The sequence below is a fragment of the Manacus vitellinus genome, unplaced genomic scaffold (assembly GCF_001715985.3).
Source record: "Manacus vitellinus isolate BGI_N305 unplaced genomic scaffold, ASM171598v3 scaffold_0_pilon, whole genome shotgun sequence".
Classification (NCBI taxonomy): domain Eukaryota; kingdom Metazoa; phylum Chordata; class Aves; order Passeriformes; family Pipridae; genus Manacus; species Manacus vitellinus.
The window spans coordinates 45,382,797-45,671,154 of record NW_021938789.1 but is presented as its reverse complement, the minus strand read 5'-3'; the positions used below and the strand labels follow the sequence as shown (position 1 = coordinate 45,671,154).

At 37.2% G+C, this 288,358-nt stretch overlaps 2 protein-coding genes and 1 long non-coding RNA gene across 8 annotated transcripts; 1 reads left to right on the top strand and 2 right to left on the bottom strand.

Annotated features, from left to right (window-relative positions):
- Window positions 1–149,970: 149,970 nt before the first annotated feature.
- On the top strand, window positions 149,971–207,534 carry RAP1GDS1 (Rap1 GTPase-GDP dissociation stimulator 1). 6 transcript variants are annotated; one of them, XM_018072858.1, is made up of 13 exons: window positions 149,971–150,081; window positions 163,235–163,357; window positions 168,370–168,495; window positions 190,048–190,176; window positions 192,572–192,697; window positions 195,417–195,560; window positions 195,830–195,961; window positions 196,364–196,498; window positions 198,081–198,206; window positions 199,152–199,291; window positions 201,740–201,866; window positions 203,292–203,420; window positions 206,867–207,534. In XM_018072858.1, exons 2-13 carry the CDS (start codon window positions 163,237–163,239, stop codon window positions 206,992–206,994), a joined length of 1,563 nt encoding a protein of 520 aa, XP_017928347.1. In that variant the 5' UTR covers window positions 149,971–150,081; window positions 163,235–163,236; the 3' UTR covers window positions 206,995–207,534. The 6 variants fall into 6 exon arrangements, with proteins under 6 accessions (XP_017928347.1, XP_017928306.1, XP_017928315.1 ...); XM_018072817.1 differs by lacking the exon at window positions 149,971–150,081 and adding an exon at window positions 182,108–182,254 and having other exon boundaries at window positions 163,308–163,418; XM_018072826.1 differs by lacking the exon at window positions 149,971–150,081 and adding an exon at window positions 182,108–182,254 and having other exon boundaries at window positions 163,335–163,414.
- On the bottom strand, window positions 159,696–175,862 carry LOC115307539. The gene is made up of 3 exons (XR_003915855.1): window positions 175,843–175,862; window positions 171,104–171,202; window positions 159,696–159,749 (listed from the first exon to the last, which is right to left on the bottom strand). It is a non-coding gene; the product is annotated as an uncharacterized LOC115307539 (long non-coding RNA).
- Window positions 207,535–210,251: 2,717 nt separating the features above from the next.
- TSPAN5 (tetraspanin 5) lies at window positions 210,252–279,487 on the bottom strand. The gene is made up of 9 exons (XM_018073423.1): window positions 279,452–279,487; window positions 277,590–277,649; window positions 234,020–234,070; window positions 223,474–223,620; window positions 221,474–221,644; window positions 219,416–219,541; window positions 216,343–216,390; window positions 216,094–216,210; window positions 210,252–215,526 (listed from the first exon to the last, which is right to left on the bottom strand). Exons 1-9 carry the CDS (start codon window positions 279,485–279,487, stop codon window positions 215,461–215,463), a joined length of 822 nt encoding a protein of 273 aa, XP_017928912.1. The 3' UTR covers window positions 210,252–215,460.
- Window positions 279,488–288,358: the final 8,871 nt, after the last annotated feature.

Here is a 288,358-nt window from a genome sequence, read left to right as displayed (position 1 = left end):
GATGGTTTTTCCCCAGGTCTAAAATGAGAAAGAATTAAAGAATTATCACCATTCATGCTTTGATTTTCCCACGAATTTCAGAACATAGAATTAGGACTTTTCATAAGCCTGAAAGTATCCTAAAAGAGATGGAAAGAAACTGCAGGCACTGTCAAAACACATGGAGGTAATGAGTCCAGCAAAGCTCATCATCAAAGTCACAGTAATTCAAGCACTGAGAGAGTAAGCATAACAGTTTTCCAAAAGAACATACGGAGTCAATCATTGTTTCAAAGTCATATAGAAAAATATTTTAACACAGTACAGTACGGAGGTAATACAAGTACACTAATAACTAGAGAAAAGTTTTACAAGGAAAACTAATTTCTTACTTGGTAGAAGAAAACTTGTTCCACTATATATTAAAATAAAGGGAAATTAAATTTTAATTCAGCAGTAACATAAAAACCTATAAAAATAATTTGCAATGTTGTATCAGAATTTCTCACAAGACTGTGGAAAAAGATATTTTCATCATATATGAAGACAGCAATCCAAGAAAAGGATGTTTTAATAGAATGTAAAGAAGGGCCCTACTAACTTGAGGAAACTATAAGGTAATCTCAGAATAGAAAAGGTTGCAAGTAGTCTGCTGTGGTGAAGTAATACCAGAAAGAAAAAGAAACAAAGTCTATGCATAAAAGGCAGGACCAGTAAGTGTTTTTCAACTTCTATTTTACCCTGGAAACATCTTAATTCAGTCCTGGGACATGTTTTAGGATGATACACCATGACCCACTTCACTGGTTTTCAAAACCTCAGACACTTGCAGACAGAAGTAGACCAAGACACTCTGGAAAGATTTGTTTCCCTGTGAAACATTCATGAAGTTTCATCATAGTTCAAATAGTACATGGAACTAAGAAAATAAACATATATTCATTAATTATTAATAATCATTAATAATATATGGTTAATTATTAACAATATCTTGATACATAAATGAAATAGGACGAACTAACAGACGAACTATCTTCTGAACTGGAGGACGTCAGTGCTGTAAACAACAGGTTCAGTTCTTCTAAAATCCCTTAAAGACAAAGCTTTGTGAAAGCACATCTATGGCTGAGTTCACACAGCTAGTTTTCTGCCTTTAAGAAGTACACCCAGCCACAGCACTCACGACTGGAAGTTTTCACATTTAGCATTCTCTCAGACCTTAGCATCAATGTATGCCTGTTCTCCTAAAAGTGAAACTTCCACAGAAAGAGGAACTCAACCACGAACCACAAAATAATCTCTGGTTTACATAAGTGGTTTGAAAGTTTCACACTCAGGTGGTGTTTTAAAATAACTACACTTTTAGCATAACAGATTTCAGTAAACTGTCTAAAGGATCTTCATTAAGATAATAAAGGAATGCACATAAAGAGAGGTTTTTATGTGGGCTGTTAAATCCTTAGCAGTTAATAATGTTGTGTACAGGTACATCCACAAGGATATAAGCATATGCTACAAAAAGAAATAACAGCTCTCCAGCTATTGAAGCTGACATATATGCTTCACTGCATCTAGCTAAATTAGTTTCTCTCATCATCAGAGACACCACACAGCTAGATAATAATAGAAGTATGAAAATAATCAAAATTATATTTACAATCTCCTTTTAAGGTGTTCCCAGTATCTTCCTACAATAAGGGAAGAAAAGAAGGAAGAATACCCACATCAGTTACAGACCGAGGTTCCACTTCTCATCAATGAGAACTATTTTCTTCATTCACCAAATACCAGATGTTACTGATTAGGAATCTGGATCAAATTTTAAATGCCGGTTAAGTACCATTTTAGAAACTTGTATTCACTTAGAAATGCATCAGAATCAACAGAAGTAGTTCACCACTTAAATGGGACTCCCAGGAGCTAAACACAGTGCTCCTTACAATATACATGGTTTGTTGGGTTTTTTCCCCCTGGTATTTGTTACATGTCTTTGGTCTTTTTACAGTTGAAAGTATCTAACAACACATATTAAAACAATAGAAGGATGTTCCTTTGAAATAGTGCAGTTCACACCATTTTTTTCAGGTATTTTATTATTTTGTACCTATTTTCTCCTAAATTTTAGGAAAGATGAAAAGGTGGGGCATTTCATTTTGCTATTACCTAGTCTGATCATTTTTCAGCTCATTTAAAGCTTCATTTTGCATAAATTGTATCAAGATATTTCTATCAGCTTTTATTCTGAAGTAATACAAAATATAGCAAGAAGTAGCGATACACAGAATATTCAGTTTATGTTGCCCTTTACTAGTGTAAACCCTTGAACAACATCTTTGAAGATTAGCAATTAGTTGGCCTTCCTATGGCCAAGCTGATTGCAATATGAGCTTCAGAACTGATCTCATATCTGTTCAATAATTATAAGACCAGGAAAAAGCATTACATTTTTTCCTACCAGTTTTATTGGCTTTTGTTTCCTTGAGCAGATTATTTAACATTTGCTTTCATGAATGGTGAACAGCATTACATGAAAAAGGTTATGAAAAGTATCTGAGTTATTATATAAGATCAAATCTGTTGATCATCAATGCTGTCAATGTTGCATAGAGCAAACCTTTACATAGTGATGTTTTCTTGCAATTTCAAGGTTACTAAAGAAGTGAAATTTCTAGGGCTTAAAAACCAGTTTGGAATACACTAACTTTCAGTAATGCTTATTATACTTATAATATCTACACTAACCGGCCTTTGAATGCAAATTAGGAGGAATTAGGATAAAAATTTAATCTTTGCAGTACAAACAATTGCAAAGTGCTTTCTAACAATGGAAATGCTTGTTAAAGAAGCAAAAAAATAACTAACATGTTTTCACTGTAAAATAATGGTAAAAATACATAATTACATTTTACTAACAGATAGATGTGAATGATTATCCTAATCACTTTATTTCTATATTCTGATTCCTTGATCTGTCCTCCCAATGTTTATATTTTTAGATTGCACTGTCTATAAATTGAGATGGTACATTCAAAAACTCTGGCTCATTTATTGAAAAGTATTCATTCCTATTCAGATGTTGGTCAAATAGCTTCATTTGCAGAATTGACTCTTTCTCTTATAGAACTACAGATGCTGCCGTCCACCAAGATTACAGATTTATACTTTAAAATTCATTGGGGTTCAGAAATCATTGAAATTAGAAAGGTTCTGGATGAAAGTCAGAACAGCAGCATCGTATTTTTAAAAAATGGATACGGAATACTTGTGAAGTTTATGCTCCAAATCAACCAATTTTTCTCAGTTCGCTTCTACAGTATTTTAATTATTTTTTTCTTAATACCCAACATTAAGGAAAAAAATAGAAGTTAAGCCAATCCACTTTTTATAAGATGGCTCTAATACAGGTGCCAGAAAACATACTTGGAAATGTTTGAGTAACTATTAGTAAGACATAAACTTAAGAAAACCCTTCACCATAACCATCTACAATTGCATCGAGAGGTAAGACTTCTATGGTCTTTTAGCATGAATGTATCCTGCTTAGCTTAACTGCAAAACACTGTGAAAACACTGATTGGCAAACTGTTAGTAATGCACATTTTGAATTTTCTTCTTTCATAAAGAACGTGCTGGAATAGAAAAGCAAATTAAAATTAAGCATATGCATATGTCCATTACTAATACATGAACCTGCATACCTATATTTCACATCGCCTTGTAATATGTTGGAGAAAAACTAATTTTTTAAGCCACTGGAGCTGGATAATGTCTTTTAATAGTTGTTTTGCCTCATTACTTTTAATTTGAATAAAAAAAAGAAATAGCAATCTTTTGTTAGAATTGTATCAGAAATAAAACACAGTGCAAATAAATAGCTAATATTCAATGTACTAACTAATACTTGTAAAATGTAGGAAAAGCATTAGATGGTGTCACTGGCTGCTGATCAGGGAAGGAGGTAAGAGCAAGATCATTACCTGCAACTCCATTTTTTTCTGAAAATACAGAAAAACTTACTGGTTTTTCTCACTTGTTTTAAATCCTTTCTTCGGAAAAACTTAGAAAATAACACATGAAGTAACAAAGGTCTATATAAAAAATAAACTGAGCTGGTGTGTTTAATTCTCCTGCCTGGCATGCCACTAGGCTGTGATCAGCCTGAAGAGCCAGGCTGTGGATACACAAGCTCTTCTACACACACCTTCCCTCTCAGTGCAGCAAGTAGCTCAAACTGGGAAAACGTGAGTACTGTTTTCTGGAATAAAAGTATTTACATCCCTAGATCTACTGGTATAGCTTACAATCACAATATACAATACTCAGTATAGTTAGTTTCATAGACAGACAATAAGTCCCCTTTTAGAACACTAAATAAAAGTGCTGTAATTCAGAATGCATATTAATGAATGAGATTATTCCTTCCAATACAGCCATGAGGAGAAAGGAAATACACATGATAAAATGCCTCCAGAACTTTAACAACACTTGTGACTTTCTCCTTAGCTTTTGTTTCTTTGTAACACGTTTATAAAACATCAATAAACAACAGTTGATCAACATTGGTTTTATTGTTTAGGTCTCCACATACCATTTGTAGAGAATTTACCATATTGAGAGGTGTATAAAAAATTTGGTAGGAAGTATCATACAGAATAGGCTCTTCACTGTTCATTTTCTGTTTAATTCGAATGTGGCATCTATTGCAAGTTAGAATTTTTCAATCTGGAATGTTATTTAAAATTTCTTAATGCACTTGAAGTGTCTGGAAAACTTCCAAGTTGGTGGAAAACAATGGTTGGCCTCATATTAATCCAGGGTAGCCATTCACCAAACTTCAAAAAAATTATTGATATCAGAATAAACCCAAGGAACATCCTACGAAAGTATAAATGTTTATGCCACTTGAAAATAGGAACATTTTTAGTTTGGACAACTATTATGAAAACAGTAACGCTGTCCAGATATTTTAGTATGAAGGCCTTTGTGCTAAGAGTTACCACTGAAAGAAACTGTGATTTTGTCCGTGATTTCAACAATGTTAATATTTTAGTATCAGCTCCTGACTTCTCAGGAGCTGAATTCTTCATGAGGCAGCTCTTGAATTGAATTCATCCCCATCCCGCCAGAAGTGAAACAAGAGTATTTTTGGCAAAGAAAGTGTTGAAAGGAAAATATCTGAGGAAATGGAGGATAGGGGAAAACCTGAGCTGTAAATTTTAGCAGATTATTCCACAACTAATCTCAGTCCTTCATATGTGGCAAAAAACAAGAGCAATACTATTTGTCTATTTTAGAAATTTATGTTTCTAATTTGGATTAGGCACATCTAATCTACATTTCGGCAGTGGCACTCTGGGAACTCTGTTAGAACTATTTTAATATCTTACCAAAGTCAGGATAAGCCATGGAAATCTTTTCCATTTTCTACCTTTTAAAAATTAAATTAAATCAAAGTACACCACTCAAATATTGATCTTTACCATATACAAGAAATGAACACTTCTGCTCAGTTCCACCTGCTGAATATGAGGTGGGCCATAAATACTGCAGCTACTAATTGCAGGTAAACATCAGTATTTTAATGCCAGGCACAGTAACTTGGAACGATTTCCTCTTGTTTAACCCTCATTATTAATACATTAACATATATTTTTATGTTCTTAAAAATGACTGCCCTATTACTTTAGGAATATTTGAGAAGGTATTAAAATTATACCTACTAATGAATAATACTCTGAAGACTCCTTTTGGGAAAACATTCGTACTATGCTAGTGTTCCATGGTCTGTCCCATTCTGATACTATTTTTTAAAATATTTTCAACAATTTTAAAACCATCCCATGATCATTTTAAGTTGATTGAATCAAATTAATTGAGCCCCCCAAACCTGCTCTTTAATATCTATTATTTGGCTTCCGTTCTGTGAAATGGAAGATCTTCATTTCCTTTCCTGGACTCCTTAATTATCTCCTTCTCTGTTCCTTTTAATTTAAAAAATAAATTGTTTCCACTGACATGTTCAAAGCCTTAAGGAAAACGTTTCCAACTTCAGTATAGCATAAAAGCTATTACAGATGAAATCTAATCTTTAGGCTTTATGGTGTCTTTTTAATACACTTAATGACAACTGTTATGATCATTGTTATCCAACCATATAAAAAAACCCTAAACAAGAATACTTCCCAAGTATTACTACTTCAGTTCCTATATTTCAGACAAATGTGGGTTTTTTTAATTTCCTTTCATATGAATTACTTTTGATAGGAGCTACTTTTGAAAGAAATACAGAAGTACGGAAAGAGCTTGGAGATTTAACACAGAAATTAATCACATGATTTTACATTATATGAATACAACTTTTGTTACTTATTTGGGTCTCTGTTGTTGACTACATTTCAAATTTATATTTTCACAATTATGACTACCATTACAACTGGAAAACAATCTTTACATTCCAGATGGAATTCTCACAAATACCACAGTTGCTAACTGAAATCTCTGAAAATAGAATAATTAGTAACCCCCCATCAGTGAGATTTTTCATAGGCAATGGGCCCACCTTCTTTTTAGTGGTACTCAGCTCAGAATGACTCTGGTCTAGATTTTAGAAACTCAAAGGATTTGTCCTATCTATTCCCATTATAGCATTACACACTCAAAAAGTGAAATTAGTCCTTCACTTAAGCTAGACCCACATACTTAATGCCATGAATTATCTTCCTCTGGGAAACACAGAGGGAAATCATTGCCAACAGATGTGCCCAGTTATCATTACTGGTGGTAGCAGAGTTCAACAGTACTTTGGCAGAGGTCACAGCAGCAACTGTACATACCACTAGTTGCCCTGGGACAAGGTATTTCCTTACTCCCTGGATCTCCTATTGCATATCCTTAACTCCTCCCCTTCATGCTTACCAAAACTGAAACTTAGGTTCGCTTCTCCTTGCAGAGTGTCATTTTTCAAAGGTACCTGCCTCTGGGAAAGCTTTTAGCTCAGTCATGGATTATCAGTAATTTACAAATCAACCAAAGATATCCTCTGAGCAATCACTGTGAATCCTATCACGAAGAAATGGTTCCTGCATCATTATACACAGCACTCCATGTCAATATTTAAATTGCCAATGGAAAAAATTTTGCTGTAAACATAAAGGTAAACATTGTCTTGCTAGTGCAATTTCTTGACTACAACATTTGAAAAATGGAAATTATGTCATTAACAGGTATAGGTATTTTTATCATAAAAACAATTCACTTGAAGCACTACCCAAAGCTTTTCTCTTTTCCCCAGCCCCATCCAAAGAAAAACAATTTTTATACTTACATTGCCTTATTGATTTCAGATGTTAAAAAACATATTAAATTCAAGTGAGAAATTAAAATAAATCTCAAAACAAACAGGTTTTTTCACCTTAACAGTTATTCACACTATGTAGGCTGAGAACAACATACTCTATGATCCTTGTGGGTCCCTCCCAAATGAGAATATTCTGTCATTCTGGGATACTCCAACTAAACAAGCTACATACTACATTTAATAGTTAATTTGGTGGGGTCAGTTTTATTTTATTTTTATCTTTGTGGTTTGTCTTTAAAAACCCCTATTAAATCCTTCAACAAAATAAAAAGTAATTCTTTGAACTGACGGATGAGGTTAGCAAAAGACTGTAATGTGCAAGTTCCAAAGCAAAGTTTGCAATTTACTTTGCTTAATAACACCTCCATGTAGAAAATTAACATTATCAACATAAAATAAAAATACCCACTTAAAATTGATATGACTAAAATTAGTATCTAGATGTCAATAGAGCTGCAGATCAACATCAGTCTTAAAGCTGTTCAGACATGCTGAGACTGTCTTCTATCACATTCTGGAGTATTACATTTCCCATTCCAATTTCTCCCTAGAGTCCTTTCTCCTATAAGCATATCCTGTTTACTGAGCAGTATTTATAAATAATGGAACAGTTCTTACTGAGACTTTGGTCTTCATGTGAGATATAAAGTATTTGCTTAAATGTAAGTTTTGTTCAATAAATATACATACTTTATCCCTAATAAAATGAAGACTACCTACAAGAAATAAAAAAATACACCACTTAGGAGAAAACATTAGCTTTCTAGCCTCTTAAACAAGCAACTGCTTGATGGGCTTCAGATATAAGCAGAGAGTGTCTGCTGTTTGCAGTATTAAAAACAACTGTTTAGAGGGCATAAGGGTCCTTACAGAAGTGGCCATGCAGTGGGTTCTGTTCCCTAATGAATGCAGATCCCACCCAGCAGACCCAAGTGTGATCCAACTCAGAAATGGCAGAGGCAACTAGACCTTTGCTTGCTGGTGGCTGCAGCAGCAAAGACAGCAAGAGCAGCAACACCAAGCACCAGCTTTAAAAAAAAAAAAACCACCCCAGGTACAAAAGAATCACCCTCAGTTAGTAGAAGCAGCAGTCGTCTTTTGATACATTGCTCTTTTCCATTTCTTTGTCTTTCAAATAAAGTCAGAGTAGACATTAAAAAAAACAAACAGCTGTGGCATTTGACATATAGGGGTGATAGAGTACAGTGCTAATAATGTCAAGATTACTGGTTTGATCCCTGTAGGGATCATTCACTTCAGAGTTGGACTTGATGATCCTTGTGGGTCCCTTCCCATTCAGAATATTCTATAAACTCTGTGATAAACTCAAGACCAGCCTAAAAGAAAAATAATAAGTCATACTTATCCAGCATAAGATCACTGCAGAGTATGCAAAAGGCAAAAACAAACAAACAAACAAAAAAGGATTCAAATATAAAGAAAGAAAAGGAAGGGGGAAAAAAAAAGAAAAAACCCACATAATAACCACACTGAGGAAATTTTCAGTGCCTTATGTAAGAGGGGCAAGAACAGGGGACACCAAAATATTGTTGTGCTGAGTGTGTGTTAACTTTTTCCTGCTATGAACAATCTTTGAATTTGTGATGCTACTCTTTTCATTTCTCATATCGCAGATTTAGGTAGGATTAGCAGATCATGCACCAGATTTAAAATTTAAAACTTCCAGCAATTAAATACAGATTTACCATCTCTGTTATTTCTGCAGAACACATGGAAAAGCAAATGGCACACAATGCATCTTTCTTAGATGACTTTTAAAGTCATATCACCTGTATGATTCACGGCATGTGTATGAATTGCTAAAACATGGACTCACTCTAGCAGTGGATTTGGCAAGGTGGCTAGAAGATAAAGTACTTTTTGTCAAGAGTGCACTCTTACAGCAATGAAGGTTAACTGTACATTCAGCTGCACCAGGAAAAGGACCGATTTTCAGAATCCAACGCAGTCCTGTGCAATTCAATCCAACTGCGAAGGCAACTATGGTTTGGAGTCAGAGGGGGATTAGATGACTCTTAGAAGGTCCCTTCCACCTTAATTTTTCCATGATATTATCATTTTCAAAATCATAAAAATGGCAGGCTTTGTTGTTTCCACAGGCTTTTGTGGTAGATCTTCAGTCATTCTTTGCATATTTGCTCATACATGCCTTCTCAGAACTACTATGATGCATAAGGAACAAGATGGCAGCAAGGTCTTTAGAGCAGTGTGAGTGAAGCTTTGCTCCATTACATTTCCACCAGCACCAACGGTCAAGAACAACCCTTTCTAAGCACTGCTTAGTTTCACAAAAAAGGGACAGTCAGCTACATTTTTAGGTCCTTCAAGCTGATAACCAGTGAAAGGAGTTGAAGAAAAATCCAAGAATCCGGAAAAATGTATTTTCTAAAACTCAAGACAACAGCTTGTAAGACTCAATATAACAGCTTACGATCTGAAAATTGTGATTTCTGTAATACCATAGAGACAAAAGCAATGCTTTCACAACCTCAAATGTGTTCAGTATGCATCATAAGTAAATAACACTGCCTTGCCACTTCCATAATATTGGAAAAATTCAAGATTTTTAAGTGGATTGTTGACATTGCAGTTATTTTAGAAGTTCTAATGCACTTTGAAGAGCTTAAGTGAGCACTGAATTATCTTCATAAATATTAGACAGTTGACTACAATAATAATCTTGTTATGAATCTTCAGCTTTATTCGTCCTGTTGGATTGGTTCATTCTATAATACATTGCTGGCACTTTGCTCTAACAGCCAGAGATTCATAGAATTCCTGATTATATGATTACACTCAAAAGCCTCATTATTTCAAAATGTTTTAGCATCAACTGATTGCTTTTATATTGCTTTAGGGACAACTCCATAAGCATGTTCTTCCAAGATTAGTATCACTCTCCTTAACCATGTTTTGTTTACTTAACTCTGTAGACGCCTAAAAACTCAAAATTTGGGACAGGTAGATAAAAGCTTCCTCATTCGAAAAAAACGGGTAAGTTGTTTATATTCATTCATCTGACAAAGTATTTTCCCAAATGTAAAGATTTATTTTCCATCTCATTCTTAATTTACCACTTAACTGAGGTTTAAACAATGTACAAACAAAGAATAGAATACACTACAGCTGTATCACTCCATGCTGTGTTCCAATTAGACTTCATCAAGTAAATAGAAAAGGACTGAGTCAATATTTGAATTAAGGGTATCCGATAAACAAGACCATCTGAAGTGACAGTTCTGTCATGTTTTACATGCAAATCTGCCTTCTCAGCCACTGTCAATAACCTAGTGTTAACAGTGCAAGAATATTTCTATACTCTTTGGTTATTGATAATTCAGGAGCTTATATCTTCTTAGTCATCAGCTGAGAGACAGAGCATTGGGCTGAGTTTACAACTGCCTTTTTCTTCACTGCAGTTTGTTGCAGCAGTGGAATTGCATGTGTAGATCCTAAAATGCAGCTGTGGCCTGGGACTCAGCAGAGAAAACAGTATTTGTCCCTGGCTCATGCAGCACAGTTGATGAGTTGAGAATTAGATCCTCCTTCAATTGTACTGGTATTCCACTGTTTCTTTCTCATCCCTACCTTCTCACAGCTTAAGGAGCCCAACAATTTGCTGACACAGACCCTCAATCTTCTACAGCCCCATTCCTCTTCAGGTAACTTCACAGCAATTCACTGCCTTTCCTATAGCCCACACCCAGGCTGTCCTTGACCCACTCAGACTACATCCTCAGCTCCAGAAAACCAGCCACCAACACCTTCTCTACACAGCCAAGGCTCTGTGTATCAGCCTGGATCAACACAGGAAGGTCATGGCTTCCTGGAGTATCCTTTAGTCAAGGAACTTTCATAGTCATTTATCTGTGTTGAGTTCAAATGACTTTTACCAAGCAGACTCCTACAGTCATGAGTAAAAAGCCATTGCTCTTGTTAAAAGCAGCAAAACTTGGAACCTGTCCACGTGTTCACAGAGAAAGCCCATCACATTTTTCCAAGTTGTAGAAGCACTAATTCCTCTGACCACTCATTTCTCTCTCTACCTTCAATGCCCTGCTGGGAAAAACATCAAATCAACTTTCCTCTATCATCTATTGGACCATGAAACAACGTAAAATTACCTTCTACTGTTTTTTACAGCCTCAGAAAAAATAGCTCTGTAACTTTTCTTATACAAACACCCAATGACAGCGAAAATGACAGACCTATCTAGATGCTTACTTAGGAATGCAGAAACCTTTCAGACACCTTTGTAATAGGAAAAAAAAAATTGCTGAAGCGCCACAAACAAGGACCTTCTTTTTAAGACTTGTCACAATTATAATTACTTTCTAATCCAGGACTGTGAACAGATTGTTCTTTTGTTACCTGGAGAATACTTGCAAATTTAGGGTTTCCTTCAGAAAGTATGCAAGGTATTCAAAGACTCTGATCATACACTATGCTCTGAACCAAAGTGAAGAAACTAGGGATGATCAGCAGACTTACCTCAAAATTTTGTGCTTTTGAAGTATTCCAAACTACAGTGCAACAGCAAGTATTCAGGATATTCAGCAGATGTAATGGGAGTAGATTATCATTATATAGCAACATGAAACGTTGGGAATACTTTAATATACAAAAATTGGAATGCAATATTTATGACCTCTTGCTCTTGGAGAACAGGCCCATAACCTGAGATCCATTTTCATTACAATATTTTTATACTGAAAGTTAGGAATAAGTAATAATTCAAAAACAAATAAAACTTTTTGAAAGTAAACATAATTTTTACATATATGTTCCATTTGCACATGATTTTGAATAATTTTCCTTCTCTTCAGTTTTTCCTTCTTCTAATTTATATTCTTCAATTTCATATTTTAGTACTTCATGGACAAATTATTTCAATACATTACAAAGATAAATTGTTCCATAAGCAACAGAATTAATGATACTCTGTTTTCTATCGCTTCATGTTTCATGGTTGACTTATTTGATGTCTAATAAGTGAACACTCCAATTGAAGTTATTTCTGTAGCTAGGAATTCATTAAACCTCTCTGCTGTGTTGATTTTTCTCTAGTAAGGAGAGAATTTGCACTGTATTCTTTACTACAGTGAGGGACTAGAAGCCTTTGACTCTATCTGACTACCAACATTCATGATCATAATAGAAATGTATGTTGAGACACTTGTGCTTAAATTGAACATATGGAGAAAGTAGACAGAGCATGTTGACACAGAACAAACACAAACTTAGTCAAAGACCTTAAACTCTGTTAAAGGAAAAATATTTTACCAGAAAGGGTGTTACTATTTCTAGCAATTTTTTCTACAGTATTTTAGAGTAAGTGCAAATTATAGATGTAAAGTTTTTCTGTTAACACCTGCAGTCTTTTGCAATTGACAGTACAGATTTTTCCAGAGTTTCATTTCATGTAAAAAATATCACAATCTGAATGATAAAATAATTTTTCTCTCTGACTTCTTTTTGTATGATTGATTCAGAATAAATAAGTGCAATAAATCTTGAGCTAATTGTTAAAAAGTAATTTTTAAAATATTAAAATTTTTTAAAATATTTAGATGCAGCTTACTTTTACATTGGTTTCTCTCTCTCTTAGCATGGACCCTACAAAAATATAACAGCAACAGACATTACAAGTGGGTTTTTAGTTACAGGGAACCTAACAGTTCTTATATATAGAAATATCCTAAGGATATAAACATATTATAAGCAAGAATGCTTTAATTCGTGGGCAAAAAATAAGATGGCAGATCAAGGTCTTTCTTCTGCTAGTTCTACTAATGCATGAAAAATGGAAGAACCAAACCTAAAAAGGAATCAAGGTAATTTTGGGCTATTGTACTATAACATCAAAGTCTGTGAGTATATTACATTAATCTTTATTTTAATACTGAAAGTAGTTTTGAAGGTGTTTTAGACACACTGAGTCAAATTGAACTGATGTCCTGGTTTCAGCTGGGACAGAGATAATTTTCCTCTTAATAGCTGGTGGCTTGACATGGTTTTTGAAGTGAGAATTATGAGAATAATGTTGAAAACACACTGATGTTTAGGCTTCTGATAAGTAGGGTTTACCTAAGTCAAGGACTTTTCAGTATCTTCTGCTCTGCTAGCAAGAAGCTGCACAAAAAGCCAGAAGAGAGAATGCCCAGGACAGGTGACCCAAACTGGCCAAAGGGACATTCCATACCACAGAAGGTCAAGATCAGCATATAAAGAGGGGGGAAGAAGCAATGGGGCACATTCAGAGAAATGGCTTTTGTCTTCCCAAATAACCATCACAGACAATGGAGCCCTGCTTTCCTGGGGATGGCTGAACAACTGCCTGCTCATGAGAAGTGGTGAATGAATTCCTTGGTTTGCTTTGCTTGTGCATGTAGCTTTTGCTTTACCTATCAAACTAGCTTTATCTCAACCCATAAGTTTTTCCACTTTACTTTTCCAATTCACTCCCACTGCAGGGGAGCAAGAGAGTGGCTACATGGTACTTGCTGGCTGGGGTTAAACCACCCCAACTGATTTTATTTTTTTTTCCAGTACTGTAAATACAGAATACCAGAAGGGGGGAACCAATATGATTTAAAATAAGACTACACTTTAGTACAAAAGAAATTTTCCCTAACAAAAAGCCAATTCTAATTAGCTTACCATAAAGACTAGTAAAAACTTCTGGATGCACACAATAAAATAATCAAAGAACAGAACTGTTTAAAAAACTTTTCAGTGTTTCTAGATGCACACTATTACAATCCAACAAGTAAAAAGGAAAAATAATTAGTTTTCACAGAATACTGACTTTTATATCAAAGCTACTCCTTGTAGTCATTGAAAACAGTGAAAAAAATACCTCTGTGTGATATGTTCAATTAATTTTAAACATAAATTCTATTTGTTACCTACACTAATTTATTATAGGACTGTCTCTAGAAATATATTTTGCTGAAGATTCAATATATTTTTCTCTGTAACAAAGAGAGACTTTGTTGTAGCACAGTACTTCTTTTTGTCCGTCCCACTCAGTATCTGCCACACATTCTGTGCTGTACAAGACACACATAGAACAAAAGATGAAGTAATTATCAGAATATATTGCTAATGAAATGATTTTCAAGTCAATAATGTAAAATCATTTGTGAAGCTATGAAGGAAAATTCACTAGACTTACTTGATATCACTTTTCATGATGAAACATGCTAATTGCACACTCTCATTTTCCTAAACAATTACCAGAACAAGCATAACAAGGAAGACCTTCCCAGAGAAGGAGACAAACACGAAACGCACATTATCCTGGACTAAACTTGGCCTAATTAGGATCAATAAACTGACAGTAGAAGACCTGTCATCAAAGAATAAGAAGTTCCTATTTTTTGTGGTACCAGGAAAGGTGAGATCAAAACTAACACTCTGGATCTATATTTGGTTCTTACCATCTATTTCCTAGCTGTAAATCCTATGAACTAAATCAACATTTGGTTCATTTAAGCTTGTCAAAACATTTTTCAAATATTAACTGGCAAGATAAGAGGAAGAGCATGAAGGACCATTTTCAAGGATGACTCTAGAGAGCCACTGACTTCCATTTAAGGGAGGGTCTCAGGGAATTGATATGACCGAATAACAGAGAAAAGCCAGTAGCTTTTTATAGGCAGCTCTCTAGTCTCAGTTATTTTATTTTAGTTGTGTGGTCAAACAGACTGCAACACTAAGAGATGAGGCAATTTGGTAAATTTCTCCCTTGGGGCAGAGTTCAAAGTAATTATTACAGGCAAAGGGAAATCCCTAGGAACAGAATAGAACAGAACTGTGCATCTTCAACTATGGTGAAGGACAAGCCCTTGACAGAAAATATATTTTGCAGTGGCCTAGAAGAAAATAAGGTTTGACAAATGAGACAAAGATCATAGGTCTGACCAGTAAGTATCTCTCTTTTCCCCTTAGGCCCAATAAAGTACCTAACAAAGTACCTAACCTGGGACCCAGAATGAGTTAACATTGTTAGATCTGCACATATAGACTAGTACCAAAACAAAGTTTATGCCTTGATATACACCGCTGAAATAAAGAAAGCAGGAAAACAAGTTTGATCATCCTTACTTTTCTAAGTCTGATGTTTTTAAAAGCTGTAAAATATATACACAATAAGGAAGTAAATATACTTTCTCTATTGATTTCATAGCATTTAACTGAACAGTTCATTTCATTCTTGTTTGGGAGTTGTATTTATTTTAAAGGATGAACCCACTTAATTCAGATTCAATAATTTCAGTGAAGCAAAAGCACTTACTCTTTCATCATTTTAAATTCTTAGTGCTGTGCTTCTCTATTAATAATTTAATCAACATAAAAGCAACATAAGTATGAATAATTATGACAATAAATCTAGACCGATGTTTGAAGTTTTATACACCAAAATCTAACAGTTTAAAATTCCTGTGGACAATAAAATTTGCATTTAACTGCAACTTTTTTTACTTCACATTTTTGTTTCCTTTTATTGTACTTGTATAATGAAATTTTTATTTTTACAGATTTTTCTAAGGAAATCTTCCCCTTTAATTTTATATTGGCCCATACTCTACACAAAGGCTTAATTCCATGTTTCTGACATTACAGCTTCCACAGTAACCACTGCTATGACCCAGAAGATTACACTTTCGAGCAACAAACAAAGGGAAGGAACAAACCCATTAAACAAATATCATCTGGACTCTTCAGCTTCAGAACCTCTTTACAGTTTTAAGGAAGAAAAACTATCTTTCTCTGTACGCCACAGGTGCTTTGACACAGTTATCAACTACAACTTAATGTGCATTCACGTGTATTTTTACTAAATCTACAGGAATAAGTTAGAAATTTATGTTGCATGTACAATAATTCTCTGTCTATATATATGCTTTCTGAGAGCAGATGTTCTCTGAAATGACACAATCTTTCTCTGACTAGATGACAGTTGTCTCACAGTTCAGATATTTCAGCATCTGAGCACTTAATGACAGAGATCAATCAGAGAAATAATAAAAGAATTCAAAATCTAAAGGGCACACCAATAACACAACTCCTCAACAAACCTCCAAGGCAAAATAAATTCCCATTAGTATTTTCACATGAAACATGTATAATGTTCATATCAGTAAATGGATTCTAGTGAGGCACTTGCCAAATGTCTTTGCACACCTGTGAACTGGCAGGCTTCCTTTTTTTACATTAAGGCAGTAAGTAGTGCTTTCACATCTATGAATACATTGGCCATCAAAGATTGAAAATTGGCTGGACTGCCAGGCTCAAAAGGTTGTGATGAGCATCCCAAAGTCCAGCGGGAGGACAGTCTCTTATGGGGTTCCCCAGTAGCAATACAGGACCAACAGTGTTTAACATCTTCCATTAAGAACATGGAAGATGGGACAGAGTGCACCTTCAGCAAGCCTGCAGGTAACACATAATCAGGAGGAGAGGTTGATACACCCTGACAGCCATGCTGCCATTCAGAAGGACCTGGACAGGATGGGGAAAAGTGCTGACAGGAACCAACTGAACTTCAACAAAGAGAATGCAAAGTCCTGCACATGGGGAGGAGCAACCTCATGCACCAGTACAGACTGGGGACTAAATGTCTGAAAAGCAGTTTGACAGAAAGAAGTGTTGCCATAAAGATGATTAAGGGAGTGGGGCACCTGTCATATAAGAAGAGGCTGAGAGCTGGGGTTGTTCAGCCAGGAGAATAAAAGACTCAAGGGGATCTTAATCACAGTATATAAATATGTGATATGGGGAAGTAAAAAAGATAGTGCCAGACTCTTCCCAGTGGTATAAAGTGACAAAAAGAAGCAACAGGCATATATTAAAATACAGGAAATTTCATTTAAATATAAGAAATGGCAGGGAGGATACTTTGGTTTATGGTTTTTTGGGGGGAAGTGATTGATTGTTGGAGGTTTTTTTGACTTTGGGCTGTTTTTGTCTTATTGTGAGAGTAGCCAAACACAGGCTGCCCAAAGTAGTTGCAAAGTCTCCATCCTCAGATATATTCAACTCACAAATGTATATGTCTCTGCACAACCTGATGTAGTTGACCCAGGTTTGCACAGAAGGGGACTGGGCTGGATAATCTCCAGAGGTGTCTTCTATCCTCAGTGTTTCTGCAAAAAATAATTAGCAGCTGCATAAAGCATTCTTTCATGAGAACAGTAGCAGTAATCACATTCTAGACTGAACAATTTCTTGAGCATTACCAGTGGTGGAGGTTGTCTACATCACTGGTAAGTAAAGCTACTCTTTCTTCCACATTACTCCCTGATGGTATTTGTTTCTATCTCTTCCCTTCACTAGTGTTTGCAATCATGCAGCCATAGAGAGTCTAATATATGGGAAATGAAACAGGTAGAAACAAAATCATGAAATAAACTGAATTTCAGCTAATGAAGCCAACTACATAACACACTGTCTCTAGTAGAAGTAAAATACCATTGCCACTGTAAACCCTCTCAGACCAACTTACAAAGTACACTCTCAAAAGCAGGACGAAGTACAAGAGCCAAATCAAAAAGACTAGTAGAGAAAAATCAAGTGTTGGTAGAACAGAAGAAATAAAGAGAACTCTCAGCTAAAAAGAAGACAGCAACAAAAGGAAATATTCTCTTTTTCAGATTAAAAAAATTATATGGGAAGAAAAGCCTCTAAGGAGACCAAAGAACACTCAGAAGTAAGGAAAACTACATATTAAAAAATGCTCACATTTTTAACATCCAGATTCATATTGTTTAAAGCAAAACATAATGTGTATATATATATATGTGTATATATATATGTGTGTGTGTGTGTGTGTGTGCGTGTGTGTGTTCTAAGCTGCAACTATTGCTTGTTTCTAGAGAGATAAATGGCAATTTCCTATATCACTTTAGAGGAAAGGTAATTTACTGCCTGGTCTGACACACTTGGTACCAGGACTCTTAGCAGGTGACATTAAGAGTGCCTCTTAATGGTACTCCTAACTCCAATGTGTTAACTGCTCAACACAATTTCACTCTCCACAAAGTATGACCTCTTTTCCTTTGAAGAAGTGCAATATGCACCAAGCAGTGGAGGATAGTAAACAGATTCCCAGTTGGATGCCATATAATATAACTCCTGACCTAGAGTCAGTTTAGTCACATCTGGACACAATATAATGAAAAATTGTAATAATCAAGACTCTTGGAACCAGAGCCAGACTCTCTGAATAGTATTGACCTTTTCTGTGCAGTTTGCCTAGAGCTGAAGACATCTAATACCACACTGCATTACGCCAGGAATGCCTGAGCCACATTTAATATAAGCCAGAGGTGCATACATTAACCAAGGCCTTCAACACAGAACACAGATGTTTAGCAAAGCAATAGGCATAGAACCCCTGCTTTAGGAAATACTATTTCCCTATAAAATAAACACCTATTGCAGCATGGTAATGAAATGAGGGAGATCATTATTTATATACTAAATATTCTGTAAATGGATAGACAAAAATATTTTCACCTTATGAGCATCTTCTCTAAAATTCCATGAAAAATGTTAAGCTCCATGCATGAGCATTTAAAATTTCTTAGTTCAGAATACACTGGTCAGCAACATAACATAAAATTACTTGCTGTACTTCAGTGTGATTTTTCACCATTATTATTTCAGATGAAACTGAGGAGTTTTTTCTAATTTTTTGGTTTTTTGCTACCATTTACATTTCTCAAAATGCTATAACCTCAAGACAGTTTAAAAAATATTAATCAATATTGTCATTAACCAGCATATGATTTTTGGATTAGAATAAGGTGTTTTTCTTCTATTACAAGCTAGAATTTTAGTATTTGAAAGAATCCGTTTTGCACCTGTGATTTTTTTCCTGCTTAGGAATTTTTCTAGTAGAGGGTATGAGTATTGTCAAGGCTAAAAAAAAAAACCAAACCAGAAATACCAAAAGGAAAGTTTGGAAACTCTCTTATCTTGAAGTTTTATTTTTTTTTACCATTGTTATTCTAGACTGTATATTGTTTGAAGGAAGTAAAGTGAGGGAAATACATCTTGGCTAACTACAGGTATACATGAGAGCAGAAATTGCCTGAATAATACTTCCTTCTTAACAAACTTAGCTAACAATGCGACAAAAGCAATCACTTGATTGAAAGGCATTAATGATCTCAACTGCAACTGATTTACTGTAGCTTTTCTTCAACAACTCTCCCTGGCTTACAGGAGATATGAACTGAAAATTCCTTCTCTACAGAGAACTATAATGAAAGGATTTTGTTAGGCCAGGCATTTCACTTAAACAGCCAGTCAGTTAGCTAACAATCACTTGGAATCTCATGGAGACATTCAGATCCAACTACAAAGCACAATACATAAATGCCTACTATATAAAGCATGTAACAGTTTAATAATTTTTTAGGTCTTTAAAATTCTGTTTATGAGCTAATTACAGAGGTGCATAACAAAAGGTGCATAACAGAAATAGCAAAAAGGCCAGCCTTTTTTATTTCAAGTAAAAGTACTTCTGCCTGTTCAAAGTAATGACACATAATGCTTTGTATTAGAAGATCTACTGGGCTTCAGTAGAATGGATTTTTATCTCCTCAAACAAGTATAAATGCTTCTGTCCCAGAAAAAAAGACCTCAAATATTACCAGATAAAAGAATATCTGTGAATGTGCCATCTGGATGTTCTGTTAATATAAAAGCTCCTGACTTAGAATGAACAGAGCTAGAAGCACTTAGATCTTCTCTTCCTGTGTGATGTTGCCAATGTAATTATAGTCACTTTGAGTTTATACTACCTATGCTCTCTCCACAAGCTGTGGAAGAAAATGGTGGCCTGAAAAAATCCTCAGGGGCAAAAGAAAGGCAACTGGTGCAAACTGGGGATCCATTCTTCAGTAGAATTTCAGACATTCATTCAAGTTTTCTTCAGGGAAACAAGTAAAAGAAAAAAAACCTCCCCAATGTCGTGACAAGCATCTAATAATCCATAGAGAACACTTAGAAACCACCCTCTCCACTAATTTCAATTTAAGAATTGGGGTTTGTGTTTTTCTATCAAGTACAAATCAATCTTGGACTCAAATATAGTACTCGGGAAGACATTCCTGTGTTCCAAAAGAAGTAATAGAGCAATTCCTTCTCTTCTGAATTCATATACAGAGAGTTTGGTAGAGTCTGTACCAGAGTAAAGCTTCTAGGAAAGTGTTTTATCCTATTTCATCTGTTATGTTTTGTCTTCAAAAAGTTTTACCGAAAGATTAGGAAACAAAGAGGTAGACTCATGCAACCATCACTGTCTACCTCCTTTCCTTTTTACTCAACATTCTGTGCTTAGGACTGCATTTTCTTGCAAGAAATAAGCTATAAACTATTCTGGTAAGAAGCTGATCTCAGTTGCATCTCTTAACGCCATTCCAGTGTTCCAAATATAGTTTTTAGTAACTACTGAGATATAAGGCACAGTTGATTTAGTTTTTATCCAAAAATCCCAATCCCAATCCCTACCTACCCGTGCACCTAACACAGTCTTCTTACTTGAGTCCCAAGTAATCTGTTGACCAAACGGTCCTTTGGAATTTGAGGGTTTTTTAAGGCAAATGGTGTCTTCCAGCTTCAACTCAGACAAATTCCACTGTTGGTCTCAAACATTGCCTTTTTATAGCTTTAGAGAGGCAATGCTCTCTGTTGGGACTTTCTGGGCCATAGACTTCTGCTTTTCATAACTACACAGCTTGCCTTCAGTCTCTTGCACTCATTCTTCCTAACTGATGAAGAAGAACTGCAAAGTTTATCTCAGTTCATCTTAATGGATCCACATTAAGCCTGGCAGTTACAGCACTGACTTTGGAGACAGGGACACATAGGCTCCAATCCCCACTCCACTGAATACGCTTGTTCGCTTTCCATAAAAATCAAAGCTATTCCTTGGGAAAAGAGTTGATGGTTGTAAATTTTTGAAACAGCATACTGAATTTGACATCAAAGCCAATATAAAATAATAATATTGACACTATAAATAAATAAATGGTTATAAATAAATACAAGTGAAACGTGACCGCATATAAAGCAGTTGATTTCTTTCACTGTAGTGGAACTGGGACTAAGATTACATAAACTAAAACAGTTTTAATGCTTTAACACCTGAAAGTTTCAGAGGTGCACCTTTACAATTACTGTACATGGTCAAACCATACTTTGTAAAATGAGGCTAACCATTGCTGATTTGTATTTCAAGTTCTAAGACTTCATTTCAGAAATACACTTTCCACAGAGTCTGTCATTTTTGAAACCTTCAAAATCCTTAGATAAAGATTATGCACTAACAAAATACTTCCCATTTCTCCAGGACTTGACAAGCAAGATAACAGTAACAATTTTTGACAATAGAAATGGAATGCTCCTCACTGAGGACTTGCTACATATCCCATACAGATGATTTGACAAGCTTTTAAGTGACTACATTACAATAAAAAATGAAGTATCTTTAGTCCCTATGCCATGCCTTTTGGTGTACTGGTTTTGAAACATCTGTAAACACACCACATGCCAGGAGGACCAAGACAAGAAAGCATCAAAGCACATAAGTTAAATGGCTTTTTTATCTTAGACTCATATGTTTCTGTATTTTATTCTCATTTTTTATCTCAATACACAGCAGAGCTGGAAGCTGACAAATCCTTATTCATCTGAACACCAAGCATCTCGCATTTCATTATTTGTATAACCAAAAAGAGATTTTTTTGTTCATATTGTAGGTTGCTGATGGTTCCTAGTTACTTTCCATATTTTGATTTTGCTGTCTATTTCCACTGGGCAACAGACATAATAGATTGACTGGAATATTCACGATGGGTAATAATTATTAAGGAACAGAAATTCTTCAGTGAAATATCCTTTAAAAATATAATTATATTCCCATGTAGTTTTCAAATCAATTTCAAATATCTAAATGCATAAGAACTGTCATATAATTGTAATTCAATTTGATTCAGAAGATAATGCAATTTTACTAATCTCTATATAAGACATAAAAAGATGAGGCACCTTATACAGGACCATATCATTCATTAATATTATCGAGGAACTGTCATACTAAAAAGTTACTTATGAATTTCACCACGTCTTTTGAAGGATTAAACTAAATTGTCTTTTGCATTATTTATTGCATAATTTTTAATGTCTCTATCACAGTCATTTTGAATCTATAGCTTAATACATCAAAAAGAAACAGAAAAAAATTGGGTATAACATTTAGAACATGTAAGTAAAAAGCACAAATACTGTCAATTCCATCAACCATTCAGATTCATCAAACAATGGTTAGTTAATTTCAAAATCTATATAAGTAATATTTTATTATTTGGAAGGCGCAAGAAAATGTTATATGTCAGTGGCTCAATTCCTATCTAAGTTACAAAACCATAACATGGTTTAATAGAACTCTGAATGTCATTATTCAGATTAAAGTACTGATGCACGTGGGTAGGCAGCTGATATATGCACTTCTATAAAATGTGAAAGTTCTCAGTACTGTTTGGTTCTTTAGTTTAATAACTATCATATGCTAGTCTTGGAAAAGTCTTTATGTAAGTCATATATCATCAAAATACACATGTACTCTAATTCTTCTTATAGGTACTCTGTTTACTATTGTCAAATATCATATCGTGATTAATTTACAGTTTGCTATTTATGTTGTAATGTTTTAAGAACATTTCTTAAAGGAAAGAAATATTTTCTTTAGATGGATAAAACGTTATTCCCTGCTTTGTCATTACTTTAGGTCATTAGATACACACCAGGTATCTCTATTTTCAGAAGGAGTCAGCACCAATATCTGGGCATGGGGACATGAACAGGGAGATGTTCTTCAATTATCACAGAGTCTTTGTAAATTTTACTCTTCAAAATGCATTGAATTGAGACAAAGAAATAAAAATTTAATTAACTACATTTTTCACCGTAAAAAATGCAAACCATGAAAAGTAGTTGTGAAAAATATACTCAAAAGGAAGCTACTTTAGAATATTTTGTTTGATTCATAGCATATACTGTGAAAATGCAAAGGCCAAAAGTAAACATATTAAAAAGACTCAATCTTTTTCATGTAAGTAAATAACTATAAGCTTATTATATAACAGGAAGTTGTTATTTGCCTTTGAATGGTCCTATAAAAGCAATTTTATGGTATTTTTACAGTGCAGCATGCCCTTTTATTCAAATGTTATGACTTTTATTCAAATGTTATGTATTGAAAAACTGACATTACTGATTCAAATACATAATCTTATTTCAAAGACAATTATCTCAAAAAAAAAAATCTTTTTTAATACCTACTTTATCCTTTTTTTTTTAGTTACCTAAGTGCAAAGATTTGCTTTGTATTTATCTTGTATTGATAGTACATAGTGTTAACCCTTTCAGTTATTCTTTTCTTTTGCAGCAAACCAAACCACAGAAGTGAAACAATTTCTCACGTGCAATGAGAACTATTAAAGTGAAGCATACATCATAGTATTATACTCTTTTCCTGCTGTTCCTTAGACAAGAAATATTACAAAGTGGATTGGTAATCAGTCAAAAATCAGGATTTAGATGCAGGCTCATGCAAGTGGAAATCCAGCTGGTTTATACATGTATAATAATATATAAATGTACAGATACAGATATCAGAAGGTTTAAGATACTTAAAAACCTCGGTTTCTAAATTCAATTTGCAAGTAAAAACATCAATTTCTGTAAAAATGTAATAGACTATAATGGTGGTGGAGATTGTTATTATTATTGTTGTTATGTTATTATCAATCACAAATAAGTAGTCATAATTAATAAACTACTAACTGTACAATTATGTTTGTCAAACAACCAAAAATCTTTTACAAATATATATTAATTACTTAGAGAATCATAGCAAATATTTTTTTCCAAAAAAGAAGTCATGAAAGTTTCTTATGCAACATCAAGGAAACATCTCAGACTCTGACATAAATCTGATTTGAATCAATGCCATGATTTCCACGGATTTTAAAAGGTTTTAAAACACACTTTTAAGCCAAATGAGATCAGAACTATTCACAATCCAGCATTTTGACATTTAAAAAATGTTAAAGCTAAGTATACAGTTAGCATTAGCTAAGTATACAGTTAGCATTAACTAGTTTGCAGGTTTTTCAGACACTATAAAGACGACTATAGAAGAATTGATAATACAGTATTTTAAGATCTGACTATTTTATGAGCTACTAGCCATCTTAAGTTTAAAGACAACAGAACAAAGCTCTCCACAGGTAAGGATTACTTTCAGTGATAACTTCCTGCAGAGGGTTGACTTTGGCCAGCTGCCAGACACCCATCTAGCTGCTCTCGCACTTCCCCTCCTCAACAGGACAGGGGGAGAAAATAACATGGAAAAAACAAAACAAAAACAAAAAAACCAATAACAACAACAAAAACCCAAACAAACAAAAAAACCAAAACACACTATGAGAAAAAATCATTAAGTCAGGGAGAGATCATTTGCCAATTACTGCCACAAGCAAAGTAGACTTGACCTGTGGAAAACTAATTTAATTTGATGCTAATTACAATAGACCTTAGTGGTGAGAAACAAAGACCAAATTAAAACAATGCTTTCTCTCAGTCCCCAGTTTTTCCTAGGCTCAATCTTACCCCATTCCCATCTTCTCTACTGCCTCCCATCCCAAATGGTGTAGGGTGATGGGGACTGACGGCTGCAGTCAGTCCACAGCAGCTTCCCTCTGCAGCTCACCTGTGGTGGGTCCCTAGCAGAGACAGCTAGAACCAGTTGTGCCTGGTATGGGACAGCCCCTGCTCAGTCCTCACAGAGGACACCCCTGCAGCCCTCCTGCTGCAAAAAATTGAACATGGGCACTCAAGATATCTTAGACGGGAAGAAAAGGTTTTAGTATCACCATTGCTTCGTCAAGAAATAATCAAAACACAGAACATCTGAATCTAATGTGCTCATGCCTGACCAAGTCACACATCTACATCTTGATAGTTGCTAAGTATCTAACAAAACAGAATATTTAAATTGTTACTCACTTAAAGAGAAATTAATTATGAAGTGTTCTTTGAATTTGTGTTATATAAATATCAACTTCAGAGTAAATCTGCAATGTTTCAAAGATATCTATGTTATGAAATAAATGTACTTTTCCCAGGGATGTAGAAACAGGACCAAAGCTGTTCTTTGAAGTCATACAGCCTGGCCTGCATTATCATCTGATAAGAAATGGGGGGCAAGGAGGTAGGAGGGAAACAACACAGAGAGAAATGTACAGAAGACATGTCTTGATTAAAGCTAATTTCAAATTATTTGTGATGCAAAATATTCAAGTTTCAAGTTGCAAAAATCTTTGCAATGCACAACAACAGTCTCTCTAGATTCAGATGATTCGTTCATAGTTGCTCAAGTTCTGAAGCTTTAATGACATCTGTCCCAGTTGATTTATGTTCCCCTGCATCTGGTGTGAAACAAAGATTCCTTCTGATGACAACCAACATTCAGTAAATCAGACCAAGAAATCAGTGTATCAAATCCATCAATATCAAAAACCAGCTTCAAAATCAATTGCTTACTAATGGTGAAGATGCAATATATATTGCACCCAAGAGATATACCACTAGGCCAGTACTCTAGGGTTGCAATGATCTGCCTTCTTTTAAACAAAAATAATAATAAATGAAACAGACAGTATATACCTAGCATGCACTGGAAAATTAGGTCTAAAAAAAAAAATCCCTGATATTTCTTTATTTCAATGAGTATATGAAGTAAAACCAGAAAGGATTCTGAAATCTTTGTACTACAAAAAGAGTAAAAAATAGCTTCTATTGATTTGGTCACTGGATGCCCTTCAGACCTTCCATTTCCAACCATTTTCACTGCTTGCTTAAAAATTAAAGAAATTAGAAGTCAGCTGTGCAGTTAGTGAATGTTCAGTTGGACTTGCCTTGCTACCATTCAAATTTGTGGTTACATGAAGATTGAGCAGTTATAGTCTGACATACACCTGGGCAAATTATTTTTTGGGGCAGAACACTTAATTGCTATCCTTATAAAACCTTTTCATTTCCAAACCACTCATAAACCTTGAAGTCTGGGTTTGATTTCACACTTACTGCCACTACTAAGAAAAGACTTAAAACTACTATGAGGAATGTTCTTCAAATAACATGGCAATACACATCCTACTTCCCAAAGAGGCTTTATTTTAACATAAAATAAATCAGTACTATTTTTCCCTGCATCTTTCTGAAACTACCATCCAACAGCACAACCACACTTACATTCTATGCTGCTGGTACTCCACATACAGTTAAGCTTTCATTTCTTCCACAGTACAACCCTCAGCAAGGTTCATAGTCTTATTTCTCTTGACTCTCTCTGTGAGTAGCAAGACAGTCCCTATTTTATCAGATTAGAAAGAAGTGTAAAATCTTCAGAAAGGTTCATAATATTTTAATTGTTTTTTTAACAAAACCCACGGCCTACTGAAGCCAATGGAAGTTTCAGCATTACCCTCATGCAAAAGATAATTGACAATTACAGCTGCCAATAAAATTTCTGTCATTAGCATCACCATCTTTGCCTTTTTGTTTTGTTCAGTTTTAGGTTGGTAACCATTAAATCACATTAGTTGTGACAAAGGCTGCCAAACTCATTCTTACTTGAACTAAAAACTACATCTGGTTTCAGCAGTGGATATGCAAACTCTAAGTTCAGGAAAAAAAGAGAAGACAAGATTGTATTTGAAAGCAAACCATCCGCATCTTCTGAAAAAGCAAAGACACCTATGGTGTGCTGCATTTCTTTTCAAGTGGCTTTTAAAAGTCTTTATAATCCCCCAAACCTCTTTCTTATCCTCTATAATTTTTCAGGTGGGGGGGGAGAGGGGGCAGAAGCTGGTTTATTTTGTTTGCAAGAACAAATATTCTTCATAAAATATTCTATACTTTACAGTTTTGTGCCTAGTTTAATACAATTTCATATTCATTTCACAAGAATTACTCAATACAGTATTTCTCAAATATGCAACCAGCATAAATGAACAGGAAATTTCATAAGTATTAATCATTTTCTCTAGTCTTTAAGGGACAAAATAATTAAAGGCAATTTTCTCATGAACAAAGCTTCTATGTTGAGTGTGTATTAGTGAAAAATCATAGAGAAGCAGTACCCTTTAATGGATTGTTACTTCAGTAGATGTCTTCACACATGCTGCACTATAGCACCCACTTAGAGGAATTTATTTCACTGAATTCACAATTTTTTAAAAACATATATCTTTTGCAGAGCAGCATCAGACTCCAAAAATCTGTGTTTTATCAAAGTACCTGGAATTAACAAGCAGATTAAAAACAAAAAAAATTCAAAAATGTCCAGTCTTTCCCACAGCCCCTCATTCTTGCAACAATTAATGAAAACTACACCACAGATGAGAAAGTCAGAGGTCTGTGCTGGGGCTGGGGAGAATACAATGGAACTGGAGGTTGATATCATGTAGAAAACTGAAGGAAATATCATTGATTAATGTTATTTTATGTACATGTTGTGGTAAGAAAAACCTTCAGATGGATTAATTTTACATCCAAAGATTCTGTAAAGACCCATTGGTTGCAAGAGACTACCACAAAACATCTGTTCCAGTTCAGCCCCACAAACTCAGCAAAATTAACAGACCAGTTAATGCCAAGGCCTGTAGGACTTGAGACCATTTTGGAGACCTGGCTGAAAGCGCAGAAGAGGATTTTGGAGAAATCAGTCTCAGTGTGGAAATCCAGAGGATCAGGAAAGCTTTGAGACTATACCTTCAGGAACACATGACCATACTATTGCTGAAAAGGAATCATGAACTGAAATGCAAAATAAATCAAGAAATAAGACTTCCTGTACTTAGGAAGTAAACAGTACAGAATTATTTTTAAAATTGCCTGTATTGCTGTTGGAAAGCAGCAAGTCCATGGACCTCCCAGACATCTCTCTTGGTCAAGCCTGAGGCATATAAGTTTCGGGTTAGTTTATAATTTTATTATTTGCTAGAGAAGGAGCATCTAATTTAAAAATATATTGTCTATATATTTTATATCCAGATAGTTTAAATATCCAACTAAAACACCTTCCACCATAGCTAACTTTTTCTTTTTTATGTTTAAACAGCAACAGGACTTCTCAAACTTAAAAAAGCTGAGAACATTAGAGCACTCTATAGACACTGAGTCTTGAATCCAAGAAGAATTGAAATCTCTCCTGCTGGTCCAGCAGTAGGATTGTGAAGCATTTTCTTGCTTCACAAGAAAACACAAACACTATTTTTAAAATAGTTCCTAAAAAAATGCAGTTGCCATTCTTTGTGCCTTGTTATACTATACTCTGCAAACTAACTGGAAACCACAAAGTGTATAAATAATTAAATTTTTAGAAAGTTCCCAGCAACTGAACCCTGTATTGAACTCCCTCAAATCTTCCTCAAGCATTGTAATAAACACACAATTTGATTCTTGATCATAAACGCAAAAGAAAAATACAAGAGAAAAAATACTTTTACGTGATTCATATTTGGATAAGAATGTTTTCTAAGCTTACAGTATTGCTCTGCCTTATATCTATGGAAGCCAATAGATAACAGCATTCATACAGGCATCTGTTCATAGAGTAGAATTTCAGAAAGGTCCATTCAGATTAATAAATTTTCACAGTAGGCTGCATATCAAATCATTACTTCCTGCTCAGAATGCCTCAGAGTAGCTCTACTCTGTCAACCATAATGAATAGGGAATAAAGCCACAAAATTGCTATTTAGGAATTTTTAGTTTCTAGGCATGGTAACAATGAACTGAAAAACAGGGGCACCCTCCAGAGGAGGAGGAATTGTATGCAATTGGGCCTCAGATAAGAAACGTAGAACTGCTAATGTAGTTTATTAGATGCTATTTTAATCTCTCACACCATGAAACACAAGAAGATGGTAAAAGAATCCAATAGTAACTGCCACAACATCATGCTGATTTTCATTAAATTTGTTGAAAGGGGGCTCAGCATGGAATTATTAAACTGCTTTCAAAGGCAAATGACTAAAATGGCTCGTCTATTTATAGCCATCATTCTCAATCACTATTTTTTTTATAGTGACACCTGCTAGCTCCTACCATAGTTAAGGTTCCATCAGCCTTTCCCCAAAACCATGATTTTTTCAGTCTTCTGCCTTGGTCATAAAATAAACCAGTCTTCTTTTATTGGTGGTAAAGCTACTTAGGAATGTTTAAAAAAAAAAAAAAAAGAAATATACAGAAACCTAGTAATACTTGTCATCTGATTATATCGAGAGATCTAAAAATATCATTGGCCCTTATAAGTTTCAAAATTATTTTTGCATTTTAATGACCCAGACACAAACCTGGTTTTTCAATGTATAGAACAGTAGCTTATATATAAACTAGATACATCCTTTGTATACACACACACAAATACATATAACAGAAATGTACTTATATGCACCTTGAAATAGAACTATGTCCTTCTTAAATATATTTGTAAAAAAATGTTTATTTTTCAGTGAACTTAATGGTGAAAAAAAATCTAGATGTCATCATTTTTATTACAAAAATCTCAGCACACATGCATTTAAGTGATAGGGAAGATGTCTGTGATAAGGGCACTAACTGGAAAAAGGATTAAGTGTTGCTGTAACAAGTAAAATCATCACAGCACTATATACACCTGTAATGGTCTACTGTCATAGCATCTGTATTGTAAAAATAGTTTTGAAGATACCCAAAGTTTGTTAAGTACTTTCTATATTAATATAGCAAATTTCATCCCTATTCACAATCTTTTTCAGCATGATGCTCCAAAGGACCAGGGCAGACCTCAATGATCAGGACAGTATCTACATCCAATACAGTACTGATGGAAGCCTATTCAACCTGAGGCGACTGAAGGCCCACACTAAGACCTTAAACCATCTTGTCCGGGAGCTGCTTTGTGCTGATGACGCCGCCCTTGTCACCCACACAGAAGCAGCTCTGCAACATTTAACATCCTGCTTTGCAGACGCTGCTGAGCTCTTTGGGATGGAAGTCAGCTTAAAGAAGACAGAAGTTCTCTATCAACTGGCACCTCAGGAAGACTTCCAACATCCCCGTATCACCATTGGCAAATCAGAGCTCAAATCAGTCCAACAGTTTAATTACCTTGGTAGCCTCATCTCCTCGGGTGGTAAGATTGACAGAGAGATAGACAACAGGTTAGCAAAGGCATACAGTGCTTTTGGAAAACTACACAAAAGAGTTTGGCAAAATAAACACTTGAAGAAAAGTACAAAGATCAGTGTTTACAGAGCCATTGTGCTGTCTACTCTCTTATATGGATCGGAATCATGGGTCATCTACCACCTGCGACTCCTAGAATGCTTCCATCAACGTACAATCCTAAACATCCACTGGTCAGATTATGTGACTAATAGGTCTGTCCTAGAACAAGCAGCAGTCACAAGTATTGAGGCCATGTTGCTGAGAACACAGTTGTGCTGGGCAGGGCACGTCTCCAGGATGAAGGACCACCACCTCCCTGAGATCTTGCTTTATGGTGAACTTGCCACTGGCTGCTGCAAGAGAGGAGCCCCAAAGAGAAAATACAAGGATTCTCTGAAAAAACATCTCAGCCTTGGCCATATTGATCAACATAACTGTTCTACTCTGGCCTCCAATCAGGAGGTCTGGAGACATACTATCTATAACTCTGCTGCTTCCTTTAAGAATGCACACAGGATCACTCTCGAAGAGAAATGACAATGCAGAAAGAATCGTGTCTTGAAGAATTTATCATATAAGGAGTCCTTCTGCTGTGCCTTTTGCAGTCGGACGTGTCTATCTCATATTGGCCTCTTTAGCCACCAGTGTGCTTGTAATAAATGTGGGTAGAGCCCTTCCTAAATCTTCGTTCGTGAAGCCCAGCCATGATGAATATAGTAAATTTCATCTTCTTATTGCAACATACAGTTGCAATTTACTTCATTCAAGGCATTATTGACATACTTTAGAACAAGAGGTTACTTTTATATAGCCTTTAAGCTACAAAGAAGTCAACTACAAAGAAGAAGCTAAATCATCAGCATTTTATTCCCTTTTCTTTCATCACCCACACATTCAAAATGTGTCCTCACCTTATTAAAAAATTTCCTACTTGAAATGGTTAAAATTTCATTCATGCTTATAAAGAAAATTTGACTTATCTCTTTGCCCTACAGAATCATCTGAGCTACTTCAGATCTTGAGATACATCACACTATAAAGAAAAGGAAAACGATTCAGGAGACCCCTGCTCTTTATGAGACGGGTGTTTAAGGTCCAAGATCTCCAAGATCATTAAAAAACTGGCAGAGGATGGAAGCATATAGAGAACAGACAGCTACAAATCACTTTCAGAGCATGAAAGTATCCAAAGAATGACTTTATTCCAAAACAAATTCTTTCATAATTTCACAGTAGAAACATATTTGAATACTCAGCATTGTTCATCTAATCTGCTGAAATGCATTTTAGTAATTAAAAAAAAAAACACTACAATTTTGTGTGATGAACCTTTCATTAGATTTTAATTTTAACTAGACAAGAGCAGCCATTTTGACCTTCTAACATCCTGCTCAGGACACTGAACCTTGCCTGAGTAAAGCTGTGCACATGTAGTATCTAGACAATTTTGTCACTGCTCATCATCCCTCCTTTTAGCTTAATTCAACTTCTTAAAGCCATTTGAGCATGAATATAGTTTCATTCATTTGAGAAACTGTTGTCTTTTGATGTTTGGACATCACGCTGGTGTTTCTGAGATTTCAGGTTAAAAACAAAATACCAAAATTTGATTAAAAAAAAATAAAAAAAATGGCAGCTATAAAAAAAAAAAAAAGATTAAATTGAAGCCCTTGCTGCAAAGTAGTTGCTAAATAGAAACTTTGCAAATTCAAACAATAACAAAACAGTTTTATGGTAAGTTTTAGGAGATGCATTGTTTAGAAGTTTTTTGAAAATAATGGAAATAAGGCCTACTTGCATAATTCATCACAGCATATCGTAACAAGGGAGAATTAAGTAACATATTTCTCTCAAGATGTAACTTGAAAACAACAAACAAAATTACAGGAGGCTTGTGGAGATACTAGTTAGATTTGCATCTACAGAAGACAATGGAAATACATCAGTTTACCCTCACTGTGGACCCAGTTCACCTAAAATTAAATGAATAAGAATAAATTGATTAAATTGGAAAGTTATATGCAACCACCTGGAACATAATTGTAACTAAGTTCTTGGATACGTTGTTTTGAATTAACAGAGAATGTTAGCTCAGAAAAACCTGGTATACAAGTTTTCCCATTATTCACTGTCTATTCCTTTACCATGCCCATTCTTCTGCTCAGATATTTTCCTGCCACTACATTTTAATGTATAATTTCTAGTTTCTTACATATCAAAATGAGTTCATACGCAGCACACAAAGTAATTAGTACTATAAATTCAAAACTAGAACTCTACTGAATCGCCTCCCGCAACCTACTTGCCATACTTTGGTTTGATGCAGACCAGAATACTTTTGGCTTTCTGGGCTTTGAGATCACATTGCCTGGTCATGTCCAGCTTTTCATCCACAGTACACCCTCAAATCCTTCTCAGCAGGGCTGCTCTCAATCCCTTCATCTCCCATATTGTATTAACACCCAGGGTTGCCCCACCCAAGTGAAGCAACCTTGCACTTGGCTTTGTTGAACCTCAGAAGATTTACACAGAACTATTCCTTCAGCTTCAGCACGACACTGAACTAAACGGACTCACCCAGATGTTCACATGTTCACATGCAGGCTAAGCAGAAAGGAATTAGGCTTTTAAACCATACAAACAAAAGGCAGAAAGCATTCCACATGGATTTACATCTTTTACATTAAGGAATATTTTACCAAGGATTTGCTTTTGAAGATTTTACCTCCTTTTTCCTTCAAACCTATTTAGATGCTAAAAACAAAACCATGGAAGTTGTGGTTGAAGATATGACACAAGGCTTTAAGGAAGAGGTAACATCTTACCTCTTGCCAGACCACCTGATACAATCAAGAGAAAAGATAGTCAAGAGACAAAAGCATTTCTTTGAGGAAAAGTTTGGTTAGGTCTCAAACAAAAACAATCTGAAAAATTCAACTTACTCCTAATGATGTAACTGCAGCGTACCTGCTGATACCATCCATTTGGTCTGAATCCTAGCTCTATACCTATCTGCTGTTGAGTGACAATAGATGTCACTGTATAAATGCCTGACTGATTATAGACTCCTGGTGTTTGGTTTTTTTATGAAATTAATTAAATTTCTTTGATCAAATTAAAAAGCTTGAGTTCATCTGAAATTGCACTTTTCACTATAATTTTTCAGAGGATAAGGTACCAACTTTTCTCAGACTGTCTCTCTGAAAAGACCTTATGCTTACACTACAATGCTTTTACCTTGGCAACATCTCATTACTATTGGTTAACTGTCTGCATGGAATCACCAAAATCTGTCCAGACACTGCTGCAGGCATCATCAAGCAGTTTCTGAAATCAATCACTGGTTCGATAACTGATAAAACTGCTTCATTTTGAATTTGAATTATTTGAATTATTCAAATTATTCATGTTTCTACCTTCTATTTTGTTATAAAAGAGGAACATATTGTGCATTTAAAATCTAAACATAAGAAGAAATTAATTGCAGTTCACACAGTTTTTGTTTGGATCCAGTATCCTGATGCCTTTTGAAACCTTCTGAAGCAAATTTCGCTGGCCTTGTTTACAGTGTAGTTCTGGACAAACCAAGGAAAGTCAGACTTTATGATCTGAACACTACATAAATTTGACATTTAAGTCTTAATAGTAATAGATACAATACATATACATGTATAGACACACATACACACACACATATATATATAAAGTTCATAATAGGTAATATTTTACCTTGATAATGGGCAATTAGAGAGTTGGGGTAAGTTGCTTTCCATTTATCATGTTTTCTGAAATTCTTTCTTTGTGCTAACAAAATGCACAAATTTCCCATAAACTAATTCCAGAATAAGTGTTAACTACAAAGTATATGAGGACGTCACAGTGACATTTCCAAATATGAGATTATATAGGTAGGAACTGTACGGGCTTTCTGTGAACAATGGTAGCACAAAGCAAGAACTCAGAGAGCCAGAGAATCTATCATTATTATCAAATAAGGTTATCAAAGGATAAACATAAATCAAAACACATTGAAGACCATGTTTTGGTCAAATTACCTCATTTTAATACAATTTATTGCTCTATACTCCGTATTAAATATACACACTATCTGCAAATCCAGAAATATCTTCCTGGTCAGCTTTCAAAGACACAATAATGAGCCTGTGTTGAGGGGAAAGCTTTAAAGAATTGTAAGATGCCTACCTGGGCAGGAATGCAAATTCTTATTGCCACATACAGAGTTCAAAACTTTTTTCCATATTAAAAATATCTTTAACATTTTATGAATCGGAGCTATCATGAGCTTTGCATCTAAATGTGTCTAAATGGCAATTAATAGCAGGCAACTGCTGAGTTTAAATTGATTACTATGTCTCATTTTGCGATAGTCTCAAATTTATCTGTATAAGAACATAAGTTCTGTAAAAAATAAATTGACTTCTCAAACAGCAAGATGCAAGGAACTTAAGCAGCTGGATGCTACAGGCACATGCCAAATTCTCAAGGCTACAATGTTGCAGATTTTTTCAGAAAGACTGGCATGTGCTTAAGTACAGAAAAAGACCATTATTTTTCACTTTCTTTTCATGTATTGATGTTCAGAACACAGAGTTCTTTATAAAGATATAGAAAGCAAAATCAGATCTCAGAGCAAGTACTGTCCAAAAATAAAAATATGATGCTGAAACATTTTAAAAACACTGGAAAAAGGGGTTATATAGTTGATTACTAATTTTTCCATCATACTCCATTTTTAAAGAATTACCCCAATTTTCACAGCTATCACTTTTAGAGTCACATGTTTATTCTCTCTCTGCTTACCTCATTAGTGATGAAAGTCGCAAAGAACAGCTCAACTAGACTAAAATAAGCAGTACCTTTTATTGCACCTTTTATTTTATTCTCTCATAACTAATTCGTATGTCTCAAAATGATTAGTACTTACCAGAAAAACCATCTTTAGATAAGCAGCAGAGAAAAGTTTCATACAGAAAAAAGTTTGTTTCTTGTTCCATGACAAGTTCGTTCAGATGTCTTGCAACTACTGGAAACTAGGAATGTGAATCTCTTACTGTTTTGATCAAGATCCAGCACATAAGAGCAGTAGTCAGTAAGGAACATTTCTTCCATATAGCTCTTCGTGAGTCCATATTGCCAGGGCTTGGTTTTTCAGCTTGATATGAAAAAAAGATGGTTTAGAGTTAACAGTTGACACACTCACATTGACTGAAATGAGCATAAAACACATTGTGGATTTTTTTTAGTGTTATTATTTCAATAATGATAATTGCTTTTTTATTTTCTCATGTATCTAATTAGATTGCAACCACCTAAATATAAATTTAGATTCTGCTTATGATGCTCTGATCCCTTTGAAGGCTTAAATTGGATTAAACATATCCATTTTTCCTTCCCCGATTTTTGATGCATACAGCTTGCTTAAGTTTTTCATACATAGTTATACTACATTCCATAATAAAATGTCACAAATTAAATCCAAAACTGCTACTGTCAATGGTTTCTAATTATAACTTGCTTGGTAAGAATAGGATGACATAAAAAAAAAGGAGAAGCGCTAAGCGAAGAGTAGTTTCTATTTTTTTTTTAAATTTTTTTAAATGACAAATAGGTGGTTGGAAGAGACTGGTGAAATTTTATTTTTAATACACTTCTCTTCCTTTTTAAAAATACTCATATATAAACAATTTATTTTTCACAGAATATTAAATTCAGAATATTTAAATATTTAAAACAAGACAATACATTGCAAAGAAAAACTACATAAAGAATGAATATTTCTCTGCTCGCATAACACGATGCTATCTCAGTTTTCATCAAAATGAAGCATAAAAATAGGTACTGGAACAAAAATGTAAACATCATTAGCATTGCAACTGACCAAGATAAGCAATGATAATTATCAAGATGCCTCACAAACTTTTCAGCTAAAACAAAAACTGGGAAGTCAAGTATTTGGCAACACTGAAAGAAACTATCATATTATTACATTGCTTTAAAAGAAAGATTATTGTTCTTCTTTAGTTGTGGCCAATGGCAGTAGTTACAGAGTTCTGTGTTCTATTAAAATGACTATGAATTAAACATTCCTGCTTCTGTAATGTAACTTTATGTGTCAAAACAAACATAACCAAGAATACATGTATCGTTGCTACTGCTTTATGAATAAATAGTTTTCATAATCCACTGGAACAGAAGACTATACCTAAACTTGCTTTTACTTCATTTTTTACTAAACTAGGAAATTTTTCTTCCCTCGACACTTTCTCACTTTGCTCAGGTAAGCAGTAATTCAGACATGTCACAAAACCTGTTTATTCACAGTTTCCCAAGCATACAGATTGTATCAATGTCATGGTAAGGCAAAGATCTATTCTTACAGAAGATGTAACAGTATTAAATCAATCTGTAGTTAAAAGCCTAGAAGTTCTTTATTTCTACATGACTTGTGCTTCTGATGAAGAATTAGCTCTTAGCATGCTCATTTTATCAGAAAATCTATCCAATCTGTTTGTACATACAAGATGGTCAGTAGAAAGCTGTGGTATTACATTATTTCTTAAGAATTTATTGTCAAGCAGTACAGAAGGTATGGAATTTCTGACTTCAGTGTAGTGACTTAATCAGTTGCTATCTTTAATTAATCAGCATGACACGAAATGTTTTATGTTACTAAACTTAACCTTTACACAGCAGGTATGTATGAGAGTCATAAAGTTGGCATTCACGGTTGGCCATCAACACAGCAGGTTAATTTTTTGGGGTTTGCACTGCAAAGACAGCAAGGGGCTTTTGGGACACTGTTGATGCAATGTGTCAGTTACAATAAACTATATTTGTTACTAACATAATATAGAAGCTACCAAAAAAAAAGAATTTTAAAAAGTCATATTTAAATAAGAATTATCCCTTTGGGGACAAAAAAAATCTCATTCCAAATCTGACAAGTTAACTTCTACAACTCATAAGTCAACTTTAGAAAACCAAATTCATCCCAAATACAAATTTAAACTAAAAAGGACTTTGGACGTGAATTAACAGTTCATAGAAACACTCAAATCCAGAACTGGCCTTTTTTTAATCCTCAGCGCATATAAAAACTGCATTCTTGCAGAAGACCATCACCAAAGATGCTACTGTAAGAAGGAAGACAAAAAATAAAATGCACTTTTTTCTCTTTTCTATCATAAAGCTCACATATATTAAAAAAATGAAATCATCAATAGCCCTGACCTAGGACATTCCTTGTTCAACAAAAACCACTGACTGTCTGGAAGAACAGACACTATTTTTGCATAACAGGGTTAAAACACAAAATTGCCCAAACACAAACTGAGACAGATTTTTTAAAAACTCATTTGGAAAGTAATGACGGTATCTAAATATGATCATAGTAGCTCTATAAAAGGTGGTACTTCCCAGAAATACAATTTACTACAAAATGACAGAAATAAATGTAAGGCAGTTAGAGGCTTACAGATTTCCACTGCCATATGGTATCACAGCATTAGATGAGCATAAAATAATAGCAACCTATTGTAAAATTAATGGAGTAATTTATCTCATAAAATGAATTTTAAAATCCCACATGAAATAATGCAAAAATTTCCAGGAGCTAAATACCTTAGTAAGCAGAAAGCCTCCATTGTACTTGATTTTACTGTTGGCTTAGTTTTTATACACCATGGGTTTTCAAAGCACTGTAGTCTCAAGAAATTACTGGTATCATAAATGCCAGACAATGGAAATTTTTATTAACCCTACCTAACAAAATTTTAAGTCCCAAACAGCCAGTTTAAATGTCATGTTAGTGGGACTGCTCATCTTGAATGGGGCAGGAATATAGCTTTAATACAAAATACCAGAGGTAAAATAGATAATGAAGTTGAACCATGCACTCCTATGACTGAAAAGTGAGGCAGTGAATCTACGACACTCCCCAAGGCAAAACACACCAGCCTGATGGTAAACATGGAGTACTTGCTCTCAAGTGAAAAGTAATAGTTAAGAACAGTGGAAGAAAATAAAAAAAAAAAATTAACCTACATGCATAATTCAGCCTGGAACATAGATGTTTGTTTCCTGGAAACATGTCTTTTTCCACAGAAGCACAGGGAATGGAAACTGAGGAAAATACCTCAAAGGAATGGCCTGTCTTTCACTTGACAAAGATGCTGCTTTTCAGTCCCTGCTGCATGTTTTGTAGTAAACACACCAGTTTTAGCACATCTCATGATGTAGTTGTTTTAGTTCTGTATTTACACTGAACACACCCACTGTTACAGCCCTAGAGTACTAATACTTCAGTTAGGAAGTTTCTTTTCCATTCTAGCTCTACCTGCACCTGCTTCAACAGCAGACATTTGTATTAAACTGTTCTGAATGAATTGACACCTCCAAGGAAATTTTCTCATCTGTTGACCCCAAGTTGCTGTCCAACTTCAACTTTGTTGTCATTAAGTAACAGGTATTTCATTCAGCATCTCTAGTTTCTCTTCACCTGTGATCTTTGGAGGAAACCAGATGACTGCTCTTTCTTATCAGGTCCTTCTTTGATTTCCCTAATTTACTACACAACAAATTTCCTACAGATGTCTCTGTACCAGGGAGAAAAGTCACTCCACTTTCGTATATTCCAGAAACAAGACTAACATCAGCATACCATGCCATATATAGGGTATGATACCTGAACTATTCCTTATGCTAAGTCCATTTTAGCTACAAATAAGCTAGTTGCCTGAAAATAATTTTTCTTAGCTACTCTGCCTACTTTTCTCCTAATAATCACCCTTCATATATTAAATCCTTACTAATAAATTGATAGCAAGTATGCACACAGTAAATAAAAGATTTATTCTGCATATTGATTTTGAAACACACACCATAATTGCTGCTTTTCAAACCAGTACTTTAATAATCATAAATTCATTGACTTTATTTTCTTATGTATTAGGTCAAAGTGTTGTGTTGTGTCTTTTTCAATTAAAAAATTGTTGTACAAAAACAGGAAACAGTCTAAACATTCAATATACACTAAGAAAATGCTTAAAGAGATGCAAAAGTTGGGAAACTTGTCACTACCAATGTAACAAACTTTTCACTGTTCATAGTATAACTGTCTAGTACTTTAAGTAATTAAAACATCCATAACCTATTTGGAGACAGAGAATTCATACAAAAGACTGAGTTGGATCTCTGTATTGTATATCCACAATCTAAATTAACAATTTTGGTCAGCAATCCAGAATTACACAAAATAACTCGGCAAGTCTTAGCTCTGCAATTAACTGGGGCACATGGTGTGCACTGGTTTTAATATGGCTCCAATCTATTAGTGATTCAGTATGAAGACCATAATTCTGACAATCTACTAAAAATGTTTTAGCCTTTATATAGAAGCCATTTACCTGCATATGCAAGATATGTTTAGAGAGAGAGAACAGAGCTAGAAGCAATATAGTTACTAATCACTCAAAACACTGTATATATTCTATTCTCTTTGGGTACCATATTTAACTTTTCAAACATATTAACAACTTAATAATGAGATAATTTTCAAGTTACAAGACAGTTATTTTTAATAACACAAGAATTTTACTAATATGAAAAAGAAAAATAGTAGCAACACTAAAAACCTCAGTGTTTTCAGAACTGTATCTAATCTCATTTTGTACATTTCACAATCAGAATGGTTATAATCTCCCCTTATTTGTGTAAGAAAATAAATAAATAAAAAACACGCAGTGTTCGGCATTCTATTTCTCCATCAGTAAAAATGCTGAAATTCCAAATGACAAAAAATCCAACAATCTTTTAGATTCTACCTAATGACAGAGAATACCACAATTAGTACCATTCCTACACTTGTCCTCTTTCACATTCATGATTTAATGTAAAACTGCTACTAAATCACATAAGTTTTTGTTTGTTTTTTCATCACTCTCTTTTTTACTGTTTTTCAGTAAATCAAATCCAATTTTTTCCTGGCTTCTTTTTGTGTATTTTTCTCCAATCTTTGTTTCTTCCCCTCTGTCCCTCTAAGACAGTCTCGTACTAAACTAGTCTACAAGTCTAGAATATTTTCTCACAAGACAATCCTCTCTTTATCCTTTAAAACATTTATAAGCCTTTGCTTCCTTTGTGATAATTTCTTTTTTTTTTAATCCCTTATTTATTTGTAAAAGGTTAGAGTGCTTGATTAAATCAAGAAGCATGCTAAAATCAGAGTTCTGCAAAACTAAGAGGTTCTGTATTTTCATGGACTTTAACTTCACTAGTAATTCAGACCACATTCTTTAGAGCACTTCTGTTCCTACTATTACTTAATTAAATCTGTTTGCTAGCTCCATGAAGTGGTATCTAGAAAGCTGTTTTTCCACTACTTTAAAAACAAAAAGTGTTGACAAGATTTTCAAATATTGATTAAAGTTTTTGTTACATCGCTCACTGTGATAACTAAAGTTATCTTGTTGGGTTTTCTAACTAAAGTAATTCTAAGATAAAGTTGCCATAAATCTTACAAGAGGATTGCTCAGAAAGAAAAAACAAAGCTTCAAGACATTTCTGAGCAGCTGGGAGTCCAATTTCAAATTATCTGGATTTATAGTTGGCTCTCTCTGGAGAAGATCTTAGCATTAAAAAAAGGGTTTTTTAGGATTGATGTACGTCCTTAATCATGATCAGTCCTGCCATACCCCTTAGCGTTAGATAATTCATAAGTTTATTTCAGGGTCTGGAGGCAGACATCCAGCACTAAGAGATGCAACACTTGAATACAATAAGATAAAGTTTTCAGTTGTGATGAAAATATAAAAATGTGTAATCCAAACAAGAACACCATAAAAGACATTTATACATACATACATAGAGCAGAATTTATCATTCAGGGCCTTCTAAAAGTAAAGAAATAAGAAAATAGTTTTTAATTAGGTATAACACCTTGTAAATGCTTTTAATGTTTACTATCTAAAGCTTATATGGAAAGTCACTACTGAGTTCTTTCAATTTATTTCCCTTTCCTGTAAGTTCCAGACTATCAAGGATAGAGGAGGAGGAGGATTTAAGCTGGAATCTTTTGTTGGTTTTTTTTTCTATTTCACAGAAAAGGAATCATGGAGAATATTATAAAAGACAAGCGAGAGGCATATTCTCTACCTCCTAGAAATATGAATATCTCCTAAGTACTTATAAAACACAAAAAATGTAAATACAGACCTTCAAACTACAAATACTGTGTTATGTAGACTTGACAGACATTTAGACATCTAAACAATAAAACATATCCATGTCATTGGAACAAAAATAACTCTATGGATTTAAATCTTTAAACATTTTCTAAAGAATTTATTTTACTTTTTTTTTCTTCAATCCAAGCAATTTTTGTTAATCAACCTCCATACATTTCAGATTCATGGAAATTTAAAGATCAGGTAAAGGGCAGAATCAGTAGTACACTATACTTGTGTATTAGTGGTCATAAAAGACTATATCTAATTAAGTCCTCTTCAGGAGTACTGCATACTATCAGTAGCCTAATGGCAGTCTAGCAGCAGTTTACATGATTACAGCTTCATAGGGGATTAAACCTGCCAACTTCGTTTTATAGTTCATACTTAACAGAGACTTTATTCTTATCCATGGTAGATTTCAATAACTGGATTAATTTTTAGTTTGCTGAAAGCATTGCAAAGGGAACTGTCCTTTCTAAATAGCTCGAAAATAGAAAAAAAAGGAATAAGCAGGCATGTTGCCATAGACACAGGTGTTATGCATTAAACAGTCACAAAACTATTCTCTTTCTACAGGTTACCTCCAGTCATAAGCTAGACTATAATTATCTAACTTGCTCTGTCAGCCAGTGGATGCAAGTATGCCCATGACATAACCAGGAAGGACACGATTCGGTTTCACAAGGCAACATGATTAACCAAAAAAAATTGCAACTGATGAAGGTTAGAAGTAGAGTACTGACAAAGACTAACATGCAGATTCTGAAGTCCTATCCAAAAGAGGCCTTCCATGTGTTTCACTTTATGAGTAATCCCATTCATTTCAGTGGCCTATGCACTCAACTGGCTTAGCATTTCTGTTGAGGTACAAAATTCACACACAGTACTCCTCTTACTAGAGTAGTTCTTCTAAACTGGAAAACTGAGCTGAGTTTAAAGGTACAAAATCCCCTTATGTGACCATCCTGCAGAAATATTTCTTTAAACATCACCTGAAGAAGGGCTCAAGCTCTCAAAATCATTTGTTCCCTCTCTCACACACATACATATGCTATATCCATCGTTCTAACAAAAATAATTTTCCTCTTCCAACAAACACAGTCCCATGTATAAATTTAGACAAGCATAACTACTCTAATGCAGATACTATTTACTGAGCAAAGGCCCTGCAGCACAAATCCTAAATCTTTAAGACTCATCCCTTCAATTTGCAATATTTGGCTGAAAACAAGAAATAACATCCATGTGTCATCCTCAAAGGCTATCAGCATATGCAGGGTTAAATATTTTCATAACTTATAAGAATATGTAATCTAGGAGATAGCTTGTGTTTTTTCTTTTAGCATAACACAAAATTTGTTCAAATGAGCTAAGATGTACAAAAAATTGGCTGAACCCACTCTTTTTCATTCACTAATTTAAAACCAATAAATTAACGTGGGAAGTTTTCTTACCATGGCAACTGCTCTTCTTTCTGCTGTTGACAAGACAAATAGTGGGTTTTGTAGCTTTTCAGTGTTTTCTTTGACCTGAAAATTGTAGAGAACAAAGAAGTGTTAGTCTTTTTAAAAATACCTCCTTTAAAATTGTCTTCTGGAGTTTTAATTCATATGAACCCTGTTAACATGAAAACTAATGATCTGAAGTGAATTCATTCATATCAGACAAGTTTTACATTATTCTAAAACAAAGAGTACAAGTTATATTAATAAATCATTAAATATTAAAACTTGGAGAATAAAAAAACATGGTTATTGCAAAAGCAGCAGCTTTGCATTATTTCTCAACTTATATATTTATAATTATATAATCATAATGGTATAATTATATTATATAAGTAATATTATATAGTAGTAGTATTATATAATTATAACATTCTAATGCTTATATTATTACATTTGTGTAATAGATGCAAAAGGAAACACCAACTACAAGAATCAGAAAACCCTCCAAGTTTCATTTTGACATTTGTAGCTTCACTCTTAAAATTATTTAATGCTATACTAACAATACAAGAACAATTTATTTGAATTTCCCTGAAAGAATACACTTCATGCAGGTTATAATATGCATCCATCATACTTTGTAGCAATGCACAATACAAGCATTTTAAATCATGCACCCAGACAGTAATATCCTCTGAGTCTAACATCAAAATTATTTTATTCCAGTTTCCTTCATCCAATTCAATCAAACACATAAGAACATGTACAAGTCTCAGTGACTTAAACTGTATTTGTGTTATTATAATGTGAGCTCCAATTCCAAAAAGAAAAAGTTACCAGAGATCCATGCACTGAGATGCCAGCACATCATCATTATTCAGGAAAAGAAGCAGACAGATAGAGTTGAACTCAAGTTGAACTGGATGAATTCCTGAATGAGGCACCTTTAAATGTCTACTTCTAGATCTACATGACAACAGCAATACTGCAGGGCTTCCAATATCCAGTGCCACATACACAGGGTTTGTCACAAGAATTGGGTATGGCATAAAAGGTTACTCCTAAAAACAAACTAAACAAAAATATCAAAGAATAAAAACCCATGACAAAAAGAAGCCCTATGATCAGGAGAGACAAGTCTAAGCAATTGGTTAGAGACCTGAGTCTAAAAACTCAGAAGTTCTTTTCAAAAAAATTAGAATCCATGGTGTTAGCAGAGAAAAGAAGTACTACTGTGAGTGGTGAACCGACCACAGATATACAACAGCTGGAGGGAAGGGTAGAATTGATTTAGAAGTATCTTTTTGTATTTATATTCTTCTACTACTCACAATTTTCATGCAACTTTTTTTTCCTTACAAGAAGTTTGTACACAATGTCTTATGAAGAAAGAAAAAAAGACAATAATCCTGAGATTACTCTATTTTCTTGCAAAAAATGCTTCAAAATTTTGAAATATTTTTATAATATTGAATAACATTTCTCAATATTGACATTTTAAAATTCAGACATTTTGGTAATTTTAATTCTTTAGGCATATTTTTGGCTTAAAGATGTTTTCTCACTAAGGTTTGGAACTTCTTCGCAGTCTACTTAAATCAATCAGTAGAATATGATATCTATGTGTATGCACACGTTATGTAAATGTGCCTGCTTTATTGTCCAAAAAGGCTGAGTAAAAACATTTCAAAATGAGGACAGGAATCACCAATTTTTGCTAGGAACTGGTTTTATTATACAGACCTGAAAACATGAATTATCTTCAGTCTTCTATCTACTCTTTATTAAAGAAGTGTCATGTCTAAATATATCTGCAATTAACTGCCATGACAATACAAAGAATAACTCATTTAAAAATTGTTTACACTGTGGGGTATGTGTGTTCCTACACTCTGAGGTGAAAGCACATTGCTTACCTGCACAGTGATTCCTCATCCAGATGTGACTGGGCACTAACCATCATCCCAGTTTCTGGAGATGGAAAAACTAGGTATGAAAGAGAGTGATGATCATATTTTCAATAATCAGAGCATGAGAATCCCTTCAAACATGAGCAATGTAGCCCAAATTTAGCCTCTAAACAGTATAACATTTACTGACTAAGTGTGGCAAATGGAAAGGAACAAAACACACTCCAATCTACAGATTAATCTTTGTAGGAAACAGATCCTTATATTGAATATTTACAAACATTTATGCTAGTTTTAAGGGTCTTCTTACTGCTAAAGAGGATACAGGGGCTATTGTAAATACATATGATGCCCTAGCTTTTTTAAAATTGTTAATTATCCAATTACTGTGATCTTTATCTTACTTTCCCAACTTACTTTCTAATCACATTTCTTACATTCTGGCCTGTTAAACTATGTCTTGCCACTCTGGATTTGTATCAAATTAGATTTAAATGTTAAAATAGCAAAAATGATGAATGAGCATGATTCTCTTAGGAGATAGGGCAGAAGAGCTAAAAATTTAGGTTTATATATCTAAAAAACTATAGGCTATCCATCTCTGAACATAGACAGATGATAATTTGCTTTCAGCAACATAAACATGGAACTCTGGCAATGAAACATTACAATGCTTAGAATTAATCATGTTCTTAAACACTTCCCTTCAGTAGGTAATGGTTTAGACAGAATCAGGTTGCAATATGTTATAAAACTCTATGACACATTAAGCAAGTAGGGAAAAACATATTTTAAAAGTATTATTATTTTGAAGTAGAGACAGGGAAGTTGTGACAAAGAACAGAAAGAGTATGCGACAAAAATATAAAACTAGGAAAGCTGAAGAGCCTAAGAACATGTTATTCAAAAAAGAGCAAGTAACATGTCTCATTCATCACCACCTTTTTTTTTGTTATTTCTTCTAACATTGCATAACTTCTTAATTATAAGTTGTCCTTTTAACTGCACAGAAAAGCCTAGATTTCATACCACTGTGAGTAAAATATGTTCTGCTTTACATGTCAAGAAGTGTCAAAACTGATTGGTTTTGCCTTTAAACTCATTATTTTTACAAAAGAGCAAAAATATACATTCAGGAACAAAAGCGCAGAAAGGAACAAAATGTAATCAGCACCTAGTTCTCCTTTCATTGACTAGTTCTCTTTTTTCACTGAGTACCAATAATTCTTAAAAATATGCTATTCATTCGGGAAAAAAAACACCTTCTAAAATTCACAGACATTTTGTGTCTTTACCTTCTTTTTAAAGACATATTTTTTAAAGTTACTTGATAATCAGCAGGGTCAAAGTACAAAAGTACAAAAATCTTGCTTTTCCAAAAAGAAGATAAACATTGAGGAGCTGAAGATACAAATACTGCTATCCTTACATATGCCAAACACTTCTTTTAAATTTCCATTTTCAATACTGTGGGGACTTGACCATTACAATAATGTCACAAGTAAATGATTGGGCTGAGTAAACAATTACTGTCAAAGGTAATGATAAAAAAGCAGGTTTTAATATGAATTAGTGAAAATTTATATTAAAGCATAAGTCTTACAGGTGTACTTTAAAGGCTTGCTAGTAAGGAGTTGACAGGTGAGCTGAAAAGCTATTTCAAATTAACATGTGTCAACAGCATAGGAGAGAGGAGTCAAAACTATATTCCCCAGCAGCATTGAGAATGAGTAGAATATAGAAAGAATGAGTATCACCTCCTGAGTAAAGCCTATAACATTATTCAGAAGAGTCAGATAAGGCTTTATGTCAAAATGTTAAATACATGGCAATGTGGTATCTTGAATCTCTGTAATTACTATCAGCACACACTCCCCCCAAGGTGACTCAGAACATTCACCTCGAACTATGATGATGTATGAAAAATAATCTCCTGACCATTCTCTTCAGTTAATGGCTACAGGTTGTTCATGCAGCCCAGCACAGAAATCATAAAAGTTGCTGAGGGCAGTTAACTCTGATTCTAACTGATCAGGGTCTGAGATCAGACATTTATTACTTTGTGATGTCATTGAGAAGGTATTTCTGAATATTTCCCTTTCCAGTGCAGGGTCTAAATGGCAGATAAAATAATGGTAGAGTGACGCAGAGTGAAAAGTGAGCTTCAAGAGAACCACTGAGTTGTAGATGACTTGCGTGACATATGAGCACTCAACTACAAAACAAAGAGAAGCAAATGAAAAAAAAGTACAGAGGGTACCAAGACTGTTAAAGAAAGTCACTGGTCAAAAGAGAAGACCAAAAAGAATTAGTACACAACCAAGTACCAGTGACTTTACATAATCAGGCACCAAACAACAAGAGAGCAAGCTGTGTGGATGTGTCTTTTAGAGAGACATTCTCCTACTTGCCCTCCCAGCCACATACCATTATTAAGCTGATGCAAGATGCAAACTTGCCAGTGGAGTGAAAGCATAATTCATTGTTCATGTATTTACTTACGTAAAATCATGCTTTTCCATATTACGATTACATCTTTGGTATTTCGTTGATAATTAGCTAAAGAACTTGTATTTTAGAGAAACAGCCTTATTTACCAATAGCCCTAAATAGGGGAAAAGAAGAAATCATTCACTTGAAGAAATCATTCACTGATGCTATTTATAGTGCTTCTTCATTAGTTAGCAATCCTATAAATTACTTAAAATAAACATACTATTATAAATCAGTTTGCATAAATAAATAATGCCAAATTAGAAACCATACTCACATTCCTTTGACCAACAACTGTATGTATATTACAGTATTTAAACTTCAAATTAATTTCATATTTACTGTATTTTGAATTACAAGATTAATTACTAATGTCCTAGAATATTGGTCTTACCAATATTAGGTTATATACTCTGAATACCAGCAGATCGCAAACACACATATTTGGTCCACAAATACTTTTATGTCTGAGTTCTATATTCATATAGATCTCATAAACATCAACAGTTAACTAAAAAATGCAAAACTACACAGAAACAATTAATTTAGCAGTCACAGACCACTACAATTATTATTTCTTGACAGTTACCTTACTGTTGTATTATTCACATTATTACAATACCTATCCTGAAGGAAGAAAAACACATATGGTTTACTTTACACTGCTCTTTTGAAACAGAATTCTCATTTCATATTGCCCAAATCTCAGAAAACCCTGAAAAAACATAACTCATGCCACAGCTGTCTGTGGTACGAAAGTAAACAGACAGCTGTCTGTACTTACACACGAAAGTAAACCAGCAATTGCTTAATGTACGCATAAGTTTTGTGTGAAGTTAAAAGTGAACACTTAGATACATTTCAAGGCAAATACAGATCAACTACTAACCAGTCAATGGGAGGATGTGTGGGCATATGAAGTCTTGAGATCTCTTCAGTTTCTTATAAAAGAGCATTCTGTGACTATGTAATTCTCTAAAGGAGTTTAATACCTTTGCCACAGGCAATAACTACCTTCACAACACACTAAAACTTTTAAGTATGTTACCAAATAATCAACTTTTCCACATTTTCTCCATAGTTTGAAGCACTCTAATGAAGACATTGCTGTTATCATCACTGTTTTTTTCAGTTTACTCAGTGAGACCATAAGCACATTTCCACCCCAGAAGCGTTTCCTCTCATACAAAAAGTACAATCAATTTTATTTAAGTACAATTTTAGGAAAATGTTCGTTATTTAAAGATTTTCTGGTATGAATCTTATACCAACTCAGCATTTTCCTAAATTACTAGAGTAATATATGTTTAATAACAAGAGAGATTGCTATTAGAATACAACACTCTGGGTTTTTGTGAACTGTAACTGGTGATTGAGTGCCTAATTCATAGTATGTTCTTTTCAACTTACACAACTGCAGGGATTTTACATCTACAGAACTTTTTCATGCAATTGCAACATAAATTACATTAATCTGAGTTATCATGACTTCTGTTTTTCAGAAAAGAAATCTGTCCCACATGATCAAAACAAGGCATTTTTTAAAAATCAGACAGGTTTAGATCAAGTAAGCCTAGTACAAACAGATCACGTGGTTAAAGAAGATAGAAAAACAACTTTGGAATTGATCTGGGATAGTGAAATGAAAGATGCTGTCCTTAAAATTATGTACCTGGAATAAAAACTTTAAATAAAACCCTACATAATAGTTGTGATTTAGTTCTGCTCTGAAAATTGCAGTGGCACATGACAATTTTTTTTTTTAAATCTAAGAAAAGATAACATTCAAGCAAATGTTTATGCACACAGCTGTGTTAATGTGTCTCCTCCTTAGACTGAATGGATTGCAACAGTTCTGAATTTGAATAGCAGCAAAAGAATAATGAGTTCTGTACATGTATACCTGGCAGCCTGGCAGCCTAACCAAGCTACTCCCCTCCATTATAAATGTCAGCACTTACATCTGGCATTCAAAGCCACTTCCAGCAACTCAGGAGAAAATATATTTTGAAAATGCCAGAATAATAACAGTTCAACTGAGACTATTTCACTTACAGTCCTAACACATCCATTACTTAAAATACTTCACACAGGGGAGAGCTGAAATATTTTAACTGGTTAAGTTATACAGACTTTGGTGAGTAATACATAGGCAGCTTTTCTACTCCATCTACAAACTCTAGGATGCATCAGGTTCCCAACCAAATGTGAAAATCTATGAGAAAGCATCCCAGAAATTGTAACATTTATTGTATAATGATTTGCCTTTCCTTTAATTGAGAAAAAAATTACTATTATTTGTAGTGAATGTTAAAAAGACCTATTGACTCCTTCTGATGAAGCAGCATTCTTACAGTGATCTCTCCCACACTGCAACCCAGACATGGGATATGAAATTATGCCCAGTCTCAAAGACAGAAAGTTAACTTATAAGGTTAAAGTAAAAAAATGGATACGTTTTTCTTCATTTTATAATTTGACAAGTTCACTAACTTTACAGACAGCAAAGCCTTCATAAGTATGTAAAACGAAGTGTTATATTCGACACTTAATGGGATCTCAATCTTCTCAGAAAAAAATATAATTATTTCGATCAATAATAGACACAATGTTGTAAATTAATTTAGATATATTGCTTACAATAAAATTTAGTAATATTAGCTATATTTTCCTAAATTTTAAAGATCAGCATGTTCTATTTTACTAAGTTTTTACCCAACCTATTAAGATCTATTTATATTACAAAAAAAAAGCTTTTTTATACAGCAAAACTGCTGTATGCAAGTTAACCACTACACTAGGAAAGATTTTTGTTCTGAGCAACTCTGCTATAAAAAGCTACTAGAATTAATTTTTATTATTAAAATCACTAATTCCCATGTTTACCCTTTCATCAAACTGATATTACAGGACAAGTTGTCCTATTGAATGATTTATGATAAAACAGAATATTTATACTAGCATCAGAGTATTTTGTAGTCTAGACCGAGTGGGAACACAAATCAAACAAGCAAATTTAAGACTATTTAAGCACACAATTACACTTGCAATCAGCTACAGACTTTAAGAGTTCAGAATCTGTTTTTATTCTATTCTGTAGGACAAGCAAAACGTGACAGAAACTACAAATTTTGCTTGTGATTCACAGATACCTATGAATATAATTACAATCAGTGGTGGAAACAAGTCAAAATCATACTAGTGCTTTCAACTGAAAGATTTTGTTTTTCCCTTACGAAAAGTGCCATTGTATATTTTGGAAGTATAGGAACACTAAACCACTTCAATCATGAATTAAGATACATTTATTTTGTATAGCAGAAAACTCTATTGGATATTTATGCTATCTTGAATCTAAAATTTTTGAATGCTGCACATGGATTATTGAAATAAATTCTTAATAAATTCACTTATACTTGAAAGCATCTTCATCCCTACTTTACTGAGGAAACAGGAACCCTAACACAGATTTTAGTCCTAAATTTAAGCAAAATCGGTCACCAAAACTGATTTAGAAGTTATCCACAAAATCTGTATTTCCTCACCAAGTAGATAAAGAAATACCTCAACAAAACACCAGTCCAATATATTGAAGGCAAATATATACATAAATCCTTACAGTCTGTTTGACCTAAATAGTCCAGTGACTAACCCAGAGCCTCCAGGACTCCCATCTCCTCCAAGTCTGGTGGGGACAGAGGAAGCCTTTGTGCATATCTCTCCTAGAAGATCCGACCAAGCTGGGATCATCTGTGATAACTTACTTTCAGTCTTGTGAGGAAGTCCCTAGTCCTCAGCATGGCCTCACCTTGCCTGGGAGGCTAAGGAGGGAACAAGAGTTCTGCTGACAGCCTGCAAGCTCCAAGCCCACAGCTCAGGGAAGCTACCATCAGATCCGGCAAGCAACAAAGCCACCAACTGCTGTGTAGGGTCAGGAATGACAGACAAAGGACACATATGATATAGCTACATCCCAAGAAGGACAATGTATTGACCATTTTTATCTTATTTTACTTACAATATCCTGAACTTCAGTCTATTTGTCAGTAACAATGTACAGAGAACACAGGAAAAGTTCCACTGAGGATCACATGGAAAAACAACTACTGGGCAGGAAATAGAAAGCACAGAATTAATTATGCTTTCCATAAAATCAATTTTCTGGTTCAGCATTCCCTACACAGATAATTTTAAACTAAACCAAGAAAACTACTAATTTTCACATGCCAAACCTCTACTTTTGTTTAAAGGGACAGGAGGAAAAAACAGAAAGAGAAACCTTGTAGATCAAGATAAAACAAGGGAGATTACTTAGCAATTACCATTATGGTCAAACTAGACTCAGCTTAGGGAAAGTTGACTTCCCTTTATTGCCAGTTAAAATAGATTCAGAGAGCAAGAAACAAAAAGACAAACATTAAAACAACACCTTTCCTCCCCACATTTCCCAGGCTCAACTTCACCCCTTCATTCCAGACTCCTCTAACGATCCCAAGGTGGCATTAGGGGATGGGAGTTGCAGACAGTACATACTGATTTCTCTCCTCCACTGCTTCCTTCTCACAGTTCAACTCCACTCCAGCATGGATTCCCAACTGGCTGCAGTCCTTCAGAAAATTTTCCGCAGCATGGGCTCTCAAGAGATCACAGTTCCTGTCAAGAAAAATCTGCTCCAGCATGGACTCTCTACAGGCTGCAGGGCAAAATGTGCTCTGATGCCTGGAGCACCTTCGCTTCCGTCTCTCTATTTCCCACTCTTTTTGTTCCCTCTTCCTTTGCCTGTTTGATATTTTCTGCATTTCCTTGAAAATGTTTTTTCTGAGGCACCAAGTTGGCTGATGGGCTCAGGTATTCTGTGTGTGGGGTCCGTTGCAGAGCTGTCTGGAAATGGCTCTGTCAGGCAGGAGACATTTCCTATCCTCTTCCCACAGAGGACACACCTGCAGTCTCCCCATCCTGGTACTAAAACCTTGCCTCACATATTCAATTCCATATCAATTAATGGAACTACAAGGACGTAAAAAAGTCTCCCTCAGGAGTTTACCTACTGGATAAAAATCAACTGACAACCTGAGTAAGACAGAAGAATATACTTAAAAATACTGGATGGGCTAAATAAGGGGGACTAAAAATATATGTACTTTTGTATAGTTATACTTCATAATAGTTATACTGACCTAAATTTAACTTGCAGTCAGACTCTAGTTCTGGGAAAAAAATTGAATTCTGAAAAGACATTTATTCTTGTCAACTTGTAACAATTTCCTTTATTTAAAGTGTGTTTAAATCCCACTGTACCATTGTCCTTGGCATTGTCTGTTTGTAGTCGGTATATATGATTATCTGAAATCTATTTTTCTCATTAATTTCATATATTATCTATCTTATAAGAAAAAAACAAACCAACATTTACATATAACAGACTTTATTTTGAAGAATGCCAGCTATATTAGATACTTCTACGTTGTTCAGGCATTGCTCTTCTGCTTTAGCAGGTTATACCTTGATAAATCTTTTCCTTGTTAAATATATGTTAACTAAGTACCCTGCATGAGAAAGCAAAGCATAGTCAGTTAATATTAATGAAAAGGAAATAAGATCTTCAAGTTGTGTTACTCATTTGTACCCTTTTTTGACAGAGCATCTGATATGCAAGACAGATGCACAGAATTCCCCAGCCAGAGCTGTCAGTGAAGGCTTTCAACACAAGATTGCAAGCCAACCATTTCTTGTGAAAGTATCTACAGTGCTCCTTCACCTCTTTTTTCCTCATATTCAGACTTTTAGAGTGCACTAGATGATATCAGTTATACAAAATTTGATAGAGTACAGGTATGAGCTGGGAGTCTACAATCATTTATAGCATTTCTTAGTGAAACTAGTTATCTCAATGAAATCTTTTCCATTGTCACATAGTTTAGAAAATTGCTGCCAATAAACTTATTCCTGACTAACAATCTTGGACTTAGCAATGCTTAAAAACCCACCCTCTGGGCCAGGAAAGATGTTGATGGATCCCTCAGATGTAAATATTTACCAGTGGAGATAATTAAACATGCAGTGCTCCCATGCATAAAGTGGTAGGTCCCCTGAGCTCCTCAGTAAAAAGTTTAGTAAAGAAGATGTAATCCTATGTCTTATCTCCTGTGCTCATAAATCACTCATTCATTTTAGACAGTTTCTGGTTAAAAAAAAAAAATCACCAACAATTAGAATATTGGACTAGAGTTAGTCAAGCAATTAACAAGAGTTACATCTATTTAACCAGCTCATTTTAAAGAGAAAACATTCATCTATTTTTAAAGTTATGAGTATGTCAAAAAGTATCTTATAATTTCTTTAAAACAAATAATCAGCAATGTACTTCACTTTGACACAAAAAAAGCCAAAATACCAAACAACCAAATAAAAGAACAGCAAAAAAAAAAAAAATCACGAAAAACCAAAACCAACCACACAACACACCATGACAGTTTTTTTCACATTCCTCAAAAACATTATTTCAGCTGCGGGCAGAAATTAAGAATGGAAAAATTCAGCCAAGTGATAAGTTATTATGAAATAAAAAAAAAAATATTTCCAAGTATATAAAAACTGCAGCCTCACAATTCCAAAAGCTAACCTGCAAGATATTGAAATTGAAATAATCAAATCATTTTATAATGCTAGTGGATCAGATCAGATATAAATGAAAATTTTCAAGATAGTAATTCACTTTATCAATATAAACATTTACTGTTTATAGCTCAAGCAGTCCATATAATATTACAGCAGGAAGTTGTATAGTTAACTGGATGGTATTTCCTGAAGTGCTTGTTACAGGGAACATGGAACAACAGTTTTTTAAGAACTAGATGGAAAAAAAAGTGTTACAGGTAAAGATGGAATGATGAGATTGGATGTGGCACTTAGTGCCATGGTCTAGTAACCACGGCAGTGTTGGATCAAGGGTTGGACTTGATGATCTCAGAGGCCCCTTCTGACCCAGCTGATTCTATGATTCTATGACTTTCAAAGCTATAAAAGCACATATTGAGGTTTCTGGGGGAAAAAAAAAATCTCACCAGCCATTGAGATTTCAATATGTTATTTTTGTTTCTAAGACATGGAAGTCTTTATTGTGGCAATTAAAGCACCTATTTTTCACATCTGCATGCTTAACAAGAGGCCATCATTTAAACAAGCACATCTCTCAGTAAGTATTACAAATTTCACTCTATTTTGCGAACATTACTTTTCCCTAATGTGTAAATACCACCCACTATAAAAATCCTGTTCCACACTATGATGATGTTAATTTCTATATTTTTTGTACATCTGTACCATTTTGTTGCCCTGTAACTCATAAGTTTTCTCTTCGAAGTGATAGTTCCCAAAATGCATTACATACAGACAGAACTAGAAATTGAAATTCTGTTTCTTTTTGCTGTAAGACCTGCCAGATGTCAGTTTTGGTATTAATGGCTTTTACAGTACTCCCTGAGCCATTAATAGTTTCTAAACTAAGAAATGTAAATCAGCTCAAGACAATGTCACTGCCACATACAGCTGAAGTGTAGCTGAAAAGGGTATAAATGCAAACATAGACAAACTACGTTAAGCTTACTTCAAAAAGTCTGTTGGAGCTCTGCTGACTGAAGAAGTGTTTTTAAAGGTCTAAAGTACTATCAAATTAATTGTCCTTAAGTATTAGGAAATACACTAAAACAAAATCCTGATCCAAAAATCACTTAGGCTTTGTGAACTACTATATATACACAACACATCCGTTTGTACTGGCTAAAATAAGACTCACTGTGCACAGTGAGTTGTGAGCATACAACTATCTTACACATAGATTGTAAGCCTATATCACAGTCTACTTTTTTTTTCCATTTACTGCCTGGTACATCGAAGCACAGAACCTGAAAGTGGTAGCATTATTATATTTAAAAGTCTGTCACTTTCTCGCTCCTGGATACTTCACACAACGCAGACAAGCAACAGGCTTTTCGCAGATCCTTTTCCCCTTACATTTATTTTATGCATTGAATAAAGAACAGCTCAAGTTCAAACTGTCTGCATTCAACGCATTTTCAAAACCTGAAAACAGGGGATTCTCCCATAGCTTTCTCTCATTCAACCCATATTTCTCTTTGAACAAGGCAGATTATTTCTAATTTTTTTTCAGGTATACTAATTTCTATAGACCATATGCTTACAAATGCATTTTGCAAATCTTATGCTATTAGAGTAGTCAAATGATTTGTTCTATTTGCAGTAAAGACACACGTTATTATCAGATAAAGACAAAGTAGTCCAAATTCCATTCAGTAAGGAAACTTTTCCTACTGATTCAATAAGGATTGGATAAAGTATTTAGATTGCCTAAATGAAGTCCAAGACATCATGAAACATCCAGACAGCTTCTCAGGACCTTAACCCAAGTTAAACTGTCAAACCTTATTCTCTTGAGAACTTCCCATGCTTCTGCCATATTAATGTAAGCACAATCATTGTAACTGTAAATTACTACTAAAAGTGACTCCAGCAGCTGCCAAGTGTTAAGATATAATACTTAAAGACAAATTGGTCAAAACCTCCATACCTCTCAAATCAGGATAAAAGTTTAGAAGTGACAAAAATTTGCTATATTAGCATTACGTATCATGGATTTTTCTTGACCTCTGATATTTCAGTTTTTTGAGAAGCATTGACACAAATTACTACATAGCTACAGATATCAAAAGCTAATTCTATTAAGATTTCCTTATACAATAAACAATTTCTTCTTGAGAAATAACATAAAATAATATTACAGCAGTATTACCCTGTATCAATACTGCCTCCATCAAATTAATTTAATCTCCAGAAAGCTCAACTAACTTGCATATTCTAATTAATATCATGCTGAAAATAGTTAATGATGCTAAATTGCAGCAATCTTTTTTAAAGGGTCAAATTTGTTGATCTGCATTTAAGCTATAAACATCAGGCATGAAAATGAATTGGTTTTGAAGTAACACTAATTCTGAAAGGTCCCACTTAAGAAAATTATTTCCTTCCATAATTTTTTAATGTTTAATCAAGCCACCCAGTAAAGGATTATAACTGATAGAGAATTGCACTCTTCTATCTCTCTTCCTATTGCTCTGAGCAGAACTCCCTATTTTCTTCCCTGAAGTTTTCAGAGAAGATCCTGCATCAGGTAGTCTTCACCAGGATGTATGCAGGTACATAATAGAGTGCAGCTTTAACACTATGTTAACATAAGATTGCTTCCTTGCTGTTAAGAGATATTTTTGTTGATGTGTCATTTTATGCCACGAGATTTATATTCCCACAATAACTTCACACTATACAGATCGGCAACAGTAATTGGCAAGCACTAATTCTCATAAATTCTAGAGTATGTTAGTTCATTAGGAGTGCTAGTTCATATGCCCCCACTTGTAATGAATAAATAGCTGTCTTAAAAAGTCACTCCAGCACCTGTTGATATTCAAAGAGATAACCCACTGAAGAAAAGATCAAGTAGCTATAATGAATGATCTGCAAAGTAGCATTATTTTATCAGCAAAAATCACACTTTTGCTGATGGTCTTCAGTTCACACTTATAAGGTCATATTTTAAATGGAGAAAAAGTGTGTTGACAGCTACATTAATACTTGTATTGTATCTTTCACATTTTATCTGGGCACAAAATTAACAAAATGTTCCTGTGAAGAAAACATAGTTATATTTGTTTGGTCGTAAACCTGATGGATTATCTACTCTGCTTGCTGTCACACACAATACATGGCAGAGGTTTCTACACAAAAAAAGGTCAAAGTTTTTTTATTTTGCATGGTGGTTTCTTTAAGATACTACTGTCAAAATGTCACACTTCAAAAAAAAAAAAAAATTCTAACACACGCTGCTACACTCATATGAAGTTCATTTCCCTTGACAGTATTTGTTCAGCACATGGGTTTTTCAATCTGAAAGAGTATCTGTGAAAACTGGCAGAAGATAATTTAAAAACTGGGTTGTGAATAAGGAAGTCAAATATATTAAAAGACAAAGCAGTTTGTAACAAGACAAGGTTACAGGCCAGAACATGAATTCCACAAGAGGGTCTCATTAGAACAGCACAAACAATAGGTAGCCTTGATAGGGGACGGTAGGGGGTTCCACAGTGGGATGACTGAACGAGACCAGCCAGTTCAATCATCAGCAGGCGATTTAATCTAAACTACCAAATATCTTCAGAATAGCACATCACAAATCTAATACACATGGAACCTGAACGGAAACAGAATCGTCCCTCTGCAGATTCATTTTTTGTCAGGAGTATTTAAATACAAAAAATAAAAATTCTTACATCTGCAGAAAACTTTTTCAGGAAGCTGGAACATCATTTTTCCTCATTTAAAGAAAAAAAAGAATAAAAAAGAATAAAGAAAAAAAAGAATAAGATCAAAACACAACATAAAATGGTAAAAATAGGTGGAGCGCAACTCATAACAACGATACAAGCGTTTCAAGAATAGGAACATCTAGAGCATATTTCTTGAACAAAAAAGTAACATGCAATAAAAAAAATTGCATAAACAAGAATATATGATATCCAGATACACCACAGATTAAACATATAACTGTGACAGTGGTAGTTCATCTGAACATGCAAGTGCCGGTATCTAACACAGGATGTCACCCTATCAAACCTGAATGAGAACCTGATTAAACAATGATAGAAGTAATTAAATCACAGCAAATAGTATTCACATGACAATACCTTTTCCAGGAGGCCTTAAGAGCACGTACTTAAATGAACTGACAAATATCAGTGTATAAGATAACTAAAAGTCATCAGACATCTCACTTTCAGATAATCACCATCTGAAAATTACTAGGGTCTACTATTTACAAGGCAATAGAAAGTTCATTAATACATAATTATTAGTTTTAGTAACTAAATTCATTACAGTTTTACTGTTAATACTGAGGCATTTCAAGTCCTATCAAGGGTCATTACAAAGCCTTTAGTTGGTTTCCACATTCCCATACCTATTTTTCAAATAGTCATTAGATAAAAAGGCAAAATGTAGAATTAAAAAAAAAAAATTTAAATTACTGTTTGTAATTTTACAGTCTGTAAAAAAATGTTCTGGAGATATAAACAATGATTAACAGAACTACAGCAAACCAGTTATTTAAAACTAATGTATGTCTGTCAAAAACAGATAGCTATACAACTATCTGTGATTCTTCAATTTCTTAAACACTGAAAGTTAACTCTGCATTTCTATGTGCCATTATGAAGCCACTGAAAAGTATTTATCATTCCACTACCCTTAACTACGAATTATCATGGTAAATGTAAGTATGTTGTCAACAAAGTAGTAAAACACTGCCATTCTTTCTATTGATATTAACACATCATAACACAGACAGAATCAGTGGTTTTAATAAATGTAGAGAAGTTCAAAAGAATATATCCCTTTTCACATATCTAAAGAGCAGAATGAAAATGACTTGTAATTTTCACCTGCATCAGGAAAGCTGACTGTTGTAAGGGTGAAAAAAAAAAAAAGAGTGTTTAATGAGGAAACAGAGAATCAGAGATGTACAAAGAATGGGTTTAAGAATGAAAGGTCTAATGCTAGTTACCAAAAAAAGAGCAGAGGACTGCAGCAGTGAAAATTAACATGACTAGGAGTCACAGAAAGATGGTACATTTTATGCTTGTAGAAAGGTTAAAAAACCTCTACAACAAGCAGCAGAGGAACACTAGAAAGGAAATTAATCACCTGCATTTCAGAACATGGTAAAGAGGATGTGCCACATATAGCATAGAGTTCATGCAGAACAGGAAGATAAAAAAGAAATAAAGAAAAAGCACTTCGCTCAGTGAACACTATCTATTCTGTATACCCTAAGGCAAGATTCTCTGGAAAACATAGTGTCATCATATAATTAAAGATCGTATCATAAACTACAGATACAACACGGTTGTATTGAGGTTACCTGCACCATCTTAAATCAGAGCCTCTCAGATCATTTTAATGGCTTTTGCAAACAATGTAAATACATGCAAATATTCCAGATGGACCCTGAATGTCATCTTTACTGCTAGGTAATCAGAGATTGTAAATACATAGAACATGCTAACACAGAATGCTATTTCTCAAAAACTGAAAAGATGAATAAATTTCAGTATTTTTCTTAAGATACAGCAACGAGCTTTTGCCAACTCTTTATCATGCACAACAAACACATGAAAAAAAATCAGTAGAACACAGCTACAGCAGCAAGATACTGCACTTCTCACAAGAAATTATTAATGCTCCTTTCCATGCACCAAGCAGAATTAATCACTTCTACTGCAAGTAGAAAGTATGTTTTTTGTTTGCTGTCCAATTCATCTGTTACAAATAAAACTCCAAACGTTACAGTTTTTTCATTCAAGTGAATGAAAAACTTCAGTAATGGTATTTTTCACTAAATATGTAACATCTATTTTAATTTAAAATTTATTAAACAAAAGTTGTTCCTAATTTTTAACTAAAGAAGATGACCGTATTATTTTAAATTTTTTATACATAAACAATGCAGGCAATTCTTATTCTTACATGAGATGTAACTATGGAACAAGATCATACCTTCCTAAAGAGAATGTGCTTGTTGTTGTAACAGAGACCAAAGTCCAGAAATACTTTTGCCTTTAAAATCTACTTTGAGTGCCACCAAAAAAAAGCATATAGTCACACTCACCTACACAGAATAGAAAAAGAACTGGACAAAATTAGTATCTATTCTAAACTACGAAGAGAGAAACAGTATACTTATTTAAAAACATCAAACAACTTCCCAGTGAGTAGTAGCTTACTACAAAAAGCTAAAGAAAAAAAATCTTTTGATAATAATTGAAGTCCTCCTATAGAAAATATGCCTAAGTCGAGGGTAAGGTTGGTCCAGTAAAGGAGAGAACACATCGGGTGGGGATTTTTTAATGCAGCAACACTTTCTTAAAGTGTTAATGGGAGCCTTTTTTCACTGGTAAAGGTAGTTCTTGTTTCGTTTTGGAGAGCATTCCAGGGAAGAAGCTGTTGGCATAATCAGGCTTTCTGGCTGTAATCAGTTTGCCTCACATTTAAGAGTGCTATTCTTAAACACAGTGATGAAAGGAATTTTCTCAAAAAAACACTAAAGTGGAATATCAATTATAATGCTGCTAACACTGAAAATACATGTTTAACTGCTCCAAAATTTTGAAAAAAGGCAACCCATAGTGAATAAGTGACAGATAGGGTGGGTTTTTATTCAAAAATGTTTTTAACCATGGTGGTAGAATAGGATTTAAATTCATGCAGTGTAAAGAGCATGAAGAAATAAGGAAACCAGGCTTTTACTTTCCTCTCCTGACAACAGGATTATGAATGCATTTTACCTTCAGCCTTACCTCATAGAAGTCTTTCAAAAAAAAAAAAAATCTTAATTTTTACAGAAAATATCTCAGTTCTAGAAAAAGAAAATGAGATGCTGAAATTGGCACCTAAAGCTCAAATGAAAATACTAACAGTTCAGCATTGCTATATGCTATATTCCATAATATTTTTTTTAAGAAATAGTCACACATAATTCAAGTCTGTTTTAGCCATACTTTCATGTCCTCAAAGCTGGCATCAGACAAAACAAATAATAATAAAAATAAAATTCCTAAGTATAAGCTAGCCAGTCTGATGAAAAAACCTGATGTTATTAGACTTATCCTAAATATGTTGTCCCATTTCTATGAAGCAAATACACATCTGGGTCCTGCACCGGACGACTTTGCCCGTCCTCCAGGTATGCCCAGAGGGCAGTGTAGGCTATAATGACCCATCTGTTCACTACTGGCAAGTAGCAAACTTCTAATGAAGACAGATGTGGGTCACCCCGTACAAGAAGGCTGCAGGGTGCTAATGAATCCACCTAATGGTCACTACCTGCCACTGCTGACTGATGGATGAGCAAAAGGGTTAAGCTTCAAAAGCACAGACAAGTATTTCAGGTAATCATTAGTCTTACTAGGATATCTCACACACACACACTTACTTTAATGTTGTCTTCTCACACTTAAAAAAAAAAAAAATCAAAAAAAAAAACCCCAGAACTGCTAGCTTCTCTTTTACTTTAGCCATGAGATAACCTGAAAGGCTGAAACAAAGATCTCATGAAAGACTCACTACTGTTATTACCCCAAAAAACATATTCATTGTAATTTACAAAAACACATGACCTCTGACACTAACAGTAAAACCAAAAATCTTAAAGGAAATAGCTACTAGTTGCAAAACCCTACAGGTATTCACACTTCCTAAATGCTACAATCTGACAGCAGTATATGAAAGAACTTTAAAGAGTGAACTCCATTCACACAGACCTCAAGTTAATGGATTTTTTTTGTAATAATGGTTACCGCAAAAGCCAGTGAGGATTTGACTCATTCTGTCAGTTCCTACATGAATGTGATGGCACCACAAAAGCCAGCTACTTGTGACAAAATATTGATTAAAATCCAACCATTCATCAATTCAAGTAGAGAGCAAATGTCAGGAAGAGTTACAATGGGGAAACTCCAGAGTGAAGTTCTCTAAGGGGAAAAAAAAAAACAAACAACAAAACAAAACCAACAAAAACAAACACACAAACAAAAAACACACACCACACCAAAACCATCCTATAGTGAGAAATGTTATGACTTTGAGCTGGTGTGGGGTGAAACCTGCAGAGAATATTACCATCTGCCAGGGTTCACCAGGATTTTTTAATAAACAGCTGCAACAAAGCAAAGTCACAGCACTATCCAAAAGTACAGAGAAGTAAGAAAATTATTCATTATGTTAAAACCAGAAAGAAGTATTTTTATGTAACAGCTTTTGAGAACTGGCTCTCTTGCTTTTAGAATCAACTAATATCTTTTCAAAACACCATACAAGAATCTACCAACTTCATTTCTGATGTAACTCTAACAGTAGATAGGAAACCCAAATATACCAAGCGCTACAAAAGATTCTTTACCAAATATATCATATAATACAATAAATATACAATAAAAAACAATCCTGTAGTAATATTAAACCAATACTATGGTGTATCAATGGCTGATCTTATAAAAATGCAAAAGACATCCTTACTAGAAGTCAACATTTTATTCCTTGTCATGCTCATCTGTTGAATAATCCTTAATACACCCTGTAACCTCGTTAGGCCCCTATATTCTTAACTGTAAATTGAACATCGGGATCTCAGCACATTCATTTTGCAAGGCTCAGTACATTCATACAGGGGAGGATGACAGGGTGGGGAGGCCCTGGCATTTTACAGTAAGATGTATTTTAGAAGTAAAGAATATTATAACATCCTTATCCTAAGCTAAAAAATAAAAGGGAAGTTTTGCTTGATAGAAGTCATGTAATTTTTATCTAAGCCATAACCTAGTAAAAATTCTCAAAGTTTTGATAAACAAAGGCTAACACTGAACAGCTTTTAACTCTCAGTATTATAAGATGAAAACTAGCCCTTTCAACTTCTGCCACAATACAGTTTTTTTAACAGAATTTGGCATAGTTGTAAATCTCATCTCTGTGTTGAACCTGCTTTTTCATTCATATAAAACTAATGAGTTGGTGACACTTGGAAGCTTACCTTGCAGATAAGCAATGATTTCTAGTAAATATAAGGAAATTTATGCCTACTCTTTGAGGGTATAAATTGCAGTTTTGCCTAATATATGCCAAGAGAGACTCCAGTGTAAGTTACCTTTTCAAACAGATTTAAATTCACAGATGATTTACTGTTGTTCCCAGAAGAGAAATGATTAAGCAGCCTCAGAATTTTGCCTGAGGCAACAGAAGCTCTTCAAGATCCAGTTACTCCATCGTATATGAATCTGAGAATTTCCTTTTGCAAGAAGCTACTAACATTACATACAAGATGAAACTAACTACATATAGTCAATTCACTTATTCATTTACAGGTGATTTCACTGATTTATCCTATGAGAGAAGACTAAAAGCAGCAGGGGGAAAAAAAACAAAACAAAAGAAACCTTTGGGAGTGAGAGGCATCAAATACAGGTGAAGTGTTGCAAAAATACGGTAATTGTGCATTCCTGGGATTAGTCACAATTTCACTGGCGAACAAAAGCTACCATAGTCTAGGAATAGGTCCTTTAATATTTAAAAAGAAACTCAAGTGTTAATATCATCATAATAGCATGTGTGCAGAACATTTTGTAGGGGACTGCTTTGTTTTCCATTTAACTCACTTGCCATTTGAGGACCTGCAATTTATCAATGAGAAAAACACAATTCCAGTCAAATCTGGTTGTTAGACACACATAGACCTGTGTTCTGTTTTTATGCATAATATCCCACTTTCCTTTAAATATATAATTACAAGTGAGAAAGTATAGGATAGTTTAAAAAATTTATAGTCCATATAGAGAAGACGTTCCTACCTTCTTGAGATAAAAATGACAGTAACACAGAAATCTAATAGTATCTACCAATTAAGTCCTCCCATCATCACACTTTTTTTTTAAAGTCCTCTGGCCAGAATCTCATTTTCCTATACATGCATCCTTCACCCATGAAGAAAAGAGACTCCCAAGTAAGAAAAAAAATGCTGCTGTATACTTAAATAGTGCAGCACAGCCATTAAACAAGCACTGATGGTTACGAGCGCTTAGGGAAAACTGATGTTAGTATTCACAGGTTCACTTGCAAACTGATTTACATATATAATTCTAAGGTAAAACAAGTAAATATCATAGAAAGGAAGACTGATAAAAGAGTACCATAAACAAAAACTTCTGAAACATGTGGTCACACATCATCTGAAAACAAGTGATGGTTCAAAGGACACAGCTACTGATCAGCTAATTACACATATGATGGGGGAGGAGAAAATGTTCTTTCCAAATCTTACTTCATTTCCTTACATTCCATCTTCGACTCATATAGAGAAAGCTGTTACACATTTCCTGCCATCCTTTCACAAAGATGCCTATCTTTGCAGATCCAGAGGAATATAGCAGATTATTAACTCCTGTCACAAATAGTAACATCGTAGTACACAAGGTACTACTTTTTTTCCAACTATTTCAATTTGAGAAAATGAATCAGATATTTACCAGACTGGCAAAGGATATGTCTCCAACACAGAGTCAGTTGTGTTTGAAGAAAAGTTGAGTTGGAAAAGAGTGTTGTTTTACTCAGTATGGTGAGTATATTTTTAACCTCAGGATCTCCTGAATTTCATAGGATTATATATATGTTGCAAGTTCAATACATACATATGCATAAACCCAGTAATGAAATGAGAACTAAACTGACAAGCTTCAAGTTTTTGAATCATTTTCCATTAAGGCACTAGAGCTAATCAAATGCAAAATCAGAATTTGCTTTTGTTTTTGCTAGCGACAAAGTATAACCCTCCTCATCTGAAATGTCTTTGTTCTCAAAAAATAAAGGAATCTATACTACTGAAACCTTTCAGAAACCTCAGTCTCAAAAAATCCAGACAAAATCTGCATAGAGAATGCAAGTTGATCAAATTTACAAGCCTCTGGTAAGAACTCTTTTGAAAGAAGCACAAATCTGTGTTAGGCCAAAGCTTTTCTTTTCTCATCTTGATTGTAGGTGGATTTAGAAATCCCATTATTTTTTGTCTCTATTCAGCAAGCTTTTGCATATTTGAAGATTACTACATTAAGTCCTCCTTTATTCTTTACTCATTCATTTTTTCTGTCTAGGAACATTCTCTAAATGTCTCATTACTTCTGTTATTTTACTCTAAACTGGCTCTGATTGGCCTCCACATTTTATACTTGAAATATGGTAGAAATGACACCATACTGCAGATAAAGTTTGCTCTCTGTAGCACAGTTCACAAGAATTATTTCACATTCATTGCAAGTAAAACTTCTATGTACACGTCCTAACAGAGCATCTGGCCATATTCCCTTTTTCACAACAATGCCACAATGTTGACACATATACAGCTTAGAGATTGCTGTTCCTTGGCATTCTTCAAGGTATTTAGAACAAAGTTACCTAAATGTCATCAATATTAAGGAAGAAATGAGAAACTGCCAGCACCGCTGCACTGCTGTACACATTTTTCTTTATACTGTATAAGTAGCACTACCAACTGAAAGCTGGGTCTCCAGTCCTTTTTCTGAAATTATTCAAGAAAACATTATTTTGCACTTGCTTAGTGAAAGTTATTACAAGAAGTGTCTTTAAAAGCCTGATTTCCTTAAGATAAAGTGTCATAGTGATAATATAAATGAAAAAATGGTTTTATGGACTTTTCAATAAAGAATGGGAAGGTAGTAAGTTTTAAAAAGCATCCAGGTGAATGCTTCACATCTTTTAATCAACTCCTCCTTTTTTTCTGAGATGGTATGAACACCTTGCTTCATTTCCTACTTCCTGGTAGAGGAACAGCCTACACATGCTTTTTAATTTATAAGCTATTTCATTAATTCAAAGGTCATAGCACTTTATATAAGACATATTTAATGAAACAAAAAATTGGCTATAAATACATTAGGATCAACAAACTATTTACAAACTGATTTAAGTAATCACAACAAACAGGTACATACCTTTCTTCCTGCATAACGATTACTTTCTTGTAATGCAAAGAAATAAATTATACCTCATAAAATTCCAAAATTAGTTGTCTATCAAATTTTGATTTACATTTATATATGTACATATATATATATTTATTAAAAAAAAAAATATATTAACATTTATTTTGCCAAACTCTACATGGAAGTTCTCTGGCATAGCCAGTTTGGGTGTCTCTGCTCTCAACCCTGCACATGGTTTTAGTGACCAAAGCCTGCAACAACCACTTATTTCTCCAACTAGGGCACTAACTCTGTTTATGGGTAAGGGCTCTGTGGAACCAGAGTGTCTTCAGAGAAATACTGAAGCGAACAAGTGGAGTGTTCAAAAATTTCTGCAGCAGCCTACTGACAAACCCTAACCTTGTATTTTAAAACACCACTTCTCAAATGTTTTTAATTCAGACACATCAGAATTTGCTTTTGTTTTTGCTAAAGTCAAAGTATATCCCTCCCTTTGCTGACACAACACATTCTCTACCAAGCTCAGCTCTAGGCTTTGAAACATGGTAGTGCCTTAAAAGAAAAATTATTTAACAAAAGTAAACTACATCTATCTTACTTAACTCTTCAGAAATACTCAGCCTATTTTTACTGAAGCTTAAACAAAGTCAAGGCAATACATTTGCAACCATTTCACCTTAAGGTACTGAAGTCAGATGTTGCTGCCCGTGAGCAATCTAAGATGCTACCAATTCCATCATACACTGTGATGGAATGGAGCCTTTTTTCACTTAAATTTCAATTGTTTTTTCTATACTATGTCATAAGATCCTGTTTTGTAGTATTATGCATGTTTAATCATGAAATCATGATGCACAACTGCAATTAACTTTTGAGTAAGTACCATAATTACAAATCTGCAGAAACATAGCAGAGAAATATTTTGCATGCAAGAGTTGTACATATTCTTAGAACTGCAAAATACATTAAAGTACATTCATAAAACGTTTTAAAAAAATTTAAATCCTATTTAGTTTTTTTAAGAAAATCTTTTCTTGTATAGTGGATATATTAAAGAAAATATCTGTTGTCTGCTTTTTTTAAAATACATCTCCTCTTCAGAACCTTATTAGGAACACAGAGAGTCAGTCAAAATAAGAAGATGAATGGATAGAAGATACTGTAAAGTGTTCTATAGTTTGCATTTACGTGTTTTTGTTATCCTTTCACTTAAAATATAAGCAAAATGAACTTTACAAGTCCCTCCATACTTTGAGAAACTTTTTCCCAGTACTTTCAGCAAGGCCATTACAACTTTACCTGTTGATAAATTTCTCACCCCAGTAGTCCTGTTTTATTTTTAATCTGCTTTAGCTAAAAGATCCAATTCCTTATAAAATTTGATCATTTTTTTTCCCTTAAGAAAGCTGAGGGGGAGAGAAGCAGTTCATCATGAAACAAGGTTATCATACATAAGTTAGCAGCAATCACATTCCAAAATCAGAGACCAATCCCAAAAACCTCACTGCCTCCTTTTATTTATTATGCATTAAGATATCTATATGAATTTATTCATCAAAAAAAAAAGGAGGTTAGGGAAATAATTATTGACCTTCAAAAAAAAAAAAAATTACAATGCATCACACAGGCATTACACCAAAACCAAGCATTTTAACCTCTGGAAATCCTAATCAAAGTGTAGCTTAAGAAAAAAAATAATGCAAATTTTTTAAGACATCAAAACTCTCAGTAAGGTAATTTAGGAAATCATTGTCTTTTTCAGAAGGGACATTATGTTAGCTAGATAGTTACCACTGCACATTTTAACATTTGTGAATCTAAATTAGAATGAACTGATGATTTCAATTTGCAGCCTGGTCTTTAGAGGAAAAAACGGACATGCTTTTAGGTATAAAAGTCAAGTCATCCTTTCTGGGTAATTTTGAACCTATTAGTCAGCCTTAACCAAATTTGATTAAGAACTTGCAGACTCTTTGACATAAAATTCTCACCAACTTTGAGAAAAACGAGGAATCTGTGGAAACAGATTGCTCTGATTAATAAAGTGCACTGTAAACTCAAGTTTTATCAGAAATCCGTGAGTCCACAGGAAAGTAATTACTATGAATGTCTTTACAGAAAAAACCATAAATTAGCATGTAATCTTTCCTTGACACCAGCAAATCCAACCCCAAAGCTCAGGGTTAAGTTTGGTTCCAAAAGTAAGGTTTCTGGTTACTGCATTCAGTCCCAAAGCACGGGGCTGAGTTCAGGTAAGTGTTCACGTGACTACTTCCCACACGCCTGCTCTAACTACATGTATCATCCTAGCTAAGGACAAAAGCTGGTTTTTACACATCTTTTTTACCCAGCTGTGTTTCCCAAACCACGAAGAATTGAGATCTCTTTAAGGTAATTACAACACGCTGTCCATCAGCTTCAAATTCTGGGATATACTCTCAGTTTTAATTCTCACTTAACATATCTTTTCTCTGATAATTATTTATTTTTTTCACAATAAATTTGCATACATTAGCACTTAACAGAAACCTGAAAAAGAATAGTGCCATCAGACATTTCATGTAATTCAAAAATAGGCACCATTCATTCATCAATTCTTTTCTGAAATTTATAACCAGATAGGGACAAAAAACCAAAACAAAACCAAAAGCAACACATTCTCTGTCTCTACCAACATGCAAAAAAAAAAAAAAAAAAAAAAAAAAGAAAAACCAAACCTCCTTTTTTTATCACTTCCTGCCTAGAAACACCAGGTCACCAGGTTCCCCCTTCCTCCTGAATCTTTGTACATTGCTTCTTCCTTAGTAAAAGGAGTGCTAGGTCATCTCAACTCCTCTTTTTTATCTTCCTTCTTGTGTATCCCATTGCTTCTGTTTTCCTCTTATGTCAAATGTAGCTTTACACACCCAAGGAAGACTAAACTAGTTTATTAGGAGTTAAAAAACGAAGCATAAAGGAGCATAGCTTGGATCACTCAGCATAGCATGTTTGATCATATGCCGAGAAAAAAGCTGCCTCCCACTAATGCAGTTTCCCCCATTCATGTCACTGTTCAGTCCTTCGGTCTTTAAATGAGATAAGGTAGTAACTTCCTCATTTATTTCACCTGAAAGTATTCTAAATAAGAAACCTAGGTTCACAGTGTATATTTGAAAAGACATCCTTAATATTTCAAAAAATCTCAGCAGACAGCTTTTGCAAGTTTATGCCATCCTAATACAAGTAGTTTCGGGATACTCTGTATGGTGGTACAACAGTCCCGGTTAGAATAGCTTTCAGTTGCAAGGCTGTGTGCCAAAAATAGCGATTTTTCTCAGTTTTGCACCTACATACAAAAGTTTTCAAAATTCACAAGTCCCATAGCTATACTTAAGTTCCTTGAATTTTAAGAAAACTTTTCACATGCACAGAATTAATTATTTGCAGTTTTTTCTCAATAGTATAAATGTTTCCGTCCTTAGAACCAGCAATATCAGTTACTTGTTTAATGAAACTCTATTAGTTACTTCTAGTGCTCAAATTTCAAAAATGATGCTTGGTGTTCTATCATTTAAGCTGGTAGTACCTATCCAATTTACCTTACAATTCTTTATAGTGACACTGAATGAAAGTAGAAAAACTAAGTTTTTCTACTAAGAAAACTAAGAAGTTTTATACCTAAAACACATTTTGCTGGAGACATGGAAAAATCAGTAAAAAGAGAAAATACAGTTGGATTTGGTGAAGTATTGATTTTTTTTTCAGGTTTTTAACTGCAATCTCTAAAAATATAAATATATCAAGCAAACTTTAAAATAAAGCATTTTTACATAGGACAAAAAACATGAAGCTAAAGCAGTTGTCTGTAGCTGAAGACATCTCTCCCCACACATGCCTAAAGGCTCCAAAATTCTGCCATGTTACCTAAATGGTCTGAAATATTTCATTCATTGAGTTTAAAACATAAACCAAAAAAACAGCACTGTTCATTTACAATAAATATATTTTTATGTATATTTATTGAATCTTGACAAATTCTGAGAGGAGTTACTAGTCATTTGATTACAATTTTGACATATCATTCCAAAAGTTGTGAAAATACAGAATTACAGAATGGGTCAGGTTGGAAGGGACCACAGTGGGTCATCTAGTCCAACCTCCCTGCTCAAGCTAGTCCATTCCAGAGCATATTGCACAGGATTGTGTCCAGACAGTTCTTGAATATCTTGGAGATTCCACCACCTCTCTGGGCAATCTGTTCCAGCTTCACAATTTCTACAAAGTGTAAAGAGCTTATGCTCTTAAATTATTTCACAGGATTTACACTGAAGTAGAAGAGGAAAAATAAAAAAGTTCATGAATTTTCATTCTTAACTAGTGGGGTTTTTTTTATTTTCAATATAAATTGCAGTCTTTTTTTCACTCTATTATGAAAGTCTTACACCTGAAGTCTGGGTATAAATTAGTTTTCAAATAGGAGGAAAAAGTTGAAGTGCCATTACCTCCTTTTCTTCTGTAATTCTATTACTGTGGGAAGAGGTCATATTTTTTCTTGCCTCATTTTTTTTTCTTGCTGTTGACTTTTTCATAATGCAGTGCAGTTTCCCTTTAGAAAGTTAAAGGAAAGATTTATGAGTCTTCACTTTTAAATGCTTATCTAAACACATTTAGTGAAAGTCTATTCTATTACAAACAGCTGCTACTTGCAATAACTAATGAAAGCCAAAATTACTTACAAATAGGAAGGGTCCCACAATATCATACAATTATGCAGTAAACCCAAAGAAGCAACACAAGGCTTATTTCACAAATGGCAAAATCATATATTTATTATCACAGGATAACTACAACAACCATTCAATGGAGAAAAAAATAAAAAGCTTAGAGAAAAGACAGTGTACAATTTTAGAGATGATACCCCATGTCAAACAAAGCTTCAAGTGAGTTATGATTCTCTAATTCTAATTATGAGACTTAACACTGTAATTCACCAAAACAGGTCTAGCTATATCATAAATTTTTAAAACTCTCTTGGTGAAGCAACTCTCTAGAGAGCCCTTTCATTACTAATTTTAGGGGAAAAAAAACTTCAAAGGAAATCACTAAAAATACTCATGTAGCTTTCATGACCACTTCAAATGTCATTCCAATAAGTCTGACCAAGACACTGGAAAGGATTTAAACCACAGCAAACTGCTCACACAGTAAATTAAGACCAACCAAATAGCATGCTGAAGTTTATTTTAAAAATTTCTTTTTCCAACTTCTAATGAATTTACAGCTGCAGACTGAAAAATTAGGCCAAATCAGTTGCTTGGTTAAGTATACAGATAGAATTCATCCATATTTTTAATTTTATCCAAAAGTTCTATGGGTCTAAGCTTCTGCAATACATGTAGGAACTGCTCAGGCACAAAACATCAACACTTAATTAACATTACACTTAAAAAAGTACTTACAAGGCTTAAGACCCTATAACTGGAATAGGCAATTTAAGCATCAAAGGTGGGAATGACAAAGATGCAAACTGGCAAAGCTCTGTAGTCATAGGCTTGGAATTTATGCTTAAGTGCCATTTATAACAAACACAGAGCACTACTTACCTACAAACATAAGCAACCAACATGAGGTAGCATATTGATCATTTTGCTGCTTAAACCAATCAGCAGAGTCACTGAATGAGATTTTAGAATCTTGTTTTTCCCAAACTTTTCATACTAACTTCCTTTTTCACTTTTAGCTTGATAGTAGGATGCACAATCTGAAACTGGAAGCCTTTTTTTGTTGTTATTTTTAAAAGAAATTTGAGCTGGTCATTTATACTTGTAAGTCACACAGAGGAGGAAACAATGGTCATACACATGTTTCCTAGTATCTTAATGACCACTCATACAGCAGTAGAAATATATAGTCTAGAGTATCTTAATGAGCACATCCGCAGGAAGTTACAGACATAAATGAGCTGCCTTCCTCTTTACACAAGGCTACAAGCTCAACAGGAGAAATACTTCCTTACATCCTTTTTAACAATGAACCATTTGGAAGCCAAGAGAAGGGGCTAAATTAAGGATTAGTGAAATAAGGATTAATTTTACTATTTGCCTTACATGCTTTTCTCGGGATCTTAAATTCTACCATCACTTTGACCTTCAGAGCCCTAAGGAATTCATCCTTTTTCATCAGTAACAAGCCCAGCAGGACACCTATCCTAGCTCTGACTCACTCGGGGATCTGTTTGACTATCCCATAGGGCTGAATGGCCAAGGGGCTCAGGAGAGCTGAGCTGATTGATATTCAAGAACATTCTTTTCAAAACACATTCTAATGTGCAAAAAAGCTATCAAGTGTGGCAGAAGACCAGCCTGGATGAATCAAAAGCTCAACTATTTTACTGAAAGTAGATCATAATTTTTACAAGCCATCAAGTATAAAGTAAATTGGCTTTCAGTGAAGGAAACCTTTAAAAACGTGTTCACTGCTCTGAAACCACAGCAAAATTAATAAGTGTAAGGATTACGTTTCCAGTGAAACAAGCAGAAATGTCTGTGCATATGAAAGGAAAGATTCCATGAAGTATAAGAGTTCAGGAACAGCAAATGAGCCTGACTGCTGCAAACCAAATGGCTAAAAACATAAGACAATCAATATATATTAACACAATGGAAATAAAAACAAAAAATATAACAAATCAATTCTAAATAATAAATACAGCAATTTTTTAATAAACAGATAAAAAAATTAAATATCCTGGTATATTGTTATTTACTGAGTTATATCATATTGCCCAGTCCTGCACCCTCTTAAAATCACAGCTTTTTCCATTTAAATCAGTAAAAGGTATTCCTTTATATTTCAAGGCAGAATAAGTAATGGAAAAAAACAAAAGAGAAAAAATAAATTTAAGTCAAAGAATTCTGTAATTTCTTAACCACAGTTTTACCCTATCTACAAAGTACAGTTAAAATATAAAATAATTAATTACCAGCCAAAATCATTGTATAAAAATCACTTTGATGCTTGTAGTGAATCTTATCCATAGAGATGTTTGTTTTGGGGGTTTTTTACTAGTTACACCATAATTACAATATGAACCACACAGCAGTTTAATTCTATTACACTGCGAAGGCCTTCAAGCAGGTTTTCTCCTTCCTATTTCACTCACATATCTCCACCCCCAACCCCTTCAGTGTCACTGTTCTCTGCAAACAAATAGCGCTTGTGAAACTAATACTATCAGTTTGTTTCTCTAACAATATTGTGAGGGGTAATGCTGAACTACAGAAAACAGTAACTTCACGTATCAGCTAAGGGAGCTTTGAGGATTCACAAGTAAAGAGCTGTCTAGCAGGGAAGCAGCTTGTGATTCTAGACAGCTTATTTCACTGTAGAAACAAAACCTTTTTTAAAATTTTTTTTTTCAGTTACTCAAGTTAAATTTTTCTTTATAATCCTTATCCAGAGCTGCTTCCTAAGTCATACACAACACAGCACAGATGTCTCTCCCAGAGATGCAGTGATGATTGTCATAGAAAAGAAAGTACTGGTTAACGATTTAGCTTCAGACTGCATAGATCAGAATGCATAAAAACAACAAATATAGTAAAAATCAAGTTATCATTGTCCACATCTAGCAGTTAGACCTCGATGTACCCCTCATCTTTCCAATTACACTTTCCACACACATCTTCATAGTCATCTTTTGAGCTGTCAAACACACATCTAGCTATGGTCTATTCAATAGATGTTATGGAAGTTGAGAAGCAGAAACAGTTTCATTTAATGTGAGGTATATAAAAAGATTTACAAATTTTATGTTCATGTTCTGTCATTTAGTTCTCCTATGCCCTTATGTCACCTTTCCCCCCTCCCAAAATTGGGGCCTAAAGTGCTGGTCCAACATGAATACATTTATATAAAGCCATGAGTTGTAAATGGCTGAATTAAATGTACTAAACTGGATAGAACACATCTACCTTGACTCATAAAGGTCTGTACAAATATGTCCTTTCCCTTCATTACTAACTTTTCAGCTCCATGTTCAACTCTACATATATAGATGAAATTCAGTGGCCTGTAGACAGAATGTCTTTAAACATCAGAAAATAACTAGTTCAGCAAATACATTATATATCTAAAGTTTCACTCACTGATTCTAAATCCATCAAAATTATTCACAGCAAGTTTTACATGATTTCTAACAAACCTGATACATGGACCGCTGAGAGAACATTCTCAGAGTCACATACTGGGAATAAGACTGGCTATCAAAGAGTATCATCTTTGTAGTACTTTGAAGAAAGGAAAAAAAAATCCCAAACCAAAAGAACCCACGTTTTGCTATCAGTAATACAATGTACATCCAGGATCAGCATGCACATTTCTATGATTCAATAATTTTAACATTGAAGTCAGTCACATCTCAGAAAAACTACTCAGTCATCTTCATTATGCAGAAATAACCAGGATCCTGGAAATATCAGCTAGCGTCTTCCTCAGATTAGATTCCTTTTTTACAGATATGTATATTCTCTATATCCAGTATATGCCTTCTCACAAGCTCACATTAAAAAAAAAAAAAATCACAGGCTTACATATTTCTTTCTTAAAGTGTTGTACCTTTCCCTAGTAACAAATAATAAAAAAATAAATAATATCCTTGCTTATACAATTTCTCCTCCTTCACTATTTAAAGAAGTTTAGGATGATCATTTTTATAAAGGAAGCATGAGAGCTAAACTGAATTGTCAGAGTAAAAGGGTGATAGCACCATCAAGTGGTTCTGTAAGGCACTATTTACTACTGGTTTACTACACATTAGAAAAATATTATTGTTCAGATATGTACTGAATGGACTTCTTAAAAGTAGTTTTGATTTTGACAGATTATGATCCTGCAGAAATCTAATTTATTTTGAAGTCTATAATAAGGATTAATCATATTGAATTTTTATATGGGTAATTTTGTGGAATTACTTACATATGATTACAACACTAATAAAGGAAGAGCACGATGATATTAATATTATTATTAATGGAACAGAACCTTATCATGACAGGAAAAGTCCTGTACATTCTAACCACGCTGGCGGAGGTCTTCAAGAGTTGAATGGCCTTGTTCTCTAACACGTCCTCTACGATCTAGGAAAATGTTGAGCTGACAGGAGACTCACATCAGTTAAACTTAATTTCTCTGGCAGCTAAAAATGTGAAATGAACACCAAAATGAATCCCACCCAGAGGGCATCAGCTCTAAAAAAAGAGAAGGGACTTATGCATGTAGAGAAATTATGTTAAATTACTAACAATAAACTGCAAAAATATAAAGCCCTGCTATGAAGAATAAAATGTGCAGACTGTCATCTTATTTTATATATATATATAAAAAAATAAATATAAATAATCTCATAGTATCTGTACTTTTTTGCTTCTTTTCTGGGGGCAACACTTGATAAGTAAATGAACTTTACTCAGAACAAGACTATTACATTTAGAAACATATCTTAAACAAATGAAACATTTTCAATACCATTAGTTTCTGTAATAATGAAAAATATATATTTCACAAGGTATAAAGTGTTCCATGTTTTGCAAATCTAAATAAAAAAACAAAACCAAAGTCAAGCGCAGTCATTCTCTCATTTTATGCAGATGTTGCTTTTTTGCATATATACCCTATTACAGAGCAGTAAGCCTTCCATGACTGAAAAAAAACATTTTGAAATTACGAGCAATTTCAAATATCACAGTTGACTGCACAGAAGAAAACGGATTTTCTGACATAAAAACTGAAATACTGGACAAAACATTAGAAGTCATCTCTGCTTTTAAAACACAAGTCATGCTCTATAGTCTTAAGGAAAATCATTTATTTTAATCCCTTCCTAATTCAAATGAGCATATGTTTCCAAATAAAAATAATATGAACGAAAACTTTGCTATGTAAATATGTCATCCAATCAGATGAGAGGCAATTCTAGCCATATTCTAACACCTACAGAAGAATGCTCAGCACATTGTTACTCTGCACTCACTCTACTTATTTAAAATAATTTTTCAATTATAATAAGTCATTTTTAACAGAAAGAGATAATAATAATTTCTATCCTTAAATTTATGGATGTGATTGAGTAACTCGACCTGAAACGTGTGCTTGTTAAACCCTAGCAAGCTATGTACATACACGCTATTAATGAACATTTCAATATTCAAAAGATCCTAGGCACCTCACAATCTCTAGATTGAACAGCCCAAAGCCTGTATAGTATTTTATTAGGCGTGATACAGAGACTGAGAAGAGAGATTTAGAGTGAGGAAATAAACAGGTTACAGTAATTAGATCATAAGATTTCTTAGTTGCAGTTTTGCACATAGTGATGACTCCATTAAAGTAAAATTTCATGGCACAGTAACTCAATTCTTGAAGATAAAACAAAAGAAGTATATTCTTAAAAGATCTGCTCAAATTGGTAGTTTGATCACTTTTTTTTTAAATGGCACTCAGTAAGTCATATTTTTAGTATATGGAACTATACTCTTAACAAGTAAAATGTAATACAATTTAAGTGCATCAAATCAGAACATGAAATTTATCACAGAGTATTTTTCAAATCTACTTCCTTTTAAACTCACTAAGGTTCATTTTTTTATCTCTTGAAGACAGGTATGATGTTATATAAAAACATGAAGAAAAAGGAACTAACGATAGTTCCCAGCAAATAATGTGCGTGAATTGGTAGTGTGATTATGTATGCATCTGGATTAACAGAACATGCAACATCAGCTTCCAAAAAGACAAAGATGATAAAAAACCAACAAACTGAGAAGTTCAGGGATACTTCTAGTGACAAAAGAGATTTCATTACTGCACTCATTTGTATTAAATACGGTGTTGGATCTAAAATGTTCAAACTAGTCCACTGTAAGTTATATCTAAAAGCACAGGTGTTTCATGTTATTATGAAATTGTAACTATGAGGCTCTAAACATTTCTAAACTATATAAGTGTAATTTTATTATTCACCTTCATTTTAAATTACCAAGAAGCATTAATATCTTATTCTATTCAATGATACTAGCAGTGAAATAGTAGTGAATGATACAGTACAAGTGATGTTAGTACTACTACAATGATGCTACAGTGAAGTAAATTTAACCACAATAAAGTGTAACTTCTGAAAAAGTGAAATTCATTATCGTAAATATTTATAAATTTATTTATATAAGTGACTTACAGGCAGCAGCAATGTTACAGTAGTAAATTGCATTTCTAGTTATTAAAGCTACTCAATTGTAAAGATGATCCATTATTCCAGCACATTTTTGCAAACTCAAAAACAGTGAAAGTGTTGTCTTATATATAAATCTTTAAACTCTGCAGAAAAAATAATATAAATTGACTGTTACTTAACTTACTAACCTCTACGTTATTCAGGTAAAGTATCCCATCTGTAATGGAATTAAAAATCTTTTTAAAAATACTGACAAAGACTGAAGAATATATGGATGCACTCTTAATAACTCTAAATCATCTAGCTCTTTATGTCAAGAAGTGTTGACAATACCAACTTCAAGGTCATTGTCAACTTGGTAAGTCATTAGCAAATAAAATATGGCTTAATTGGAGCAAACTCAGCAAGGAGCTGCATTATTTTAAGTGAACACTGCAATATAACTTGAAGAAGAATTACTAATCGCCACTCCCGTTGACAATGAAATGGATGAAGAAGGTGCTTTGTAACTTTTTTCTATGACTTTCCCGTAATTAAATATGGAAATAGATTCCGTGAAGAATTAAAAGTCCCTGAGTGCATTAATTCAAGCACTAATGGACTGCCTTCCAGTGTTACAGCACACAGGTAGTTCCCAGCATGTTACCAACATTAGCTAATGTATCAGCGTCAGACTCCAGCAGTACCCTTTAGTTTGAATACCCAGCCTTGTAAAGTAGATTTAGGCTGATTACACACGCTGTTTCAAAAGGATGTATTTTTCATGTTATGAAATACTACCTGAAACTTTAAGTTAATTGATGCAACACATTGAGTAAGACCTGATATACAATTTGCCTGAAGATGTATGCACCTGTATTACCTACATACAGGGATTATGTAGCTTTTATAGTCACCTCACTAAGCTCTAGCATAACAATTGTCACAGGTTTGGGTTTTAATACTTTTTTTTTAATATAACACTCTTCAAAAATAACCTTATTTGCATATTCTTCATCTTTCCCAGCATGAACTCACACAGTCATACCATCAAGGGTTATAATATTTAAACTAAGGCAGTGCCTCTCAGCAGAGACCTTTTAATACTGCTGCTTTTTTCACACACTATTTTTTCACATTATGTCACAGAATTATTTGCTTTCTCCAGCTCTCCTTCCAACCCATATTTTATGGGCAAGCAGACCAAAATTTGCAGAGCTCCCTGAGTCCCCGCCTGATACACCAGTCCTTACACATTTTTAAAGCAACTGCCAATCTTATCAAAGCATGGTAATAACTCCCATAAGAGCAAGAGAAAATGATCAGCTGGGGTTTTTTTAAATTAATTCTGTGATATTTATAGAATACATATGTTATAACGCAAATATTTTAGCTATTTAAAAATAGGATTTGAATTTTTTTTTTTAATTGAGGACTTTGCAGATCTATCTCTGTACCAGAGGATCAAACTCAGTAACATCATGCAAATTTGTTTCTCTTCCTTGGCATTGCATGTGGGCACTAATCCACTAAAGCACTTCCATATGTCCGTAGCTTAAAATATGTAAGCAGTCCTACTCCAGTCAAATGCAACAGCTAACTATGTATTTAACTATTAACATCTAAGTGCTTTGCTGGACTGAGGCCTACATTTGTTTCACAGTGAAAGTGTGCTTTGGGAATTCATGACTTATCCAATATATGTACCCACAGTAAGAAAAAAGCAGAAACTTGGGGAATCTTAGATGAGTGGCTTAAGCTTTAAAGGAGCTCTGACCTAAAAATAGTGGTCGTCTAAAATAAAATAAGGGCTTCAATCCAACAACTTGTACACATACTGTCACTTCTCTAGAGAAAGAATAAGGCCAAAACAGCTGCAACAAGTGCTAAATGAACACTCAAAATAGTTCACTGTCCACTTAAGGGCTTATTTATTGCATCTGCTTTTCATGTAGTTTCTTGTTGTGCTATTATAACCGTGAAAACTCACTAAATTATTAAAGTTTATGCACTGCTTTTATTTAAGCAAATTTATATTAAATAAAAATATATAATAAGGTACGTTTTGCTAACAAGAAAGCACTTCAAAACCCTCCAAAGACAAAATTGTTTTCAGAAGGCTCTTTCTCTCCTGAGAAACGCTTTAGTTGTGTGTTGTTGGTGCGTGCTTCTGACACCCTTGATGGCTATTATTACAAATTACTTTATATTTTCATACAAAGTATTAACTGATGCCATTGATTCTGTAATAAGTATTAAGAGAAACATGCATCTGCAGAAGGTTTTCTGTGAAGTATAACCTTGCAAACAAGTCCTTAGAAATAATAAAAAATTGGCCATTTCTAAGAGAAAAGATTCAGCCATGATTATCTTTGCCCACAGTAGAATTAGAAACATATCAAGAAAAATAAAACATTTTATTAAATCCAACACATAAGTACAGAACAAGTTCAGCAGACTCCAATGAATCACTTAAATGTTTTCCATTCTAACCCTAAGTTATTAGTACTTTAAAACTAAGATCTTAAACTAGACCATGATTTCTACACTGTATCCAGCTCTGAAGGCTGATTAAAATGGGGCAATGAAACTGAAGTGTCAAAGAAAATTATGAAATCTACAAAGAGAAACCAAGAGGAACTAGACAAGAAACGCGGGCAAATAAAAAATACACAGGGCCATGCTACAACATTTCTATAACCTATTGATAAGAAAAAACAGTAGTTAAAGAAAGGGCAATGACTGCTAAGATAATCTACAGTAAGGACCTGTCTTAGAAATGTACTGACCCACTTAAACACTTTGGTCTGGTTATAGGTCAGCTCCATTAATAGAAAGTAATAATTAGACACTTGAAAGATGCCCACCTTTTCCCATGAAGGTGTTCATTATTTCCCCTAAGAGACAGAGACAAAAATCCTCTTTGTACTCGAGTCTTACAAAAAAAAAAAAAATTCAATATATAAATATTGTAGGTAAATTAAAATTAAAATACTTAGCTTTACTTTTTTTATTTTTATTTTTTTTATCCTTTTATGTAGGATAACTACTTCAGAAGTAGCCAAAATTCCTTAAACACCACCATTCTAGAAAATAAATCTAAAGAAAGCTGTCATGGTAAAAGATAGAGATACCTTACAGTCTCTAGGACCCCAGATCCAACAGAAGTTTTCTGCTCTTCTTACACAGTTTTTTTAAGTTCCATTGTGCCAGTATTGGGCAACATCTCTTCTATAACAACATTAATGGTAACAAAGGAATTTTGCATCAAAGAGTTATGTAATTCTTGTACACTCAAATACACCAGAATACAGAACAAAATACTCCAGTTCTTAGATTTTTAACAGCGATGAAATGGTCAACATTCCTTAAAACACAGTGTTTTAAATTCTTTTAACATCACCGGGTAAATCTAGTTTTCAAAAATTATTTCTGAATTGATTATTTAAAAGAAACACGGATTTGGAATAAAAACTCCAGTTGCGCATTCTGGGACTTCCCTTAACCCTTTGTCTCTCCTTTGCTAAAAGCTAAAGCACACAGGTAGCTAAAATACTACCTGAAATCATCCAAATCTAGAGATCAAAAGCTTACTTCAGATTGAAATTCTCACATTCCAAATCACCTTTTCAGTATACCATTTTTGTGGTTTAAACCTCAGCTGGCAACTAAGTACTACAGAGCTGCTCACTGACTCCCCCACCAGCAGGACCAGGGAGACAATTGGAAAAGTGAGAAAACTCCTGAGTCAACATAAAGACAGTTTAATAGGGAAAGCAAAAACCATGCATACAAACAAAGCAAAACATGGAATTAATTCACTGCTTTCCACAGGCAGGCAGGTGTGCAGCCAGCTCCAGAAGAGCAGGGCACCATCACATGTAGCAATTAGTTGGGAAGACAAAACACCATCACTCCAAATGTGGTAGCTGCATATGCAGAGCATGACGCCATACAGCATGGAATATCCCTTTGGTTAGTCTGGGTCAGCATCCCAGCTGTGTTCCTTCCCAACTTCCTGCGTGCAGCCCCAGCCTCCTCACTGGCAGGGCAATAAGAGAAGCAGTAAAGGCCTTGACTATGTACACGTGCTGCCCAGCAATAAACAAAAACATCCCTGTGTTATCAATACTTTCCAGCACAAATCCAAAACACAGCCTCACACCAGCTACTATGAAGAAAATTAACTCTTTCCCAGCCCAAACCAGCACAACCATTTAATCTCCTTGTGTTAGTTCTCTATTTGTATAACTACAATAATTACAGATCACTTCCCAGATTCTATATTTGATTACATAGAGACTATGCATTTTGTTTGTTCAATGTTGAGAAAACATGATGACTTGTAATTGCGCAACAGCACTCACAGAAAATATGATTCCTAACAACAATGTGGAATACTAAAGCTTTGGCATCGAATACTTAGAAATGCTTGTGATCTGGGTCTCCACGTGGCTCTGCTGCCCCCTAATGCATTTCTTGGAAAACTAATCATAGGGGGAGAGAGTAGCCAAAAAGGAATTCATTATTCCCTTCTTTATTTTGGTTAATTATGAACTATAATGCAGTCCATGCAATTAGTACTACTCAAGCATCCCCTTTGTTATAAATGCTATCTATAGCTGATGTCACTACTTCAGAATCATCTCTAATAAGGAACACAGAGCTGAACAGTAGCTGTTGAGGCCTTTCAAAGGGAAGACACATTCAATCTGCAACTTGTTTGAGAAGATGTGACAGAAATATTAAAGAACACAGTTTACTAAAATATTGCAAAAATACACATCTTGCAACACAAGACATATAACCCAGAGTTTACAGAATTTCAATCTATCATGTCTCAGAATGGTTTAAAGTAGAGCTGCTAATTTATAAAAGTTCACTTAATTATGAGAACATTTTTCTTTTTCAGGGTAAATTTGATATCAGATTTACAGCATTTCAGCTTCAAAAGTGATTTAACAGTCTAAAAAAATACTGAAAACACGATAAATTTCTTTGAGAAAGCAGTAAGTTGACCTAGAACTAAAAAAATACAGACAGTACAAAAAGACTTTGGAGTAAAAATAATGTGGCAATCTACAGACTTTGAAAAATAGCATTTTTTGCCACAGACTGATATAGATCTGTCAAGTGCTTTACTAGCAGGAATCATACAGTCAAATCTCAGTACCTTTTGAAAAAGATATTAATACTTTACTGTCCTGACCTATAATGATACACTTTTAATTAAAGATGAAAAGTCAAGAACTACGAGGAGATAAAAGGTTATAAACAGGAAAGTAATCACTTAAAGATTTTTGGCTGTGGTATTAAGAACTCTGCAGGCAGATTTCTTTGCAAGATGCTTTAGATGTGGAACGAGTATTTTTAATATTATTAAATCACACTATTTGTAAGTATTCTCAAAAGTGTCAGACATTACAGTAAAATATGGTAACTTAAAGATATTGAAAACATAGAAGAATTAAAGCTCATTGCTTTTTAAGTCATTACTTCCCTAAAATTACAAAATTCTGAAAAAAATTTTTTAAATAATTCAAGAAAGTCTATGATTCAACAGGTCTCGCATACTGTGCTCTTACATGAAATCCTAGAACTTCAAGACTTTTCTGCAAGAGTCCTCCTGTAGCTTAGAAAGCATATCAAAGAACTGCGTGACTTTAAAAGAGATTTTATGTTTCACATGTGTAATACATACATATTTCTTCATATATTAGTCCCCTTCTTATGAAGGGATTAAAGGGGGAAAAACATATCTATACCTTGAAATTTTTTTTGATGTATAGTTAAGAAAAATATTGTCAAAAAATGGGAAATTTCTCTCAAATATTTGCAAATAAAACAGACAAATATATCTTTATAAGGTAGCAACCAGAATACATTCAATATTAGAATTGCATTGTTACAATTCAGTTTTATCTGTGATTTTAGAATTCATAGGCATACTGGGATTCTTTGAATCAATTTTCTCATGGTTTTGTTATTTTAAGAAATTATTAACTGCAAAAAAAAGCATAAGCAGGTTTCTTGCAGCCTTTACACCCTAAGGCTCTCTCTTATCACTTGCAGAATTATTGCATGCCCTTTTTTATATCACCTTTCTACTCAAGATGAAAAGGGAATAATTACTCTCTTTCAGAGGTGCAAGGGTTTTTTCCAAGTCTACAGAAACATCTTTAGATGTAGTAAAGCAGGTACTACTTCACTACAGTACTAACAAGACTTCATTACATTTGCATGCATAACCTCCAGAAACATCCTGCATAGTGTCAGAAATCCAGTGGCAGCTATTTGATTTTTGTTATTCTAGGAGAAAAGAGAACAGGACAGTCTTTTTTTTGGGGGGTGGGGGGTTGGAGGGGAGGGGAAGGAGCAGAAATGGTTTAGTTTGTGTTATTTAGTAAAAAAGTAAAAATACAGCACACTGTTTATGGTTTTCTCTTTAGTGATGTGCAAGTCATTAAAAGTTACTTACAAATAATATCTGATAGCGAGCTGGACCCTGAGGTGGGTACTGTTTTATAAAAGTGTCATACTCAGCTTCTTCATATCCAGAAGCCAGATCAGGAGAAGGAATAGAGGGGCCATTCTCCTTTCAGTAGATTTTTATAGAGGTCACTCTCTCTCAGAAATTAAAAAAATTAAAAACATATAAATATAAATACATAAACAGAGAAAAACCTTAGAAGATTTCCAAGCTACTAATCGTTAGTGCTGCTACTATAACTGTCAACCATTGAAAATGCATTTTCTGAATACTTTTAAAATAAGCATCCTTACTAAACGTAAATTTCCAGAAATAGCTTTTTTTGACCAACAATACCTCACAGTGTAAAACATTATTTATGCAGTTTTACTGTAGATGGGATGGAAAACAGTGTAGCACAAGAATAAATTAACAGAAGCACATAACATGTTGTATCTCAGTTGCAACATGAAGATGCCATTCCACCAGGCCTGTCATCTGTAAACTTTTGTAGCATATTGTCCTCATCACTACACTCTCATAAAACACTGTGATGATTCCCAGCTTCCACTTTGAAGAACCAATAATCCAATAGAAGTGCCAAAGATAAATGTAGGTTATATTTACATCCCCAATTTCAAACTATTATGTCTAAAAACAGAGTAAAGGTTTTCATAAACTTCATTACTTAAAGAGTTATTTGTTTTCTTTTTCCATCATAATTTAAGGCTGAGAAAGACTCAGGAAAAAAGAAAAAAAAAAATTCATTGTTCAACACTGTTTATGATACAGTATGACTGATTTTACCATTCTAGTACAAAATTTAATACAAACAGTTTTATCACCTTTTCCCACTTGGGAATGTATATAGCTGTCAACTTGTCTTAAATGATTGTACAGCAAGGAAATACATGACATGCATAACTATAATATGGATTTTTTTTCATTATCAGTTAGTCTCATGCTTTAGACAGTCTAATTCTTTCTGTAGTTTTATGTATTCTGTAGCTGTGGGCACTGACACTACTGCAGTCATGCTATGCTCTTGTTTTATAAGGTTTGCCCTACATATTAAAGTTCAAAAAGCTGAATTTACAATTTTCTTCTTGTCATAAGGACTTAATTATACATCTAAAGATATGTTCCATTTCAAGTTCTAAGCATCATTCTTCTCTGAGAGTAATAAGAAATACTGCCTCAGGCAAACAGCATCCCTGCTCAGCTTCCAGCAGCAAGAGACACTGTTCCCACACATTTATCTTTACTAACAGATAGGAAAAAAAAGTGTCAAAGAATCTCCTACAATGCCTAGAAGTGCTCAAGAAAGCATGAGGAAGATCAGACTTCTGCACCATCCCTGGGGGTATTTAAAAGATATGCAGATGTGGCACAGGAAGACATGTTTTAGTGGTGGACCTCGTAGTGTTAGGTTAGCAGTTGGACTCAGTGACATTAAAGGTCTTTTACAACCTAAATGATTCTGTGATTCCAAAAACAGGACTGCAACTGCAGCACTTTGTGGTGCAAGGATGTAGAAGTGAGCAGAACTTAAAGTCCAGCTCCTTCCACAGATTACACAAGAGTCACACGCAGTTCTGATTTTTTCACGTGATCCCCATTTCATGCTCTCTACCCAAAATACCCACAGTCTGTGTGGCACCAACCTAAAATCATAGCCATCCTTCAGCTTTGAGACCTCACATAACTGCCATGGGCAGGTCAGGATCCAAAGCAGGAGAGGGGACACACCGTGCAGCAGCCACGGTGGAAGCTCCCCTACTGCATGTTGAGCAGTTGTACAGGAAGGCATACAAGTATCTTCTGCAGTCTCTGACACATGTTGTTCCTATCACATAGAAACACAAGATTGGATTGTGTTTCTGGATCAACTCAAAAGTCCATGTTGCCCTATATTAGTCTTCCCTGATGATCTGCTGTACAAGGGTAAGCATGCAGTAATATTTCTCCTAATACTCACTGCTAGATTCTTGAAATCCGCAACAAAAGCACTTTTTACTAAGGTACATTTAATACCTCTTCAGAATTTCTGCTTTTGCCAACTTGTCTAATCTTTGATCACATAACTGTGTACCCTTTTGTTGTAAACATTTCACTGGATAATTTCATATGATACTCCTCATTTTTTGCCTCAGAAAGAAAAAATAAATCATGAACATCGCTTTCATTTATCTATTCTATGGAAATCAACACTACATAGACTTCCATCATTTTTTTGTAACTTTGCCAGGATGAAAAACCTTAATCTATCTAATGGCAACTTAAGAAAATGTCCTTTTATATTTATGATCATCCTTGTTATCCTTCCCTGTACATATTTTATTTTAAAATACACTTTCAGAAGAGGGGTAACCAGAACTTCAGGTAACAATGAATCTGCAAGCAAACTATGATACTTATACAAGGGCATAATAAGGTTTTATGGTTTGTTTTCCATCCCTTTTCTAACAGTATAATTGCACTAATAGTCTAGTTACCTGCCCCCCTTTTGTTTGACAGATACTGCGCTTTGAGTTAATATTTGCTTAGAATGAACTGTTATACTTTTAAGGTCTCTCTCAAGCAAAATGTGTCATTGGTTTTAATGTGGAAAATTAAGATTGATTTTCTCAAGTGTTTTTATCTGCACTGGATCTCACATGCCATTTATATCACTCCATCATGCATTATCTTGAACTCTCTCTACAGTTCTTTGTAACAAGATTTCATTTTTGTTACTTTGAATAAAACAGTGCATTGTGCAAACTTTACCATCTCTTTCATCTCCTTATTCCAGATCACTTATGGGGATATTAGACAGCAGAGAACCTAGAATAAATTCTTTGATTCTCCCTTATATAGGAAAGTCAGCAACTGTTTCTCATTGTGTTTTCTATTTTCTTGACAATTATTAAATCTTGATCTGTGGAAGTTCAATGTCTTTAAACTCATTTGGTGACACCAAAGTTTTTCTGTAAATGCTTTTAGAATACATCAATTAAATCAAAATTACTTCTTGTTTCTGCAAAAACTCTTCAAAAATACATCATGCACATCATCATCTGTTCTCCTGGTACTAACCAAATTGTAGTAATTTGCACACCACAATTACTCAAAGCAGTGGTTTCATACATGAGTTTCATAAGAACAATTAAGTTACAAATTCTCTGCTTTGTTGGTTTTTGGGGGTCTGATTTTTTTTTTTTAAAGTATGCTTAAAATATATATAAATATATATTTATACTAAATATATATTTATTTAGATTAAAACTAATGCACAATTCCCATTTCTTTAGAAATTGTTCTCTTGTTAGTTCATTAGGCTACAAAAACATTTTTAGCTACAGCATAATCTGTGACTTCAAATAAGTAGTGAAAAAAACATTTAGAAAATATGACAGCCATGAAAAAGGTAAAGCTGGGATTTTTAAACATCAGATAGCATTCACCTTCAGGGGTTACATTATAAGAATCTTACTACAGAAAAAAAAAAAGAAGAAGAAGAAACTAGAAGAAGTTAAAAGAACACGTGAGACTAATAATTGTAACAAATGGTATTTGCTATTTTTTTCTGTAGTTGGCCAACTTACTTGAAAGAAAAGGTTACTCTAACCAAACCTTTTATGAAACAACTGCTGATTGTTGCCATCCCAAGAACAAGGTTTCAAACTTCACATCTCCAAGTCCACTCTCCCCTATTGTTTACCTCTAAAATTTCAATGGAACTTAAACACGTTGAACTGCAGCAGAGCTGTAGTTCACTTTCATCCTGTAATCGTGGCTGCCACCATTCACCCTCCATTCACAGTAAACCAGAAACAAGTATGGTGATGGTGCTTGGCAACAGTCTCACAGTGCTTGTTTTAATAGGTCTTACCTGGTTCTGTGACCTGTTAGCAACAGAGTAGTGGCAGTAGTGGAAATCGCTCAGCTGAAATACCCATGACCTCCAGAAGCTGCAGGAAGGGTGAGGAGACAACACTGACTTTTGGGAGACATGTAGCATGCCTGGAAAATGCAGCAAAGCTTTCCTCCAGCAAGCCTCAAAAGAGGCTAAATTAGCCCCTGGAATGATTATTGCTAATAATTATAATGATTATTATTACATATTGTACTCTTTCCATCTTTTTTTCCCAAAAAAAACCCCAAATGACAAATGCTGATCACATAATTTTTTTGCTCCCACACCACAGTGCCTGAACTACATGGACAGTTTCTAGTCCTGCACAGCACTGATTCCAAACTGCTGACAACTGGTCTCAGTGTTTCCTCTCAAAATGCATTCTCCATTCCTCCATTCAAATATGCCCTCTTTCTGCTGGGATCCCAGGAGCAGCTGGATAAGTTGTTTATTTACACTAGGTTTACCATTAAAGAGTATAGATTATTTCCTAAAGACACTTGATACCACATCTTGGTACATCCTTTCAAACTATGGAAAAATGCGGGAAGAGAAACAAAGGAGCAGATGCGAAATGACACATCAAGTGTTTCCCACTGCTGAAAAACAGCAAGCATATGTAAAGCAGTTACCTCCAAGCAAGTAATCATTTACATCCTATTTCCATCAACCTACACCTTCTAGTGAAATTGTATCTCTGGAGGGCATGGTTCCAAGCTGCCTATTTAAACATACCTCAGCCTATCCAGGAGCATCTTTCTTACATTCACACAGAGCATTTGTTAAAAAATGGTGCCAATTCCTAGAGACTGCAGCTGGCTATGCAGGCAGTGAATTTAGCCCCCATCCTAAAAACCTAAAAATACAGTATTAAAATTTAAACTCAGGGATTTAACTCTAAATAGAATTATTTTTCCTTACCATTAGGCCAGCATAGGTGAAAAAAAAAAGGCAATATACACAAGGTTAAAAATATTCACTCCCCTTCATTAGTACTAACAGGTAGAATTTCTTGATAGGGTTTTCAACAAGAGGTTTGTAAAAAAGACTAAAAAAGCAGCCCACAATCACAGGAAAAGGAATACTACAGAGGTAGCTGTAGATGGCGTATCTCCCCTATTTTTATCAGACTACGTGCATGTAGCTGAACTCTGCCCACTTCACCATTGCAAACGTGATGCAGCAGAAAGCTTTGCCATTTCCAGCGCTTTCACAAAAAATACCAAAAAAAACAAAACAAAAACAAACAAACAAACAAAAAAACCCAAAAAAAACAACAAAAAACCAAAACAAAACAAAAAGTATTTATAAACAGTATCTTCAAGCTACTGCAGCTCCAAGATTAAACATATCCATACCATATTATCTACTCACATGAAAATATCATGCTCCATTTACATGTTACAGAATAACATGCAGTAAGGATAAATTTTAAAAGCTCCTACAAGTGGAAATCAATAATAGAACTCTTCTATCATAAGTGATATTCTTCCTGCTTAGGTAAAGTATTCATGATTTTTATTCAGGTTACATATGGGAAATGCTATGGAGCTCTCACATAAACAAAGTGTTAAATATGCATGACAAGGATCAGAGTTCACCCAAGAATGGACCTCTGATTCAGGACTGACAGTGACCTCTGTGCTGGTAACTGTGTTCAATATGTGGAAATCTCTGCTTCTCTAATCATTTCTGGAGCAGGCTTCATGCAGCAAAAACTGCAGGCTTCTGCTCCTCTCTTCTTCTGGTATCATCCTTATTTGAATTGTGTGTAGCCATATATGCCCATCTGAAGCTGGAAAAGAATTTCTGTAGGATAAAAATCTTGTAGGGAGAGTAAGCCAATAAAAATAAATGCACTTTTTGTCTCCAGTGAAAATTTAGAAAACTCACACAGACATCCCCGTAGAAAAGCAATTGCACAGCGTGAAACTAACAGATAAGAAGTTTGCCAAAATACCAGAAGAAAGAAAAAAAAAATAGCTGTATTTTGGGGTGTGTACATGAAAAAAAAGATGCTTTAATAATGCTGTATTACTATTTCTGATGCACCTACTATCATTTAGACTCTGAATTTAACCTACTCTGAATTCCACTATACAAAGATGCTGATTAAGTACAGCAGTAATAAAGAAGTACATTTTAACTGAAAGAAAAAAAAAAAAAAAACCAAACAGAGGGGGAAGACAGAAAAAATGGGCTTATTATAAAAGAAACAGTGATCAGGGAAGCTGGAGATCATCAAATCACCAACAGAATAAATCATAAATATTTTATGATAATTCAGATGAAATAGTCCAGATTTCTAATCTTAGGCCAGATGTTTTTTCTGTTGAGAATATTCCCAAGAGATGATTCTCCTTACTCTAGCATTTCTTTCTACATCCTGCTGCAAATTCTGCATCTGTTTCATTTTTCAAGCCTGTCATGTGAAAATATCTAACCATAGCTTTCCACCAGCATTCTTTCTGCAGCTCAGACCTCACTCTGCTTGCATTATCTTCTTTGAGTCTGCCATGAGATTTTTTGATTAATTTCCTTTTCCCATTTCCAAATAGCTATACAGGCAGCTGAAACTATTTTTACCAATTGGGTTACTGAATGGACAAACTGTATGTATGATGTTTGTCTGGAGAAATGGAGATGCTGGTCTGAAGACAGGTCTTGTATAAAGACATGCTTGTTGCAATTGGTTTCCTTAGTTCCAGTATTGTCCTCTAATTTTTCATGCACATTTTCTATTTATCATTATTTATATGTATTCCAGTTTCATCCAAACAACCTAATTCAGGATTAAGTTTTCCATGCAGTAAGTACAGTTCATATGCACTAATATATATCAAGATTTTGCAGAAAGAGAAATGCCAGTGCCATCACCAGAAAAATTTTAAAAATAAGCAAGTTGCTTTGATAAACATGATCCCGGATCTGCAACTCATATTGCCACAATACATTAGTAACAACTGCACAACACCTAAGACATGCTTGAGAAAGGTAGCATATTGCGTTACTGAAGCTGAATATTGAATTTCTAAAGAGTGGAAAAAAGGCTGAAGAAGCAAGGTTTGTGTTTTCACTGTTTGCTTACTTTAAAGATTGTTTTTTCTAACCATAATGATCCTCTGAAAAAAGATGATATTATAAACAAAAGCATTACATTACAGCTGTGATTCAGGAGATGTTCTCCGCTTTCACACCATGTAATATAAACACATTACATTTTGTAATTCTCCTCTCCAAAGGGGTGATTATTACAGATTAAATGGTTTGGAAGTTGCCTTTATCTGCTTAGTATTTTTGACTAACATATGTAGTGTGTGCATCTACGTATCTTTGCTATCAGATGAAACATCCCTTGAGAGGAGCTGATTAAAAGCTGGCTTTGTGAAGAATAGCCATTTTCTGCTATGGAACATCATTATAGCTGGCTTGGTCCTTTGGAAACAAATTACATCAGCTATCTCAAGAAGCAGAACAGTGAACACTATCAGCCATGGATATATTTTTATTAGTTTAAAGTTTCTAATTATACCTCTTATATTCAACCACGCATATGAAAAAGAATTGCAGGGGATTTTGCTATTCTGTTATCACACGAGCATTACCAGAAATAACAATCTGTGACTATAAACCATGGAGTCTCTGATAAGTAGTAATGAATCTGGATTCATATTTAGTAAAAAAATAAAAAATATGGTTAGTGGCATACAAGACTCACAAGTACACCCTTCTCAAAAGAAACTGCTTGAACAGCATAATCTACACAGCCAGCTAAATTTATTATGTTCTATCTGTTGTTTTCATTAGGAACTGGATAAGCAAACATATACTGTTGATATAAATGTGGCACCAGAGTAATCTCATTTGTAACATATTTTAATTTGTTCTTAAACTGGTGGCATTTTTTCACTTGACAGCTGAAAAATTTCTTTTTCAAGTTAAGCTTCATATTCTTACAAATAAGATAAAAGATTAAAAAGGTACATTTTAAATATCACTGTATTTAGTACATCGGAATTTTTCCTTATTATGTTAAAACTATAGTAATTTAAAAAGAAAAAAAAAATCAATCTATTCTTGCAAATACAACTATTACTGAGTTTTATTAGGCACAAAGAGGTTGAGTAAGACCCACTGAAGTATAACATGGAGACCACACAAATAAAGTACTGAAGACTTTAGTAAGGTTGAACAGTTATAGAGGGGAGTGGGAAAGTCAGTCTTGTCTCATTCATAATGCAATTAAAGTGAAAAGCAAGCATGGTGAAATCAAAGCACAATTCCATATTCATAGTTATAAATGAGACCAGGATCTAGCACCAGCAGTTGCAAAGTACAGGTAATGGGATTCAAAGTCATTTCCGATCACATATAGCCAGGAGAAGTCTTAATAGAAGTCAGCTTCCCCTTGACAACTTTTTAGCAGCTTGTGGGAACTGAGAGCACAGTGTTCTTACTCCAGTTGCCAATGAACAGCTGTCTGGCTTGGAAAAAAGCAGCATCACAAACTGTCAGCAAGACAAATCAGCAGATTCAGCAGTTCTGTCCATATTTTACCCTGGACAAAGCCATGTGGTTGCAGCGTCACACCAGCCCTGAACTGACAAGCCCTCCTGAAATTTCAGCAGTACCCTTAGCTCAGGACCTTAGTGGTACAGTCACATAACTTCAGGTTGGCTTTAAGAGCAAGTTGTGCTTGCTCATGTTTGCCTTCAACACACCTGTATATACAGTGCATGTGCCATTCTTGCCCTTCATCACCTGCCATCAAGAAATCAGTGAAGTATATAGAGCATTCTGTTCATTAACCCTTCTGCTAAATGGGCGCCCACAAAGATCTGGATAACTAAATCTATCTCCTGTTAAATCTTGAAGTTACCAAACTGAGCCTTTAGTAAATCCAAAGTGTGGCTTTTTCTAGTAAATTCTTAACACTGGAGAAACATAAACCTGAGAGCAAGACAGAAGACAGGAAAATGACTCAACCTTCCAGCTCTTCAGTGTTCTGGGCATGCAGAGTTATCGCTTCAATGCCACCCAAGATCTCACCCACGTTCAGAAGCAGAATGGATTGCTGAGCCTGATCTTGGATGTCTGAGTTTCTGTTACATTCACCAGCTGCAGCTTTGCCAGGCTGCAGCTTTTGCCAGCCTTCAATTTGCACTTTATGGGATCAATTTGCACACCACCTCTATAAATGGCCATCAGTGCAGAATACCTGTGCTCAATGTTCATGTTGCCCAGCTGAAAACAATCACTCAAACTCCAAAGCTGCTGAATACTTAGGATCACCTGCTTTCAATGGAAAAACTGGATTTTGCCTTAGAACTGAAGCAAGCCGAATTCAATCTTGTTCACCAGGCCAAAAAAGCCTCTTGTACAAGCCTGTGCAAATGAAAAAGAGACCAAGACTTTCCTCTAACAAAATACCATCAAACCCAACCTTACAGCACTACCAGAATTCATCCTTTGCTGGGTATGTGTCCTGGACAATTAGAGTGAGATTTGCTCTCAGTCATACACTTATCATTCTATTTTAGGAACTAAAAGGCTTATCTCTTCTTCCTTGTCTCATCAGTGGCTTTATGCAGCCTGTGGCAGGTTTCCATGGTAACTATAAAGACAGGTGGAAGCATACAGATGCCACACAGAACTGCACTTCCAGCAGCAGACAGAAAGGGGTCAAGGTGAAAGGACTTCATAGATATATATTTCTCAAAGCTTTTAGAAGTTAGATCATCACTTCAAGGGTGAAGGGAAAAGGCAGGGTCCAAAGCTAAACAAAATGTGATTACAAGAGGGAAAAGAAGACAAAAAATTTTGAAAACTCAGACCACAAAAGTGAAAACCTAATTAGAGTATAAGGTGGAAAGCTGTGAACCATTTCTAGGAACAACATTTGCATCAGCAAAGCCCAGTATTTGTTCTTTGCTCCACAAAGACATGTACATACTGAAATAAGATTTCCACAATCGGAGTTTTGTTAGGTTCTTCCCCTCTATTTATTGTTGGACAAGTTTTTATTTTTAAAAAAGCACAGAGAGGCTTTTACTAAAGTCCCACAGCTAATACCCTTTGGGATATTTGATAGCACGCCAGCTGTATTGTGAGCTCAGGGGCAAGCAATGTAGGCAATTTACACAGCAGGCACTATAGGCTCTACAGCTGCATTCCCTAAATTCCCCCTCCTTCCCCCCTAATATGCAAACAGCACTTTAGGAGACTCCTTTTCTTCTGGGTAGGCCCCCATCCACCTCATTTGTAAATGTTGAGCTTCTTATTCACTTTGTGAATGTATAGCACCATTTGGTAGTTCAGCCCTTAAGTAGAGGCAAAAGTTATATTAGAAATTACTCTTCTGGAAAAGTAACACCAAAGAAACAGCAAGTCAGCACAACTTGCCTGTTCACTGTGGGCTTGAGAGTCTCAAAAACCTTTCAGTGTGTTCCAGCTAATGGCAAAGGAGTCTCTATTAGAGCTGGAATGAAAGTGGAAATAGAGTTAGGGTGAATCCAGTGAAATGCCAAAAGGCTGGTATTGTTCCCCTGAGCTCCTAATTTTTGCCCTGCCTACACTTACTTCCATCCTTTCCTTCCCTGGAAAATAAATTATAAATTCTCTTTTTGTCTTTCAGTTTAACTCAGATCTCTCCCAGCCAAATCCCAGTTCAATATTAATTAATATAGAAATAAAACTCTTAATACACTGTAGATGTAACAGAACATTTACCAAATAATGTACTCTGTTATTCTACTAATCTATGTACAAAAAATACATAGGAAGAAGGATGTACCATATTAACACCTCTAGAAACCTAAATTCTTCAGGGAATGGAAGACCTTAGCTAAGATCTCTATATGCTGCTAAAATAGGTGCTGTGTAAGCAAAAATAAAGACACAGCAGTGACACAGAATTTAAGATCCAGTCTACATGCCTGCAGGTTGCTGATGAAATGGGAAAGGAATATTTCTTTTGCTTTAAACACACTGTTATAAAGACAGTTCAAATGTAAAACCTGAGTAGTGACTGATAACTCCAATCAGCACTTTCCTGAAGATTGTTTCCAAAATGCTAAGGAACATCGTGCACTTCCAGTGTTATGTTTGGAAAAATATATTATGTAAATATTTCCTCTGACATGAGATCAAACTTTTACAAATATTTTCTGAATTATTGATGTTTTCTACAAGACACATATGTTTTGCAAGGTGATTGACTTAATATGATAAAAGCTTTCCTGGATTCTTCCAATTTTGGACTCAAATCATACCTACAGATGTTAGATTTGTTTCACTTATTGAGTTTTCAGTAAAATGAATGGATTTCTACAGACATCTTCAGAAACATATCCAACTTAGTTCTGCTTCACTATACATTAAAAATAAAAACAAACAAACAAAATCTTTTCAAATTCAAGCATAAAAAGAGAGCAATTGTAAATATTGTAAGGAGACGAGTGTCCCAGTGATTAAATATGCATTTGTGTTCATGATTTCTTCTCTACTTCTTGCTTACTTTTTCTGACTTCTAGTTACCTTCTGTGTCTAACTTACCATGGACAACCACAGCTGCAACTAGCCTGTCCTGGAGTCTGTTTTCTTCTTCTCAAACTGAGTTTCCCTTCCTCCCATGCATGCATTCATGGCATGGGAACCCAGGCAAACACTTTTGAGTTTTAGCCATCTTATTAAATAATGTAATTTGAGTATCTCTTCCATTTAGTTTTTAGGAAGGGTGTCAGTGTACTTGAATTCATCTTGAATGAAGTCCACAAATTCTTCCTAGTGCCTGTTCCATGGAATGCAGTTCCCTCCCCTGCTTTGCAATTCTAGCTCATAACTACTAAATCAGTGAGCAAAGTACCTACTGCTTAGATTCATTTGATCTTTTGCAAGACCTCTGGAAATGGAAAGGATAGCGTACAAACCATGCAGATTGTGTCACAACTGATTAAATGTTACTTACTGCTTGCCCTGAAAACACAGAAGCCAGCTGACAGGCATCCTATCAACAGTGTACAATACCTGTGTTAATAATCTCAATACAGAACTTGCACGGGCAGTTTTAGCTTCTGAATTATCTCACATGCCCAAAGGCTACTTCAGCTTTGACATTATACACAATGAATCAGGGAGTCCTCAAAACTTGCAAAGCCTTCCAACTGCCTCCCCCATATGGCCCCTTCCTTCTCCAAATCACAACAGACCAAGCTTCCAGCACTTCTTTGTGCAACGCAACATTACCATCTCATCAGAGAACTGAAAGCAGTCTTCAGCCTGTTCCCAAATAGAAACTGAACTCTAGAGAAGGTGCTTTTCTGGGTTGGCATGAATTCAGCAGAACAATTATCGAATGAGAGCTCATAAGTCTGGGTCTTTCCAAGCTAATTTCCTATGATGAGCCCAAGTGGCATGTTCCTTGGGGCTCTATGCTGTATAAAAGGCTTTACACATGAGGCATAGTACAGTGCAAAAGCCTACAGTCACCTTAGACCCATCACTGCAACCAAGCTAACAAGGTCTTTTCAAAAATCTGATTAATAGGGAAGTCTGATATTTGTGCACCTGAGCTGCCTGGTAAGAGAGCAGAGGAAACCTGGGCAAGGCTTCAAGCTTTGGCTTTTTGCCAACTCTGCCACATTCTTCACTTTCTGTATTTCAACCTTCAATACCCCAATAAGCCAATTTTTTTCATTTGCAAAGTTATACTGGTTCTTTACTATTATCAGAGGTTCAGAGCAGTCTCTGTAAGAGATTATAGTCTGGTACACTGTTGACAGTTTAGCATGCCATCAATAGAAACAGCGGTGAACAGATGCACATCCTTTTATTTCTCTGTTGACTTGAGAAAAGCACTAGAATGGCTGACATTTTAAACCTTTTTTTTTTTACTTACTTAGAATTAAATATTTGTAATTCAGAACTCCAGGTGCAATGAAGAATTTAATCAACAGAACACCTTAGGTACTGTTACAGGATTTTGGATTCCTTACATTAGGATTTCTAACTATTTTATAAATTACTAGCCCAGGTATTAAAGAACACTGACTTTCAGACTCTCTTGAGCAAGGCCATACTACATTAGTATTCATACAGACAAAACACTCTCCCTTTAATACTCTCACTAGCCGTTGCTTTGTCTTATGTTGGCACTTTTTATCTTCAGTCTTAAATTCCAACGAACAAGAAATTGGCATGCTACCAATTTACTCCAGAATGCCTCGAGTGGTTTTAGCTATGTAAGGAAGAAATGTCATACCTTTAACGCTTGAAATAAAATTTCTTTTTTCTTTCTTTCTAGTTCTCAAGTGTCTCTTGGTGAACTGAGATGGATGAGTAGCTCTGAGGTGCATATTACAGACTTGTTTAAGCTTCAGATGATGAGATTTCTTTTCCTGCACATAAATTCTGAGGCACCCTGAGATGTGGGTCACCTAAGCTGTCTACCAAAGTGCCTCTTTTTGTCCATTACAGTAAAATAATGGTCACAGGAGTTTTCTCTTCAAAGATAATGTCGTTTAAACTGAGGCAATCCAATTTCTTGCCTCTGCTTTCCACAGATTATAAATAGGGTATAAAATAGGAGCAGGCTAGGAAAATACCCTTTCTTACCTAAGCCTGTTGGATGTTCAGCATATCTTATGCAGAAAGCTAGCTCCTACTACAGTCTAAAATCCTTTTCTTTCTTTACAAGCTAATTATTTAGTTCCTGCACTACTTACAGTATCTTATCTCAGCATTTTTCAAGTTGACCAGTAGTTTCCATGTCTCCTTCATTTCCTGGAAAACTTTCTGGGTCATGACAGCCAGGTCACTGAGCACCTCATCAATCTGTCTTGCTCTTACAGACTGAGAGCTCTGTAATTTGGCTTCCACATCACTCAGACACTTTAAACTGCATGGTTTACAGAGTTTTTATCTCCCCTGACAAAGCATTGGAGGTCTCCCAGAAGAGACTGGGAAATAATATCTTAATTTTTCAAAATCTCTAGTTCTTTTGTCCCATTTCTTGGACTTCTTTTAGCATCTTTTGTTTGCCTTTCAATGCCCTCAGCATCTCTATAACAGTTCTGTTTTGGACTTACTGGAAATATCACCTCACTAACTTTCTTCCTGGAAACTCTGATTTTGACACTACTACACCAAAGTTTAGCCTCCATCCAACAGAGAAAATTATAGGATGTCTATATAGGTTGAATGCCTTGGATAGCACTTTTATTGTCTCACACGTATGACCCCTAAAGGTTACTGAAGAACAAAGACAGGGGTAGCAAGGTCCATTATTGTCCAAGTGTACATACATCTGTCCAAATACCTGTCTTCTGTCTGTCATTAACAGGGCACCTGAGCAGCAGCTAGCTGTGGAGGCTGTCAGCAGGTAAAGCCAGTAGTCCAAAGTTACTATGATACATCCACACCTTCTTTACCTGCCAGTACCCTCTGTGCTGGTAGCTGGGGAACACAGAAGTCATTACACAAGCTCTGCACCATGCCTAGACTGGGATGCTACTGTTAAGGGCTGCTTTGTGCCTCCTGTATGGCATAAAGCAGTGGCTGCTCATCTGCAGGGCACCATTTCTGTTTAGTGTCAGATAAACAAACAACAACAACAAAAAAACCCCCACACACTACAACCACACAACACTGAACTGTCAGCATGCCTAGAAAAATTGTACTAGTCTAAGGACTAGCTCTTGTCCCAATGAGCCTGGATCAGTGCCACAAGATATTAAATGTTGGAAGAAATTAATTGAATTCTAGTAGCTTACCATTCCTGTAACACCACAAACTCCAAAGCACTCAAACATGGAGTACCTCACCTTTCTGATGTTGATAACAGATATGTTGTCGGCTAATTGCCATCTATACGCAACGATGCAGGTTATACTCCACTTTTAATATAGATACTCCATTTTCCTGTAAAGCAAATTTGAATTTGCCTTTCCTGAACATGGGTAGTTATAATTACATAGAGATCCTAAATAAGATCTAACCACTAAGAGGCATCTTACAGTTTGAATTTCCATGTTGGAAACAGATCAAGACATCTATAAGATGCTAAAGAGGAGGTATTATTAAGGATCTGTATATTTACCAACCTAAGAGGAGATAAAGCCCTGGATTAATGTACTCGTCTCTCTTAATTGAAGTCTCTTAAGCCCAATGTTATTTATTGCAAAAGAAAAAAGCAGATCCTTGATTAGAGGCTAGACTGAAAGAAGTGCAAGCCCATATTTACTCCCTTGTTTCGCTAAAATAGCAAGACTGGTAGGAAGGTTAAAGTAGTCGTTCTTTGTCACTTCCTTCTTATTTAACCCTTTGCTGCTAATGGATTTTGAAATAATTTTTTTTTGTGACGTTTATTTATACTGATTTTTCATTTCTGGCTTGTCCACACAGATTTTTGTGCTGCTTTAACTGAGGACCAACTGCAACAAAAGAGATACAAAACCACATATATGGGAGGATTCTACCTATGCTGGGGGACCATCGAGCTCTAATGCCCCTAATCAAAATTAATGTTGTCAGAAAATTCACACTGAACCAGTAAATAATAAACTGTACTTAGTACTGACACAATTCTTTAGTTTACAAACACTGCTCCTACCAAGACAAATACTCAATTTCAGCAATCACCTTCCAAGTATCATGAAAATTGTCTTCATTATCATCAGTACCAGAGTGTTTGACATCTTTTAGATCATTTTTCTTCTCAGTCCTAGATGTAGTATTCAAAGCATCTCCTCAGTACTGTCTGAGGGCCATAATTACACTCTCCCTGTGCCTAAAACCTCATGTCCAGTCCATTTAATTTCTCTGACAATCTCTCATGAGCCGTAACTCTGTTTCCCTCACTGAGCTCATTAGTATCTATTCCTGCTCCAGCAGGTAGATCTCAGACTTCCAGGGTCTTTTACTTGAGAGACTATTTTATTGGCAACTGTACACAAAGAAAAGGATTATTATGAATAAAAGATTAAAGGAAATCAGTGGTTATCGACTATTCAGTAAAAGCAACAACATCTATGCCAGCAAAACTTTGTAATGCAGATCTGACCAAAACAACTACTTCAACCAAATTTGAGAAAGAAAATTGGTTTATGTACTAAGATGCAATTGATATAGTTAAACAATACCTATTTTACTGACACACTGATAAGCACATAAAGGTGATGGCTACAGCTAGTTATATATGCTTAAAGTACATATTCCCTATAAAATTGCTTCCACACTAGGGATTTTATCAGTATGCCAGTTTTATATTTAAAGAAAAAAAAAATCATGTATTTATTTACTAGACCAGAGTAACTACTCATAGCACCACACAATTTTAGGATTTGTTCTTTAAAGGTTTGGGTAAGATATAACTTAAATGAAGCACGTAGAAAGATGAGGAAAAACACCCTTTCCCTCAGCTACAGAACCCTTAATATTTTTCCAAGATTTAGTCATGCTTTTGTAGTTATTCTGTATCTGCCCAGAAAAATAACAGAATTTCTGACAAGAAATATATTTGCATCTCAATATATGTCCCTGATAACACTTGGTAAGCCTTTAGTGAGTTTTTTCTAATTGAGTTAAAATTCTATCTATGTCTCAAAAGTATGGCACACTCTTGCATTTAAGTGTTTGTTAAGTAGTATAATATATGTACACGTCTGTCTCTGAATTGTAAAGCATTTTAAAAAAAGTCTCAGAGAGGAATGGAAAATTCAGGCTCTGGGAACAGTTCTAATTCATACAGGAAGAGGAATTACTCATCTTTTGTGAAAAGTTATCTGAATGCACTCAGCCAATACCAGCTTCATATCTGTGAGGCTTAGAGAATTTCTGGGAATCTAAAGAGCCTGACATTCTTGTCAGCTCCAACAATGTGTACCCTTAATTAAGATATGCATACATACATTGATGAGACATCATTCCTGTCAACGGATCTGAGGGTTTGTCTGCAGAGAGAAGCTATTCTGGAACACACAACAGTGTGAATATAACCTGTCCACATCAGAAGCTTGCATTGAACTGGTATCCTGTAGTAGCTGTTTTATCCTCTTCCCCCTTTAGCCAAGGAAAATATGAAACAATTGGTATTTTGCTGGGTTTTGTGAACTTGCAGTCATATTTCATGTCTTGTTTATGTGCAGCTCTTGATTTTAATAGGATACTTTACGTAGTACAGAGGGGAAGAATACAGCACTTAAACAAAAAAGGCAAAAAAAAAAAATCATTTGTTCAGATTAATTAAGACAATAGATTTAGAACACTAATAGAAGAAGGAGAATACAAACAGATATGTTTAATGGCAAACATATATTACCTGTGGTATTAACTTAAAGACACTTCAGCAATACAGAAATCAGTAAATCAGTTATTGAAATCAAAGACTGGAAAGTTTTACTAGGGAATACATCCAAAAAGTTTGCTGAATCTGTTCCTGGATATGTAGGAGAGTTCACAAGCTCCAAATATTTGAAAGGAGGCCATCCTTGGAACAGCTTGTAGACTAGCCTCCTATATATCTTTTGCAACCATTTATTTTGGATCATTCCAAAAATAAATCTTCTACAGAAAAAAAAATGATCCTGTGTTTGTTTCCTAGAGTATTTCTTATTCATTGAACTCTGATAACTGGAACATGAAAGATAGTAATTCAATAACCTGAACCTATAGGTCTGGATTTTCTTCCTCCAAAGAAAATTAAAATGATACAGTGTATTGTGTACATCCTTCCAGTCTGGGTACTTCTACCTGTGGTGCATGTTCACTCTAAAATAGAAGCAGACAGCCTAAAATGCCTGGAATGCAGTCTGTCTGTTCTTTTTTCTTCATAATTATTTTCTTGCACTCTCTGTCAAGTGATGCAAGTGACAGTCTTGGTTTCAATCTGGAATTTCTCCTGAGAAAGTCCAAGCATGACAAGTGAATTTTATTACGCAGAACTTCTGCTGAACAGTTTGCAAAACTATGCTAATTGCTCAAAAATATCTTTGATGTGTGCCTTGGCATGGCAACCAGGCAGTAGTCTCCCATAGCAAGGGGATTATATTCAAGACCACCAATAGCACTACAACTGACCAAACACGTACAACAGGCATTACTTTGAGTTTTAGAAGGAGAAATGTAGAATGATAAACATTGGTCATCCCTCTCATCTTAATAATTTAGCTCTATATTACATAGTGAAAGGCATAAGGTCCCTACATATTTCAGGAGTTAAGAATCAGCTCTTTTCCTCAGACTTGTTCATCACCATTTTGTTCATTTTTTTTCCATATCTAATGTGCCTTAGAGAAATTTAAGCCTACGTGATGAAAAATGATCACAGCTCTTACCAAACAGGATGAAAGGACCATAATTCAGCAATGGCACTGAAGAATAGAAAGAAAGATTAACTATTATTTTCAATAAAAAAATACAAACTCAAAGGCATAGTAATCACAAAGAGCAAATATGCCATAATGCATGTAGCCACCTGTATCATTACAAGGATCCTGTCATGTAGCAATTACAAGTTTCAGTCTTCAGTAATGAGTTTAAAGCACTGCTATGTGAGATCTAATAGCAAATCTGTGTCCACTCTTCCCTGAGTACATTGTTTAAGACACATAGGATCATACAGACCAGCTACACCTGAAGATTATTTAAAACCAAAACCACAAAAAACCACACAAACTAACCACAAAACAAAATAAACAAACAAAAAAAAGCCACCAAACCAAAAAATTCCAAAACAAACCACACAACCAAGCTTATTTCTTGTACAGGGCTTAAATTAAGAGCTGAGAAGGGGGGGGAAGAAAAAGAAAAGTAGGACCTGATGATTCTGAACAGCATGGAAGCTGAGTAAATTGCCATTTTTATCCCATAATGCCAAGATAACACCCTCCCACCTACAAGGTAGAGACAAGTTCCTTTTATATAGGACTAAAAGGAGATATGCAACCTCTAGTTGCAGGGCTTGGCAACTGTGAACAGAGTAAAATGTTACAGGTGAGGATTCTGCAGAGGGACAAGACAAAAGAGATGGTTGGAAAACTCTAAGTGTCGATAAAGTTGATAGAAGAAACAGTGATAGTTTAATGTATTTATAATTTCAGTATAAAATGCCAAATTTAATGTATACACTTTTATTTCCCCCTAACATTCTAATAAATCAAGAAGTAATTTTAAGATGTCATGAATGCTAATAAAAAAATCTTAATAGAGTATATTCTTTTTTAAGACCAGTCATACAGCTTTTATAGACTTCAGGTTGGATTCTTGCATTCAGGCTTTTCAAAGGATAATTTTTTTTTTTTGTCCAAAAACAGCCTATAAAATTTAGCCTCTGTGTAAATAAAAGGTAATCTCTCCAAAATTACAATATAAACAGCATGTAATCAAATGTAAAAAAAACAAACTCCATTTTACTCTTAGGCACATCATATCTCTTGTGATTATTTCCTTTGATTTAATTGGAATTGTATCATTTTCACTGAAATTAGAACACTGGAGAGTGTGGCTAATTATCTTTCAATTTTTCTATATTTTTATTGTGATGCCTTGTAAATCCAAAAATCAATGTCTGCAAATTTGGAAAAGATTAGAAATGTTCGTTCTCCTTCCAGACAAGATAAATCTGACTCAGTAAAAATGCATGGAAAGTTACAGTAGGTTATAAGGACTGCATGAAAGGGTTATTTGAGCTCATTTTCAATATAGAAAGTGATCATTTTTCACATCACTGCCCAATTAAATGAGTTCAAACAAACCTCTCATATCCTGGGGCAATGCAAATTTGCAAGAAAAAAAAAAAAAGCACTCAATCTTAGAAATCCAAAGTAGGAGATCAAAGGAAAACACATAACAATACCACAATGCAAATGAAGTTTTGCCTGGGAAATAAAAAGCTCTGCAAAAGAGTCCACGACAGCAGAATTCTTAGAGCTGAGGGTTTTATAAAGCCAGTTAGCAAGGTTTGACTCATCTTCTTTGAGAACAGAAGTCTGACCCTGAGGAAAATATCTGTGCTGTCAGAGAGGCAGTTTCAGCTCCCCAAAGTTTGAAGCTTTGGAAATGCTTAATTTCTGCTAAATATTATGTTGAATTAATTTTGAAGTCATTATATCCTATCTCCCCTGCACAACAAAAGAATTTCCATTAAAATAAGCAACCTAAGGGCAGTAGAATTCTTCAATCTGAGAGTAAACACCTAGGGGTCCAAAAGCCTACAAGGAACCACAGTACAGCATTCCCTTATTTTAGACTCCCTCTCTGACAACCATCTCAATAAATAATGCTTCTAATTTAGTAGAGCAAGACATAAGAGGAAAGTGGATCAAATATTCCATTGAAACTCTGAGGCAGAAGTTAGAGTTATTGAAGGCTCCATTTATTTATGTTTGCTCCCTCCTGTAAAATTACCCAAGGACTTTTTATTTTCAAGCATTTCAATTTATCAGGGTAATATGCTATCACTGTGCCTTTCACTGGTTCCTGTTTGCTCTCCCTTCCAGATATTTTATGTAGATAAGCCATTTGTAATTCTGAATTTTGATAAGCCGTGGATCCCATAGGAATCTGTGCATGAGCCCATACGGGGCCTAGGAGGCTCAGCTTAGACTTTGGTGCGCATTGATGTTGTCAGAACACACAGCTGCTTCGACTGAGCCATGGGTCTCATTGTTTTCCTAGAGGAGACACAGAGGTCACCTGGAGTTAGACAAGCACAAAGAGAAGAGGCTTCCCTACAAAATGCACAGCCCTACAGAATCTCTGTGGAGAAGGTGAACTAAGAAAATTACAATATATATGAGACAGTACAAGGGGCTGGGAGGGCAGGTGCTGGAGAAGAAAAGGGAATAATAAGATGAAGCTGTCTCTCTACACAGTGACATAGGCACAGATCTCTAACTACGCAGTTTTAAGCAAGTTTTGCAATAGAGGAGTTTTCATTTTTTCAGCCCTACATCTCCGTGTATGTTTCTTACCTGCAAATTACAGATTTTATTTGCACATACTTCATAGTACATATGAATTACACTTCCAAGTCTACTATTTTCACAATATTAGCATGAACACACAGGTGTGCCCATAGGCCCAGCTCCAACTAATCCCTGAACTATTCTTGGCACATCATCAGGCAGCAGTGACTATAATGAATGACAACAGCAAAGACACGATAGCCTTATCTTTCTGGCAAGAGCACTGAAAGCTCCAGAAACTCATCATCACTAATGCAAACCCAAGAAAGGAGAGAAATATGCTTTCGCTAAGCAGCAATCTCATGGGGGCTTCCACTTAGGATAACATTCACAGGAGCTTAGAAAACTTCCTTTATTAAAACAGGCAGCAAAGACTCATGCAGGACAAATGTATCAAAGCAAACAGAGAAGCAAATAACCATTTTAACTACACTGGTTCATAACTTTTAATTATTTTTTTCCCCGCTAATATTTCGTTTATTAATTAAGATTGTGAAAATAAAACAGTTTTGGGGCCTGTTAATTAAGAATACCAGAGATCTTAAGCTGATTTAAAATTCAAAGCTTGGGTAGTTACCAGTTTCATACACAAAGAAAAATAAGACATAACCTCAAATGCAACATCCAAAAAAAAAAAAAATCAAAATTCAGCAACATAAAGCAACACGAGATTATTTGAAACCCCTTTTTTCTATAAACATTCCTGCAGTTCCTGCCATCAGGAAGTGCAAGAAGTGCAGCTGTGGTGAGCCCCGCAGCAAGAAGTTTAAGACTTCAAAGCTAATTTTTCAAAGGCCTCTCAGTTTGTTGTTGACAACAGTGTTTGTTTCAATTCCAGAGGTCCTTAATGACTAAAAGTACTGAGATATGGGTACATATATGAGTGTCCCTGAATGCAGACTGACATCAAGAGACATTTTTTTTTTTTACACAGTAACTATTAACAGGCAAACCACAGCATCATTTGGGGGGATGGGGAGGTCAGAGCTGTAATGCATATCTAGAAAACGCAATAGTACAGCATAATGGAAAACTACCATTTAAATGAGAAACGTTTTTGTAAGGTTAAAATATAATATACCTCTCATAAAACTTTTCTTTTAAAATTGCCTTCTTCATATGCTCTCCCTCCCACCACCTCTCTTCCAGCTCCAGTTTGTACCCCACTCCTTGCTGAGGGGCTGTATTTCCTCTTACACATTACCGGTCCCGTGCTGCTACAGCTCTTCTCACCATGCCAAAAACCATTCAGAGAGCACCCAGTCAGCACTGCAGGCTCTGACTCCTACCTTCCGCTTTTCCCCAAGGGAAATCACTCCAAACCACGATCTCCATTGCCTGAAGATCGAGATACGTGGTAATTACCTTTGTTGCGATTTCCACCCCCACCTGCACTGTTAGGGATGAAGTTTTCAGACATGACAAGTACCTGCATGGTCCTGCAGTGTGTCACAATGCCTGACAGGCTAAATTAGCAGTAGTGTTGGGAAAAATATGCTAACAGAGGCATGCAGCACTAAAATAGGGCAACTTCAAATCAGCTCTAAGCTTTAAAATTAGAAAGCCTGATGAGTAAAACCACTATATTAATACCCACTATTAGAAAAAGCATGTACCTAGCAGTTTTTAGAAAATAAAGCTGTGACTGTGAACACAAGTGTTTGTGCAACTTGTACAATACACAGCCTTCATCTACACTGTTAAATGGTCATGCTCAGCATGCCTGTGAGTGGCCCCAAACATTAGAGGCACACCTGTACAGTTGCTGGAAAATGAGGTCCAAGTTTCATCACATGGACTCAGAATGTGAATCTGTCACAGTCTCGCATCTATCCAACAGTATTCTTCTCCATAAGGACAAGAACAATGAAACTTCCCACTCTTACACCTTCTTGTGTTATGCCAATTTTGAGGCTTCTATACAATGAATAACCCAGACTTTGGCCTACGATACTGATGGAAATAATCTTTAAATAATTCAACAGCCTAGATTTGATTTTTCTTTAATTTACCTTTTATTTTCTTTTTTGGTTTGGTAGCTTGTTCAATAGATAATGAAGACACGGAAATATTAAATAATCTCTGCATTTCTAATTGCACTGGCATTCAATTCTGTCTATGATCTGATCCTCTCTTATTGCTGCTATAGCCCAGATGTCTTCTAGCTTAGCAGCTTTCCCTCCACGTCAGAACACTACAGCTGACCACAAATCCTTTTTCATTATGCAAGGTAAATGTCAGATTTTTTGTCTCTCTATTTAATTCGTTTCTCCTGATACATCAGATCAGCTTTCTCTCACTACCTAGAATATAACAAATAATACTCTTTTTTCCTGATCTCAAGTGTAATTTTACATTACAACTGTAAACTCTTTCTGTCTGGTCTGTCTTACTCCTTAATCCTTTCTAGTCTGACTGCTGCATCAGCTATCAGGCCACTGTCATATACCTGGAATCTTCATCCATCAAGTCCAATCATCCTCACAGCCCTTTCAAGTATCATCTTAAAGATTCTAGACTAAGCACCACCTCTTGTCTTTCACATTCATCAACAATCCTGATGCCCGGTATTATTCATCTGCTTATTGTGAAATTTAAATCTTTCTCAAGGAAGACACAAGTCATATGTACAACCTGAGGAACTTAGAGGCAACTGAACATGTTCCCAAAGGCATGATTTTTAACAACAATATTTTTGTATTTCCAGTCCCATTAGGCAAACTAAAAAAAAAATTTGAGCCTGCAATATCATTATGTTTACTTTTTTGCATGGACCAAACCTTACAAAGGCAAACAATAACTGGGAAACCTGGCTCAGTGAATTTGGTTTAGTAATGTTTTGTGGGAGACATAAAATTGGCACATTTGACAACTTCCAAGAAGTCCTGCTACTGTATTTAGATTAATGCCTTTTTTGAGGAAAAGGGCATTAAGGAAGAAGAAACTGACATCAACATTTTGAGGTATCGAGCAAATTCCAAGAAATCTGGAGAACAGAATATCTAGGTTTAACTTATCAAGTAGTTACAGACAGACTTAAATGCTTCAACAGCCTGAGAGTCTCTCTTGTGGGCATTTGAACACCTCAGAATTGTCTTTCTGAAATTCTCAGCCTCAGTGAACAGGAAAGGTTACTAAGCACCTGCTAAAATATTCTGAGGAGATAATTACCTTACTGCTGGTGCCTAGGTGCAGAATTTCCCTAATTCTAGTTTTGGAAGGCACTGTCTTTCTATAGAATTGCTACAGTTTATTCTTGATGCTTACAATGGTTGTGGTTTTTACTGGCAATATCATTGTTGGCATCTAGATTTCAACATTAAAAAAAAAATTAAAAAGAATGTAAAATTCACAGCTTACAAATCTGAGAGACATTTGCCAATCCCTTCATGAACACCAGCATCTTCATTGCCTAAAGCAGCACTTACACTTATTGTTCCATTATGCACCTTTTATACACACACAGCCCCATCCCCTGCCTTTGCTGTTATGCATTAATCACTTTCACAGCATAAGTTGCTATTCTACCCCAACTTCCTGAGCTGTATGGTAGAGGGAAATAAAAGGAAAAGAAGCTTGAGAGCAAGCAGATCAGAACTCAACATCTATCTGAAAATTCAGTATTCTTCTCGGGTTTGGTGAACCTCATGATTTCAGCTACAGACATCACAGATGCTATTGCAGGCTAAGTTTCTTGCAGAATCTCAAACACACTATGAATTTTGAGAGCTTGCCCAGGAAAAATGACAACTCGAAGAGTCACTTCAAATCACCAGGTTGCAGCTGGAGCTGCCTGGTTGCAAAGTGGGTTCTACCTCTAAGACCCAGGAAAACGGGGTGCAACTAATTATTTGTGTCATGGAATGCAGTCAGAGAGAAGTTGCAGTAGCTCAAGAGTAGAAATGAAATTAGGAAAAAAAAAGTCACAAAATGCAAGGCAGGGGGGAAGGTATGCAGCTGCAGCAAAATGCTGTATTCAACAGTAATGTGAAGACTGTAACTTACTTGAGAAAATTACTAATTCTGCAGCGTTGAAAAATTAAAGCCTAAGGATTTTGTCTGTGGTATTCAGACTTATTACTTCACATTTACACAAATTCAAAAGAGACCTACTTTCAGTTCATACACAATTTATATTTTTAAGATATCCCAGAAATAGCTATGCACGTATACATATTTGTGAGCAAATATAGACACATACGTTAAATATATGTGAAGATATAGACATACATACATTTAGTGAAAGTTGTGTTTCTGAAATTCAGTGAAAACCATAGCCAGCTTTACAGCTGAGGAACCACAAAGCATAGAGGGTTCTGCATATATAAACGTACCAAACAATTTTTGTTACCTTAAGATATAGCCTGAATCTGTATACTAAGGAATCAAAAATTAAATAAACCACAGAGCTCATATTTCATCTGCTTCAACTAAAGACAGGCTTTAAAAGGACACAGTCCAGGCAGCTGGATATGCCTTTCTCCAGAGTAACACTAGCATTTTGTGGGCAATAATGAGGCAAGACATTGCCTCAGAGTTGCAAGTTCCTCTGAAGAGAGTCATCTGGCTAATACTATATCCCATTTCTAACTTCGGTCAGAATTAGTTCAGTTGTCACATGTGGCAAAATTATTTCCTGACAGGGACTAAGCAAATGGAGTCAAAATAAAGAAAGAGCTAAAGAGCACTGGGGAAGCCCAAGCTCAAAAAATTGTAAGGTTGTAAAAGGGCAGAAAGATTTAAATAAGAAATATTTAAATTTCTTTAAATTTCTGGCATACACATCTCTGAAAGCTTACTGATATTATTAAAGCACTGCTGTATTTCATGTAGCACTGAGGAATACTATGTGCTAGAGCATAGTGGGGTTTTTCTTGGACTTTTTTTTTGGCTATTTGATTCTAGCAGACCATATACAGTGAGCAATAGACCAATTGTTACCCCTCAGTTGTAGAATAGCCATTCTCATAATCATACAATCACAGACTAAAGTAACTTGCCTATAGCACCTGGGAAATATAAAAGGTGAGATTTCAAATCAGGTCTTTTTTTGTAACTCCACCCTAAAAATGTGCTTTTTCTTGTGCTTTCTTTTGGTTGAGGCACCACTAATGGTTGACACAGTGGCATTACTTAGCTACAGTTTTGCTCTTGCAATTATCATTGCTCAGGTAGAATTCAAATTATCTCCATTACTATTATCAGGTCAGGAGCTGTTTTTACAAAGGAGAAGTTACTTCAGAGCTTACTTTTATTTGCACTAAGGTAGAGAAATTGATGGAAGCAGAGAAATAAATAGGACATAATTATCCCACTAGAGCAGTAACATTATTTATGTAGTAATAAAAAACATTTAAATATAAAATGCTCCATAATGCCAAAATAAAGCACACCATAGCAAACGCTGCTGCAGATGTGTGCCCTTCACTAGATTAAGTCCAAAAACATGTGATTTACACAAATTAAGATGTACTAAAAGCATACAATTAAAAATAAAGAGCAGCATATAATTGCTTTGTACATCTAACTCCCCCAAAATAAACCTTTACACAAGAATGTGATCACATATTAGCACTATCTCAGAAACATCGTGAATCAATAAAAGTTTTTTTTCCAGTTTTTTCACATTCCTTTAACTTAAGTAAGAAAATTACTAAAATTAAGAGATGATAGTTAGTCAACATTGGGAAGAATATACTTACAGAACAGCTGGAAATGTCTGCAGACAAACTCTCTTTGAGTGAATATTTTAACTTCTTTCATTTTATGATATTTACATTTGCTGAAGGAAGTTGACTTCTCCCTTGCCTCGATATAAACCAGAAAGCTAGTTCACCCTTTTCAACTTTTTTTCTCCCAGCCCTCTCAGCTGCCTCAAATTACTTCTCTAAGCAGAGGCCATTAGGTCACCTGCGTATCACAGGCCAATAAATTTAACCAAGATATTCCATAATTAGTCTGACTTTACTCACCTGAGCCCTAATAGGATTTAGTCAAATTTGGCTGTGTAACATGACTGAGGAACAGCAACCACCAAGTTCTCTTACTCAAGACAGCTGTATAACTGGATGCTGGTTAGATGAGATTTACAGAGAGTTCAGCTGGCAAACCATCTCCCATAGTGAAGGGAAAGGCAAATAGAAGCAAAGCTCCTACCAATCTCACCTGGAAGCAAAGTTTTTCCTAAGCCCAGATCTTATGACTAGGTCATCCGAACAGATTTGGTACAGACAAAATAGCTTTAGAGCAATTTTCCCCTCCAGTTTCTCTCCTATTTCTTCTTGGGGTCTGTAGAAAAGCTATAATAAATACAAAACACTAGCAAAAAAACCCCAACAAACAAACAAAAAATAAACTATCCAGTTAAATTTGAGGGCAAGGAGGAAGAAATTCCCTTCTGACTGTGCAGGAAAACTCCTTCAGCTCTAAAGTGTAAGTCAAGCATACAACTACTGTCTTCATATGTTACGAATGTACCAAATACAATAGGCTATTTTTATTCTCCCTATGGAGAAAGCAGGAGATACCGGTCATTAAAAAGCCCCAAATTTTCAGGCCAGAAGGGGCAACTGTATGAGTCTTATAGCATGACACTGCATACAAACTCACATACAGGTTGGTTTTTTTTTCAGCCAGATAAAAGCTTTGTTTTTTGAAAGTTTGGGATTAAAAAACACAAGAAACTCATGAGTTTCTCAGATTTTACTTTCCCAGGTCAGCCATTTTTGTATTTAAACTGTATTTAAACTCACAGATAGAAAGTTGTACCTTAGCTTGACGTTTCCTAATTTCAACTTCCAGCACTTACCAGAAAGGTTTTATCATGAATACTTACACAGCAGGTATGGGAACATGAATGAATTATAATAGAAGAAGGTCAGGTGTTCACTTCTGTATCAATAACTCCTCTTATCCCATGGAAAATCTGAGGTAGCTTACCTTCAGGGAGAAGAATATCGAGTCATCCCTGGCAACACTTCCCTCTGCACACATAACAGAGGAAGGTCTCAAGAAGAAGCTTGTCCTATTTTCCATGTGCAAGTTCACAGATAGTTCTGCACTATTTCCACCTCTAGTTTTACAAGAACTGAGATTTCTCAAGGTGCCAGGATTCAAAAGGTTTCCTGTGCCTCTAATAGGAGTAAAGCACTACCCACACTTTTGCTTTCTTTGCCCTTCATTACTGACAGAACAAGTTGTGACAGCCCATTCCCATCAGATTATCTGAATTCCACTAAATTATGGTCCTGTATCATATTTCCTTATGTATTCAAGCATCCCAGCATGCTCCTGTTGCTCATGTAAATTTCTAACATCAGTACAGAGGCAATTAAAAATATATTCCTTACATGTGCCTTAGCGCCAAATTAAATGACATAATGTATGTGAGAAGCTTTTTGAGGAGTTGCTATGTCAGGGATGAGGAGGTGTGCTGAGAATTTGAAGTGCAAGATCTGAGAAAGAAAATTCATAAAATAGTAAGCATTGGAAGGTCAAAGAAAATTGTCCATTTTCTTGCAAGACATTAGAGAGTCAATGTTTGGGAGTGCAGAGATAGCAGTTGTTAATAACTTCCTAATTTCTGTAGTCTACAACTCAATTTCCACAGCTGCACTAGAAGTACATTAAAAAAGCAGTCATAAGCTGTCCTAAAGGATATTTTTATGAACTGATCTTTTAGTCTTTTCCCCACTGCTAAAATTAAACATCTACTGAAACCCATAGAATACACTTGTACAGGTTTCTACCCGATTTCTATTGCAAACCTCACCAATAACTCAGTATAATGCTCCTAGTTGCCAGTTTTTCTCAAAAACTTGCTTTTTAATTATTTTTTTCCTTTATGAATACATCAGGGAAAATTGAGATGAGTGATCTGGATCTGGAACATCCTAAATTCATTGGTTTTAATGAGATATTCTCACAGGTATCATTGGACCACACTTCGGAGGTGCTGATCGCTTTAAAAAAATTCAGCACCGCTGACTTTGTGTATTATCTTGTACACATATGATATCTATGCCTAATGGCCCAAAGCTCTTCTGTATAGTCTTTTGGAGATGGACGTTCCTCTCGTGAAGACCCCTCTCTCTTTTGCACTGTTCCATGAGTAGCCATACATACAGGATCTTGCATTCAACTGCAGGAATGGCAGGACTTTTATTTGGATTTTTTTTTTTCACAACACCTCTTTGTTCTCTTGTAAACTTATGCCTAATTAAGAGATTGACAAAAATCAAGTCCTCAGCTTGTCTGGAGCTTTCTCTTTCTCTCCTAGAATTAATAAGTATTCAGTCAAAAGAACAAAAGCTCTCCCTAGTTTTGCATGGTTCTTTTGGATCCACGAAAACCAATTATAATCAAAGATGTTCTGAAGTGCCAGACTTCTTTCTGGCAGTGTTTTTGAAAGCAGAACTCTTTAGAAGTTACCATCCTCAAAATTCTTTCTTGGAGCAGGTAACAGTCTTACTTTTCTAGGTCTTGCAAAGATATACGTGTGCATTTCAGTTAGGGCATGCAAGTAAACTTGAGACGCCTGTGTATTTCACAGGTTGCTCTGATTTATCCCAGGTGGGACTTATCCCATATGGAATACCATGTGGAATATCTCTTCCATGATCCCTCAACAACAGATCAGTAAGAAGAGAATTTCACTGCCTTTTTTTTCCCAGACAAGTAGAAGAATGATTTGGGACACAGCTATAAAGCCAACTCAAAATTTATTGCTGAGTGAAAGAAATGAGGAGGCAAAAACATAGGACGAAGATGAATTTCAGACAAGAGTTAGAGATAGAAGAAAGCAGAAAAAATACAACTTTTTACCACTCAGATTCATTTAAGAATCCTGTGTTTTACCAACTACTGAGTTGGACAAAACCTGCAGTTAAAACCCCAACGTGTTCTGGTTTGAATTTTCTGCAGCCTCAGTGCAATGAAAACAGTAACAAAAGTGTTTTAGTTGTCTAGCCAGTGTAAAAGCATACTGATTTGCAGTATCAGTTGATCATAAAATTACATATCTTCAGTGCCAAGTTCTGCATACTGTGGTTAACCCCACTGAAGTCAACTGCAAAATTCTGCAATGTCCTCAGGAAGGAAGAGTTGGTGAATCAGGGCTATGCCAAAGTAAATGGATAAACCCCAACATATTCAGTCTGTAGTCTGCAGGACTGATGAATTATTCTTTGCTTGTCACATCACACTGCCCTTTTATAGGCATGAAAGCTCCTGGGACCTGTTCCAGAGAGGAAACCCCTGGCAGCTGCTGACTTCTGGTGAAAGGGACTACTGGTATCACTTGTGAAGGCACTGTGGAGGATGATTCAACTGAAAGTTCTTTTTGCATCACTCCTCTGAATTGTCCCTGGCCGATCCATTTCTACAGAGCAAGCAAACCCCTCTATCACACTGTTCCTACTCTATTTAACCACACTTCAGGATTTACTCAGGTAAACTCGTGAATGCACAATGGAAAGAACCGAAAAATGTGAAAATGCCACAAAAAGGTACTCAATTAATTTCACCACTGCCCTCCGCCCCACATGGTTCCCAGTGAAAGCGCTATAAGGAGAGAGCTGCGACAGCAAGCAGTTCCTTATTGTTCCCTGCTAGACAGAGACTGAGCACCCCAGGGCAGAAAGGAAGAGGCACCACTGAACATGGAGATTTATTTTCTTGTTAAAAACGCCTTCCACACAGAACTACCTCGTGTCTTTCAGTTTCGAGTGTAAAACCTGTAACGTTGGTTCAGCAAAACACGCAGCACTCGGACTTTACGTGCAGTTTCCTCCACGGATCCTTCTCTCCACACAGCACACATAAAAACCCACTAACCCACCCAGCATAATCCCCTCCTTCTTGCAGGACGCTCCTCCTTGAGTCCGTATCATTAAATATTAATTTAAGCACCGCGCTCGCCGTGTTTAAAGCACCCCACCTGCCTCCCGGACCGAGGAACGGCGCGGCGCGATATGGGTGTGGGGATGCGGTGGGATGTGCGGACGGCACCAACCACAGCCGCGGGCGTGGGGAGCGCTGGGTGTGGAAATGTGTTGGGGATCATCACGCCGGACGGGCGCTCCGCACTCCCTCCCTCCCTCCCTGCCGCCCGCCAGCCGCCCCACAGCCTGGCTGGGGGCCCACCCCAGCCCCTCTAAAAAGGAGCCCGAGGCCGCGGTAAAAGGGGTGAGCCACCGCTCCAGCGCGGCGCCCTCAGCCCGCTCCTCCCCGCAGGGGCGCTGCCGCGGCCCTGCACCGCCTCCTCACCTGCGCGGCTCGCCGCCCTTCCCCGGCCCGGCGGCACAGGTGCTGCCCGGCGGGTCGGCCGGGGTGTCTCCCCAGCCGTGCCCGGATGTGCTGCCCTGACTCATAGCCCGCCGCACGCCAGGCTCCGCGCCGCTGCGCGCCCCGCTCCGCGCCCCGCCTCCCGCGCCTCCCTCCGCGCCGGCGGAGAGGCGGCACGGCTGCGGAGCAGCAGCAGCAGTAGCAGCAGAGAGCCAGCAGCAGGGGGAGCGGAGGAAGAGGCCGCGGCGGCGGCACCATGGGTAAGTCGCCCCAGCCCGCGCCGTGCAGCCCCTTGCCGCCGCCCCTCTGCCCCCGGGAGGCCGCCGCCCGCTCGGCTCCGGGCGGGCGGGAGAGAGGTGACTGCTGCAACTTTCGCGTTGCCGCCGCCGGGAGGAGCCCCCGAGTGCCCCCGGCGCTGCCGCGGCCGCTGCCTGGCCCCTGCGGCGCAAAGTTTGCGCCGGAGTGCTGCGCCGGTGCCGCCCGCCCGCCGTGCCCTGCCCTGCCCAGCCCGCGGGGCTCCCGCACGGCCCCGGGTGGGCATTCAGGTTAGGGGAAGCACAAATTCCCCCGGTGCCAGGGGGGGACTCAGAGCAAGGAGTTATATAAGGCACCCCCAGGACTCTTTCCCAGTTACTGTTTGCATAATGGAGACAAGTTGGGGTAGTACGTTTAGGTTGTTTTGTAATCTCTTGCTCATTGTTTGTGGGAGACGAGGATCCTTGTATTTCTTTAGCTCTTATGGCATTAATCATGCCTAGAAATGCAGCCATGTTACCTCTTCCTTTTTTATCATGAGATTGTTAATTAAGTAGTTTCACGCTGATTGACACTTGTACGAAGTGTCCAACGAATGCCATATGAGTCTAGGAAGTATGGTGTTTGGTTTTGCTTTACAAAGCTGTTGGTTAATTTGTGTTGCCTTCTCCACCTCATCCTCTTGCACAAAGCTGCAGCTGTCCCGGTCTGAAACAGCCATCATAAAACAGATTTTCCAGAAATCTGGCAGTAGTGTAGATCCCAGGGATTCCTAGGGGTTGCCCACATGGAGCTGCCAAAGACCCAGCCAGTCTACCAGATGTGATGGTGGGATCAAGGTTGCAGGTCCAGAGCGCAAGGAACTTTGGTTCTCTACCAGCATAAGGAGGTGGCAGTTCCTGAATTTGCCTCGGGGGTTTGACATCAGCACTTCCTGTGGCCTTAGGTATATCAGTAGTTTCTTTGCAGATCACATGTATCTTTCACTTTTAACTAGAAGTTTCCATGGAAAGAAGCAGTTGCAGTGCCTCAGTTTTTCTGGTTGTGAAATGGGGTTAAATACTTATTTAACTCCTTTAAAGCAATGGAGAACCTTTGGAGAACGATTCAAGCTAGAAGCTGCCAGGGTCAGGCATAAGGAATAACTGTCAGATTTCATCAGAATTAGGTAAAACTGTAACAATGTAGTGAAGATCTCTTCTCCATGAGCGTTGAAAAGAGAAGACACCAAGATACAGTTGGCATGTGTTTCCTATCTACATTCACCAAGTAAGACTGGTAATCTCTTCATTCTGGTCAAAGTCTAGTTATAGCTCTTTTGGCTTGCAAAAATAATAACTTCAGGGCATCAACTAAAACCTGTTCAGAAAAGCTGGTGCAGAATGAGCGCAGCACTCCTTTTTAGATGAGACTACGCTTCACTTGCAGGCAAGTTTGAAAACAGCTTGAGAATCTTGAGAATCTGCTACAGCTTGCTGCAAAAGTAAGAGTAGTTATAATTATTTTCGGGAAGACTGAAATAATTTTCCTGTAGAATCTGTCAGCACTCGTCCATAACTGCCCAGAGATACAGCTTGTGAAAATACTGAGGAACCTTTTTTTTCCCCCTTCTTCACATATCAGGGTCTGATTCCACTGTCTTTAAAATCAGAGCAAACTTTAGCCTCTGCAGCAACTCTTGTGAGTGGCAAAGACTGAAATCAGTTTCACCTTGGCTAGCAACTGTAATGACTTTTCATTTTTAAGATCTGTGTTTAAACTTACACAGTCAATGTACTCGATTCCCCCATTCAGCTTACAGCTTTCTTTTTGGTAACACATTGCATAAAAGCTGAAAATCCTTAGAGTTAAATCAAGGATGAATTTGTTTTTCCAACAGCTTTTATATCTCTCCTGAAATGATGCTCAACAAACAAGTGTTTGTGGCAGAGAGTGTAGTAATGTCTTATGGTAAAAGATATGGTCTATTCTGTGTTTGTGAATGTTGGTGTAGTATTAACTGGTTTCTATACTGGAGATGTAACATGGAAGCCCAAGCAGGTATATTCTAACTCCAATCAAAAGACTTCTGTAGTTAAAAATGTTTGTTATGTTTACATGGATCTGCATTATCTTTACAGTATAGAAATATCTCTTCTGCTACACTGTTTCCAAGGGTGTGTTCCTCTGAAGACATTATCATGGCAGTTGTTTCCTCCTAGAGGATAGCTATTTTTTTCTCACTAATACCGGTTCTATCCAAAATTGTAACTTTTGTTTCTTGCATTTATAGTTTTTAGAGCTGTGTCTGAGTACAGTTTAAACAGTATTCAACTTCTGGCTTAGAGAGGCAAGTTGCCTTGAGTACTGCTCTCAGTAGAGAACTTTGAATACTTCAGATGACGTGCACCACCACTACTTTTGTTCTGTTTTTACAAAAACAATTACAGACTTTTACTTTTCATTTATTAATGTAATGCTTCAGTTTCACAATGAATGGTCCATTTCCTCAGTCAATTCTTGCTTGTAACCTCGAAAAACACAACTGGTATACTCATGCAAACACACTGTATCCAAGAAAATCTTTCTATTTTAGAGTAGTGGCCCATGGAGTGTATTGTAAGAAGGCTGCAATTATTCCACGGACATAAATTAATAAAATAAAAATTAGGAACTCAGTTGCAAATTGACCACTCATCAGTAGTCCATTGAACCCCAAAGAGGAGAAACCCCATATTAAAGTGTTTGTATGCAGAATACAAATACAGGACACAATGTTTTTCTGTGGCAGTTATCATTTTGTTTGAAGTTTCAGTTACAGTCTGTAGTAGTGAAAGCTTATAAAAGTATTCTTCCATTTTAAGAGTACTAGTTTTGTTAGCAGGAAATGGAAGGCAGCCTCTGCTCTAACTTAAGTGCCTAGTTGGGCAACAAACTGCGAAAGCAGCTTGCTAGACTCTCTTTACAATACCTAGCATTAAGAGCACAATGATGAGATATGTCAGATTTCCAGTCTATAGCGTAGATGGGTTTATTTAAGTACTGTCCATTTAGCTGTGCTGTTGTCAGAACAAGGATTTATATTGCCCCTCTCCTCCAAATATACTCAATTTCTTCTCCCAGTTTCCCATAAGAATTAGCATATGCAACCAGCTGTGAACCACAGAGCAGGGTGTAACAAACCACGGCCTGTCTTCAGGTTCATGAAATAGAGGAGGTGGGAGGGTGTGAAGCTTCAGGCATGGCTGTGTACACTAATGCTTTTGGGAAGATAGGGATAAACTAGCATGTTTGTGATTAAAAAATTGTAATCAGTAGCCTTAGATGAGAGAAATGACAGCTAATGAAAAAAGTCTTCCATCGTCAGAGCTCTTTTGCTAGTTTTCTTACAAGAAATGCAAGTCCGACTAATAAACTGCTTGGAGAAGAGATATATCAATTGCACAAAAAGATAATTTGTAATTCTTTTAAAGGTTTTGATAAAACAATGAGGCTTCTAAAACCACCAGCATATTAGTTCTGGACAGCCAGAATACACCAGTTTAAGCCACTGTAACATTTTGCATTAGCATTTCTGAAAAAAACAAGGCTGATTTTGGCAAAAGTCTTCTCTTTTAAAACATAAACATGAAGGAAACTGCTTTTAGAGTGCATCTCTTTTGCTTCACTGATGCTCCTTGAAGTGTACTTCTGAAGCAGAAAGGTTAGGTTACTTCTGATTGACCTTCCCCAGTGAATAAGTTCCTGCGTTCAGGCCAGTGTTTGTGATCTTCTGTTATTATGTGAGACTGAAACCAACCAATTTTGTCTTTGGCTTTAGGTATGTTTCCTGAGAACAGAATATTCAGAGGTAGTTTCAGAAGTCTATGAGGAACATCCTTAGCATCAAACTAAAAGTGGAAAGAGAAAGGGCAAAAGAACAGCTGAAACATGAAGGAAACAAAGCAGTAATAATGGAAATGAGAAAGCTAACAAGACAAGAATGGAAGAGAACAAAAATCCCTGAAGGGAAATGCGTGAAGGGAGAGAAATACTAGAAGTAGAGGAAAGATGGATGAACAGAATAACAGAAGACAGAAATAGGAGGAAGAAAGGAGGAGTTCTACTCTATGCCCCTCCCCCCAATGTTAAGAAAATAGCTGGGGTAATATAAATAATCAGATAATTTTTACTCTTTTTTGTTGTTGTAACAGTTGTTTGCTGTTGACAGTCCTTGAGAAGACTCAATGTAATTTTCCATCTTCCTCAAGTAAAGCTGAATTATTTTTGAAAGTTGTCAGAATTTAATTATTAATAAATATGTAAAACAAAAAGAAGAGATTAGCATAAACTAGCATTTGCTCAATAAAGGAGAAAATAATGTCATTACCATTTGACAGGAGAGAAAGCTATGGAGATTCATCTGTGGCATCTGTCAAGGAGGTTGGTCATTATCCCTTCTTAACTGTATCACAGGATGAAGTTCATGTTTTGCCATAACAAAGGGACATTAGACGGTGACCCACTTACTTACATAAGAGAAAACCCACTTTCCACTGTTGATTAGTTCACCTGGGTCTGTTCACATGATGTGTTTGAGAAAATGAGCATTCATGCTGTCTTGATACTGTCGAAGGCATTACATTTCAGATTCTAACTTGTTTCCAGATTAAAATAGATTAGAAACTCCATCTAAGCTTCTGGAAATTAGGTGTCTTAAAATGTTAATATGTGTTCTCCAGCTAATGGAGAATTTTTTTTTAATGGCAGTTTTATTTTAATTAGACAAGGAGCTTTTCCTAATAAGGGATTTTAAAAGTAGCAGCTTTCACTGAAAGGACAATCTCCCAGGGCCTCTTTTTGTTAAATATGGTATAGAAAATTGTTTCTATTTACAAATTTTATTATAATGGTAACTAAATGAAATTTGTTTTGGTAGAGTAAAATGACAGTTAAAAGCCCTGCATTTCTGAATGTTACAGTTTCTTTTAGTGCAAAAAAATAGATGATGTATATTAGAATTTACGTGCGCTCCAGATATGCCTAATAGAATCTGTAAACCCTCTGAAACAAATGGCTGTGGTTCAAGGAGCCTCAAAGCTGTGCACATAGCCTGGCGACGTTTATTCAGCCTGAGAACTGCACAGCTCTAGCTTAGAGAGCTTTGAAGTTGTGCAGAAACCCTGGTGATCTCACACTGTTCTTAAGCTATAGTTCAAGTAGATTATAAAGCTGGCAGATATCCAGAAGAATTTGTCAAATCTATAAACCAGATAACTGCTGTTCATTTGACTCGAGATAAAGGACAGAATTTAGTGCATGATGCTCTGGGACTTGCAAATAAATACAGCATGCCTGAACTGTTACAAGTGTGTGTGCGGGCAGGGCACGTGTCTTAGAAATATCTCTGACTTGAAACACTTTCAGATATATCTTCACAAATTATGATAAGAAATGTCAGGGAATAAATGTGTATACATCTGAGGTAGATGAAATTAACCATACACATGAATTGAGACAATGTAGATGCATGTATAAAGTTGTGTTAAACTTTAAAATAAATTAAATGCTTGCATGATTTTCATTTATAGGTCAGACAGAAACCTCTAACAGAAATCACATTTACACACTGAAAAGTCAGGGAAAACAAACAAAAAAAATCACACTTGTGTGAAGGAAATATCTTCAGTGATCCATTTCAATATTAGGTCCCATTTTCCTAATATTTAACATCTCTTACAAGCTTACTGCTACGTAGTCATGTATTATAGTAACATCTGAGGCATAAGCCAATTCTGAGCTTCTATTAAAACATTGAGCTATTAATTCATGTTAGTGATAACTCAGGGAGGTTCATGAAAGTTAATCGGTGTTTGAATTTGTCAGTTGGTTCCATCCACTGATACTTACCAGCCTGATGGACACAATGATTTTGGAGACATATGCAAAACTTGTGTATAATTTAATTTTTTTGTTGACCCTTCCTATCAGTTGGCTCAGTTTTGACAAGTTATTTCTGATTAAACCCAGTTAAACAGGTCATTAAACTCACATGGTGAATAGCAGCCTTTTTTTCAGGCTTACTGACTGTGTTCTGCAAATGTATTTGGGAGAAAGGCTGGACTGAGAGATGGAGACTGAGTGAGAAGACTGTGATTCATGGAGGAGAGCAGCTAAGCGGTATAGGATGGATGACATGAAGAGAAAGAACAAAACCTTTTAGAAATTTGTCAAGGCTGTCGGTGAGCCTGTGGGGAACAGGCCTGTGTTTGGGAGACATGGGGATGTGACAGCTTAGCATCTCCTGATAGTCTTGAGTTCTCATATCCACTGTCAGCTGCCTGTGCATGTATGGCCTTCCTGATGTACTAATGTAGAGCAACCGGGCACAAAACCTGCAGTTGAAAACCTCATCCTTATTACATTCTTTACCTTTCAGTAATTGTCTTTACCTCTAGAATACATCATTCCAAAAAGAACGGCAGATACAACAGAACACTCATCTTTCTCTCATCCCGTCTTCTATACAGTAGAGGTCTGCAGTTGGGAAAGAACTCTTGTAACCAGCACTTCACAAACTCTGTTCTACCCCTTTTTACCCTTATTATACCCAGACTGGAAATAAAATGGCATTATACCACATGGATTAATTCTATGACAGTGCTTTGTGAATTGAAGATGAAAATGCTGCAAGCCTAGCTCTTTTTCATAAATATCAGAAACACACCACGTGAACATCTGCAAACCTTTATAATCTCTAGGGTTGGGGGAATGTTTGGCTGGGGAGGTCTGCCTCTTGCTGATGGTGGCCTGCTCTCTGGCAGCTAGGAGGTCCTCTTGGGGGCATATTTAGAAATGCTGCCTGTCTTTGATGTTGGATATGACAGTCCAGTGACTTAAATTAATTGGACTATTTTAACTCTTCTAGCCTTGAATGCTACCTTACAGTACATGCCACTAGTATACCACCAGTAGCATACCTTTTCCTTTCTCCAGCCTTGCTAAGTTCATTCCTGTATCCCTTCTCTGTGGAGAAATCCCATCGTACTCACTGTCAACAGCACCCAGTACCCCGCAGGCAAAACTTAAGTTCAGTACTGCCAAAAATCTCCTTGTGCTACATGAAGGCTTTGGAACAATTTCCTTAAATCAAAACACTATTTTATCTTGACAGCAGGAACAAAGCATGGGAAGAGAAAAGGGTTTTGAAACTGAAGCAGGATCGTACACATCTTTCTTGTCTAAATCTTCCCTGTCCACAGAATGTTTAACTTACCCCTCTTGGGCCTCTGGAGGAACTGACTGAAGTCAGTTTACTGAGTCCACTGTACTTGGTAATAGCATCTTATATATATGACCACTGTTCCTTCAGCAGTCTTTCACTGTGCACGCTGGATGTCACTGGATTGCTGGCAATTTTAGAACCCTGTTGTACAAATACCTAAGACACCCTACCTGAACTTCAGTGAGCAAATTAAAGGGAGTGAACAGTGAGTGAACATGACCATCAAGAGGAGCAGTAGTGAACAGTTACGAGGCATTTTCACATTTATCGTTCTCTCTCTCTTTTTTCCCCTCTCTCCTAAGTAACTAGTAGCCATTATTTTTCCTCCTTCTTCTCCCTTGTTTATGCATCAGTCTGATTTTAGGATCAGGATGTTGATCTCTTGGAGGGGAAAAAAAAGGACAACCACAACAGAAAACTGGTCTGTGAACATATTCCTTGTAAAAATATCTGGTATGATCAAATAATTTAGAAGTCCATTACTACACTTTATACAGATATATTTACTCTCATCCTGCAAAAACTGACAGGCTTTCTTACTCAGTTCTCTGCAAAACTCAGCGAGAATGTATAGACGTGCTGGCTTCTGCCATATGGAATTGGGGAAGAGCAGGGAAACATTGGTGATTGAGAGAAAGAGAAGGAACATGTTCATAAGGGATTGTTCACAGGAACCAAGCAGGCTCATGGGGGGTTTTTTGGCCTTTTTTAATTTTTTTTTTAAGCTTTTGCAATAAAAATCCCATTACCTGTTTGTTTATAGGACAATGGTGCTTCAGTCCAGTTAAATCAATACAGTAGTGCCTGAAATACAGGACGTGCTTTCCAGGCAAAACCCACACTTCTGTATCTGATGTTACAATGTACTTACTTTCTTACAGTCTTTTCTATTTTGCCTAATAATTCTTTCTTACTCTTTGCACTGTCTTTCACAGCTGTCCTATTTCTTCAGGCTTCTTTATTTCTTTACCCAGTTTTCTATAACAGCTTTCTTCCATTACCTGTTCTTTTCCATCTTTCCTCCCATCTCATACTCTCTCTTCTCCTCAGGTTCTGTCTTTATTAGTTAAATATATAACAGCTTCTTTTATCATCTACCCTTTTCACCATCATTGTTAGGGAAAGAATTGAAAAACTGATGCGCAACTTTCTAATTTCAAGAGGTGAAGCAATTTTCTATAGCCAGCTTAAAATCTTACTTCAGTTTTGCCTAATGTACAATAAGTGAGAATATATGAAAGAATGTATCTTGGAGGAAAGAAATTGTACGGAATTGGGCCCTATTTGTATAAATGCTATTTATACAGCATTCTTGTGCCCACACAAAGCCCACACTGAGTGCCACTGAAGTCATTGGGCTCCTGCTTTTCTGACTCGGCTGTAGTGCAGCTTAAACTGTCTTGTTTTGATGAAACCATGTAAAACGGTGTGTCACCCCATCCTTTCAATGTGTAGTAATATTGGCTCTCCAGTTTATACAGCTGGAGAAAGAATAGCAGACATTGGACCAATTTTTACTATCAGAAGCACTGTTTACATGTCTTTTATTCCTAGGTATGATGCTATACTAATACATAGCATCTGAAGGAACTTACTAAATGAAGAAAGAGCCATGTTCTGTGGTAAAGAAAATGATTTGGTGAACTTGATTTTTTTCTTTAAAACTGGTGGAATTATGCAGTTTGTGTATGTAGTTTGTATAATTTGTTATATCAAAGGAGAAACCAATTTAACATGGAGATCATCATGTTAGAACATCCTCCTGTAAAAGGAATAATAAGCATGGTGCCATAAGCTATTAATATACATACAGTGACCTTTGTTCTATCTTGTAGCAGCATAGGGAAAAAGGAGAAATTAAGGTTTCAAAACTCTGTTTCAAAAACTTGCTTTGTTGTAGCCATTAGATGATGGCTTTTGATGCTTTCTGATATTCCTGAAAAATGTTAGGAACTCCTTTTTGCAAGACTTTTTACACATTATGCTTCTAATCAGATATATACTAGTGTGGACACTTAGTTCTCCGAAGGCAGGAATGGTGGAAAGAAACAAAAAGCAGTTCAGTACACTTCTTCATAATGCAACTTCATTCCAGAAATTATCTGAAGTGCTTGCATATCTTTATGAAGGCCAGAACTTCTCCCTTTACGAGGTATCACCATTCTTTTTTTTGGGCTGTTGAGAACAAGGTAGAATTTAAGACTTCTCATACAGTCTCTGGAAGAGATGGGTAGGGTTCTTCTGTGAACATAAAATTTGAGTTCTGTGCATGTACCCAGCTCTAACAGATGGCTGGAGAGAGAAATGCCCTAGATAATACAGCACTTCAGGTTAGCAAGGGGTGGCCTGTTTTACATTTTCTTTTTTTCTTTAAATTGATATTAAGTAGGCTTTCTGATAAAAAGCAACAGCTGTGGGATACTGGATTGTTTTTAGCCTGCTTTTAGCTGTTCCAGTTCTGAACAGTTTTCTGTACTTTAGTGGTCACAACAGAGAGGTATCTCTTGGAAGTGAGCATACTTAGCTAAACTAAACTGCTTTATTTCTAAAATCATAAGTGGTCATCAACAAAATAGCATCTTTGGCTGTACACAAAGAACTTTCTGGATTTTTTTGAAAGCTGGTCAATGGGCACATTTAAAAAATGACTTAATCTTTGACAGGTTTTTGAAACACAGGCTTTTCTGTTTGACCCTTTTTATTTCTTAAAAAATAAATAGATGAGTCTATTAATTTTTTTTCCCATTACCAGAAATTTATTTTTTACAATTGAAAAAAATATGCTGAGGAGCCTGCTTGCAGTTTAAGATTGAACTGTCTTTGGGCAGAGATGTAAATCTGATATCAAGGAGTAGATATCAAACTTGAAAACTCAGGAATTCTTGCAAGCTCCTCATTTTTTCTTTCTTTTTGCTTCCTGACTTCTTGAAAAAGCAGCTTTAATAAAAAAGGCTTCTTCTAAGTTTGATCACAAATCGGAATTAAAATATTTATATTTTAACAATTTTTGTTTCAACACTTACTTGCTGGAATCTCAAAGAATAATCAGAATAGGGTTTTGATTTCCACTGTGGTTATTGTGTTTACATAACAGATTCTTTACTGCTTAGGCTTTGATCTTGTAGCCTATGTTGGACTTTCCAAGGCTTAGTTGTTTAGAAGCCCAATTCTGCTTGTTTAGATGAGCATGCTATTCTGCTCTGTATTTGAAGAATTACTTTGTCCCCAGAATTCAGCATATCATCTGAATCTTTTAATTTTAGATGTTTCTGCTGCTTCATCTAATGTAATCTAACGTAAAACCATCAGACAAGAAAGTCTAGTTGCTTTGACATGAAAGATCTGCATGTTCAACACAGCTTATAAAGAGGCATTGAGGCATTAATTTAATGAAAGTAAAACTTTTTATTCAGTGCTGAGACATGACTTCTTTAAATTGAGTACAGAAAACTCTAACAAATGACAGGTTTAAGCGTGTGTTGTAGATTTAAATGACACTGTAGTGCAGTGCTTTAAGTGACCTCGTTGCAGAGCATTTAGAAAAGGTAATCTGTTGAAACCAGCTTTGCTGCTGAAGCCTCTGTGTAGTCAGATTGTAGCCTCAGTTCCCCTTTGCCCTGCATTCTGCGTAAAGAGACTGCAGATTTGATTTAAGATGGTAATTGGGCCCAAACTGTAGCTTTTATATTCTGCCTGGACATAAATGACCATAAGATAATGGGTAATAAAGTGATGTGCAATAAAATGATGCCCACGGTGCCTTCATATTTGAGATGACTTGACAAAGCCTCATGTTTAAATAGTCATCATGGTTTAGTACAATTAACAGCTTTAAGATCTGCATACAGGGGTTTTTTTGCAGTGAGTCACATCTGTGGAAGCCACAAAAAGTTGCACATGATTAGTACACTGGAGCATTTGTGGCACAAGGGAATTAGGAGTTGTATTCTCAAAAGACTAGTCAGTTCAGTGTATCATGATGTCAGATAAAGATGAGAAAATATGACTTCCCATGCAGTAGAGAGAAAAGGTAGACGTGCTAGCAACGGGTGACAAACAGACAGTTACTGATAAAATAAGAGCACTGAACTCTGTCATTAAAAAAAAAATCCTCTTCAAAGGTGTCTATAAACACTAATTCATCTAAATAGCCTTTTAAGTGCAAGAGTGAAGATAATATTTATCAACAATTTTATCTACATAAAAAGTGAAGCAGATAAATAAAACCAAGCTCAAATTTAGCCCCCTCCCATCTGTTTCTTTAAAAAAGTGAAAACAAGAAGACCAAGATAGTGGCTTGTAAAAAGTTGCCTTCCTCTCTACTCCCACCTTCATTCAGGATGTAAAGTTAATGTATTGCAGAAGGTTATTATTGACCCAGATGGGGCAATAGAAATTAGGTGAAAACTAGGTTTTTACCTTGAACTCTGAAATGTGAAGGTAAACAAGTAGCATAACAGATGAAAAGCATGCAGTGCAAAAAAATATTGGTTTGGTATATGTGAAAACATTTGCTCCTAAATGTGGTGTTCTAGTGTGATATTACATCACTTAAAGAGGTGTCAAGGTGCAAAATGCATTATAGTAACACCAGCATTTTCAAAGTCCTATGTTCAGACCAAAACTCCTTGTTCACTTTAAAATGTAAAGTTTATAGGTATTTTGATAATTACTTCCTTATATATGTATCACCTCCTGACGATTAGTAGTCTGGGAAGTTCATAATTGCTTGCTTTAATAGGAATATGGACAGTTAATATACTTTTGCAGCTCTACTAGTAAACAGTTCACAAAATCACCTCTGTGGTGCTTGTGTTCCATTTGTGTCATATATACTGTCATCTCATGTATTTTGAGATTTTTTTTTAAGCAGAAGTCACATTTTTAATGCTTTCTTTTTTTCTTTAGAGATAGAAATAATTGATCTTTCCTCAGTATTAAGATACTGTTACGGAAGGCAAGTCTCAGTCAAGCTCCTTTTATTTTGCCTTTTCAACTGATGACCACAGTGAAAGGGGGTCCATCTTTTCTGTTCTCCAGAGTTGTGCGCAAATCCTTCTGGAGTAGCGTGAAGGACTTACAAAGTCAAGATGATTTTACAGCATACTTAGCAAGTTGTTTTTTCCCAATAGTAAGACTTAGCTTCCATGGTATTTTACAATAAATTTTGTCTTCATATATGTGGGAATTAAAGCAGTACCAAAAATACACGCACTGTTGAGTAAATGCAATACAGGAATCTCATAATAAAAATTAGTTCTATTGGCAAGTGAAATGGAATAATTTTAGATGTAAAAGGAGTACTTTCTACTTGTGTTTGAGACTTTTCCTCCTTGAGCCCCAAACCATTTCCTGTTTTGTAGAACAAAAAGGTACTTAACCTGTTTGGAAAGAAAGGGAAAAGATTTTGTTGTTTGAGAGGTAGATAGCAGGAATAGTCAGGTCAGGAATTTTCCAGTCTGTGTTCTGCTAATTTTTAGTTGGACCAAGCAAGTCATATAGAAAGACTTGGCTGTACCTGTAATAAGGTCCTACTTGGAGGCACTGTAATAAATCCTGTGGTAGAAAGAGTGAAATTGTTTTGAGCTGAAATTTGAACAGATTCATAGAAGAAATGCAGAATCATCATTTGGTAGGATTTTGAAGCAGGGCTGTTGGCAACACTTGAACCAGGTCGGCTATGACTTTGCATAGCTACTACTTGAAGCCTCTGTAGTTTTTGTAAGATCCCTTCAGGTAGCTTGAGGCCCCCCCCTTAGCCTCCTCTTTGCCAGATTAAAGAAGCCCTCAGCCTCCTCTTACTTCTTGTGGGAACATGCCCATCTTGATAGCTCTGTCCTAGACTGTCTCTGGTTTTTAGTATCCTTCTTGATCTGGGACATACAGAACCAAACAGAGAAAGAATTGTGGGAGACATAAATCCTTGCAGGCATGAAGCAGAGCCTCGATCTGCTGGTCACGTTCCTAATATAAGCAATATCCAGTTTGCTTTATTTACTTTGGGAGCATGCTGCTGCCTCATGTTTTACTTGGCATCCTCTGTAACCCCTGTGTCTTTGCAACAGTTTGTTCCCAGCCTGCATAGACACTTGGGGTTATTCTACCTTAGCTGCAGAACTCACGCCTTACCCTTGTTGAACTTCAGGAGACTTCTGTTGATCCAGCCCCCAGGTTTCTGAATGGTGCCTCTGAATTCCTATTTGGTATGCCAGCTGTCCCCCCAAATTTAGTGTTGTCTGCAAGGATTCCAAATGTATATCTACCTTCAGACTATACTGATTTTAAGCACAAACTGCATACTCAAAATCTGTGGTTTTACCTTTCTGAATAGGGCTGGTAGACTTATATTTGACTTCTTGATAATAAGTAAAGCAATGATAAACCCTTCATAACTGTGACTCTAGGAAAATTAAACTTTATTTACTTATTTTATATATAAAATATAATAACTATTAATTTTTGTTTATTTATAAAGGAAAATTAAAGTCTGTACACTTGAAAAATTGCCTGGGGGATTTCGTTAGCCTGTAACTTACAGTAGCTGCAGTTACAAGTAACCATGAGTTACTGTAAGTTAATGGAAGTGAATAGAAGATGTCAAACCTTACTTCGTACACACCCAACAGGCTTAATTATGCAGAAGCACACTGGGAATGAAAGATGGATTATCAGGTGTAGCCTAAATAGAATTTCAGCTCTTTCTGTGCTACATTACTTATTTAGCTGTTGAGAAATGCATTGAGATTGACTTGCAGCAGCAGGTGATTTTATGATACGTCCGTATTCCTTTCCAGCTAAGCAGGGGAGAGTGCATACCTTGAGCTTTCTGATGAGCCAGAACCCATACTTGGAAGCTCTCTTGAGTCCTGCAGTTTAGTTATATCCAAAGTCTGTCTGTTATGGCCCATATCTGTATTAACTGTAGAGGTAAAAGCCTCTACCTAAATTAGGTGAATTTATCCCAACACATTGTATTTTACTTGTGTATTATTATTAATTTTTTTTCATCTTCAGTAATAAATTTTTGTCAACCTGGAGCAGAAGGAAGCTTTTCCAAGATAGATCCTAACAGAGTTATTTGGTAGCATCTTCCACAGTTTTTATCCTTCTAGACACCCATGGTGTAGACTTGTAGGACAATGAAAACTTCTGCTCAATTAGATCAGAGAATAATTCCTTTTGACAGAGGCATATAATGCTTCCATAGTAGAACATAACCACACTGTTTTTCAAGAGGTTATCACAGTGGATCCTACTCAAAGGGAAGACAAACTTCAGTACAAAAGGGTGGTGAGGAACAGAGATGTATTTCCTGGGGTATTTTAGATTCTTCAGTGTAGAGTTTTTAGTTCTTTCCCTCTGAGCCTTCCTGTAATCTTTTGCATAGAGGAGTCTGGCTCTTACTACACATAGAAGTGCTGATGTAGAGTAGGGGATTGCTTAGTCTGAGAAGGCCTGATATCTAGATGAGTTATAGAAGGAACTATGTGTGTCCTGTCATCTGTTGGATTTATAGCAGATTTGAAATTACCAGCAGGGACCAAACTACTATTCGTTGTGCCTAACTGCCTGTTCCAATGGACCTGAAGAAGGAGAAGGACTTTTTTTTTATCTTGTGCTTATAGCTGAACAATTAACAGTTTTCCTGATAAATAATACTTTATGGATCAATTGCTGACTGCATTAATATTACCTCAATAACATTCCATATGAGGCTTTTGTGTGTTTTTTAAAATGGAGAGGAAGAATATTAAACCTGATAATGCTCTTTTAAATTTTTATTCTTATGTGCAGCTTCTAAGAGTAAATGAAATGTGGTCAGCAACAAAGCTGTACTGTTTGATGCTTGCTGATCCAGAAGAATCCTGGTCTTATTCATTTCATTAAAACCTCAGCGTATGAACAGTGGTTAAAAATGACAGCAGCTTTTGGCTGCCACACGTTTACTCCATGGAGTGTCTCTAAGTTTTACCCCTGTAACATGTGACAATTTTTGAGCTATTCTTTTATCCACTTCCCCTTTCTTCCACTTTCAAGAGACCAATTATAATTGAGAAAATAAAGTTTCAGGAAAAAACCCCAGCATAATCAGAAAACTTAATAGGAGAAAGATTCTTTCCTCAACTGTGGTCCCTTTGTGGCTGGCATCTGTGGGAGTTACATATGCTGACCGAGAGGAATTTCCTTGGCCTAAACACTATAAACATATGATATAGAGAGGACCGGACTGTTCCTTAATGTTGGTGCAAGATGCCTAGTGGAGGATGGGCTAGGGCACATTATTGAAATTTTTCAGACTATGACAGACCATTGTGAAGATTCTTAGTGTCTCTTGGCTGTTAAGCAGTCCATGAATAACTCCTCAGTGCACTCAGTTATGCTGAAGGCTGCAGCGTCATTGTTACATACAGGAGCTGGTCAGGAATCATCCCAGAAAATCATGCTGAGTTTTGACTTCTGTTCTCTGCTTCTCTGCCTTCTGAAGTATCACTGCTTCTTTCATCCCTAATGGCAAAAAGACTGGCAGTTGATCAGAAGCTCAGTCCTTTTAAGAGTCTGTGTAAAATAAATAACATGAATATCCTGAAATACTTACTGACTTACTGCAGTGGTAGTTTCTTTGTAGAGGCATGGTTAGGGACAGACTACATTACAGATATGCTCTGGTATTGAGGTGCTGATTTCCAGTATGGCATTCAGAAACCTGAGCCAGGAGTTTTGGCTGTCTAAATAAAAAATGCCTGGAGAGTTGAGAGTAGGCTCAGCTACTGAGCTCAGCAGGAAACCACCCGTAATTAATATGCATATTATTTTCTGATCAGCATGATTTCAGCCTTAAGCCCAGGGCCTGAAATTATTTCTTAAAGGTGGATATTTCTAAGAAAACTTCAAGCCTTCTTTTCAAACATGAACGGAGGAAGAGGCGCAACTGAGCTACCACCTTCACCTTCCTTGTATAAGGTACATGTTTATGCAGGAAAGAGCTCTAAATACCTCTAAAAGTCTAAGCTTTTTCTCTGCCTGAAATTAAAGCTATACCCTCAAACAGACCAGTATATCAGGCCTAATAGTGGTGTGTGTTAAAGCCTATTTTTTAAGGCATATTTTTTAAAAGATGGAGATTTTTTGTTCCAGCAACTTTTCCTGTGACTTCTTATTTTTTTATGCATCGATTGCTTAACATAGAACCATAGAATGGTTTGGGTTGGAAGGTACATTAAAGATCATCTAGTTTCAACCCTCCTGCCGTGGGCAGGGACACCTTCCACTAGAACAGGTTGCTCAAAGCCCCATCCAATATGAAATATATCTTAACAGAAGAGGTAAGAGGTGTTTCAGTTCTCACATGAAAAATCGGATTCAAGTATGTTTCTGAGAAGTTGTGTTTAAATCCTTTCAGGTAGAGGATAGCATTTGCTTTATTGTCATGTTCAGACCGATGTGCAAAAGGCACTTTGACATTTTTGCCATGCGCTTCCTGTTAGATGCTGGTGCCTTTCTCCAAGAATTCCTGTTGCCTGTGTGTGCGGGGCACATTCAAAGAAGGGCCAAGAAGAGACACACCCTCAGAGATCTCAGTAAGACTAACGTATAAATTTGGTTATGAAGCTACCTGAGAGAACTAGGAGAGTTCTGCATTTGGGCTTTAGCTGAATGTATGTGGAACTTCAAAGGAAAAAAGTTAAATTTCTCCAGAATTTGGTGTCCAGTGAATGGGAGCATGGGAGGTAGGCTTCCTACAGTCATCTCTGCATATAAACCTGATTTTTTTCCTCCCCTGTGATTTAAGGGTCAGTCAAGATCTGCTTGGCCATCAGAGGGACACATGCCTTTGAGAGTATGGTGACCATTCTTAATTTGGGGGTATAACGTGTGCAGCTGTATCCAAGTGTCACACATTCTTACATCCCTTGTGAAACACAAGGACTTGTTTGTCCTCCCTATCTGCTATTAGCTCTGCCCTTCATCCTTGAGACCTGCAGATTGTATGCAGAGCCTGACCCCTTTCAGTTTCTGTCAATATGACTCTTTACTTAGTCTGAGAGATGGTTATTAAGCAGTGAAAGCAAATCACTCCTCCACTTTGCAGCACACTCAGATCCTGCTTGTGGGGGAAGCAAATGACTCGCAGTTCAATGTAGCAAGTGGCATTTTGCAGAAAACTTTTGTCTTTAAAGATATATTTCTTTTTGAAAAGAAAAAAAGTCCTGGTTGCCTTTTTTATTGAGCTTCCTGTAAATATGTGTCTCTTGGGAGCATTTCACTTGTTTTTGGGATGCTGTCCAAACACAGCTGATTGAATGGAGGATTAACAGTTTAATTAAGAGTCCTGAGATTTAAGACATATAAAGTAGCCTTTTCTTTTGAAGATTTTTTCCCCCTTATTTGTACTGTCAGATTTTCTCTCTCCTAAAACGTATTTTTAGTGGATACATATTGTCCTGTCTCACTCATTCCAATGTTCATCATAGTGATTTGAAGTAATACTTGAGGACTGTAACATTCGGATTACGATTTACCCAGCTGTGCATATGTACTGTAATGTGCTGCCTCAGAACATCAGTATCACGTTTACTGCATTGTCACTGTTGTATAATTTTTACTAAATAAAACTCTTAAATGCTGTGCAGAGGTTAATGATCACTTGTAACTGCAGCAGTCATGCAGAATAGTAATGGGGTTTGTGGAAATCTTTTTTTAAAATAGGGTTATATTGAGCAGTTTGTACCCCATCTTAATTTTGCCATCCAATTCTGCAGTTTTATGTCCGTCTTACATGAAAACTCAGTTGAATCCTTCAGAGAGGATCTGAGCTGATCCTATCACTGCAGTGTTTTTGTTGCTGTTCTACATCCTGTACATTCATAAGTGAAAACAAATAACTGCGTTAATAGGTAAATATTTATCACTAGAGGGATTAACCACAGATGTCTACTAATCTTAGTAACACCAGGTTTAAAGCCATACATGATACCTATAAAACCAGACTAACTCTAGAGTATGTTTTGGCCCTAAAAGCTTATAGAGGAATGATGCTGACAGCCTAGTCTTCAGTTTGTGATATGTGGGCACCACATATCAGCCTACAAAATGCATGTTGTTGATTTGGGGCCATTTTAGTAATTTTTGCTAAACTGCTAAATTAAAGGACCAGTGGCATCAGACAGTCTCACCAGCCTAGAAGCAGTGCTTTCCAGAACTGACTTAATTTCCTTTGTATCCTTCATTGGCATTAGAGAATATTAAAAGCCTTTTTCTCCGTGGCATGAGGAAGCTGCCACACTTCTATTAGCCCTTCTGTGGTTAAAGGAAATTTTTTAATTACAGGTTTAACAGTTGTGTCTTCAGCTGGAAAGGTGCATTTTTATGTGATAGTCTTTCCCTCTCTTCCCTCCTTGGGACAAAAATGATGAAAGTGATGTTAGTAGGAGAATACACGCAAACAATTACTTAGAACCATATGAGTTTTTAATTGTAAAACATTTGTTAAAAAGGGGGTTCAGAGTCTCTCATTAGAATTGCAACCAACCTGTTTCTAAGAAACTTTTACTGGAAACCAAACAATAACAAATGGCAGGTCATCACTTCCATTATGAACTTGTTTGCACACACTCATCAAATTCAAACAATGTATTTTCAGGGCTGAAAGCTTTCATGCATGGTTTGTAATTATCTTGTAGCTTGCAATTAAAAGTAGGGACATTTTTTTGTCATTTCTGGGAAAAATAAATAAAAACAAAAGCAAATTTTAAAGTCCTCTGGAGAGCAAAATAAACCACCATTAAGACTTCATATCTAAGCAATATGTGTGCTTTGAAGCATCATTGTGAAGTCCCCCAGTCTGACAAGATGCAGAGGCTGCAACTCTCAGCCTTCTGCTGGGATAGAGAACTGGGGAAAAACTGTATGTTTCCATAAAAAGATAACTGCAGGGATGAGTGTAGTAGATCAGCTGGTTTAGGATATGTATCTTGTCAAGAAGGAAAATGGAACTTGCATGAGTGTTGTTGCATAACAGAATGCCTTTATGTCTTTTTAATTAGGAACTGCTAAGCTTATTTACTTATTGCCTTTTTTATTTGTTTTATTTTATATTAATATTAAATGTAAAAGAATAGAATACAAAATTACCTTTATAATTATATCAGGGTAGATATTTACTTTCCCTTGCTGAAGTTTCATTGAAGTGTGTTGCATGAGCCCTCAGCCTTTCAATACCTGTTATTTATTTGTTCTGTGTCAGGTGTCAGAGGCTTCTCGTAGAGCATACGTGCTGAGGGAACTATTTCTGCACGGGACAGTGGTAGCAAGTGCCATGGAGAAACTTAAGTCAGTATCTGGACCAGGAGAAAATGGGTTGCTAGAGTGCTCTGATCAATCTTGAGTTTAAAATTATCTGCTTGAAGATCCAACAAACAAAACAATTTCTTCGCTTAGAAAAGGACTGGGACATATAAGTCTCACTAATTTAAGAGCTTTTAAAAGGGCTTACCGTTCAGAAAGATGTTCAAGGTCCAAACTTCCTTCTAGAGTGGTATGCATTTGCAGGCAGGTACAACACTTTTTTTCTCATAATCACATGCAAAAAAACCGAATAGCAAACCAAAGAGTTATTAATTGATAAAAGTGTAAGATTTTGGAACAGGAGTTACACATCTTCATTTAAGGTGCCAAGATACCTTTAAAAATATAGCACTGAGTAACTACAGAACATGCGTAGAAACACTGCTATGTTCTGTAATTTTAGATCTTTTATAGTCTTTCCTTAAATCTTCACAGTTTTTTCTAGGTTAGTCTCTATTTTCCACTACTCAGACCCATTTTATTTTCTGTAGTAGGTTGGTCTTTGGACCTCCCAGAGTTTATGCAGACGTGTAAGACTGCTTACAAAATACTCCAGTAAGAATGAAAGAGTTACACACTGATAAATAGTGACAGAATTGGACCCTTATCTGTATACTGAGTGCATATTTTACGGAGATTTAAGATATAAATTAATTCCATCAATTTACAGGATTTATTCTTGATTCAGTTAAAAGGTGTTGAGGGACAGGAATGAGGAGGGAGTGTTACCAAACCACTTCTTGTAACTGAAATAGCATTTTTCTCTCGCTATGTATTTCTCACATCCCAGACAATTGATCTTCTAGCTGAGAGTCTGATGGACCATTCAGGGTTGTTTTACCTGTCTGTTTTGGCTCAGTATAGTGCAGAAGTGGATGACCTAAATTACCTCTGCCAGTCTTGCAACATTTTGAATCCTCTCTGATACTTTAGAGGCTATTAGAATGATTATTGAAGGCAACAGACCAGGCCAGGCAAATTCAGTGCTATGTGTTTATGATGTATACAACCTCATCACATGGAATAATAGCTTTACACAGAAAATGAAGTCCCTGGGGACATCACCTAATACAGCCTCCTCTGCCAAGCTGGGTAACTCTGAAGCTAGATCACCCAGAACGTTTTTTTTAAATGAGGGGTGGGGGTTTTTTGGGCAAATCAATTTTGCTTTTCAAGTTTGAATATAAATTACAGTGTGAAATTTATTTTTCTGTATTAAGTACACATCTTTTATCACCGTGACTAGAGAATAAATTTAGAACTGCTTTTGGCACTAAAAGATATATACTTAGTATACACTGAGCTTATTATCCATCTGCTGCTGAAATCTCTCTCATTGCCCAGAGCAGTTCTTGGGATTTGTTTCCCCTGTGAAGATTTTTATCAGTGAACGTTCCTTTAACTTGCTGTCTACTGAGACTTCATGTACCTACTCCCATTCTGTTGACTCTGAGCAGGCTGAGCAGATTCTTACTATGTTTGCAGTTTTAGGAAAACTAGGCACCAAGTTTTCACTTTCGCTTTGTATTTGCCTAATAAGGAACTTGGAGTAGCAGTAAACTGAACAATCTTAAATGTTAGAAGAAAAACGTATAACCCAAGCAACAACCCAAAGCAAAACCTCAGCAGTTTACTTTCAAGGTTAGTTTCGTGTTTACATACAAGTAAACTTGTTAAAACCTAGCCATCTGTACACTATTAGGTGCATTTTTGACAAAAAAAAAGGTAAATAAAAAAGCTGTCAAATGACTCTTGAACATTCAAACAGCTTAAAGGCTCTTTGTGTGGTAATGTTGGCACAGCTCCTAAGTGACCAGATGGAATTTTATTAACACCCAACAGGACAAGGGCTGAGATTTTGTTTCTTAACTTACTATATTTGAAACACTTGTAGAGGATGTGTCAGAAAGCTTGATATATTTTCCTACTACGCAAAATTACACATATACCTTCCCTTAATGCAAAGATGATGACTGCTTCAGAGGTTGTCATTTTTGTAAGGTGGGTAAGAAAAGAGTTATGAGATGTGTGGTAATTTAAGTATCACAGCCTTTTAGTGAATTTTAAAAAAGTGGTTTTATATACACAGTTGGTGATCATATTAAAAGGAGAATTTAGAAACAGGCTTTTTAATAAACAGACTTAAAGAAGTATTTTATAAGAAAGAATAAATAGTACCTAAGTATTAAAATAAACTTGATTTCAGACATCAGTAACCACTGATAGTAGTGATGTCAGATTTCCATTTAAGGATTCTGGGGAACATATAAGACCATGCAGATTTATGTGACTCCTCCCATTCTGTCATCATCATGGGTTTATTTATTGTCAGTAAGAAATACCTGAAAACTGGAAGTCTCTGTTGTCTCCGATAAATTGCAGGATGACAGTCCTGCAGGGAGCAGTGGAGGGAGCTGTGTTGTTCAGTCCAGAGAAGGAGCACTCAGAGGAGCCCTCATCACTCACAACAGCTGCCTGAAAGGAGGTTGTAGCAAGGTGAGGGTCAGCCTCTTCTCTCAGTTAACTAGTGATAGGACAAGGGGAAATGACCTCAAGTTGTGTTAGAGGAGGTTCAGTTTGGATGTTAGGAAAAATGTCTTCACTAAAAACAGGAACAGGGTCCCCAGAGGAGTGGTAAAGTCACCCTGGAAGTTTTCAAAAACTGAGTGGACATGGCACTTCGTGATACTGTTTAGTGGACATGGTGGTGTTTGATCAAAGGTTGGACTCAATGATCTTAGAGGTCTCTTCCAGCCTTAATGATTCCATTATCCTATATCTTCAAACCAGACAGTTTAAGAACCAAAGAAACAAAATCTGTAACACACTGTGGACTCATGGTTAGCCCTATTCCTTTCAAGTACTTCCTTTCTATATTTAAGGTTTTTGGGGAACTCATGATAGCTGGAAGAGTGCTGTGTTACAGATCAGTATTTCATATCATCTGACAGAAGAACACTGATGTGACATACAATTAGAGCTAACAGTACCAATTTTGAGCCTGGGTGTCTTATTCAGGCAAAATTCCTACTGTTGCTGGTAGAAATGTGCCTGAGGGCTTTGTACAGAATCAGATCCTATATTTGTTCAGTAACTCAAGCTGGTACCGTAAGTATAGTTATACAGACATTGTACTGCATACATATATTGTACAATTTATATGTACTTACTTGCATAGTTTAGGCCAGAGGCCAGAATCAAAGCTTGTTGAAGTCTGAAGTCTCAGCTTCTTCTTCAATACTGGCAGTTCCGGAACTTTGTATCCCCAGCTTTGTGTTGCTTATTTGAATTTATTTATGTATTTTATTTTTAGGCCAAAGAGGAAAAAGTAATTTTAACTTGTTTATTGAAAAGGCTATCAGTAAAATAGTGTTAGATTGATTAGGAACGTATACTTCAAGTCTAAATTGTTATCCCACATTTTAACATCCTACAAATGCCCATTCAGACTAACTTCTAGCTTTACATATGTATTATTTTGTTGCTAAGAAGCCATATTTTGTTTGTTCTAATATAACATGTATCTATAAAAATCAATGTTTGTTCTAATAGAGTAAGGGAAATAATTTAATGAAAAATTAAAAATATCTCTAGGAAAGTGTTTTCCTCTTATTTGTTTGTGTAATGTCTAGATTGGCATTTGTAGTCCGCTGAATTGAATCACATTAGGATTAAGACTTTTAGAGTAGGTACAGTCAGAAAAGGTTAGACACAGTAGCACAGGCAAAGATCATCCCAGAGAAAAGGTAAAGCTTAAAGAGCTCTCAGTTTCACATATGCTGTTTCTAGACTGTACCGTTTCTGTAGTTTAATTTTCTTTGTGTGTGTTTTCTATTACCTCTTCTCTGTTCTTCCTGTCTTGACTTGACAAAGTGACTCTTGCTTGCTAGATTAAAAGTGCTTCAGGCAGAAATCATCTGGAGGAGCAGAGGACAAAGACAAAAGAACATCATAAAACACCTAAGATGAATGAAAAAAAGATCTAGTAGAGAGATGCAAGCCTTGCTAGTTGCATGTGTGTGTGTGTGCATAGACTCATGCACACATGCAGCTTGTCTTTTCTATACTGCTCCATATGGTTGCCTATTTATATGTAATATAGCATTGTAGGGAATGATAAATTTGATTATTATTAAGGTTACCCTTTTATTTACAAGATCCTGTTTCAGTCATATACTGACTCTTCTGGAAGAGCTATGTGCTATACCAAGTGTCTGCCTTAGGCTGTCCATTTTAATTTGCTTGGTGGGCTTTTGTTTTAGCATGAGCAAGAAACAGGTTTGGACTATTGTTTGAAGTATTAGTAGTCACTTAAGAGACTGTTTTGGTCCTGTTGTTTTTCCCCTCTAAATTTTTTACGTTCTCTGCATAGGGTGGGCAGTAATCCAGAATAATCTGGTGGTGGAGACCTTCTGTCGCTTTTTACGTTGCAGTACTTTGAAGCCGTGTCACAAATTAAGGGGGGGTGGGCACGTGTAAAGAAGCATTCATCTGAGAGTTTATAGTTGAACGTTCCCACAAAGAACCAGATCCACTTCCGCCCCATGGCACATAATTCCTGTAGGAATTCCTGTAGGAAAGTATGGTAGGCAACTTTTTAAAATATATCCCTGGTAATCTGTTATCATATCTCATGCTTTCTTGATATCTACGCATGATGCGTCATGGTCTGCTTTATAGAAGTGCTGAGAGTAATCTGTACCTTCATCTGAAGACTCTGAAAAAATCCAGAATGTGCAGTAATTCTGGAACCTGAAAATCGGGAGCTATCTTGTGTTGGAAACCCCAAATTCCCACAGAGATACTTTTGACCTTAAATTTTTCAAGTTTCAGTTCTCTCATTCACTCACACAGTATATTGATTCTCTCTTACCTTCTAAATACCCTGTGAAAGCAAGCACATTAATATCTTTGAAACATGATGACATAATGTAATGATACTAACTTTATAACTGTCAGCGAGAAAGGAAGCGATCCTTCAGAATACAATTTTTTTGTAATATCTGGGAAATAAAACTAGAACCACTTGCGAAGAAGGAGGATATGAGAAGATATTAGGTAACTGTTCTTTGACAGAACATTTTTCCTGAAAGAGATGGGTGTCCCTTGGATAAAACAGTATTCTTCATGTGTACATCTTGACATGCACTGTGTTGTCTCGTAAATATTTTACATGGTGAAATATATATGGGTTGATTTAATTCCGGAACTTTTTTTGTTTTTAAAACCTGAGTATGCAACCTGATATCACTTTAGCAATTCTTTTGTTTGTGGTAATGTATGTATATACTATATGTATTTGTATATGCATACCTGTGTCTAAGATAAAGGAAATCTGGAGATCTTATAATATGGAAGTCATGCAACTTTTGCACAGACACATATTTTACTTATTTGGGGAATTATATTAGTAAGTAATAGTGTTTGTGTAAATCTAACCAACTTAATGCAACAGTGCCAAGTATGTGTATAATTGGAAAAAAACCACAGTGAAGCTTGAAAAGCACAAATGACGAGCAACATGGAAAAAGTAATTGAGATTGGCTTAAAAAGGTATTAGTTTGTAAAGGGTAAGCCTTTGGGTTGTTTCTGTTTACTCTTGTAATATCTAGTTTATATTTTCAAGTTCTTGGGTTTTTCCCAGATATGAAAGCTAAAAAATGTATATTGAGAAATGTAACCTGATATTCTCAGGTATTTGAGACTCAGAGTCATCCCTTTGGAGGAAAATACCAGCTAGTACATGATAATATAGTGACAATTGATTGCTTGGGAATTGCATAATTTTAGCGGTTCTTGAGAGCTGGTGTGGTAGGCCACCAAACCAAACAATTCATTCCCGTAGTTTGGGTTAAAAAGACAGAATCTGGTTGAAAATAGAAAGAGAAAACTGAGTACTGTGGCTACATATGGTGGCAAACTGGTTGGCTCATTCATAAAGTCAGTTCATTGTATCCTATAGTAGCTTAGATCCCGGAAGAAACCTCTCTACTTCCTGGTTGTCATTCTCTTGTCCTTCAGCAAGGACTGGTAAGGAGACAAGCAGTACTGAAAGCAAGGTGACCTGCAGCCTGCCCTCCCTTCTGGCAAGCATTCATCATGTGAGCCATCACATATTGCATTGCTGCAGATCAGAGGCAGGAGGAGGAGGGAGCGTAACACCCACCGCACCCAGCAAGCAGAGGTGCACAGTGGTGCTCTTAGACACAGTGCTTTCAAATTCTTAATCGGATGTTTATTTTCTTTTTTTCCAAACAACCTGTTCAGTGCATTTGTCTAGAGACAGCAAAGCCCCTGACCCTAGTGCTTTTCCACAGCTTGGCCAGTAGCGTAGGCTTTGACACAATCCATCAATGTGAGAACATTTTATCTATTAAATAACATGTTTTTGTTAGCCAGTTACACAGAGTAAGGAAAATCCATATGCACCATGATGCACAGGTATTTGTTGCCTGCATTAGATGTATTCTCAGGATATTTAAAAAATGAGCCCTAACAGAACTTGGTATTTAAAGGCTTAGGTTGTGATATACGTTTTTTATAACTTTCTTTTGGTTTTGACATAAATCTGTGCCTGAGCTCTTATTTCTGATGATGGCGTGTTCACATAAAGATTGTCTTTATAGAACTTTCTATAAAGTAAGGGAAAAAGGTCAGATCTATTCTGTAGGTTGACTCTGAAGAAATTAATGGTGATATGCATTACTTTGTGAAATATATTTATAAGAGTCATAGGAACATATGAGAATTAAAAAAATGCACAGAGGAAAATCATATATTACTTAGAGTGGAGACAATAAGAGATTTTTCTTCCATTCAGCATCCAGACCACTTGAGATTTGGCTAATCGTGACACAGCACATCACTTAGGATAAAACAGGCATCTACCTTCTTTATTATCAGTTTTATAACAGAGCATTGAATAAAGCCACTGAAGTGGATTCAGTTTTGATTACAGATGATGTTGTGTGTTTCTTGCTCACTAAGGCCCCAGTGAGAATTTAAAGGCTTGTGTCTATCCAAAGTCCCAATTAGTATTTTCTGTTATGCCCTGCATGTCTCCTGGGTTTTCAGAATGTGACTCAGTGAAGATCAGGCACTTGGAGAAAACAGACTATATGAAAATAAAATGTGCATTTATCTGTCAGTTAAGTGTAATTCTTCTTTTAAGACTGATTTTAAGCAAGATCTCTTAGGGCTTTTTATAAACCAGTACAAGTTGTTACGTTGATTTCACTGAATTTTGATCAGTTTCTTTGGACCTTAAGATAATTCCAGATCTTCAGTGTTTAATTATGAAATATAAAGATACCTAAATCTGTACCACATTTTCCTAGGAAAGAGACAAAAATCCTCTAAGATTCTGTAAAATATTCTGAAATGTCATTCTTACAGTCTGGTCTTTGCAACCTATGATTTAAATAGTAGGAAAAGGATCATTAGTGTTCAGAAACCAATTACAGCAGCTACAGGTCAATATACTTTGTTGTAGTGTAAATATGTTTATACTAGTGTCTGTTGTTTATCTGTGACTACAGTAATAATAATACATGAAATTATTTTCAAATATCTTCCAAATTTCCTCCAAGGCAAAAAAAAACCACCAGAAAACAAGCAATAAAAGTAATTTTAGCTAATCTCTGTTACTGAGAGAGTAACAATTGATCGTTTTAATTTTACTCATGAACATGTTATTGAGGGAGTTCAGAAGTAGTAAAAAGACTCCAGCAACACACCACTCTTTTTGTTTAAAAATAACCAGAATTCAACAACAAAATGAAAATTTTGCGTTGGCAAGAGATTCCAAATGAACTGAATGGTGGCTGATGTCACTTTTTTCAGGTTTCTATCCTGATTTTGAATACAACTTACTAAGTAGTTATTAGTGTTTATAGGCTCAGCTGATAATTACAAAAAATAATTAGGTAGCTTAGTGCTCAGGTGGCAATGAATCATTGCATGTCAGTATTTTCAGGTAATAAAAATGAAGTCCCGTGTCAGAAGAACAGATGCAGAAACAAGTGGATAAATGAAAGAGTAACAAGTCTCTAAGGCCAGATGGTATATATCTAAGATTCAGAAAGTGTTTAAGAATGAAGCAGCTGAACTGTTGACAAAAATAGGCACTCTCATTAAAATTAGTTACTATGCTAGAAAAGTAGAGCAAATGTACCTAAGTAAAGACAGGTTGCAGCAGGAGCCCTGCAGTTAAAGATCTATCAGTATATCCCTAGAACTAGAAAATTTGTTGGAAAAAAAACATTAACCCACCTCAATGGACAGGGTAGGACAGAAACAAATAAACAGGATTTCTGTTTTTAAAAAAAAAGTTCCTTCCTGATTAAGATGTTTGGATTCATGGATTTAAATGTTAATCTGGTTTAGGGCCAGGATCAGCCTCAGCACAAAGGGGCAACTGATAAACATGGGAATTATCTCACTGGCTGTAGAGAAACTACAGAATCCAAAATCTTTTTCAGCTTACTGGATCCAGGCAGATGGCCCAGTAAAGTCCAAACATATCTGGGTAGGTGTGTTTGGCCAGCTTCTTCTCTCGGTGAACCAGGGCACTGAGGCACAGTGTGACAACAAATGCCATGTCACCCACCCGTAGCCAAAAGTCAGTGCACCCAATTATTCTGTTTCTGACAGTGAATGACCAGTAGCTCGTGTCTGGGAAAACAGTGGGCAGGGTAGGGACAGGAGTAGCACAAGTACAGGGAGGTATTCTCCCAGTTTCCAGTAATCTGGCATGTAGGAACTTCCTAATCCAGAATTGTTACACATATCGTAGTATTAGTAGCCATGTATGGAGTGAATCTGTTTATGGTTCCAGCTTCTTAACAGTTCCATGTTTCCATTATGTGTGGTGTGAAGATATACTTTGTCGTTTTTAAGTTTGTTGCTTGATAATTTAATGTTGGCATTTTAGTTGCTGTGTTAAAAGAAACAGTAATTATTAGCTTTCTTTTAGTTACCTTAGTCCTATTTCTGATTCCACAAATCTACACCTTTTTTTTTACAGAACGAAGAGTCCTTGTCTATTTAACTTCTTGGGGAGCAGTTGTTCCTTACCTTTGCTCAGCCATGCCTGTGCCTCTTCTGCAGCATGTCATTTGCAGCATGAGGTGCCAGGAGATGTATGCAGTATTAAAAGTGTGGGTTTTGGGTGTATAGTTAATAATTTAACAGTGGCAAAATCGTTTTCTGTTTCCTGTTTGTTTCCCAACAAAGCCGTTGACCTCTGCATTGTCAAAGACCATTTGGTCTTGTCTGTCCTTGCCAGGTCTCCAGGCATTACTTACCAAAATTTAATTCTTTACCCCTGTCGCTGCCCTCTGACAGCATATAGGTACCCCCTGATTAGATGCCAATTTTAGAAATTTCCCAGATGGACTAAGAACAAAGAGTTTTTCTAATGATGGATTCGTGTGATTTGACAGAAACCACTGTACACTTGGGAGCACCTGAGGGCAGCTGTCTACAAAGACAGCTGAAGATGGAGTATTTTTTGGCAATAGACTAAGTATGAGAACAAAATTCTTTTGTCCTCAATAAACTCTGCATTTGAGGTATTTTGCATGTCTAGGTGGATGAACACTTGTATGGGACTAGATATCTTCTCATAAATTATCCAAGAAGTGTCTTAGTTTTTCCTTATACATATTCAAAAAGGACTTATCGTGTACATTTCTGACAGCTTATTCAATGTCTTGGGAACTAAGGGGCTCTCCTAATTTTGGGCCAGTCTTCTGTTTCCTATGGAAAAGAAGGAGAGGTGGCATCTGGGCTCATTAAAAACCAAAGGCATGCTAGAGATGTCACCAGTTGTTGGGCTTTCTGCTCCAAAAAATAATTCAGGCCAAATGTGCCTGCTCTTCAGGATCAACAAACCACCACCACCCTGTGGGAGGTTATCAAGGTCAGATACTTGTTATACACCACAGGGCACCTCAGGCACCACTGAATATGGTTTAGCATGGTTTAGTGCTCTGCTGGTGGTGTAGGGTCTGCATTAGAGTAGACACACTGATGGTATCAGAAGGGAAGAGCTTGGGGTAATGATGGCTTGGGAGCTGGATGCTCCCCTAAATGGATTATGAGTCTGATCATCGTGTCAGTTCCTAGGTTTTCAAATAATATAACCTCAAAATACACTTTTTGTCAAAAACAACTGTGGTGAGTCTGTGGTGGATTGCCTATATAGGTTAGTTTGTACTGAAATTCTAATAAGTTAAAGTCCATACAAGAAAGTGAAGTAGTTTCTTAAGTCTAGTCATATGCACTTAAATTTGTAAGAGATTTATGCCATTATTACAAGGAGACCCATAAAATGGCACATTCCTTCTGCTCAGTTTGATGTGTCATTGTTTCCTGAGAGGCAGTGAAACAGAATCAAAAGGCTCTGGCGTTAATACAGCCACCATCCCTATAATAGCAGAACTGCTTGAACTTCTTATCTGATCAGCCTGTTTCAGTATGTCCCATTTCAATATCTATTAATTTTGAATTCCTTATCTGTTAAGTAGGATGTATAATGTAATAGTCTCTTTAATAACAACAGCAGACTAAGTGTCAATCAAAAGATATAGGCAACCTTAATATGTTCAAAGTGTTCATTTTCAGAGAAAATATCCATACTCAAAAAATAATACAAATATATGAAAAACAAACAGTCCAGACAAAAGATGCCTATTTAAATACTCAACTAAGACATTCTAAATAATTTTTTTAACATCAGTCTTGGAAGAGGGCATTTTCTGTGATTTGGGTGAAGATGATGTGAATTCACAGCAAAATGTTGGTTCTTGCCCACAGAAGCTGCCTGCTGGGTACATTATCAAACTTTTTGTGGTCTAACCAGCACTCCTGTGGTCTTGACCCTGAACAAGGTTGATTAACTACCCAGTTTTCACAAGATAAAAGAATAGTCTTCTGCATAAAACAAGTTTGTGATTGAAAATAGGAATGAGTCGCAGAAAAGTTCTCAGAAAAATAGTCTGGTGAAATGAAATTAAATATTAAAACATTCACTTATGTTAGTTTCTGACTAATTTTTTTCTGTAAAAATGTCTGCACAAGAGATAGAAATAGTTTGCAAGAGATAATAGTAATACTGTGACACCAAAAGCAATGTGGGCAACCATAGTATTTAAGCCGTATTATTTTTTAGGTGTGTTTGTGCAGGAGTAGTTATGAGGAAAAAAAATGCAACAGTAGGTGGAATGGGCAGACAGGTCTGACAGCTCTTGGCAGACTCCACTTCCTCACTTACCAGTTTGTATCATTAGGTTATATAGGATTATGGTGTGGGATTCTGAGCTTTTTGTCCAGATAAGATAACTAATTCTTCTGAAAGCAGTACAGTAAGCCAGCAAGTGTGAGAGACATCCTGTGCTTGGGGTCATCAACGAAATAGTTGATACTTCTGTTAAACTTCAGACTTGATGCCTCACAATTTCACAATCTGATACCAGATTGTTGAGCAACTGTGCCATAGGGAACATTAGTAGTCTATTTTTACCTTTACCATCCTAATCTTGCCCACAAAATCTACTTATTCAGATTTCTGTGATACTCAGCGAAAAAGATTCTTTATATTGTTTTTCTCCAATGAGGTTTTATTGCTGAGAATCTGATCAGCCTATGCAGTAACAAGCCTACTGAAAGCAGCTTCTCTAGAAGGAGAGAAAGAGACATTAAAGTAAGCAGGAGATGATCACAAGAAAACAACAGGGGTTTTGTACCTGGAAGACAAGCATCTGCAGCTTCTTCCCTAAATGACAGGTTTAGGGCAATTGTGAAACTGCAGAAGTCGGGAAGCCTTGTGTGATTATATGTTAAGAGCCATCTAGAACATGACAGCCCTTTCTCTCTGAATATCCCTGTCAGTGTCATCTCAGACTGTAAGGGTTTGTGCTTTTCAGAACAACAACAGAAACAAAAATTAAATAATAACAAAACTCCTGAATCTGTTTAAGGTGTATTTGCATTTGTCCAAGATTCTTGGGTTTTGACAGTAACTGTATCTTTCAAGGTGTTGACTTTTTAGAAAGGAGACCAGCTATGACAAAAGTGAGCAAATAAATTCTTTCTCGAAGGATGTTCTCTTTCCCTCTGTGCTCTTGGCCTTCTGACATTGTATCAAAAGATTTGTTGTTTCTGCAGTATTCCTACTTATGTTTTCTTCTGTAGCACAGAGTGAGTAAATCCCAAGCTGCAAGAAGTTTGGAGTTGTAGGCTTATTGAAAAATCAAGGATTAGTGGAATTTATTTTAGAAACACACTTAATGCATATGCTTTATTAATTGTTTTCTATTATTATTTTTTAAGTACTTATAGCATCCAAGTATACCTAGTAAAGTGGCAGTTTGGCACATAGTGCATCATGGTTTCATAAGATATTTTAAAGGTAATATGGTATACCGTTGCTACAAGTGTCCATTGATAGTTCAAGTGTGTCTTAATTTGCAGTTTAATGTTTATGTATGTCAGTGGGACATGCACATGCTCAGTACCATGAAAAAATGAATTGTTTGTCCTAGGGAATTAAACATTTGGACAGTCACATTTGACAATTTTGCCCTAAATGCATCACTCCGCATGTCATATGCAATTGTATAGTATTAAAATAGTGGCCTTCACCCAGAGGAGCTTAACATGGCACTGAGCAGAATGGGGAGGTAGGAAGAACAGCTGGAGGGACTTTCCTAACTCTATTGCAGGTTCTGATGTGGCGTGGAGTGAAAGAAATTACAGGTATTTGAGATAAAGCACCCATCTCTGCACACAAAAATGAAATAAGTGGGATCTATTGAGCGTGTGAGGTAGAAGAGGCTGTAAGAGAAAAATAAAGTCTGTGTGTGCTCTCTGATTACAATAACCTCTCCTCATAGCCTGCAAAATCTGATGTGAAGGTGGATTTCTTACCTATGCATTTTCTTCTTCCCCAGATTGTAGGAGCCCCTGGTTTTTATCTGTATAGTAGATTTAGTCCTCTTACTGTAAATGTTGCTACAGTTTAAAAGTTAAGTGTGTGAATATATGGGGAGATGAGATGCCTGTAAGGGGGGAAGAGAATTAGGGCTATATTAGCAGAAAACTGAAGGTAAGAATATGAGATGGAGGCAGGTGAAGAAAATATAAGAGGAGATGGAGTGCACAGTTGTAGTACTGAGACTGGTCACTGAGTACTCTACACCTGTGTCTCTTGACAAATTCCAATGTTATTTCCTGAATAATGTATTTAACCAGTGATACTTTGCAGTGCATGGTCAATTTTACTGTTAGTTAAATGTCATTCAAGAAAGGTGCTGCAGTAAGCTGCTACAGAGTAACGTGAGTATGAAGGAAAATAAATTTAGGGCTTTTTTCCCTTCTAGCTTGTTCGTGGAGTTGGGAGTTCAGCATAGCAAGGAGAGATGGTAGGGAGGCAGGTTTAAGATCTCAAGGAGAACAACTAAGTGCAGTTGCCCCAAAGGCTTTTATAGAGTTGCCAGTATGCTGCTGGCTCTCTGCATTTAGGAGTAATGGGAATCCTGGCTATAGTGTTGCTAAGAACACGTTTATTAATGAACAGATTGGTCATAGAAACATATAAACAATTTCGTGTATAAAAACTGAGCACTTTAAAAATTAAGTACCTTACCTTTATCTGTATGGGATATTGAACTGCAAAAGCATGTGCTAATAAAAAATGGACGTGGAACAAAGCCACAGCTTTGGCTGAGAAGCAGAGCAGTTCCAGGAGTGAGATTCCACCCTCTTCACGGGATGCCTGCTATGTTTCCATTCCTTTCCTTTGCACCATCCCATATGTAGGCAGGTGAAGAGGAGGCAAAGCACAGTAGGTGCCAACCTATGAAAGGGGCTTCCTATGTTGGTGTGAAACTTTAAGGCAGCGCTGGCTGCCAGTCAGCCTCAGAAGATCCCGGTGATGCATTGCAAAGAAACTGCACCTAGAGTTCAGTTGGGTTTGGGTCAAGGTTCTTGGATTAGCCGCTGGGAAACAAGGGACAGCTAGACATTATTTAACATTATTTGTTTTGAGTAACACTTTCTGCTTACTGTCAGAGTTGGCATGGAAACTGAATCAGCACTCCTTTTTAAAGAATAGTCCATGCAGAGTGAGGTTAGTCATCAGCAGTCTTACCAAGGAGACTCAGGCTGCAGCTGCCAGCACTTAAACCTTGCTCGTGAATAGACAGAATTTTCAAAATGGTAATGGTCCTACTACCCTGACCTTTATGGGGAAAAATGTGCATCTTTTGAGAATGATACTATGTCATTTGCATTGGGCAGTGTTTTTTTTTTTAAAGAGGGAAAGGGTTAATTATCTAAAGTCCACAACAGAACTTTCTTATTTCAAGAAAATGCCATCTGTTTCTACAGATCAGTTGAATTTAAAGAGTTAACACAGTAAAACATATATAAATATAAGCAATGATGCTTGTAACATTCTTTTTGGAAAATGGAAAAATACTTAAAGGGCTGTAAGCTTAGCACTAGGAATCTGTGAATGTATAACCAAGATGAAAGCCTACACAGCATGCAGAAATGGGCATTTTCAATTATTTTCCCTTTATTGATGAAAAAAATCAAGATATGCTTATTTTCATTCTATGTTATTCTTGCACACAAAGATAGATGCAAAGAAATGGCTGCTCGTTTTCTGCACCAGTTAGGATGAGAAAATACTGATGGCTAGATTACTATTCGGTGACATTTCACGAAGTACCTGCTGACATCTTTTCTCAAATGCAGAATGATAAATGTACATATAAATTTGACAAGTTTAATTTCATCTATAACCTTTGACTCTTGGCTTTTTGTATCCTCAGAACACAGACCATACATGCCTTCTTCACTGATACAGAAATTCTTTATTTTACACTAAGTATTTACATTCAAGGCTTTAGGGCTATTACCAAATTGATGAGAACACTGATTTCTCTTTTCTTTGTATTTACCAAGCAGATAATTTAAGTGATGCCCTGAAAAAGCTGAAGATAACAACCACTGAGAGCACAGCAGATAGCTTGGAGGGATGCTTGGACTGTCTGCTTCAAGCTCTGGCACAAAACAGTAAGTTGTATGGACCTTTCAAATTTTAAATCATATGCAGAAATCAAAGTTCCCTGGTCTCTAACAATGCAGTGACAATTATAGTTCCATTTACTTTGCATACAGTGTTTTAAATTTTCATTATGTTAAAACATTACTTTCTTCTTATAATGTTTACTGTATAGAAAGAGATGGCAAAGTTATGATGAATATTGGAACTTTTCATTTCTTTCTATGTAATCTGATGCTTTTTCTTTTGTTTTTCATGCTCTTTCTCAAAGCTGATGTTTTGGTAATCCTAGACAGGTGGTGCCCTGGAACATGATAGCTCCTGTCTGACTTTACGAGATATTATGCTATTTGTCACACCAGTCACATTAAGGTGTATGCACACACACAAGGATGAGTCAAATAGCTGAATGTGGTAACTGTTGGTAAATATTTGGCAAACCAAATTCAAATTGTTTTAGCTACTATTTGTCTAGGGAGATAGTTGTGTAGCCCTTCACATCTGAGAGCCAGGTCTGAAAAAGCTGCAGACGGTTTCCTTAGGAGAGATTGTTTGGAAATATGTATATTCCTATTTATGCAAGTATTTTAGTTCTTATCTGTCACCAGCACTTCTGGCTGAGGTCAGTCATATATGGCCTAGCTTCTGGCACTAGGTAAAACTGAGGCAACAATAACAGAAGAGTAGAAATTAGAAACTAGAAATTATTCAGGATAGTAAGAACATACCTCATTTTGTGTGGAGTTCCTTCATTCACAGTGAAGTTAACTGACATATCTGGGGACTTTGCAGCCATAAGGCTGCAGTAACATTAGTCCAGATTCCCAGGTAATGTGAGTTGGCACAGCTCTTTGCACCTCTGTGGATCTACCTCATTCACATAAGCTGAGATTCTGTCCACCTTGTTTCTGAAAGAAGAACAGGAATGCTTGGTCTTTCTACACCTGCCAATGTTCACCCTCTCTAGATTGCTAAACTTTCCCTAATTCAGATTTTTAAGAGAAAGCTGGGGTACATGATCCATAAGCAATATTAGGAGCAAAAAAACAGTCAACCTTGCATTAAATGAAATACTGGCTTCTACTGAATCAAGAAGTGAAATTCATATGTTACATGTGTTTTCTTTTAACAACTGTGTATTAACACAAGCTACTCCATTGTCTGCTCCACAGAATTTGGATTCTTTCTATACAGACATGGTTTGATGTGTTATTGTAAAGAAAGAATTTTGCTGATCTGGAAGCAGACTGTTTACAGTGATATGGAGTGTAAAGTGATATAAATGCTTTATTTTGTATCTCACACCCAAAGAAAAATATGGGTATGTACTATCGGATATTGAGAACAATTGGTTGTCTTGTATAAGGAAATGCAACAGAAAACAATATTGGCCATAATTTCATATCAACAAATATATATACAAATTTTTACCTATTAAGAGTAATTTCACAAATACCGTGTCTATCAAAAAAATGCTGTTAAGCTAAGATCCCCAAATAGAGGTCTGCAGGAAAGGACTGCCTGAGAAAAAGAAAATTAAAAGGAAATAGAGATTTCCTTTTAAACCACAGACTTTCTGGGACATAATTATTGCAATAACAAAAAAAAAAAAAAAGTTATTGCTAGTCCAGACATACTGTGATTCAGATACAAGAAGTTATAGCAGACATAAGTAACCCAGTTTTGATAAATGAGAAATCTGAAAAATCTGCTGAGAATTATATTTTTGGCTCTGATGTACTCAATGTAAGAGGCTGAAAATGCCCACTAATCCCAGCCTTCAGCACTTGGCTATGAAAATGTCTGACATGTAATTGAAGTGCAAAGACTGGCACATGCATTTGAAACATTTTTCTAACTCATACGTTTTGGGAGACTAAGAGTATGAGTCTACATGTTACATGTAAAAATAGTTAAGCAAAATCAGACCAGCAAAAAAAATCTTAAGTGAGAGGGCAGGGCCCCAGTTTTGAGAGGGATTTAGAAATGTTGGAAAGCTTTGAAATAATACACTTTACCTTAAAGATGTGGTTGCTAAGATGCCCTATTTTCTGTTTGTTGAGCTATGCTGATACCTGGTAACTCAAGGAAGCATCACATGACCCGTGAAAATTGTGAATCTATGTGTTTGAAACTGGAAATCTCAGCATTTTTCAAAGGCTACTTTAGTATGTCATTCTTCTCTACATAATGAACACAGTTTCTTAGTGATATTTTGTTTTGCCTCCAAATGTATTTTGGCTATATGCGGCAGCCATGTTTTGTTTTGAATATACTCATTTTGTTGTATCAGAGAAAATATCATTCTTACAAACTCTGTAAGCAACTGCTAGTAAGCCTTTGCCATCAATCACTTCCTGCTGTTCCAACTTTATGGTGTTGAAATCATGGGCTCAGCCCTCCTACCTTAACCACGTTGTTCAGGTTTTCTCTTGAAAGTCACCAGTGGGTTTTCTGAAATGCGTCCGTTCCTATTTGAAGGCATCACAGAGGAGGATGTGTTAGCATCTGGAATGCTTAAGAAAGTGTTGGATTTCTGCAGAGACTGCAGATTTCTCACATTCCTTCATCAGCGATTAAATTTTACATCCAATGCCCTGAATCCTCTGCAGGCACTTGCTTTGAAAGACATCTAGTCTTTAATGTTATGGTGGATTTCCAGTTCTCACAACCATATGTTAACAGTGAGGTTATATTTGAGTTGGAAATTCTTCATTTTCCTCTGTTCTTTATAGCTATGGCTTCCCTATGTTGTTGAATTTAGTTAGTACTCATGTGCTTTCTATACCTGATGTTCCTTTTTCTGATCTTCACTGGCCATAGAAGATGACAGAATTACAGATTCTATCATCTTCTATAGCCAGTGATGATTGTTGCAAGATGGAACAATTCCTCTAGTGGAGCAGAAAAATCATGGAGAATTTAGGGATAATGTTTTGTAATTGTTTAATTCATGGCTCAACTAAAAAAAAATAAAAAATTGAAATTTTAAAATTATTGTTACTTTTAATGCCTTTGATTTGTAAAAGACAAAAGTGAGCTTTAGCTATTTTTATCTATGTCCTTTTTGGACATTCATTATAGTTCTTATTTATTTATTGAAGAGTCAGGCAGCTATCTGTTTAACTTGTAACACAGGAGTGCCATCTGACTTCAGTGAAACTCTGTATGTCTTTAGTACACAGAGGATTAAGCAATAGTCACTTCATCATTTGTTTCCACAATCCTTTTACATGTTAGCATGAAAGTAAAAGACATGCTTTTTCCCACCCCAAACATAAGAAAAATTAAGTTGTAGAAACTTTTGTCATAGCAGAGTTATTCTAAGTCACAAACATTCCTGAAATCACTTTCATTTTTTCCCATTGGCCAGGCATTTTAAGCTTTCTCCATTCCCTTTCATAGCATGGAGGTGGAACTCCACATTTCACAGCTTGCTCAAACAAAGATATCCTTAAACATCACCAGACTAACATTTTTCTGTTTTGAGCAGAATAAGAGTAAAAGCAGGTGACCATAATTTCATGCATATTGTGGCCAAATAACAATGCTTTCATGATTGTGAGTGCTTGCATAGCATTATAGCTTAAAATAAAATGTCTTAGGTTCTATTTTGACCCTCATACATAGAATTAACTTTTGGATACAGTTGTTTCATGTGAATGAAAAATGAGCTTTCAGCATCCCCATAGCTTTACTACACTTTACTAATACGTAAGCTGTGGCAACACAAACCAGTGCAAAAGCACCTCAAGATAGCTTAGCACAAGCGAGTGGGTAGAAAATGCTACTAATTGGATTAGTGGCGTATTAAAACAACTGATAGCAAGTAGAACTAAATTAATTGACAAATAGCATTTCCCTGCTTTCTTATTCCTCTTTGATCTTCAGCATCTGCCTTTGTTCTTAACAGCAGTCTCTCATCCAGGTGGATTTTTGATCCTCCTTGGGTCTACCCTCCAATGATCACTATTATATGCCACCTACCTGTGATCTTAGAAGGAGGAGGCCACCCATGGATGTATACTTAGACACAGCAGACACATGCCTGAATGTTAGTCCTGACACCTAAGCATCCCAGCTTGAATGTTCCAACAAGCAGCAGACACCTATGGTGTATATCCACAAAATGGAAATATGCAGATGAAAGTTAGAATATCCTCCTCCAGAAACATAGAACAACAACAGGATTATTGCTGGCTGCTAAAATTTATAGTTATCTGCTGAAATTAAAGTATTCTTTAGGAAGACAGTGGCCTTAGCCCATGACAAAGATTTTACTACTTTATTATTCCTAGTTTGTCTTGGAAACTACAAAAATATTAATAGCAGCACTGAGCTACCCACGGTACCCTGTACGATTTGTTTTCTTTGCATATTGGAGACATGAGCTGGTGTCTGTTTAGCTTCTATAAATCTCAGTCCAGTTTCTTTGGACTTCAGTGGTGTGGGGATAATGCATTTAATGTCTATTCAGACCAAGGGAGGGAGAGGGAATAGAAATGAAAAAGAAATGAAACTAAGGGGACGAGTAACAAGGATCAAAGTAGTGCATAAGATTTTTTTTAGAGGAACGAGAAAAATGGGAGAAAGGAGAAAAAGATTGAGATAACATTTTTGAAAGAAAAAAAACAAGCTAAATGTGGGTACCTAAGTGGTGATGGATGCCATCCCTCTGTGATTCCCACTGCCTTTTACAACAGCTGCTTACACTCAGATTTTTGGTGAGAAAGTGAAGATAGTACACAAAACGCTGATGAAGGTTTTATATTCTGCTGTTAGGTAAGGCTTAGGCCTGTTTTTGCACTAGCAAGAATGGAAACCATCTTAGTACAGTGACAGTTTCTATGGTACCTTACACCATGTCCCTCAGAAAGAACATTACCAACAAAACAGACTTCTATTATTTTTGTAGTTTTTGGCAATATAGCTGCATCAGCAGTAAGGGTTTGCTGGTAGGAAACTATCAAACCAAAACCCCACATCTTAGACCAATCTACTCGTACAAGCAAGAATTTCTAGTCTGCCTCTGACGCAGATAATCTCTTGTAGCAGAGCCAGGGGTTCGAATTGAATTGGGCCAGCTCAGCCCATCAAGCTCATTGCAGGTCATTAAGCTTACCTGAGAAGACCTCTAGTCAAATGTCCAGCTAAAAGTTGGGGATCCTGATGGATGTTTTATAAGAGGGAGTTTTGGTTCAAATACTGTGTTATAAAGTGTTCTTTCTTTTTGCTGAAGAAGGATGCTTCTTGCATCTTAGCTCATGGAGCTGTTGCCTTGTCATGGCACTGTATACAAATAATCCAGAAATGTTTCATCATAAATTCTGTATGTAGTATGTTATTACAATGTAACTATACTAAATCAAGGTGACTGCTTTTTATTGGACTGTCTCCCAGTAAACTGGCTTACCCTAATGATACTGAATGGTAATCATCGCCACTTAGTGGGATTATATTTTACATAAAGTCCCTCTAATAGTGATGTATTTAGTTAGTGCCAGATAGTTAAATGTTTATCCAAGTGTTAAATTCCAAGTGCTATTCATTAAATACACAATGTGCCAAATAAAGATTAACTATTACATATTTTTTCTTTGGGGAAGACATCAGTGAATAGCAGTTCCAGATAATAAAATTGACACATCTTTTTTTTTTAGTTTGCATTTTTGAAATGCAATACAGAAGCAAAGGAAAATGCCTGCCTTTTGAAAATGCAATACAGAGGCAAAGGAAGCTGTCTACTTTTTTTTTTTTTAAAAAAGTTATATTTAAACATCATGTAATTCACAATTTCAGGTTTGAAATTTCATTCTTAGTTTTGCTCCAGTCACTTATATCTTATAAATGTGATCTTTTATAGATTAGGCTTTCCTTCAGCTACTTTGACAGCAGAACTTATTAAAAATATCAGTAGGTAAAAGATTCCTTTGAATGTAGACCTACTCTTTCAATGAGCAGAGGATGGAATTTTACAGCAGGCATTTCAGCTCACTTAAGAGCACTCTTAAGAGATTGCTTAAAAGGACCATGAAACATTTCCTGCATATATAATGGTCAGCTTTCAAGTTTGATTTGATGTTTAAACTAAATCGAGTTTGGAAAAAGGATTTTACACTATAGGCCTAGAATTTCAGTTACAAAGTTTGAAAACCTAAAGCATGATGGTAACCTTTACCCTGGGTCCTTGTAACAATTCCAATTAGTATGAGTACCAAAGGAGGCAGATGAAAATGGCCACACAGGCTGAGTATAGAACATGAAGATGCTGAGGCAGAAATGTCAAACTCTTCTGTCAACTTTGCTACTGAAGTGGTTACATCCTGGAGAGGGTGAGTCAGAAAGTGGGAGCAGGGGAACAGCTTAAATAAATCCACCAAGCTATGTGTCAGGGTTCTAAACTGGATCCAGTTCTGAAACTCGAGGCTTCCAAGCTGCCTAACTTTAATATTCTGCCTTGTGCTGTGAAGTATTTGTGGAAGTATTGATATGCATATTTCTTCATTGAAGGTAAAGGTGACAAGTATTTTTATTAACTTACTTCATTGGTACCTGCAACAGGCTATTCAAGGGGTGGAATCTCATCCTGAAATTCACTTTTTTACTTTGGATGTAGCTTTTTGAGAATTTAATCAGTGGGAATCCTGCAGCTAGTTGATTGATGAATCTGTCTCTCCATCTGTCCTTCCTTCCATGTTAGAACTGAGATTTTAATTACAAACATCTGTGTACTGTCTCTGTTTCTTCATTAAAAATAGGAATTGAAGTTGCCCTGTAGCTGCTGACAGAGACAGAACAGAGCAAACACCATGATGGAAACATTTGCACAGCTAAGGGAGAATCCTCCCTCCCTGCCTCAAAGGTGTCTAATTTGAAGGATAAGTGAGCAAGCCGATTGTATTTTTGGGTATTTCCCCATGTGAGGAGGAGTGTGCCAAAAAGAAATTAAATTTATACAGTTATTTTTATTTATAACTTATTATTAAAGGATTTTTTTTCCTGTAAAACTAACTCTTGATGACTGGAACAACCTTTTTGGCTAAGGTATGCTAAGCAAAAGCCTCCTTATCAGTGGTACTTTCTTTGTTGCATGAGACCACATAATTTTACTGAGGTTCTTTACAACTCACTTTTTGTGCTCTTGTAGTCAGACTAAAATCTTCATTATGTGGTTTGAAAAATACAGTAGGAGGCTGTGGAGAGAGACGATATTGCTTGAGGGAGGCTGTATATGGAGAGAACATCAGTACTTACTCTTGGTCTTGTGAACCTTTTTACTGTGGTGGTTAGGAAGATGTGCCAGTTTGAAAGATATCCCTTGTTCCCTTCATTCTCTTCCCTTCTGCCTCCTGAAAGTGCAGATGGAAGGTTCCTTTCATGATATATGTGGCTCATCATTTATTCATGTGTTCATCTTTCTGATGAGAGTACCTGCAGGAGGAACATTTTAAAGCCAAGGTAATTTTCTGCAGTAGTTTCAGTCGGTTTATAAAACATCTTTGCAGCTAGAAAGACATATGTTTTTCAAAAGAGTACATGGCAAACATGGTTTGTTTAAGAAAGAGGACACTCACAAAGCTGTTTATCTACAATTCTTTGGTGAGCCTCATTTGTGGTGTGAAGCTCCACAACATGGGAATTATTGCAATGCTAGTCATCACTACTGTTGAGTTACTAACAACAGTGTAACTTAAACTTGTTGTTTATAGTTATGGTGAACCTATAGCTTTCTTCTGCTAGCGAGGGCATAGTATAGCACTTCTGACAGATGCACCTTTCCTTTCCTTTCTGTTCCCCATTTCTGCTTTTTCTTTCACTTGAAGTTAGACAAAATGATACAGAGAGGAGAAAAGAGTGAATAGAGGGAAGTGAAATTTCAGAGGACTTGAGAGGGGAGAAAGTGTAGGATTTAATTTGGGGCACTCACTGAATTTTTTTCCTGTACTGATTTCTGCTACTTAATTAAGCAGCCATGGTGCTCAGCTCTCTGGCTCTGATCTATGGCATTAAAAAAACTTCCTGCCCACACGTTTTATTATTCTGACTTCAGGCACTGCAAAAACCACAAAAAGCAAGGATATTGACATTTTAATCACCCAGCTATGACATTAATAAGATTTTGACACTATGTGATCTAACATACCTTTTGTCTTGATATCTAGTGATATAAAGAGACATCTAAAGCTGCGGGTTTAACCTTAGAGGGTTATTCCCCCAATTTTGCTTCTGTGGCACATCACTATTATATTGTGTGCAAACGGGCTGTTTCTAAAGCAACATTATTACAGTCCTACAGTTTCACTGCTTTAAGATCGGAGACAGTGGGTGCTCCACAGGTGGGCTGGTGCAAGCAGACTGAAAATCAGGCTTTAAAAGAAAGCATTTGAAATCTGGACATCGCATGTAGCAAAAGGATCCTGAGGTCTAGAACCCTAATGTCAGGCTACCTAGATTTCTATGTTTCTTTCAGACACAAAACTAACAGATTTGAAAGGGGGTGCAATTCTGCTAAAGGAAATGTTGGCTATAATTTCCTTTTTGGCCAGTATAGAAAGCACAAAAGAAGAATATGTGGCAGAGATTTTGCCTAGATCTTTCTTGCTCCTAGAGAAATATTTTGGTTTTGCTTGCTCTAACTACAGTGGACAATACATTGAAAGAGCAATTCAAAAGATGACAGCTGAAATGAGTTTTCAAAATAATTTAGCCTCTAATAATTTACTAGGAAGCCCAGAATGAAACTAGCATGCAGAAGCATATTCTTAATAGCTAATACCTCTTTCATGCATACACACACACAGACAGGGAGCCAGTCAGGCCTTCTCCAGCCTCTGAAGAGAAGAAATAAAAACAAGAATTGAGGGTTGCCTATGCTAAAGCCACTAGCAATTTATAATTCTCTCAGCAAACCCTACAGTATTTCTGCCAGGGCCAGGCAGTGGTATGAGCACCAGCCCTTTGGCAAGCATTGGTGTGTGGTCTTTCAGTCTCAGGTTCTGCAGAACGCTAACTCATGGTTTTTACAATCACAGTGAAAATACTGCTGTATGAACATGAGCCTTCATTGTCCACTCCAAAGAATAACACCACACACACTTTCCTTCATTTATGTCCCTGTGTATGTCCCTTTATGTTTTACGTATTTTTACAGGACTTGTGTTATATGAAGCTGAGCAAAATGGAGACAGAGGTGCATGGGCCTTAATGAGTGGGTAGCTCCTGCAATAGCAATGCCACTCTACAGTTGCAAGTGGAAAAAAACCCTAAGGAGTAGAAAGGCTTAGTTTGATTAAGGGAAGTTATTTGCTTTACAGTGCGTCTGCAGCTGTAGTCCCCTCCTAGCACAGTTATGCCTCAGGTGCATCCCACAGAACAGAGCTGAGAACTGCACACACGTGTGTGCACGGAGTCACTCACAGGACTGCTAGCTCATGTTTTGCAAATAGCCATGAAGTAACTGTCCCATTTGGGCACTTTTAAGAAATACTTACATACCTATAGCTGTGCTGAAATCAACCTCAAGACCTCCAACTTGGTATTTTCTTCTACATGCATTTTAACACTTAGTACATGAACTGAGTGTACAGTTGACTTCTCAGACAGTTGAAGAGTAGTTGAAGATCTTTGTCTGGACTTTGCAGGGTAGCCCTGTGCATCATTTGCCTGTAAAGTCTTCCTCCTTTAAAAGAACATAAAAAAGTAACAAGCAAAGATGCTATATTTAACAAGGCAATTAACAATTTAAATAAAAATTTAACAATGTTTATATATAAGACATCTTGTTCCAATTAAAATACCCTTTCATGTGTAAGCATTTCAAAGCTCCAGAAAGATTGGTTTACTATAACTAAAATATCTACTAATTACATGTGACTTAAGAAATTAATTTGCATATTTCAGCACAGTCTTTTTTTTTTTCCCACCTTCTTTAATAGAACTTTCATGTGATGAACACAGAATCCCTGGAGGGAAAAAAAAGGATTTATTCTGCAGATACAAAACAGAGTAATGTGCCTGAAGATGTAACAGTAATTTTCTTGGCACATTCCCTTAAGATGCCTTATATGGAGGTTCTACTATAAACTGCTTTCAAAGATTTAATGTCATACTGTCACCTCTCTATTTTGAAACTGGATTAATTTCAGTATATTACACCAAGTGTAAATTGTATGTGTTCTGCAGAGGAAGAACTTAGTTAGGGGTTAGGTGGACTTGGAGTAGACAAGCTGAAGCACCCTGTGGCATTTTTTATACCTAAGGCAGTTCCTGGCAAAAAAACACCTCAGAGAGCACTGTGGGCTGCATAGTTAGTAGCAATTCTTCTGCCTGATGCCAGGGTAATGTGCTTTTTCCCCAAAATAATTATGCGTGAACACACACCAGGGGTAGAGCAGAGGTAAGAGTGTCCCTGCCCAGTGACAGGTATACTCACTCACTGCTGGTCAAATTAATCAGTCTTCTCTCCTTTATGACTAGCAAAAGTTTGACATTGATACTCAATCTGGGTAACAAGAAGGATTCAGATATTGGTTCGAAGGGAAGAGTTTATGCAGGTGTGCCTCCTCTACTGTTTAAGATTAAGTAAAGATTCACTGGTTTGTTTTCATTTGTGTGATCGCACCTAGCTGATCTCCCAATTTCTGACAGGCCTGTTGAGGTCTGTGCTTTTGTTGGTGCTCACTTGCTTATCTTAAGAAAATAAATCAGGGTGTATCTGCTACACACAACTTGCCTGGAGAAGCATTTAATTTTATTTTCCCTCTTCTTGCAGGATATATTTAGTTCTACTTATGTAATTTATGCTTTGCACAGTAATGAGTCCATCAAACTAGAGATTATAAAAATAAGACTGGATACTGTATATCTCAGCAGCATGACAGGAGAAAGTGCAGTAATGTTTCCTGCCTACTGATACTGGTTCACAGATACCTACATTTTGAATTTTGAATTCTGTACTTTGAGTTTTGAACTTAAGGGAGAAGGAGGAACTCCTCCTTAGCAGACAGCTAAGATGTCTGGACCAGTCTTTAGTCCTGATATGATTTTCTCCGAATTCAAACTTTTCTTTCTTCTGTATATATCCACAGGAGAATACAGCTCCTAAATATATGCTATATGTTAGAACTTATAAAAGCTTCCAAATAAGCCATATGCTTCTTTACGTTATATCTTTTGAGAGGCTTTCTCAGTGTATTTCCAAAATTGCAGTTAAGTAAATTGTAAACAGGTTAATAATAATTATTAATAATAATTAGTATTTACATTATGCATGAGATGTTGGAATTAGCCTTTATTGATACCTAAGCTGTTTGTAATCAAATGTCATCAATGGCATACTGTAGATGAGTGGTTCTAGCTAAACACCAACATCCCAAATTGGAATTGAATACAGAAATAGGAGGCATAACTGCAATCCAGACTTGAAATTCTCTCTTTTAATCTATTTTCTGTTATCTAGACATAACCAGCTCCCAGCCACTGAAGCATATACATACTGTATGTGAGCCACAAAACCCATGTGAGTCACCTCTGCCAGGCTCGTCCTGGCTTCTTTTCGGAGTCAGCTTGAGTGGATCTCACCCATGCTGGGAGGCAGCAGGATGGTCCTGGGGCTGCTACAAGTCAAAAATCAATGGCAGCCCTGAGAGTGGGGAAAGGGAGGAGGTGGAGAGTGAGTGGTGAGCCCAGGGACATGTTGTTACCAGTTTACAGGTGAAGCACAGCTAAAGAGTGGTTGCAAACTGCTGCTCTATAAGACCAGCTGGTTGTGGTGCACAAAATATGCGTTGACTTGTTTCGGGGGAAAACAGAGGATGTTGACTTGAAAAAACTGTTGGATTAGTTTAAGGCTCCTCCTTTGCTATTCAAGAGTATGGAGTATCCCTCACTTTTCTCACAGACTTGAAAGATACTTTATAAAACCAAATTCCATTGATTTCTAGTATAGCTGCCCGCCCTGCCTGTCTTGATGGCTCTTAGGCCAGACTAAGGGTGCTTCTAAGAAACTGCAGAGAGTGGTGCTCAGAGGACTGTCTGTTCAACCCTAAAAGGTCTACATTTGTTTCTCACCAGTACTGGCAAGCTGTAGCATTATTTTAAATTTTAACTTACACTTACGCCTTTAATTAAAAGTGATGTCAGGGGGGTTGTGCATGTTGTACTGCTTAAAAATGGCCCTGTGAGACAGGGTTTTCAAACAGCAGACTTCCATTCAGGTGGATTTGTTTTGCTTTGTGAAAGACATCAATTGGAGCTTCTCAGAGTCATTTTTGAAGAAGGGAAGCAACTTCTATTATAAATGGCTTAAGGAGCCATGCTGCTTTCTGAAATGATAGCTGCCATCCAATCATGCTGTATGTCACACTAGTATTCCTCTCAAATATGCCATTATTTAAAGCATTAGCAAAATATGTTATAGCATCTATAGTATCTTGTCTTTAATTGCAGTTGAATCAGTGTTAATTTTCAGTTTGTTACAGAGCTGTTGGCCAAAAATATTAGGGGGGGCCTTGTTACAGAGCAGCTGCATGCTGAGAGAGGAAAGGTTTAGTCACAAATCTTTGATCTCTACTACGGGAAACTCGGTGTTCTTTTCCCCTTTTCCTTCTACTGATTCTACATTGGAGCTACTGTAGCTTAGCAGAGTAACATAAAAAATATTTGAGTATAAGAGAAGTCTAGACCAGGATCATCTTAGCTCTCCCTCTTCTCCAGTTCCTGATTCCTACACTGCATTAAGCTGTACCTTCAGCTGTAAGGACTTCCCCCATAATTCCTTGAACGTTTCCAATAGTTCATCCTTTCAGAGTGTCATTCCTTGACTTTTCATAGTACCTTAGTCTGCTGCATATCACTCCATGACCTTTAGTCTTTCTACCAGTCTCTCCAGTACTTTCCCTATGTATGCATAAGTTTATATCATATTTACTTATATAGCAGTCACCTAATAAAGATCAATTGACTGGGAATGGCAAAGTATTAAGTTCTACAAGCACATCAGATAAAATAAATATGGTTACTAAAATAACAGTTGCCTTCTTATATGGGAAAATAATGACTTTAATCATTACTTTTGAGAAGACTTAACTTCCCTTCTGCTTTTCTTTCTTTTCTTCCCCAAAGCAAGTTGATGCACAAGTCATTTTTGTGTGATGTGTTTTTCAGATATGGAGACAAGTGAAAAAATCCAGAAAAGCGGAGTTCTTCAGGTGTTCGCGAATCTGTTGACGCCACAATCTTCCTGCACAGCAAAAGTAGCTAACATCATAGCAGAAGTAGCCAGAAATGGTGAGGTTTTCTACAAGAACTTTTCTGCTGGAACATCTTCAGTTTTTCACCTCACTTGTCAGTATGTTTTACTTCATTTATGTTTTCATTTTATAGATTAGACACCTTTCATGTCTCTCCCTTTCACTCCTTTAGTTTTGTCAAATTTTTTTTTCTCTACTTTTTAATGCAGTTGGCCTGCTGGGATTTTTTTTAGCTCTTACTTTCAGCTCTTACTTGCACTTTTTAAGACAATAGTGCAATTTATTGGGCAGAAATAGTACACCACTGATGAAATGCATTTCTATATGAAATACACGTAGAAAAAGACATGCACCATTTGTGCAGCCAGTTTTGCATAGTGCCTTTAGTTACAGCAGTAGCATGTATACAGGTAGTTAAGGGATAGCAGATCATTTCTTTGGTCTGAGGTTTGTGATAAGGTTATTACCTTTATGAGGCCTTTGATACCACACCAAAACCAGTTACTTCTGCCTAAAGAGCATTATACATGTTAGAGTCCAGGGTCCCAAATGAGAATTAGGCATGCATCTTTGTATGTATTATATACATATAGTGTATGATATAACATAGGAGATAATAAAAGACTATTTAAATTTTTCTTTATAAAGAATTATATTAAACTCACCCAATACCCTGCATACCTTGAGGTCAGAAGAATGGCCTCATATCTGCAGGAGGGCACTACGGGCAGACCCTGTGATGAGGGTAGAGGCCGACTTTTCTCACCCCTGGACTTGCTGCTGTCCCAGCAAAAGAGGCAGAGATTGCATTTTGGACTTCCCTTCCCCAGAGGCCAGGTAGAGATGCCTCTTAACTGCTGTCCTGGCAGCCTCATCCCTCTCCCTTTGTAAACTCTTATGCTGATGCCTCTTCAGAGAAAGGGTTACATTACTGCTGACTATTTCCACATTCCATTTCCACCTTTTCTTTGGAATCACAATAATACAGCTTCTTACTGATAGCCCCATGGTGACCTTCTCCACCCATTTTACTGAATTTGAGACAATGCTATATATGGACATTCAGAAACTACATTAACAAAAAAAGGATATATATGTTTATTTTTTAAGTGTTAAAATTATTTAGATAAATAGCCAGTAAAAAATGTAAACATAGAAACTTCAACTTAGAAATGTTTCAGCATGATAGAGATTTATGAAACAGTATTACGTGTTTTTTCTGTAATTAATGAATTCATAAGTGTATTTAGAATATCAAAGTCAGCTGTGTATCCTCCCAGGCAGTCCTTGTAGCTCCTACCTGAGGAAAGTTAAAAATAAAATCGGTGTTCACAGTGGCTAAACTGATTACTGTGTATTGTTTCATGAAAGATTCTCTTACAGAGCATTTTAGCCAGTACCTTTCAAATCTGAAATAATACATGAAATGTCTGAATAGTTTCTAATGTATCATTTTTCCTGACAGCTTTTAAACTGGTGTTATATGTACAAACTTCAAAAAAGCTGGCATTTTACCTGGTTCATCATACAAAATAGCTTTTGTCTTTCTTTTAGTCATTAGCAGGTGTAACTGGGACCTCTGTCAGCCAAGGTTAAAGTGACAGTATTCAGAAATTATTTAAGGTACCCAGTGCTTTCAAGACTGAGATCATCTGGGTATTTCTCATTGGATTCTAACTCTGTTGAAATAGTTGCTTAGGCAGGATAGCAAGGAATACCTCATTTGAATTCTGCTGTTTTCTTTGTTTTATTACATAAAAATACAAGAGTTTAATGCTTATACTGCACCTGTTTTCAACAAGCTTCAGGGCACTTAGAGCGATTTGTGTTATCAACATCCTACGGATAGTAGGCATTAAAGCCAGGCACTTGAGCTCATTTCCCTATGGTCACGCCATGCAACACTGCCAGAGCTGGGAGTAGAGACTGACTTTGGATGTTACTGATAAAAGAGCATCTTTTCCTTCCTCACTTCTTGTTTTCCTTTTGCATTCCCCTTGTCTGGTCTTACACACACACACGTTCACGCATCCGGTCACATCAAATTCCTCTACTTGCTTTAGTGGTTTTGTCATGTTTCATCTCTTTCTTTCAACCTCTTGGTGCTCTTGCTGCTTCACCTCTTCAGCCCTCATGACTCTTCTTCCTCCCAGCATGACCTCATGTTAGTCTCTCCTGTTTTGAATATCCAAACACACAAAACTCCTGTTAGTCATTCTTGTTTTTCCGGCTATGGCTATTTCCCTTCCAGTTGTGAGCAATCTGAAGGCTCAGATGCACTTTTTACATGGAGTTTCTCTCCCCACTGTGTACCTTTTAAACCCTCTTCCAAGGTCTTTAGCTTCATCTTCTTTGCCAAGGTGTAAGAATGAGAATATCATCTTCACAGTCTGTAATACTAGATCACAATCACATTTCTCTTTCAAAATCTTGTCCTTTGGTTTATGTTACTCTCTCCTTGGTGGTTCTCCTCCTAACTTCTTAAGTGATTCTTCACTCTTTGCTTCACAGGATCTGCTTCATTTCTCTGCCACGTAAGTGGGAACTTTGTGAGTCTGCTCTCGATTACTTCCTCTTTCTTCTATTACTTCTGTGTAGTGTCAACTGCAAATGTGGTTGCAGTTATCACATTTTTGTTCCTGTTTCAGAAATCTATTTTGCTATATACGGCACCATTTCTTTTACTTCTTGCCCTTACATGACCTACATAAATACGAGTTTGCTTTCATATTGCCTGGTTGTTTTGTTGCTGAATGAGAGCCTGAAAGCTTCTGTGCACTCCAAATGGAGTGAGGGTGGAAAAAGGGTTTCTTACTCTTTTTCACCACGTGAGGAAGAACCTAAACAAACAGCGGAACAGACTGAGACCTCTCAATGTTTTAGAAGAGAAAAGGTTTCATTTCCCGTTACAGACTAGGAGAAAAACATAAATCTGTCTTTGGTGATGTAGAGACTATGGTAAATTAGTAGGTGTAAAAGAAAGTGCTTCAGAAGCTGAGGACCAGAGAAAAGCTTTTGCAGGCAATTGAGAGGAAAAGGCTGAGGAGACAGAGAAGACAGGAAGAAAATACATTTAGCAAACAAATGTTGCAATGAAGATGAAATTGGGTGATAAAGAAATAGATTGAACATTACAAGGACATGGCAAGACCAATTTTAAAGAAGAGATGTTTCTGATATTTGTTACGTTCATTACGATGGATATCATCACTGTTTGTCACACTATAGCATCTGGCCACAGTTTTAAAATGTTGCAGTAACCTAAGAAGGCATGTTGATTGCACTCACAACTATATTCCGTTGTACCTGTGCAAGTGTTTAGATATTGCTGATTCTTCTTAATCTACTGTTGATATATTGAAGTTTATCATCACAGGACTATTGCTTACCTCTATGACAATTCTTTAGCTAAAATAACACTGTGAGATTAACTACAAAAGAGACTAGATTTTGGAGCTACAGAAATTTCAAAGAACATTGTAATGGATGCAACAAAGGGAGTATTTAAGAAGATGTAGTTGTACTTCAGGCATGGTGTGAAGTCTTTGAATTATTGGCATGAGGAATTTTGTTCATCCGGAATCAGAAAAACTTTTTCATCTGTTTTTAGGGGGATTGTGCACCCTGGTTGAGTCTGTTTTATAAATGACTAAGTAACACAAAGGCAAACTGATTTTGAAAGATCCAACATTGTCTAGGATCAGGAAGAGACATAATTTGCCCCTCCATTCAGCCCTGGCAAGGGTACATCTTGATTACTGTGTCCATTTCTGGACTCCTCAGTGCAAGAGAGATGTGGAGCTCCTGGAGGGAGTCCAGCAGAGGGCAACAAAAATGGTTAAGGGACTGGAGCATCTTTCTTCTGAGGGCAGGCTGAGAGAGGTGGGCCTGTTCAGCCTCAAGAAGAGATGACTAAGAGGGACCTTACCAATGTATGAAGAAGGACTTCTTTACTGTGTGGAACAGCTTGCCCAGAGAGGTTGTGGAATCTCCCCCACTGGAGATATTCAAGATCTGTCTGGATTCAGTCCCATGCAATGTGCTCTGGGAAAACCCTGCTTGAGCAGGGATTTTGGACCAGATGACCTGACCCACTGTAGTCCCTTCCAACCTTACCAGTCTGTGATAATTTGCCATTCACAACAAATCAAAAACATATTTGCCATTTGCCTATTATAGTACTACATCCCTAAAGGTACACTGTAGTAAACTATGAAGTAACACTTACTGATGTATCAGGTGGTTCCTTCTATAAACTTTGTTTTTAAAATGTGCAGCACAGTGCCTGCCTAACTATAGCTCCTTCTGGAGTTCAGCCCTTTATCTGTCTGACAGCAGGATCATACTCTGTGACTTGTATGAGTGTGAAGTAATACTTTGGTTCTCTGTGACACAGCAGCCAGAAGGGACAGAAGGGGTTAGAGCTTCCCAAGGGATGGATCCTCTACCTTTCCTCCCATGGTGGGCGTTCGTTAGACTGTGGAAAGATACAGGCCTTTGGGCTCACATAATCTCTTGTATTTCTCGTTCTTTCTTTTTCTGTTCCTTTCCTTACCTTCTAAATAAATAGCCTCTTACTGAGCTTTAATTTTATTTTTTTTTATTGTTTTAAAGCAAAAGCTTTTCAGGAATTCTGATTAAGAGAATAGAGAGTGAAAAATGTTGCTCTAGAATACTACTTTTAAGTACTAAAATATCACCTTTTGTGTTATTTAGTAGTTTTAATTTATGTTGAATTTATTGTGAATTCACTGTTCTTTTGACCACTTCTTTGTGATGCTAAAAATATTCACAGTCTGAACTATGTTAAATTAGTTTCCATGGAAGTCAATTAAATACTCTGAATTCCTTCTAAATTAGCAAATAATGGAAAGAACTAAGCCCTAATCCCGATTTGGGCTTATTCTCTAGAAACTTTCATGAGAACTTACACTGTTTATCTATGCATGTGTTTAGTCACACAAAAGGCCCAGTTGCCACGCCAGTGTAACTAGAATTGATGAACTGAAAACAGCTGGCTCGCTTTAACAGGCTTTGTGTTACTCGCAGAATTTATGCGGAACCCATGTGTGGATGCTGGCTTGATCCCTCCTTTGGTGCAGCTGTTAAACTGCAAAGACCAGGAAGTATTGCTTCAAACAGGACGTGCCCTGGGCAATATATGCTACGATAGCCGTGAGTGTTGAAATATGCCCTATTTTGTAGATGCTCTTGTAGAAGGGAGGGGAGTGTTTTGGTGTTCTGTACTTTGTGTACTGGGGGGTTATTTCCTTGATTTTTTTTGTTTACCACATGGCTCTTCTGATTGTATGGGAAAATTGAATGTCACACTTGGATTATGCTTTTGCGACAGAAAGATTAAAAAACCTGTTTCAATATTGTGATACAACTGGATATAAGAATAGAAAAGATTCGTGATTCTGGGTTTGGGATTTTTTAAACACAATGAACTAGGTTTTCAGGGAGCAGGTGCTACATATGCAGAGGCCTGAACAGTTAATTTTTCCTCAAACAGAATGTCTTGGAAGGGACCAGAGTCAGAAGGGAATATTTGTATTCTGCCAGTCACAAAGCTATGAAGAGCTGCATATGTGGCTGAAATGATGTTTGAGCTATGTTGCTAATTCTCAACGTTTTTGCATGGCCAGTCAATCACCCTAAGATTAGATATTGGTATTTTTGGTAGTCATAGGTGATGGAGGGGGGAGGTTGGTGAGGTTTTTTAGCTTTGTATGGGCACAATAAATTTTTACGCTGAGAAGCAATTGAGTTTTGAAATGCAGTTGTAACTCCGTGTGCTGATTACGTGCGTAGATATGTCATCTGCAAAACCAAGTCAGTGGCTGCAGTGTTTTGAAAATGTGCCCTCATTATCCCTTACTTTAAATATTTTGATAAAAGCCTCTGCAGAAGCAGAGACAACAGGAACATTTTTTCAAGCACATGAAGGATTTAGAAAGCTATGGATGTCTGCAGATGGGAAGTGAGATGAAATTGTAAAAGCATTTTGTTATCTTGAGATTTAGTGCCTTATTTCATATGACAAGAAATTTTCTGTGTACTGTGTTGTAGTTACTAAAAAATTTGCTGTTCTGAATACCACCTGTTAAACAAAAAATGAATTATTTGTAGCCTTTCTCCTTGCTCCTTTTTTTCATCCAAGTTTGAAAATTTACATTTTATATTGTTTTAAATTACCTTGCCTTTGACCTCAGGAAAGTTAATCATATTTTCCATGCTGGCATTTCCATTTACAGATAACTACTCTTAAGGATGTTAATGTATAATTCTTTCATTTAGGATTTTCTTTAAGGTGACCAGTCACTGAACAACTGCTTCCCCGTGGAAAATTCCAAGTAGAAGCTGTTGAGCTTTTCTATAACGTAATTACTATATTTTATTTCAGGATCATGTGTGACAGAAAGGTCACTTTCAAGTGCACTGGTTTATTTCATATAAGTAAAATCTATGTAATTATTCATGTCATTGTTGTCCACCTCACATCTCTTCATGAAATACAATAAGGGCACACATAAACGGTTTTGCAGTATTAGGTGTTGTGGACTACTGCTGACTTCTACAGTGCAGGATTTATCCTCTGCAGAAAAGCTGTGTTATTCACCTTCTGTGCAGCAAAGCTGGCACTGATAAAATCTACAGTAGGGCAGTGATGTGTTCTGTGTGCCATGTGTTACTGTGCTCCTGTGGGAGGACAGTCACTACCTTCCCTGTGTATTTGAATAAGATTAATGACTAAAATGTCACAAAAATTAAGATTAGCATATTGGATTTGAGTGGAAGAGGCTATTTACAGTGCCTAGTTATCACAGCCACGCTATCTGGCATTATTTTATATGTTAGCTTAATGTTTATATTAAGCTTAATTGTTATGTACCCTATCCAGAATTCTTATTTAGGACAAATACTTTCACTATGCTTATTACTAGAAAATTTAATATATTTCAATTTATTCCTATTGTTTTTTCTAACAAGGAACCATAAAGTATAACAAAGACAACATGTGGAGGCCAGTAGTTTTAATTAAAATGCTGCCTATTGATAGTATTTTTCTTTTCAGTTGAGACAAATGCAGCTGTTACCCTTCTGAAAACTGGGACTTGTATAAGAACCTGAAATACATCAGCGACTATTTTAGCATATACATGAGCATTTCTTCACTTACACTGTTCATGTAATTATACTGTGCAATAACGAGGAATGTTTTTAAGTCCTAAATCAATGTTAGAATGAAACTGTGAAATTAAGCCCATACTGGATGGCTCATAGCAACTTTTCTATTTACTGAAAGCCCCAGTTGTCCTGTATTTCATCCCAACAAGTATGCATCACTTGGTTTAGTGACAGTTTGTATAAAAATGAGTTAATAGGGTCTCTATTTTTGAGAGAAGTTTGCGTGGTGCAGAAGGAAAGTTGTGGGACAAATGGCTTTTTCTGCAGGGAAGGCCTCTTAAAAATGACATTGAAGAAGAGAATTGCCTGAAATTTTTTTCTTGATTAAAGGAAAAGGGCAGTAGTTTTTTCGTGTTGACAGATCCCAGAGTTGCTGACATGAAGGCAAGGCCATTTCCACATAAGTTCAAGAGAGACTACTCCTGGAACACAGCTGCTGTGGAACGGTAATTCATAGCTCAGTCCCAATGCTGAAAGAAGTTTAGTACCTTCCACAAGGTAAAAGGGGAATTACACACTTGCTGGCCAAGGACCTCACTGAACAGATTCATCTCCTCACAAAAAAACATGAAATGAAAACCTGTTGACTTACTGACAGATTTTCTTCTTTATTAAGTTTGAGGTACACATGGCAGAGTGTTGTCGTCTGGGTGCTCATCAGTGTTGGCCCTCTAAAATAACACTGCATCACCTATTTGAGCATGGAAGAAAATACAGAGAATTAAATGCATTTCATAAACAGTTAAAGAGGAAAAAATAGGTCAAATTTATACCAAGCAGCCTTGAGAACATCCTTTTTAGAGTATTTGTATTGTGAAGAAATGTGCATTATGTGAATCTCTGAACATCAAGAATACAGGCAAATACAATTGCAAAGCAGAGTAGAAGGCAGATTTTTAGTAGTGATGAGTCTTCTAGTCACCCAGCCTTACTTTTGTATGCAGAAATGAAAGAAACAATTGAGGCAGACTAAAAGATCTTAAGTCAGAAGTAATGAATTGCAGACTGTCAGAAGCAACAGCATGCAGACTGTTCAGTGCAGTCGTACAATTTAAGAAGGTACATTACTGCATGTTCTTGTACAGCCTGTAATTGTTCTACCTGCTTTATCTAGTAAATGGCACATACACCTCAGCCCTCAAATTTTTGTCAAAGCAGAAAGTGCAAAGTAAAGAAATGGAGACATGATCTCTCCTCCTCTCTCCTGCTTTCTCCCCCACTGTCTCTACAGCCTGTACCAAGTACAGCTGCTTGTACTTCCGTATCCCCAGACAACGGGTTCCACAACCTTACTGGGGGACAGAATTGTATCTGAACTATAGTACTAGATGCAAAGCTTCTAGCCTACTCTTTCCTTTTAGCCACCAGTTATGGTTTTTTGCTTATAGTCCAAGCTAAATTCTTAGGTGTTGTCCAGTCAGAGCACAAGAGTTGTCCTTCTACCTGCTTCATCACTCTTTATGCATGAGTCAAACTATAGCTGCCTTCCTACTGTATGTCTTTCCAACCCCTCCTGTCATTCTCCCCAGTGCTATTTCTTCAGTAAGTTTGTTAGTACACACCTCTGCTCTCTCTGTTGGCTTCTGTCCCAGTAGACTGGGCAGACTCTGGTGACTTGGCTCGTGTGGCTGATTGAATGCTTGGGGGACGGGGAGACTGAGACACAGTTTTCAAGTTAGGCCTACCTTCTTGCAAGACCTACGTGACAATGTGGGAGAAAGACAAAACCTGTCTGTAGCCAGATCTCTGTCCTACTCTGACACCCCCCCCAGCAGTGCAGTTTGTATAGATGAAAGATCAGGCCAACCAAATAAATTTTATCAAGAATTTTAATGGAAAATGATGCTATATTAAATTAGTATTATTTTCTTAGCTGATAATAGCCTCACAATATTTTTTTATCATTAAGTTTGTGATGCACATGCTATCTTAATCTCTCATCTTTCCACAGGTAATTTGTTACACACGTCAGTTCTGAACTGATTGACAAACTACTTTCCTGTGTTTTTATATAGCATTGTGCATATGATAGAGGCTACCATAATTATACTACAAAAGTGATAATTCTAAGAGGAATTGAAAGGCTGGGATATTTAGAGCCTGGTTCAGGAGCCATACAGACTAGAGAGAGTGGTTCTGATTGACTCGGCTGAGAATAGATTAGACTCTTACCCAGTAGAAAGTAAGTCCTTCTTGCTGTTTAGAGCATACACATATTCTGAAAGCTGGCAAAGGGAAGTAAGCTCTCCATGTATCTTGTAACAGAAGTGAAAAATTTCCCATTCTGCCCTTCCACAATATTCATATTAATAGTAGTGCATAAAGACCTCGTTGGGGAATCTCAAAGCTATTTCTTTTTGCTCCACAACCTTGTTTCTTCATGAAACCACCAGCCTGGGTACATGTTCTCAGCAACCATACATCATGATATAAACAGCTACAGAGTTAGGAAGAGGCTAGAAATGCCAACTCATTCTATAAAGGCTCTCCTCTGACAGCTGCTTATCTACCTTTCTCAGCAGGAAATTTATTGGATCATTTTCTCATTTCCCAAGCTGTATATTTTTCAGTTATCTATGCAGTCTTACTTGTATTGATGGAAGACTTCTAGCTGAATGTTGACCATGTGGCCTTTCTCACCCTCAACACTGGAACATGAACGTTATACCACTTCTTGTTAAAAAGATCTTACACATGCTATAAATTCTCAGCTGCCGATCCTATAAGGATATACAGACCTCTTGCAGAGATCTGCTAAGGAAGGCTAAGCACAAAAATAAGAAACTACTCAATTGCAGTTATGCCCATCTCAGGAGATAAGATTAATTTCAGGATCTAAAGCAGAAAGCCAGTCACCTTAAGAAATTAAGCATACTGGAAAGCAGTCAAATTCAGTTTTCTTTAGAAAATGACATAACTTTTTTCATTACCATATGGAAAACCAGCAGAGTCCTAGAACACAACTGGTGTTGATAAAGCACACTACTGGCTGATCATTTTTATGAAGGTCACCTGATTCATGCAGCTAGGCAGCATCTTACCATGATTTTTCACTTATCATTGTACTAGATCCTACCAAATGCAAATGCCACCTACTAAGCTGTTTCCCAAGAAATACCATGAAATCAAGACCAGAGTCCTTAAATTGTTGCTTGAAAATTGTTTTGCTTGCAGAGAATTAAAATTCTAGGGATGCAATCCTTGTGTGCATCAGCTAGAAACTAAGCATACCATATGTATGCCAACACATACTTTCTCAGTAATATTTAGTACTTAACAGCAATTAATCATGAATGTTCTTAAGAAGCTATTAAACAATATTATTCTCATTTATTTATGTTATAGCTGGCCTAAATGGAATCAGAATGATGATGAAGTCTTCCTAGAACATCACAAAAAACCCATTTGAGAGGTGATACAAAACCCATGAATTCTCATTCTCAGGCTAATACTCTTTTTAAAATTTACACTGAATATTAACTCTACTGAAACAAATGGCAAAATTCTCATTACTTAAGCCAAAACTTCACAGAAGCCCACATTGGACAGTTTGTTTGCTTGTGTGTGTGTGAAAACCCAAACCAAATTGCCATAGATTTGGAACTTTTCCTTCCTTTAAGGTGAAGCTATGAGGCCTAATTTTCTGTTTGTTTTAAAGTCCGTAGGTATTACAGGTCCTGTTTATTTTCTGCAGGGCAAATACTTTTCCTCTTCCTGTTTTTTTCCAGGAAGATTATTTGAATAAGCAGAATAAGTCGATAGCTGTTCTGTCAGCACAGGTACAAAGAAAATAATATCTAGGAAACCAAGCAGATTTTTTCTGATTCCTTCCTTTCTTCCTCTCCAGCATTTAATCCATAGTCTGTAAAGTCTGTGTATTGCTCGTATTACAACAAGCTCAGAGACATCTGCTTAATTAACAGTCAAAATAGAAGCCACAGGCAACAAGAAAAAAAGGAAAAAAAATATATGGAAGATGTTTCCAGGGTCATGAGCAGACTTAGAAAGAAACCCTTATTCGCTAGATCTTGTTGCCACCTTAAAAGGAAATCTAAGATTCAAATTTCAGTTAAAAACTGACCTATTTCTTCATGCTTCAAAGTTAAACACAATAGGAAAGCAAAAACTTGGAATTCCCCTAATATTTATGATGACAGAAAAAATTCTCATCGGGAGGAAAAGCATTTAGAATTTCAGTATCTCTAAGTGAACAACCCAAAATGGGTAGCTCCCTCTTCTCTTTTCAATTCAACCTCCCTTTTCATGTCGTTTTTCACTTTGCTGTTAAGGATATGTGAAATTTTTCATATTTAGAGATAACTGCACAGTCAGCTTGTTGATTTCTCGCCCCTCAGAAAACAAAGCTTGTTAGTTGAGTGTCTCAACATGGGCAAAGTGTCTAGCTTACTCTATTTAGAAAAGTAGGCATTATGTGACTAGAAATATCAACTGTCACTAAGTCAGCAATGGTGGAAAGCGCCAACTGATTACTATGGAAGACAGAAGAAAGAATCTGTTAGTATCTTGCTAAGCATTGCTTATATAAAATTGGGATGTGTTTATTAATTTATTGTCTTTTTTAAAGTTTTCAGCCATTGTTTTTCTCCTTTTAACTTGGTGTTTTAATACAGTCTAATTATGTAATGATAGCTTCGTAAATAATACCGAAGAATATAATTTTGTTGTACTCTCAGATCCACTTCTGCAGATCTTTGCAACACTGTGCACCATGCATGTATTGCATTGACCAAACCTTTTAGTTGTTCATATGATAGCTGCACAGGCATCTGGTTTTATACAGCATTTCCTACAGTGTAATAACAGCATAGAGATAACATACTACATGCAAACCACTTAAATTGCATCACATTTGCTGTGTTCCTATCTAAGGAATACTATGTAACTCTCAGAAACAGAAACTGGACATAATTGTGGAGGAACTGTGTTAGTAAAATCTGTCCTTTAATGCAGTGGAGCCCTTAAATGCCTCAGCCAGGGGACCAGACTCTGTTTAGTTAGAGAGTTCTAATAATGCTGTTTGTACAGTAGTACAGTCAGGAGGCAGTGCCCACCAGAGGAAGTTGCAGCTTAAGTATTTGGCAAAAAATGGTGAGGAAAGAGTTAGTTCACACTACACATACTAGCAAAGTGGTTTGTGTTAGGAATACAGTGCCTATGAGCAAAGTTGGTCTTTAAGCCTCCTTGATCCTGAGACTGCTGTATGTCTGGCTAGTTGTCCAGCCAGCAGGATGGCCTGAGGAATCACGGTAGATGCCTTGAATACCCTGTCTACAACAGCATTCAGATTCCCCTTAGAAAAGTGTCACTTACCTAAGACAGTGTCCAGTTTACCAATCCTATCTTGGTATCGCTTGGCCTCTTGAGCTCAGGCTGTTCTGCAGTTGTATTGCATGGCCAGTTGCCCTCCGGTCAAATCAGTGGGTTACCTTCTGCTAAGGAAGTAAAAGGCTTCCTAAAACAAGATGTTTGCTGGTCTTTCTCAGGCTGTATCCTCCAGCCTTTCAGATACAAGAATCTTCTACAAGTCAGCTCCTCTGTGCAGGCTGCACAAGGAGAGTACAACAAGCATCAGTTCACATGCTGCTGCTTGGATTTACTTTGTAGGGCCAGGTCCTCTCAGTTGCCTCTAGGCTTCATGATTTGGGGCAAGTAGCACTGACCCTAAATGCAAGACTTGCCCCAGCTTTTCCTAGATTCCAGGTCCGTTTATTAATTTTCAGTTCTTTAAATAATTTTCTTTCTTCCCAGGGCCTAGTAGGATCCACAGATGTGCTTGACGGTGGATTCTTTTGGCTTTGTTTTGCTTTTTCCTTCTTGGGCTTTTCCTAATCTACTCCAAATCCCCATGGGTCACACACTTTCTGTGACTGCTCCTTTGGCTGCCTTGGTGGAGACCCAGCTCCTTTTAGCTCCTTCAGAGGGTGGAACCACTGTCACACAACACCAGTCTAAGCCTCTTGCCAAGCTCCTTTCAGCAGCGTGACCCTATTCTGCACCAGACTGTGACCATGGCACGCTCACTTCTCACCCTTGTTCTTGGATAGTTTGAAACTAGAAGACAACATTTCACTGCAGGCCTGGGAGTAAGAATTCTAAATTAACTGTGCTGTGCAGGTTTATTCTGTTAATAGCATGAGATGCTATAAATGCCTATTTACCAGTATAGAAAAACTGCCTGCTGTTTTAGTGTATAATTGGATTCCATGATTTATTTCATGCTGTATGAAATAATAAGCATAGGCTGGCTCTGACTTAGGCAGGCTTCAGCTCTGACTTATGCTCTCATAAACCTAGAGTAATTTGTTTGACTGCAATGGAATTACTGTGGAGTTTCATAGAGTTATAAAATCACCTGAAGAGTCTGCTGTAAGTATATTGCACATGAAAAGGAAGGCAAGGGGAACTGCTAAATTCGGTTCTGTGGGCCTTTACCTGAGTTTTGTATATCTAAATAGAACATTCTCATACTAGTTGGCTTCTTTAATTTCAAATAAATTCAGTAGGGGTAATTACCACATTTTAATTACATTCTGAAGTATCCTTGGAATCCAGAACAAGTAATTTACCAATACTCAGACTAGTAGTATTGGATGCCTCATTGTCGATAAAAACATTTCTTCTGCTATATTGAAATCTCAGGTCCAGTAGTAGAATTTGACTGGAAATGAAGTATTGAAGTCTTAAACAGTAAACTCATCACTGTTCTTTTGTCTGAAATCAGAAACATATGATTTTTCTTGTATTTATCTGACATAAGAAGAATATGACAAATAAGCACATTTTACTGAAATTAAATTGTAGAGTAGAATCCGGCTTGCATTTGACTGCTGCCTCAGCATAACATTAGGGAGATTGTGGTCCTGGCACATTTACCTTTCCCTTCAAATGTTCTGCCAAACTCCTGACTCTGTAGACAGAAGAAATCATGAAAGAGGTTAGGGCTTGTTGGCATTGATATCCTGTGGTCCACACATTGAACATACTATGAGGAGTCAACCAAAAACACCCCTACATCTCTATTTGGATACAACATTTAAAATTTGTTTGTTAGAATGAACTAGTTGCATAAGAGGGACAATATGCTGCTGCATGAGCTGTCATTACCCAACAAAATTGCTGGCAACAGTTTTATCCAAAAAGATCAACACTACCTATTTCCAATCCTTGAAGAGACTGTATTAAGAGACAACATTCTACTATAGCATTTCTAGTTTACTGATTACATATTTATTATTTTAGGAATTATTCTAAAGGAATAGCTTATGAGACAGTACCCTCAGTGCTTACCCTTAGGGTTAAGGATAGCTGCCAGCATTTTAAGATAAACTTACTACAGGACTAAGCAATATTTTGGTCAAAAAAAAAATGCAGGATTGTAGCCAAATGCAATAAAGATGTAGTAATTAAAATAAAATGGCAGTATGTCACTTAAATGATGAGCCAATTGCAGAGTAAAAAGAATTTTAAAATAAATACTGTTTTTACCACGTCACCAAAAGTTGCTGTCTTAGCAGCTTGGAATATACAAATCAGGGACCTTGATCATACAAATGATCCTTTCCCTCTCTGAGATGCACCATTTATACTATGCAGCTGTTTACACCAATAAACTTTTGCAGAACATGAATTGGGGAAAGAAGAATTCAGGTTTCCAGTTGCAAGACAAAATCAGAACATTTCAAATTGTATACTTCAAGCCCAAAAGATCATTTTTAAGAAATGCTGTCAAATAGTTTTCTAGCTGATTATTTGAGAAATGGGTGGGGTTTTTTAAGCCTAAATATTTTCCAATATCTGCCTATACTGTGGCACAGCCCTTTTTCCTGATTTAGCTGTATGTCCAGAAATAATAAGCTTTTGGTGAGGACAAAAATCAAAGTATTGGTGCATGTGGTTTAGAAATAACTCACTGGCAGTATATAGCTTATGCTTTACATAATTTTCATTCTTTAAGCTGTCAGTTTAATTATTTTTTCTTGTTTACATTTTATGACTGATTTGTTTTAGGGCTTAGTGAACTACGGACAAAAACTCAAGCGAAAATCATGCAAATACATCTTGGGAAAAGCAAATTGAAATTACTTTTAGTGCTGCATTTTAAAGTTCTAGCAATCATACACAATAAAAAAAGTTTGGTTCTTGACTTGGGCATCCATTGGAGCAGGCATGGCTGAGCTATGGGAAAATTTGACAAGACTGTTCATAGAAGGAATGTGAGCAGTTGCAGTAATTTGATAATCCACATTAAAACCCCTTTTTGCATAAAACTCCTTCCAGCAACTCAGGATAGAGAAAAGAGACTGTACTAATTCTTAGAGACGATTGTATTGAATTGGGCTAAAGAATGTTGTGGAAGTAATAGCTCATTCTGTAATAAATCTTACTGTACATTTTACAGGGAAAAAAAAATCTGGTCTCTTGGGTTGTTGTCATTCTGGCATCTTTAGACAGTGTTACACGTACTTTAAAAAAAAAAGCTATACAACAGCATTGCCCTTTGTGGGCTGTAGTAAAGCATTTTTGAGCAGAAATGTGAATGCTCTCATTAAACTGTTCAATCAGTGTTCTCTTAGGATTAGCAAATGTTTATTTAAAAAGGTCACAGGAAAAAAATTCAACACAGCTTCTGGGAGGCTGGAAGCACGTTAAGTGTGGGAGTTCATAGAGCTGCTGAACTGCAAGGTAATAGTTGGATTGAGAACAAGACACGGCAACATGCTGTGGGCTTGTTTTGACTGTAAATGATTTAGACTTTGATGAGTATTCTTGTGTGCAAGATCTGTTTCTTAGCGACGGAGTAGTGAGAAGTAAGTTGGCAATACCTACACGAAGCATTCTGAGTCAGAAGTAGCTTTTTGCCTGTGGATGCAGCGGGGTGTCATAGCAGTGCTTGCAGTGGGTAGTCAGGACCTTCAGAATGTTCCTCCTACATATGGTACAGGATTCTTTGTGGCCCTGCACTAATGAGCTGAGTTAATCCTCTTGGGCAAAGAAGGCAGCACCAGGACATCCTAATTATAGCCCTAGTCCAGGTCTGTTCTTCACTCAGCTGCTTAGGGCAAAGAAGCAGCCATGCAAGGTGAGCTCTAGCATGGGAAAGAGATAGAGCAACAAACTCAGTTAAGGCATCTCTTTTACAAGTCTGCCAGCCTATGTAGTCCTGTCAAAGTCTGGCACTTACAGCCTGCCACCTTCTTGGGAGGGATCCTGAAGTTCATTTGTGCTTAACTTTTTGAGTATACCATAGAGACAGAGACATTTCTTGGAGTGAGATTTGTTTCTGTTTCTTTCTGCTTTATTTTTGCTGACTCTACAGTGGAAGCTGACTATCTATTTACCTAACAAAAATATTGTGTTGATACAAATTTTGTCATGTATTTGAATTGAGAGACTTAACACCAGTTTTTAATATATAACTTCTTTCACAAACCAGAGAAAATGGAAGTTAAAGGATATATGACTTAGATTTTAATTTGTTTTGAAGTATTGCCACACAATTATTTTCAGTGGAGTTCTGCCAAATTCCATCCAGGTAAGGAACTTGGCTTGTAACCTTTTTTTGTTTTTTTAACCCTTGCTTCCAAACCCTCACCTCACTCTACTTTTACATTATTCTTCACTTACACATTTTACATGTAGTTCTGTATCATGACACAGGAACAAGCTTGAGATATGATCCTTATCTGAAGTTAATCTTTATTATGGTTTTAGTTTGTTGATTTTAATTGCATTGTAGTAATTTGAGGACCACATTCAGCCTTTCTGATCCAGAATCAGTGATTCATTTTCATTTTGCTTACTTGTTTTGACTCACAAAACAGATGAGTCAAATACAAAATCATGTATTTGCATTACTTTTGTAAGAAAAAATACCAGAAGAGGTATACATAAAGCAGAATGCTGTAATATTCCAACCGAATTTGATTTTATTCTCTGCAGATTTGGTAAATGTAAACACCGAATCTGAACACCTAACTATATCATTCCACTATATTTTGATGTAGGGCTTCCTTTCATTTCAGCAGTATGGCTATGTTTGTTATAACATCAAATATGTGAGAGTTTTATTTTGTATTTATCCTTTTTTTTATAGTCTTTCCTTGACACAGAATCTTACATTGAATTTGTTTGAGTGTAAATAGATGACTATCTCCTTTTTCAATATGGAGTATTCACGCTTGCAGCAAAACACAGTCTTCTGATACCCTGATCCTGTCCAAGGTGGAAACAGTCGTGGCAGTGATGTTTTTCTCTGTTGCATGTATCTCAGTTATTCTGCAAAACACTTATCACTTTGGTAATAATCCTAATAGTTAAGATCCACCAAGAATTAATGTCCCAACTCCACTCAGCAAATTATCTGCAGTTCCTATATACAATACTTATAATCCTGGTTTTTATATCTAGTATAAGGGCTATGTATGCCTCATAAATAATATTAACAAGAACTGGAAGATTTAAAAACTTCTTTTTGCAGAGTTCTGGAACATTTTATAGTGGAAGATCATATTATAGATGTGTGCAGCCTTGGTTTTCATGCTTGCAGAATGTTGAAAATTTGGTAGCTTGGCCTCCACGTATGATGGGGGGGAGAGAGGACTGATGGTAGAGTGGTGAATAACAAGGAAAAGAGGAGATTTGCTTTGGGGCTATTAAGAAATTGGGGAGAGGGTTGGTTTTTTTTCTTATTACACAAAAACTTTTGCTTTATTGCTTTTTCCGAACAAGGTTTTGTTTTCATCCAGATTTTCCAGTTGATTCCAACTGTAGCTCACATGGAAATATCTTTTCTTTTGAAAGCCCTGGAATTTAGGTTATTGACTGTTGAGTATTGCTGATTGCCTGCTGGGAAAGAAAGCAGTATTGATGATTAATGTAATAGAAGGCAATTGTTACATCAAATTCTGATTTTTTTATATAGGAAGATTTCCATACAAAGATTATAATGTGTTATTTACAACACTTCAGAACATTGTAGCCTTTTATAGATGTAGAGCAAATCTTTCTTTTAGCCATACAAAAAGAATCTGATAGTGTTATTAAATTTCAGCCATAGAAGTACAAAGAACATGCTGTGTGGCAGAGCGAGTGCATGAACAGAGCTCGTCACTGTGAATTAGTACCTCTGTCTGCTTTGTCCTTTTTGTTCCCCATTTTGTTTTTAAGTAACTCAAGCAATTTATTTTCTGTATTTCAATTTCTCAAGTTGCATAATGGTAAGAGTAATTTACGTGTATATGGACTAGGCTTTGTAAAGTGCCCAGAACCTCCCTCTGGCTAAACTGAATGTATCTTCAGAATTTTATTTATCAGCTCCAGCAGCTCTGCCTCAAACACTGAACTTCTTTACAAAGGTATTAGTGCCAGGTGGTTAATCCCTTTTGTTGTAGGTGTTTTCACTTTCCTAGCTCTGTTGCACTAAAAGCTGGCCCTCAAGCATCTCTCTAGATGAATTTGACAACACTGGAAGAATGGCTTCACTCTGTTTAAAAACTTCATTTTGTATGATTACTGTTATGTTTGGGATTCGACGGCTTTGATTTCATTTTTTTTAATGTAACTCTTTGTTTTACAGATGAGGGCAGGAACGCAGTTGACCATGCAGGTGGTGCACATATTGTAGTAGACCATTTAAGGTCACTGTGCAGTAAAACAGATCCAGCCAGTGAGAAGCTCTTGACTGTCTTTTGTGGCATGCTGATGAACTATAGCAATGAGAATGGTAAACAACACCGAAAATTTGCTTTCTGTCTACCAGGAGAACAACCCCAACAAAAAAAAGATAAAAAGTTGAAGTCATCTGTAGGTTTACATTGTGGATACTAACACTAAGCTGTTCTGAAAAGATGAAGGACCTCAGGTCACATATACAGTTTTCTGTGTCAGTAAAATTATGTTCCCCAAAAATACTAGATATATGCCTGACACAATTCCATATAGGATATTGTATAAAGTTTTAAGATCAACATCTGGAATTTACTTCTTTTAAAAGCACTGCATGAAGATGTATCGTGCACCTTAGGAAAAAAACAGATTACAGAAGTTAATTAGAAGGCTACATTCAGTCTTCTGTTTTTCATTTAGTATCAAATAAGACTAATTTGGTGCAGACATGCAGCGTTGTTAATGATTTGGGGGTATGTATGCCAAACAGTTAATAATTTTTCTCCTTGTGAAATGTAAATAAAACAACATGTTATGTTCTTCTAAGTTAAATGGGGAATCATTTATGGGTATGGTCAACATTGTTCTGTGTCTACAGATTTTTATGTTCTTTATCCCATTAATTGGAGGTGTTTAGGGGCTGGGGCAAAAACCAAGATAGTATCTTAAGTGAGAAACCCTTGACCACTGAGAGTAACAAAATAGCATTCAACATTAATTGTAGAAACTAGTACCTCGTTTGCTTCTGCACACAAGTATGTTAATATGCCGAAGCATATTTATAGTGTTCACACAGTTTCAAGCTTTCAAAATTTGAAGAAATTTGGGATAAGTGAGGAAGGCTAAATAGGGGCTGCTCTCTTGACTTGCAATGACACAGATTGCAAATGTAGTTAGTAATCACTTTGTTCCTTCAGTCATGCCCATTTCATGAATTGCAGTGTTTTATCTTAGGAAGAAATATCTTCTTTATTAGCTACTCACCATTTCCGGAAAGATATAATTTGCTGTAACTTCCTGTTACTCACTTTCCGATCCTGTGTTCCTAAAACTCTTCCATTTTTCAGAATGGTTTTACTGTATACATTTTTAATCTGCTTTATCATCTCTTCTAGCATAATTTCCATGTGTGTTTTCTGTGCCATCTCTGTGGAGATCTCATCTCTTGGTGTTACTCATTCAGCTCCAAATACAACTGTTGTATGTGTCTCATCTCTTTCTCTTGTTCTTTTTTTTTCCTCCTCTTTTCTTTGTATTATCTAAGAATTCTTGTTTCCAGTACTTCTTCCATCTTCTCTAAAGAGTAACTTTCTAGTTCCTTTATTTCATATAGTCTTCAGGAGCTATTTTGCTTGATGTCTGCATGAGTGTCACATTTATTACATTTCATAGTGTTAACTCCATGTTTTCTTTGTTAAAATATTTGGGAAAAAAAGATATTCTCACCTCTAAGCTACTGGAATCCTGTGTATTAATTAAGACTAATGAGCATACAGTATACTTGGTAGCTCAAGACAGACGAGTCCAAAAGCGATGTGTAGAGATACTGTTATCAGTTTTGCTTCAGTGACCAAGCTCCCAGCAGATCTTCCCTAGGAAAACTAATTATGAGATAAATCTCCCAAACAAGCAGCTTCTGAACATCTTAACTGTTATGAACACTGAATAAATGACTCATTCCATCTAGTTAGATAGCTTATTCTGATGCAATCAGTAAAGCAGTTGTGTAGTTCAGTGACAACTAGGAGGATTCACTGGCTGCTCTCCTCTCTGCTAAAGAACATCTTTCATCTCACACGCTGACACAATATTCACAAGAGCTGCTGAAGCCAATGTCAGAAGTGATAAATGCAGGAGTGTTCCCAGCTCTTGGATTTGGGTGCACACCACCACCCTGTTCTGCCGCCACATCAGGGAGGAGTGCTGGGGGCTTACCAAACCTTCCCCCTACCCCACATACTTGGTGGTCTCCATGAGGAAGGGTTCCTTTTGGTGGGAACCCAGCTCGTGTTTGGCCCAGCACCCATGGGTATGCTGTGTAAAATTTGCTCATTGACTTGGGCAACCATTGAACTGAACCCCAAATAATATTAAAAACCCCAAAACAATATTAAAAAAAAAATAAGAAAAAAGGAGAAAAAGGATTTAGAGGACTAAATTTTTAGAAGAAAATTCAGTGACCGTACCTGTAGCATGTGAATGGAGAAATGCATAGTTGACCTGTCTTTCCAATTTTGTTTTAAGAACCACAAGTACAATTGGACCATAGTTATGAATGGATCAAAAATATCACTTGTGGGCCATCATAAATTTTCAGGACAGCAGTCAATGTCAGCCTGAGATAACCACTTAACTTCCATGCATTGCAGCATCAGGTGGATAATATTCTGACTAAATGCAGTTCTTTGCTGACCTGTTAAACATCAAAAGTGAGATTGTCCTGACAGTTAATTGTGGTCACAGATTAGTGAATATCATTTTCAGGATTTACTTACAAAGGTTTGGTCCCAGTTACTTACGAAGAAGATAAACACTGCATTGGTTTTGCTGAAGGATGAGCAGTATGGGATTGCAGCCTAGAATCACGTTCTTTGTAGTTATGGAAACCAATTGGACAAAAATAAAAGGAAAAATATTAGGTAAGGAGGAGGTGTTCCAGTCTTTGAAATAGCACTTCTACCTTCTTTTTTCATGTTTCTGTAATCTTTTCCAGCTTAGCATGCTGTGTTACAAAATCACAGGTGGGGACTTTGAAGATTTCTTTACTGCTCTTAATGACTTGCACTCTTTTAAGTTGCACTAGCTATCTAGACAAGGACCATTACAGCAGAGTTGGCTCTTAGTTGCATCTAATTATCTGTGAACACCCTAATATTTTCCAATTATTAGCATTTTATGAGCAAAGAGTATATGAATTGTTTTATTTGATTCTAAACAGTTTGTCATTCCCAGTCAACCAATTGCCTTTTTCCAATAGCTACTACTTTATTAGTAGTAACTATCAACTACCTCTTTTTTTTTTTAACATGAGGAGACTCATTCTTGAGTACTTTCAGGGATTTATTACGCTGAGTTATGTAAAAAAGGCAACTGAAGAGCATCTACAAATAAGGTTTCCTTTTTCTAAACAGAGCAAATTAATGGAGCATACTTGTATCTCATCCTGATTCTGGACACTCAGCTTGCAGTTGTAACTCCATTTATAACACTGTTATCTAAGCTTTGAAACTAAGATTCCTTTTACAAGGTTCTTGTGTCATCTGCTTGTGTTCAGGAATTACTTTTGCCTACTGTCTCTCAATTCTTTCTTTGCTTCCTTAGTATCTTATTTTATTAGTAACTACAGAGTTAAGAGGACAAACTCAGCTTTGGCATCTCTTGCAGTTCTTTCAAGCTGAAAAGAAAGTGTTGATATTTAATTGCATTGCAGAAATCAGAGGGTTTTTTTCTTATGGAAAACATCCCTTTGCCTTCAGCTCAGGTTATCTTGACCCTCTTGTCATAATCGTATTTTACTACACAAATTCAATCACAAATAGTTCATTCCTGCTTTCCATTATTAGTCTCTGTGTAGCTATGAATCTGCTTAAAAGCAAGCAGCAAAGCAGGCTTGGATAAAGAGGGAAAAACTAATAACTAATCTAATAAAACTAATAATCATATGCAAACACTCTTTTACTTGAGTTAGAAACATGAGTAGTTATTCTGCAGATCTCGTAATCCTGTAAGCCAAGACTATTTGCAAGTTAATGGGATCAGTCTGTAAGGTAACTAATTGTCTCTTGAGATCTCTAAAACAAACCATGAAAGCCTTTTTAAAGAAATACAGAAGTTATGCAAGAACTAGGCCAATTGGCTTATTAGGTAGTCAAATTAGAGATTGGAAGTTAGCTGGATACAGTATGCATGTGTGAAAGTATACATACATTTATATATATGGGCATATAGTAGATAAAAATAATTATGTTTATAGATTCCTTCATCATTTCATTTCATATTAAACTTCAGTCTGTCAAGGTTCTCTTTCCTTCAGTACCTTTGTAAAAGGTGACATCTCGATGTTAAATCATACAACTGCCAAGCCTTTCTTATTCTCACAAAACTCTTAGCAACTGGAATGAATGTTGGGGACTGATGTGCACTGTTGACCATCTGCAGAAGTTATGTAAATACACAAGAAATGGAAGGGAGATTTATGACACCATTATTATGGTCTAAAAGCAATATTTCAATAATGCTTCCTCCTAAGATTTACCTTTGCTAATTTTCATGCTTGCCGTGGTTTTTGTTTCATTTACATCACAGCTAAAGATGTCTAGCATGCTTTCAAGACTTAAATATATTTAAATGCAAAGTAACCTAAAGTATGTAAAAGCAGATAAAAAGTATGTTCCTTATGATAGTGAGATAATCAATACAATCACTTTTATGTTATGTGATGATTTAATATAGCTGTGGGGATTGCAAGCAGGTTTCTCTAGGGTATGAAATCATGCCACCAATTTGTACAAATTCCTTCAGCATTATAATCACAGTTGCTTATGGGACACAAATGATGAGTTGTTTTCTGGAATTCTTTTCAAAATCATGAACTAGCCTAAATCAGAGTTTTAAACAAAAATGCCCCCGATAAAGTTCTCCATTTGGGATATTCTCCCCAGATCTTACTCTTTTGGAGTTTCCATGTGTGTCACCGAAGGACATGGAGCCATTGAAATTCAAGTTTTAGGTAGGTAATTCTTTGTGCTGGCGCATGTATTGATTGCCTTTTATATACCTGTATATGCATCTGTACAGCATCACTGTCAGTGCTTTTCACCCCAAAAGAACACAGAGGCATTTTACTAGTGCAACATGTGATAGCAGTGTAAAATGTGGCTTTGAGTCATAAATTCAGAAGAGGCATTCAGTTTTTCATGCTTCCTGCTCACTGTGCATAAAGTTCTGCTTAGGAAGCTGTTTCATCCTGAGACACGATGTTGCCTGGCTTCATGGCTTGCTTTAGTCCTGTGTCAGGCAACTGCTTGTAGGATGGATGCATGTGTCCCCTGAATTTGTCTCTTGCTCTAGTAGGGCATTAACACTTCCTGCAGTGAAAGGCCAAGATACGCAGTTAATCCAAGTTACCCAGTCCGAGGTCTTTCCTCGGACAGATACAGAACTGCTGGCAGTCTTTTCAGCTAAGACTGAACCACTTAGATGCTTTTAATTTCTCTGAACTAAAAAGTGCTGTAGGTCTCAATACCACTGAGATGCCTAATGCTTTTCTCTTGAACTGCTTAATAGACTTTGCTAGAGAAAGAACCTCCTATTGGTGGTAATGACAGATGTAAATGTCAAGTCCAGAATTTGTATGGCAAGCCCAAGCTTAAGTATAAACATTGCAAATAGCTGCTGGCAGCCTTTTATTTTCAAAGATCTCACCTCCTATGCAGCTTTGTGACTCATGGGGTTGTCCTGTCTTCATCAAAAGAGAAAATTTATCCTTTCGCTTACTGCTGTTAAGGCAATGGTTACCCTACTGACAATTCTTGTAATGCCATTCTTACCACTGGAGACAATTCCTGTACTCAGGTGTCATCCTTCTACTCCAGGGAAATGAGACTGGTATGAAGTCTGGTATAATACCTGACTTTTGACCCAGTACAATTGTCCTTTCTTAGTATATGGGGGTTTTTTCCTTTTTTTCTTACTTGGAAATTCTAGAGGCCCTTTAGTCAGTGCACTCCATGCTCTCTTGACCAACAATATATCTTTCTGTTTGGCTCTAAAGATTCCTATTTCCTTTCAAAGATGGATGTGGTTTCCCTTTTTCCACTCATCTTCTCCTCCATGCTTTTTATATATTTTGTATTAAGAGAGTGACAGCAGATTAGAAAAACCCTCCTCAAAATTGAGAGTTTATGCTTCTGATGTCAGAATGAAGTCCATAGAGATTGTCTCTTTGTCCATTACAGTTGGATAAAGTGGTTTTTAGAGTGACTAAAGGTATAGTCTAGTAACAAAGCAATTTCTTTCCACATAATGTTCTATGGCATTTGTGGTTTGTGTCTTTGTTCTCCCACTCTCCATGACTACCAGTTTTCCTTCAGAATTTTTAAGTGTCTGCAGGGGACAATCACAAAACAAGGACAAAAACAGATTATTTACCAGTAACTTGAGTTCTCCTACACAATAATTTTCTCCACAGAACCATCTCCCCCTGCTCCAATTTTCCTATTCAGAGACAGATTTTTACAGTCAGTTTGGATTGAAGTAGGAGGGTGTAGTAGTGACTCACACATCTGCCAGAGGTAAAATGGCATTCAATGCATGCGCTAGTACAATTTGTACTTACCTGAAATTTGACAACTTCAACAGCTCTTTGGTGTCTGACATGGCGTTCTCATAAATTTCACTAAAGATCATGAATCTGTGGAAGAGATAATCCCTCTCCCCAAAAAAGGAAATTCAGTTACTGGTAAGTAATACAGTTTTATTAAAGATGTCAAGCCATAAGGATTCCTGCTCATCCCCACTAACCTGTAATAACCAAGGCTTTTACTTACTTAGTGTACCAAATTGATAATTATTATGAAAGTCTTTTATGCTTAATAAAAATGAGCTAAATATTCTGGAATATTTTCATATTTTTTATTATATGAAAATTTCAAACACATTTGGCAGAATTTTGAGGGCAAAGAGCTTTTTGAGAGCATGAGATGGTACTAAATTTGCTAAACTTAAGATGTAATATGTTTTTATCTCCCTGTAAAAATCTGCAATTTTTTATGGCTCTGATCCCACAGATATAAAACCTCCAACTGATTTCAGTTGCCTAGAATGAATTCCTTAAAAAGGAAAACAACAAAAAAAACCCCAAACGCAAAAAAAACCCCAGAATTCTCCTGTAGGGCTTGACCCAAAGCTAAATGAAGTAATGCAGTTCTCTTGACTTCACTGGGCTTTGGATCCTTGTCTTTTGGGTCTGTAACATTTAAACATAGTCAAAGTGCTTGGAAACAAAGGAAAAAAGATGCTTAGGAAAATTACTAAACAACATCTGGTGTGTTTATTTAAGTCTGCTTCATTCTATTCAACTGTAAAACAATGTTTTTCTTCTTTGCTATGTTATAGGTAAAATGTGTAAGAGAAAATATCGTTATAAATAATCTTTCAAAACAATCATGTTTCTGCCTAACCATCAAAGCATCTTTCTATTTGCAGACATCTAGGAGCAATAACTTTCTTACTTGTAAATACTATAAACCTTCATCCTATGCAAGAAATTATCAGAATGGCTTCTAAGGACTTTTCTTAAACCTTCCATTTTTTGTCTTTATTAAACTTTCTTTTTTCTCAAGCTCCTCATAATCTACATTGTGACTTCCTGTGTTTATAAAACTTTTCGTGTTTATTTCAGTGCCAGTTTATATTCATCCTAATTTTAATTTTCCGGTTTTGCTCTTTAGTAATAAAAGAGTATGTAGAAAAAGCTCTCAGATAATAACTATTTCACTGAGCCAGTTTAGGTTGATTTCAGCCGGCTCGTCTCAGTGAGCCCAGAATCAAACCCGACATGTATTAAGAACCTGATAACCACAAAATTGTCAGTAGCTGCATAACTCATTATACCCTATGACCATATCAGGAAGGAATATTTCTGGGAATACATTCCATTGCCAGGGACAAGGAGAATTATGAGTCCATATCTCTCAACTCTGGACCTGATAGTGTAGCAGAGTAGAGGAGACAGACATTTAAATGCTGCTTAGCCTAGAAGTTGCTTTGTGTGCAAAATGCTTTTTTGGTTAAAGGAATGGTACTACGAACAGAAATGCTAACTCACTGTTGTACTCTCTTTTTATGTAGATACGTTGCAGTCACAGCTTATCAATATGGGTGTTATTCCTACGTTAGTGAAATTGTTGGGTATTCATTGCCAAAATGCAGCTCTGACAGAAATGTGCCTTGTTGCATTTGGCAATTTAGCAGAACTCGGTAAGTCCATGATATTAATCTCAAATTCACATTCAGTTAAGTCTTAGTTAAAGACTAACAAAAGCTTTGCACTGATGCTTGTTCCATTCCTTTTGGTACATTCTATAATAATAGACAAGCAGTTTCTGCCTATTTTCCATAGAATCTATAATTGTCTTTTTTTTTGCCTTCAGTAATTGAAATTTATTTGGGTGCTTAATACAATCTTATGTTTTATGTTAATGTTCTTCAGTGCAACACGTTTTAAATCATCCAAACAGTATTTCCATAGCACTGCTACTTACTGTGAATTGTTTATTAATAATATAAATATTGTATCCTGGTGTAGGTCTACAAAGTTTTATCAGGATTAACTTTGACTCATGAAAATATCTGAATGAAACTGAGACAGGCACAGTTCATTAATCTGCCTATACAATATTTTTTTAGGTGAAGAGTTTTAACATGTTCTAGTCTAAATGCTTGCATGTATAAGTCATGAATAGATGTTATCTTTAGCAATTTTAGTTACAACCTCATTTAAATTGAAGTTTGTAGCCCTGCTTTGATCCAATGTCTTTGCAACTGGATTAGTTTTCATTGGAATTCAATCAAGTGTAAATCAACAGGTTGTTACAGCCTATGTTTTATTATCACTTGTGTTTTACATTGCTGTTCTTTTGCTAACCTATTCAATGAAATTTTAGTCTTATGAGTTTTTTTGCACTGCAGTAGAATAATACAGCAGTTATGATATCATCCTGTTTTTCTGAGAACATTCAGCAGTTCAAAACATGAAAAATATATCTCTGAGTTTGGTTTGTAGTGTTTGGTGGCCTGAGTTCATAGATTCCAAGGCCAGAAAGAACATCATATCTAGCGGTCTGATCGTACACATGATACCTTCACTTACAGTAGACAACTCCTCTTAACAACTCAACAACAGAAAGAGCCATCAAAGTAGCACTAAAGAAGTTAATAGATGACAGGTCTTCAAGATGGGCACTGTATACTGTGTCTGCACAACAGAAAGTATAATAAGAGTCATACTCTGAAAATTCTAGTGCTTAGATGCAACTAAAACCATAAGGGTATTAAATACAAGAAATGGTAGCCTCATGGAGAACTGCATCGCCTTTCCCTCTTTGGAAAGATCCAGCTCTGTCCTGTTGAGGAACAAGAACCATGGGAAAGAAGCTTAACAGTAGCTGCTTCCTTTCCTGTTATATGATGAAAAGGTCCTCATTCTTTAAGATTGGCACAAAATTGATTTAGTTTGTAATACTTTATTCTCCCTTAAGCAATAGTTTAGTCAATCACATTGAAACTGTATTATTTTATTTTTGCCTTGTAACTTCAGGGAATTTTTTGGTGGAGTTACCATTTTGCATCACTTAAGAGACAACTGCATTGCACAGATCCCTTGGAAAGCATTATATGACTCTTATTCTCTACCAAAGCAGGGCACAAACCAATAAAGAGAGTGATGAATCTCCTTTTAAAAATACTGGAAAAATCGAAAATCCACTTAGAATATGCTGTGCAACTGTGCAGAGTGAGAGAAAACAATAATGGAATATGCACAAAAGAGTCTAGGTCTTCAGTTCATGCTTTTCCCAAGTCCTTGGGGTCAGTTCTAGATTAAAATAATCTCTAACCATCCATCAGAGCAATAGCAAAGGTGCTGGAAGATTTTCTGACTACAGATGGCCCTCAGGAGGTGGCAACTGGAGAATGCAGAACACCAGCCCTACCACCTGCATCCCTTGTAATACTGCCAGGGAGGAGGAATATGATACGGGCAGTGGAATAAGAGATGCTTTTGTTGAATGTACATTTGAAGATCTGCTGGCTAATCTGCTGGTAGGAAGCCCACCCATCTCTAAAAGCTGCTTTATGCTCTCTGAGCAGGGTGAGATGGCCCAGCAACAGCCACACACAGATTTCAAAAGAAATGTCAACATCGTGAAACCATGTAAATATTAAAGCATTGAGTGCAAATCTTCATCTTTCCCATAGAAAGTGTGGTATATAACCTGCTCTTCTTCCTGTTAAGATGAGGGAAATCAAAGACTTAATATATGTTTTTGTACTGTTACTGTTTCTATAGCTACCTTTACATTTTGTTGGGCAAAACCAGCCCCAACAGCCTTGATCGTATATTTATATAGTTTTTACAGCCTTAATCATAATAAATTCAGGTCAGCACATTTATCTGAAAGTGTGAGACATGTATCTTTTCATTTTGTGACAAGCACAAGTCTATTGTTCTTGTCTGTCAAGAGCACTCTTAGTCATCTTACTGTGAATAAACATCTTACCAGTGAATAAACCTGGTAACAAAGAGAAAAGAAATAGTCCTACCTTTTGATGTGGTTTGTTTACTTCATACTGAATTTTTCCTTTTGCTTCACAGAGTCAAGTAAGGAGCAGTTTGCCTACACAAACATTGCTGAGGAGCTTGTGAAACTGTTCAAGAAGCAAATAGAGCATGATAAAAAAGAGATGATTTTTGAAGTTTTGGCTCCCCTGGCAGAAAATGGTGAGAATTTTTTCTTGCACTATATTTTACTCATTCCCTTATGTGTATTTTGGTATATTGGTGTCTCTTTCAGGGACTAAATGCAGAGTAACTGGCTGCTTTGTTCAGAAGCCACTATGACTGACCCTTGTGATGGTAGTTTCATGCACGGCGAATAGGTCTTCATTTTTTTGTCGAGCGTATGACAGGAGCCAACAAATTGTTGATGCTAATTCCATCTATGATTCACTCTGCGATTATGTTATATTTTATTTCCCTGTGCCCTCAGTGGGAATATCAAAAACTGCTTTTTAGAGGGCTTTACAACATTTGTCTGCAAAAGCTGGCTCAAGCATGCATAGACCATTGCAGCACCAGGACATCATTTCCTGGAATCGCAGAGCCACTAGCAGTTCCATTTCCTACGGACATTATTTTTGCTAGGGACGTGTTAATTGCAGAGCTAAGAGATGGACACTCCATTTAATGTTTGTTAAGAGATCATAGGAATTTAATTTGGGTGTTTGGTGGCATATACTGTGGTAGCCCCAGGTGGCCCCAGGGAGTTTCATTCACTGCTCAAGCCAGAGCAGGAAGTGACGTACACCTGATGACCCCTCTGGGATGTTCCTCCCGAAGGAACAAAGGGTCGTACAAAGGTAGTTTGTACAATCTGTCATCTGCCCTTAGTGGAAATGGAGCTGGACTGCAGTGGGAGACAGTTCTAAGTATGGAAGACATCACCGTATTTGATGGCTTTATAACTTTGTTTTAACCATTTCAGCATTAAAGCTTGTTTAAGTTGAATAAATTATTAGATAGAATTGCAAACTCTAAAGATTTAGGTTTCATTCTACCCTGTGTACATACACACTCTCTGTGTGTCTGTCTTACATTGTATAAATTAAGATAAGCTTTAATTTAAAAAGTTATTTTGACTTTTAAGTGGTATGGGAAATAAATTCCTTTTTTCAGTTCTAAAGCTGCACATTTTTTCCAAAATATATTAATTTATTATATAATAACTAGCAAGTTGCTCTGAGTTATTCCATTCTCAGGGACTGACGTGGAATAGGGTTGAATGTTTTGTGTATTTGACGTATTTCAGTTTAAATGCCTAATTTTTCTTAGACTATGTTTTTTAGTTCCAGGTAGATTTGAGAAGTTCACTGCTGCTGACCGTAACTCAGGTGCTTGCATGTACGAGGTAGTCAGCTGAACATTTCCACTGTGAATTCAAGGCATACTTCAATGAGTTCACTGTGCTGGTACTATTTAGGTGCTTTTGATTGCAGACAATTAGCAATAGGTCAGAAGGAAAAAACATCTAAATTAAGTATTTGCAGAGTCTAGATTTTGGTGCTTGGGGTGTTTTAAGCTTGTTTCTTATTTAGTTGTTGATTAAGCACATTGGTGTAGCAATTTCAGTTTCAAATCCCAAGACATCTGCAACCCGATATTCTGGAACTAAGGGAATTCTCTATTTTTTAAAGCACCTCAGTGCAAAAGTGCCTATCTTAAAAAAATCCCAACGGGATATTTTACATTCCCTAACAAAGTTCATGAGAAGGTCAGTTGCTCTTAGAGGAACAATGAATTTCACTCAGGCCAGAAGCCTACTGACACCAGGAAACTGAGAGTCAGACACATCCTTCACTGGAGGTAGAATACACTTCCTCTCCCATCTGTGGCTTGTAAACTATAAGAAAAAATATTTTCAGAGCTTTGGCCTTTACAAGTATTTTAACTTGGGTTAAACAGCTTATTGTTAAAACACCATTTCATGTGGAAAGGTGAGAGAAATCTATTTCTTTGCACACTTCTGCAGAGCTTTGTGACTGTGTTTTCCAAAACCAGCATTCGAAAACTACCAGAATCACTTTCATGTGTGAAAAGACTTAATAACAGCATCAGACGACCTGCCATCCCATCTTAACAGAAAGGGAGTTTAGGCATGTGAGGAGATTCCCAGCTCCAAGTTCACAGGGAAGTATCTGTTAAAGATTTTGTTGTTGTGGAAACAGGAGATAAAACACTGTTCCCAGGTTCTATGTCACCACCTGAAAAACTTATTTATTGCCTTCTTGAGCCTTGTTTCTAGTAATAACTAAGAAATGTGTTTGCCTCATCAATTTCCAGTTTTTCTTGAATAACAACAAACTTCCCTCCAGACCCAGCCTTTTGGATTTGGCCTTACTGTACTCCTGCTGCAGCCCTTTCAATGAATGGCAAAAATATTGTCTCAACTAAAAGAAATTGCTTGGTCTAAGATTTCATCAAAAAGTTCTGTATTTTATACTTATTTGTGTCAGTGAAGTCACAAATGTACACATTCTGTACATGAAACAGAATAAGAAACCCTAAGTTTGTTCTGCAGCATAGTCCGAAGTCTGTGGAAAGCATGAACACAGCACAGTCCTTATAAGTCTGCTGTGTCATGACTGAGATGCCAGAAGTTTGCTGTAGAGAAATATCCTCATTTTTGAGAAGTGAAGGACTCCATAGAGCTTCAGTGTATGGTTGTGCTCTAAAGGCCATCCAAGGAGCGCCTGCTAGAGGAGTAATAACAGAAGTTGGCCCTAAGAATTTCAAATAAAGGAGTTGCAGGTTTATGTACACAAGCCATCAGTGAAACCAGTGACTTCTTCACTACTTCTTCTCACAGTCTGTCCTGCGTGTGTGTGCGATAGGTGTATTTAAAATCCTGATTCTGACTCCCATTATCCATGCTATTCTTCAGATGTCATTAAACTGCAGCTGGTTGAAGCAGGCTTGGTGGAGTGCTTACTTGAGATCGTCCAGAAGACTGTGGACAGTGACAAAGAGGATGATATTGCAGAGCTGAAAACAGCTTCTGATCTTATGGTTCTGTTATTGCTTGGAGGTAAGTATGGGCTGTCACTGTCTTCTGCAAAGCAACAGCAGATATTTGTAATGCTGTTTGGCTGCCGAATTTCACTATTCATTAATTTTCTAAATAACTTAGAGGACCTGCTACCCACCAGCAAACATTTAACAGGTCAGATTTTGTCCTGAGCCCACTGCAGGACTGTATTAATTGTAGTGCAACCAGCATAGCTTCACAAATATAAAGAGAAGTTTCCCTAACAAACACTTTTTTGGCTTGTTGACTGTCTGTGCTTTTTACCCCAGATGAATCCATGCAGAAGTTATTTGAAGGAGGAAAAGGCAGTGTGTTCCAAAGAGTGCTTTCATGGATTCCTTCCAATAGTCATCAGCTACAGCTTGCAGGAGCACTGGCTATTGCAAATTTTGCCAGAAATGGTAAGAACATGCCATAATAGCTTATGTAAATTTATGTGTGCCCTTCTATCATGCTCTATCTGTACAGCTACAAACAAAACCTGTGTCACAGTAAAGCTGGTGTTTATACAGCAACATCAGTAGTTTTATACTTTACAATCCTGAAAAGCATTAAACCTACTTTAAAAATACTGTTTCGCATTTTTAGAGGGGTATAGGGGATTTCTGCTTTCTTCAGTGTTTCTTCGATCACTCTTCTAAGTTTGTCACGAGCACTGCAGCTCCCATTGATGATGGTGGTCAAATTCTAAACGATGAAATCTAGAAAGGAGGAAGGAAATAACCCTTCCATTCGTTAGACATTATCGTAAAAATCTTAGTAATGATCTTCCATTCACAAGTGACTTGTCTCATCTCGCACAGACGGAAACTGCATCCATATGGTGGATAATGGCATAGTTCAAAAGCTGATGGATCTGCTAGACAGACATGTGGAGGATGGAAATGTAACTGTGCAGCATGCTGCACTGAGCGCGCTCAGAAACCTGGCTATTCCTGGTAAGCCTCTCTTTGCGTTGCTAACTACCCAAAGGTGACATTCTGCTCTCCCACTGCACCCCCCAGGGAATGAGGGTGGGAGAACTGACTGACAGTCCTAGAGGGAGATCACACTGCTGCTTTTCATTCTGCCCATCATTGCTTTTGTGTCTGTTGCACAGCAGTTGTGACAAGCAGTTCAAAATCCAACACAGGCCTAGTGACCGTCCTTTGCCCCTCTGATCCCACAGTATCTCCCACCAACAAAAGAGCAGCTTTGTAAAAGGCAAGGAGGTGAGGAGGCCTTGGATGTGATTTCTCAAACCTTTTTGCCCAGAGCACTGCATTATGAGTTTTTTTGGTTGCTTCCTTTGGGATCTCTCTCACAGCTGAGGATCCCCACCAGAGAACAGTGCCCACTTTGTTGAAACAATGCACCTTACTGTAACTTCCTGAGACTTTGAACATTGCCAAATTAGATTTGGAGGTAGACTGTTAGAATAGCCAGCCTATTGCAATTAGTTACTGTTTGTAGGCAGTGAGTTGAATGCCAATTTTGTCATTTTTAATAACTTAATTTTTATGAGTTTTGATTACCCAAGCATAAAAGGTAGAGCACATGGACATAAAAAACAAAGCAAATCTGTAATACTTGTGGTATGCTTTCTTGTGCCAAACCAAAAATAAGTCTTTTATCCATTTAACCTTATTTTACTATTTTCAGTTTTGACAAATCATAACTTTTTAGAAATGATCATGCATACATAACTAAACCCACTCTGCTTTAGTGGTATGCAGTTTGCTTACCTTTCTCAGGTGAGTCATTCTTCTCGCTTCCATCAGTCAGCTTCCCTATAGCCTGTGCTCAAGGGTGTCTGCCAGAGACCTAAATAAGCTTCCCTGAACATTGTTAAAGAAAAATGAGCAAGTAATGACTGACCTCAGTGATAAGCTGCTTGTTAAAACACTATTTTGAGTATCAAATAAGTGCTTTTTTCTAAGTACACTGTTGGGCAGGATTTGCACCTTAAATACATTTCAGAGAGCTCTGCGAAAGCGGAGAGCATAGACTAGCGGAGGGCATAAAAGAGAGGTTGAGGGAGGGTAGGGGGCAATAAAAGGACTACAGACTCCAGACATGTCAGGCCAGTGTTGTTCTTATAAAGTAATGGAACTGGGTAAGAGGTTATTCTGCTAATTAGATGCTTTAGTTTCTTTGCCTGAGGAATAGAATTGTTGGGACTCAGGGAAGTTACCTCATAATTTGGGGTGCAGGTATTAGCCTGGGCTTCTACCTGATGCATTTTGTGGAAGATGCCATTCCTAGACCAAGTGGAGAAGTCTAGCCCAAGTTTGTGTTCAGGCTGAACACTGAAAATTAGATGTGCATGCTAGGAAAAAGCACTTAATTTCACAGCTGTGCCTTAGGAGCCGTGACATTTTTCCATAATGCGGTAGCACCAGCGCACACTCATGTTCCTGAAGTCTGTGCTCACAACCTATTTTTCAAACCACATCTGAAGATTTGCTTCAAGACCATCTTGGAAATAAATTATCTTCCAGAAACGTTCTTGAGATCAATCCCTGTTCTTTATTCATGCAGTTGTAAATAAGGCTAAGATGCTATCAGCTGGCGTTGCAGAAGCTGTATTGAAATTTCTCAGATCGGAGATGCCCCCTGTTCAGTTCAAGCTGCTGGGAACATTAAGAATGTTAATAGATGCACAAGGTAAAAATAAACTGTTCTCTGTGTTAAGTGATTCTCTTTGGTTCAGTCTGTGACATGCTGCCAAGATTCTTAAAAGAGAGAAGCAGGGAATTTTTTTAAATTTTATTCCTGAAGTCTTGGAATAAATCTAATGCATATGCAAAGGGAGAGGAATGTGGGTTGATTTTTTCTTTCAGAACTCCTAAGCTGACTACTAAGGACCCTCCAAATAAGTGTCAAATACTTATTTACTTTTGAATTTCTTTACACTGTCACATCACAAGTATGTATTGAGGCGTGAGTGCTTGAAGCAACCACTCCTGTTTTGCTGTTCACTTACTGCATTTCCTGGCTGTACCTCACTGTTTGGAACAGGCTAATACTCTATTAATTAATAGACTGTAATTTCAAAAAGAACAAGCATCTTTGAGTCAACAGCTCATTCCAGGATGAGGATTTATAAAATCAGAAGTCTGCTAAAAAACACAAGTAGTTAATGAGGTAAATTAGCTGCATATGTATTTTTGACCCAGTCCTGCAGAGTTTTTCAAAAGATCCGTTATAGTTCTAGTAAAGCTATTAGATGTGAAACAGAAATTCATTGAAGAAATTTACATGACTTAGTCTATCAAACCTAATCTAACTGACAACAGAGCTCCCTTGTGGCAGCGGTCCCTCCTGGTTTTAAATTTTTGAGCTAGCTCACAGCTAACCTGGGGGTCTGACATCACCTGTATTTTCCCTGCTCTTAATCAATGCATAAGCTTCATTAACTGGGCTGATAAGGTGTTTCCATTTTGACTGGCTTTACTTGCTTCAATGCAGCCTAGACTTCTGCTGTTGTAGTGCAAGCTAGTGAAGTTCTACTAACGCCTTCTAGTTAGTAACTTTCAGCTTGTTTTTCTAGCACTTGCTTAAAAAAAGTGACAACTTTTTTGTTGTGTTGTTGGCTCCGGCATCGTGTAGCAGAAGCAGCTGAACAGCTGGGCAAAAATGTAAAACTGGTGGAACGATTGGTGGAGTGGTGTGAAGCCAAGGATCATGCAGGTGTGATGGGAGAGTCCAACAGACTACTTTCTGCACTTATACGACACAGCAAATCAAAAGTAAGTTAGTGGTGAAAAAGTGTAACTCTTAGTGTAACAACTAAGAGTTACTCTGCACTTGCTGTCGGTAGCCGACCCTTCAGCACGCAATCCTTCTAGAGAGCCAGGTTGGGTATTCATGTGTTACGTCTCCCCTGCCCAAGTCTTGACTCATTTTTGTTTTTAATGTATCCTGCAGCAGTTCAGCATGCCATATTTTCCATGTTTTAGTGATGCTATATGTGAAGAATCATTGAGCTCAGTTGTTATGAACTTGCTATATATATTTATATAAAAATGAGATCCAGAAACAGTCTGTCCCCCTGCTTTTCATATAGCATATTTCAGAGTTACAAGATTCTGACGGATCATTAGAAATCATAATTTATCCCAAATTCTAACAAAAGCTAGCTTGCACGTGGCTAAAGGTATGATGTTAAGAGAAACTCATTTGTCTATCTCGTCACCTTCAATACCTTTCAATCGAATACCTTTACCTAAACAGTCCAAGCCTGCTGTCCTTGTAGGAGAGTATTAGGCAGAACATAGCCTTAGAAGGGACAAATGCATCTCCTCTGGAGACAAGCTATTTCAGGCTCAGACTTCCTTCAGCGTGTTCACTGATATGAACACAGGCTGCATTACTGAGCTTAAATAGCAAGTGTGATTTGGAGAACTCAGACTGTAACAGTGACCTCTTCATTCATGCATGGCATTTACAAAGTCAAAAACATAGTGTGGGCCTGATCTATACTGAGCCTCTCCAAGAACAAGTCAACAGGCCTTATAGAGATTTAAATCTTTCCTGGTTTCTAATATTACCTCTCTCTAATACCCATTCTCCATTTTATGTTCAGCCTCTCAAACTGATCAGGTTTCATTTCTCTGAGTTCTCATTTTTTCTACACCCACCCCACACAATCCCCAGCATGCGTGGAATGGCAAATGCCACCACATATGCAAGATTTTATCAATATTCTCTACAGGAAAACAGAATTCAGTTCTAAATATGGAGACACTACTGATAGCATGAAGTAGATATTAATGCAGAAGTTAACAGAATTGTCACAGGTGAATTTTTGTGTGGTTTATGTACTCATAGACGAAACTTGACTGGAAGAAGAAAACAGCTGAGGGGGTGGGTTTTTTTAAGCTTTTGCTGCCCTCTAGGTTTGAATATGAGTACAACTGTATGGTTCTTTACAGCATATCAGATTTTAATTTGGCTTTTAACTTTAAAGGATTTGGAGTAATATTTACAAAGGCAACAGTAGTTTAGTTTTAGTCATTCTAAAAAAATGGAGTAGATACTTTTGATTTTAGCCACACTAGCACCAAGCCATAAAAAATTTTGATGTCAATGATGCTGACTGATTCTTAAGGCTTATACAGCCAAAATTCCACACCAATTCAAATAGGTCTTAGCAGTTTCTAGATTGTCTCAAAACTACTTTGGAGTTCCACCAGAAAATCACAAATAATAAAACACATCATTGCAAATACACTCTATAAATAATATATATATAATTACTTTATATATATATATAAAAATACTTAAATGCTTGCATACATTATGTCATTTAGGGGAAAAAAGGGTTTTAAATGTGTTACTCTTGAGTTATTAGGCTGCAATTTTTGGGACATAAAATGGTGAAAACATTAGGTGCAAAATCAATTTTAAAATTATAACCGACAAGTACCTGCAGAGACTAGAAATCTTTATTCATGCTTGTCACATAAGTAAGTTGGATCAAATTTTGGACTTGAAAACAGAATCTCAGCTGTGTATTTTTGAACTGATTTAGGGGATATGTAACCCAGTCAACGTTTTAATTTCTTATGTACTGGGCTCCAGTATTGGCCAACAATTCATTTTAATGGTTGGCATTAGAACAGAAACCAACACATTGGTATCCCATACCTACCTTTTCCTTTCCTTTGTATTTGAAGGAAAATTCCACAATATTTAAGACACTGCTGCTCATTTTCCTGCCTATGTCTAAATATATTTTTTAAAGTACACCATTTCTGTTACATAGTAAGGTGTAATAGTTGTGATCTCACCTCTCTGAACATTTTGAAGAAACTCTGAAAATGTTCTTGTGTTTCCTTATCCCAAATATGTGGCTCACTGGGTACTTTGAACACCTCACTGTTTGGTGATTGATGGCACATCGTGGGAACCTGAGTTACACGATATGACCTGGAAAAGAGTTAGTTATGTGTGTCTTAACTTAGTCATGGGGTTACCTGGCTTGGTTTAACACATTGTATCTTACAGTTGCAAAGTAGTAACAGATAACTTGTAGGCCTGTGTGTGTGTACATTTATGTATAAAGTGATTCTATGTGCATAAAGCCAGTGAGCGGATCCTTACCTGAAGATAACATAGCCTTCATGACAGTTTCCTTATTTAATGCAGTTTGTATGCAATACAGATTTTTTTTATCTTTGTGTTATTTATTTTAGGATGTAATTAGGACCATTGTTCAGAGTGGTGGCATCAAGCATTTAGTAACCATGGCGACCAGCGAACACGTAATAATGCAGAACGAAGCCCTCGTTGCACTGGCATTAATAGCGGCATTAGAGTTAGGTGAGTATCCCAGCAGTTCACCTGTTGCCTTTCCAGTCTGTGCCCAAGAGGAGCCATAGAGGGAGAGTTGTGTGAGTTTCTTTGGCAGTGCAGAACAGCCTCCTCCTTCCACCTGCCTTTGGGTAGCACAGCAATACGTGACGGTTCATGAAGACACTTGCAGGCTGTCATGTTGTGCAGAAAACTGGAGACTGCTGGTTCTACAGTATCTGCTCCATCCTTCTGGTAGATGTTGACATGATTTAGAAGGGCCCTTCAATTTAACTTTCAGATTTTGGGCAAAACCCAAAAGAAGGCGAATGTACTTTACAGTGGAGACTATATGACCTGACCCTGTTCCTACACTGGAATGCTCACAGAATCACAGAATGTTCTGAGTTGGAAGGGACCCACAAGGATTGAGTTCAACTCTTCAGTGAATGGCCCATACAAAGATTGCACCCACAACCTTGGCGTTATTAGGACCATGCTCTAACCAACTGGCAGAATGAAAATAAAGCTTTCACTTACCTAATTAGTAAGGGCTACAGAACACACACAGATGGATAATGCCCCCAAAATGTCTTCATTAAGTTCCACAGAAATAGGTGTAAGAGTTGCCATATGAAGGCAGAGATGATTACACGGCTTGACTTGCATTTGTAGTACCTCAGATTTCCAAACAGAAAGGTAAATGGCCAACTGAGGTTCTGTTTATCCTTGCTTATTAACTAAGATAAGGAACTAAACAAATAGCATTACTTATTTTTGCTCTTGATTTCATCTCTTGTCATCAAGTGCGTACTACAGGAATGCTCTGTTCAACTTCCAAATCACTGCCAATACATCAGGGAATTGTTTTAAATAAAAGGAAAGATGTTCCTAGTCACATGAATCGTCTAACTCTCTTGTCTTCAGGCCCTTAAAGGCTAAGCCCCAGTTCAATACCTAATGTTTCTTAGAAAGCTACAGAGGTAGTAACTCACACTGTGATCTTGAAAAGTTTTTCACAGCCTTTATAATGGACTCTGAGCTCCCTCTACCATGGAATCAAGAACTTCACAATCTGTATTTACTCAGACAGAATTTCCAAAAGCAAATTCAGGCAATGGAAGTCTTGAAAATTGAAATATTGCAAGTGTTGGCCTAAATAGCTAGAAAGCCTGGTGGCTTTTCCATCAGCTCACTGCACATTTAAGACTGGATTTTGTCATTAAACTCCGTGGCTGTCCTTTCAAGCAGTTAGGCAACTTCACATTTCTATAGCAAGAGCTGTGATTCCTGTCATCATACCATCAATTATGTGCTTCAGTTTCATACCAGTGAGTTATGTACCACAGCACCCCTTTCACTCCAGTGAGAGATCCATGTTTCAGTAAATAGCTACACATGGAAGCATCAAAGCAAGTGGCACTTACAGACTTAAAAATTTTCACTTTATTTCAGTCACTGCTGAAAAGGATCTTGAAAATGCTCAGCTTGTTCAGATTCTACACAGACTGCTCTCAGACGACAGGAGTGCTCCAGAAATAAAATACAATTCCATGGTGCTGATCTGTGCTCTTATAGGATCTGGTGAGTATTCAGGAGAGGCTGTTTCCTGAGATTTATGGATGTAAACTTAGTTCCCTCCTACAGCCTGAACATAGAGCAAATGCAAACACACTGAGACTGGTTTTCTGTTCGCAATGGATGTACACAGAAAGGTTCAATTTACTATGACACTTTCTTGATAGCGTTTATAGTGTCAAGGAAGGGGAAGGGGCTGTTAAATCAGTTTGGGATATTAACTGCAGAAATCAGACTGGTTTCTGCAGGGTGCAGCTAGCTCAAACTTTGACAGGAAAGAAATTACAGTATCAGGTTGTCTTTGCAAATATGAAGGCTAACAAGAACTTTATTTTCATCTTAAGCTGCAAGTTCCCTATAACTGATGGTGGTTTAGGAAGGATCCTTACACTTACCTCACTAGGAAGAGTCCTTCCCTCAGCAGCCCTCATGTGCTCAGCCCACCAGCCACAACTGTTTAGGTTGCTTTGAAAGATGAGCAGGACATGCATTAACACATGTCAGTGCTGGACGCTGCAAACTCTCATCTCTCTGAGCTCACCCTCTGCTAAAGGTCAGGCTGTTTTCAGGGTGGTGTAGCAGGCTGTGGTTTGATACTGCAACTTCCCACCTGTGTGTGGGCAAACAAAACAAACCACAAAACAAAAAAGAGCAAGGTGTCATTGAGGGGAAAATTTGATTCCCAGCTGAGGTTTCAAGAAGTTGCTACATTTCTTTAATTTGGTTTTTTAAGAAGTATTTAGTCTGTGGAAGGAGAACTAATTTCATTCCATAAAGGTTTCAGGCATTTACAGACAACTAAGATGACAACTGGATTAAGTACAGAAAGGTGTAAACACACTGTAAGCTCTGCCTAGACATGAGGCTCCTTACCCTGCTCCCAGCGAACAGACAGCACATTACTGAATTATGCAGCTGTGAAGTTTAGGCCTAGCACTTGACTGACCCAGTGTTCTGCCCTGCTTCCTGACGAACAGACCTCTGTAAAATCAGTGAGAACACAAGAGTAGCAACTGAGCAAATTAACTTTTAACTTTTTTTTTTTTTTTTACTATTTTAACCAAGGAGGGGAGGATCAAAGAGCCAAATGTCCTTTATATGGGAAAATACTAAAGTACACCTCTTTCCCAGTTCTGTTGACTCTAAACTGTTTTCATCACTGTCTCCACGCAGTGAGCATTTACGTGTTCTGTATTCTACTGTAAACAGACCTGGGTAATCATTTTAAAGTAATAGACCCCAGTATAGTTTCATAAAGACTATAAGCAGTTCCACTGGTTTAATTATTGGTAAGTTTAATTCTCCAGTGACTGCTGTTGTTACTGTGCTTTGTTACAGGATATCTGGCATCACATTTAACTTGATATTGCCAACAACTGTATTCACAGGATCACAGAATGGGTCAGGTTGGAAGGGACCACAGTGGGTCATCTGGTCCAACCTTCCTGCTCAAGCAGGGTCACCCTAGAGCACATGGCACAGCATTGCATCCAGACTGTTCTTGAATATCTCCAGTGAGGGAGACTCCACAACCTCTCTGGGCAACCTGTTCCAGTGCTCAGTCACCCACACAGTAAAGAAGTTCTTCCCATATTCAGGTGGAACTTCCTGTGCATCAGTTTCTGCCCATTGCCTCTTGTCCTATTGCTTGGCACCATCAGGAAGTGCCTGGCTCCATCCTCTTGCCACTGTCTCTTCAGATAATTATATATATATTCAAGAGGTCCTCTCTCAGTCGCCTCTTCCCAGCTCCCTCAGCCTTTTCTCATAAGAGAGACACTCCCATCCCTTAAGCATCTTTGTTGCCCTCTCTTGGACCTGCACCAGGAACTCCTTGCCCCCCTTGTACTGAGGAGCCCAGAACTGGACACAGCATTCCAGATGTGGCCTCACCAGGGCTGAGTAGAGGGGCAGCATCACATCCCTTGACCTGCTGTAAATGCTCTTCCTAATGCATCCCAGGATACCATTGGCCTTCTTGCCCACCAGGGCACACAGCTGGCTCATGGACAGCTTGTTACCCATGACCCACAGGTCATTCTCCACAGAGCTGCTTTCCAGCAGGTCAGCTGCCAGCATGGGGCAGGGGGTAATTCTTCCCCAGGTGCAGGACCCTGCTTTTGCCTTTGTTGAACTTCATTCAGTGTTAAGCAGTAAATAGATATCAATTTATATGTGATTCTTGCCATCTGGAAGTTTCTCTTGCAACTGAGTGAATGGTTAGAGAAAGAAAAATGAGGATAATGGAAAACGGAAGAATCATCAAAAGCAGAGCATTTGTAGCTAGCACAGTCACTTCTGTGTGCGAGAGTCTCTGGGAACCTGGATGTTATCAGCTGCTGTAAAGCACAGTAAAATGCCTGCATAAACATGTTGATATCTCAGGAGAAAGAAGAAAGTGCTTACATGGCATAATCACCCCAACAGCTTCACTGACATCACTCTGATGACATCACATACAGGTTCCCAGGTGCGCAGCAGCATGAGAGTTCCCAGCTCTGACATGGTGGGGGTTTAACTGTGTGAAAACTAAAAATATGTGAACAAGAAAGAAGGTAGGGATGGTAACAAATGCAAAGTCTGCTATGTAAAAAGAAAAAAAGAAGTAAATAGCACAGCTACAGCGTAGCTATCTGAAGCAGGTTTGGTTCGGTTTTCTCCTAGGAAATTCAGAGATCAGGACCACAGCAGCATGTGGAAAGCAAAAATACATGTAGGCATTTGTTGCTGAGTGGGATTTCACTGGAGTTGCCTGAACAGAGCATGAAACAAAACCAACTGCTTTGGATCAAAATTGTGAGATTTTTAGAGTATGGGGCTTTGATTTTATGAGTTGGTCACAACCTCTCCTTATTAAAGTACCATGCAATCCAGGATCAGACTTATCAGAGTGTCTCTTAGTTTTGAGTAAAACATGAGCAGTGTATCCATATGCACTGCACTGAGCAACGCTCCATGCATTGTGTTTGCATTAACTTCAGAGCTGAGCTGTGAATGGACAGCAAACAGTGACCAGGTCATGACACATCCATTAAAGACATCAATCCCCACACAACCGGTAAGAGCTGGTACACACAAACAATGCAGTGAGCCTGTCAAGGCTGAGACCTCACTTGGTCAGGCTGGTATAAGGAATAAAGTGAAAAAATGTTTTCAGTAAAAATACTTCCAAAGCCTCTGTTTTAGAAGGCAGTGCAGGTGGATGTTATGAACTGCTGTTCAGCAGTTTCATCACTGATAATTACCTGAAATCCATGGAGTTTGTGCATGCCCCAGGCCCTGAAGAGTTTTCTCATCCCTCAAAAGCAATTCAAAAAAGTAAATAACCAGATTATGTGTACACACAGAGCTGTGTGCTTATGTGTGTACAGGGTTCAGTAGAAAAGTTGCTCACAGTTTTCTGTTCTTCTTTCCGTCTCATACAAAGCACTGTTTAATATTTCCTTTTCCAGAGCCTCTTCAAAAGGAAGTGCAGAGCATGGCGTTTCTAGAAGTCATATCAAAACTCCGCAGCCATGAGAACAAAACTGTTGCCCAGCAGGCCTCGCTAACAGAGCAGAGACTTGCTGTAGAAAGCTGAGGAAGGTCTTGTTTCCAGTGCATCCCATCACAGATTCCTCCTTTGTCCTCCGTCCTGCTGCCACTCCTGCTATGTTTTCCACTGTATCACTCGTGCATGCGTGTAACGTTCCCACACAAATTGATGAACTGCTGTAGGTACCCGTCCAAAAAGGTTTCTACAAATTCATAGGTGGTGTTAACATGAACCTGTCTCCACCCGTAACTGTTCTACTTGTATTCTTGTTGCTTGGGCCACACAGTAGAATGTGCATGTTGTAGTCCTATGATGATGTAGAAGTGGTACTACACAACTGACTCTTTCCTCATGCCCCTTAACTGCATAACAATGTACTACTAAATTAGGGACAATACGAGATGCAGCAAGTCCAGACTAGTGTGCTGACTATAGGATTAAGAAGTAAATCTAGCTCAAATTTTGGTGCTTTGGAGATTCAGGTTTGAATGCAATGTACTGCTGCTCATTCACTGGTCTTGCCTATTAATGTCAAACTCGTGGTACCTAGAGGTAACAAATAAAAATTTCAGTGCTCTCACTTTACTCTGTGGTTTATCCTCTTTTGTAATCTCACGCAGAAGCTGCGACTGCACTACCGTGCACTGGCAAGGAGTTGGTTTTGTTCCTGGCTCTGGCCCGACGCATTCACTGCCTTGCAGCTGAGCGGATACAAAAGAAACTATTCCAACCACTTTTGCTGTGTGTGCTCACACAGAGGCACTGTGTGGTGTAACAATCATGCATTTGAGCAGCAGTGCGTGATACAATCCTTATCCTATAAAGCCATGTGCGTACAAGCGCTCTTGGGCTTGCTTGGGATTGCTTTCTGTTTACTAGGGGGTTTTTTTGTAGATGGAATTTTAAGGGCATATCTTGCAGCAGTTTCTCAACAGAAGCCCATCGAGTGAGAAATGGAGGATGCAAAACACTTCGTTTTTCTCCTTTCCTAGGTAAGGGAGATGGAAACTGCCAGTCTGAGCATCGTATCTCACAGCTGCTCCTTTGTAGGGTTGTAACATGCCTGTGAGCAAATCAGCAGACACCACTTTGGCAAAACAACGAGCAGTTGCGAGTTTCCAGCAAGCCAACAGATGTTATTTTGGACTATGCGATACCATTACCTAGCTTGATCAAGCCCACCATGCACGAAGGTCATAAGATCTATAACATTTTAAAGTGAATTCAGCATTTCCAGAGCTGAAGTGCCAGCCTTGGAAGTTTCAGGCTCCTTTTTTATCATCAGAGGCAGCAAACCCAAAGTTCAAGCACCCATGAGATCCCTGTGCCAGGTAATTGAAAAAACGCAGCAGATGCTACAGGAGTAGCACACACACTGCAGAGATTCCACATCCATTTAATCATTTAATCCAGTGCCAGAAACATCCAGAAAAAGCCTCTAATACCAAGCTGTACAACAACAACAGAAAAAAACAAACCCACATATTCAAAAAGGCATTTGCTAGCAATAGTGCAGTAAAGCCACTGACAGAGTGCAGAGCTGTGAACAGAGTGCAGGACCCTGTGACATCAGGCTTCAAACAACACAGAACCTCTGCACTGCTGCTGAACATAACCAGCATGTTTACAGTCACAGGTCATAGGCCCTCACAAGCCCAAGTTTTGTCAGGCACAGAAACTGATTTAAACAGATCCCAAAATATATTTGAAAGGCCAGTTATCAATGACCTACCTGGTTCTAGAAAGAGACCATTCTTTTGACATTGGCATAAACTGCAAGTGCTCATACGAGCTGTAGCGGACAAAGTTGTGACACTGACAAAATTCCCATTTGCCTGATTGTCTAATGGTAGCTGTGGTTAAGCATTAGCCATATTCTGATCATCAAAGCAAGGATACCACTGTCATAGCAAGCATAAGCACAGGCCAATGGTGACACCCTACTTTCAGATGGTTTCCCTGGATGGAACATCAAATGACTTACATTCCTAGATAAAAATCTGTGCTAAGTCTAAGAAGGAAAGGCTGCATAAGGACGAAGATGGGTATATGTCACAGTAGAAGAAGGTAATTGAGGAGACTGTATCTGGCCACACAAACACTGCACTGTCCTGAGGCATGCTGCAGCCTGCAGGTCATTTCTATGTAGCTGGTAAATCATTTATCCTCTGAGCACCTTCAAAACTAGAAATGGGATTTAAGGATGTTACTATCGCATGTATTTTGCTACTCACTTGACTGGAGGCAAGTTAAGTGAAACTGCTGACAATAATTCCAATTAGATGTTTACTAGATAGATTACATCTCAGCAAAGCTTGACATCTGCTGCTCAGACTGTTTTTAGGATGGCAATGCTGGACATGGGGCCTTTTCTTCTGTCTTACTACCACCGTATACCAAGCTAAAGTATCTCTGTGGCCACACGACACAGGGCAGGCAGTGCCTGCCTTGTGTATTACACCTGTCTGCATCTCTAAGAAGTTTCCAAGACCTAGCATCACACCAGCCAGGAAGATAAAAAAACATCTGTATGTTTTTACATTTCACAATGTCCTTATTACAAGGAGAATTTTCACTTTGGGTAAGACACAAATCCCAACAATACAGATCCTTGGATCCAGAGCACCCACTTCAATCTGGATGTAGAGACCTGCTTTCAAATTGGTCATGGTGGTATTCTGTGTACAAAACCTAGTTTTTGAAATACTTTAAAAAAAAAAAAAAGGGCTGCTTCCTTCTTTGTCCAAAGAAGCATAAGATATCATTACCCATTTTTACCTGCACAAAAAAAAATAAGCCAGCTCTCACTACTTCTGTTTAAGGACATGTTGCATGTAGACAAATAAAATTCCCACCTCCCTTTCAAAAGTTTGTGACAAATCCACTCTGTGCTGTTTCCTGCAAAGCAGCAACTTATGAACACTTCAGGGTCACCAAAATGATTCTGGGGAGAGAGCAGTCACTGCAGCTTGAGGAACACCAACGACCTGTTGGAAAGAAGCAGGGCATGTTCATTAGCCAGAGACTTTAACAAGAGCTGACAGCAGATACGGGATCTCTTCAAGTGAGGACATGCTCTTCACGTATTAGCTTATCATTAATTTAAAGAGCAGCCACTTGTGGTGTGATAATGTGTTTTGTGACTTAATTAGAATACAGTATTCTACACCGTAGATGAGAGACTTGGGGATTTATTTCCACTGTTACTTTGGAGGACGGAGGTAGGGGGTCTTTTCCTGGAGGGATTTTGCATGAATGTATTGTATTAAGTGCTACATCAAGAGTACACATTCACAACACCATATTTCACACAGTTTTATTTATAAAATTGTAATTATCTAACAAATTGCATATAAAATGATTTACTTCAAGTAAATACAGAATACTGCACGACTATTAAAACTATTGTATTGTCCATCATAAGTGTATTAAAACATTCCTAAAAAATGCCTCTATTAAAAAACAAAAACCCAAGAACACAAGTAGCATGACCAAGACCACTTTCAATAGCTTAAAATGAATTACCAGGAAGTTGCATTAACTTCCTAAGTAGACTCCAGTTACATCCATTGAGATCAGCATGTGATACAATACCACAGTCTAATGCTAAAGATGACAAGTAATACATTATGCACCTGATCTATGCTTTTCTCCTAGACTGAAGGGAACCAATCCAAAATCAGAAAACTAAAGCTCAAGTCAAACTCTACTGGGCATGCAGTTCTGTTATAGCAATACTTTCAATCGGTAAGTGTAGTTGGCTTTTACAATCAATTTTACAACTGATAAAAAAAGGAACACAAGAGAGTACATTCATATAAAAAGGAATGATACACAAAGGGTAAATATCAACACCTTGCTGTACACCTTAGGATGAACCAGAAAAAGAGATTCAGCCGGAACTAAACTGGAACATACGTATCAGAAATGGGTCTGAGTCACAAAACCCAAATCCCAATCTCCCCAGAGCTCAAGGTGGTATTCAGGTCCATCTCTACTATGTACACAGCATGAACATGAACACATGTAGGCATAGAGCTTTTTATTAACACACTTATATTGCCAAAACACAAAAGACAGCTAGCAGTGCTGCCTGGTGCACGCTAGTAGTCACAAACACTTCTTTGTATCCTGCATGTTAAGGGAGACTGATTTTTTTATTTCTTCAAGTGGCAAAATTTGGTAGCTAATGGATCAGGGTAGTATTGTTTTGTTTGCTTTAGACAGTTTCATCACCTATTATAGGTATCTGAAAAAGATTCAGAAAGAAAACAAAAATTGGAGGGAGGAACTTGAATCTTCAGGAGTACTTGACACCTCTTAAAGTCTAATTTCCTTCCTAGGTATTTGCAGAACTGCCATTTCAATGCACCAAAAGGCACACACAGCAAGAAAGGAAACGGAATCAAAAACTCACACAATAGTTTCTCTTGTTACCAACCATATTAATCAGAACCAATTTTACCAAGGGCAACTCTAAAGTAGTAAAAACACAGATTGACGTCCAGGACAGTTCTTATAGCACCATGTTTAGTCCCGCCACAAAGGGATGGCAACCTCCCATAACTGGAGGTGCTGACACCAACCCTCCACTTTACAGTCTAATGCTGTTCTAATGCCAAGCAGCAAAGGGAAAAGGCAAAGGAGGTCCTGCCATTGCCCAGAGCCCGAAAGGGTGGCCAGGGCTCCACCTTTCTGAGGTGCTGCCACCCACCTGCCCGCTGGGCAGACACGCAAGTGCAGGCAGCTGAGGTGCTCAGGCCACACCCCCGGTGTGAGGGACAGCCTGGACCACCACACAGGACTCACCAGCAAACTCTCACGGTGGACACCTTTCCTATCCACAATAAACACTTTCAGGGTGAAAAGCAGTCATGTGCAAGAATCATTTAATCTGCATGCTACTATTTACATTTCAAACACTATTTACACACCAGAACTACAATAAGCATCTCTCTCAAAGGGGAGAGAAGAAGGCTTTCAGGACAGAGCACACTTGAGCAAGCATCCCCACAGCTTCAAACTCTAAGGGGCACAATCAAAATTATGGATTTTGAAACAAAGAGATTCTACTGCTACCAAAAGAGTCACACAGAGATGAATCAAACATTTGACAATTAGGCTATTAATTAACAAAAAAGGAAAAAAATCAAACAACAGAAAGGCCTGTGAACACAGAGTATTTAGAAAGCAGAGGAGCAAGGACTGTGATGCCCTTTGGCAGGGCTCAGTGGGGTATATGGAAATGACTTTAAAGCCAGTGCTGCTGCTGAAGCTACCAGGCTCCTCACTAGCAATGCCACCATCCCACAGGAATCACACAGCAAACAGAGCTGTTTCACAGTCTAAAGGGCCATAAGCCTGACAACAATTCTCTGAACAACTACTGCACATTAAAGATAATTACACTGACCTCTGACCTCACATCCACCCCACCACCACACCAGGCAGGCTAGAAATTGCCAAGGAGTCCTCACGCCTACTGTATCTTATTGCTTTAGACACTGAGCCCATGTAGCAGCAGTTGTGCTTTAGTTGCAGCTCACCTGAACTTTTCAGTTTTCTGGAAGAAAGCTTGCTTGTATTCAGCAGGCTCTAACAATAATACATTGATTTCCAAGGCCTCCCCACAAGCTATGCAAACTGGACACTTAAGCTGCTGAGTAGCCCAGCTGCTGATGGGGCATTATTAGGACGTCTTACCTGATCTTTAGACAAGAAAATGTGGGATTTAAATATGCAATATAGACGGCTAATCCTGAACATTCAGTACACATACATCAAACAACTGTGAACACAAGGAAAATAAGTATCTCTTGGGAGTGGGGAAGGGAGGAAGATCAACATTTGCAGCAATAAAGACAAGCTCTAGAAAAATAAGTTATTTAGTGGTTTTTGTAAGAACAGTCAGTCATTCCGGGATTCAGCAGAAGTGTTGCACATCTGTGTGTACACATGCAAGTAGTGAGAACAAGATTTGCTCACCTCAGAGCATCTACCCTCCTATCAGTTTGACACTGCCAACAGCACATTCAGCAGACTGGAACTGAGAGAACAGCGTGACAAGACAAAAGGCCAATACAGTACAACTGCAGAAATTCAAGTAGAAGAACGAAGCTGTCTTCAGAAGCCCAGAGCAGCAACAGCAGTATTCAAGATCAGTGGCAACAAGGAATGTTTCTGTAATTAGGCTTTTTTTTCCTCCAAACCAAAGCCCTGGGTCACAATCAAGGCTCTTTGGTGGAAGGGTTACTTCCTGCTTCCCTGATTCCTCCCTGCATCATTTTGTTTCAGTGCAGCAATACCTGTCCTGCCGCTATCAGGCAAAATGGTGTGTCCCTTTTGGGGCAAAACAAACATTAGTAACTCCTCAAGTTGAGGAGTGGCTAAGAAAAACATAACACTGTGGTGAGGTGGAACCAATTTTATTAAGGACAGTGAATTATAATTGCTTTCAAAGGCTTTAAAAAAATACTCTGAGTCATGGCTGGCCTTTAACAGCAGATAGCAAGGGATATGGAGGCTGCCTGATTCAGAGCCAGTCAGTGGGAGTTAACCAGAAGAGGATGAGGTAATGCTCAAAGACAGGAGGACAACAGGTCTGTCTGAGGCATCTGTGAAGTGCTGGTGTGCCTATCACCAGCCTTCAGAGGGGAAAAAACCATGGCCAGCTAAAGCACAGAAAGGCAAAACGTGCAAGGGTATGTATACTCATTTGTTTAAGAGTCACAGGACCAGAAAGGGCCTTAACAGGTCATCAGATCAGCCTTCTATCCATCCCCCAGAACAGAAAAGCTTTGAAAGCAATGCATTCACCTCTTCTACTCCACATACCTCATGTTTTAGGAAACTCAACTCAGAAAGATGTTAAGTTCTTACAAAGAGGTGCTGCACACCCTTTGTCACTGTCTGACCAAAGCAGGAGCTGAGAACCTACAGCTTTCAGGACTAGTTCTGCAGATAGTGAGAAAGGTCATAAAACAAGCTAAATTTATACAAAGTGCAATAAAACTACCCAAGCCATGGTCAGGTCTGTAAGTTCACTACTGTTAGTGAAGAAGGACAAATCAAAAAGCCTAAGCTGGATGGAACCTGATGTAAGCCTTCTTCCACTAGTTGTGCTTTATTCCAAATTCTACTCTCTTTTGTCCAATTCAAAAGAGTCTGTCTTGGCTGATCCTAATAAACACTTCTCTTTTAAAACTTTTATTCCATTGCTTCAAGAAAGCTTTTTGTTGCCTTTAGAGCAAGAAAGGGAGACATCTCCATAGCAAGGATTTGTTCACTGGAGGTATGTATTTACTCTGGCAAAAACTGTTCTCTCCAACTTCCAAGAGAATGGGATATGATCTTTCCATAATCACATGCATTTACCAATAAATAAGATTGGATTAGACTGTATGAAAACATATGCACGTATTTAAAGCACTGGAGTGTCACAGATGCTTACTCCACAGCTCATGCAAGTGAAAAGAAAAAGAAAAAAAGAAAGACCAAAGCCTCAGCTAGGAACAGACGAAAAAAGGAATTTTTGCAGGAGTATGTCAAAGCATTAATATCAGCAAGATCCCTAAAAACATTAGGTTACACTAAATTTCAGAGAAACAGAAGATTTTGCCATATCAGATACATATGTTTTGATTTTTTTTAAGTTAATATATAAATCATTCTTTGAATATTATTCTTCACTTGGACCCAACATCCACACTGCTTTCATACATTTATACAGTTATATCCCATCCTTGCCTTAAAAGACTGATGTCCAAAGGTATGGCAGCAACCAAAGGCTCTACAACCCTTGTTTGTCAAATATAAAACTCCTTTCCCATCATACAAGGGTGGAGAAGGAAGAAAGATCTTGATAAAATTAGGCAATTCTCCCTGTGAGCTTGCTGATTCCAACCTCAAGGTACTACAGGGAGATGGTTGGAAGCTTACATAAAAAAAAAATTTCCCTTGTTTTAAAAACAATTTCTTTTACTGTACAATAGATGCATAGAAAGTTGCTTCCTGCTTCATGGGTTTATGCCTGTAGCTACGTTTAGCTGTGAAAACAAGAAGATTGCTCCTTTATGGAGTGGTGATGAGACAGACTATCTCAGGAATATTTGGCAGCTACCAAAGAGCTCATGACATGAAGAATAAACAGCATATCCACAGACTACAACGATGCAACTCTGTCTCACTGAATACACCAATTTAAAAAAGTGTCCACTTGTTACTCAAAATCAAGAATACAGTAGAGATTCACGGCTCAACAGCTTTCAAAGTGGTGGTTTAAAAGAAAAAAAAATTGTCAGTGAGCAGCAGATTTTCAATAGCCCACTCTTCTCTCCCCCATCCCAAAGAAACACAAGTTCACTGCAATATCAGGAACTTAAGACTTGAGACTGCTCTGGAGAGAAGGCTTCCCTGTCACCCATGTCCATACAGCTTGGTGTCGGAGTGACACACTGGAGGTTTCAGAGGGTTTCGGTTGTCCAGTGTCTTGTTGTGGTTACTTCAGCAGTTTTACCAGCTGGCTCTGACAGCCTCAATGTCACTAACCAAATTCTGGGCTAAGCATATCCCAAATATCTGGAAGAGACGACAGTTTATTCATTTAGAGCATAAGATAACTCTTCACAAAGTTCAGCTCCTTGGGTTATATAGAACTTAGGTATGAAAACAAGCAACAGACAGTTAGAAATCAAATTAACAGTAAATTGTAAGAAGGAATAATATTGCAAAACTCCTGTAATGCCAGTATTTTTATAGTGCCGCTGGCTTTCAGGAAACCGAACAGTTCTAGTCTTGCTTCAACAAAAGCAATTCTAAAGGCTTTCTGCTGCTCATTTAAACACCATCAGAAACAGTAAGTCTGTAGGGACTAAAAACCTCTACCTAAGCTTTATCTAAGAGAGTGTTTGTTTTGACCTACACAGAGTTGAAAAGAAAAAAATGCATCCCTATAGATAGAAATTAAATACTCCTTAACACAAAGAAAGCCTCATACATTTAGTTCCCCTCACTAAACCCAGCACATTATATTTCTATGGGCACCTGACACTGTATTTCCAGTTCTCATATACAGTTTCCCCCCTCATATATTCACTTTATTTGTTATTCCTTTGCGTGACTCATTACAGGGAGCGTGATGTTTACCTGCAGCAATGCTATCCCAATGAATATACCAGCAACTATGGTAAGGTTGTCCTGCAACCATTTCTCAAACTGAGGGACACAGCCTTTAGTGTAGATAACAATCTGCTGATCAACTTCCTGCCAAGGAGAAGAGGGAAGAAAACAGAGATAATTATATTCAACTATCCCATCAGTAGAATAATCTGCTCTTGCAACACGGATTCAGATCCTTAACATACCACATTAAGAAGAAAGAAAAAAAAAGCTTACTGGTTTTTGCCTTGCATCGTAGCCACACTGAGTATTAATAACATCTTCCTAGAGGGGGGGGAGAGAGAGAGAGAGAGACAATTAGTGAAATGTCTCCCAAACACCTCTCCCAGGCTCCCCAGAGTTGGTCCTGTATGTAAATAAGACAATCACCTTAACTTTGATTAGCATATTGCTTTAAAACAAAGCCTCCCTCTTCCACTCAGTGCTATTAATTATTTGCAACAAACAAAAGCACATGGTCAAAAAACTTTTTAATGATTTAGTCAGCAAGTTGGGAAGACCAGCCCTCCACCAGGGTGAACTTCATGTTCCAGATACAAGCATTCAGAAGTCAAAGCAAAGGGAATAGGGAACATCTATTTTAAATGGAAGAACCTTCTGCTGAAAAGGTTTTGTCTATACTAAAAAATATATGCCAAGAATACTGTTAACATTTTCAGGGTTCAGTCTGTGCAGAATGAAGAGGTGACAAGGGGCAGTTCTGTTGCAGAAATTGCAAGTTCTTTCTGGGAATGTCCCTAGAAATATATACAGTATCTAGTTCCTTTCCAAAAACCAGAAAGAAAAAAGAACAGAACGTGTTCTTACTGCCTGTTCATTCTTACAGGAGTTCAATACCAATGGGAAAGGAGGGGGGTTTTTTTCCTACTTCCTTTCCTTTAGTGCTCCCAAAGCACAGGTAATAAAATAGGCTCTGGAAGACTTTCCCTAGTGAACAAGTGCTATCCACTGACAGCTGAAGATGCATTATTATTTTGTATACAATTATTTCATGGCAACAAAATGAAGCAAGTACTTTCAGTGTCATCCACAAAGGGAGCAAAATATTAAGTTACTGGTTTATCATATAATAACAATGAGCAGAAGAAGGAACTACTCAAGAAAGTGAGAAAATCAGCCAATCTTAGCTAGGTGTACAAAACACCACAACATAATCAAATTGTGGGAAGTGAGAAAGGCAGGCAGTGGAGAAATGGATTTTAAAAAGCAGACATATGGAAAAAAATATCTCCTGTCGGCACTAAAGCTCCTGTGTTTCCTCACTCTGCAGGAAGTACAACAGATTGCATTCTGTCAGTTGCCCAAACTGGATTCCCTTAATGAACCTTTAAGATTTGAGCAACTTGTATCTTTCAATGCCGGGATATAAGTGCCAAGTTCTTCAGGGCTGTAAAAGTACCTAAGATTCTGACAGAGGGATTTTAAGCTTTCTTCCTTGTACTGTATGCCTCATCATTAATGTCTTCTGCCTTGGAATTTGTTAACGGAAAGAAGGTATGAAGAATGCAATTGAAATAAACAAACGTGACTACACTTGTCTGTACAGGAACCTGCTAAACTATAGCAAAGTGAACTACAGGAGTCAAAATTTGTTTTAAGATACTTATTTTAGTCTACCTTAAACTTACCACTTCCTGATTCAAGCTAAACTAAAAGCAAGTTCTGTTCAATAAAGCATCCACATAACTCTTTGCATCAGTCCAACACTGAATCCTAATTCCAAAAGGGACAACTTTGCTTTTCCACAGAATAAACCTACACTTAATCACTGCAATTGAACCAGTCACAGCTTGTTTACAATTATATCCATTATATACATGACTTCTAATATTTTTAGTCTTTATTTTAAAGGCAATTAAGTGTGTTGTTTCCTTACAATGAATGAGATTAATCTTTAAATTTCTGGTTGCTCCATCACACTCTAAGAAAGTGCATAGCCATATACACAACAAAGAGAGAGAGAACTACAGGATTTATAGGATTACCTTGTACTGCTGTCACTGGTTTGGTTTTATAACAACCATATTTTTAAAACTGGGTTGTGATGACCTCTGTGTGGATGGGTGGGGAGACAGGCAAACAGCAGAGGGAATCCAAAGCATAACGTAATGCTTGAGCCTAATCTACATTTTGTTTTAATATCCCATTGAAACATTTTCAGCTATGTTTGTGAGAAAGATTCAAACACTGCAAAGACACATTCACTGCAGAGGAACCAGAACCAGCTTATGCAAGTGGCAGTGCCTTATCAGGAGAGGAGGAGTGCAGCAGCAGTGACTGGATGCTGGGAGCAGTGACTGCATTGCATTAGCAAGGCAGGAAGCACCTGAGGTGCCTGTTGGAAACTTGCCTAACTTCAGTCAGTGCTAGACTCATACATTCAAGGAACTCTAAGTCATTCCAGGTGGAGAAAAAGCCACAGCTGAACTGCTAGATAATGCAAACACTCAAAGCCAGCTTCTTTCAAGCCATATGAAAGTCAAATGTATACACTGTTAGGCGCATAACACTCTCTATGTACACAGCCATCCCTGTTCCAAGTCTTTCACTGTTAGTGAACGCTTTCCTACACTTTACTCTTCATTCTTGATCATGTCCATATTAGCAATACATGGCTCCAACATTTTCTGCTTGATCCAGAACTATAACTATTTTAAAAGACATGAAAATTTACCAAAAAGCTGCTCCCTCAAACAATTTCTGACTTCTCAAGTCTGATTTCAGGTGACTGTAGGGCAGGCAGTAATTTTACAGGGGAGAAAAAGAGCGTGTAAAGGTGTCTATACCCAACTCCAGATTCTAATGCAAACATGTCAGTTCTTCAGGGCACAGACCAACATTCATTACTGTACCTGGAACAAACTGGGTCAAACTGGCTGCAGCCTCAGGACACTGCATTAAATAATGAATAATATCTCCTTCAGAGTGTCTGATCTTAAGAGGTGCTGTTCTGATGATTTTCAATTGAAAGCTCATATCCTTCAACTCATTAAGAGCTTCTGCTTTTTATACTTGCTAAAATTAATATTTACATTCAGCCAAGCCCATGGTTCTCTCATTCTAATGAAAAGTAACAGAAAACAAACAATGAAGACTTAAGTTAGCTTAGGATTTTTGCTGTCTGCAGAAAAGTTAGTGGTAAGCTGAGCTTCAAGAACAGAAAGAATACAGGTGGGTGAGAAGGTAATGATTATGCATGATTTCCAGACCAAAAAAAAAAATAAAAATCTTGAAGAGTGATTTACAATTGGAATGGCAGACCCATCCTACCCTCTTGACTGTCACTTACAGCTGGGTCTTTAGTACAGCAAGAGAATGGCACACCACAGCGCTCTCGACTTGCATTGGAATCTGTGCAATTGAAGTAAATATTAAGGTTCCAGTCATCAGCTCCAAAAGCCCCACAGCACTGCCACTAGAACAAAGAAAGGAGAGCTTCTTAACTTTCAGAACAAAAATCTCAGCATTAGTAACACGCATCACTGCTGCCAGTTTCCCTCTAGCTTTCAAAACAAAATCTGACGCTCCCACTGGCTTCTTTTGTTTGGTTGGTTTTTTGGGGGGTTTTTTGGGGGGGTTGTTTTGTTTGGGTTTTTTGTTGTTGTTGTTGTTGGGTTTGTTTGGGGTTTTTTATTTGGGTTTTTTTTGTTGTTGGTTTTGTTTGTTTGTTTTTGTTGTTGTTTCTTTAAAGACCATTCCAAACCTGTAAGTTGTTCTAAAGTTATTATGTGATTAAAGTTATGTTCACACCCTGCTATGCTGCTCCCTGGAGAGAAACCCATGGAGTGAGTTGATAAGCCCAAACACCACCACAGAATTGCACAAGCCTACAAGCTCAGCCCAAGGGACAGTAGAGCCAAGAGTGTGACATTCTGTCTAGTCTAACTGTGTCCTGGATTCTCTACAAAACTAATCAGCTCTGAGGGCTACACTGGTACTTTAGCCAGTTTGGGAGAACTTTGCCTGTCTGTGCATCAGACTGTATGAACATACTGTTTCTTGAGCATCACACACTGCACAAATAACATCTTTACTGACTTCTTTAAAGAGTATATTTGTCAAAAGGCAGGCTTAGTCTCTGGCAAAACATGTTGAACACACAAAGAACTGGTGTGCTTTGCTGAACTGCAAAGAATGGACTGGAGATCAGTGGAGCACTGATGGTTACAGCATTTAAGAAGCTAGCCCAATGAACCCATCTGTGTCAACTTAAAAAAAGTTTTAAAATGTAAAACCCCACAAACAAACCACATTTTTAAAAGCATTGGAATAGCAATTCTCTCTTTCTAGATGTAGCACAGTTCTCTTTGCAATACCTGAATATGTCTTCAAGCACTATCTTTACTGGCTGAAAAAGTAGCTTGCTCTTCAGACTTGTGCTTATCTGCTAAGAGTGCTAATCCAATAAGGAGAGATAGCTTTATACACTGACTGCAAAGTTGGACTGTAGGCTTTTGGTTGCATACAAATGGACCACTGCTTTCAGATGTAGTGACCTCTGACCTTCTCCCAACTGGGCAAGATTCAAACCAGTGCAAGGATCCACATCCTGTTACTTGCCATTTTCCCCCCAGGCACATAGAGGCAAATCAAATGTTGAAACTATCTTAATTGTAGAATGTACAAAAATTAGTAAACATGAATTTAAACAACACTTAACCACCTTAGCCACACAGGGCCAAATTCAAAGAAAGTTCATCAACACAGGCCAGAACCGAGTACTGGCACAAGAAGGTACTGATAGAATAACCTGTGTGCAAAACTCAGTGCAATTTTCCTTTACACACACTGTTAAGTTACAGAGCTTAACCCTCACAAGTGGGTACATCTCTGGCTTCACCACTCCCTCCTCCTAAGTGCAGATGCAGTGTCCCTTAGAGAACAAGAGTCACAGAGTTTAGAGGCACAAGAACTCTACGAATGGCCCAATTCCACTAAGTCTACTTCAGCAGAAACAACATTGTAGTTTCATTTGGACCAACCAAATATCTCTGCCACTCTACAATGTGGTGTAGCAACTCTAACGCTGCTAAAACTACACCAACATTCATCTTAGAACCAAATTAAGCTTAGAAAATGAATAATTTTTTAAACAGATGTGACATCTCCTACAATAAAATATTTCAACTTAATGCATTTGACACACTAAGTCTTCCAGCATAAGTCACCCCAACTCTCCACCTTGTTTTACTCAGTCATACATCAACAAATAAACCACTTTTCACAGGTACTGTTTGTAGAAGTTCTGTAAAGACAAATATACATACATATATACATTCAAAAGTATTATATGCTAAAATATTTCTTTAAAGTAAGTTTTACAAAAAACAAACATAGGTCAACTTACATATTCCTGCGTGAAGTCTATGAGGTTTTGCAAATCAATGTCATCTCGGTATGCTCTGATGTTGTTGTTTATAAAGAAATACAGCTGGTCCTTTATCCAGTCTTTGAAAACAAATGCTAGAACACCAGCAGTCAGCTCCAAGAAGAAAATAATTCCAAGAAATACAGAAAACTATGAAGAAAATAAAAAAGGCTAAAATTATTTTCCTTTATGATCAAAAACTATTTCAAGGCTCATAATTATATCCAGTGATAAGGCTTTATTTGTTTCAGTGCAAGTTCAAGCCATTCTAGCACATAGGAAGTTTTAAATTAAAAATATACCATTTCTTATTAGGGTTGTAGTACAGAAATCTTAATTCTAGTCTAACAAATAATAAAAATGCCAACAAATTCAAACCTTGGCCATTTCACAAGGATTTTCAAAGAGATCCAAAAGAATTCACTGTAAGTTTCAAGAAATGGCTAGTCACCACATGTAAGGCCCTTGAAAACCCATCTTAATTTCCGCATAGGCACTTATATTTTCAAAGGCATAAACAACCAGTAGTGCCAGTAAAATGTTTTCTACATGACTTCTTCTTTAGCTACTCTCACTGGTAAAGCTTCGCCTAAGCAGACAAAGCAAAAATTGGTAACAGCAGAACTTAATTAATGACTAAGTCAGAGCGGAATGTCTATGAAATGACTCACATCCACATTAAAACCAAATGAGGCTGCTATGATTAATGCAAATGCAATGGATGCCAAAGGCATTACTAATGATCTGCCACTTTCTCTAAGCATTTCCACTGAGTCTACACTGTTTTAGAACACACAGGGGGGCCTGGTATACTGGAACTCCATCCCTTTTGCAACTGCGCCTTTGAATTTCATTTTAATATGCTCTCTGTGTGTGTTCAGATGCATTTTTAATTTCTCCTGCAGCTGCTGTATGGGGAGCTATTTCTGGTACAGCAGATGGGTTCATTTTAGGCAAGCTAAGAGAAGCAAGGAAGAAGAGAAAAAAAAGTGTTACAAGCTGCTTTATAAATGCCTCAAGAACTGTAACTCTCAGTTGCCTCCTCCCCATATACAACATGTCTGTGGGAGCCAAATGTGTCACTCGGAGGCAGTTATTTCCCTGAAAGCCTTTTCATGTATATATTAACTGTTAATGGTTATGGAGACACAGCTATTACCCAGGCTGTGCCCACCTCTGGAAGTGGGAGTGGTGGAGGAAAGAATCTTACATTTTTATTATAAATCTTCAATTTATCTAAAATGGAACTGTCATCCTCATCTTCAAAGTTCACAGGAGGAAGGCTTTAAAAAAAACAGAACCAAGCTACTTAGCTAAAGGAGTTCTGCACACTGAGGTATGACTGCATATCAGCAACTCCTTTCCTAACCAACACTCCAGCCCAGAGTACAAGAAGACAAGTTGCATTTTCTTTACACGTCCTGGGCACAGTCTTCTCCCTTCCTCCTTCTCAGGCCCCAGCACTGAAAGTAAGCATTGAAGCCTTTCCAAATTAGTTAAACAGCACAGACTGAGGATATCAGCAAGCAACCCCTCATAACAGTCCTATCTCCTCTGTACCATGGGGAGCACTTGCACAGCAGGAGCCGCATGGGTCACATTCAGGGGTGTATGTACATCCCTTGTATTTCACAGGCAGCTTATTATGGCCTCCAAGTTAAACACACAGATTCTCTGCAGAAATTTCTCTCTTTTTGTGACAGGAAAGCAAAATGTTAGGCTATATCCATATGAAAAGCAGTAATTCCATGTTATGATTCTTACCACCAATAGTTTTCAACCTTAAGAAAACACAACTAGTAAGCACTAGAGACTGAAGAGCTGTAAAGTGTTAAAAGTTAAGTGCTTTTGTGGTACTCTCACACAGGATAACACCTTCCTCCCCAAAATACATTTTAAAAGCTTCACACAGTTAAGCAGAACAGATAACATGACACACTGTGTAACTGATGAATGCCAGAGCTGCAAAGGCTACTTACAAATTTGAGGAGAAAAGTATTTTCTCGTAAAGCTCCAATGCATCCTGCAAATCCCAAAATGAACATTACTCCTCCCACCACTAGGAAGAGCCAAACAGGATCAAAGCCTCCCAGGTCGGTGATGGAGGAGATATTGGACAGCACTCCCTGGGAAAGAGACAATGCCAAGAATTAGTTAACATGTTCAGTTTTCAGTTGTACAAATTCTGCTTGCATTTTTCTTTTTAAAAAGGTAGAAGACTATAGCAAAATAAATGTTCTGCAGTACAGCAAGAAAACACAATTAAGAAAATCTTTGCATTCCAGAAGAGATAAAAAGTGCAATTATGTACAACATTTCTGAATCAACATGTGAATGAACAACAAAATGTGCTTCTAGAGTCTTCTGTGAGAAACCCACAGGGCATTTCCTGCTTCTGCAGCAATACGAAGTAGTCTGCCAGAAAGTCAGAGGAGATATTTGAACAAAACTTAACTCAATCTTATTACCCACGATGAGGTGCGTTTTACATATCATATACACCATTTATGTAAGCACACAGTTACACATGCTATGACAGAAAAAGCAGTCAACAGTAATAAAACCAACTTGAATTTAGTCCTAGGTTGCAGTACCTTGCAACAAAAAATTTTACACTCAATTCTGACAAACTACATACCTGGCCAATTCAGATTCAGGTATCTCCAGTGCCAAAACCTCATTCTAGAAATAAAGTGGCTACTGACTAATTAGTTAGCAGCAAAAATTTGAAAAGAATGTAAAGTCTCTTAGTGGGACATAAGACAGTCTAGGGACTTGTCTTGGGATATGGTTTACACTAACTTAGGTTAGACCTATCATATGTTAAATCACATATGCTGTGTTTTAGATATGGCAGTCAGCACAGTCTGCTTGTAGTGCCATTTTCGCCTTAAGAAGCAGAGCTTGGGTTGTGATGCCAGTAATCCCTTGGCTGATGCTGAACAGATGGGTCATATCAAGAAGCAAGTACAAAGTCTCCCTTATTCCAGTGTGTTTGCACAGCAACAGTTACAGTTTCCTAAAGCCTTTTGGCAGAAAAAAAATGCTGAAGTGTTACTATTTCTTCATTCCCCTCCCTGGTGCTGTAGGTCAATGCAAAGCACACTGCTGCATTTCCTCAAAGAACTCTGAACCCAGGCTGAGCGCTTTGGCTACTGCTTCCTACTAACTCCTGAATATTGCTGTGGCTTGAAAAAGCAGCAATATAGACCTTTACATCTACAGCTCCTTATTTGCAGAATTATTAGGTTCTTCATCCTTTTCCTTTTTCCTGTTCATATCCCCTTTGTTTCTTTGAAATAGTCCCAAACCAGCAATAATTTAGAAGGAAATTATTACAACCTTATTTCCAGAAGTTGATATTAACATTTTTAATGGATGACTGTTCACAACCGTAGCTTTAGACCTGTGATTATTTTATATATATAAATCTATTTTGGGCCACTCAAAACATACCAATTATCATGCTACCAATATTTCTAACACATTACTTCATGTAGTCTGCAACCACTTTCATAGAGTTTCCCAAGCAAAACTGACATTGAACAAGTAGTAGACAAAGACAGTACTCAAAGTTTTTTAATTCTGCAGACAAGGACAGACTAGATAAAAATGTACACATGAATTTCTCCAATCAAGGAGCCTTAGAAAAGTCCAGTATGCTAAAAGCAAAAGAAAAATCTGACTACGACCGCATCCTAAAGTACGAACAATAATCCAACAGAATTACATTCTCAAAGCGGATTCTTCTCCCTCCTACTACAACAGGCTATTGCCTGACAGAGAGGGATGAAAAAAAAATTTAAAACAAATCAGATTCATCACTTTCCTCCTACATTACATATAGTACTAGCCTTACTGTCATTCATTAAAAACGCAAAAATAGATGTAAGGAACGACATAACACAACTCAAAGCCAGCACTACTATCAAAGCAAACCAGTTGGCCCATCCCCTCTTCTGGGACCATCTCAGTGAATAGATGGTACACACCAGTATGAAATGAACACTTACCTGTCATTAACACTTATATCAGCTTTTGCAAAAGTTTCCCACTACTTTCGTTTCATTACATTTGTCATAGAAAAGAAATCCAAGACAACTTTCTGGCTAACAAGCCAGAATATAAACAGTACAATCCAATAACACAGAAACCTTTGAAAAAATCGGGGCCTTTGGCTATGGCCATACACAAGACAGGAAGCATGACCTCTGCCTCAAGGGAAAAAAAAAAGCTACTGAAATGATGTCTTCACAAAGTTTAAAGTCCTTTCTTCGGTGCCTATGTAGTTACCACAAGATGAGAATAAATTCTACCTTAAAGCAAGTACTACTACTCTTTTCTTTTAATATTAGCTGATTTTGAAGTTGATGGACCATAGAATAGTAGAGGGAAAAAACAATCACTGTATAAAGGATGTTGCCTTTGTATTATTTGTCTTTACTTTAAAAAAATCCAAGATGGATGAACAGCCATTTAAGTCTCCTTTTGTATGACACTTAGTCTTTCTTTAAAAACACACAAAACAAAACGAAAAAAAACCAACAAAAACTCCAAAGAAAATTACTACACTAAATCAACCTCTGTCCATATGAAAGTAGTAAAATTCAAATGAAAAGAGATCCAGGTGAAATTCAGTTCACATCTGTGGATTCTTAGAGAAGCTAGTATTATGACTAGTGTAGTAAGAAACGCATCCCTTTGCATTTTGCCACACAGTCATGAAAGTCGATGGCAGTAAAATTTATTGAACCAGTTTTACACTGTTTTTCTGATCATGCCCTTTCCCACTTTACTTGATTTTCTAGCACAGCTGGGCTCTTAGCACCCTAGCATGTAACATGTTGGCCAGTCACCTGGCACAAGTCACTTATCCCATCTCTCATCTCTTCCAGGTTCCAGCTTCTCAGGGTAGCAATGATTTGACATGTACTGAAATTAAACAACACAAGCTTTATCTGCCATTGTTTGCTGTCCTTAGAAAGCATCTTATGTGCATCTGTTGCTAATGCACACATGGCTATCATAAGCCTAGCTTGGCTAAATCCCAAATCATACATCCCGACAATGCAAAGCACATACTGTGTAATTCTTGTTTGTACTGCATATGCTCTCTGCATATGAACCCCAAGTTATCAGTATTCTGAAGGGACATCTCAGGACATACAATCTTCAGAGAGGCTTTGGCAATAAAACAATAGCCAGCAGTGGGAATGAGAAACACAGACAATGCTCTGTGGTTACAGTTAGAGATGCACAGGGGTAGTCTGATAGAAGATTACTGCTTGAAATACAGTTTTCTGGACACTTAAAGATAAGCTCTCTGAAGATACAGTGGTGCAATACCCTGAAGAAAAGCATATTTTGCTTCAATCAGCAGGGCAACAACTGGGGAATATTATCTCACTTTATACTGTTAAGAAGAACTAAACGTACAGTCCTCTAGGCACATACTCTTCCTATCCACCACAGGTTTCTGTAATGCCTACTGAACCTACTACCACAGTATTCAGTATTGTTTGGTTGCAATGGCTACTGCTAGGGAAAGTTTGACAGAAATATAAAAACAGCTGGTAGTGATCAATTCTGTCTTCATCCCATCTTTAGCCAAAAGCAGAAGGGAATGTTTACAGAGGTGCTTGAGCAGAGGATCAAGAATCTTATATCCTAACACTGCATCCTCCAGTGATCTGCTCTGAATCCTCAGGCTGAGCAGTCAGTCATGGTGACTGTCCACTTCCCTCTTGCATCAACGCAACATCTAAACAAACCACCTCTAAGTAGTTTAGCAACAGGCTTTCTACAAATGCAAGGTATTTTTCCTCAGCAATGCTACTGCAGTTGCCCAGTAGCAGTTCAACCTTTATTGTTAAATAGTTGCAGATACTCTGATACTTCAACTTCTAAAAGGAGGAACTCTTTTTTTCCTCTAAACACACATTCTCATTTTGGAAGCATGGTTATTTTTGAGGTACATGCACATCACGTTCTTAGTAGTTTAGGCACGTGTATAATCTGTATTTGGCAGGAAACACTTTGTTTGTAAAAACCTACATACTCAAATATTTTACTTCTCGCCATGGTGTCAACTTAGGGCTCTGCTGTAGTCCCACAAGGAGAGCCAGTAGAACATGTTCCCTGGCTGAGCTCCAGATCATCTGTTTGCTCTGTTCCTCCATCCTCCATAGCTTGCTGTACATAACAGTGCATGAGTTGTTAATTAATCTTTTAATCCAACACAAGTCAAAATTTGTTTGGGGTAGTGAAACAACAAAAGCATTATCCATATGTGAACTAAAATACATAACAGTGAAGTTATTAGAAAAGTTCCTTTATTTGTGAAATGTATTTTACTTCAATCACTAGGATGCAATGATGCACAGATGGAACAGGAAAGACTGATCTCATATTTCTACCCCACCCCATCTCCATTTTGTACTTTTTAAGATCATCAGAACAACTTGTACTACTTTCCAGAGACAGGTCCCTGACTCCAGCTCCTGCCTTTGGTGCACATCTGCATTAATATTTCAGGTCAGATCCAGCAGTTCATTTGACGTGATCACACACTAGCTGTGCTTCAGTCCACATCAGTCCCAGAGCACACACACTAGATTACTTATAAATGAAGATGTGCCCCTGGAACATAATTCATGCTCCAACCACTAGCAGGTATTCAGTTCATGAGATCACCCTAGAACTAAGCTGAAGAGAATTCAAACCCTTTCAAAACCTGTAGAGTTTGCAAGCTGGATCTTCAACACCATTTCCTGTTCTATTGGTCCACACTGTCCGCATTTAGCAGGCACAGCCTCTGCACGCTGAACCCAAAGCAAGACAGTCATCTTGGCTGGAACAGTGCCTCAGTGTTGTCACACCTGTACAGTCTGATGCGATCCTGGGTTCCTGATGAGGCCAAAGAGAAGGAAGTCTCAAGTGCACTAACAAGCTAGTGAGATTTCCAGATGGTCTGTTGTTGTGAACAGCTGCTGATTTAGCAGGCCCAGTACCACACTGCAGGGCAAGAGAACAGCACCCACTGAAACACCAGGCAGCAGCAATTTTGAAAAGCTGATAGTGTAATGAAAATTCAAGGCATACTGAGTCAGAGACACCTTAGGAGAATCATCATCCTAGGGAACAATGGGGTAATACACTGTGAGAGTAGGATGGGAGAAATCAGCTACTTTTTATTTTCTATTTCCTCCAAGATGGGGAAAAAAAAACTTCTCTGTTGCAGAATTCCATTACTGGGAGGAAAAAAAAAAAGAAAAAAAACAACCAACCCAGAAGATCAAAAAAAGATTTCTTCTTTGCAAACTGAGGTTTAGCCTTTTCACAGGCTTGTCTGTGGGACTTAGAATCACCGGCAAACAGGAACATGTGGGGGTGATGGCAAATAAAAGTATTTCCAAATGCATGATTTTAAAATGGAAAAATGTCTCTCTGCTTTGTTAGTCATAAAATCCATGCAGTTTCTCCATGCTGTGCATCTGAATGAGAATGGGGAACAGAACAATAGTCATTGAAACATGCCAAATTAATTCTACTTCGGAATTTTGTCTCCGCAAGCAAGAAACTAGCTGGGAGATGTTTACAAATCTTATTTCCTTGATTTGTGTTGGTTTTGTATATCCCACAGCAAACAGTAAAAGCAGCAGTGTCTAATAAAGGAGAACGACTAGTTTAATTTTCTTGCCCTGACAAAGAAGAGTTCAATAGGTGAAATATTGAACAATACATTACAAGATACAAATTTTTAGATTTTTCAGGATTAAGGGCTATAAAGTGTTGGAACACTAGTAAACTATTTAGAAGTCTGTTTAGATTACTCATCTTTATGTACTGAAATTTAAACAAACTGTAACAGTGAATATTAGTATCCCTCACTCTCTTCCTCAGTCATGTAAAATCCACACACAGTCCTGACTTAGAGGCAAGATATATGCTTTGGGTATCCTTCAGCCCATAAGGAACCACAGGATACGTGCACAGTTTCCTTGCTGGCAATAATTTTTAGAAGAACTGTATGATAGGCATGTATGCATAACAATTATAGAGTGACTAGTGTATCACTCCTTCTTGATGTCTGCCACTCACTGGGACAGTAAGAGAAGTGAGAATTTTTTCCTGAAAACAACTGTGATTTTCACTTCAGGGCAAAGAGAGACAGACTTGGTCTGACAAATTGTGACTGTTTCTATGTAGGGAGTTTAGCCTTTCCCAGAACACCAAAGCGGGCCCAAATCACCTTATATTAGCAAGTAAAAGTGTACCTTAAAACTTGAGATCCAGATTTAGAGCTCCTGCTCACTAAGAATACTATGCTGGCATACAGAGGTACCATACTGGTACTCCAAACTGCACACAACTTGTTCTGAGCTGGAGTGTCTTACAGTTATGCTGATTTAACAGGAAAAGCCTAGAAACCAAACTTATGCACATAATCAACTTCTTCCACTTCTCCCTCTTCATTTCAGTAAACTTAATACACAAACCGAGTTTAATCAACAAAATTTGCAAGGATCTGCAGATTTCTTCCCTACTTTAGTATCTCTACTTTTGCTACCTTCTAAAGAGTTTACCCCAAAACCACAGTTCTTTCCTTCTAAAAAGTCTGTCCCCATAGACAGTCTTGTAAGGTTTCAGAAGACGTAACAGCAATTCATCATCAGGCTCACTACTCTTGAATATAAATCTCCTGGAGGAAGCCAGGAAGCTTATTTTCCAAAGCACCTACTGGCATCATACCATGAACAGCCCTAGAGATCACAAAATCTAATATATACAACAGAGGAGGGAAATAGACATTTTTGTACAAGTCTAGTTTATTTTTAAAGAGTCAACAGAAGGCATGACTTGAAGTGGTTAAAAAAAACCAGTGAAATATAAACTTTTTCCCCTGCTGCTGAGCAAAGGTAGTATAGGTTGCTGGAGCTTAGTATAGACTCTTTATATGTTAAAAATGTTCATAGCTGCCATGGATGAACTATTTTACGGTACAAGCCCGAGTCTAGCATGCCTGAAAACACTGTGAGACTGTGAGCTATACAGTACATCCATGTATAGATCGCTTTATTCGTCCTCGGAGTTTACTGCCCCCACCCACCCCAGCTCTCTTTCAGGTTCATGACTCAGAATGCTAATTGCCTAGTTTTTGTTTAGGGCTGGCTGACTGGCTGTCAAGTCAATTCTTTTGCCTATTTGACAAATGAGCTCTTTTGCCTCCCTGCAAAGGCTGTAAGGAAGGTCACGAGACTGTATATTGTGCTTTTCTTCTTTACAAGAAAGTTTAAAGGGGAGAATTCAAGACAACTTAGCAAAAAAAGAGAAACTAGCCACCAAGTTCACAAATCTACCATAAACTGGTTTTAGCCAGCAGCAAATGTGACTTCTGAAAAGTGTGGATTTCTTTTTGTCCTGTAGTTTTAATGTGGCCTGGAATGCTATCTTTTTACTTTAAAAAGATTCTGTGAAGTAGCAAAAGTTTATACAAGTTGATGGTCAGGCTGTAAAACCACACAGCTGGATATAAAGTCACACGATTCAAAACAGAAGTAAATCAAAATCCTTGACAGCATCAAATTAAGTAGGAGTCCTTCTGAAGACCCACTCCTGCAAAAAACCCTTACAAATTTATGTTTATACATTATACGATAACAGCATCAAGTTCAACTTTGATAAAGACTTAGTTCATTGGGCAGCAGCAAGTCTCTGCAGAATGGCTGACATCATCTGGTCATCTAGATCTGGCTGCCTTGGACCATGTCCTGACTCCTTTTGAAAAATCTCAAAAGAGGGAGACTCCAAATCATCTTCGGGCAAACTGTGCCAGGGCTCAGTCACTCTCACAGTAAAAACATATGTGTTCCCTGATGTTCAGAGAGAGCACCTGCTGTGTTTCAGTTTGTGCCCGCTGCCCCCGTCACTGGGCACCACTGAAAACAGCCTGGCTCCACCCTCTTTGCACTCTTGCTTCAGGTATTTACATACATTACGAGTCCCCTGAGTCTATTCTTCTCTGGGCTGAACAGTTCTATCTCTCTTAGTTTCTCCTTGTAGAAGAGATGCTCCAGTGCCTTAATCATCTAGGCAGTCCTTTGCTGGACTCTCCAGTATGTCCCTCTTGTACCGGGGAGCCCAGAACTGGCCCAGGTGTGGTCTCACCAGCGCTGAGTAACACTCTAGTACAGCCCAGGACACCACTGGCCTTCTTTGTCACAAAGACACACCACTGGCTCAAGTTCAACTTTGTGAACACCAGGACTCCTGTGTCCTTCTCTGACAAGCTGCTTTGTTGTCTTACAACAGCCCACAGAGCCTAAGGGATATCCAGTCCAGCCTTAGGCAAGAATCAGTCTAACTAGAGAAGTGCTTTTCAGTTAAGATACAGATCTCTCAAACCTTGGGCGTCACCTACTTGGTTTTCATCTCCAAATCCTCATCTGCAGTAAGAACAACTCTGCCTGGGATCTAACACATCTGCCCCCCACTAAGTTACATAGGGTCTATGTATCTGGAACCTGATTCCTGCTGACTGCAGCTTTTGGCCATTGCCTGTCCTCTGGAGAGCTGAGTGAAATAAAGACCTCAAATTAGTTTGACACAAGTCCATTTTTCCATAGCTCTTGCTACAAAACTGTAGCAAGAACTCAAATCTGTCTATGCTCAGGAGCTGTGTGGTTCAGCTACACCTACATGGCATTTTGTTTGTTACAACCGTGAACTGGCAGAGTCCACACTAAGCACTGCAAGACACAACAGCTAAAAAAGCCGGGAAAAGATGCTCATTTTCAAGGAAAAACCTGTGCTTTATACCAATAAAGAGTATTTTATTTATTAATTTCTAAAGGAAAACCTACTACATATGGAGCCTGAGTTAACACATATTAAACTGCTGTAGGTGGTTTTATTTGCTTGTCTTAAAAACAACGTGGCATTTTCTTCCACTTTCAGAATCTGATTAAAAATGGTTTAAGATGACTTGGTAACAGATGTCCAAACCTCAAGTAAAAACATGACCTATGACTTCTAGTTATTAGCAACTATGAATTGAATACATTTTTCCTAGGAAAGGGTGCATGCATTCCCATATAGAAAATATGTAAACCCTAAAAAAAACACTACTCTGCCAGAACACCTTCTAACTGTAGGACTGGCATACTTTAGACTTCAAACACTAGACTACAGCTGATTTTCCTATGGCTGCTCATTCATTCTGAAGAGGAATCACTTCTATTACCTACTGCAATGAAACAAAAATGTCTAAATCTCTTCCAGAAAACCACTCCAAAATAATGCTGTTCTCTTTGGCTTAGACACAGGTACAAAGCTCTGAGATTATGCTCAGAGTATTAAAAAAGACATGTTTTTACACCCTTGCTGAATGAAAATAGACATAGTTATTGAACCTACCCAACATCAGTATTATATGGTATATAAATATATATAAGTGTATATAGTGTGAGTTAATTAATATCCCATTAGTATTCGTATTACTTACATTCAAGGCATACGCAGAGAGCAATTAGAATCTAAGTTAACAACTCACTTCTGAACCAGAAAAATTTGTTGTGAATTTTTAAGTGGCAAAACTTCAGAGCTCCCAATGTGTTATTTGTTCTGCTGCAAGTGCCAGTTATAATGCATTAAGTGAACATTAATTCATAACTTACTCAGTGTTTTCCATTAAATGAAGAAAAAACTACTATGTAACTGAACTTCATAGCACCATTGTTATCGGCCAGGTTTTGTTATTTTCAATTTTTTAAACAAAGAAGAAAAGGAAACTCTGGCTTTAATTTTAGCTGATGTCTTTTAGCGAGCCAACTCTTCATCCAGTAACCCCAGATATACTGACTTGTTTTGTATAGCATGTCTTGATATTTCATCTTCTTCTCAACTTCAGCGGCAAGTAAACTAAAAATTGGGCTCTGGTTCACAAATGTTTTCTCTTTCCCTGCCTGCTCCCCACACACATACACACTTCCCATTTTGAAGATGATTTTACAGTCTTGCAACAGAGAGTGTTCCCTAAAGGTTTGTCTTGATTTTCAGGGCTCATTTTGTTTCTCTTTTTTTTGTTTTTGTTGTTTTAATAGGAACAGCAAGTAACATGCTATGTTAGGGCAAAGCCAAGCAGGCCTATTTTCAGGAAGCTGGTTTATAAGACATGTAGGCTCCCTCTCCATTTCCTGGGGACACACAGAGTGGAAACACACTGCCAATACTGCCTCAGTAAAGGGTTCTGGTATCTGAGCTGCAGTTTGAGTGTGTAAGGCCTGAAATGGTTATTTTATGTGCGAGTGTCGGACATGATGTCTTGCCAAGGTATTCTTGGGAAAAATGCCAATGATGTTCCTCTAGGTGACCCAAGCCAAGGTTTTATTTGACAGAGCGGCTTGATTTTGTTTCAGTAGAAAATGTGTGTGGACCCAAAATACACAGCATATTACTATTTTAACATTTCATCAGAAAAAGAGAGATTAAGAAGAAAAACAAAATTTGGTGCTATATTCAGCTTACCTTCTCATTCCATGCCCACAATCCAATCCCAAGAAATGCTATGCCAAGGAACTAAAGGAAAAGGAAAAAAAATATCAGAGCAGGAACTAGAAATTTATGGTGGGTTTTGTACAGGGTTTTGGGGGGGTTTCTTTGTTTATTTTTTTTTAACATACACACTGATTCATCTTCTCTGTTGGAGAATCAATTTTATCAGGACAGAGAGACACTTATAATACGTATCTCGTTGTTTATTTCACAACTCAACCATTGTAACTTGAAGAATTTAAAAATTGCACAACTCAGGGATGTTCCACATAGGAATAGTAAGTGCAGTAAGTGTCATTTTACCAGCATTGAGCAAGTTAAGTTCTTTTTGAGTTTGCCAGATTCAAAGCAGACTCCACCATCAAGCAACACATTATTTTACTATTGTATTACCACCACCTGCACAAAGCATCTGTCCTCACAATGCTCTCCCAGTGAGAGAAAGTGACTAAAAGAAAGTCCTAGACACACATGTATTATCAATTTTAGCAATGTTGTCCACAGAAAATAACCTATGACGGGGGAGGGAATAATAAAAACAATACTGGTTTGAAAGACTAAGAACTTTTTAAAGCCCTGAAATCAACACTTTACAACTTTTCTGATACTGAGTGTTTCTGTATTTAATAAAGGAAATTAACATTCCCTTTCTCCTCCAAGGGACTCAAAAGCTCCAAACTCAAAAGTTCCCTTTCCTCCACTAAGGAAAAGGGAACAGTGTCCCGGATTTTGTTACATCCCTGTATTTCTCCATTCCACTGAATAATTTAGAGGGCATCACCTCCCTCCAAATCTACAGGGTTTCCATACAAAATCTACACTAAAGATCAGTGAGACAAGCAAAGCAGGCAGAACAAGCATTCCATCTCCCAACATCATTACTGCATATTTGGCATGATACAGTAGCTATCATGTAAAATGTTTAAAAAACACACAGCAAATGTATGAGCACATCTCCAAATGTCCATCTGTCCAACTTGCATATCTGGTTTTTAAAACCTAAGCGCTAACTAAAAAGAAAACTATATTCACATTAGTATTAGAGCACATAATGGATTGTTGCTCAGACATAAAACTCTGGTCTTCTTTGTGGTTTCTCCACGCTGCATTGGCGTGAACTTACTCTGGCACACAAGTACTTTTTCTCTTAAGATCTGTGTAAACAGTTAAGTATCCTAATGATTTTTCCTTTGCAGAACAGGACAAAAGTGGGTTTCTGTTGAAAAGTGGGAGGAGGCAGGAACATAAACTTTAAAAGCTTTCCCAGAAGTGATTTCAATGTTTTCAAAGAAAGATTCCTTCTTCCTTACATGCACTTTTTTTTTTTTGAAGGGGCACTTTCAGCTTTGTACCACAACAATATATGTAAAGCATAACCCAATATCAAGCAGAATATGCTCACTGCAATGCCCTGGAGTTCCCTAACGCCCATTTCATTTCTGTGACTTTCTCCTCCAAGTGTGCTTTTCCAGCTACCCAAAGGACCATGCATACTGGGAATGAGACTTTTTTTTTGACTTGAAGAGTCATGACTGTAAATTTAAACAATATTACAAGTTAGCATTCTTCAAAGGAAACCGTTGCAGGTTTGGCCACATTTTAACACAAGATAAATGGAAATTTTTCCTAGATGGAAAAACATAACTGTTGGTCAAGAAAGTCTTACTTCAACAGCCTTAATTTTCATAAAGTATGAAAGGTGGATTTGAGAAAGTCGGTACAGCCTCTTGTGATACACTACCTGAGCCAAAAAAGGTCATCTTACCTGTATCATGACTGCTTTTTTTATTATGGTTATAAAGCTTGCCAGAAAAGCGTGTGTAATCCTCCTGACTGCAGTGATTATTTGAAATTTGAGATAAAGCTGTTCAAGTTTCCAAATCTCTCAGACAAAGATCTTTTTTGCAGCAACAGTCTCCTTTCCTTCTCTCTTACACAGCCAAAGGCACAATAGTTGAAGGAACAGGAGTTAAGGGGGGGGGGGAAATAGCTATAGTATTATAAAAATCCATAAGTTGCATTTGGAAGTGGCAAATTGTTATTGATAAGAGGTATAAAAAATTATGTTTTGCAAAAAACTTAATATGGCTTTGTACAGAACAAGTGTGGAAAACCAGAATGAATGAATTTTATCAGTGCATACGAGTGTAACTTTAAAGCCATACACATCAGCTGCAAGTCTGGCTCAGATCCACTCGCTTTACATACTTAATCTAGTCAAGTGTCCTGATCCTTCACCAGAAGTTGAGACTTAAGGATAAGATTACCTCATGGGTTGTAAAAGGTGCCTTAGACTACAGGGTCTCAAGCCAGGCCTCCATTTACAGACTGGGTAATCAGACTGTACTATACTAAATTGAAGCACCTAAAAAACTGAGATGTCAAGCTTCTGTCAAGAAAAAAAAAAAATCTCAAAGTTTTCAAGAGGCTCAAAAAATTGCATGCTGCTCAGTCCTCTCCATACCCTAAACCAGAAATGCTCTTTTGAGCAGATAAGAAACAGGAACAATGAACAAGATCCATTAGGTGAAAAAGGTTCAGAATGAAATCATGAACTCTCATATGATACTACGGAAACCAAAAGCTTAATGGCGTTCAGAAAAAAGAGATCAGATAAATTAATGGAGGATCCATAGCTATTGAAATGTGATTCTGATGCAGCTCCTGGCTCAAAGTTTTTATGCTGTTGCTCATTGGGAGATTACAATCAGGGAAAGATCTCTGTGTGCATGCTTTTTGTTTAAATGTCTCTCGCCTTGGAGAAACTCCACTTGCATTACTTGAGATAAAATATAGAGGTAGACAGACCACTGACCTAAGCCCTTACAATCACACCCTAAAAAGGTCCACCTTCACAGAAACACAGCCTGCTATGGCAACAAAGCACATAGGAAGGCTATCAGTAATCCCCACCGGAAGAAGACAGCTGTTCATGAGAAGACTTACACCTCTCACCAGGATTAACTCTGGATTTTCTTGACAATTATGAAATAAACTCCTGCATAGCCTAAAAATATCTGGAAGTGCTTAGCAAAAATCCCTCTATTTGCTCTTAGAACCAGAAGTAAAACTGGATGCATATCCTGATTATCTTGCAGCCCTTCTGCAGATGTCTCAAAGACAGTCTTGTTCTGCTTGCTTGTAACCATAAAGAAAATCTCTTCGCATCTGAAGCATATGGGAAGATGGTGAGATGGCACACACATAACCTCAGTTAAGTCTGGAAAATTTAATTTATATCCACTAAATTATTCCAATGAGCAATAAAAAGGTGGAAGTTTGCCTCATTATCTACAAAACACTTAACAGAGAAAAAGTCTCAATTCTCCACAGACATCAAGTAAGACCATTTGGCCTAACTATAAATGGTCACTGGATCTGGTGCGGAGCTTGTAAAATCGTGATACTTTTCCTTTCTATAAAATAATTTGCAGGAGAATATTAAAACATTCCTCTGGAATATTAGCCTTACAAAAAAACAGGCATAGTAGTACTTTCTCAGCCATAGGTTTTCTATTCATAAACATAAACCAAATGTGTTCCAATTTCTTCTTCTATAAAGCCTATATGTATTTAAAAATAGAACATGTAGCAGTACTTTTACTGTTACCCTGCTTGTAAAACTCACATGCGGTTTTCAGAACTGAATTGATCAATAAGTGTTTCAAGCTGCACATACCTTACTCTCGGTCTTGCCTGGGTGGAGGAAAATGATTCTTTGTTGCTAGGGATGCAGCACCATACAGCACAGCAGTGCATTTAAAGGCTACTGGGGCAAATACTAACAGAAACACTAGAAAAACTTTGAGAGGAGCTTAATTGTAGAGGGATCAGACATGACTTCACATACTGAATTTTTCATCTCAGCTGACATTCTTAAATAACTTGGCACCAGTTTTCAACCAAAAGGATGACAGCAGCAGGCCAAGCAGTAAAAGGCTGGTTAATGTGCCACGTGTATAAACCAGTGTATGTACAAGTGTGGTTACATTAAAGACTTGTGAGAGACAGAACCCTAAGCTCAGCCACCTAATTTCACCTTCCCCATAACAACACAAACACGCTATCAGAAGCCTGCCAAAATTGTCAGAGTTCAGAACTAGAGCTTACTTGCAAGAGTTTTTTTGGTGTTTAGCCTCATATTTTGGCAGCGTGAAAACCTTCCACCTGCCCTTCCCTGAAGGTGACTGTTAGCAAGGACTGTTAGCAAGAGATCTATAAGGATTCCTATGGGCACTTCGGTGTTTCTTCCATGGCAATATGCTGTAGGTTATTCACAGAGCAAGACTTCCTTCTGTGTGAGTTAAGTCAGCACAGCACAGAAATACAAGGTACAGTATTTTACTGACAAGCACAGCGGTGATCAGGACAACATGAAGTGTAGTATTTCACATCCTGAAATACAATCAAGAAAACACAGGACTTCTGAGCTTTGTATATATATAAAGCAGTGCTGACAAGCTCCTGACTGACTCCAAAACCCCAGATGAACAATTTTTCCCTAAGCACTTCCTCTGCAGCATTCTGTGCTCAGACTCACTCGGAGATATTTCAGCCAGAATACTCACTGCTTTCTTTAAAGTACTTTATGCCAAATCAGTCATTTTGCTTTTGAAGCCAGGGCAAAAAGGAGCTCTGTCTGCCAGAGCACAAAGGATTTTGTTGTTGGTTTTGTTGCTTGTTTGTTTTTAAGTAGCTCTGACAGAAAAAGCACCAAGCCAGAAATTAAAATAAGGTTTCATGCAGTTTTTTTCTCCCCTTCATGCCATTGATGTGTACTCTGCTTAAAATATGTCAGCTAGCGTTCCTGCAAAAAGATCTTCTCAACCCTACAGCTTTTGCCTGAACCAATATCACATGGAAGGAAGGTATCAGAAGTCTGCCCTTGTTTCTTTTTCCATACACCCCAGTTTCAAGAACTTTTCCATTCTCAACACAAATTGTTACAGCATCTCATTTTCATGTGGCTAAACAAACATGCTGACGAAAGGAGAGGCAAACTGCTCAAAACATACATATACATTTACATGTTATGCTAATGCTTACAAAGAATGCATTCTCCTAAAGCCTATTTCTTGTTTGCCTTGAGACACTACCAGCAGAAAAGCTCCATGTATGACAGTCAGTGAATGAAGATGCTGTGTAGGTGACTAATTACCATTTTAGTTCACGGTGACATTCAGATATAGACTACAAGATGTCAAATATATTTCCATTTTATGTGCAGCCTCTAAAAAAACATTAAACTATATTTCACAGATAACTGTCTCAGTAACACCTTTTCCCTCCTGATACAAAACACACATATGGAAGAAAAAAAAGAGAGATCCCAGTTTCCACACATCTTGCTCAGCTAAATCAGAGACTTGACTGGTTTTATAGAATTATCCAAAGTAGAAAAGCAGACACGAGAACACAATGAGAAAAGCTGTCTGCTCCATCTTGCAGGACTCTTAGCATGATGCTCTCTAATGAAAAATTAAGCACATTTGACCCAAATTTTCAAAGCAAGATACTATGGCTGTTAACGTATGTTTCATTTTCACCAGTTTTCTGTTTTGACAAGTAACCAAGATAGATACACTCCGTCCTAATGCATAGTCAATTGCCATTGTTTTCTTACTGCCTTCTCCAGTTCTTTAATTGCAAAAGCAAGGCATCTGCTTTCTGTTACTGTTGTTCTCTGTATTTATTTTATTGCTTTCTGGTGGTGCAATTGTAAGCACTGCCAATTGGCTTGGAGTAAGAGTCCCTAAAGACTGAAGTCCCTCTCCTCTTGTCCATAGAAATTGATATATAAGAAAACAGAAAAAGGAGGATGAATTGGACCCTATTTCCCCTGCTTCAACTTTCAAACAACTCCTCTCAAGCCTAGATAAAATAAATTTAACTCTTTTCAAATGCACACAGACTCTTCAAACTCAGGTCCTGATGTCTAAAGAAAATACTTCATTTGGAGCAGATTTATTTTAAAGCACATAAAATTTATTCATGACAGTCACTTGTTAAATTCTTCTATTAAAGCTTTTGAGAGTTTAATATTTTTGTTTCTATGGGATATTGCTCATTTCTTAAAACCAGTACCTTTTTTCCCCATACAAAAATCAAAGACCATTAAGGTCTTTGGTAGACCACCACTACCACACAAACATTTAAAAAGCCTACAGAGTTGAAGTAACAAGACATCTCCATTAACTGTCACTTTGGTACACACATCTGGCACAGCTCCTATCCCTTCTCTTCTACGCTTCTTTACACTCTCAATTCGTCTTCGTTTCACAGTACTCTTTTTCTCTGCTCTTCCTGAGCCCAAAAGACTTTGTGGAAAGACTGAGAAATTCTGCTGCACACACCTCTTCAAGGATCTCTTCCCCACATTCAGTTCTAAACTACATTAAGTGCTCCATGTCCCTCTACTTTTCCTGTCCAGTCTTGTTCTCCTCATCAATACCGTTCCATCCCTGGATCAGTCCTCCACTGCAGCTTCTGTGCCCAAAGTCAGTTTCTATTTTTAAAACAGCCCAAAATTATGTAAGTGGTGGTGTAGCAGTGTATGAAAACAGAATGGGTTTAAAACACAAATACAAGCAGCAGAAAAGTATAAAATAAGATAATCGGGGGAAAAAACTAAACCTGAATTCCACATCCTCTAGCAGTACACTCATTACTTCTTTTCGGCAATTTCACAGTGCAAGGACATAAGTCTTCTCATTCTGGCCTGTAAGCTAAGAAAAAGTTTAAAGGCAAAGAAAGCATGTTCTGTTTCAAGCTAAGGTGAAGGAAAAGGTCTGGAAGCAGTATTGTAAATGGGTCATTTTCCAGGTCTGTTGTGCTGCCCAGGACTAGCAGTTTCCAGCCCCAGAGGACAGCAAGACCTCCTCCAGCTGTCCTCTTCCTGCCACTGGGCCAATCTCATTCATCCCAAACCACCCTTCCTGAGCTGCAGACTATTTAGGTGCAGCCCCACTATGATTCTTCTTCATGTTCTTTTCCTGAAGCTGCTGTTCCACTAGAAGCAGTTTAAAAAAAAACACAAACAAAAAACCCAACCAGAACAAAACATGGTATACATTAAAGTCTCACTAGGAAACTGATACACAAATATTCACTTATTTCAGCTACAAGCAGTAAAGTTGTAACGCCTAATTCAAGCATTTGATACAGCAAACTGAAACAATCTGAGCTAGTCTTTTTCCTTAGTAACAAATTGGCAATTGAGTTGCGTACACAATTGATTGAAGTGGCGACTACCTCAGAGTGCAGAGTCAGGAAACACAAACAGGTAGGTTTGTCAACACAGCACGATATTCTGAATGTTCAGCATTTCCTTTTGAGAAAGCAGTCTCAGCTTCTAGCTGTGCTCACAGCTGAGACAGGGACGAGAGAGAGTCCCAAGATCTTCTATCCCAGCTACAGAAGCTACCGCATCCCAGGCTGTTTCAATGGACTATACTCAGAGATTCATTTCCTTCACTTTCCAGAGAAGCAAGTGCATATGGAGGATGAGGGAAGTATGAGAACACTGAACAAGTCTGAACAGAGAGGCAAGTGAACCCCACCAGCTTTACAGACAAATCTGGGCCAAACAATGTAAGCTGGTTCTCCTACTTAAAACAAAAGAAAACAAACAACAACAACAACAACAACGAAACAAAAAAAAACAACAAAAAAACCCCAAACAAACAAACAAAAAAACAACCAAAAAAACCCCGAAACAAACAAAAACACACACACACACAAAACCAAAACAAAAAAAACAACCAGTGTGTAAAAGAGTGAGCATCAAGCAAATGGTGAACACACCCTCAATCTGCACATAGAACTTTTCCTAGCAAATTCCTTAATAGCTTATTGCCTCTTCCCTTCACCGAATGCTCACTCCTGGTTCTTTTTTAGGGTCCCCCACAGTAATATGTTTAAAACCATTTACAAAGAAATCGGTATCACATATATGAAGAAATCATAGCTTGAAAAGGTATGAAGTGCACTGCAATTTAACAACATGCCAGAAGCCAAGTTCAAGTATCCTAAGTTCCGACCCTGATATGATGTAACTGTATAGCCTATCACACCTCTCCCCTGAACAAATCTGTCTCAGAACTATACACTCTACAATGGTAAACACACACATATATGGCATATGTTAATATACAAACTAAATCAATTTCCAATAGTCATAGCACCCAGTGCTGGAGGATGCAGGATAGAAGCAGACACCAGAAGGTCTGTGGTAGGTTTATTAAGAGTTATTTGACAGCCTAGTAACTCTTCACTATACAAAGATGCAGCCAAGAGTGTACAGAAACCAGCACTATTTTGTCAACACAAACAAAAGCACAACCTCAAAAGTCAGACCAGCTGTGTGTATACCTATGCATACCTTGGGTTTTGAGAGAAATGTGGGGAAAACAAATAAAGCTCAATGCCAATTAGACACATATAAAAAATTATTTTCCAATACCCACACACAGTTACTACTGGCAATCCAGACATACAAAGCCAAATTACAAGACAGTTGTTCTGTAAATATTGGCCAAAATTCTTTATCGCTCATATTATTTGCAGGGGGCAAAGTAAGCAAAAGTGATTTCAGTTGCTTTTCAAACAAAGTGACATGGAACAAACAAGAGGCAACAAATGGCCACAATGCCACTTACCTGAAGGCTTTATTTCTAGGTAAAAGTTCCACAGTTTGGCAGTGGAAAAAAAAAAAGTTATAAACAGCTGCTTGTCTAAATGAAACAGACTGCTGTCCCTTTTATCTAGTTTCCAGGTAGTATCAAAAGCACCTCTGTTATTTGTCATTCTCAAAAGAGGCATCAGGGGTTTGACTATGTAGACAAAACATGTAGACAAAATCCTCTCCACTTCTCTACAGGTGCCTCTTGAGATCACATATGGCAGCCTGGGGTGGTTTTGCTGCTGACACCTTTGCTGAATTTGTGCTGAAGATATCTACAACGCTATCACTGCAATTTAATTTGAGGGTATTAAACTTGCTTTAAGGATAAATGCATTGAATAAACAGAACCATACTGGAAGATTTCCAGTTCACTACAACAGAGCCTACTCTTATATAATTTCAGTTTAAACAACAGTATCACCTATATCATATAAAATGCTCATTTGTAAGTGCAAACTTTTATTCCCAATTTTTTGCCACTTTGAACTACATTATTGCCATAAACTATAGTTCCTGATGAATCCACTACCTTTGTCTACTGTTTGCACAAACCTTCGCTGCTTTGTACAAACACCAATAGCTCATCCCTCTGTCGACACCTAGTAGAAAAGCAAGGATTAGAAAATGTCTCTGAAGGATGTGGAAATGTAGTTGTAGTACATATGGAGGCTTCCTAAGAGAAAAGTTATGAAAAGCACATGATGCTGTACCATTAAGACCCTTGTGTTGCATAGCTGTGCTCTTGCGGTCAGTCAGTCTTTGCCCACCACTCTTTCTGGATGAAGGTGATGTTCTGGTACTGCAAAGATAACTTGCAGCAGAGAGTGTACGTGCCAACCAGATAATCTAATTTTCTCCCTTATCTGTAAAAGCAGAGCAGCTGTTTTTAAGATCCCACCTTACATACTTGTAGATAGTCATTACCAAGTAGGACAGTACCTCAAGACCATTTTTAAGAAAGCCTTGGAAACACTAGTATGATCTTCAAAGTAAAGTCTTCATGTCACACCTCAGTATCCAAACAGGGATTAAAAAGAAAACAAAAATCACACGAAATAACACCTCAAGAACAAATGCCACCAAAAAACCCCCCAACAATCGTGCACAGAGAACTGGATTTGGTTTGACTTTATGCATTCACCCGTCACTTTAACTTGGTCCAAGAACTGCAACTCCTCATTTGCAGGAAAAGTATTTTTTTTCTTTCTGCTCAGCCCCAGAAGGGTTTCAAGGTACAAGGTATATGAGCAGTACAAAGCAGCCATTTAATCATAAAAATATGAATACTGGATAAGTTTCCACGCCCAGCTGGACATTGTTATAGAAGAGAATAAAAGAAAGCATTTATTTTTTACTATTGATTGCCAGCAGTAAAACTCATTTAAACAACTTTAGCTGTTTCCCCATGGAAACCCTGCATAGAATCTCAAAAGGGACATCTGCAATCCACAGACTCCCAACTCCAGCCTTACAGGCAAATCTACTACAATTGGCTTGATCAACTGCAAGATAATACAACTGTCTAGAACTCTGCCTTTAAGAGTTCCACGGGATCTCGTTGGAATTGTGATGCTTTGTACACATTACACAATACTAATGTGTTAGGGCACGCAGACCTCTGTCAGACTGAGAGCCTCAGAGAGGCTCACAACTACCCCTGACAGCAGATTTCTCAGCATAAATATTAAAGTCAAGGATAGGAAGAGATCAAGAAATGTGTGTTTTAACAAATGTGTCACAGAAACAAAAGGGCAAAAGCACAAAACAGGACATTTTCTCAACTTTGCTTAAAAGGCTTCATCTTCTAAAGGAGTATAACTCCATACTACAGATAACAGATAATTATACATTATACAGCAAAGAAGGTGTATCTCCGCTGCTAACCAGAGACAGTTAATTCCTGCTAAAAATACCAATGTCAAGAAGGTATCCTAGTAGAGCAAGGGTAAAAACTTGAACATAAGTATAAAGGAGAACATGCACAGCATCAAACTGCTAAATCAATTTTGACACCTCCCTGCCTGTGCTGCAATTTGAATCCATGCTAGAAGAGAAAATAAACATTTTGCAGCACAAAAGTGCAAGCATAACAACTTATTTGAAGGTTTTCCCTCATCTGAAAAACACTGCTGAAGTCTTACCCAAAGACAATAGTGTCGGTTTCACTTTCCAGCCACTAATCATGACAAACACAGAGACAACAGGAGAAGAGACAACTTGAAAGGCAACGGCATGCTTTCCCAGAGGAAGGTTTGGAAAGGAAAGCACTCTTAACATAGCTTGTCCAGTTTTCAGTCCTGCTTTTGTTTAAGAACAAGTGTAATTGGAAGTCAAATTTTTGAGAAGTAAATGCAAACTAACCAAAAAAATTTAATTGAGCAAGGAAAAGGAATATCAAACATATTTTTACTGTGTTTCAATAATTTCATCTACTGACCTCTTTGAAACAACTGAAACTATTTGTTATCTTGACCAACACGCCCAGGGAAATCCAGATTGCTCTTCTTACCTTCTCTTCCATTTCCAGCCTAGGAGATTTCCCCATTAACCTGTGCTGTAGTACATCCACTATAACCATATTCATATACTTTTAGGTATTTCTTTATTTAAGCTGAAACATCAGGAGACAGAAAGAGACCTTTAACTTTGATCCTCCCATGCTGCACAAAAACTGCAATTAACCCCACACTGAGCTACCCAGAGACAGAGTAAGAGGTCAGCAGAACACAGCTGTATAGGCCATCAACATGACTGTGGAGCCATCAGCAAGAATCCTTCCCTTAGTACCTCATGTCCTTTTCTTAACTTAGTGAAGAAATGTGACCACAAACAAACTGGAACAGTAGGAGGGCTGAACATATGGGACACACAGATGGAATGAAATTTAACCATCCAAACACAGTATCATATACTTAAGGACTAAGAAAATACCTGCTATAAGCTGAAAATTTATTCATTGGGAACACAACAGAAGACAGCTTTGAAATTGCATGCATCAATCTGTGAGCTAGTAAGTTGATGGAATATAGAAAGGCAAAATAAATTTCATGACATTTAAGAAAACATTCTCAGAAAGAAACTAATTGCTTTCTAAGTTTCCCTCAATTCTATTATCTCTGCAAAGGTCTAGTACAGCACCACTAGTACAGCTGTAGCCTGCTAAATGATTGTGGGCTCTTCTTTTAAATGTCACCGCCACTGGCAGTGCCCAACTCTAAGAGTTAAAGCATATGAATTACAACTCCTGTATGAGACCCCACTGCACCCCATCAACACTCAGCAATGAAATTGAGTTCTCAGGATTTTTGTACATGGACCATCACACTTCATAAGTAGTTGGGCATGTCAGCATAAAACTGCACATTCATTAACCACACTTCAACCTCAACGATGCTAGGGAGACAAGGCATCCCAGCAAGGGTACATTGAAGTACAAACACACGAACAGAAACATACAAGATTACACCCCCTAAAACTTTGGGGGGGGCAGGTGTTTTTATTAGGGAACATGTCTTCAGCAGATCCTTGTGTGACTGCTAGACTCTGGTCTCCATGGTAGATCATCTAGCTTGTGTCATACAAAAAGCAGGTAAACGGGTTTTCTAGGATCAGCCCCCTAATTGCTTTACTCCAAAGTCATTCCCATTTTCATTTGAACCTTCATTCAACAGTCCATGGTCAGCTCTTCCCATCTGCCCTGAAAGCATAACATGCTGTTTGCAGCACGGGGTGGGGTTCCTCAGTGCATGCCATTTAGATGTGTCTGCATAAAAATCACCAATTAATTCCATGACATTTGTTCAGCACTGACCCCTATTCAGACAGAAGGCATGAAAGGAGCCCAGTGTAATGTGACTGCGTTCCCGGCACTGCCACGCTATTCTGGCTGCACTCACATGACCTCGCCTTGGTTTCTGTCACTGCCAAATGGGCAGAGAACAAACAAGAGCAGGGTGGCGTGTCAGATTCTCTCTCTCTCCCTCGATGCACCAAATCAAACAATTATACTCTACAGCAGTCCCCCTCAGGGCACTAAAAAGAGAGAGCAAGGGGAACTGTGTGTATGAAGACAAGAGACACCACCAATAGCTTTTTGTCTCTCCTTCACTTAATACAGTAATTAGCACTACCAGATCTTGCCTTGGGTGGAGCAGAAGGAAAAACCATGTATGCTCCAAATTAAGGAACAGAGTTGTTGTCCTGCCCTGCCATTACAGTAAAGACATATGATTTTTATATAACAGTGCAGGACAACAAATCTATCTCATAGATTTCTACATTGTCAGTGTGGTCTATCACTGACTTGTTCAGTGCTCCTACTCTTGCCTCTCCTACACAATTCCTACAAGACACGGATGTCTGAGGCTGTGCTACAAGAACTTACAAGCCCCATTTTGTAAAATGAGTTCCTGCACTCTCAACTAACATAATCACATATACATACAAAAAAGAGCTTCTGATCATCTATGGGGTCGTGTGGAGGCTGAAGCTGTGAAAGAAGCAGCAGAAGGAGAAAGCCCACATCCCACAACGTTCCAGTGACTAGGGGATTAGTTTTGGCTGCTGGCTGAGTTGACTGTCTGTCCCCATAAGACACTGCATCTATTTATCCAAAAGTATGAAACACAACCAAAAAAAATTTTTTTAATGTTTGAAAAAATTAGGCAAAATATGCACAACAATCAAGATATACAAACATACTTCATTGAGGCACAATTCCCTCTAATTTTCCTTTTGACTTTAACAGTAGCCAAGAACTATTAGAAGCTTTTGAAAATTCTCCCTGTAATTATTGCTAATGTCCACAGTACTTGACTTCAGAGAAACAATTTATTACCATACCTGTAGACAAAACTAAGTGGACAAAAGAAAAACATGAGAAACCAGCAAGCTTTCCTTAATTCAGTTACCATTAATTCACATCACAGAATCAGAAGACTACAAATAGTACCACTGCATTTGATGCCAACTGCTCCATCTCCTCTTTAAAAATAATTTTTATTTTAGAAAGACATGAGAATGCCCACCAGCCTTACCATATCTTCTGTTACTTAAAACTGCAAGCAGTCAGTTTTACAAATGAAACTGTTTTATATCTCCATCTGAGAATAACTACCTGCGTTTTTGTATTCTCTCAGTTTACTTTTTTAAATGGTTACCCCCTTGCAAAATTAAGGCATCTTACAGATCACAGATTCCCTGGAGAAAAAAAGATGCATCATGAATACAGATTCTCCTCTTTGCATCAGTTGAGGGATTTCCTCAGTTCTTGGCTCCCAGTAAATACAAAATAATTTCATCCAGTTTGAGTCATAAGATACTCATATATGCTTATTAAATACATCCATTTCTTTCTCAACAACCTCACTGATCAATGCAACACAGACAGACATCCTGGTGCTCTTCCTATTTCTGCCATATGAATCAGCAATAACTGTGGGAGCGAAACCAAAGACCCTAAGCTGCCCGATAGCGTGTCCTATGCACTGCAGTAAACCACAGAAGAGTCTTTTTTTGCTATATTTTTTCACTATATTTCCATGTAGCTTTTCCATAAGTCAGGACTGAAAACACTGGAGGTTTGCACAATGCCAGGGGAAGGTTACTCTGTGGGTCAATCTCACCTGACAGGAGCAATACAATTAAGAGCTCAGCTTAAGCTCTGACATACACTTTCTACTTAATTCACTCTTCCAAATCCCGTCACCAAGGGCTTTCTGAGTAATCCAGCCATTCCTTTTCTCCTGGTATATGCAGGAAAGGCAATAACACAGCTGATAAAATCACGAGGAATACATGTATGTATACACTGGCCATAAGCACACATTTAGAACTTTTTACAAAAGTTCTCCTCCCCAATACACAGTCTTCTAGGGTAATGAGAGATATTAGTGAATGCAAAACCAGAACTTTGATACATTTTTATAATAATATTTTTCATATTGATCAGAGTATTTTTCTAGCTTTAAAAGACAAAATATGATCAGACACTAATAAAAATAGTACCTGGATCTCAGGCTCTTCTTCCTTTCCCTTTTTTTTTCTCTCTTTATTCTTTAGAGTGTGTAGCTCTGAGTCCTTCCTAATAAGTGCACTGCAGCTAATCTTACAAATTGAGAATTTTATTCCTGTGTTCAGTGATGTTGAAAATTGCCTACTTGTAGAAGTCCCCTAGGAATTATACCAAAAATAACACTATTCTTGGCACATACAATGCACGGTATGGTAAGTTGCATGGTAAGCATCCAGGTAAGTTTTCTTTAGCAAGATAGCTCATTTCATAATGAAAGTTAACATATCACCCTGCCTTAACCTGCAAAATAAAATTTAAAAAAGAAAACAAATACCAAAACCAAAATCCAGTAACCTGAAAAATGCAATACCTGTCTATAAAAGCTGAGGAGGTAAGCTGTGCTCAATTATCTGCCCCAAGTGCTGCATGACATCTGCCAGTCCCAAAGCAGTATCCTGGATGCGCTTCATTTTCCAGATGGTGCACTTAAGTAGTCTGCATAAGCAATCAATGCAGCACAGTCCAACTCATGATTTAGAAATAACAAGTTCTTAGTTTTTTTTAAATGCATCCTTGTACCACAATTTTCACTTTAGATTTTTTACCCTGAATGTGTACCTTCAAATCTTCCGTGATTCACTGTTAAAAGAATAACAATCCAAAACACTGACATGTTATCAAGGGTGATACAGTTTAACCACTGGTCCCTCATCTATTCTTTTCATGCCTTCAAGAAAAGGCACTGAGTAATGCCTTCTAGCAAAACTATGTACATTTTTATCATTCAAAGTGTAGACAGACTGCTATTTTTAATAATTTTGAATAAGGCCACCACTAATGATTTTGCATAGGAAAAAAATTCCTTATGGAAGCAAAATTTCTTTCACTCCAACAGCTGTCGTCATTTGTATTTTTCTACTGAAAAAGAGTTGCCAAAAAATGTTTATACAGAAACAACCTCATGTCCCCGTTACCTCTCTATTTACACAAGAGCAAGAACTTTGCTATAGAAGCATGTGTATGAGCTCAAAGCCACCAAAGTTTTTACATGAGACAAATTATCCCTGATCTACTTTTCAGTGACTATTCTTTGAACAAGCTGCATGTCCCGCAGCACAGACAAACTAATTTCCATTGACCTTTCCTATCAATTGTTCAATTTCATTCCACAAAAGGAAGGCTGCAACTTGGACAATGAGAAGGATCAAGAAGCGTTAATTGAATTAACAAGGGGAATTCTTCACTGAACTATTACTCAGTGAATACTGAACATACATCAAATTACAAAAAATAGAGCACATTTCAGTGAAATTGTATAGTGTGTTTTTTTAATCCCATAGATTTTCCATAAAGAGGGATTAGGAGCAACAGACTGATGCCATTACAGTGGAGATAAATTTAAAAAAAAACCAAACCCCAAGTTATGGCAATCTAACTACATTTTAGAAGTCAGAAAAACACCTAACAAGTGTAGTATTTCTCTTGAACAGTCTAACATCTAATACTTACTATATATTTCATTATATTTCATTACTTTATTCTATCACTGAAATTAGTAACTCAAGCCTTCTGTCTTGGTTTAATGACAATATATTCAGGAGGGGAGACTGAAGAAGTCCTGTGCTGCTGGTGTGGGTTCCAGCATAGCAAACCACGTGTGTGTGGTGGCAGAGCTGGGGCTGACCCGGCACGGGGCTGGGGCTGGCGGGGCCAAGCGGGTTCAGACCCCTTGGCAGTGGCGCTTTGTGCGGGCGAGAGTGTGAAATGGTTCAAGATGAGACTGCGGTGACTCCGGAAAGGGAAACTCCTGGGCTGGCGGCGCCTCCCGGGCTACTGAAAAATAGTTCCAAAAGTGCTTCAAAAAGCAGCGCTATGGTGGTTCCCCAGTCTGAGCTCAGCCGAACAGCAGAGGAAGGCTGAGCACTCCGGCAAAAGACTCAGAGTCCGCCGTCCTCCAGCGGGCAAAACCCAGGTACCGAGAGAGCAGTTCCAGCCTGTGCCCGCTTTTGATCTCCTGTCTCCCGAGTTCCTTCTGATGCTCCACACCAGGGACCCACCTTTCCATCGGGTCTCAAGACCCCCAGGGACAGACTTTCCCCTGATCCAGCTTGGAGAGAGGTAGTCCTCCGAAATTACGTGGTGGTATGAAATATTCATCACTGAAAAATCCTTCCCATTTAACTAAAACTACAGCACCTTCTTACAGAGTTTCAGTTAAGGTTCTTGTAAAACTGGTATGAAAGACAAAACAACTATAAGACAAGAAGTACACTATCTAATTGATTTACACTTGGCTGAATGAACAACTAAAAATAAGCCTTTTTTGTATTCCCATGTTCCATTTAACATTTAGAATGCTTTACGCAATATTCAAAAGTATTAGCAATTTGTATTAATTTGTAATCCTTTTCATTATTAAAATTTTGTCTATCTACCAAATTCAGCTAACTAGGGTTAGGCCAATTAACTGTAAGCACATTTCCCTTCAAAATAAGAGTAGCACAGGCAGTAGCACTGGCAACAAGTCTAAACAATATGAGAAAAATAAAATGTCAGCTATTATTAATTTCTTCTGTAAATCCTAAGTAAGAGAATTTATTTACCGCAAAGGCTTATTGTCAGTTCTGTTGGTTTTATTAACTTTTTATTGTCAATTACAGACGCCAAGGACTAAGGCTGTAGCTTCTTCCTGAGAACTCTTGTTTTCAAACATTAGTTTTCATTTTCACTGTGGTATGAAACACGGAAAATGGCAACTGCATAAGGACAAGAGATTGCAGTGGAAATTCTGGGGGAGCTAAACTAACTGTGGCCATCTGTACTTGTATTCTGCACCAAAGCTACTACACTTCACACACAGTCCAGGAGCTCCTTTCAGTTCTGGTTTGCAGTTCACAACCTACTTTGGTCCCAGAGCACTGAGCTTGGGGCGGGGGAGACAACATGGCTGTTTTTAGAGAAGGGCTCTGAAATTTCTCTACTTTAGATGCTCTCACACCTTTAATTGGGAGAGGGCTGATAAGCAAAATGCATTTTGTCTTGATGTACAGAGAAGGATTCTGTTTTTTAAGACCATCTAAAACATTACAAAGCAACAGCTAATCAGTTTTACATGTTCGAAGACGCAGTTAAACTGCAACTTCTGCACAGTGCTTATACTCTACATAAAAAATGTGTATGAGTTTACTACCACTAAATAAACAAATCCCTAAAACTACACGCATACTGTTTAAATCCTTATTATGTCAAAGGAACTTGAAACAACTTTGACAAAAATATTACCAAAAAGAGGATTACAGCACAACATATGGAAACTGTTGCAGGTTTGACAAAATTGAACATTAGCAGCAGTGCAATGCTACAGTTGCTGATAAAAAGCCTTGAGCCTGAACTACAAGGCATTGCTTTCTTCACCTCTCACTGACCTTACAATAAAAACAACTGCAAAAATATATATAAACCTTTCTTCTTTTTTAGCAGCAGTAACCTGAATCAGGAACTTTTATTAGCAATTCCTAAGGTCATGAACTTTCATTTCCATATCAGACTGTTTGCCATGTAGTGTCAATAATCTGCTGATTAAAGGTCTCTCAAGTCCCACAGACACGACAGACCATGACAGCTTAATGACCCGCTTATTATAATCTGGTGTAAGATACTTCTACAAATTAACATTTTCTCATTCCAGATTAGTCTTCGGATTTATGAAGAAGTTTAGAAACAAACTGAGAGACCCAAAGCTATATATTAGACAATGAACTGAAAGAACAGATATGACAGCACCACCCACAGAGTCACTGAGAAGCTTGACCTTCAGTGCATGTTGCAAGTTGATTATCAGGAGTGCCTGGGAAGCGGCAGCTCACAGCGAGCGCTGGCTGACCCAGCAATGAGACAACAGCTACAGCACACGAGTTCTCACCATGGTTTTGCCACTGACCTGCAACAAGACCCCGCACAGGTCATGTCCCTCCTGTGCCTCAGTTTTCCCTATCATCTATTGTCTTGTCTAAATAGACTGAATTCTTCAGGACAAGGCCTCTCTCAAAGCTGACGGTTGAGTACAATACTATTCCTATTGTACAGGCAAAACACCCAGTAGTTTCTCAGGCTCAGGAAGGGTAAAGTGTTGATGAAACACTGGTTTTTATTGTTCAATTAAACAAGGCTGGATTTGGGGGTTTATGACAGATTATTGCTGGTTCGTTTCCACTCAAACATACTGAATATACAGGAAAGAACACAGCATGTGAAAAAGCATTTAGCAAAGGTTTCATTTTAGCAATGCTAAATTGAACACTCATTGGTTTCGGTCATACATTGTTACAGTGGGTTACAAATTTGACAGATTTTAAGAAGTCTAAAAGGAAAGGAAGGGAGAGAATAGAGAGATAAATGCAGGTGTAAAGGAGTAACACTACTGTTGTATGATAAAAGTATCTAGGAAAAACCCAGAGGAGACACAAGAGAAATGCAGAGGCCCATCTTTTCTAGTGGCCTGTCTTAAATGTCACTAGAAAACAAACCTAACAGCAGCCTTATCAACCATTCACACCTGACAAACTTTCATCAGTATCAGGACATTAATGGCTGTTTTGGTACCTTTTAGTCACAGCAGACAGCTATACTTTAAAGGATGCAATTACCTTGTCTGACAAAGCCAGACACTTCTTTTTTTTCCCCCCCCAATAAAAGTCTGAGTATCAAACGAGGGAGAAAAATAAAGCAAAGAACATAAAAAGCAGGATAGAGGGGATTCATGTGATTTGTGCTGTCCAGTTCATTTTCTCCTTGCCTGTCCTAATTAAAGTGCATTTGGGATCAACACAATTAAGTCTAGTAATGCCATTGAGAATCCTAAGAGAGCAAGGGTACTAAGCTTGTTTGCTACAAGCTGCATGTCCTTGTCCTTGCCAGAGTAATCTGAAGTGCTGACTAGATCGAAAACTGCTCCTTGTGATATTTTTTGCCACTCTCAGACATCACAAATATAATTCAGGGAACTCCAAGCTGGTAGGGACCAAGACCACAGATGGAACCCAGACAAGACAATGAAGAAATACTAACAACAATGTGAAAAAAAAAGAAATTCCAAAAGTGTGTTAACATTTTTCTCTGTGGCAGTACTTGTTACCCGCTATCTTGTCTGTTCCAGATTTCCTCATCTGTTTTGCATGTCCACCCAGTTCTCAGAAGAGAAATTCCCCTATGAAATAAGGCTTGGAGCAAAATCCTTGTTTTGCTTGAAATCTGCTTGAAGCAGATTTCTTTCATTTAGATCCCATACAGATTGCATTAGTTGCATTAGATTATTTTAAAAACAAAGAGAAAACCCAAAAAACAAGAACAGAAGCTTTTTCCAATGTGCTTTTAGGCAGCGACCAGCTTTAATCAGCTCCTCCGGAGAAACAAAAATTAAAAAGCACTTAATGACCATCCCATGCACTGCAATATAAATTTACTACTCAGTGACAAAATGTTCATTCTTTAATGTTCTCTGACAATGTTATTAGCAATGAAGACAGCAAAACAGATCTAGAGTTTTCCATATGAATTACCAGTTTCAAGCGACTAATTCATGTAATTTCAACTGAATACTTACTGTGCAGTCCCAGTGGTGTTTAAAGGACAATTTCCAATTAGAATGTTCATGGTCTCTTTATGTTGCAGGCTGGATTGTTTTGGGTTTTTTTTCTTTGGATAGGGTTTTTGTTTTATTTAATAAGAAAAAAGTTACACTTACAAATAGAAGGATTTCTAAAAGATTCATATTTCCATCCAAAATGGTGACTCTGTTCATTCAGATACTTTTACTACTTCCCACAGACTGTCAGTAATGACAGGACAAAGTAAATTTTACATCAGAATTGGCAGAGTTGTTAAAGTAAGCGAGTGGTTGTGTGGCGCTTAGTTGCCAGCTAAGGTTAAACCACAACAGCATATCAAAGACATGAAACAACTCTAAATTTTTTAAAGCTTGAAAGCTTCAGAAGGTAGCATCTCCTTAAATCACAAAAACAGTGCCAGTGTTTTACTACACTCATTGCAAAAAAATTCTTCCTTATGTCTAATCTAAATCGATCCTCCTTGGTTTGAACCTGTTAACCTTCGTTCTATTGGAACAGAATCTCCTAAAACATTTGTCCCCACCTTTCTTATAGGTACCCCTTAGGTGCTGGAACGTGCTATAATCTTCCCCTGGAGCCTTCTCTTCTCCAGGCAGAACAGCCCCAGCTTTCAGCTTGTCTGCACAGGAGGTGTTCCATTCCTCTGATCATCATCATGGCCTCCTCTGGACCCACTCCAACAGGTCCATGTCCTTCCTGTGCCAAGGACCTGAGAGCTCAAAACAGTATTCCACATAGGGTCTCATGAGAGCATCTTTTAAAACATTTTTTGGAATCAGTGGAAAAAGGATCATAAGTTGATGTTACTGGTTTTCAGCTTACAGAATCAAAACACAGGCTCCTGATGAGAAGTTTTATCATGTTTGCCACGTACCAGGGCAAACCTCTGCCAAGCCCGGCTCCACTTGAAAAAGCAACAGAGTAACCATTAACTCAGATATTTATCAAATTTCCAAAACCAATAATGGCTCTGAAGCAAATCAAATAATGAATAGAAGCTTCTTTTCCTCCATTCAAAGGAGGACAAACGTAATCTACAAATACAAAAAAAAAAAAAAAAAGTCTGGCAACTGTCTTTGTATTCTTTATAAAATAAAACCTGACAGATGGTGCTCCTGCCCATGGCAGGAGAGTTGGAATAGATGATCTCTAAGGTCCCTTCCAATCCAAACCATTCTGAGATTATTTCATGCCACAAGACTGCACTTCCCCTGTGCACTTTAAGTGCTCTCAATGACACCCACTGCATTTAGATCAAAAAGGTTTCCCTGAGGACACTGACACTGCAGTTGTGCACTGTGCTGAAATTATTTTGATTAATGTCAACATAAAAAGTGAAAACCTCGTTTTTACAGCAATATCCACCCACATCTTGTGCCTCTCCTGGGCCCCATTACCTCCAGCAAGACTAACTAGTCCTGGGCATTTTGAAGGAATTTCAATTAAGAGGCTCTTATTGTCAAGTTTGGGTAAGTAGTCTTAGTGAATCTACTAGGATGACAGTAAGAATGACAAGAATAAGCTAAGTGGGTAATTACCAATACCCCCCTGCCAAAATGGAAGGACATGACAAGGTGCCTGTCCTAAGTCTAGTGCCATTCAATATTTTTCTTAAAAACAGGATAAAAGAAGACAGCACATTTAATAGGTTTTGCTACAGAAGTCAGAATGAGACCTCAAGTTTATTTTAACAGAGTAGAGATCAAAACAGAATGAAATCATCCATTCATCAGGGACAATGTACAAGGAGCTACTCAAAAGTTGACACAGTCAAGTGCAGAAGTGCAGTGCAGAGAACAGCACGTGGCAGTTCTTCACAGAAAAAGATCTAATGCAGGATTATTCAAATGGCTGACGCTTGTTAAGACTCTCAGCGCAAGTAAATTCTGCCCAGACTCAAAGGTCTCAGCTATTTATACATATATACACATATGCACACATATAGCACGTAGACTTCTCAGGAGAATCCCCCACTTCCCATCCTTTTTCTCATTCCAGGACAGCAACACCAAGGCATTGCTGCAGTTTCAGCCACAATAACGATGTGCCTCTCTGGCAAAACCAGAGTCATACACTGCTTCCTTACTGAGAAGGTATAATTAAAAAAAATTAAAGATTAAAAATAAGTGTTTTAAAGACCTAAGGTAAATTGTAAGTTAAGTCAACAATAAAAAGCTACTATACAAACCCCACAAACTTCATACAGGAGCTTAAAAATGAAGCAATATATCCTGCAAAATATAGACAGTAATCCTTACGTTCTACTTAGTCCCTGTAAAGCTTAGCTGGATGTTACATCTAGTTTTAGGCACTTAACTTTTACAAAGACATGGGCAGCTTATAGTATCTAAGAAAGCAAAGAAATGACTGTTGGCCTCAAAAGAACAGGCTTATGATCTTTATTTACAAGGCAAAGGGCAGCAAACTGGTAATAGCGTTTATTGCATAAGGAAAAAAGAATAACCTGTACTCTGCGTTCAAACAGAAACAACAACAGGCTGTTATTTAATCAAAGAGGATTCAGACGAGACATCAAATAAAGCTTTCTCATAGCACAACACTAGAACACTTCAGCTTCTCTGGGAGGTCTCTGTCCTATTGCTTTTCTGAGGTCAAAAACACTGAATACTTCGGCCTTCCCTGTATGATCCATTATTAAGTTGCCTCCGTATTCAATAACAGACCTGTATTTTCAAAGAACTTTCTTTTCGCTACTGGTATACTTGTAGAGGTCCTTCTTGACAATTTTTTATGTCCCAAGCTAGTCTGAACTGCAACTAGGCTTTGGCCTTTTTGGTAGAATCCCTAGGGCCCATAGGATGCTTGCAGGCACCTCTGCCTTTCCTGTCCTTTCTTGTATTTCTTCTACGCTCTCTTAATACATTTGAGTTCATTAAAACTCCTTGCTTAGCTAAACATCCCTTCTTCTGACATTCTTAGCACTCCTGCACACTGGAATGATTTGTTCCTTAAAGACCTCAATCAAATCAAACTATTAGCAGTTTTCTGTTATCAAGTATCAATAAGGGAAACTGATTTGGATTCAAAATCTTTTTTTCACATTTCTGAAATTCAAGTGACAAGTTACAAGGTAGGGTTAAAAATTCCAGAAAGGCAAGCACTTCAAAAAAAAGAAAAACTTGTAGAAGTAAGTTATCACTGAAGCTGGTACAGACCAACTTACAGGCTGTCATTATAATTATTTTGCTTTGTCTCACCCACATCTTCAATGAATACACATTCTTTGCTTTTGAAAGCTTTTTTTTCTTGTAGCAAGAACAAGTTGAACGCATTAAAAGGTTTTCTGAGTGAAACAAAAAAATGCAAACTGAAGAGACTACTGTAAGACTCCCAGACTTAGCAGTATACACACTAAGGATAATAAACCTTTACACCTCAACACTCTCAGTGTTATCATTTAAGATTGCATATTTTTTATTTCCTCACTATAAAAGACTTAATATCATGCTGCAAATGATCACTTTAGGGAAATCTGACAATCCTACTTTTAACCCCAGGCTGGAAAGAGAGCTAGTTCACTCCTCCAAACCAGCATCTTCCCGAGGATGTAAGTGCCTCTGTCCTCCAACTTTGACAGACAATAGATCCACTCAAGAATCACGGGCTCTAAAGGCCTAAAATAGTTAAATAGATTTTCATGGTGTGTAAATCACATACCAACTAACTGCTGCTTATAAGTTTATTCCCATGAACCTTGTACCTTCCACACAATACAATGGTCTAGAATAGATGAAATATTAATGCAGTTTGCCTTATAGTAGCAGAGATTTTTTTTTTCTTAAATTATCTGACTCCTACTGCTAAAAAGAGGTAAAGAAGCTGCACCAATTGGAGAAATCTGAAAGAATATTCTTTTGCAAACTGCTGGCAACTGTCACTTCACCAACATAATGTCAACATCATAAACTCTAACTCTCTTTAGCCATTCCCCACAAAAGAATGAACAGAATATACTCTTAATTTTAAGGATCACATAAGAAACACAAATATTAGCTATAAACTTTACTTGCAACATTTCACTGCTTTATGACCTAATGCCTTTCTTTTGCATGCAGTCCCCACCTCCATCAGCATGCTGGCTTTGGCTGGGATAGAGTTAATTGTTTTCACAGTAGTTAGTAGGGACTATGTTTTGGATTTGTGCTGGAAAGAGTGTTGATAAGGCAGGGATGTTTTTGTTACTGCTGAGCAGAGCTTGCACAGTCAAGGCTTTTTCTACTTCTCATCTCATCCCACCAGCAAGGAGGCTGAGGGTGCATAAGGAGTTGACAGGGGGCACAGCTGGGACAGCTGACCCCAACTGACCCAAGGGATACCCCACACCAAATGGTGCCATGTTCAGTACATAAAGAGGGGAGAAGAGGGAGGAAGGGGAGGACGTTCAGAGCGATGACGTTTGCCTTCCCAAGTACCTGTTCAATGTGATTGAGCCCTGCTTTCAGACTGGCTGAACACCACTCTGCCCATGGGAAGTGGGGGATGAATCTCTTGTTTTGCTTTGCTTGTGCCTGTGGCTTCTGCTTTATCTATTGGATTGACTTTATCTCAATCCATGAGTTTTCTCACTTTTCCTATTCTCTCCCCCATCCTGATGTGGGGGGACTGAGTGAGCAGCTGTACGGAGCTTTGTTGCCAGTTGGGGTTAAAAGCATGAAAATTAGAAAAGTTATATTACAAAAAATGACATTTAAATTACCAGAAAGTAATAAAAGAACTTGCAAATATGGCAGATGTCTGCTAGTTATATTTATAACAGAACAATTGGGATTTTTCCCTCACTTGAATGAAAAAAAATGTATAAAGAAAAAAAATATAATATTTCCTGATTGAAGGACAAAGCAAACCAAGTTGAAAAAAAATGCAAGAACTGTTAAGCAATTTCTGTGATACAAAGCAATTAAAAAAATCAGTGTGTTTATGTATGTATATATAAATACACTTATCTATACACGCATTATTCTAGCATAGCTTAGGTTATTTCAACATTAATCAATGAGAATTTGCAACAGTCTCTGAATAAAGGGACAATAATAGCACCTTTGCAGGCAGGATTTAATGCTCAAGAACCTTTTAAGAGAAAGGGGAATTACATCCTCTCAGACTATTCCAGAAAACAAAACAGAAACTTCTGTTTCTGTTTTCTAACAAAACAGAATAAAGTTTACACTTTTCTGACTCCTATTCCTCACTCAAAAAACCAACACATATCCACCTGCTTAGCAGGAACATCAGTGGGGTTTCCTACCTATTGAGAAAGACACTGGCATTCTACTCCTTCCGGTCACCACCGTGCAACTCCTTTGATTAACAAGGAGCAATACTTCTTAGGCTTAGAGCCTTTCTTTAATTCTCAGTACTAGAAAATTAAAATCCTCAAAATAGGGAGGCATCAACTCTTCCAAGTGTTTTATGGACCTCTTAGTAATTAAGTTTTTCCACAAAACTCTAACTACTCGTTACTGTTAGCTTCAGTTAACTAGTTATTTGTTACTTGAGATTCTCTGTTTTGCTTGGCTCATTAGTCTTCACAGGCAAATAAAAATATAAAAATCAGTAGTCCAAAATTCCCACTATATTAGTTTAAATTATTACTAAAAATCAAGTCTCATATCTTGGAGCCTTGATATTTTTCAAGGCTTGCACTGGCAATGTTAGAAATCACCTAACTGTGACTGTATTTTATCACTTCATCTTACTGGAGAGCTGATGCTTTTATTAACAGATAAGAAAGCAATCCTGTTACGTCTGAGGTCAACCTTCTCTTGAACTCCTATAGCCCATCTTAAGAAGGGCAAACAATTGTCAGCATAGGTAATGCCTGTCTCAGCATCTCAAAGCTCTTTATAGGACATGCATGATAATTAAATATTTAATAAGCATGTAATTAGTATGTGTAACATGTTAAGCAACAAGGGAAGATGTGCAAATTTCCACTTAGTGTTAGAAAAAGTCATGACATAAAAGCTGTAACAATAAATGGGTCATGTCTAGAAGTTCTGGGAAAAGATTTCTGGATCCCTAGTGATCCTATTGCACTCCCAGGTCTTGCAGTATGGGACTCAAAAGAAGAAAGATTTCTGCTGATCAGGGGTGTCTTACTCCCAGCCACAGGTCTCTCAGAGCAAATAATACAAATTACCATATGTGACAGTAAGACACTGAATATGCAAATAATCCAACATTAAATTCTGTAATTCTATAGGTTGAAAAAACAAGAACAAATGTTTTAACTGTCCACCAAACAGGTCAACAAGCATTTCTGTAGACTCACAAATAAAAACTATGTGTCTTTTCAACCTGATTTATATACAAACAGTAATTAAGCAAGTTACAGAATGACCAACTGATTAAACACAGAACAAAATACATCTCATTCCTAAATGGGTTTCATGTAAGATGCACACACATACACAAAAAAAAAAAAAAGACTATGAAGAAGTCTGATGTGCAAGATTTGTGTATTCATTTGTCCAAGCACCAACCTGATCTCCATATAAGAGAAGGACAAGACTGAGAACAGTGGAGTCATTTTAACAGGCTGAAGTGAAGCAGGACATGGAAAAATATGAGGAGCAGCTCTCCATGATAAAGGGAATGCAGGCACCTATACCACTGGTTTAGAAATACTAATTTCAATCATCTTGGAATACCACAGAATAAATCTGAACAAATGTTCAGTTAAAAAAAAAAATCAATCCTGACAATAAACTGGGGAGGGAAAAAAACCCTAAAAAAAAAAAAAGATATAAAAAAGGCATATAAAATAATTCAGGCCTGAGATGGCAATCTCACTGCCTTTCCACAGAATTCAGTCTTTAATCCTTGAGTATGTATATTAGACAGCCACTATCAGTCATATTGCTTTTAGTAGATGCAAATAAAAACAAGCAAGACAACAAACCACACTGAGCACTGTGAGCAAGCAAAGTCAGGGGGCTGATGAACAGAGAAGCTGAGACCTATCATGAGAAACTGCAATTTTATGACGAGGAGCAAGAAGGAACTCCATGCCAACTAGCATTCACAGGGCTTCAAGGGTAATCCACTGGTCAACTGCATTAAAAGCAGGTATGCTGTTTTACCCAAGTGAGCAAAGACAGCACCCTGCTCTCTCACAGCCAGCTGACTTTGCTGAATCTTGTGCACTACAAGAGAAGGACTGTTTAGGAATGAGCTAAAAATTCAAACAGACAATGTGAAAGATGATCCTGAAGTTGTAAAGCAAAAATCACACTAGACTTGGAAAATAAGAAATTTAAGTGTCCTGCAAGGGTCCTAACAACATCCAGATCAAGAAATCAACACATCTCTTTGATGGATGACCATGGAAGTTATCACAGAGTAATCAAGAGTCTAGTTGCTCAGAAACTTCTTTAGGATGCTAGAGACATCTGTTTAATTTCTCAGTTTGTCTGAGCCAGGGACTGAATCCGATTTGAATTTCTTCTGCAGACAGAGTGACAAAATTAACTGTATTACCAGCCAACCAAACAATTCCATATTGGAAAAATGCTTTCCCCTAAAAAGAAATGAGAAGTAAAAAATAGACACTTCCTTGTTAAAGTTTGAACAAACTGACATTTCTTTCTTAATAGACTGTGAGTAAGTTGGTTGACTTAGAAATCTCCTTAGAAAGGGAGATTTTCCTTAATTTATTGTTACTGAAACGCTTTAATTTGGTAACTTACAAAGGTTACAAATACCCTTTTTTCGCACCCCCCAAACTCCAGAATATTTCCCCCATCTGTGCTTTTGCAGGTGAATGCCCAGTTTCCAGGATCCTTGCCTAGACAGATACAGCCCCAGCAAGCAGAAGTCTTTGATCGGCTTCCAACTGACTGCTGGAGAGAATTTGTTTGGGGCTGATGCTCTCATAAAACAGCATGGAAGTAAGTTATGCTGTGCACAGGGTCACAAAAGAAACATTCATTTTCAGAGTAATGACCTGGCTAACACAAGCAGCCTCTACAACTTTGCAGTCCTGAGTTGCTCTTGCTATGAGGAACTTTCTTGTAACTTACTCAAGTAGAATTGTCAAGGACCACACTCATATCTACCACTGAGAATAAGTGTGGTGTCCCAAAGGAAATCAACATTAGTACTTCTCCAGATGAGAAACCGTGGCATTTACTGAAGTACTTTTGCTGCTGTACTTCCTATAATTACTTCTTCAAACCCTCATCTGTTTTGATTGGTACAGGTCCATGACTAGCAAGGAAGCTATCAATGTTCCTTTGGGGAAAGCAGGGACACAGCTTCAGACAGAGGTCTTTAAGTAAGAAGCACACTTTGCAGACAAACTGGCCAGTGCTTAATATATGCTTCTACTTTTGGTTAGCACTACTTGAAATGTTGTGTTAGCAGAATTCTGTCCCTCCCAAATGTAATATGTCCCTAATTTTGGCCAGTCTATTTAACATCATATATATCTGAATCCCTGCCCTATATTACCTTCCATAGAAAAAGTAGAAATCAGCATGGACATGACATAGGAAACAAGTTAGGAAAAAACCTTTATCTGTAACTTCCCCTAAAATGATGTCAGTCAAGGAGCAACCTGTGGCTTGTATGGAGTTGGCAAACTGCCCTTTGGATACAGAAAGCAGATGGGTTATGAGCTACTGGATACTAAAGGGCTTAGACTTAGAGAGGGAAGAAAGGACTTTGTTAAATCCAATCCTTAAAATTCTCAACAAAAGACAACTGTCCTTTGCTAGCAGACAGTTCATCTTGATGTCAGATCAATCAGGGCCACTGGTGCTTCAAAGGCTGCTACACTGATGCCTCAGAAGTAATTGTCCAGATCATTCCCAGTTTTAAAAGCCCTCTTCCAGCAATCTGCACAAATTCCCAGCCCACTCAAGAGTCATGCAAGAAATAGTCAAGATAACAGCTGAAGAAATGGGTGTAAAATCTTGAGCAAAAGCCAGCAGTTCCCAGAAAACAGATCTTAATTCTATACTCCATTCCTCTCAGGCAGACTGCAGGGCAACGTGCAATAGCCAACTTCTTAGGGGAACATTAATGCCTTTGGACAGAGACTGGGAGGAGTAAAACACGGCAGTCCATGAAGGCAAAGAAAATAGTCCTAAAGAGGCAGAGGTAAGAGAGAGGTGACATTTTCAGCTTTATCTCACTTGATTGGACAGAAGCGCACATCACTTGGGCCTTTTGTCAAAAACAAGGGAAGACTAGAAATGACAAGGCAAGTGAAAAAAAATAACCTAGACTAAAGAACAAATTCACCCAAGTGTTTAAGTGGGGTTAAACTAGATCCCTGTACTATTTATGTAACAGAAAAATATTGCGATGATTGGCAATTTATGAGTAATTATCACACCTATTATATAAAGATTTTTTAAGGGAATTTTGGCTGTTATATAATTATTCTATGGGACACCATCTGTCCTTAAGTCTTCACAAAACTACACGTATGTTGTTTTCACCAACTGCTGTAGTAGACTCACATTCTCATCCTGCTTACGTGCTGCAACATAAGAAATCTATTCATATCATCGTGAATATGTCAGAGCCAAATATCAAGCAGTGCTCTGCCAGCAGCTTCTTTCGAAAGCCAGGCCACGTCCTCCTATGTTAACTAGTAACTCAAGGGTGCAGACCTTGAGCTAACTCATCGTTAATTCTTGCTTTGCTGAGGCTTTCCTTTGGCAACAGAGTTAGGATCTGAATAATAAGGGACACTTCAGTTATTCTTAGCTCTTTTCTTTTTCCCCTCTTGTCCCTCTTTTTCAAGTTCTGGAAACGACAACTCAGAACTTTAACTGTTCAAAGAGTTCCTGTCTATAAAACAGGATCCTCTGCAGAAGGTTCCTACTCCATCCCTTTGGATAAGGTGTTTGGATAAGATCAAAGGCATATATTCATTTTCTCTCCAATAAATATTGCAGCTGTGGGCCAAAGGATTTTAGAATTATTAGAGAGGAAGGGGGAGACGGTAACACATTTAGGTCCTTACTTCCTCTGTATTCTTGTCAACAAGTCAGCAAAAGTTTGAAGAGTGGTGGTACCAGAATTGTCACAGCCCACTGGTACAGGACCAAGATTTTGCACAATTCAATATATTCCTCCTCTCCCTCAAAAAAAGATAGGTAGTTACAAATTATCATGGTTATTTACATATGCCTTGCTATTTTGGGATATCAGCATAACAAACAATAACAAAAAAACCCAAACAAGACAAAACACAATTACTGGTTGAATTGAGAAACTGCATGGAAGAGCCAACTGAATTCTCCAGGTGCAGGATCACACACAATGTAAAACACGAAACCAAATTCTTTACCTATACCTCCATGTAGTTTTCAACTCAAGGGCCCTCAGAAACAGACTATGCATCAACATATCAAGCTAGCAGTGCTGCTGAAAACAAGTGAAAGTTCAAATTAAAATATATTTTATCAAATAAAGCCAGATCTTCACATGAAGTCTATATTTCCTTTTTTTCCCATAAGTACAGAAGAGTTCATACAATTTCTCATAGCCACTAGGACAGTTACAACACAATCAGCTGAAGTGGAACTGTTCCTCTTTGCAAGTGCTCACAGAAGAAACAATAATCTGAGAAACTGGACAGCCAAAGTAACCTGATTTCTTTCTTTTAAAAATTGCAGAATGATCACTTTTTTTAAAGTGATGACTGGCAATTAAAAAACTGCCAGATATAAAATAATCAATTAAAAATTGAATAAACTGTTGATTTGGCACTATATTTGAGCCATTAACATTTTAGAACTGATAATAAGTCTTCCAAATGTAAGCTTTGCACAGAAATTGGTTACAAGGTTTAAAACAAATTTTGCGCAATGCAATGCAAAATGTTATAAATGAGATGAAACAACAGTCAAACGTTGGACCCTTTAGGTAAGACTTACAAAAGGTGTCATACAGATTCGCACATGTTAACCAGTACTGGGGAACATTACCATCATGAGCCACTGGCTTCAGGTCTGAGAATATGGCACTTATTTTGTGTAGCTACGTATGTGATTCGTAAGTATTTTTAAAACTAGCGTTCCACTCAACTGAGAAGGAAAGACACAGTATGTGTGGCAACAGCACTCAACCCATTTTTTGTTCTGCAGGAACAAAAGGAAATTACAAGGGCATAACCCAAGGATGGAGCAAGAGCTGTCCGGGTGCTAAGCCTGCCGCAGGTGGGTGAGCAAGGCCCCTTCAGGCTACCTGTAGTGCTTTCCATCCAAACCTGACCAACTCAAAACACTGTAGCTTCTGTTACTGGCACCACATGGTATAAGCCCATACAGTGCTCACTTCACACTTTCTGCACAGTCCAGCAAGTCCTGTTGTGTCAAATACAGAGCTGGGTGGCAAATAGACCTACAGCGTGGCTCTTTTACCCTTCCCCAACTCCAGGTGTTCCCTCATGGCAATCCCCAGATGTGAGCTCAACTGAATCAGCGTGGGCTCAACACTGAGACACTTGGCCCCATGAGACCCTTTACTTCATTTGAAAATGTTTTTAAACTAATGAATGAACATCATAAACTTGCTGAACTTCAGTTTTTCAAAACGCATTCCTTGTAGGCTTCATTCTCAGTTACAATCACACTGAATTCCCATAAAGCAAAGCCTTTGGAACAGAAACTGCTCTGTGAGGAAGGGAATTCAGGAAAGCCCATTTCTCTGCCTGCTGCTGCTGCCTCTCCTCAGTCACAGTGTTGTCACAGTACAGCAAAGCAGCTGCAGATCAGTCTGAGGACTGCCAGCTTGGGGCAGCTCCACTCAAGACAATAAGGAAATGGATACTGCATGTCTTTTGTATTAAAAGCTCCATCTTCAGTGCTGATACATACACTCAAACCTGAACAATAAGCATAGGACTGGAGCACAGCAATACTTCTAGTATATGAACAAAATCAGCTCAGGTAATCAAATACCTGGGAACAATACTTAGATTTAGCAACAAATCCATTGTTAGAAAAAGATTATTTATCACTAGCTGCTAAAAATGTATTTTGAGGAGCTCCTGTTTGTTGATCTAAATTGCTTTGCTTCCCTACAGATTATTCAAAGAAGGTAGAAAACAATTTCTTTGAAACACAATCTAAGAAAAAATTATAGTGTTAAATCTCAGCTCTTGTGAAAGGTTTTTAAAAGCATTCAACTAAATTTACTATTATGCTGTCATGTAAAATAGGCTTTCAATAGTATCTGTGCCAGTACATCTCCCACAATAAAGTAACTTCTAGCAGACTCAAAAGTATCTTAATATTTTCCTCCAGAAGCTTTAAAGTCTCACTTCAGCTGATAAGAACAACATATTCACTATAAAAGCCTTTTCACATGAAGGTAGCTCTGCTGCTCTTGTATATGATAAACAAGTTCCACCACATCACTGTTCCCAGCAGTGCTGCTTCTTTCCTTGAGGGTCTGCTGAAAGCATGAGCAGCTGAGTAGTTAGTGAGGGTGACAGGAGTACACCTAACCCTACTTGAAGAGAAACTCAAATTCATGGATCAGCTAGCAACAAAAGAACGTTGGCAACAAAAAGTTTTCCATCTGCTGCTTCAGGAGCATAGGGTTGTATTTCAAGTCCTTGCAGGAAGAGCTTATGTATAAGAACAGAGCAGGAATGCAGTGCTTGAAGCTAATCAAGGAAGCACTGTAAGGGAGTGACTCACGAGTGGGCACAGAGAAACATTAACCACTCCAGGCTCAAAGTGCAGGCAGAACACAAAGATAGTAGATATTACCACCAGTAGGTTTGGGTGTCACTGTCTCATGCAAAGAGCTAATAGAAGTGAAAGGGCAGCACAACAGCTACATAGCACTTCTCTTGGCATTGTTCATGCACCTAATTCATGATCGTGGCTACACTGCAGCAAATCAAAATACCAATTCTCTCTTTACTGCAATGCTGCTAAGAATAACCCTCTAAAAGTAGAACCTTTCTGTCCCATTCTGTGCAGTATACATGCACTAGTCATTGTGCTAGCAAAACAAAATGAAAAATCAAGTAGTAATGCAGTCCTAAAAAAAATACCCCAGAAATTTCAGGTCAAAATAACCCAAACCACATTCTTACTTTGCAGGTCAATGACTTAACTCTATTTCTAAGGTATACAGTAAAAATACAAGTTTCATTTGAAAAAAGTTTAAAGCAGGTTGCAAAACAATGCTGAAATGCAGAGATTTACATGGCCTAGAGAACTGCTGATCTACTGCAATGAGGCAAGGAACAAAATAAAGCTTGTTGTATAATTATACTAATATGCAGCAATTTATTCGAGAGAAAAAAAGGATTATGTAGTTCTGCAGCAAGTAACTTGCATTAAATGGAGAGAAAAAAAAACAGTGAGGAAAAGCAGGAACTACAGGTAGCTAAAAAGCAACCAAATCATAAGGATTTGGTACTCCCATTAAAAACCACAATCTTCAACAAAATCAGTTGAATCTTCTTAAGGTTCTACCATTTCAAATTCACTGCACCACTGCATTTACCTAGCAAGTAGAAAATTGACAACACCACAGAGCAGCTCTACTACATTCTCTTACAGTTGATCCTGATTTCCTTTCAAAGGTCATATGTGACACATATTGACTGGCTCTCTGGCCAGGGTTTCATCTGAGGTTATGCAAATAATCTTTCATCAGCAACAGATCTTAAGCCTGAGATCTTCCCTCCAATGCCCATTTCTCCTCCACCCTGAGACAGAGGTTGCTTCTTCTTCAAGGCACTAACACTACTTTGTTTAGCTGGAACTATGAATTATGTCATTTTTACAAGAAACAAAATAAGGCATAAAAACAAAGGAGGTTTTCTGTATGTTTGCAACCTGTATCATTTCACCATTTCAGTTTAGAGAGCTGTCAAACCAACAATCATGCTAGTACAATTAACAGTGTCACCTACCAGCAGATGGTGAATCTGCCACCAAGACAGTCATTTCATATTACATCTAGCTGAAACTCACCAGAATTTTTCTGAAAGTAATGATGCTCTTCAAAACAAACTAAGCATCATTAAAGGGGACAGGATTTTCTATTTTCCTCTGCAAGGAGTTACTGAATGCAACTGAAAGCACCAGGAAAAAACAGTATTACTATATGAATATTTGCAACTTTGCACCCCTAATGACCAAGTACTTTGAATTAAAGCAAGACATGTCATTTTGCACCTCACTGCTCTCCTGCTGATTTATTCTGCGAGGCCTAGAACATACTTGACAATTATCTAGACACCATATTTAAGGGGGTTTTTTTTGCACACAGAGCACTTTAAAGTTTTGACCAACATATCACAGTCATCAGTGGTGTAGAAAACAGAGAACCAGCACAGTTGAGAATAGTCCTTGTTTACTGCTTCTCATATCACCATTGTGTCCTTCAACACCCTAGAGAGAGCCCCAGGGAGGAAAATAATCTTTGCCAGTAGGTACTGCCACATGCAATTCACCCCACACCAAGGGACCCCACTAACACTGCAGCTATTGTGAGAATACACTCCCACATCATCGGTGCCAGTTTACATCAACCTGGGACAGCTGTAGCCACTGCTTGATATTGCTCTTTTATCTGGCCACCAGTTTCATTTCCTCAGAGCACCTGAGGTTTTCCAAAACCTCAGGCAACAGCTATTTTTAGCACTGGTAAGTAATCTTAACAGATTTAAGAAACTCTGTGATTCTGTTACAAATCAAAGCTGAACTTCTTTACTTGAAGGGGAAAAAAAAGGATGACATTTCCTATGCCCGTGTCATTAAATATATGATGAAAAGCATAGTAAAACTAAATGAAATTGTAACTTTGCTGTAAGAGAGAACCACCCTACTGCTGTTTCAGAGTTGCTTTGAGATTTACACTGTACTGGAACAGCTAGGATGACACTAACATACAAGGACAACTCCTCTACAAGTTTTTGGCTTTTATTATGAGAAGTGATTTGAATAACAATAATCAGATGCCCCAGTTATGTAATGAACTCTTAAAACATTTCCACTTGTATTTTCTACAACAGCTGAGATCTTGCCCTAAATGACACATTTAGTTGTTCCACAGAAGAGAATGCCTGTACTTTGCAATCACGTACACAATCAAATACTGCTTTACACAATCACCCCAAATGCACTACACTTCAGAGTTTTACATTTGCATACAAATGCTCTGAGAGCAGCAATGGATGTGCTTGGCATGTACTATTAAGAGAAAAAAAACCACTAAGTAAGTGAAAGAAAAGAACTATTAAAGATCCAACAGATGGGAATGCTTAATGCAAAGACAGAAGTTACAGTCCTATTTGCAATTGCCAATTTGGTCATCTCAACCTCCTTTCACCTTGTCTCAAAAGGTGACCAGAAGAAAGGCAACAGAGGCAAGCACTGGGTTTGGGGAGGGGAAGGCGTTCAGCATTTTCAAAGAGAGCAGCTTGTAACAGTGTTAACTAATGTATCCACTGAACGGGGACTCTTATGGTTAAATTAATATGGCATGCTGCAAAATTTGCCATGGTCACCGCACACAGGCTTTAACTTAATCCCAGCTGGAATTAAAAGAAAGATTTTCCCTCCCAAACGCTTGGCCTCTCCATGTTTTGCAGTTTTAGTTGCTGTATCCATGGATGTTAATAACTGAGTAGTCAGGGCACAGAGTTCTCCCCTAGATTCTTCCACCATCACCAGTGGAAGAGCAAGCTAACCAGCAGCTTCTCATTATTTCATTCACATGCTGAGTATTTATTATGCAAAGGGACAGTTCAGCAATAGTTAACTGGTTCAAGTCATATAATCTAGATATTTTACTGCTTCAAGAGATCTATGGCACCTAGATCTATTTTTGCTCCCCACTCCAGCCCTTATGCTGACAAACAACTTTAGATGCTCTGTGTGAGAACTAGCGATTTTTATGCTTTGTGTTGAAACCTGAAGTTGTTTGCCTGTGTCTATGTGTTGAGAAAGTCTTATTTTATGTGCACTAAGTTAGACAAGATCAGTGGTTTCACTGGCACATACCTCTTACAAGAGGCGCAGATCACATCGAGTACAGCTGCTTTTAAAAGAACTTGAAGCAGTTACTTGGAGAGACTGTTAAATAATGCTTGTGTCTTCAAATTTTGTTTCAAATTGAGGAGATTCCCTGGTAAGCAGTGAAGAGGTGCAGTGACATAATGTACTCCCAAACCACAAAAGCTGGCATGTGAAGAGTTCAGAGACTTGTAAAATCTTTCATTACTAGCAGTCAGTCATCTTTTTGACCGAGCACAAGTAGGAACAGGTACTCGTGAACAGCAGTTGATGCTGGTATCGAACATCCAGAACAATGTCAGTCATCTACTTTCTCTCCACAAGGTAAAACCACTTGATAAATCACATGACAACCACCTGGGGAGCTCACCATCTGATTCATTTGCATTTCTTTCCCTATATGAAACATGCTCTGTTGTTTGAAAGTTGTAACCCCTAGAGAATGCAGGAAGTACACATTATATCCCTACTACTGGCAAATATGGACAAAGAATTAGCTCTGTTTGATTTCAAACCCAAAAGCAATTATACACAAACAAGCTCCATTCCCCAGCACATCCCCTTATTTTGCTCAGGATCACACACTCACTGTTAGCAATCTGTCCTTCCCTCAGGAAGGCGCTGAATAAAGGGGCACTAAATAAAGCTCTGATGAGAAATTAAGGAGCTACATGGATGGATTTCTCTCATCCTGTCACTATTCCCTTCTCAACATACAGTAGGCTATAGGAAAACTATAGAATTAAAGAAAATTATCAGAACAACAACTATCAAGACCTTGCAGCACATAACTCAGGTTACAGTGACATGTATTTGAGACTTACACTACATTCTACACGCTCAGTTCAAGCAGTTCAGAAACAGCAGAACAAGCCACAAATTACAAGAGATATGGTTGTAAGTTACCTGTCCCATTGATCACTGGTCATTATGTGAGTTTTTGAAGCCTGTGTAAAAAGACCAAAGGGGAACTGTGCAGCACTTTCAACCCATAGAACTCATTCTCTATTTGTCACACATTACCAAAAGCTCAGATTCCCTTTTATTCTTTCTCCCCCAGTTTGCTCAGTATTTTTAAACTCAACAACACTCTCCCCACCATTCTTGTAATTTAACCAGACAATTCAACCAGTGACCTAGTTTGTTTTCTTTTGTCACTTAGTAAGATTCAGCATTACCAATCCCAAAACTGTGCCACTATCACAGCTTCAAATTTAACATTGCAAAAATCACAACTATTTTTTTTAACATCATAACAATAAACATTGGGCTAAAAATAAAAATAAGAAATTAAAAACCCACAGCAGCATAACAAACTGCAGACAATTTTTACATCTAAAAGGTTTCTCGCTCCCCTCTTGATCTACTGCACTAATGCAAATATTACTTCCTGAAGTCTACTCGACCCCTATATTCTGCATTATTGTTTCCATTCCACATAATTCAAAATAAAACACTTTTAGAAATATGCATCTACATGGTGCTCAGCAAGGATGACAAAACCAACCATTTATTAGTTACTCATTCAGTTTATTTTGGTATGCCTTCCATAGGAACATATATAGCAGTTTTACTAGATAAGCCATTATAACATAGATACTCCTACTAAAAAAAAAAAAAGAAATACATTGAGGGGTTGCAGAGCAGCGTGAAACACATCCTTGTGCTATTCTGGTTAAGAAAGATAACTCCAGCTCTTTCCCCTTTAAAGCCTTCCACCTACAAAAGAACAATGCTCAGAAGGGCAGCATTCTCCATACAATAGCTGTTCTCTAGTATACCAGGGCATTTGTTTCCTAGGAAACAAGCTAAAAAACAACAAACAAAAACGACAGAAAGTATCCAATATGTTAAATATGCAAATAAAGTAGGTCACACCAGTTATATTTCACTCAATGAAGTGAAGAATCCACAACTCATTATATTCTGGAGTGCAGGATTAGTTTTTCAGTAACTGCTCAAAACTAAATGATCTCTATTTTTCCACAGGCACCTCTGAAGTACTCTGCTTTTTAGGAACAAATGCAAGATCAGCAAGAAAGGGCTTTACTTTCAGTATGAAAATACATGTTGTTTTAATTCCAAAATATTCTTAATGCAAAATATTCCAGCTATCTGCACAGCCTACAAAATTCTGAGCAAAGCATTGACAACAGCAAGTCACACCAAACCAAAGTCTGTTATTCCAGTCCAAGACATCACCAAATTTTAGGCAAGTTCTCACCGTCTTTGTCTATAGCCCTTAAGAGAGCTTCAGTCAGAGTAACTGGCTTCTTAACACACAAGCCAGGCCAAGCTTTACTGCAGTGGGAAGTAGAGGAAACAGAACAGAACAAACTACCCTTTTGAACAATACTTGTCAATGTCCTGAAGGTAATGTATCAGCAGTTGTTTCCCAAGCTCCCACGAAAAAATGAAGAAGGTCCTGGGAAGGTTGAGCAGGTCAGTCTCAAAAAAGAAAACAACCCAACAGCTGCATTCCCCACTCGTTCTTATTAACATGCTCTCCATTATTACACTTGAAATGACATTTCAAGAATATGCTTGGTCAGAACAAAAAGCACAGTTATTTATATTATTACAGCACTCACAGGAAACACAGGCTAGTGCAGTCAACCCAAAACAAGTGTCAAAAAACTCAAAATCTCATGATCAGCCTGTTTGAAATCATGGCAATCAACCTAGCACAATACTAAATGAACAAAGCATCTTATGTTGTGAAAAGGCCATGCCAGCAAGCGTAAAAACTGTCAGCTGAATCATGGCAGTGTCAGTTCAGAGCATAATGAATCCTACACTGTAGCTACACACTCCCTCTCTGACATTGAGCTACCGCTATAAGTCTCTTCAGCTCATATGAGGGAGCTGTAACTAAAGTGTACTGGTCATAACTGAGGGTGGAAGGAACATTGCCTGGGGAAAAAAAACCCTCCACCAATGCTATTTGTATTGCTTCTACAGTCTTTGCAAATCACAGTGTGATAGTAGGCAATTACAGTCTACCATGTACTTCAGGTACTGTTCCTATTTTTTTATCTTCTAACCTGTAAAAGAGACCAGCATGAACATCAAAGGTACCCTCATGTTTCACGTGGGTTTTGTAAGTTTTGGTATTAAATAGAAGAGGATGCAGATATGCTTCTCAGTCCTCTTCTTCACCTTTAAAAGATAACACAAACACAAAGGTATGCCAAAAATTCAGGAAAGTGTTATTTATTTAATCAGCCAGGAAAGGACAGGGAAGAGCTTTACACAAAAGTCAATCTTCTAAACCCACAAGCAAGTCAAGTGACAGTGATTCACAAAAACGCATTCAAGGATGATACAATTTCAGAACTAAAAAAGAAGTGAGCACCATCAACTGACAGGAATGGTAAAATTCCTACAATTAATTTTATGAGTCCTTAGCAACCTTTTTGGGTAATCTCACCACACCCTGGTCTCTTTCTACCAAAATATTTCTGGACTGACCAGAATTTAACAGAAATTTATATGCCTTCACATCACCACAAACAGCAAATCAGTGCACAAAATATTTCTCATTTTCTCCAAGGAGAAGGCTTACTGTTTAAAAGAGAAAAAAGGAGAAAAAAAAGATAGGAAGAGTCAACATGCTGTTACAACTGCAGCCCTCCAGAAGAGCAGCTAACAAAGGAAGACCAGCTTACTCAATTCAAGCACTAGCTGGCAAGTTCACACCAAAGAGCCACTATTGTTTGTACTAGCTGGGGTGCAGTTACCAGGAAAGAGCTACCAACAGCTACAGAAGTACCTGGCACTGCACCTCAGCATGGATGCTGTACAGACACTTGCTTTCCCATTCATCCTGCTGTATGTGACATGGAAATACAGGATGCCATCTTACAGGACTACTCATCTGGCACCTGGTACTAGCACTAAACTTATCGAAGGTTTGAAAAACACACATGCACTTTTCCACATGTGTGTTTTTTGCTTTCATATAACAGTTTAATTGCACAATATTGTCTCTAACCCCACCACTAAGATAGCTTTCAGTTGCCTAATCAGCATGATAAAATGAACAGCATGAGCAAGTCCTGATACTTCCCTACCTCCAAATCCATAAAATCAATTACATAAATCAAGACATTTTAATGTAATGTGGATTAAAAGGTTCTAAGCTTAGGCATGCTTTGCTTTTAGGCTTTCACAATGTGGAATATTATTTAGTATGACAAAATGGGATAGCCTGTTTATTCATTCAGGAGAGGTATTTGAATTACCACTGACATTTGTTCATTGCTTCCAGATTTGGGAAATCAGACAAAGAAACACAGTAAACAGCTTGATCCTGAACACCATTCAGATCCTTTTAGTGAATCCTCCCACTCTCCCTGTAAGCAAGGAGTCACCAGTCCCATTATAGTCCTCCTCACCTAACCTAACAGCAGGATAATTCTATTCTGATCGATGGGTACTGAACGCAAATTTCAATTACCGTATAAGTAAAACCTGCTGTAAGAGTTATTGATTCATGCAAAGAAGTTCACCCAAGGAGGGGTGGGGATGGGTGGAGAGGAACATTTTTCTCACCGGTCTTGGAAGAATGTTTACTCGCCTTCAAGTTTAAAGAAGGAGAACTTTTCATCCTGCCTGTCTGCCATTATAAGCACCACACATGAAAACTGTGATTAAAGATACAGGGACATCAACCCTGCTCCTCTTGAATCTCATTACTGCATGCATATGCATTAGGCATTACCGAAGATGGTCCAGACACTAAATATACAGGGAGGAAAAGAACAAGCACTCCATTAGCAGGCAGTCTGGCAAGGCCATGGTTTCATTAAGCAGCAACAAAGCAGTTAAAGCACTCAGTAGTTGATTTCAGAGGTATTTTATTCAAAGACATTAAAATAAATCTAATTACAAAGGTAGTAATGGCATTTTGTTCTTGTTAAGTCCAATTGGTAGGCAGAACAGCAATTCCACCGTTAGTCCCATGATTATTTCCAAACACTACCATATGCTTATACAATTTCCATAATATCTATGACATTTATAAGGAATAATTTTAAAACAGGGCAAGTTTTCAAAAAGCACTTAGATGACCTATTAACATTTAACATGGACTCCAGTCTGCTGCATTATCAATGAGAGATTCTTATCAGCCTCCATCAGCCTGAAGCCACTTGTGAAGATGGCCACAGCTTACACTACTTTGGAAAGCTTTATCAAATTCTTACTTCAGAGAAAAGAGTCTTTGCAAATTAAGACCCTTTTCCACAGTAAACAAAAGGCAGTGCCATTGATTTCAGGTAAGACTCTCTAAGTGCTTGAAGCCTATTTTTGTTCAGTTAAGGCCTAAATAACTCTTAACAAAAAAAAATTAACTTGACAGCTACACTTAACTTCATCAAAGAACCCTGGAAAAATGTTGTTGAGACTGTTCCCTCCAGAACTGTTTCTCCACTCAGAAGATGCAGATAATCAGAGCAATGCTTTGATGAAATGCCCCAACTGCCCAGTCAGAACTTCAAGCTCACAATGACATGTTAGAAGAGGATTGAGGGGGGAACGTCCACCTAACTTGAAAACACTGCAGTTTTTAACAAAATGAACCATCTGGAAAAGTGTTTGTGGCTTAACGTGCTCTCTGAAAGTTAAAAGAGGATATGAAATTCACACACAATGTATCAATACATTTACACTCAAGTGCCCAATAAGCCAAACCAGCTTGTGGAATCCAGAGCAGGGAAAAGCAGAGAAGGTAGGCATAGTTCCTTTAACAAAAAGACTAAAAATAATCATCATCCTCATCACTTATCACCTCTGTAAGGAAGGGTCCTCACATTTAAGCACACTGAGCCAAAGAACATCTATGGTAGACACATATAGGGTAAATAGAAAACAAGCTCCTCACAAAAAGAATACAGTTGGGTCAGAAACTCTACATAGCCAATTTTGAGGCATAGCATTCCATCCCACCACTAAGCAGCTCCCTCTCTGCCCTCTGGGAGTTAAGAACCCCTTTACAAACACCAGGCTTCAAAACAATAAAGACTCATCTGAGAAAACACTCCACTCACTGCTGTGCCCTAAGTCACACACACACGCACACAATGGCAACGCAATGGTTCTGATGTTTCTAACTCTCCGACTGACTTCGTGGGGAGAAGAGAACAGGAATTAGCCCTGTATCTTCAGCAGCCATGAAAAGCACAAAAATAGCCTGCCTTCTTCAGGCAGTATAAAAAGCAGAAAGAAAGACTTGAGCTTTTGGTGAAACCCACATTGCTGATTCTTTTCTCTGCAAACAGCTCCAATCACTCAAGTACATAAAACATTTAGAGTTACTGGATTGCTGCTGCTATTCAGCCCAGTGGTAAAAGACTGTGACTGATACAAATGCAGAGGAAACTCTTGAGAAAAAGAAGAAAGTCAAGTGAAGATGATGTAGGAAGGTCTGATCTGCCATTGCACTGTCAGCCAAGAGTGGCCACAGGAGACTTTTGTATTTTAATTTATGCTCTCTCAGTCAGGCTGAGGAGCAGCTGCTGCTGCAGTAAGAGCAGAGAACGTACGGCTGTCAGCAGGGCAGACAGGAGGGCAGCCCTGATGCCTGATACCCTGCAGAGAGAAGAAAGATAGCAGAAAAAGAAAGACTTCCCCAGCAGGGACCCCTCACTGCAAAAACAGATTCTGGCTGGCAAGAGCAAAAGCTGTTCTCTTCAATGAGCTTCAGCAGTATTGGTATGGAGAAGAAGTGGAAAAACAGAACTAGGGAAAAACATTAAAAAAAATAAGTATATATATATATACACACACATAAACATATCTTTATATAAAAGTAAACATCCTAGCACACACTGCTCACATTGGATTTTATTAACACTAGTAGAAACCATAGTTTTGTAGCAATTACACCTTTGGAAGTATACCTAGCCCACAGCATGAAATTCACTTTGCAGGATGGGCTTATTTCTTCTTCAGTAGAATCTATCATATCAAAGACCAGGGTACGATGCAAAACACAGTTATACAGCAAACACCAAGGATGGGGGCAAGAGAGAGAACCACTCTTTGTTGCTGCCCAGAAAACACTAATTAATCCAAGTAGTTCACATATATATAAAAAAAAAAAATAAAACCCACACATCCCCCAAAAAACCCACACAAACTCACACACCTAAAAACTTAAGAAAGCCAAAACTATCAACCAAACAAAATAACATACCTTTAAATGCAAAGCCTCAAAGCACTTTGTTCTATTGTGCAAGTTTTCATTGAAGTACTTCTAAAATAGATCCCCGTGCAGCAAATAAAACAGATTTCAGGATGAACACCTACCAAACTGTTTTCTCAGGCCTTCTTCCTTTTTTTTTTTTTTCATTTCCTATAACAACAGGAATTTAGATTAAGTTGTTTATCTGGAAATCCCATTCCCAGTGGGATCAGATCATGGACCTGGGCCCTGGGAATAAGGACTTACAAAGGCATTCAGAAGCATTCATTTATTATTTCTTAGTAAAACAAAAAGTCTTAGAACTCTGTAAGCTTTTTTTTTCCCCAAGCCTAGTAAACTAACTTAAATCTAAAGTCAGCCTCTGCGTGGTCAGCTAGCTTTAAAGATCTGGTATTTTTCAGCGAGAACCTTATCACCAGCTCATGTGGCTCTCTTGCCTATCTCTTGTCTTCTCTTTGTCAGCCAGTAAATACAAGTAGTCACCCCTGACACTTATGTTCTTCCTCCCTTCTCATGACTATTATGCAAATAAACAAGAAAAGTCTCACATTTCATTTACCAGGTGTCAAATGCCATGGTATAACGTAAGGTGACTTCTATAAACTTGTCTTAACAAATTTCCTTGGGCTACAACACAACCTTAGGGATGTCATGCTTATACAGCACCGATGACTCCACTGTACTGTCTGGCCACTGATTTACCTGATGCAAACCCTCAAAGTCGTACTCCTAGCACATTGGTCTCTGCTTCAGAGACAGCCTAGGCAGCAGGTAGCACTGCCCAAAAGCCACAGACTTGCTCGTGGACTTTCTCAGGGCCCAGACAAGAAAGGAATTTCCCACCTTTCCTTCCAAAATAATAGGTAAGTGCTACATTTGAGCTCTTATGTTAAAGCTAATTTCTAGAACCTACCAAAATAGTAATCAAAGGAAGGAACAGTCTGGCAGCTGCCTGAGAACACTCTTCAGATTCACCTGCCTATCGCAAAACTCTCAGCCCTAGTATACCATTGTTACTTAATAAGGATCCACCATAACCAATGTCAGAATTAAATAAGAACTCTGGGAGTGCAGACTTGCTCATTTCTTCCTTTTGGGAGGCAAGGGAGAGAGAGGATGAAAAAGGACAAGCAATTGGAATCCTACATAAATACTGCCATCTATATACCTTGCTGTTAAACACAGCCTGGGCTGAAAATGGTTAATTCATTGTAACTGGAGGAGCTGTGTAAAGATCCAAGTAGGTCACCATCTGGAAACTTAAAGCTCCTCTTCCCAGCAGAAAGCTTTTTCATCTGTGACATCCAGCTGTAGTTGCCTTGGACTGCTACACTTACTTGACTTTACACGCCTCCTACATTTGTAATTCAACCATTCGAACCACTGAAAAGGAAGGTATCCAAAATTTGTTTCTTAATGGTATTGTGTGGAAAAGCCAGGGGCAGGGTACAGAGGGAGCAGATAAAAGGTGTTTCAAACTACATTCTTTAGATGCAGGATTTTCATTGTGGTTTCACAGAAACTAAGCAGATGAACATGAAAGTTAATTGACTCCAAGCTGCAGAATGCTTTATTAGATGCCTGTTGGAACTCCACCTCTTGCAAAAGTAAGCCAATACTAATAGGGAAAATGTACAGCTAACAACTGGATGTCACACACTTCAGAAAGGCAGAGATTCAAGGACCAACCAGATAAATTCACAAAGAAAAATCCATACAGGGATTCCAAGCACAAAGATACTGATTCTAGATCTGAAAGGCTGGGGATTCAGAGCATACTCCCTAACATTTATCACTACCTGCCTTGTTTCTCATACTTCTTACCAGCTGGCTGCTGTTCTAAGAATATTTACCTTAAACAAACCTATTGTCTGGTCCAGTATGATCATTGGTATGGTCTCTGCTGCACTTCTAAAAAGGTTGAGGACTACCTTAACAGTGATGCCTTATTTTATTCTGCATCAGGAATTCTATACCTTATTTATTCTATATCAGAAAATGCTTCAATCCAAACATAATGCTAGATGTCAGAGAGGAAAGACTAGAACAGCTCACAGCACTTCACCATAAAAGCTTCAAAACAACTTTCTGCCCAACCCTCCACAAGTTTTCATCTTGCATCCTATCCAAATCTAAGAACATTCCCATATTAAAAGGAAGACACTGATTTAACAGTTTATCTGAATTTAAACAAACGTTTCAATTCTATATATTCTCATTAAAGTAACAATTTCTTGAAAATTTCAGAGCTACCTTTAATAACACTCACAAAATTACTTCCAATACTACCTTTGAAACCTAAGATTATTTACTCCTTTTGCTTTCGGTTACTTTACTGATGATTTTAGTTTGTTGAGAACATTTCACGAACAGCAAATATATAACTCATCCTGAACACTGAGAATTCATTTTTAAATTTTGTTACAGTTTACAGATCATGCAGTCCAAACTGCTGGCATTATCTCAGCTTAAGCCTGAAAGAAGAATTTTCACTAGACACATTTATCCCAAAGCTCAAGGGAGAAAGAAAAGAGCACACCTTTACCACCCTTAAGTAAAGTACAGCAGAAAAACCATTCCAAACTCCTGCTGGGTCATACCAGACCAGTATTGATGGTTTAGTTTCCATAACTTCTGTAGTAACTCTAGCTCTGCAGATTTCAACATGCCTTTCACAACTCAGGCTTTCTTAACTCAGCCTGGCGTCAATCAAAGGTATCAGACCTTGAAAACAACAGGGAAATGACAACTTGTCCACAGACTTCAAAGTTAATTAAGATTAATATTTTCAAGGGACATTGCTCGGTCTACAGTGGGGTTTTTTTTCCAGATTGGGTCTGTCCATAAAAATTACTAATTATGCCAAATATTAATTGCAGTGGTGGTGTTTGACATGGACAACACTCATAAAAACAAAACCTACATGACTTTAACTCAAGGCAGTTAAACCAGATAGGTTTTTCAGTAGCAAAATGGTCTGTTTAGTTCCCCTGGTCACATCCTCACCTGAGTGGAGCTGTCTTCCTCTTATGCCACTCTTCACCAGCCTCTCAGTTGGTTTATGAAGCTATACCTTACACTGGCCCAACTGTTCTAAGTTAGTTTAGCTGGCAAGGATACCATCTTGAAATGTCCTCTGGGAAAAAAACCCATCAAACCTCCAAACTACTTTTGATCTGTATGGGACCCCATCTGGAAATTAAAGATTATTCAAAAATGCCTTTTTAACCACATCTTTCACACCGTACAAAACAGAGCCAAATATATCTTAAAATAAACAAACACCTGTTCTAGGTATTTAAAAGTTGTCAATCCACACAAAAGTAACAGAAATTCAGACTACAGGATCTTCAAACTTTTAAACTTGAAACCATTAAAATTTTGACGTTTTTAATAAGAGCTGTAGGTACATTAATATATTGTTTCTTCACATACTAGTGAGAAATAAAAGAGCAAGATTCTTTCCCTTGGGGAACTCCCTTGCATCGAATCTAGTCAAAAGGGAAGGCTCTGCACATCTCCAAAACTGTGGAGCAACTTTTGGCTCTGGAGGCTAATGTTTCATTTGAAGGTACATGACAATTTAGCTGATTAAGGATTCAGTGCAATAGCTCAAAGTTCTTCATCTCCCTTGGTGGTACAATGAATCTAAAAGCAGGGATTGTTAACTTTGACCCTTTTTTTTTTTCCTGAGCCATCAATAAGAATCAGTTGCACAGTTCTCTAAAGCCTTCCTCGAAGGCAAAAAGAAAGGTGGCTCTTACTGTTTACTTTTAATAGTATTGAAATCATTGGTATTAGCACAGACTATAACTACCTACTCATATTGCTTTTCCACAAAGTGCTGAAACAATCCAATAGTAGAAAATAAATGCAATATGCATCAAGTTCTACATTTGGACTGTTTTTACTTCTTCTTTATCAATCACCAAAGTATAAACAAAACTAGACCGAGATGTTCAGTTCCCATTCAGCTATAAATTGATTTTCAGGCTTGATTTATATACATGGCTTCTTTTATGCTTTGTTTACAGAAATTATCAAGTAAGCTAGTGTATCAGATAAAATAAGACACCATTAGCAGTAATGGAACATATTTCATGCAGAAGCCATTATCTTTAGCCCAAGATGCTGTTGAAGTTCAGATGCCATAAACAAAATGTGGAGATTTCTTATGTGGTTAATGGTAGACCACATAAGTAGTGGTATTTTAGAGCTGAGCATTAGCAGCTCCATTGGACAAAGATTTATCATGAAGTTGCTGCTGTTATGTACATGCCTGGCAAAAGCAGGACTCAGTGCTCAATGAAGTACTATGAATTGCTAGTTATAAAAAAATTACACCAGTGACCAGCTCGCTGCCCAGATTGGTGGCAAGGCACATAGCCTGCAGAAACCACTGTTAAGTGGTATTTCAGCACATGTAAAGCTATTTCATCCAATCACACCACTGCTCTACAACTAGAGAGAATACAGTCACAATTGCTTGCTGAGGACAAACTCCATGTGCTTCATTGGCTGAGTTCTCCCAGTGCTACAAGTATTAGAGTCACATATAGCTCCTGCTACTGAGGGGAAGTTATCATCTAAAGGATGGTCAGACAGGATGCTTATTCTAAAACACAAATGAGTGGGAACACTGCCTGATAGGCTCCACTGTTCTCTGCCAGAGTTTCTGGTTAGACTACTGTAACACCCTTTTTGCCAGCTCTTAGCTACTTAGGCAACTGAGGTAATTGCTCTAGCTCTTATGAAAGACTTTTCAGTGTTTTGTTTCGGGTACCTCTTTGAGCTTTCCCACACATCCTCCCTTTTTTGTTTGTTTTTTTGTTGTTTTTTTTTTTTTGCAAAACACTACATTGTTTGAAAAACAATTATGCAGCTGCCAACAAGTGATTCCCACTGAAGTCAACAGGATCTGCTCTTACGCAGAGGGTTGTAACAAGTGCCCAATCATTTACAGTGCTGAAAGCCTTTGTGCTCTATACCCTAAGTAGATGAAGGGCAATGCGGGGGGCTCATGTAAAATTAATACCACATCAGGAAGTGCATGAGGGAGAGGGAAGGTACTTAATAATTGATCCATAGTTTGTTTCTCGGAATTCTGAGACATCTTTATGGACGTTTGTTTTGGTTTGTCTTTGTGGGTTTTTTTTCCACGGTAGAAAGTTTTTAAACTAAAGTTCTACTAACAAAACAAAGTGAAACAATAACAAGGGAGCTCCCAGAATGGCGTTTTGATAACAATAACTGCAGAAAAGTATCTTCACAGAAAGCAACATGGAGATACAATAAAAAATAAGGCAGTGTTTTTCAGACAAAATATGACTATCCTCTCACTTTTAAAAGACTACATTCTTAAATTTTAACACCTTCTGCTTTATGAACAAGTGGTGTATTCCATTCCTGTTCTTTTTGTGAAAAGTTACAGGTTTCTCTTCTCACCATCATTTACACAGAAGTCCAATCACATCCCACAATGCAAAGTCCATCCTTCCAACTTATAAAGTCCTTTGAATTCCTCAAGCTAGGTGTCTAATACTGCTCACTTGAACAATTTTAACAACACAGCTACACCAGAAGTGTAGCTCTCATCATCTGCAGTCATTTTAAGGACATGTTACAGTGGCAGATTGGAGCAAGATAGCCTTTTAAAGTAAATGAAAATCTGACCTCGGTACACTACGGAGATTTAAACAAACAGCAATACCCACTGGAGTTCTTATCATCTCCAAAGATACAAAAAAGGAATCCCACCAACTCTCAACCCTGTGGACATGTAGCTGAATTCCAGTAACAAAGCCAGCAAACTGCGCCTCTTGGAGCACGGCAATGACCATGCAGAGGCTCTTGTGGGCTAACAGCACAGACCCAGCTGACCTTTCAACTCCAGGTGACAAGAGCAAGAACAGACACATATAGGACACAAAAAGGGCTTTCTTGGAGAATGGAACAGTCTCTGCAAGTTGGAGTACAGCACAAACTGAAAGGAGGGCAAAAACAACAAGAATCAGGTAACAAGAGGCAGGAACAGTGATTTATCCAGGCAGTAGTAAGCTGCTATTGACAAGAAAGCCACAAGTAACAGTGGAGTACATCATCACTGTCATTTATTAAGTATGACATTTAAAATAATATATGAAATACTGGATGATAGAGAGTTCACTAGAAATCACACACACACACACACAGAGAAATTTCTGGGATGGAAAAAGTTGAAGACACAAGCTACCGTTGCCCGCTGTTGCTGTCCTTTTGCCTTTGTCAGAGGTCAGCCCCTCTGCAGAACAGCTGATAGGGTCATGAAACTATGGGGCAGAGAAGAGTACTCAGAACAAAAAAAATGGCCAGATGGGAGCTACAACTCATTCACCTCTTACAGTGGCACAAACTCTTCAGTGTCAGTCTCACCAGGACTGGCAGTGGTTTTCTTTAATATGCAAAGTTATTAACTGCATCTGTTCAGGAGCTACTTTCTCTCCCACAAGCATGAGAATGGTTTAGGAAAAATGAAGGAAAGCAGAGGTCAACAAGGATGTAAACCATGTAAAACTTTAACAGGCTTATGTTCTTGAGTCAAACACAAACTTACTTGCATGGAAAAGTTTCTGCAGAATAAAACATTGATTCAAATATCACCACAAACCACTAGAGTTACCCAGGAAGTGGTTTTGCCTATCTTCAAAATGAAGAAAACAAAACAAAACAAAAAGCAACGTTTTCAAACCACACCCAGCCCACAGAGCTGAAGCGGGAACACAACTGGTGACCATGCCAGAGCTCCCAGCAGGAACAGAACAGTACAATAGTCAGAGGAAGCAAAAAGTCCTTTGCCCGTAACAGCAATTAGATGGGTTTCCAGTCCCTTCAAGTGCTCCTTTTAGATACATAACAATAGATAAATACATAAGTTAATAATAAACTTCTGCTCTAGCAGTCAAAAAAAAATTTTTAGTACTGCATTATTTTATGTACATGTTTTATATATATATATACATATATATATATATATGCATGCATAGTGTTATATATATATATATAAATGTATCTCCAACATTAAATGCATCTCCAACATTAAATGCATACTAACCTTTTGTTTGTAACAAAGCTACCAGAAAGGATACTACTTGGGAAGGGATAATCATGACAAATTCTCTTCAGGGAGATCATTTGCCACCCCATCTAGAAGGCCACTCCAATGAAGGATTTGCATTATTACAGGGAGTGGCATGGTGTTTAGAATGACATTTATGGGAAGGAGAAGAAACTAGAGAGGTAAATGATGGAGTTGTCCACTTAACCTTAAGTTCAAATTAAGTTCACATTACAATAAACTTGGTAGACAAACATTGCTCTTTGTTTCTCCACTTCACTGAGCACTAAGGAGAAAACAGATAACCACCACAACTCTTACAAAAACAGAGATCAAAGTGCACCAGAGGGGTATTCCCAAGTAGCCCATGTCTACATAACAGTCCTCACTGGAGTGAGCTATCTATTAACACAGCAGCATGTCTTACACCTCTGTGTACTCTTGAGTCCAAAACCACTTTACCTAGAGTTGAGACAGGCCATGCTTGTACAATCACTTAAAGTTGATCTGTGCAGGGAAAGGAGAAGATGGTCCTATCATTTTCCCATACTTCATTCTTGCAGCTAAACAGCAAGTCAATAGAAATTGTTCCAGATGAGAGAGTTCTCAGTCAGATCTGGTAACTGACTGCTATCAGTCCACTGAAGCTGTATTAACACATGTGGTTCTGCAGCCTTGTGCCAGCCTCAGCCACTTGCAGCCCCCTGCTTTCATTTTGACACCAGAATTTGCAAGACAGCACACCAAAACCAGCCATGAAACTACTGCCAACCAAGGTGGGGAAGTGGCCCTGCTACAGAAATAGGTCTTCCTAGGTATTCAGAGAGGAAAAAAATTTGAATTAGGCAACACCTCACATGACCCCTTAATGCTTACAGAAAGAAAAAGAAACAAGAGAATGTTCATGATATCAAGCAATATTGATTAGAAACTGGACCTTAGTAATTTTTTAAGCACAATTATACATATTTCATATTTATATATACACATTTTTATAGTCTTCACAAGACAAATGGCTGAATTTTCATCTAGAAATTAATTAGATAACTCCTTGGAAAAGAGGGATTCTAACTGTGCAAGTTTTACCTCTTCTTTTTAAATTATTTTAATTTTATATTTCATTATTGTTGGACTGACTGAATTCACACATATTCCTTTTGACATACACCCACATAAACTGGCAGTCAGGAAGACAACTTTTATGAAATGCTATCTTATACCCACAGGGAACCTTTCTAGTTTTATATTTAGGTGGTAAAAATTAAAACATCTGAAACCCTTGCTCTGTGCATAGTAGAACACCTCTGTATACTCCCAGCTGAGAACAGCCCCGGATACTTGCCAACCCTCCTCTTCATTACCTAGTAGGACTCGATGTTTTAAACTGTCACCATTTTGAAATTCTGTTCTCCAGCCTGAAACACTCTAACCTCATGGCATTGCAAAGACAAACTTGAGAGTGATCTTCCACAAGGTGACACAGTTAACCGAAGCATTGCATGAAGTAGCAAAACCTTTGCTAAATATTATCTGTAAATGTTTTTCCTCAGTGTCTCCATTTTTATATATAAAGCATTTACAGCACGTAGAGGGAACTCCCATCAAGCTCTTTTTAAATCACAGCTGGTTGGAACACAGAATGCAGCAGAAGAGATGCAGTTCAGTGCGAGGGAAGCACAGAGAACCTAGCCTCAAAAGGGTAAATATATGCATATGTGAAGCTTAGATGGGTACATAAAGCAAAGGTGTCCAACAGGCAGAACCTGTGATGCAGGCTATGACAAAATAACAGATACCAGGTGGATCTGCTTGGGGTGACACCCCACACAAAGTGCTACCGCATCTTTGCTTAGGGCACCAGAGCTCAGCTGAGAGAGTCTGCCCTCTTGACACAGAGAAAATCCTGACATAAAACAGTGTTCCACATCATAGAAGTTTTGCCCCTAAATCAAAGTAAATTAAGCTGGGCTCTCATCAAATGTAAGGTACTAACACTAGGAAACACCCCGTAGGCTGACTTATTTCAAGCATCCTTGCAGTATCATTTCTATCACACTCATTACCCTCTAACAGTAGCTTACTGGAGCTAGGACCAGAGACATACTCAGGTTTTAACTCATTAACACTATGTTCAAGAAAACAAAACAGAAGCCTCTATGAACCCAAAGTATTGCATGTATCTAAAGATACCTAGTCTCCTTTTAATGCTTTCTTTGAATTTAATACCACAAAGAAGGATCAAACACTTTCAGAAATAATGTTACTTGCTTATTGAGGAGAAAAAGAACCTATTTAAGCAAAATACAATTTTACAATTCTTTTTTTTTTTCCATAAGAAGTTATGTTGTTAGGAAAACCAGGTGACGAAAGGTACAGAACAGATATACAAAGTGTCTTCATAATATGTATTTGCTTTGCTGCAAAAAGAAAAAAGCTCTTCCATCACAATACATCAGGAACTTTGCTTGAAATGATTTTCAATATTATTTGATGTAATGGAGTCTTCACTAAGAGCACAGGGATTTTCAAGGCCTGGAAGAGGCATATTGATTTTTCCCAGTTCTGTGGGAAATTGACAGTTCATTCATAAGATCCTCTGTGTGTGCTGAAATACTTATTCTAAATGTGTCCAGAGGAAAGTGGCTGGGAAGTTGAAACATTAGCAGAAGAATCTGATGTGGAGACTGATGTGCATTAAAATAAATACCTGTACTGCCATTTGGTTCATTTATTTTATAAAGCTAAAGGAGTAGGATCTGACTGTTTTTAGCATCTCCGCAAGTTAGGCCATCTGGAGGTTATATGAGATCACACTGAGTCAGAGTTTGATACCAAATCAAGCACCCCTGACTGCAAGCCTCAGTGTGTTAGTGACATTTTTAAATGCCAGCATAAGAAGGCGGCTGAACTGCTCTAGATCTCTGTGTACGTTACAGAAGTAGCTACACCGAGCACTGTGCCAAGAGTGACATCCACCCACAACAACCCTTAACACCTGTACAAAATACTGCTGAAATCAGTGAAAATCTATATCCACAGTGATCCGTGAGATAGGATATTTTGTGGCAGGAGCAGCAGAACAATCACAAAAAATGGGATGTTTTCCAAACTCACACAACAGTACAATGAAAAAGAAACAGATTATTCTTTACTGATTTGAGGTCTAATGTTTTCCTAGATTTTGCACTGTAAATGTGTCATTAAATGCAATTCAGTACATTCATTAAAATGGATAAGCTTTTTCTGTTTTACTTCTTTACTGCATTGCAACAATACTTGCTAACTTTTATGAGAAACAAAGACAGAAACTGGTACAAGAGTACAAAGTCACTATGAAATGCTAGCTAATGGAAAAGTCAGATATTAAGAAGAGTTTAAAATATTACCATACTGGAAGGCACTTTTAGGGCTAATGCTAACAGTGACTTCTGGGTCATCTCTAACAGAGCTGGGTTACTTCACAAGCTATTTAGCTTCTCGCTCCTGTCCATATCAATAAAACAATGACAGTCCTGTTGACAGACTACTAGCCATGTACTTGAGAAACGTGCTGCATATTTTGGGTAAAGCCAAGTCTGAAGGCTGGTTCTCTCCTACAGCACTACGCTTTAAGATCAGAATCCCCTAACTGGCAGAATTAGGTCAAGCGATTTCTTTGGGTCAAAAG

Coding starts and splice junctions, on each gene's coding strand:
- RAP1GDS1 (XM_018072817.1), top strand. CDS start 163,355: ATGGTGAGGTTTTCTACAAGAACTTTTCTGCTGGAACATCTTCAGTTT. Junction 168,496..182,107: donor CAATATATGCTACGATAGCC/GTGAGTGTTGAA, acceptor TTTGTTTTACAG/ATGAGGGCAGGAACGCAGTT. Junction 198,207..199,151: donor AATGTTAATAGATGCACAAG/GTAAAAATAAAC, acceptor GGCATCGTGTAG/CAGAAGCAGCTGAACAGCTG.
- TSPAN5 (XM_018073423.1), bottom strand. CDS start 279,487: ATGATCATACTGGACCAGACAATAGGTTTGTTTAAG. Junction 234,071..277,589: donor TTGAGGCTTTGCATTTAAAG/GTATGTTATTTT, acceptor CTTTTCCTTTAG/TTCCTTGGCATAGCATTTCT. Junction 219,542..221,473: donor TAGACTTCACGCAGGAATAT/GTAAGTTGACCT, acceptor TCTTTGTTCTAG/TGGCAGTGCTGTGGGGCTTT.